Source organism: Semicossyphus pulcher, unplaced genomic scaffold (assembly GCF_022749685.1).
Source record: "Semicossyphus pulcher isolate SPU_LCO1_2020_fin unplaced genomic scaffold, fSemPul1.0.p SCAF_14, whole genome shotgun sequence".
In the NCBI taxonomy this organism is placed as follows: domain Eukaryota; kingdom Metazoa; phylum Chordata; class Actinopteri; order Labriformes; family Labridae; genus Semicossyphus; species Semicossyphus pulcher.
The window spans coordinates 30,820,801-31,109,158 of NW_027211648.1; the positions used below are offsets into that span (position 1 = coordinate 30,820,801).

Consider the following 288,358-nt stretch of genomic DNA (forward strand, 5'->3'; position numbering starts at 1 on the left):
CGATTTACGATTAAGTTTTCAAACTTTGTGCTGCATGTGAGAGTGGAGCTGCTGTGGATGTATCGCTCTGTTCACACGTGGTGGGAGGCGTGAGAGGCTCTGATTGCATCTGTGTGAAGGTGTGCAACCAGAAAGTGGACTTTTCACAGCTTCACTGTTTCTGTTCACGCTGGGGTTTTTCTTATCTAAAGCCCCCGGACACCAGAGGCCACAACAGCCTTCTGAATATGTATCTCAGGGTCTCACATACTTTATAGTTACCATCTAGAAAGAATCAAAGCTACACGGCTGGTAAACACATCTTTAGTGACGTCTGAGGGAAGAGTACTGGCAACCAGGGGTGCTTACTGAAAACAGAGGCTGTGTTTATTCTTCTGCAGGAGTTTAGTTCGGGCTGCTGATAATCAGTTTCTGATGCGTTTAGCATCCTCAGAGGGAGTTAAGCTCCGTATTAACAAAGCACTTGCTAACTCTACAGAGCCAGCAGAGTCTGGGTTTATTACAGCATCTCCTGTCCTCTCTCTCAGCTGGTTAACCTCCCTCCTCCTCCTGAGCTGTGTCTGATGAACTCTCCAGCTGCCTCCAGCTCCTTGAGGCTGACCAGTGCCCAGTGTGATGAGCTGTTAGCTCGGATCAGTACCAGGATTTCTCTCATGGACACCAACTACCGGCGTTCTGTTTCAGCTGTGGAGCGCCTGTCCATCTGTCTCCGCTGAGTGGCAGTTTCACTGTATCTAGCAAGTCACAGGTGGGCTGAGATCTGTCTCACTACAGCGCTATGAAGCCACAACAAACAGATGTTACTGAGATTTAATGACAATAAACAGGCTGAGAGGATGCTGAGAGAACTACATCAGGAGGCAGGTTAGTAAAGAGGCTGAGGTCATGCTGTGTCAGGTCTGTCTGTGAGACGACAAGAACACTACTTTAAAATGACTGTTTTTTGAATGGGGTTTGGTTTGACCACATTTCTTCTGCAACGTCAGGATGCTGCACTGTGCTCATGTTCACTTGATTTGCATCCATTCGTGTCTTTGCGTTGACTTTTAACATAATCTCTTCCTATTTAAAGTATGTCTGACGTTTTGTTCACCGCTTGTTCTGCTGCCTCCAACCGGCCCAAACGGCCCTAATGCTCACTCAAAGTTCACTGTGATGTTTAAGCTTCCCTCTGCAGGACGATGTCGATGGAGAGCTGGTGTTCACGTAGCTGAAAGTGCTCAACATAAATTCAACACCTGCAGGTTTTTGTGACACCAGTTCCTCCAGGTCACACTGAGAGCTGCCGAGCCGTGAATGAGGAAACATCTCGTGTCCAAATGAGAAATATCTTTTATTCACACTGTTGAATTTATTTAATTGAACTTTTTATTGAATTAAACAGAATGTTTCAGTCTGGAGGGGAGCTGCAAGTATTTCTGCAGCCAATGAGTCGTGACCCATTATTTCATGAACACTTACAGCACACTCATAATTACTTTATGCAGAGTGTTAAAGTGACCATTATGACAGTGTTTGCTGCACTTATATGATCACGTTGCTATAAAGTGAGCTGTGGATGTTTCATTGTGTCCTGCTGTGTTTTACTGCTCATATAAGCGTGCAGTGAGGAGGTGTTTCCCCTCGCAGGCCTGTATCTCTGCTGTAATAAGGGACCCGTCCCCTCACTGTGGTGTAATTTACAGCCTGACTGCTCTCGGGGGATCACAGCACCGTTAACGTTTTATTACCAGACCTTTGAGGCCACAATGATGAATTCTGTTTCATCAGCTTTAACACGTTTGCTCCCTGATATCTTTTAAAAGGCTCTGCTCGATGGAGAGTATATGAGGTGCGTCCGCAAATAAAATGTCACTATTAAAAACCCCCGTAAAGTGAGCACAGTCTCCCATGATCCCTTGCAGCTGACATCTCTTCCTCTCTCAGACCTCTATTCTTTTTTTCCTTCATCATGCCAGAGTGAGGCAAAAATGAGAGGCAATAGAGTCCTGCTCGGGATGAGAGAGGGGGAAGTGGAGCAGAGCGATGGAGCTCTCTATGTGCCGGCTGATTGGCTGATGAGGTGTGCAAAGGCTCCTGGGAAGAGATGAGGAGAGTTAAAGGTAACCCTTGGCTGCCCACCACCGACCACACGGCCTGCTGTTTAGATAAGCCTGATTGCATTAATTTAGATTCCACAGGAGGAGCAGAGGGAGAGCAGAGCACACAGCAGGTTACACACACACACATCCCCACAGGGAGGAATCACCTTCATACTCTTACGCATCATAAACTGTATTATCCAAGTCTTCTGCTTTGTTCTGCTTTAGCACCAGGCAGCCACACATCAGGCGGAGGTCCTGCCCGACAAGACTTAAAAAAGGACCCAAGAGCACGACTCAAAATTCAGAAAATCCAAAAGGTTTATTCTAACAAGGAAGTCCACAAAAATTCAAAAGAAACACAAAGTACAACATAAAATCAAGAGCACAGACCACACTAAGACGAATGAAGCTTACTTTGACGAGAGGGATCAGGACGAGACTACAGACAAGACGATCTGACACAGGACACAGGTAGACACTGACTAAAAATACATGAGGAAATGGGAAACAGGTGGACACAATCAGGGGTGGAGCAGACAATCACACTGACGAGGAAACACCAGGGCAGGAAGTAAAGTTCCTGAAACGAGAGAGGACAGTTACTACAAAATAAAAGCGGACATGACAAACATGGAAGACAGGACTAAAAACATAAAACATAACATAACCGACGAGACATGACACTGCCTCCTCTGCATTACTTCTACACGTTACCATGCCGACTGAAGTCTGACAGAAAGTTTTATTTAAAATGTTGAGAACGCTCATGAACGTTTCAGCAAAATACAATGTGTGAGCTGAGCGAGGATTTTGTGACATTTTGGTGAAAACAGGTGAGATTGTCCTGATGTTGCATGAGACATGGGCAGACCAAACTCCATTCAAAAAACAGTCATTTTAAAGCCGTGTTCTTGTCGTCTTGCAGACAGACCTGACACAGCATGACCTCAGCCTCTTTACAAACTCCCGGTACTGATCCGAGCTCACAGCTCATCACACTGGGCACTGGTCAGCCTCAAGGAGCTGGAAGCAGCAGGAGGAGGAGGGGATACTAACCCAGCTGTGTGAGACTACAGGAGATGTCATGAACACAGACAGGATGGAGGATAGTTTTTTTTGTATAGTCAGGTTGTATTTAGTCAACAAGAATAAACTTTAATTATACTGCAATCAAACACACTCATTATTCGCCTGGCTTCTGGCTTCAGGCAGACTGCAGCTAGTCAAACATTTCTGAGAATGTGTAAAAGCAGGTGAAGTTGTTGTTCTGAGACGATGCTTTCTCACACCTCTCTAACTGTGAGTCCAGAGGAGGATTTAGCTCATCAGTCATCACACTGTTGTCCCATGTTCCATCGATCCGGGCTGTCCGGGACGAAGTCACATCACAAGGTGAGAACATCGGACACCCCGCTCCAGAACTGATGAGCAGACAGAAGTGAGCCCCCTCGCTATCTGTTGGGTCTTGTGTTGATTCCAGCCTCCATTTGTGTGAGTGTCCCTCAGCTCAGCTCAGCATCTGTCTCAATCAATGAGGCCAATAACCACAGGCTCCAGACAGCTTGTCTGTCTGCCACCGTGTCGCTCTGACATTCACTCTGCCTCGCCGTCTGAAGTTACCGAGCACTGAAAGCTCGCACTCAGCAGCAGGTCAGCCAGCAGGAGTCATTACTGAAGGCCCGATAGCATCTCTGCTCGGTGCAGCTGCATGTTGTAAACACTTTCTCACATCCCACAGGGGGAGGAGATCAAAACAAGTGTGTGTGTGTGTGTGTGTGTGTGTGTGTGTGTCTCACTTAAAGCTGACTGATGTCCTGACCATTGACTGTATAAATAATGGACGTAGCTGCAGTGACATCACCCACTGTATTGACGACTGCCTTTGAAGCCTCCGTTCAGCATTTTGACCTTCGCAGTGTTGGTGTGTTGGTCAAGTCGTGACCATATTTGGACGAGAGGGTGGAGCTAGAGAGGGGCGAGGGTTAGCAAATGCTAAGGTCTCAAAGCTAAACAGTATATGCCTGTGGCTAATTTAGCCGCTAATGAGCTAGTTTTCCATCGTGTTTCAGAATGAGATTCTCTTTGTGTTCGTAGCTGACTGAGTCTTCATTTACACATCAGCCTAAGGGCCCGATCAGACAGAGCGTGTTTTAGCAGCTGGGGGCGTTTTTTCCAACTGTTGTTAGGGCCACCACCGAAGCTGTCATCAACCCAACCGTTATATTGTAAACTGACAGAAGGCTCGCCTCTCCTTTCATCCGATTGGACAATTAAAAAAAAAAAACGCCCATGACGTCGGGCACTTTTCTGCTTCGAGTTCGGAGCGTTTCCACAAAAACTCGAGGCTCACAGAGCGGAAAAAACGTGAGGCGTTGATGACAAAGCCGCCCCTAGCTGTTAAAACGCGTCCTGTCTGATCGGGCCCTAACGAAGCTAAGACAGCTTGTGGAACGGAGCTGACTCACTGCCAGCTCGCACCAGTCTCTGGTGAGAGAGAGCTGTGAACCTTAAAAGAAGCGTTCTTCTCATCACTCCGGCTCCCCGTCTTTTCTGTGGGGAAAAGCCAGCAGTCCTGACTCCCACGCACAGGCCGCCACTAATACATCACTTCAGGACAAACACTGAACAAGCTGACAAGCAGGTATAGCAGTGACTTACTTTTGGAGACAGCCTCATGTGGACACTCGAGGAACTGCAGGCTTTGGTACTTCCACATTGTTTTGTCGAGCTGGGGATGCTGCTTGGTCTTCACACAGGCTTGTGCACAGTAACAAGAACGATAATGAAAATGTCTCCATCGTGTGTCAAATTTAAGTCCAGTAGTAAAATATGCATTAATAAAAATAAAGGCAGAAATTCACCTGTAGGACGATGGAATTAATCCTTAAAGAGAGGCAGGACTGACGGGAGCCACCGTGTAGGACCTGAGAGAAGATCTGTGATTAAACATAACCCCGAGCGAGAGAGGTTGTCAGCTCGCAGGGCGGGCGAGGGACACTCAGCTTTGAAGCAGATGCCAGCTCTCGGAGTCGGTGAGATCCATCAGGCAGACAGGATGGAGGACTGTAAGCTGCTGAGAGGAAGTGAGCACAGCAAAGATAAATGCCTCCATGCTGCTTTCTGGCTCACTGAGGCCCTCCCACTGCTCCTGCAGCGGCGGCGCCACAGCCGGGGAGGGAGCGGGTCGGAGGTGTGGAGGAGTCGATGTGAGAACATGTTCTCTCTCCATCGAGGTGGAGTAAATGATTTCTGGTAATCCCTGGAAAAGCTGTGAACACTGGGAAATGTCAAGGCTGGAGTGAGGCCACTGTAGTGAGACTGAGAAGTAGTTCAGTACATTAAAATGATCAGAAAGAGGACTCATCGTGCTGAGCTGAAAATCTACGTGTTCATGAACGTATTTAAACAACAGCAGAACAAGACACTCCAACAGCAGAGGCACCAGAACCAGAACCAGAAACAGTCTGTAGACCACAGTGACCTCGATGATTATATTTGATCTTTTTGGGCCATAATTAAGGACGATGATTACACATTCAGATATCTCAGGTGCAGGTCAGTCGGAAAATTTAGCTCCAGTCCGTAAAATGAACAAAATCCAGCACACTGTTTAAAATCAGTTTATTCATTATAATAATGTTTCTGTATAATGATTGTTCATAATGGCGATAATAAGGCAATGACATTATTTGACATTGAAAAAATTTGACACTTCAACTGAGCAAGGAAGCGTTCACGTTCATTCAGCTCAGTTAATCACTAAACTGAGGCTGCTTTCACTCCTGTTTGTCTGATCCGAGTCAAACACCAAACTGTTTCAAAGTTTCAGTCTGGTTTGTGTTCACACGGCAGCTTTTACCAGCAAACCAAAGGTTTTGACGCACGAGGAAGCTGCTCTCTGATTGGTCAGAATTTCCACGTGATAAACCTCCTGAAACGGCAACAGGACTACGCTTCTCCTCATTCGCCTCCGAGGCCACTCGGCCATTTGTGACAAAGAGTTACACACATCAGTCAACACTTATAGCTGCTTACAACTACATTACAGAGTTACGATCCATTTATTAATGTTCACTGAACTGCTTTTAAATGTCTATGATCGGATGGTGCTGTGGATTTTAAAGCGAGGTCGACATGTTTAATGTTTTGTTGTTTTTCTACTTACTTTGCTCCTCTGCTGAATAACAGCACAACATGTCTATTTCTTGGTACGAGTTCTAAAAGAAAGCTTTCTGTGTGTCTCCTCTGTCCAAACACTGCGAGCAAACGTCAATAAGGCGTGGACTGTAGTCTCACTCAGGCAATTAGCTAAGTGCAAAACAAGGCCGGCCGGCACTCTGAGCCGCTGCCCGCTGCATGAAAGGAAACACTCTCACCTAACATCCTGATCAATATGTGTGTTCTCTGGTTGGTCGTGTCCCACTGCAATTATCACACACACACACACACACACACACACCCACACACACACACACACACACACAGCGACATCACTGTGCGGGTCGGAGAACATTTGACTCATTGTCCAAAGTCAAATAGAAGAATCGCTCCAGCTTGTGTGCTTTCACTGCAGAGTGCTGACACACAAACAGACGTGTTGGACGGTCTGTTCGTCCAATAAAGCGCACACACAGATTATCTGTCTGATATTTACATGAACAAATCTCCAAAAGGCTCCAACAGCACAAACACGGCCCAGAGGTTACGTTCAGTGACTGAGTTAGCTGAGGGGACACCTAGCAGACAGCTAGCAGCTCCCAGCTGTCACTCAAAGAGGCCACGCCCCTAATGCTGCATCACTTTAAGCCTTAATATAATGTAAACAGGTGAGCTGTATAAAGATTCTCCCCGTACAGTTGTCATGAAGAGAGAAATGAGCTATAGAGACCCAAACTGTTTTTTGTACCAGGCTGTAAACATGTTTATTTCTGCTGTAAAGTTTAACATGGGGCTCTATGGGGACTGACTCACTGCTGGAGGCAGCCTCTAGTGGACACCAGAGGAACTGCAGCTTTTGCAATTTTTGTGTTGGCTTTGTTTCTAAACCCTGGAGGATCCCGCTTCTGCACAGTTACAAGGAAACCTATTGAGGACGTCTTATGAGTTTAAATTTCTTTGTCAACAAGAAACAATATAATAATTTGACGAATCTGTCACAGTATGAATGTTCTTGCCTTAAATTATGAACAGGTTTATATCAATTTCATACAGTACAGAGCTGGAGTCAGGACCACATCCTGAGTAGCCTGAGTCTGTCCCGTGGAAGAATCCATCTTCAAACATCTGTTAACCTCACCAGTTGTACCAGTTGTTTTCTTGTCGGTCCCATTCTTACTCATATCTCAAGAACGCTTGGAGGGAATATCTTTACATGTGACACACACATCCACCTGGAAATGGAAGATGATTAAAATGTGTTGGTCAAAGGCCAAAGGTCAATATCAATGTGTCCTCATGTCCATCCCATCTGAGATTGAATCCCTCCAGCGACATAAACAAATGTAAAATTAACAGCTTTTGTAGTTTGGGGTCGGTATGTGTCGGAACTTTATCTTGGCGATGTCTCAGTGACATGAAACAGGTGTAAGGCACCTGTATCTCATTACTCCAGTCTTTATGCTAACCTGCATCACATCCTGATCCAGCTCACTTTTTAAACACAGACAGCACAATGACACATTTTAGTCCACGCCACGTTTAAAGCTCCGGCCTGGTTTTCTTTCTTTACCTTCTGTCCTCTAACTGTCGAGCTGCCAAACCCCACAGAGAGTGAGGAGCTGATAAAAACGTTCATGTTAGTCACCTTCAGCTTGCTGACGGCAATTAAGCTTAACAAGCAGCAGTGAGTGGTGCTTCAAGTGCTTTGCTGAGATTTCTGCGGTGGGTTTCACCTCCCAGGCTACATAAAAGCTCCTCTTCCTCATTAATGGAAAGTGTTGGAGCAGTATGTCTGAGAGAAAGACTTCAGCTGCTCCTCGTGGCCCTATGCTTTACTCGTTAATGTTACAAAATGCTTGAAGACAAGGTGGTAAACAACATCAGGTCTAACTTTATAACAGAGATAAATATACAGGTATTGTGTGATTCTCCCGTTCAGAGTAACAAAGTCGAGATGTTCTGATGGTTCTAAAGATGATCTCTCACATGTTCCTGTGGTGTGACCGATGTCAGAGTGATTTTACTTCCCCCGATCTGCTCGGGAGAACGTCGTGGCCGTGCTACTTTCAAAAGGTAAATACGAAACATGTTTCATATTTACGCTCTGATATCGTGTTTCGTGGGGGGAACCCCGAGGAAAGCCGAGCACGCTGTCTGTGGATCGTCACGCGGAACCAAACGATCGGGAAGCAAGCTGACTGAAGGAAACACACCGCCATGGCAACAAAAGCAACCGTGCAGCATAAAGTAACATGTCAGCCCGTGTTCACGCCGTCTCCACCACTTCATCCAGTTTGTTCTTTCTACTGAGTGAATTCGTCCGCCATGTTTGTTTACTCTAAAGTCTCGTTTGACCGCGTGAGATTTAGTGAGATTTAGTGAGATTTCCAGCTGTGAGAGTCGGACTCTGGTTGTTGGTGAATGAATGTGTTAGTGTGTGGTGTGTTGTTTGGGTCATATCGCTGCTTTCCACACTACGGGAACAAAACCGCTCAATCTGTCATTATCTGTGATCACGCCAGGCCAGCCTGAATCCCAGCCAGCTTTTCCGTCGAGAAGCGAGCTACTAATCTGGCCAATGATGAGCCAGAGCAAGAAATACGACGCAAGCCGAGTATTCGTTGGACCAAGGCGGTAACTCTTGCGCCTAACCTAGCATCCTACTGGATCATTTACTGTCCTGGCTTCCCAGGCTGCTAACTAGCAAGCCGCGGCTATCTTGCTTGTTCGATTCAGAAGGTTAATGATTGAGACGTCTTTACAACAAGTTTAACCACATTCTGGACGAGCTTTACAAACCTTAACATAAAAGATCAAACCTTTATGTTACTGATGGCAAAGAGAGCATTAGCCTTCACAGCACTTAGCATTAAGTGTCCCCAGACAGAAAAAACACAGCATCTTAGCTGTATTTAAGAGGAGTGAGTGAAGATCCGCTGTTACTTTAATTTAAACTACTTACCTGCTCATGCTGAGTTACTGCTATTATGATAACAAGCACAAAGCTCCATTAAGCAATCTCTGTTAAAATGAGGGCATGTAATCTGTGTGTGTGTGTGTGTGTGTGTGTGTGTGTGTGTGTGTGTGTGTCTGTGTGTGTGTGTGTGGGTGTGTGTGTGTGTGTGTGTCTGTGTGTGTGTGCGTGTGTGTCTGTGTGTCTGTGTGTGTGTGCGTGTGTGTCTGTGTGTGTGTGTGTGTGTGTGGCTCAGCATGTCTGTTTCCAAGGTGAGGACAGTGTGTGCTGTGTTCATCAATCATGCTTTTAGAAACCATTACTGTGTGTCTGTGTAACCTCGGGGGAGCATGTAGGATGGACGAGTCAGACACTCAAGGCTGAACATCAACCACACACTGCTCAGGCTATCTGTTATACCTGTGTGTGTGTGTGTGTGTGTGTGTGTGTGTGTGTAGCAGCAGTGTTTGTACTTCCTGAACAGGAATGTCTTAGTTTCCTGGGTGACAGGTGCATCCATCGTTTGGCTGGAAGGTAAATATCTATTTTTGACGGAGTGAAAAGAGGAAGATGTGAAGGATTAAGGCTTAAAAATAAACTCGACACACTGTATCATACACACACTTTAAAATGCACACAGCTCTTTGAGTCCTACTACAGTTTGTGGCGACGCCGCTGGTTGCAATAACAAGTCTGATTCTATAGAAGTCTATGTGAAAATGGTAAACATGTTCCTAATGAGTTTATGGTCTCAGTCTCTAGTTTCATTTCATTTAGTCTCTGATGCTCCCATTTAGAGTCACACAGAAGGAGGGGAGGGTTTAGGGCGGGGCTACCTGTGAGTGACACCTTTCTACCACTGCGACATGTGAAATGTCTTGTTCAGCTTGTACTATAATGCACCTTGAGGAGTTGGATGTTCATTTTCAGTACATTTGGTTTAACTGTTTTTCGCTAGTCAAAATTAGCCAATGCCATGTGGCTGTTACCTTACTAAGAAAGCTAGTGCTAGCCTTAGCTGATTGATTAAAGATTTTGAACCCCTCGCCCCACTCAAGCTCCACCCTCTCACCCTCTGAAAAATAACATGACAGACAAAATGCTGCTGTTCTCACGTGTGCTGGTGTTGTAATGAGTTATTTCAACAGAGTCTGAGCACAGTGTCCGTGTGTAGTTGCCATACTGTACATAATAAACGTGTTTAAACAGGATCACACTCAGCTTAACAGCCTGAAAGTTACATTCAAACACCAGCAGAGTTTTTACTAATAAACATGCATCTCCCTCTGGATCCAAGTTAAGACTTGCGGGTGCAACAGTTGCTTTAACGAAACATTTTTATATTTCTGTTTTCTCTCCAGCTCTTCATGTCGGACTCACATGCTCACATCCTGCAGCTGGAGAGAAGCTGTGAGGAAGCCTGTGGGCTGTGACCTAGAATATAAACCAACAGAATATCATATCTGCAACAATCAATATTGTTTCTTTCTCGTGCTCTTCTTGTCTCTGACAGCACACTGGCAGCCTCAGCCGGCCGGCTTTACTTGAATGTGGGTTCTATGGTGTGAGAACAAAGATCCTGCTGCCTGGGATAAAAAGCACACGGCTATGTGGGAGTGACCCCTCCGGCAAAACGCAACTATTGTGCTATACGCTGCTGCCGTTTACAGATTTATGGCCAAAAGCAGCTGAGAGGCTGACCTACATGCAGCTGAAAACCACCGAAAATCTGCATGAAACAGGAAAAGAAAAGTACATGTGAGAAGAACTCAGCAACTCAAACGTGAAAAAAGGAAAATCAATATAATCGACAATGTGAAGCATTCCGTTACACTCCAGAAAATTGGAAATAAAACTAATTTGACAACAAATAAGACAAAAAAAGTACAATTTATAACTAATACGTTCAGAATATGAAGATGTGTGTTAATAAAGTCAGTGCAGAAACATCCATGAGGCGCAGAACAACAGTTCATCCACGATTAACAGCTGAGGACAGCAGCTGTGTGATGCTCCAAACAGACTCAACATTATCATTCATTTGCACAGATGTGGTCGGCGTAGTCACCCACTGTAATGATGGGAACATTCTCTGCTTCACAAAGATGTAGTTATAAGGTAAAGGGAAATACAGGAACACATCACAGTATGTTTTTTAAGTAGCTAATGATGCTGTTGCTGGCAGCAGATGTTTTTAGGTTTGGTGCTGGTTTTTGTACTGTTCCTTCAAGCTCTCCAGTTCTCCTCAAGTCTTCTTCGCTTCTATTTCAAATGATCAGCCAGCAGTCCAAATGGGAGCTTCGAAACTTTAAACAGTACCACACAAACTAAGAGTCTCTGTGAGGCTGTGCATCAGGGGGCTGTACTCAACTCAAACTTCAAGATGTAACAACTAAATAAACGGATACAGAAAGAAGAAAAACACATATAGACATTTTAAAGTAACATTCTTTCTTAAAAACACTGACATACTGAGCAGAGTGACAGAATGATGGTGATGCTGTCAGTTACAGTCTGAACTGACGGCTCGTGGAGGTGACAGCAGGACCTGATAAGCACTCGTTCTGCCGGGTCAGTCCTTGTAACAAACAACTTCACAGGCAGGACAACCAGGATCAAGCAGGATCTCCTTCCAAGAAGTACATTTATTCACTCGGAACCAGGAGCCAAAAACAGATCTGTTCACTTCACAGCATGAGCCACATTTAGGATGTTCGTCAAAGATAATGAGACAGCTCAGGTCGCCTGTTTCTAGAAGTGATTTGTCATCTGATGGTTGAAATATAAAAGGTAGAGAAACTACGGAGCAGATGTTGTTTTGCTGTTTTCTTTGAACCAAACTATTTTTCCAGATGTGGTCATGGTGGGTGTGTGGATTTATGTTGTTATCAGTGTTAGCATATATAACAGCTCTCTTGTAAGATGAATTGCTCCTTCACTTCTACAAAAGCACAACGTAACCCTCAGTTTGATCATCTGCATCATCGGATGTATTGGTTAATCTGACATTACAATAAAACTCATTGGAAAGGCTGTGCTTTAACCCCATTAATCTGGATTCCTTTTACCACAGAAAGTACACTAACATGGTCAATTATTTGCTACTTGCCTCAACTCTGGTTCAGCATGTGACACAAATAATGAGCACATCAGTCTCACTTACGCTGCTCTCTCCTGGTTTAGATCATATTTAACAGTTTGGCTCATCAGACCACATTAAGTTCAGTTATGGTGTGCCACAGGGATACGTGCTTGGTCCTTTTCCCTTCTCTATTTACATGTTGCCCCTTGGCACGTTACATCCTATGCAGATGATACTCAGCATTATATTTCTAACATCTGCCGGGGAAAAGATGAGTCTAACAACTGACGTTATTTAACTTTTATATTTTTTAAATACTGAGAACCTGAAAGGCTCGTCTCATTGTTTCCGTGGCTGACCTTCAAACCATTTTTCAGTTTTCAGTCTTGACTATTGTAATACCCTGTTCTCAGGCTCAACTATAAGCAATACTTGTACAAAATACTTCTGTAGGATTTTAATGGAGAGTAGAATATTTTTTCATATTTCTCCTTGTTATTGTACCTGCAATATCTGACTACAGCATTCTACTTTTACCGTAAAGGAAAATCACACTTGGCACTTTAAATGTACCCGCTGTGTACATATTTCTCTTTTATTCTTTTATATTGCTAATGTTGCCATTGACAGTTTTATTTAAAGCACAGTCCTTTGAGACATACCTCGTGATATTGAGCTTTAATAAACTTTGCCTATTAACTGGCGCGTTATTTGCCTCTGGTGACACATGTTAGTCAGATTATGGTATTGATCTATCCTTGGCGGGTTTCTTATGCTGCAGCTCTCCTCTGTTGTTGTTAATAAAAGCGTTTACGGCACCATATGGCCGCTGAGACCCAGGAGACCACAAATAAAAAGCCTCCACTCTCAGGGAATGCTGCAGCGGTCGTCAGGGGAGCCTTTTCTGCGTCTCAATGAACATCCGTCTGCCAAAGCTTCAAGCACCTCCCCTGAATAAATGACTCCGAGGTTTATCTGAGCACGCAGGTAAAATTAAACCCAGTGTTCTATTAGAAATATGATTTGCAGCAGTAATTGTGAGTGGGGAAGGAGACGCTGGCTCAATTACCTGTGTGAAATCATCAATCTGTGGATGCAGGTCCAGCCAAGATGCTGATCACAGGGCTGCAGTTGATGTCCGCTGACGGCCCTTTACAGCCAAATAATTCCAGGAACTAAACCCAGTAACAAGTCTTGGCGCTGTATTTGATATTCACAGACTATAAGTGTTTGAAGTTTTCTGTTGTTTCAAGTCTGAAGTGCTGACAGACGACAACAACTTCTTTGAATGGAGCTCAGATAACATCATATGTGATGCAACATCAGCACATCAGGAAAATCATGAGTGACAAAGCTTCATGTAAACATCTCACTAAAGATGATCGCTAGTCACGCAAACACACAAATGCAAATGTCGTATTTGACTAACTGCTAAATATCTGCCCATGCAGCGAGACGAAGCTGGAGTTTTCAAAGTCATCTGTGTTCTCTCTCGTCTTCCTTTGCCTTCCTTTTTTTTACAGGTTGCTTCTTCATTTGTTTGTTGTCTCCATAGTTGGACGCTTCTTCAGCAGTAAAAGTTTGGATGAACTGTTGATACTCTTCGGTTATGGTGAAGATCTTTTCTTTGCTCTTGGTGCAACGATTTCATTTATTGAATTGTTTAGAAGGTTTAAATCGAGCAGACAGACCAACAGTCAGATTAGTGAATGTACAAATATTATCCAGAAACAAGTTAGACGTTTCTGTCTGAGTGCAGAAAAAGGGGGTTTCAAACTTCAAACGTTCACTCTCAACCTCACAAGGGGCTCAGGTCAGGTGCTACTGGCCTCACACAATACTTCAGGTAGCTCAAGTCCCCAAGCAAAATATTCTCACATCCATGCCTTTGGAAAAAAGATGACATGAAAGTTTTTACACGTTAAGCTGCAAGTTTGATCTGCTGAAAAAAGCAGCTCATCAAAACACAAGACAAGGACAAGCTGTGTCACACGGCATGTTGGAACGAGCAAACAGGATCATCAAGGACCAGATGGCAAATATCTCTTCATCAGAGGAAGTGACGGAGGAGTGAACACCTGCCACAGGTTGAATTTGCACCCAACACGAGTGCTCACTCCTCCACCAAACACACCTCTTCCTTCTTCTGCTGATCTCCTCTTTGGAGCCTCTCCAGGAATTTCAAATGCCACTCCAAGTTCTCCAACTGAATATGCCAATCCTGTATGAAAGAGAGCGTGCACTGCTCCTTACACTGTGTTCAACACCGAGGCAGCGGGTGCTCAACAAAACACTGCAGTGATCGTCGGAGGAAACACACTCCGGGTCATGTGATCGCTTCCTGCCTTTACTAGACAAAAAGTGTCAGCTGGATAAACTTGCTCTTTTCGTGAGACTTTGGCACAAGTTACATCAGCGTACACTATAAAGGAACAGTCTTCTTTTTAATTACAACAGCCTCAAAGCGTTTCACTCTCCATGCTGGTATCAGTTGCTCTCGCAGGTCGACACTGTGGAGCTGGTGGTTGACGAGGTTGAGAGAAGAAAGCGATAGAAAAAGAAAGGCAGAGTGTCGACGCAAAGGAAGAGAGTGTTGATGGTGTGATGGCCTGACCGGTCTGTGTTTGTACTTCACTTCACCGTGCAAACACGTCAGACTGATTTATTCGCCGCACAAACCCACGTCTCTTACAAAGCAGCAGCTGAGCGTCCTGTCTCTGTGTTAAACAAGCAGATTAATCCAACTTTGTACACTTTCACTTCAGCGCCCGGCTGTAAATCTGCTCACAGAGCAGAGTTGAATAAAGCTGTTCAGAGTGGAGGCATGAGATAAGACGGGGGGAGGGGGAGGGGAGGCTTAGCATGAGGAGGGGGGGGTTTATACTGGAGGATCAGACTGAAGGGTTCTGTGGAAACACTCAGACCTCCAGGTGAAACATGATGAAACGTTCTCCTGATTGAGAGTATATTTAATTGTCTTTGACGGGTAACATGCTGAGATATGTAAGTTTAGTGAGTGCCTGAATGAATCGGATTGTTGCATCATGTCTTCTACAGATCCTCACACTGCTGAGATTTCTAATGATCTCACTGGACCCACAGTGAACAGCTGAGTGGACTGAATCGTGTTGAGTTAATAGCTGCTGTTGGTAGCCAGACGAATGACCTTGAAACGACGGCTCCATTTGAACCCAAATAAATATTTATTCGTCATTCAATTATTTTTGTCAGAGTTATTTTTTATATTTGTCTGCTTTCCTGCAGACTAATTACACATTTGTGTTTGTCCAGCTGTGCTGTCAACACGCTGGTTATTAAATGGACCTAATTAATTAGAAGTGCACAGATTGTCTCCGTGTTTCTAAAGCTCGTCCCAAATCTCACAGTGAGTCCTTTCCAGGAAATAAATGACAATTTGCATTTTCAAATCAGTTCCTGTCTCGGAAATTGTTATTATATAATAATCAAACTGTGGGACTCATTTAAAAAACACAATTTGTCCAATCGACACAAACTGTATGAAAAGAAGACACGACTTCTGGATGTCGGTGTGAAAGAACAGACAGACTCTTCCGCTCTGTCGCTTTTTATCTGATATTTTCCATTTAACAACCCAGAAACCTTTAAAAAGTTGTGCTGACGTAGAACTCCGTCACGAGGAAACTAATCTGCAGAAGTTTGGAGAACAGGACGGAAATACAAAACAGATTTTAAAGCTGAAATTCACCTGACCCAGAGCCAGCCATGCTAACAACGCCATGCATTCGCATGTGATTACATTTTAAGGTGTATCTGTGTGTTAGTTTGATGCTGTTTTGTGTATATAAAGTGGTGTATTCACCTGTAACCTGTTCCATCCGGCTCTGTATTGTACTCAGCCTCTTTGATGTGTTTGTGTCGATACTTTGTGCAGAATTTTTGGCTCCTGTGGGAACAAAACTCTGCTGGACTCATGCCTCTTAGCTGAACCTATACATCAGTGATAAGTAAACACGACCTTGTAGCAGGTTACTCGATAACTGTGCTTCCTCTCTGCTCAAATATGAATGTAACAACATCATCTGGTTGAATGTTACTGCAGAGCAGAGGCTGGGAGATCAAGCAGAGTATTGCAGTGTTTGATCTTCATGTCAACACAAGTTTATTAACCGAGTCGATGGAGAAAGTATCTGCTGTAAAGAAAAAGACCTTTTTTCTGACACCGGAAATTCCCTGAAGTGTCTGGTACGTACGAGGCCGAGGGCAGTAATGAGAGGTTCAGAGACCTTTGCAGAGATAACCCTCTGAGACACGAGTTCTATATCTTTATGTGTATGTTACAGAGAAACTGTGGCTCATATTAGAGCACTCTTTGAACCATCCATTCATACATAAGTTCTGTGACTGAAGTCAGATAATCCACATGTTAATTAAGACTGCTGAGCCTCAACAAGAGAGACAGACAGAAGTCCTTATCTTTGGACCCAATGGATGCAATTCCCCAAACGTGGACCCGTCTGATTTCCTTTGACTTGAAAATGATTTTGGGTTGCATGAAGTGTGGCAAGATGAGGTCATCCCTGGTCTAGAATGATGGAGCAGAACCCTATTGGACAGGAGAACATTGTTCAGAGATGAGATAAAAAGACTTACCGTCACACTTGGTTATTACATTTTTCTTCATCTAAAAGGTGGCCTGCGTCCTATAAACAGGTGCGACCAATACACCAGTATTAAAAGCAGAGAGAGGTATGTTATTGTGTTACCGTGTTTCACCCAGACGATGGCTAGCTAAAGCTTCGTCACAGACGTGTGCAGCCATGATCGCTCCCACAGCGGGAGCTGGCAGGATGGAAAACTCGACATGGTGAAAACAGATGATGGGCTGTAATTTGTGTGTGTTTTTAATGTGTTTCAAAGGAAAATAATTTGTAGTGTTGAAATAACTTGTATACACATGTTTATTAATAAATAGCTCTAGAAAACCTGAGACTTTTATTCCAGATTTTACGGTGTATATACCCAACCCGTTTTTGCTCCTGTCAGACACAACCTGCAGCATGAGAGATCAGACACTGGAACACGTTGGCCCCAAAGTTACACCTGACAAATCTGGTTATTAAAATCGCTGCTAAAAACATTTGTCATAAAACATGTTGTTGTGTTGTTGTTGTTGTTGTTGTGTTGTGAGCTGCTGTGTTGCGCCCATCTTTATGTGTGTATGCTTCTTTCACGTGTCTCTACTTTTCACCTCTTTATATTCATTTCTTTTTGCTTCATAATATCCATCTTTCCTCCCACTCAATGGTGCTATAGCTTTTATTCTAACCTTCCTCTGGGTTGTAATTTGCAAGTGTGATTGGCTATGATTATTATTATTACAACACCCACCTACGATGTATGTTAATGCATTCCTTCTGACCTCTTCCTGTGTCACAGTGTGCTTCTCTCCTTGGACTCACAGAATACAACAAACAGGTCTTAGCTTACAAATGCAACAGTGAAAGAAATCTATATCCAGTTACAGGGAAGAATTCACCCCCCTGCATGCATACATGTGTGGGTCACATACTTCATCACTCTCTGCAGGAACTATTTTTCCTCTGTTGAACTGTTGAACAAATTAATTGTTCATCTCTATCTATTCAGGAGTTCTGTGAACATGCAGAATAACTGTATGCTGTATGTTCCTTTACAGTCGTATGAAGGTCAAACCAAAGCAATTAAAACTTGTAATTCTTCTGCACCATCACCTTCGAGAAACAGAAGCACACACGCAGCGACCGCCTGAGCGATGACTCTGTCCTCCGTATCTCCTTAATTTCTCCGACCCCGCCGGGCTCTGCTCTGTCCTCGTCTTATATCTAATTCCTCTTCAGTCGCGGTGCAGCGGAAAAGGTCAAAGCCGCCTCGCTAACGGCCGGCTAGCCAAGGATAGCGTCTCTCCAGAGGCCTTTGTGCTGATGCCCCGTGTGCGTCGTCAGCTTCCTGCGAGTCACCGCTCTCCGCTTTGTTCTCCGTCCACCTGGGGGAAGGGCCTCTGTCCGGTTAATTGCACAGAGGAAAGCTCTGCTGCAGGAAACACTGTGTTAGGGATCGTCAGGACATCACCAACACACCAGTTTCATTAGAACAGCGCGTCCCTGCACAGATCAGCTCTGCCTGCTGGAAGAGAAACAAGAAATTAGCTCCTAATCTGCTGCGTCATAAATTTATTTCCCTGCGCCTTAAATTGATGGATGAAGGCCGACATTAGGTTTTAAAAACTACCTAACATAACTTCTGGCATCCTCATACCTCATATTCATATACCAATCAATCAAAATCAGGCCATAATCAATAATCCTGCCTCATCCAATCTCAGAGTTAATGTTGATCCTGGGCAGGAGGAGGAGACATTAGCTCCTCTATGAGTGCATTAAAAGCACCTGGGTCAGATTTATGAGTGTAATTTACCGCCTGCGTTATCAATGCAAAGCTGATGTACAGAACCAACAAGCATTTGCATAATGTTCTCAGCTTTCTGCTGACTGTGTGGACGAGGCAGCAGCTCCACATGCATGAAGGCTGATGCACTGACGCAGCAGAAATGTGCATGAACAAGCATGACGGGTAAAACTCCTGCATCCGTGCTGATCACTGACGCAGCTACGACTTATTCACGTCACATCAATCACAAAATAAACTGTCTCTGTCCTTCAGTCAAATCTGATATCTGTTCACAAAGTATTAACATAGAAAATACATTTTAAACACACAACAGCAAATGTCCGGTTAGTCTATGTCTATGTGGATCAGAGCCGGATCTTTCTTCTGAATGTCTCCGAGCCCCAACATCAAAAACATTTAACCATATGGAAGCGACCTCGTTCAGTGGAAAGCTACGGCTTCCTCCTTCCTGATATTCACCGATGCTGTCTTTACATTTTGTTTCGTGTGGTGTAAAACATACTGACAACACCAAACGGTTGCTGTATTTCTTAGCTAAGGCTGGGTTAGGAACAGAGGGCGTCTGTGTGAGAGTGAGTGGGCATGTGCGAGAATCGCAAATGGAGGGTTATCAACTTAACAGAACTCTGCTAACACAAAATCTCACTGGAGTACTAACATGGTTAATCCGCTGCTGAAAATAGTCCCAGACAAATGCCCTGTCGATAGCTTCAGTTTGTTTGTGTGTGTTGTTTCAGTTCTGTTTCCTCCTCTTTGACTCGGTTAGGGAATTACTCATCATTATTTAAAAAAGAAACGATTTATTTGAGGTAAAGATTTTCATCTTCTTTAGTTCGAGCTCAGAAAGAGTAGGGAGGAAGAAATGAATCATTGACAGGCCAACATGTTGAATAGCATTTAGATACAATAAGAAAATAGCAATCGACCAGCAATAGACTTAAAAACATTATAGTGTCGTGTCTCCAAAACATCAAGATAAGCTGAAGTGTGACTCAAGATTTTCCTGCATTCAGGACACCAGACTATAAATGTGTCTGTCCTCATTTGATCTGTGCCTCTTACTGCATCCAGTCAGCTGTGGAGGGAAGTTGTGTTCTTGCAGACGTTTGGCAGGTTCAGTGTCTGTTCCACCAAAACTAACTTTGACTCAAATGTTTTTATTAATGCAAAAACCCCATTTTTATTCCCACTTTTCCTGTTGAAGATATCAGGAGGCTGGAGGACAGGGGACAGTTCCCTCCTGACCGGACCAACTCACATCCACCTGCATGCTCGCAGTCTGGATGAAGGTATCTGGTTAATGATGTGTTATCAAAGACAAGCTCGTCTCAGAGCAGCTCTGCTTCTTACATTCTATTAACTCCTGATGCACTGAGGCATGCTGGGACATATTTAACAGCTGTTAAAATGACATCATAACAGCAATATAATCTTTCACACTTTAAGCAATAAAAACCTGTCCGGATTGTGCTTTTCACTGGTTGAGATGCAGAGCTAATGTCCTTCACACTGTTCTGTCCTGAGGCTGAACATTGGATCAGACTGATCTCAGGTCTGTGAAGCTTCATCTCGTGTCTGCTCGACTCCTACAGAGCTTAACTGCAACGCTGCATCACGAATGCATCACATAATAATGACATGATGCTGCTCTGCTGTCTCTGACCCACATCATGCTGTTACACAAAAGGACTTTTCACTGATTTCACTGTCGCACACACATTTCTGCTGACGCTGAGTCGCTCCTGTCGTCTCGATGGTTTGGTGTGATCGGGTCATTAAACTGTCTGAGTCTTCTTGTCTTGATGTTGTGATAAAATCAATCATGTTTAATGTTACTGAGGTTTTAGGTCTCGGCTCAGGCAAATAATGAAGTTCAGTGACGTGAATATTGTCAACAGGAGCGCTCTCTGCAGCAGCAAACTGGGTAGATAGTAAAGATGGAGGGCTTCTGTCACAGTGTCCTCACTAATGATGTGACATCAGAGTTGGATGTTTGCTTGCTGCAAGCACACAGTGGGGCTCTATGGAGACAGCCTCAAGTGGACAAGAGAGGAAGTGCAGCTTTTGACACTACCTTATTTGCTTCATTTTTCAGCCCTGCAGAGAGGGAGGCCTCGCTAGCTTCTAAAGCTAACACAGCTAACGGTACAGCCTCAATCACTGCAGATAACACAAACCACTGCACACACAAGCTGCTTCTGCTCCTGCTCCAGTGTTTGTTTTCTTTTTGTAATTTTCCCCAGGAGCATGATGGGAAATAATCTCAGCAGTAGTCTCGTTGTAGTCTTTTAAATAGTGACCCTGCAAGATCCCCAGTCTTTCACTAAAGTACCTTTAGATGTGAGAGTGGTGTGAGGGGAGTGCATTAAATAAAACAGGACACAGATGTGTGATATCCTCTTCACCTGCTCTGTGCCTCCCTCCTCCTGCCTGACATCATTAAAACATCAAACAGGTGCAGGACATGCCTCAGCGTGAGCGCTGCGTGGTCACAGAGTCACAGCTCCTGAAAGGCACGTTCACTAATCACACAGGAAGCTGAAAGGCTGAAACAGCAGCTGCTCTGGTTTTAATGAGTAAAGGCTGCTGAGTGGACGTTCTTCAGCTGCAAACTGACCTGATTGGAAGAGATTCAGAAATCTGCACAGACGGCGGCCAATTAGGAGCAAGTCCAGCTGGGATACATTTACACAAATCATCAGAAAGGACAAAAATAAAGGATGAAAGTTTGGAGTAGTTTATCTCGTGACCATGATGTGCTGACTTTAAGATTTAAAGGTTCAGTTCACCCAAACGACTAGACACTGCTCGCTTTATTGCACAGACTGTCTGACACAGTTTATTATCATTTCATTTGCCTCTGTGTGACAAAAAGCATCTGCTAAACTGTAACATTGTAAAACATCATTTTAGTTTCGAACCTCTGCATCACTTCAGCCCTAAACAATGTTTCTGTTGGCTCTGTGCACTCATCATTACTCATCTGGCCCTTTAACTCACTTAAGTACTCTCCTCTCTCTGCCCGAGTTCCCACCTCGTCCTCTGCTGACCTGCGGGTAGCGTCATCTCTCTGGTCTGTGTCTGCAGGCGGCCTCAGTGACGGAGGTGAAGAACACAGAGGTCGGCGGGAACACACAGAGCTGGTGTGGGGTGACCGCCGCTTCATCGCGGAGCAGCTACAACCTGTCAGCTGTGATAAAGCGAGAAGGAGCTGCTGCTGCTCCTTCAATAAAAGACTCATTTTTCTGCTCGCCTGCCCCAGCGTCCCTGCGTGCTCCAAAATATCCCAGCAGCCATCACACCACGCAGACGAGCTTCATCTGTTACAGCTAACAGACGAGCGATGGCTTAACCTGAACACACAGAAGCGTTTACAACATGTCAGGGTATTTATTGTCATGGAAAATGTTGGGCTAAACATCCATTTGTCAGGGAGCAATCTGCTGCTGTGATTTGATGGGACTCTCTTCTCTAATTGTATCATCTGTCCAGGAAGCAGCCAGAAAATCCATATTGATAAATGTCTTTATTGTGGCCCTTAAAGTGAGCCGGCCTGAGGTCAATACTGCAGCCAGGATGGATTCACCACAGACACAGTGTGCATATCCAATCAGGACGTTTATTTCAGCGCTGTCTCTCAGAGAAATGAGCGATCACGTAATAAACGGAACGAGGAAACACAAATGAAACTGGATTGATTTTGTTGTCATGTGACAGCTACTAACATCTGTCACGACATGTTGCTAAAGTTGAGCCTCAGACAGCCCCACACAATTGATCTGCGGATTACAATATTAATGACAACATTTTATTTACTGGACTTTTAGTTTTTTGGATCACACGAAGGTGGAATCGTCATCCTGATCAGCAGAAACAGCCCTTATAATACTGCGCTCTAGTCACCACCAGCTCTCTGCAGACAGTGATACTGTCTAACTGCACGGTGCTGTCAGCGCCGCTGTTTGTGGCGCTTTTTGCCTCGAGGCTCATTTACATAGAAAGGGGCCAAATCTACCCTGAATGTCTGCATGATGACTCATGTAAAACGCACCGGAGCACAGAGACGCTGTTTGCTCTGCAGCAGTTTGGGGTGCAGGTGGAGCGAACACAAAAGCTGTGCAATCCTTTATTGACTTAGGCCCCCAGGTTGCTCACGTTTATGCTCCGAAACGTCTTGGTTAGGTTTGTTTAATAAAGATTAGTGTAGTACATACACCGATCAGCCGTAACATTATGACCACTGTCCTCCAAGTTGACGTGTTGGAAGCAGGAACAATGAGCACGTGTAAGGATGAAGTGACTTTGACGAGGGACAAGCTGTGATGGCTAGACGGCTGCTCAGAGCATCTCCAAACCTGCAGCTCTTGTGGGGTGTTCCCGGTCTGCTGGGGTCGGGACCGACCAGAAGGTCCAAGGAAGGAAAACTGGTGAACCAGTGACAGGCCCGTGTGGTCCGATCCAACAGAAGAGCTACTGAAGCTCAAACTGCTGAAAGAGTTGATGCTGGTTCTGATAGAAACTCTGTGTCAGAACACACAGAGCATCACAGCTTGTTGTGTATGAGGCTGCGCATGCTGACGCCTGTCCACCACTGAAAGCGCCTACAATGAAGACCAAAACTTTTTCCTTGTGCTCAACACTTCTTCAGGATATCTCAAGAAGAGCTGGATTTGTATTAAATACACAAACAGTCAGAATTCCCAAAGGGATGAATTTTGGGATGTTCTTGGTGACTTTGTGAGCTTGGAAAAATATATATTTGTTCACAAGAGAGAGAGAGAGACTTTGAAAGACTTGTTGAATGTGTCTGAGCGTCAAACAAAGTCCTTTTTGAAACACAATCAAATAATCACACCTTCTACATGTAGGACTTTAGGGGGGCGATTGGCTGCAGGATCGCACGGCTTTAGCACCCGCTAAACCTGTGCAAAAGACACAAAAAGACTGGAAGCACACGCAGAGGGTTGAACGCACGCATAAGTGCGCTGCAGAGCAAACAGCGTCTCTGTGCTCCGGTGCCGTTCGGTGTATTTAAATGAGTCATTATGTGTAATGTGGCCCCTTTCTGTGTGAATGAGCCTCGGGGCAAAAAGCTCCTAATTCAAAAACAGAAGCACTAACAGAAGCGCTTACAGAAGCGCTAACAGCAGTGCTAACAGCAGCGCGCAGTGAGAGTGAAAATATCACCGCCTGCAGAGAGCTGGAGGTAACTGTGGCGCAGCTGTCACGCTCTGAGTTTATACTGATCATGACGACAATTCACCTTTTGTGAGATCAAAAAATGTGTTTGTCTGCAAAAACAATCTGATAATAACATTCTGTCATTATTATTATGATCGGAAGATCAGTCAGGCCTGAGCTGTGCGAGGCTCAACTCCGGCACACGGCACGCTTTGTCCACACGTGTGGAGCCGTCAGTGTGCGCTCAACTACTGCCTGAGAGCTAACCCACAGGTGGAGGAGTGTGAGGGAAAGGGGGGTTCCAGAAATGCGCACAACTTCTTACACTCACACTGAAAGACAAAAGCACACGTGGGTTAAGAGACACAGCAAAATCAAATCATGCAAATAACAATAAAGAAACACACACAAAAAGAAGCAGACCCAACAAAGAACCTCCACCCAGTGACCACCACCTGTAAGATACGACAACCCAACCGTCCTGCTAGCTGGTTCACAACAGAATAAAATACCATGAAGCCGTCCCTCACGTCAGCCGAATGCTTTCACTCTACTTAAAGGGAAAAAATGTACACGAGCGGCTTCATTTAAGGAGCTAATAACTGGGGACGGCTGACACTTGTTTCCTTCCTCCTCGCCGTGATTACGGGTGGGACAAAACGTAAGGGGGAAGGCTTACCCATCACATTTTCAGGGCAGACAGTCGAGCTGTAAGCGATAAGCTCCTCCTCTCAAACAGAGCAAGAACAAGAAGGAGGCTCCTCTCTCCCTGCTCCGACTCGTGTCCCATCCAGATGATGTAGAAGCTGGCGTCTTCAGATGAAATAGTTGCATGATGTTGCCTTAGTGTTTGAATTGCATTAGACGTAGCTGGGAGCGTTGGTGGCTTCACGGCGTTCTGTCAGAGGGTTGTTGATAAATCTGCAGTCCAGATTTCTCTGAGTGGGCGGATTGTGATCGGAAATCCTCACATGTCTGACACAGAACACAAGTAGGAGGCAGCGTGGATGTGTTCCTCACTCAGACACGCTTTGAATGAAAGGATGTGAGCGTGGCATCAACAGCGATTACTGTGAATGTGGGTTAATGAGCTCGGTTATTCTTGTTGCTGAATACGAACTTTAACCCTGTAGAAGTTAATGTGACTGCAGTTCACTGAGAAGCTTTTTGACTCAAACTCTGAACAACAAATCAAATTAAAATAAACTATTTCAGTTAGAGACTAAATGTGTGGAATTCTGAGCTCCTGAACATTTATGAAAAAATAGCACAGAAAATGTCCAAACATGTAAAATGAGCTGTAACGATGCCAAACAAAGTTTTCAGTCTTTATAACAAATACATGATCCAACACGCTCTCCGGCGAGTCGACACTCAAGACTCTAAAAACAAACCTGGATAACGTTTTCAGAAGAAAGGAAAAATGTCCCAAACCCCACTTTAACAAGCACAGCCATGTTTAAAGAACAACAGAAACATGATAGAACAGAGTCTTCGGTGACTTAAATGAAGAAGTCTTTCTATGTTGAAAAGTGGCAGCGATCTGTCAGCATAATGACTCTTTAACACTGACCGATGCTGAAGCTGTGATTTAGAGCAAATACACTTGAATTCACGGTTTAGCTGAACAAAGACGTGAACGTTTATCTGGCTGAGACGTTTTTAGATTTTCTGGTGGAAACAAACCAAGAAGAAAAACAGATCTCGATATCACGATGTGTATTTCTACTTCTAGACGACATCTTAAAGGGTGCTTGGCCGTGTGCCGTGTAAAAAGGTCCCAAAGTATCAAACATGTCAAACTTGGACGTTGTTTTCTGTCTTTGGTTTCTCTGGGAAGAATAAGTGTTCCCCGGCTCATCAGTGAAATATAGAACCTGCGGTCCTAAGCACGGTGGGCTCAACGACCTTTTAACACAGCTGAGGCCCAGGAGGTATGGCGGGTTGTCCACTCCTCAGATGATGTACAGTTTGGTCCTGAGCCTCAGAGAGAGTTTCAGTGTCCTCGGGCAGATCCTGAACCCCACACTGCTCCTGAAGGGGCGGCCATCTTTCATCAGTTTGTAGTGTACAGCACTTTGAGTGCTCATAGAGCGTACAGTGCTCTGTATGTGTGATGTCATTACCATCTAAACTTTAAACAAGATTTCCTTCTCAACACATCAAGGCTTGTCTTATTATCTGAGAGCAAATATCAGGCACAAATCTGAAGGTGTTTTTAACGATGCCTCCCAGAGGGGGTCGCTTCAATGCTTCTATTTCCTGTCTTTCACAGCATTTATCTGTTTTATCGTCAAAGGAGGAAGTGATGGTCCAAAGGGACGAATCGCCTCAGGATTATTTAATGTAGACACACACACACACACACACACACACACACACACACACACACACACACACGCAGAGCTAATTAGCCTGACTGATTTTCTCTCAAACACACCAGAGCTTTTTTGAGTCCTTTTCTTCGTTTGATGGAAAACTTCAGATACTCTTCATGATGCCATGTTGATGAAATCTCAGTTCAAAGTGTTTTTAGTCTCTTTTTTTATTGAAATCAAATGAAGCCTCTCGAGTCTGTGAGATATAAAGTGTGAGTCGTCTCTTTAACTTTATGTTCTCTGTCTTTAAACCGAACCAGGAGCCGCATGGATCTGTACGATGTGTCGTAATGATCTACCAAAGAACAAGAGAAGAAGACTTTTCCACCTACAAACATCAGACATGAGAGATAACTAGCAAACACTCTTCTTAATACTTGCCATACAGGTGATAGACAGGTGATATCTGAGAGGCACAAAAGAAAGCTTCAAATGTTTCCACGAGTATTAACTGTGTCCTTGTTGTGTACTCTGTTAGGACAGCTGCAGTAAGAGCTGCTGTGTGTGAGTGAATGAAAGGTACACCAGGAAGCATGTTGGTTTGGAGTATCTGTCTGCCTGTTACTGCACGCTAATGAAAAGTGGACGTTCTGGCACAGCGAAGAGAACATGTCTTCATTGTACTGAAAGTTAACTTTTAATAACAGAGCTCTGAGTTCAGGTAGAACGCGTCTGTTTGGGATCAGAGTCACACCGTCAGCCTCGGCAGTGATCGAAGTGTTTTAACCTTTCAAACATAGTTTTTCTTTTTTACAAATGAGTACTAAATATTTTCACTTTTTTATTTTATTGAATTCTCTTAAAAAATGTCTGTTAAAAAAAATATAATTTATTTTTAAGTTTGTAAACCTCATGCAGATTTGAGTTCCTTCCTTTGACTGTACAACAAGGACGTTACGACCAGTGATTACGGACCCAGAAGCAGAACACAAGCTGACGTTTTTGGATCATAATGAGGTTTCATTGCAGGGAAAGGGAGATGGAGATGTTGTTCAGAAGATTGCAGAGGGAAAGGTGGCAGGTGAGGCGAGGCGAGGTTGTGAGCGTGGCTGCTGGAGTGGGGCAATGTGAGGAGTTGAGGATCCGGCAAGCAGGTTAAGGCGGACAGCCAGGCAGGAAGGCAGATGGGGAGTAATGGTCCAATAGCAAAAGAGAACAGGATGAGAGTCGAACAATACACAACAACAACAACTTCTTAGATATAAAAAAAATCAGTGAAAGGCTTGAGACGTGTTCTACCACAGCGGCTGAAACAACAATCTGCCTATGAGTGGCTGGAGAACCGGGGTAGCTATAAGCTGTGTCCTGCAGCCTTCGAAGGAGGCGGTCCACGGTGCTCCGTTCACAGCCTGCGGAGACGTTAAAGCCGAGCTGAAATGAGGCAGTCTGGTCTACCCTTGCGTCGCCAAACAGCGCTCCTGTTGCCTAGCAACAGGTAGCTAGCGGGCTAACTAGCTAGCATAAGTTATCCTATTATTTCAAAGATAATTTGTTTCAAGGACCCTTTCGTTTTCTTAAACATGTGTAACACTAGCTATTTGATTGAGCTGAAACCAAAAACTTTTACATTTTAAAGTTTATTCCTCGGCCATTTAAAAGTCCGCGCGATGCATCTCGGGATACGGTGGGCCGTAAAGGATGCACCCGCGGAAACGGAGGACGCATTTGTCAGCCGCATCTGAAGTAGCCTTCGAATCGGGACAGCCTTCTACTTGCTTCTGTGCCGCAGTCAGCCTTCAAACACGGCCTTCGAAGGCTGCAGCCCCTGGACTGGGACACAGCTATACTGTTGGGTTGATGAACAGATGGAGGGCAGGTGTGCAGGTTTCACCAGGCGTGTTGCATGAGCAGCAATCAGCAGGGAGCTGGAGAGTGTCGCTGGAGGAAGCAAACAGACAAACACTTTGTGCAATGAGATCCAGCTTTACACTCAAACATTCACACCTTTGCACAGCCCGGAGCATCACACGTTCATAGAGGAGTGACAAATGTGTCATGACTTTCTGTTCTTCATAAAACACACTTAACATAAACAAACAAAGATGACACTGTAGTATTGTTGATTCATATTTTTGCCTCTTTGTCATAAATAATTATTATTATGAGGAATGAGGCTGGAAATGACCGTCTTACAGGGAATCCTTCTCAGTTTACACGACACCACAGGACCCCTTTTAAAAGCTTTTATGGTGTGTAATTATGAAGGGATGAGATCCAAACTAAATGGAATGGTCCCGGGGGGAGAGGGCACGGCTCGGTTAATGGGATTCTCCCTCCAACAAGATTAGAGTTATCAGTTTGCTCCGTGTCACATTAATGAATCCTCAGCAGCACAGCCCCTGATAAACTGGAGCGGGGGTCCGCTGCTCGGCTCAGATGATCATAACGATGAGGGGAATCAAACTGATGCAGACACAAAGAAACCCAGAGAGAAGCACTGAATACGACACGGGATCAGATGGTAGAGGACGACACCTGCCAAGATGTCTCTCTGTCAGTCTCCCAGTTAGACTGTGTTACACACACTGTGGTCACAATCACATCTCATTGGACCCTGCAGAAGTTTGGTTTTATTTTTATGTGGTTACAGTCTGGTAAAGTTTTCTTTTTGCTGACATACTTCTTTATATCTTCACTCAGGTATCAGGTCATCCTGTATATTTTCATAAAGATAAATCACTTTATATAAAGATGGCCAATGTGTCTCCACCTCCTCTTATTGTATAAAAATGAAGCTAATATCGTCCCAGATGAACGCTGCAGGAGCCCCATTTGTCCACAGAGCTGTCAATCATGAGGTCACACCCCCTTTTTATAGCATCAAATAACAAAAAAAAGACTGAGACATAAATCAGCATGATAAGAACTAACTATAATGACAGAAACCATGTTTGAGAAAAATGTATTTGACGTGTATTTAGATTTTATAGTTTGACTCATGTCCCATCTGTTAACATGGAGGAGGCGGGCTTTATGAGCTATACTGCAGCCAGTCAGCAGGGGGCGATAGAGAGGGTTTGGCTTCACTTTCAGGGAGCTGTCGTGTCGGCCATCTTTTTATACAGTCTGTGATTTAAACAAACAAACTCTTCGTGACTCCTCTTGATCCATTTCTGCTCAGCTTGACGTGTTAAAGTTGAGTACAGAACAATAACCCTGAGCGCTCCCGTTATTATCATCACAAATACTTTGAATGTTTTATTAACACGATGTGCTGCTCAGTGATTCACAGCTGCTGTCAGCGTGTTTGATGTGAGAACAAACGGCTGCTCTGTCGGCTCTGATCCCGCTGCACACATGTGATGATACTGCTTTAACCTCTATCACTTACAAACACGCCTGCAGTCTTCTTCATTGACAGATTCTAATGATTCATAAGCAGCACATTCGTCTGCAAAGGGCTCGTAGGGTTCATTAAGTACTAAGAGGAATATTTAGTTCTATCCACAGTGGGTGGGAAAAGCTGCACATAACCTGGACTAACAGCAAACACACCGACCGGCTGATTTCTGCCCCCAACATGTTTAATGAGGACAGGAATGAGACCACTGTGTGCTCAGTTAAATAATGTGGTTTATAAGGGACGTGTCGCTACCCTGACCTGACCTTCAGGTTTTACAGTTTTGAAGCCTCAAGTTTGGCATTGTGGCCGTCATCTTGTTTTTAGTAGAGATAGAAGTGACCATACTTGGATGAGAAGGTGTGCACTGCTGAGCATCTGACCTCACTGACAGGTCGCCATGGTATTTCAATCCCAGGTAGCCCTGCCCTAAACCCTCCCCTCTTCCTGGTCTGTACAGTAAATACTGAACTAATGTTGGGATTAATCATCTTCACACTATATGATCATTTTTAGTTAAATGTCTTCTACATGGATCTTCTGATGAGGATGTTGATGCCTTGGACCCGTTAGCTTTAGCATCAGTCTGTTAGCATGATGTCATGTATGCAGCCAAGAAGCATACAATGAGCTACTACAGAAACTACTACAAACAGAAACCAGAACACGTCCCGTACTAAAATCTGGTCACGCTTCAGAAGAGTATGAAACATTGTGCATGTAGCTGCCCTCCTGGATGATGTGGTGGTGCCTCTGCATGTGGAATAAAGGCCTTTCTGTCTGGCAGCGATGAGTAATATGGAGACATCGTTTTGAAAGAAAAAGGTCACTACCTTGTTGAACTGAGCCCTGAGTGTTTGGCAGACCTCGCATTAATACTTGATCTCACTGATCTCACTGAAGCTTGTAAGGACAAGATGGATCCTTTTTGCGGTTGAGATGGTCAGCGCTCAGGACTGCTGTCTGGCCTCTGGCATGAAAGTGTGGACTCACCTTGTCTAAGTCGTACTATTGCTGAGAAAGTGGGAGGAAGAAAAGACATCCTGACAAAAAGAACCACCTTAGGCTGCAGGTCAGCAGCCAGCACACCCTGGGGGTTTAGGGAACAAGCTCCCGCTTAGAAGGCAAAAGAGGGAGAGAGACTATGCTAACAGAGTAAGGGCATAAAGGTGTGCTGCTGCTGAAACAGGACACATGTGACACCTGAACCCTGAGAGACGACGCACCAGAGTCTAAAAAAACAAGATGGCAGGTTGATCCTCTGTGCGTGTTCAGAAAGTAGAGACAAACTGGGCTCCTGCTGTGTCTGTTCGTGTGAGATTGTGTATCATCAGTGACAGTTTGTCGCGTCTTCAGCTGCTGAAGAAGTTTAAGAACTTTTTTGGTGTCAGCTGGTGGGCGGGACGTCCTGATTGGCATGCGAGCCTGTAAACACTGTAAATCCTTGGTGTGACTGAATTTATGTTCTGTGGGAGTCTGATATGAAGAACTGAGACCTCGATGTGATTTATGCAAACGTGCCGTCAAACCTTCAGCAGGACTTTCTGATGCAGAGCCGGAGCGACACGGAGAGGACGCGTCACTGTCTTCAGTGTGATCAGAGGAGCAGCGTCTACATCTCATATCAGAGACGAGGTTGACCTTCTGCACGATGTAGCTTTTATTAGCATAGCTCCAATGAAGGTTGACTGTCATTCTCTTTAACTCAGCAGCTTCTCTCTCTTTTCTTTCCTTCATTTCAAACTCCCTTTAATCTTCACTCCTTTTGGGTCACGTTTCCCTGCTTTCATGTTCGCTTTCTATTGATCACATTCTCACACTAACCACCTTGGCGTCACTTTGTATTAGAACTGAAACTAGTAATAATATTTATGCAACTTCAGTTTAGAATTTCAAAATAAAGCTGTCAAGAAGCGATAATAAATAACCAAAGTCCAGGTAAACTTTCAAAATAAAGTTGCTGACAAAACATTCTGGATGTTCAACAATAAATACACACATGGTTGTGAAGGTACCGAAACGACGTGGTTTAGTTCAGAAACAAAGATTGTATTTTGGCTTGATTGATGTTATTGACGTTTATGATGAAGTTTGTTCCATAAAATACGTACATAATCCATCCATCCATTATCTTTGCTTACCTGAGGTCAGATCACGGTGGTAAGGTGACCGAGGCGTCCCTCTCCCCAGCAACGTTTCCCAGCTCCTCCTGGTGGATCTCGAGGCGTTCCCAGGCCAGGCAGGACATATAATCCCTCCAACGAGCTCTGGGTCTGCCCCGGGGTCTCCTCCCAGTTGGACATGCCTCCACAGGGAGGCGCTCAGGAGGCATCCTAACCAGATGCCCAAACCACCTTAACTGTCTCCTTGCGATGCGAAGGAGTAGCCGCTCTACTCCGAGCTCCCCCCGGATGTCCGAGCTCCTTACCCTCTCTCTAAGGCTGAGCCCACACACCCTGCAGAGGAAACTCATTTGAGCCGCTTGTATCTCATCCTTCGGTCATGAGCCAAAGCTCATGACCACAGGTGAGGGTTGGGAAGTAGATCGATTGGCTCCCTCTTCATCAGGAAGACACCTGCATTACTGCTGATGCTGCACTGATCCGCCTGCCAATCTCAAGATCAAGTTTACACAAGACCCCGAGATACTTAATCTCCTTCGCTTGAGACAGAGACTCACTCCCCATCCGGAGGGGGCAATCCACCATTTTCCTAATATGTACATGAGCTAACTTTAAATTAAGTCAGCATTGGTTTCCTGCATACGTCAACTAATGAATGAACCTTTATTGTCCATAAAGGGTCAATTAATTTTTTCCCAAAGCAGAAAAACATCATAAAAGCATCACGTGAGAGTCCTTGAGTTAATATCAAGTAGCAAATCTCTTTATACATCACCTGACTTGAATGTCACATACAAACAATAGTCCAGAAATGACACTAGGAGAACCTACGGAGTCGTATTTTGAAGCTTTGGGCCGCTGACTGAGCTGCTGTATGTGACGAGTTTGAAGTGAGAACAGACGGCTACATCCTCGCTCCTCCATCGCTGCAGGAATCAAAAGGTTTCACCAGGAGGAACCGTCCTATAATTGGAATCTGTTTAGTGATCTGTCAGCTCTCTGATGTGACAGGATACATCTAAATGCAAAGAGTCCCATCAGCTTCTTTCCCCTGAGATCAATGCTTATAATCAGTTTGTTACAACTGCTGCTACATTAGCAACAGTCAATCTGTTTCCCACCAGTGTAATTTAAACAGACGTCACAATGCTCCAGTAATTATACATTTCAAATAAGCAAGTTATATTTTGTACTTCACTAAAATTTGACTTTGAAACAAGCAGAGTTTCCTTCAGCATTAATAAAGTTATATTTTATCTTATGTATGAACAGATTTATGAGCAGGCTCCTCTGGGTCTCAGGGTCGGGCGTGTGGGAGGTTAATTTATGAAACACCAGACAAAAAGTCTAAATGGGAACATTTTAAACTCAATTTAAAAAATGTAATGGGAAGTAAAATTCAAAGGTCTGTTTTCCTCCCTTTAATTTCTTGATTTTAAGCACTTTAATTAGAAGCTCAATTCAGAAAAAAAGATTATTTTTATATTTACCAATGTTCTTTGTTTATGTCCTGTCAGGTAAACAAAAGCACACATTGAGTTTGCACTTAATTGAGAACCGCTGCTTTATATGTCTGCATCCTCACTTAGAACATGAGGTGTATCTCTGCAGCATTACTGCAGCTGTGCTGCATTTGTGTATGGAAAGTAAAATTGCAATTCTATCTCCCACCAACCTGATATGGAAATGTCAGCCTGTGTTGGTGTTTCACCTTGTCTAACCTGCAGGTTTCCTGTTACCTTCACTTTGCGTCTGCAACACTATTTTCCCTCCACCTGTGCCTCACCTCTTTACAGTGAGCTGAGGCACAGAGCTGAAAATTGAGTTGCATGTAAAATATATGCCTAATCCCAAAACTGATTTACTTCTTCCAAAGTTCTGGATGCAGGATTCACGTTTTGTCCCATCTTCTCCCACATGGGTTTTTATCACTGAAACAGGACTCGAGTTTATCCTCGACTTCAATCAGCTGCTCCGACCTTTAAAAACATTATTAATACTGAAGCTGACGGTAACAGATGTTCCATGGTGGTGGACAGTAACCACTATAATGTTAGACGTTTGCTTTTTTGCACTTAAAGGTCTGCAGATCTTAATCCAGCTTTATATTTCCTACAGCACATCTTTGCAAAGTATTTTTCTGTGAACATCAGGAAACATTGTTGTAAGTATTAATGAAGAATTAAAAATGTGCATCAAACTCTTAGAAATACATATTGTGCCTTTGTAGTAATAAAGCTTCAGTTCAGTGTGAGCCAGGAGGTGTCCAATATGTGGTATTTCTTGTTTTCACTCCTTTATTCACAGGAAGAAGCGGATACAGGATCCACATCACCTTCTCCGGCCTGATACGTTTACGGTTTGGTCAGGTGATGCTAATTAACTTCTAGTTGGGATAAATGATTGTTTTGGTTATAAAGAACGAGTCTGTGAAAGTGGTGCACCTTTGTTGTAACGGATGAAAGAAGATGTTTGTGGTCTATGAGTTCATCTCATCAGACGCATTCTGCTGTTTGTTTGTAGTCCGGGGTAATACTGACCAATCATTTCAAAGCAGGCCATTTGGAGAGCTAACGAGGCTAAATGCACCAACTGAAATGCTATCCTGGAACCAAATGGCTCCTCGGCTGACATTAAACATTTTTATTAATCTCTATTAAAAGATAACAAGGAGTGTTAGAGTCCATTCCTGAGCCTCACGTCGTAGTCGTTCTGTAAACACTGACCAGCTCACAGAGGAGGAAGTCTTTGACAACTAAGCTCGAGCCCAACAGCTGCGTCGTCTTTCTGCTCTTTTTTATAGCTGCATTAATATTCTTCCTACACGTCATAGTCAAAGTGCTGAGGCAGAAACAGGACGAGCTGTTTTCCCAGGTTACTGGCAGCACCGTCTGCACACACTCCCTGTTCAGACGTGATGGTCCCAACGTGAAGCTGAAACACACAGTCATGGCAGAGATCCCCGAGCAGCAGTCAGCACAGATAACCTCCTGACTTAGCAGCAGGAGAGGGCCTCGGATAAAGATCCTATCTTTTAATTAAACTTTCACTTAGTCTAAAACGAGAGAGAGAGAGAGAGAGAGAGAGAGAGAGAGGGGGAAGGAAACACCTGAGGTCTTCATTCTGCAGCCGTCCTGGTATTTTATATCTGGAGGAATTTAACGGTCGGCTAAACCTGCAGAATTTACATTGTTCTGGCAGATTCAGAGCTGCTCGAGTGTTTCACAGCGTCTCATAACGTTACGGAGAGAAACCGCAGAAGAAATGAAGCTTCTTTTACAAGACAGAGCTCCTTTTCTCCTCTTTTACAAGCTGTCAGATCAGACGAGCGAAAGTCCAGCTCCACGTTTCACATCTCAATCTTATAAAATACCTGCAGCACACTCGAGTCTGAACTACCTGCATTTATACTTCCTGTTCAGGTTTGTTAGGGTGATTCAGAACTTAAAGCCTGCAGTGTTCATGATGCCTAAACTTTAAAGTGCAGTTAATCTCTGCAGACCCCCACCCGTCATGTGAAGCTCTTCAGTGTAATTCTGTGTGACAGGCAGGAGGACGCGCGCTGACAATAATGAAGTGTAAGTACATCAGAGTGTTTCCTCTGGACGCTCCGCTCCTCATCCTCCTCTAACAGCAGCTCCATTAATCATACCAAATTAGACAAGTGCTTTCTTGCCTTATTACTCATTTAATCACAGAGTGCAGCAGTGTTCACCTTCATAGGAGAGGACTGATTATGTAATGCAGGATTTTTCAGTAAACAAACTTTAAAAGGGGGACACTTATGCACAGTGGGATCCATTTATGCTGCCTGGAGTTAAGTAGGAAAAATGTTTGTAGTATTTAATGTATAAAGGGGCCATCTCTGGTTTAACACAACAGGATGACATAGTAAGATTTGTCTCCTGGACCTCCCGAGTGAGCACCAACCGGGAACGTCCAAGACCTCATTTCAACCGTTTTTCAACTGGCTAAAATGCATTTGCGATATTTTAGCGTTGAAAGGGAGAAGAAAGTAATGATTGTAGCAGCAGCGGTGGGTTTAATCCGGTCTACACAAAGATGGAATTTCAACATTTTTTTTTTTTTTCTCATACCAAAATCATAAACACGCCGCTTTATGGGCTGTGTGATGTTAACACGAAGGTTCAGAGACGTCGTAAAGGGAGCAGTTTGAAACATTCCCCACAGAAGAAGAAAAAGGAAGACTGAGCATGTGCAGGGACTTTGGCTGTGCAGCTCTGAAGGCGGAACGACCCCTGGATGCTGATGAAGGTTATTAACAGTGTTGCCAGAAGTACGATAACTATTACATTGGTAAGATCATTTTGCCTTCTGTACGATGTACGATCAATAATGCCAAAAAAAGCCAAATGTAAGATAATCTTGCCCTTTCAAAGAAACAGTTCAGCGATGCATCTGTCACTCATTGCATCTCTGTGCGAGCGCGGCTTGCAAGCAACTTCCCTGAATGTGCGAGGACTTATGCATAGATGTGTATTTTAAGAACAGCACTAAGCGTGCGGCACAGCTGCAAGAGTTTCAGGAGTTCTGTCATGTTGAGCCTCATAAACTTCTTAAACCTTCACAGACCCGCTGGCTCGCTCTGCACTAAGCTGTCAAGCGAATGTGCACACAGTGGGGCGCTCTGAGGCTTCACAAACCAGTGTAGATGTGGTGCTTTTATTTTGAAGGGCAATAACGGAAGGAATGATTGTGTAACGGGCGGCAGTTGACTCTGTTGTGTGAAGCACACAGTTGCCGTCTTGTACAAAGGAAGGAACCTCTGTGTTGTTACATCAACATGGTCTGCAGGGCATAGTTCTGCAATTCAGTGTGGTATTTTGACCCTTTATCCTTTTTTTCAAATGTACAATCATTTTAAAGCTGCAGTACGATATTACTGTATTTTCAGTCTGGCAACAATGGTGATCAATACCTGACTGGAAGGTGAGTCTTAGGAGACCTTGGTTGCCGATGGTGATGAGAGCTGGACTTGAATGCAGCTCTCATGAGATTGAATCCAACTCCTCTCCAATTGCAATAATGTTTTCGTTGGTGACTGATTATTTTATGAGATGTGACTTCAAAGTTAATATCTGTGTGAATGTGTGATGAATCTTGTGACAGAAGCAGGTTTCCTGCCGAAGTCTGGTCCAAACAAATGGAGGGTAGGTTGGTCCTGACCGTTCATGTTGTTTGGTGTCCGACGTAGGACTTACAGAGAACAGACTGATCAGCTGCTCCTGGTGAGGTTGAGCTTTCTGTGTTGATGCAGGAAGTACATCTTCTACTGGACACTTACTTTGTTTCATCCGTATAAAGACTCTCTTTGTCGTCGTTGTCTGCAAACATCAGGAGTTTATCAGATGAGTCAGCAGTCGTGACATGAACAGCAGTGGGAAGAGCACACATCCCTGGGGGACACCGGTGCTGGATGTGATGTTTCCCTGTCCAGAAGTAGAAATACTGCTTTTCTGTTCTTAACTAGTTTTTGGTATTTTCAGCTTCTTATTTTTACCTCCTACATTTAAACACCGATAGAGAGCTTTTGTTTTTCTAGATTTGATTTTCTACTGTGCACCCGAAAAACTATTTGGAAACATAGTTTGGAGCTGTGCGCGACACTACTGCTGTATTCATTTAAACACAGATATCTGTCCTTCCTACGCTGTTAGCTTTCATCTACGTGAGGAGATTGTTTATTTCTATTTTGCATCATTGTGCACCACTTTCCCAACTTTAAGACTGATTTTAACATAAATGGTTGGACAATAACACACGATGTCTTGGTGTATCATTCAGTGCATATCACACAGGATGTTTGTGATCAATTGATAGATGGGGGATGTCCTGATGTCAATAATTGGGTTTTTAAAACACTGTAATATGTGAGGTTTTCATATATTGTGGTCATTCAAAAATCCCATACGTTGACAGAAAATGTCGTGAAACATGCTCCTTGCTGTAGCTCAGAGCAACATCACGCCTGTCTCTCTCTCTCACACAGAATGGACGCCTGTGTTTGTTTTACAGCTGCTGCTCTCGCTGCTGATCGCCGGCAGAAATCTTTACCTGCTCCCGGCTGAGGATAAACTCTGCTGACAGGCGTGACCACCATTAAGAGGCGGAGGTGTCCCTGCAGAATGAGCCAAACGAGCAGATTCTGAGAACAGTTGGAGACGCTGCTTCACTTTCAGTCAAACTGTACTCTCTCATCAGTATTCCTGCTCCTCTCGCTGCTCCAGTCTTGTGGGAGGCCTGAAATAAGATTTGCCGTCTTACAGAGTGGGCTTACTGCAAAGTTTCCACCACGGCGTACTGTAAGCCGCCGGAAATCAGCAGAGTCTCACTTTTAGTTTTGGACTGGCAGGTCTGAAAATGGCAGTGGAAATGTCTTTTGTTATCCTGCAGAGATGTGGGAGGGCTCTCAGCGAGGACTATTAATGTTAACTTTTTCCTCCCCTGTTATTACCAAGATGAGTCAACAGCTGAACGTGGCACAGGGGCTTTTAGAAACCTGGTTCAAGTTTGACTTTAATGAAGCAAAAAACCCAATAAATCTAGTAAAAAGTCCAAAACCAAAGCAGGAAGTGGTGAACGAGCGGTCTGTCCTTGTTAAAATGCCACTTAGTGCTTTAAACATGTGGCTGGAGTTTAAGTTTGAAACTGAGGAGGAGAATGAAGACAGACGTGAGAGCGAACGACGAGAGGGAGAACTGTTTATAATTTATCTGCTCCCCATTAGTCCTTCCCCGGGCTGCAGCTGAAGTACGCATCCTGGAGAGCAAATCAGGTCAGATATCATTTAGACCACCTCAGGGTTTGGACTAGCCTGTCGTCGCTAATGCTAATGAGTCTGGAAGTTCATCTTAGATTTCCAGGGAGCGTTATGAACCGTCACAGAACAAAACGACAGCAAACACTTCAACCAGTCAGAGCTACAGAACATGTGACATAGCGGTATGCTGCTAGGCTAGGTAGCTAGTTCTAACAACACATTGACAGTCCTTCATACGGTCACAAGACACAGACGTTTGGCATGACATGATTTTAGTAGGGAACCCTTAAAGCTCCCGTGAGGACTTGAAACCGATTAAAATTAGTCCTGATGTCTCGATACGAGCCATAAAAGCAAACCAGACCATGAGGAAGTACACTGATTATTTCTATATATTCTTAATGTGCGTAAGCGCTGCACCAGGTCGGTGTCAGATGAGGAGATTAATAACGCTGCAGAAACAGCCAACACATTTTCCACCCAACAGCTGTGTCTCAATTCAGGGGCTGCATCCGTCCAAGCTATTGGAAGCCTGTGTAGACGCTCAAGCCGAACTGAAATAAGGCAGTCTGGTCTACGAAGGATTTCCTGTTTGCGTCACCTGCTGTTGTCACCCTTAACAATGCGTTGCTCCTCCTGGATATGTTGGGCCGCGAAGGATGCACCCGATGGATCCTTCCTGCCCACCTCATATTAGATAAATGGCTGTGATTGGCTCGACCTGAATCAGGTCAGATGGAAATCTGGCTGGACAGGAGGGGGAGCAGAAGCGTCTGCAAAGACAAAAGAACAAGAGCTCAGTCTGAGTCAGAAACATCAAAAAGAGTGACACGATGAAAAATAAAGGATCATACAGGTGTGTTCTTTACAAACAATGCATCCTGATGTTTATTAAGTTAATATCAAGCTCAGCTTGCAGAAGGTGTGTGAACTGTAGATGGTGTTTATTTTACAGTTTGGGGAAAACTGAAGTGTTCATTAATTTCCCTTCTGATCGTCTGATGTGATGCAATGTCCGATCTCTGCAAAGAACTGGAAGTAAGTTTAATTTATTTAATGAAAGATAGAAACGATGGACTGAAGCACAAAAAGGAAAAATTGATTGAAACAGAAATAAAGAATTATTATTAAACAGAACATAACCTGGTCATAATTCAACAGAGAAGACAAACGGTGATGGCAGAAAAACTATGAGTGAGTGCTCTGTGGATTGTTTGTCTCTAAGAGTCTTCAGCAGCAGACAGAGCTCGCTCCCTCACCCCCTCACCCCCTCCCTCGCCCCCTCACCCCCTCACTTCCCTCGCTCACGGCCAGGATTGATCTTTGTCAGCGCAGAAGAAACTCTCATTGTTTTTTTCGAGAGAGGAAGTCCATTTATTTGAAGCCCTGCACATACTCCAGACCGCAGAGGGCAGATTTAAAAGGCAGCCTATAAACCCACACAAGATTGAAGAGTGTGTGTGTGTGTGTGTGTGTGTGTGTGTGTGCACTACATGGTCAAATAGAGAGGAAATCACTCATTGTTTCTTTCCACTGAAAGCTTTGACCAGACTGAGGGAGCTGGGAAATAAGTATGAACCTTTATTTTTGAGTTCGGCCACATAACATTTAGCTCAGGTTGTACAGATTGTAGGAAATCAAGTGATTATTTGTAAAAATAATCACAGAAATGAAATCATAATAAGCAGAAAATACCAGTTTAGCTGCTGTTGGACTGTTTCAAACGCAGAGCTCTAACACAGTGGTTCCCGACCTGGGGTCCAGGCCCCCCTTAGGGTGACGCCAAAGATTGCTGGTGGTGCGCGAGGCTTTGTCTGCACTGAGATTGTTAAGATTAGATTTTCACATGTTAAACAACATCATTAAAAAAAGCACTTCCTTGAGCTAAAGTCTGTTAAACCATTAAAAAATATAGATTTTGGGTCCTAATTCAAATGTAGTAGCTACTTTGTTGGCCACACCTGTGCGAACTATCGACTGATTGTTTTGATGCACGTTTGTGCGGGCTGGGGAGCCCCCCCTGCTAGTGTCAAAGACAGGCGAAAGGAAAAAAAGGTTGGGAACCAGTGGTCTAACACACATGCAGTACAGCGAGTGTAAAAACAGCCATCACTGTCATGTGTTGTACAAACCTTTACACCGACCGTGAAGCATCGATTCAGCATCCTGCGGTCTCATTGTCCAGCCTCAGTGGAGCAGAACGCTGCCGTTGTTTCCTCTCAGCTCTCGCCTGTCGATATCTTCGATTCTTCTCCTCACAGGTTACAGCTCGTCTCCTTCTGTTTGTCTCCGTCTCTGTGGACACGAGGAAACCTTGAGGGAGAAAGACACCCGGATCCTTTCAGCCCACTGTCCCTGTGTGACGAATAAAACCTTTCCTTCACAGCTGAACACACAGAACAGAGGAATAAAGACTCGAGGCGTCCATTTTTCACTTTGTATGGGAGAATGTGATGAACCTGACAGTCTGAGCTGAGGATGGTTCATGCTTTAAGGTCCGATTTCTATAAAGCTGAACTTTCATTCAAACCGTTATTTAAGCCTTGAAAGTCATCGAGGCTACACTCATTAAAAATGATGTGGAGATACAGAAAAATATAAATGTAACACAAACCTTAAAGGACAAAATTAGGGCTGAGTATAAACTGAGTCTTGGTATCAGAGAGTGACATGCAGCATGTCTGTGTGTTATATCATCATAGTGAAAAGACTGCTTCAATTATAATTGTTCAATTCAATAAGAAGCTGTATTTCCTGTACAAGAAACAGGTTGTTGAAGTGCTGATGGGTTTTTCAAATATCGGATATATTTAAATGTTAGTGATTCTCAAAGCAAAATAAGATATTTAAATTCTGTGACTCTTCAAATACTGTGTGTGTTTAGGTGGCGTTTGGTGCTATAGTTTAAAGCTGATAGGTGCATTCAGAAGAGCATTAAAGACAGTGGTTGGTTCTCAACAGCGAGGTGAACGGAGTCAGAGCACAAACAAACAGAATGGTATCATCAGCGTAGAGATGGACTTCAGAGTCAGATACAGAAGAGACAATGTTATTAGTACCAATTGTAACACCGGGCTCTGATCCTTGTGGAACACCTGTAAAAATGCTGCTCACCCAAATGCATGTTTAATTTTGTTTGAATCATGTTCCCCAAATCTCCAGCGCAGAGTCGGTAACCTGTCCTCCCAATTTTAAGTCTTATCAAGACTAGTAAACAAAAACTCCAATCAACAGCTCTTAAAAAGGGTGTGGCTTTATGAATAGTTGTTTCTGTCAAACAGAAAATACAGTACACACACTGCACACACACTGCTTTAATGAATGCATCAGTTAGATACTTACAGTGTAAATCGTTCCATGCAAAAATGCTCATTAACTTAATAAAAAAGAAATAAAATCAATGCCCATGAATTTTGACCTGTTTTGCACATTTGTAACAGTGCAGGTGAGTATTTAAATCTTACGTAAATATCCATCATGATTGGAACAGAAAGTATTTGCATATGAATTGCAGAGTATTAGCCTAGCATAAACCTCTAAAGTAAAACCCACTTAAGTTAGCTAAGCTGAAAAGTGAACAACAGACGTGTAGCCGACATTTATCTTGAAAATAAAATGTATTTACAAAAACAAATGCTAGATAAAACACTCATTCTAACACTCAACATGTCAGCAGCTGTTCCTCAGTTTTTAAGTCGCTGCTGCATCGCTCAGAACAAGCTCGAGGCAATGCTGACCTTTGACCTTTCAGTCCCTGCTGGATGTTTTCGACCTTAGTTTCTTTTGTTTGTCAGTCACAGGTGCCCTTCTACACGAACGTGAACCTTTCTGCTGCTATGAGCACAAATTCCTGCATTAGCTGCTTTACATCACAAAAATACAGGTTATTTATTCCACAAAAAATGTATTATATATTTACACACTTTGAACTGATGTCGTTTATTCTGACAAAGATTTCATTACGAGCTTGCACATCGTGATATGCAATCAATTTACTCAGTTGTAAGAGGAACAGAACAAAGAAGATGGAGAAAATTTAAAATGGTGGTGCAAGTGAGCATCATGGTTGATATGGAAATCTGCTTTGGGATCCAGAATAAAGAAAATAATTTAGTTTTGGTTTGGTTTTGTCTGAGTATTGGGAAAGGTTTCCTTTCTGCAGGATGTAGCTGTTACAGTACCTGAGGCCAAGAAGAAGACGATTCCAGCTGCTGGTTGGTTGTCCTAACAATGGCCTGCTGTACATGAACCTTTATGAGCTCATCTGAGATAATGACAACAATCCTCTAAAGAAGCAGTGATGTTAAAGATCTGAGCTTGAAGGCAACATTTTTAATCAAACTATGAACCATCTTCAGGCGTCTCCTCTGCAGGGATCATCTGTTAAACATCCTGAGCTGCTCCTCCGGCTGTGCTCTGATAACGTGCTGTCACTACGTGTTCTTCTCTGGTTAAAAGTCAAAGTGCACCTCGAGGAAGAAATGCATCAGAAAGAGAAAAAGTGATGAGTTCTGGTGGAGGTCTGACCTCACGACGAGGAAAAACGTATCTGAATCTAAGCGAGTGTTTTGCTCTGACATTTCAGCAACAATGAGCCCAAAGACGGAGAGAAAACTGGACGTCAGACGTCCCTCCATCACTCTCAGCAGAGCAGAAAACAGGCCGGGATGTTTTAAAGAGACGTGACGGAGACGGTCCTCGCAGGCTGCCTCTCAGATACTCAAACAAGAGCCTGAATCTGCTCCGACGTGACTAATCATGTTTAATTAGAAAACATCACAAACATGTAATCTGAATGTTTCTAATGGGAACGTCTCTGTGACGTTCAGAGGAAGGAAACAGCTAGCAGCTCCAGTCTTTATCATGAGTTAGATGGCTGTCAAGGAGTTATATTGTGATGTGTTTTTAAATGTTTTGTCCTGCATCACTTTGAAGGGGTTCCAAATGCTTTTTCTGATTCATTAAGGGGACTGTATGTATCGTAAGCGTAATATAATTGGAAGTAGCGTTGTTTGTAGAGCTTGGAAAGGTGGAGGGAAGGTATTTTATACACTGTTTTGTATTTCTAAGATCATTGCATCGTAATTTAAAAGCTGTTTACAGGTAAAATTTTGATCTGTAATCCTTCTAGCAGCCATGACTTTCAGATAAATAAAAAATGCAACATTCACCTTAAAAATGTTTTTATTTTACAGTAACAATACATGAAAATATTTAAATAAAGCTCATCAGAATTGTAGAGATACCGGAACTACTACCCGATGTTGGCAAGCCGCCATTACTGCGGTGGCATCTGCCTACAACATCTGTGCGTTTGAATGCAAGCTGTCCTCAGAAGTGAACAACTTTCTACATTTACCGCTACTTTTTTTGTAATTTTACTTTTCACAGCCGTGTGAAGGACATCGGGAAGAACCTGTGGAGTCATCAGCTGTTTTAACAGTCGTGACAAACTTTAATTTTCGTCATGAAGAGCCCCCATGTACGAGACCAGACACGGTACATAGATTGACTGGCTGTGCAGAGGACTAAGATATTCTTCAGAAGGGAATTGAGAATATTATAATTATTATATTATTATTACAGTCATTTCAGCTCTCTCTGAGTGACCTGTAGGAGCATTTGGTTGTTCATTGCCAGGCGATTATAAAAATGATCGTGCATATACCGTTCCTCCACTAGCTAGTTAGCATAATCAAGTAAGAGCTGCATGTAATCACTACAGAGCAGCTGCATTAGCAGAAAAAAAGAAACTAAGTGCTGAATGAATATCTATTAAAAACTTATTTGCCAATGCAAGTACTTTGTAAAGATTAAGTGCAGCTGTTAGTTAATTAAGTTAACTAGCCAGTAGAATAACGTTATATTACACAGCACTTCATCACAGATATGTGGCGAATGATTTCTCCATCATGTAATCAGGCTGTTGTTGTAACCGATGTCTAATATATAAAAACTAAATAATGTTAAGATCGCCTGATTAAAGTACCTTCATTAGTAACGAGAGGCAGCTTTCTAACATCTGTAATCCAACTAACTATGCTGCCGTCACAGTCAGCAGGCAGCAGCAGGCGCCAAGTGACCACCGCAGTAATGGCTGCTCCACAAGATGGCAGCACGCACAAACCGATCGCCGGATTATGAGCTAAAAATGCCCATGTTTTTTTTTTGCCCCTACCCCTCAAACAGCCTGAACACACCACTGAGGTTTAATATAACCAGAACAAAACATTTCCCATGAAAATAGAAAAAAAACCCCAAAAACTTAAGTTCCAAAGAATTTCATACTAAAGACAAAACAAGACACAAACAAGAGAGAACTTTTCATAAACAGTGACAGTCATACCTTTGTGTTTTACTTATTTATCATCATATTTTTAAACTTTTAATGCACATTTGATACGACGTGTTTTAATATGATACAATCTTATTTTTACGTTCAATAGCACCGAAAGGTATCGAAGCCCAAAACAACAACAGATCTACAGTCAGATTTTCAACCCAAAGCTGCCGCGAGCAAAAGAGAGAGCAGCTGTGGAGCAACGTAGACAGGAAGTGATGGGAGCGAGCGCCGTTAATGAAAACAAACCAGTGAAACAGAGAATTAAGACATTATTTTCTGATTGTTTCACAGCGGTTAAACAACAAACTAACACGCCTGCACCTCCTGTTGTAGACAGACAGACAGAGAGCAGAGAGACAGACAGAGAGACGGCCATGTGCCGACTGTTGGCTGAGCTCCAGAACACTGCTCAGCGTGGACGTCCAGAAACGTCTCAAACACTGCAGAATAATAAGAACAATAGAAACACAGACGAAGAGCAGATCCTCTGCAGACACAGACACCAGCTCACACTTCTCCTGGATGATGAGTGATTAAGAGGGAATATTTTAATATGGAAAATCCTGCTCATTAAGCCTTTCATTACTATTAAGTCAGTCAAATTAGCTGGTCCGTGCTTCTGTACCAACACTGTGTGAATGTGGAAAATTACCACATTTTTTTATTCCTAGGATTTTTATTTTTGTTGCAGTGGTAATGAAACAGGAGCATTGAAATTGTAATTTGAATTCATCCGTACAGAATAATGTTATGTTCCTGACATGTTTTCACTCTGTATTCACATGAAAGTCAAACAAAGTCATGTTTTTAACGCTCCTAATAACCAGAATCGTCCTTTAATTTGTCCTTTTTTTGTTCCTGAACTAATCTGAACTTTAAAACTTAAACTTTATAAAAACCCTCTGATCAAAGTCACTTCTGAGAGTCTCTGACAGCGAAGTGGGGGGACTTCTTGGCCGTCTGCTTCTCTGTGTATTGTCGAGGGATCAGGACCGGCGGCCATGTTGGCACAGGTCTGATAATGCTAATGAATTTGGCCTGCTTCCTCTGGTCAGCGTCCAGGAGAGAACAAGAGTACCTGCTGAGGCCTCAGGCAAAAGTCTACACTGAGACAGAGTATCCCCATCTGTCAGACCTTCTGCACCAAACCTCATTTATCTTTCATATAATTTTATCTCTCAGTATTTAACACTAGAATGTAAGGAGATAGCAGCACTGACCCAGTTTATAATGAAGCTAAATACTTAATTCATTCACTAAAGACCATATTTAGAGGTGTCTTTACAACTATAATAATAATGTAATGTAATGTGTAAATGTGACACACTTAATAGATGTTAAAGTCATAACATCTTTACAAACATAAACTCAAAGTTTCTGTCATGGCCTCCACTCCTACCTAGCCTGCAGTCTCCCCTTTCTCTGTGTGTGTGTGTGTGTGTGTGTGTGTGTGTGTGTGTAATTGCAGGAGTGGAGACAGGTGTGCGGGAGCCAGCCTGTCAGCTGCCAAGTATCACAATCAGCCCTGCTATACAGATCCGGTCCTGACTCCTCCAAGTCACCAGATCGTAGACTCTGTTCATGCAGTTCGTCACCTTCACGCCTTTTGAGATTAACTGTTCTGCCAGTTTATTCCCTCCTTCACCCTAACTCCTGTTTCCTGTCCGTGCAGTTCCTCCAGCCTGACTCCTGCATCTGTCTCCAGACCCCCTGCTTCCCTCGTGTCCTGCTCCTTCCCCTGGTTCTCTCTGCACTGGACCTCTGCAGCTCAGACTCAACTTTGCCTAAAATAAAATAACATCCTTGTTAAAGTTGTTAAAGTTTCCTGTTTGGTTGTACCACGGACACTCGAAAAAGTCTGATGTTAATATAACCATTAAATACGTTTTGTTTAAAGCCTTTTTTCATCAGCCAAAGTCAGCATCCCAATTACCAGTGATGAGTAACGTTACTTTTCAAAGTAACTTGTTACATTACTGCATTACCTCCTGAGAAAAGTACTTGTTAGATTACTTGTTACACATGTGGGTTATATTGTCGGGACGATGTGTAGCCTAATTGTAACCTAGTGTTACTTGGCAGTGATTAGAAAATAACATTGAAATAACATTAATTTGTAACTAACCAGTAACAAATAAATAGGGTTATTTTAAACAGTGATAAAGCAGTAAAGAGAATTACAATAAGAACGAAATATTGTATTGTAACTAATGCAATGATTCTTTATTATAACCTATGTGATTGGTGAAATCATCAGTCAATCAAAAGATCGAACTTTGAACTCGTCTGTGAGTTGGCAGAGTTGGCCAATCAGAGAGTAGACCCGCCCTTTTCTTTTCTGCCACAGACGGAGCTCGCGTTGACGCGTTCTTTTCCGGACGAGCCAGTGCGACGGTGGGCGTGTGGATACTTCTCTGTAGAAAATAAGATTTTGAAGTTAATGACCAGTGAATTAAGAGTATAGCTAAAGATACTTGATAGAGGGCTAAAAGTGATTCAGCAGATCCTGACCTGTGGAGCAAAATTTTTCTTCTTTTTTTCTGGATTAACTACTTCAGAGACACGTTTTCCCTCCACGACCGATAAAGCTCCTTAAAGCACTTCCCCGGTGAGTCTCCATTCTACATGGAAAGCTTGAATTTTAAAGTTAAAATGTGGATTTGTCGTGATATTCGCGGACTAGCCGCAGCTAAAAGCACTCGCTAGCTATGTTAGCATGGTGTGTGACGGCGTTGACTTTGGCTGTTTTGACTGATGTGTGTTGGGGGAGTGCAGGTTTAATGGTCGGGGCTGCTGTCCGCGGACGGCCGGTGATCTTGGCGGTAGACTTTTCATTCTTCGTTGTCTGATGTTACAGCACGTCAGAGCGGCACCGAACACTGCTAGCTGAGTGTGTGTTTTTAACACGAGGGTTTACATGAAAGCACGTAACTGTTAGCAGTAGCTATGTTCATGAGCTCAGGCTGAACCCGCACTCTGCTGGAATTACCCGCGCCACCTCAGCCAAAGTTTAGAAGTCAGGTAACATTTATCCCAGGGAAGAGGTCAGAAGTTAGCGAGATTCACTCAATGGATCAAAGCACTCGCTTTACAAGGAGTAAATCCCGCAGCATGCGCTCCTGCTCCAGTGGTGCAGCGTCACCGCTCTGTGGCCCGCAGTGATCACAGACGCACTCCAAAGACGGCAGTCTAACACACTATACAAATAAATATATTCACACTCTCAACTAATGGGACAGCATTGAATGTGAAGCCGAGTGAATGTCTTAAAATTACTAGATCGCACTCAGTTTTCTAATTTATCAAACCAAATTACGATTTCATATTTTTCCATCGTTGTTAAAAATTAAAATTCGTCATTGAAGGAAGCACGACTAGATGAGATCACTCACTGCAGGCATTTAACACACGTGAGCTTGTTGTTAAAGTTGTTAAAGGTCCTTGTTTGCACTTGAAGCTTGACCATGATGTGACACAGGACTGATTGAATATTGCTGTTTGTTAAACTGTCTACAGAGAATGGCTTAATCTGTTCTTAAAACTAGTCGATTTTTAACTGGATAAACACAGAATACTTCTCAGCTCTCATGTTTTTATGCGTTTAGGTTGTATTATCAATTTCTATTATTTTGCAATAGTTATCCTTCACATTGTTTGGCTAAGTGTATCAGAGCTGTCTCTTGTGGACACAGCTGATACAGAGAGCCCCATTTACTAGTTGTTTAACATGATTGCAGAGCATACAGGTTTCAGCCTATATATTTGTTTATTTGCATTAATGGTCTACGTATGTGCAGCGCACTTAATTGTTCAGAACAGTGCAGTTATCAAGTGCAATGGCTGATAAACACGAAGGTATGTGTGTATTAATTTCTTTCTCAGTGTTATGATTTTATAATCTCAGAAAGGTTAGAAAAATGCATTTAAATCGGTGATCAGCAGATCTAAAAATCGGTTATTGGTATCGGCCCTAAAAATCCTGATCCGTGCATCCTTAATAAGAATATAGAATGTAATAGGCAACATAAATATAGGCTCAGATAATTGGTATACAAACATATATATACTGTATGTGTGTGTGTGTGTGTATATAGTGTATATCTATTTATTAGGGGTGAAAGTATTAGTATTAAAAGTATTAAAATTGGTGGGAAAAAATGATCACTGAAATTCTGTTGAAGATTTATTTGAATCGCCAGCAGGCTCCTGAATCGATATTTACGCTGTAAGCCATATCACTCAAACATTTTTCATTGGGGGGAAAGTCCCGCTTTTATCCAGCAGATGGCACAATGGTGATGTCATATGAGAAGAAACAGTTCTCCAAGAAGGACAGCACTTGATAAGTTTGTCATTTCTAACTGCAATTACGGTGATGTGGTGGTGGCGCTGTATCATAACCAGTTCAGTGCTGCAGAAAAGGCGGCACCAAAACTGCCAAAGAAGGAGAAAAGTGAAAGAAGAAGAAGTGGAAAGGTATCTGTGGAGGATGCCTTTTTTTTTAAGCTACAGGTAAGGCAATGCTTTGGTATTTTGTGTTTCTTTAAACATGTGAATGTTGTTTCTTTTGTATCTAAGCATGTCCAGTTTCTTGTTAAGTTTTCCTTAACATCCGAAGCTTTGCCGATACAGCTTGAAATGTCAAAATAAGGAATTATTTTTCAAAGCAAGTTCTTGAGTAGGAGAATTAAGATGTGAGAGCACAAGCACAAGAATCGGAGGGACCAGTAATGGCGATGATCAGAGTGCAAGACGAGGGTATCTAGTTCCCAAGTAATTAAAGTGTATGCAGAAAAGATGTTTACACGATTTTAATCACACTTTTTTATGAATCCTCCCAGATCTTCTCACTGAAAATTGTAATATAGAGAACACTATCACAATGTATATCTGTATCAGAACAATACAAAGTTCCTCATGCATGATTTGCTGTTGTTTTTTTAGGCAAGGCACTTGGATATGTGTTGCAAGGTGGCCAGCGATGGACCAGACGAGGAGGCCTTGGACTACAAGCATCCATGGCTTTTATAAAACGAAAAACAGGATGCTGAAACGCTCTGCCTCTGGTTTTGACCAGAGTACTGTTCATTTTTATTTTAAACTACTTTGATTTTAACTATGTAAATGAACACATTAGCTCTTATGCTGTATTAAATGAACTTTTTAACAGTACACATCTATTTGTTTTTAATATAACAGGCTTTAAAGAGAGAATTGTCCTTTCTTTAATTGTACAACTTTTTCGTGTAGGCTTGAAATAAAACTGAAGAGATTGACTTGTGATGGGCGTTGTTTTTGGATATGCATTGTCTTTTAAAGTATGATTAAAGTGTCTTTGATGGTCTAGTGTTAAAAAAAAAGCAAAATAATATTGAATCGCAACACATCGAATCAGCAATCAAGTATCAGGATATGGGGATTAAAGTTCTCCCTCGCTATGACGGATTTCCATCAATTTCAGAACTATAATGATATTTACCAGTGTCAATCAGACTGGAGAATATAAAGGACGCTTGGTGATATAACTTTGCCAGCAAATCGTTGTTTTTGCTGCCAACCACGTCAATAATATGAATCGTGTGTAGTATTCCATTTCTGTGGCATTTCAATTTGCCAATTATTGCATTTATCTCTGACTATTTTCATCTACCAAAGGGGGGCCCTGCAGAAAATGTTTGGGTACCACTGCATTAATGCATCAATAATACTAAAATCATTTAATAAATGTTATCCTGAAATGTGTCTTTTTACATAACTGTTTTTTTTATTTTTTTTATATATAGTTTGTTACTTTTGTACTTTTACTCAAGTTATTTTTAATGCAAGACTTAGAACTGTAGGAGAGTATTTCTCCTCTGTGGATTTACTACTTTAGGCTGTTCAAGTAAAATCACTTATTTGTCAAAACAAGGTCTTTTTTATAATCAAGTCTCAGAACACTCCAAAAGGCTTGATTTGCATACTATAATGACCATTTCTTTCTTCTGGGGGAGAATACTCCCAGACCCCCCTACCTATATTTTATTGTGTATCTTTACAGTTTTTAGGACACATGCAAGCAGCCATGAGTCATATCATATCTGTTGCCCTAGCTTTTTTCATAGATTGAAAACACCATTTAAAATGATTACAGCTTATCTGGGGAGGTCTTCTGTGACTTGTTTTATCTTTTAAGAATTTCCAATCAAAACTTTTTCCTTCGATTTAATCCCTGAGGATAGTATCAGATCAGGAGGTCCCTGCCAATTCACAGCCCTTAAATAAATAAAAAATATATGCACAGTATGTCCTGAGGTTCTTTTGGATTTCCACTGTCTATTGTCTTTTCAGTTGCTGATAAATGAAGCAGTGAATTGAACGTCAAATGTGTTCAAACTGATGACAGAAGACATCACATGATTTCCTTCAGGCTCAAAAGTAAAGATTTTATTCAAATAAACGAGATCATTCAAAATATAACAGAAACACAAATGAATAAAAATCAAGTAAATATCTTTGATTTAAATCATTTTATCGGGTTAAAGACTCAGAGTGATGAAATCCGACTCATTAAAGAGTTTGAGTCAGTGAACAGAGTCAGTGATGTTCAGTCTGCAGAGTTTCACTGACCTACAGAGAACACAAAGACAACGAGGAATCAGGCCAGACCCCAAACCCAGGATAAAGAGGTTCAGTGAAGGAGGTGCTGAAGGTGTGGAGGTGGATCAGTGTGTCAGAGGAGACTCTGTAGAAGGACAGAGTGCCAGCAGGACAGTCCACATACACTGCTACTCTACCAGAGGAGGAGGAGGAGGAGGAGGAGATGTTTGTTGTTATGTTATTGTGCCTGACACAGTAACCTCCATCAGAGCAGATCAGACTCCAGGACTGAACATTCCCTCCGAACACACATTCTTTACCGTCTCCTCTCCTGCTGATTCCTCTGTAACTCACTGATACATAAACAATTCCTCTCCACTCGACCTCCCAGTAACAGCGACCAGTCAGACCAGTCCTACACAGCAGCTGAGGCCAGATGTCAAATCTGTCTGGATGATGAGGATATGACTGATCCTCCCTCACATCTGTCACCGTCCTGTTGTTGTCAGACAGTTTGAGGTCTCTGCTCACTGTGTTTGTGTCCACTTCCAGCTCACAGGCGTCTGATGGAGAGAAGGAGACACAACACAGCTGCAGGTTATCATCTGTTCATTCAAAAACAACTTTACTGACAGTTTCTGAAAGTCAGTCAAACTTAGATTTCATGTTTAACTGTGAATATTTGGCAGCACTGAAACTCAACACTGCAGCTGTAATGAAATGAACAGTTAGTGAACATGGCAGTCAGGATGTGTGGAGCCCAGGATAAGAGCACAATCAAGTGTCAGTAATAAAAGTGCAGCACAAAGAAGCTGTGAACCATCTGCTGTCTCAAACTGTTATAAGGTCAGAGGTCACATGAAGCAGAAAGATCAGAGCTGGAAGAAACACAGTGAATGTTCTCTGCACTGATAATCAAATGTATTGATTCTTTTGATTGGATCCTGCTGCTCACTTTGTTCACTTCGTACATCTTTACAGCCACACTGACAAACACAGAAAGTTAATCCTGATTGAAATTCATCTTCAGTCAGACAATTACAAACACTGGAGCCCAACATGAGCAGCTGTGTTCTCATGAATCAAAGTTCAAACACACTCACACTTCCTCAGACCAGGTTTCAGTCTGTGCCGTCCACCATGGTCCAACCTGGAGGAAGAAACCAGATCAGAATCTACTTCATACAGCTTTACTCACATCCTCCATCAGACAACGAGTTCACCAGATAGGGCCCAAAAAAAGGCTGATGAAAGCAGAAACCAGAAGTGGACTCCTAACAGAAATAATATTAAAGAAATAAACCATCCTGACGTTTCTTCCAGGATCTACAATCAAACATGGCTGACTTATAAATATTAAAGTTAATTAAACGTTCCATCCTGTCATCGTCAGAGCACAGAAACATTTGAGCACAAGTATAACATCTGAAGTGTTACTGTCTTTGAATCCCCACTTCCCTGAGGCATCATTCAGTGTAGGGGGAACACATGCATCACATAGCTGAGAGGAAGTGGAATAACCAACATCTTTACAGAAGATCAACTAGTACATAACATCACTGTACAGTTTTTAAGTAAAACCACAAAGAAAAAGACCAAAAACAGACAAAGCATACACCTAAACATTTTCTGCTAGCTTTTTTTTATATCATCAAATTAAAACTAATGACCCACCCACAAACCTCTTTAGGCACTAGATCTTAAAAAACACGAGCCCACAATGGCCTTCGAGTCTTATTCTAAGACACAGTGCCAAATAAAGAATTTCTTGAGAAATATTAATTACAGTGACCTGCTAAGGCATCAACATAAGGAGAAATAAAGTACAGAAAAAGGTTTTGTAAAAAAAAAAAAAATATATATATATATATAATTTAAGTAAAATACAAAAACAAAATAAACACACAAAATAAATGTATTATATAAAAAAAAAACAAAAAACTATTATATGAAGTAGTTTGCAGGACGGGAGGGAGGTCTCCGGCTCATTAATGGGTATACAACATTAACACCTTTTAAGAGTCGTCTGGGAGTCTTTTCAGTTTGTCAAAGTAAGCATGTAGAGGGCCCCAAGTGGATACAAATCTGCCAGGAGACCCTTTCAGGGTATATTTTACTTTCTCGAGGCTGACAAAAAGCATAACGTCTTTAAGCCAAAGGTCTGGCTTGGAGGGTAATGATGACTTCCAATCTAGTAGGATTCACCTCCGTGCCAGCAATGATGCAAAAAAAAATCCATTATAATTTCTTTCATTAAGAATCTGAGCAGCACAAGGTTGTAAGTTTATATTAAATGCTTCTGATAATCATCTGAAAATAATGGTCCATTAATTCACTAAACAACGACAAGACCAAAACGTGTTAAATTTGCGGGTGAAGCATGACATCTATCACAAGTATCGTCAATGCTGGCATATATCCTGGACAATCTTTACAATAATAGGTACGATGAACGACTTTAAACTGTATTAAACTTAGCCTGGCACAGGAAGTGCTACAATTTACTCTGGCCATCACCTGATTCCATAGTTGTTCTGATATACACTGCTCCAAAAAATTAAGGGAACAATTAATCGTCACATTGTAACACGAAGTCAGTTAAACTTCAGGGATATCAATCTGTCCATTTAGGAAGCACAAGTGATTGTGAATCAAAGTCACCTGCTATGGTGCAAATTAAAGAGACAAGAGGTGCAATGGAGAGGCAAAAGCAAGACAACCCCCCAAAAGGGAATGGTTTTGCATGTGGTGGCCACAGACAGTTGCTCTCTCCTGATACTTTCTGACTGATTCTTCTTTAGTTTTGTGTTCTGCTAGTGTCCTTGTCACTACTGGTAGCAGGAGGCGGTACCTGCAGCCCAATCAGGTTGCACAGATAGTCCAGCTCCTCCAGGATGGCACATCCATACATGCGGTCGCAAGAAGGTTTGTTGTGTCTCCCAGCACAGTCTCAAGAGCATGGAGGAGGTACCAGAAGACTGGTTGTTACACGAGGACAGCTGGACAGGGCCGTAGAAGGGCATCAACCCATCAGCAGGACCGATATTTGCTACTTTGTGCGAGGAGGAACAGCAGGAGCACTGCAGAGCCCTACAAAATGACCTCCAGCAGGCTACTGGCTTCCATGTTTCTGACCAAACTGTCAGAAACAGACTCCATGAGGGTGGCATGAGGGCCCGACGTCCTCTAATGGGACCTGTGTTCACAGCCCAGCACCGTGCAGCTCCATTAGCATTTGCCAGAGAACACCAGAATTGGCAGGTCCGCCATTGGCGCCCCGTTCTCTTCACAGATGAGAGCAGGTTCACACTGAGCACTTGTGACAGACGTGATAGAGTCTGGAGAACGTTATGCTGCCTGTAACATCATCCAGCATGACCGGTTTGGCGGTGGGTCAGTGATGGTCTTGGGAGGCATTTCCTTTGAGGGCCGCACAGACCTCCATGTCATAGCCAATGGTACCCTGACTGCTGTTAGGTACTGGGATGACATCCTCCAAGCAATTGTTAGACTTTATGGTAGTGCAGTGGGCCATAGGTTCCTCCTGGTGCAGGACAATGCCCGGTCTAATGTGGCCAGAGTGTGTAGGCAGTTCCTGGATGACGAAGACGTTGATGCCATTGACTGGCCCTCTCATTCACCTGACCTAAATCCAACTGAGCACCTATGGGACATTATGTATCTGTGCATCCGACGCCGCCAAGTACCTCCACAGACTGCCCAGGAGCTCACTGATGCCCTCTGACTGCTCTGGTTGGGAGAGATTAGGAAGTGCCACAGGGGGTGATGAGGTTTGTGGAGCTGGAGCTGGATTTCCCACTGGATCAGGAGGGGGGTGGCTCTGCATCTTTTGAATCTGCTTAACCAAAAAATTAACTTGACCTCCAAAGGCAGACACAAGATTAGCTTGTTATCTCATCTCAGGAGAAGGAGGTTGAGCTGCTCCTGTTTACTCCTGAGTAATTCTTCTGCCTTAAACTTGTACCTGGTGAACCTGGTCAGAGTCAGCTTTGTCCATTTTGGCCAGTTTGTACTGTCAGGCTTGGCACAAACGGTGGACAAAAATGCAAAAGTCAATACTTAGAGTTCAAGAAAAGTTTACTGGTCAAAGATCATGCAAAGGTACAAAAAACACTGGGCAAAATGGAATCCAAAAACAGACTAAAGGTCATACACAAAGTCTTTTTCACTAGGAATAATATGCTGGAATGCTACTCACACAAGGTGCTAAAACAAACTGGCACTGAAGGGAAGGGAGTCTAAATGCACATGGGGTAATCAAGACAAGAGAAGACAGCTGTGGTGATTGAGGATTAGACACACCTGGGACCAAGACTATTGCCGTGTTTGAAATGCCATACTATACTACCAGTACGTAATGAATTGGCCAAAATGTGGTATGTACTATGCAGTATGCAAACAAAAGCAAAAGTTGCAGTATGCAGTATATAGCATGTAGTATATAGTACGGTATTTCGAACACAGCCTATGATAGAAAAGGGTTGGGGGGATGTTGATACAATTGAAAGCCACAAGAGGGCAGCAGAGGGAATCTGAAACCTGAGGATATGTTAGTAACTGAAACAACATGAAACATGAAATTGAAAACAAAGAAACAAAACTTAAACTGAAGAGTGTGACATGACAATTAGTCACTACCGAAGATCCAAGATCCAGATCCAAGAGACAAATTTAGGGCCAAAACCAAAATTCTTAAAAACCTCAAATAAATAACCCCATTCTACCCTATCAAATGCCTTTTTTGCATCCAAGGAGACCACCACTTCTGGGGTCTCCAAGGATGCAGGAGAATGGATAACATTGAGCAGGTGACGAGAGATGAGATGTTGAGAAGGAGTGCAGGTTCCTGATAAAGCCTATTTGGTCATCCGAGATGATATAAGGTATAACGACTTCCAGGCGCAAGGCTAGGGTCTTGGTAATAATTTTATGATCCGCATTCAGAAGTGAGATGAGACGATATGAGCTACAATTTAAAGGATCCTTGCCTGTTAAAGAGAAGAGAAATTGATGTCTTGTTAAGTGTTTGTGGCAAGGTCCCCCGGTCCAGGGAGTCATTGAACATTTCTAAGAGAAGGGGAGACAATTTATTAGTAAACTTCTTATAGAATTCCACCAGACAACCGGGGGACCAGGGGTCTTGCCACTTTGTATTGCTGTTATTGATGCCCCAATCTCACTACATAGTAGAGGAGAATATAAATCAGAGTAAATATTTAAATGTTTCCTTCATCTCTGATGAGATGACTGTACATTCCACAGACGGTGTCTTTTTTTGAGGGATGTATCGTGTTGCAGTTTGGTTTTTGAGCTGGTGTGCGGCAATCGGTTATCGGTGCGTGGTAATTGTCCAGTTCTATCCCCGTGTTCATGTACAAAACCACCTGAGCAAACAATTTTTCATTTTTGTCTGTTGAGAGAAGATTATATTGCGTTTAAAGGTTGGACCTCTCTTTAAAAAGTTCGGGAGAAGGGGTTATTGAGTACTCATGTTCTAATTTTGCTGTGTGATCAATTAATTGTTCCTATTGTTGTTTCTGTAATTTGTTCAATTTTCAAATTTTATTCCGGTTCATTTTCAATAGACAAAACAAAATACAAAGATAGAAAATAAAACACCATCAAAATTCTTAGTAATAGACTGAAAGGGTGTAGGCAGAAGCTAAAGCTATTATGCATAGAACAAAAAGATATCTCGCCTCTTAAAACAACCTTTAAAGTTTCCCAAAGCAAATATGGGGATATAGTGTCAGATTTGTTTGTTAAACTCCTGATCTCGAGGACAATTGAGCATTTTCTTTTAACTTCCAAAGACGGTGAAGTTTATGGAAGAGTAAAAAGGAGAGATCAAGCATTCAATGGGCGTGATCTGATACTACAATTGCTGAGTATTCAACATGTCTGACTGAGGATAGGAGGAGCTTATCAATGAAAAAGTAGTAAATTCTAGTAAAAGTCTTGTGTACATTTGAAAGTAAACAAAATATTTTTTTATGGGGGTACAGAGACGGCCGGGGTCTATACACCCAACTTGATTCATGAATGTGGATATGGTTTTGGCCATCTTAGTTGGGGGTCCTCTATTTGAACTAGATCTATCTAGAGTTTGTCCTTCACAACCAGCTGGGTTTCTTGCAGGAATGCTGTCTCAGTTTTAAGATGCCTCAGAGGGGAAAATACACGTCCTCTTTTGACTGGCCCATTCGTTCTCCTAGTATTCCATCAAGTAAACCTTAGGCTCTCCCCACCCACCTGCACACCTTCATTTGTTGTAATAACCATAGTCTGAACCAGGGTGTAAATGAATAAGTGTTAAATGCAATGAAAACAAAGCGATACAAAAACAAGGCAAAGAAAATTAAGAGCAAACAAAAACATGTATACCATAGTACGTGGGCTAGAACACATGAGACCACAAAGTTATAGGGTAAAATCCAAGACCTGTGTTCCCCAAAGAAAACATTAGAATAGAGAACACAGAACCAAACAAAAGAAAACTTATTCCAAAGCTTGTCTTTTCAACTAAGACTAGCTGCAGGACCCCATGTTGTCATTCCGGTCTTGCGCTATCTTATATTCTCACTCGTGTGGGTTTTTGAAAATCACTTAATACAACCACAAACTTTTCCTAACAAATAGTAATTACATTAATTGAGAATTAAGGTACAATGATACATATCTGAAACTATTCCAAAAAAGATGTGGCCATTGGAGAAAAGAACAACATTGAATCCCCCTCTCTTGACCCCATCAGGCTGTCAGCCCTACACACATCCCCAATGTGCACATTCCCATGGTCCCACACCATCTAATACACTAACAATAATACACGGTACAGGGGTTGACAATGAGCACAATTTTCCACTGGCACTCTGGGCCAGTAACTTTCCAAATTCACTGGCCCTGCCTTTTAAACCACTGGCCCTGAAATAATTTTTTCCGGTATTATTTTAATGTTAAATTCAGTTTCTCCTTATGTGAGGGTTCTTATTACTGAATGTGTTCAGTCAATTGTGGAACTATTATAAACTCATAAAAATAGACCAAAATAATCATATGGGTATAAAGCGGCTTCTTTTACCACTCTTGGTTCAGCAACTCTGACACCCGCATGAATAAGTAGTAATAGCTGCAGTTGCGTTACTTATAAGCTGTACCTACCATTTCTGACGCTGTTCAAATGTATGTTTAATTAGCTTGATCAGCCCGAGAGAGTTACTTTTTGAAAATATATCTTACCGTCTCCTACTTCCTGTAGCCGTTAAAAGTTAACAGTCCGCGGCATGTCCGTTCCGTGTATGGTCAGTTTATGTGTTACATGTTGTTGACAGCAGTAGCCATTCTGCGTAGAAAGTCATTAGTCCCTTCCATCTGTACTGTGAATCTCAGGACGGCTACTTTATTATTTACATTGTGGGCTTGTGGATCCCTCTGGCACACCGGGCCAGTTAAATGCTTAATCTACTGGCCCAAGGGGTGAAAAACATACCGTCGGGCCACCGGGCCAGTGCTTATGTTGAGCCCTGCGGTTTGATCAAGAAATAGAGTCACAGTTAGCACACCTATAATGTAAATTATAATATTTGGGCTTTTGTAAGGGTGGTCAGGCTTACCATTTTTTTCCCTAACTGCACAGCAAAAGTAACGAGTCAGAGAAAAAAAGAGGGGAGTGAACCGCAAGAGAGCGCAAATCAGTCCATTTTAAAAACAAAGTGGGGATAAAAACAGCTCTTGAGGTATTGGAGGATTTTCAGAATAGTTCAATAAAGTGTAGAAGGGTTTACGTTGTTAGTTTGAGTCCGTTCCAGGAGCAAGGTGCACATGAAGGTGATGCCTGTCGTGCAGACCGATTAAGGCAGCTCAGGACTGTCACTGATCACCGGGTTACTGTGTAGTATTAATCTGTCGGTCATAAAAGGATTTGGCTTGTTCAGGAGACCCAAAATGAAGAGTTTCCTCTTGGAATGTAACCTGAAAGCGGGCCGGGTGTAGCAGATGATATTTAATTCCTTTTTGGTACAGCGAGTGTTTGACTATGTTGAATGCGGCTCATCTCTTGGCCATCTCAAGGCTTTCTCCTTCTCCTGGAAGTGATGGAAACAGATTACAAAAGCTCTTGGCCTTGCAGAACTCTCCTGCCATGGTTTAGGGGCCAGAAAGCGATGAGCGCAGTCTAGCTCCGGGGTATTGGTGAAAACACTCAAACTCATAACTTCTACCAACAGTTCTGAAACAAATTTCACTGGATGTTGCCCGTTTTTCGCTTCCCTCTGGTATGTTTATGATACGCAGATTGGATCGCCTGGATCTATTTTTAAGATCCTCAATCCGCTCCAGGAGTACTTTTTTATGGGATTGTAAGGACTTCACAGTGGACTTGGCGGCGGTGAGTCATTCAACGTTTTCCCCCAAAATGGACTCTGTCCAGGTGGGCTTGCCAGGCGGCTATTGAAGGACGCCACTTGTTTTCCCAACAATTCGACAAACGACTTTAGAGATTGGGTCGACTGCTGTATAGACGTGTCCTTTTTGAAGGTGTTGTGTTTGTCCAGAAGAAATTCCAGCTGGCTCTGATTTATAAATTTCCTCGTTAGCTTCTTCAAGCAGGACTGCCGCAGTAACGGCCATTGTAGATATTTTGCTACCCAAAATATCTCTTGTTCCCATCAAGGCTGGTTTCTGCTTCTTGCTGCTCATTTTGCTGTTATATTAATCACTTAAAGTTTAAATGTACCCACAATTCAATTATTCAAATGTAAGCCTACATTAGATTTCTTCATTTAAGATCCAAATAAATTATACAGATGGGAAACAAGCTGAAGGACAAAACATGTCTGTCTGTCTGCCTGTATCTCTCCGTCTCTCTCTTTGACTGTCTGTGTGTCTCTTTAAGTCTTTAATTTTCTGTCTTCTTTTCCTGTCTCTCAGTCTGCCTTCCTCTGCCTCTCTGCCTGTCTGTCTGTCTGTCTTTCTGTAGCAGTTTTTCGGTATGCCTTTCTCCCTCTTTCCCTCTCTTTTTGTTTGCCTCTTTCTCCCTCTCTGTCTAACTGTCTGTTTGTACCTCAGTGTCTCCAGTCTCTACATTAGATTTCTTCATTTCAGATCCAAATCATTTGTACAGATGTAAAACAAGCTGAGGGACAAAACATGTCTGTCTACCTTCCTGCCTGTCTCTGTTTGTGTGTCTCTCTCTCTCTCTCTCTCTGTCTGTAGGTGTCTCTCTATGTCTTTTTTTTTCTGTCTTCCTCTTAGTCTGTCTGTCTCTCTACGTTTCTGTGAGTTTGTCTTTCTCTAGCTGTTTTTTTTGTATGTCTCTCTCTCTCTCTCTCTCTCTCTCTGTCTGTCTGTCTGTCTGTCTGTCTGTCCGTCTGTCTGTCTCTCTCTATCTGTCTGTCCGTACCTCAGTGTCTCCAGTCTGCAGTGTGGATCCTCCAGTCCAGCAGACAGCAGCTTCTCTCCTGGTTCTTCTGGATGATTGTAGCTCAGGTCCAGCTCTCTCAGGTGGGAGGAGCTTAGAGCCGAGGCCAGAGAAGCACAGCCTTTCTGTGTGATCAGACAGCCTGACAGACTACACATACAAACACACACATACACTCTAATCACTAACCAGCATTCACGCCCTTATCATTGTCAGGATCACCCTGGTGGGCGAGTGATCCTTTAGCCTGCATTCCCCCCCGCAGGCCCCATTTCTCTATTAAAATGTGTCTGATTAATGCAGATCTGTGGGTAACAAGGCTCACATATTGAATTAATTATTTTAAGGGACAGTCTGTCTCTTCTCTTCTACACTGAAACCTGACATAAACAATGTGTTCCTTTAAATGAACTGTGCCCCATGGACTGTTCAGTTATTGGGACTCCACGTCTCTCAGGCCGCGGTGGAGGTCTCACTGTGGTGTTTTCATTGATCGACCTCCTGGTCCAGCTGCTCAGTTTGTACCTGACTTCATTTTCTGACTTCTCTCATGAAGCTGGACAGAGCACTTTTAGTTGCTGGTTTTAACCTGCACATTGATGATGTCACAAACTGTGGAGCCACTGAATTTCTTAATATCACTGAATCTTTGAACTTCAAGCAACATGTTTAAAGCCCCGCTCACAGAAGGGCTCACACTTTCTTCTCTGGGATAGATATTGATGATATCCGCTGTGAAGACCTACCGATCAGTGATCATTAATGTACTTTCTTTGATCTCTATGTAATTAATGACCTTTCCTGTCCTAATAGAACATTGCATGCTGACATCATTACAGCAAACACAGCGACTAGTTGTCAGTACACCTCTGCTGTGATTTTAATATAAATCCTCACAATGTTGACTTTTTAACCCATTAATGACAATCAACTAATTTAGTATGTTAAGGAAAAGTCTCACTGATTTTTTTCTGTTGGTATTGGGGGGATCAGAAAACCAGTTAATATCTGGTGTGACCACCATTTGCCTCAGGCAGTGCAACACATCTCCTTCACGTAGAGTTGATCATGTTGTTGATTGTGGCCTGTGGAATGTTGGTCCACTCCTCTTCAATGGCTTTGCGAAGTTGCTGGATATTGGCAGGAACTGGAACGCGCTGGGGTATACGCCGATCCAGAGCATCCCAAACATGCTCAATGGGTGACATGTCTGGTGAGTATGCTGGCCATGCAAGAACTGGGATGTTTTCAGCTTCCAGGTATTGTGTACAGATCCTTGCAACATGGGGCTGTGCATTATCGTGCTGCAACATGAGGTGATGGTCGTGGATGAATGGCACAACAATGGGCAGCAGGATCTCGTCACGGTATCTCTGTGCACCACGGGCCACTCGATTCACACCGTTGACATCCGCAAACCGCTCACCCACACGACACCATACACGCTGTCTGCCATCTGCCCTGTACAGTGAAAACCGGGATTCATCTGTGAAGAAAACACCTCTCTAAAGTGCCAGACGCCATCGAATGTGAGCATTTGCCCACTCAAGTCAGTTACGATGACGAAATGCAGTCAGGTTGAGACCCCGATGAGGACGACGAGCATGCAGATGAGCTTCCCTGAGACGGTTTCTGACAGTTTGTGCAGAAATTCTTTGGTTATGCAAACCGATTGTTGCAGCAGCTGTCTGGGTGGCTGGTCTCTGGTCACGTGGTCTGCGGTTGTGAGGCCGGTTTGATATACTGCCAAATTCTTTGAAACACCTTTGGAGACGGCTTATGGTAGAGAAATGAACATTCAATTCATGGGCAGCAGCTCTGGTGGACATTCCTGCAGTCAGCATGCCAATTGCACACTCCCTCAAAACTTGCGACATCTGTGGCATTGTGCTGTGTGATAAAACTGCACATTTTAGAGTGGCCTTTTATTGTGGCCAGCCTAAGGCACACCTGTGCAATAATCATGCTGTCTAATCAGCATCTTGATATGCCACACCTGTGAGGTGGATGGATTATCTCGGCAAAGGAGAAGTGCTCACTAACACAGATTTAGACAAATTTGTAAACAATATTTGAGAGAAAAAGGCCTTTTGTATACATAGAAAAAGTCTTAGATCTTTGAGTTCAGCTCATGAAAAATGGGAGCAAAAACAAAAGTGTTGCGTTTATATTTTTAAGTGTAAGTCTTTGTTTCACCACCGCCCTCCACATCACCATGTTTTACTGCTGATGACTACAAGACCTTCCTTTCCTTTGTTGATAAAGTAATGACCATTAGGTCCAATATGTAGCATAACTGTCACCCTCTGTTGCAATCTGCGGTGTGTGGCCTAAATAAAATATGATCAAATATAAATAATAAATATGGATACAGCAAAAAATAGCTCTGTATATATATATATATATATATATATATATATATATATATACATCCAAATAAAACTAAACATGGCATGTAGATGAAAACAACTTGTAAATGAATGGTAACGTAGTGGGCCTCATCAGCTGTTAAACGAGGTGCAGTCGAAACAAACTGGAAGGAAACGACCTGCCCTGATCGAGCGCACCTGGAGCAATTAAAAGACACGCACAGCATCACAGGAGCAGCACAGCAGGATTCAACAAAGACCACGTTAACAAAGGCACGGTCAGGGAAAGTTGATCCACAGTGCAGGACCGATAATCTACGAAGAGGCAGCCAGTAAGACCCTGAACTTTTACAACTTCAGAGACTGTCTGCTGGAGTGCGTGCTGCTGCTGCGGTGCCGGCTTGAGCTTGCACTAGCTGTGTGTCACTCAGAGTCTCTGTGTCAGATGATGTCTCCTAATTGTGTACTGTGAAGTGTTTGTTTGTTTAAAAAAACTGAATGTGGAATTAAATATATTCGATGTTTGTAATCGTTATCACGCAGAAGCACAGGTGATGATGGACTGTCAATTGATTGATTGTTGACTTTGGGCTCACCTTTAGTCACAAATGGGGCAGATGAAGAGGATAAAAATATAGTTGCGAATGGTTTTGCACATTACAGGTGTGTGATAGTTTAATACGGTATGTACTATAAATAATGCTAAGAGATTTAAAAAGATGCAGTGGGCATGAACTTTAGTTGCTTCTAATTTGAAATATGTACTGTATTAATTGAATATGGCACTGATGCTTAATGTGTATTTTGCAGTGGTTGAAGCGGAGTGTTTCTGTCTGTATTCATAAGCGCATGTGTACATATATTTTCTATTTCAGAGGTTTTTCACCTGGTTACTGAAAGCTAAATGCTGATCGCTGAATGCTAACTGTTTAACTGACAACAAATGGGAAAGTAAAACATCTTAACTGAAACTAAAAGTCTGAACCTTTCAAAAAAAGGGAGGAAAAAATAAGAAGTTGTTGAGTGGAATAAAGTTCTCTCTCAGGTAGATCTATCAATCCTTTTCAAGTCAGGAAGCTGCAAAATAGTTAAATAACATGATACCCAGCTAGTGCTAGCTCCTCTCTTACCCCGATCTTCTTACCCCATCAGTTTACAGGATCACAACATCAGGCCATTTTTTTCTCTGCTGTTCGTCCACGTCATTTAGGAATAATAGTTGATAACTCATCTATTGACAGCCGTAACCAGGTAACTAGATCATAATATTTCCACCTAAATGGTCTTCAGACCACTCAAAGCTGCTTTTATACTACATGTCACATTCACCCTTTCACATTTACACACTGATGGCAAAGGCCAGTCTCCAATCAGGATCGATGCACACTCAATTTGGGGCTCAGTGTCTTGCCAAAGGACACTTAGACATGTGTCTGCAGACGTTAGGGATTGAAATACCAGTGAACTGAGAACTTTAGTTTCAACTGTTTCACCTCTACTCTTCTTGTCACTCAGCAAGTTGCTTAATCCCCTGCAGTCAACAGAATATTTTTATGACTCTCATGAACAAGACATGAAGAGAAAGCATGGGTGGAGAGGGTCCGTCATGAAGGCCTCTGCTGTGGATAATGTTCTGATGACTCAGTTTCTCTGTGACCTCCAGAGAACATTGGGTCAGTTTTCAGAGTATGAAGCTGTGAGAAAGAGGGTCAGCACCTTCAGGTGTGAGGGCAAAGTGCTCAACCACAAAATGGTGTATTGGTCCTTTATGGTTGGGAGCGACTCGCTGCCTCACCTGAAGCTGATTTAAGTTATTTGTGGTTTTGGTAACGAGTGAAGGTAAGATGGAGCGAGAGATCAGTACACAGTTTGTTTGTCATCAGCAGTGATGCAGCTGCTGTACTGGACTGTTGAGTTTGAAGGAAAGGCTCTTAATTTATTAGTTTATAAATGTTCCAACCATCATCTATTCTTCATTATAGTAGACGTGGGGATTCTTCTCTTTGGACCACTCATGATGGAGTCCAGATGAATATAACTCAGACTGTCTTAGACCAGCGTTTATATATCCAAGTCATGTTACTGAGCCATGAACATAAACACAATACTGGTGACAAGCTCCTTTGTCAGCTGACCCCTTCAGTATGCTGTTACAACCATTTTAATTACAGGGTCATTAAAAAGGACTAAAAAACCCTCAAAGTTTAACTTGTGTTATTCAGTTTCAGCTCCCTCAGTCTAGAGGACTGAGAGCTGAGAACAGAGCTTTACTGCTTTAATATGGCAATGAGCAACAATTTAAACTGAAGTGATTCATAAAAAAGTTAATTTAATTATTGATTTATAAAGAAGATATGACCTCAGACCATCATTTTCACACAGCTGCACACTAACCTGAGAGTTTCCAGTTGGCAGTGTGGACTCTTTAGTCCGGCAGACAGCAGCTTCACTCCTGAATCCTGCAGGCTGTTGTTGCTCAGGTCCAGCTCTCTAAGACTAGAGGACTGGGAGCTGAGAACTGAGGACAGAGCTTCACAGCTTCTCTCTGACAGATTACAGCCACTCAGTCTAAAGAGGAATCAACAGCACATAAAAGGAAACAATCACAAACAATATTTGTTTTTTCTGAATAAAGTAAAACTACATTTAACATGGAGAATGATGTGTGCACGTACAGAGCTTTGTTGGAGGCTTTGACCACTGGCAGCAGCCTCAGAAGAGCCTCCTCTGAAGCAGAGTACTTCTTCAGGTCAAACACGTCCAGATCTTTTTCTGATGACAGTAAGATGAAGCCCAGAGCTGACCACTGAGCAGGAGACAGTTCATCTGTGGAGAGACGTCCTGATCTCAGGGACTGTTGGATCTGCTCCACTAGAGAGCGATCATTCAGTTCATTCAGACAGTGGAACAGATTGATGCTTTTCTCTGCAGACAGATTCTCACTGATCTTTGTCTTGATGTACTCGACTGTTTTAATTTGGGTTTGTGAGCTTCTTCCTGTCTGTGTCAGCAGACCTCTTAGGAGAATCTGATTGGTCTCTAGTGAAAGACCGAGGAGGAAGCGGAGGAACAAGTCCAGGTGTCCATTCGGACTCTGTAAAGCCTGGTCCACAGCACTCTGATGGAGAAGTTTCAGTTTACGTTTGTCTCTAAAGATTTTAGAAATCGGGGAAGTTGTTTGTTCTTCTGACATCAGATTGACACTAGTGTTGATGAACATCAGATGGACATGTAGAGTAGCCAGAAATTCTTGAACGCTCAGGTGGACGAAGCAGAACACCCTGTCCTGGTACAATCTTCTCTCCTCTTTAAAGATCTGTGTGAACACTCCTGAGTACACTGAGGCTGCTCTGATATCGATGCCACACTCTGTCAGGTCTGATTCATAGAAGATCAGGTTTCCTTTCTGCAGCTGCTCAAAAGCCAGTTTTCCCAGAGACTCAGTCATCTTCCTGCTCTTTTTATTCCAGTGTTGATCAGTCTCAGTTCCTCCATCATACTTCACATTCTTCAGTTTGGACTGAACCACCAGGAAGTGGATGTACATCTCAGTCAGGGTCTTGGGCAGCTCCCCTCCTTCTCTAATCTTCAACACATCCTCCAGAACTGTAGCAGTGATCCAGCAGAAGACTGGGATGTGGCACATGATGTGGAGGCTTCGGGATGTCTTTATGTGGGAGATGATTCTGTTGGCCTCCTCCTCATCTCTGAATCTCTTCCTGAAGTACTCCTCCTTCTGAGGGTCAGTGAACCCTCTGACCTCTGTCACCATGTCAACACACTCAGGAGGGATCTGATTGGCTGCTGCAGGTCGTGTGGTTATCCAGAGGCGAGCAGATGGAAGCAGTTTCCCCCTGATGAGTTTTGTCAGCAGCACATCCACTGAGGTGGACTCTGTGACATCAGTCAGGATCTCATTGTTGTGGAAGTCCAGAGGAAGTCGACACTCATCCAGACCGTCAAAGATGAACATAACCTGGAACTCTTCAAACTTGCAGATTCCTGCTTCTTTGGTTTCAGTGAAGAAGTGATGAACAAGTTCCACCAAGCTGAACTTCTTCTCTTTCAGCACATTCAGCTCTCTGAAGGTGAAGGGAAATGTAAACTGGATGTCCTGGTTGGCTTTGTCTTCAGCCCAGTCCAGAGTGAACTTCTGTGTTAAGACAGTTTTCCCAATGCCAGCCACTCCCTTTGTCATCACTGTTCTGATTGGTCCATCTCTTCCAGGTGAGGCTTTAAAGATGTCTTCTTGCCTGATGGTTGTTTCTGGCCTGTCTGGTTTCCTGGATGTTGTTTGAATCTGTCTGACCTCATGTTCGTCATTGACCTCTCCAGTCCCTCCCTCTGTGATGTAGAGCTCTGTGTAGATCTGATTCAGAAGGGTTGGGTTTCCTGCTTTAGCGATCCCCTCAAACGCACACTGGAACTTCAGCTTCAGGTTAGACTTGAGTTTATGTCGGCACACTGCAGCAACAGTTCCTGAAGAAAAAAAGAAACAAGTGATATCAAAGAGTGGGTCCTGCAGAAAATCTCAACATTGAAGTGGCTTTAGAGCTTTTCCTCCCTCATTTGTTTTATTTAGCTCATTATTGGATGACAAACAGGATCTGATCCGATATAGATGTGTGCACCATATTTACTTCAAAGTTTAGAAATGTAAACTTTCACTTCCTCTTTCCATCATGTTAAATCTGATCAAATCCTCTTACTGCTCTGCAGACGGTCAGCCAGCTCCTCCTGATTTATTCTCCTCAGGAAGTGCAGAGTGATCTTCAGAAAAGCATCTCTGCTGCTCCTCTGCTCCTCATCCTCACCATCCAATGCTTCCTCATCCTCCCTCTGACTCTCTAAGCATGCTGGGTAATCTGAACTCAGAACCCTCTGGACTCTCTTCAGCTCGTTCTTCACAAATGTGACAATGTTCTCCTCCAGCAGCTGGAACAGAATCAGACACTGAACATGAATATAAACTGGTAGAACACAACATGTGATCCATCAGTCGATGGTTTAGCATTTCACCTGTAGTTAATGTAGTTCATAGTAAACAGTGTGTTGTACACACCATGAATGTGGAGTCCAGGTCTGTTGGATGCTGCTGGGCTGACTGATCACTGGGAACCTCTGAGCTCTGCTGAACTCTGTGGAGAAAACATCAAGTTTAAGGACCATTAATGACACAGCTGACTGAAGGTGTTCTTACATGACAACATAATGACAGGGCATATATGTAGGTTGTCTAAAAGCACCATTACACCAACATTACCAAGGCCTGAATCCTTGAAGATCATGTCTGAGCTGATTGTACCCTAAGCAGAACAGACTGAGGACTTCCGCAACAGAAGGGGCTCTAATGACAGAAGATGTTAGAGCTGTGTCGGAGGCAAAGATGGACATCACTTTGGAGGCTGATAAAAAATGAAGATGGTGACGGATCAGAGGGAGCAAGCTATGAGGCCTGATCCAGAGTGCTTGATCAATGGAAGTGGGAAATTTTGAAAGATGGAAAGATGGGTCAGGGTTGGGAGTACAGAAACCCACCCCTCAAGGGACCAATCCAGACATCCCAGCAGGCTAGTCAGAGACCAGTAAGGTAAGTTGGAGAGGGTCTGATGGAGGGATTCAGGGCCAAGTGGTCTTGGAGCTGAGAAATGAAGCTGAGGATCCTAGTAATGAACAGCCAGGGGGATGGACAAGGATAGAGCCGGAGTCCTCGGTCAGACTTGCTGGATGCAGGGCAAAGGCCTTCAGGAGCCGGGTGCACCAGCTGGGCGTATGCATATGCACCAGTTAGACTGAAGCCCTGTTTTTGTTGCACCTAGGTTTATCTTTTATGCCTAGGATGGAGCAGACGTATGTTTAGAAAGCCAGACTTAAATCCTCGGTAAAAATAACGGTCACAAAACTTGAAAAAAAAAAAAACACCGTGGCAGCACATCTTGTTTACAGGATGACTAATGATAGTGTAGGACCAAAATCATGATTTTAGTTAATCATTGGTTACATTTATGCACTAATAAGTTTAATAAAAAGTTTAATGATATGGTGTGTTCAATGTGTGTATAATCTAAAACCTTGTGAGTCTTGCACCCTCTGCAGGTTGGAGGTTACTTAAGAGAGAGGGGCCGAGTCACCAAGGCTGACTGTAATGGAAGCACACTCCTTTTGACCACACCAAGTGTTATAGTGCCCCTGTTTGTTGTTTTTTAACTAATATAATTTTGAAATGGAATAAATCATCAGTTTTCTTTACAAATACAGCTCTGGAAGGTGGATTTATTTTTGTTTTTTATTGGAAATCAAGGTGCATCAGGACAAATCCCACATTCAGCCTCCACAGTGGCTATTATTGAGCAATGGAAACTAGACCATAAAGGAACTCTTGAAAATAGCCACCACATTAAGTCAAAAGGCTTGCTTTGGATTTGTTTGGATCGCATTGGATGTCATTCGATTGAACTCGACTTCCATTGAAACAACTGGAAAGTATTGGACAGCATGGGAACAAAAGAATAAGGCCATGCCATGCTCACTGGAGAGAGCAACTAAAAATGGAAAGTGCATCAGAGGTGGTATGTAAAATTGCTTCAGTAAATTGCTAATTTAACAGATTTCTTCAAAAGACTGAAAGATGTACTGATCTGTCATAGGAAAGGGAAACGTTATTTAATCAACTGTGGAGGAACAAATGCTGGATGAGAAAAAAGATTAACATGTGCACAAGGTATTAAAAGCAATGCAAGTAAGTATAAAATTGCACCGTTAACAAGGAGAATGAATGTTGTAAATTAACTCAAAACTGATTCTTCTCTCAAGAAGGAAGTTAACCCTCCTGTTATCCTTGGGGTCAATTTCAATTCAATGTTTTTCATTCAAAAAATTAAAGTTGACTTTTTTTTTTTTTGCTTCATATTTCAACCCTTTTGGTGGACCAAAGTGCTTTACAATAGATAGTAAATAAAAAGGAATAGATAAAAACAATAAAACACACAATAAAAACAATAAAAGCAATAAAATACAATAAAATACAATACAATAAAATAAAATAAAAATAACAGTAAAAGTGTCACCACACTACTGGGTATTAAAAGCCATCCTAAATAAATAGGTTTTCAGTCTAGATTTGAAGAGGCCCAAGTCAGAAATAAGAAGCATTTCAGCGGGGAGCTTATTCCAGAGCCTGAGAGCAGCAACAGAAAAGGCTTGGTCACCCCAGTGTTTGTATTTTGACCTGGGCACTTCCAACAGAAGTTGGTTAGACGACCTCAAAGCTCTACCAGGCTCACGAACGGTTAAAAGCGCAGATAAATAAGATGGAGCAAGGCCATTAAGAGCTTTAAAGACAAACATTAAAAGTTTAAAATCAATTATATAATGGACAGGAAGCCAATGAAGGGAGTTAAGAACAGGAGTGATGTGCTCTCGTCTGTTAGTGTTGGTTAAGAGACAAGCAGCGTTTTGCACAAGTTGAAGGCGACTAAGAGAAGACTGGGAGATGCCAACATAAAGTGCATTGCAGTAGTCTAATCTTGAACTGATTAGAGCATGGATGGCTTTCTCAAGGTCGTGAAGGCTTAAAAACAGTTTTACTTTGGCTAGGAGACGTAGCTGGAAAAAAACTAGTCCTGACAACATTGTTGATTTGTTTGTTAAGCTTCAGTTGTCTGTCGAAAACCACTCCCAGATTTCTGACGGTTGGACTGAGCTTGGAAAACAAGGTGCCAAAGCCAGCTGTCACAGTATCCCCAAACATAATACATTCCATCTTTTCATCATTTAAATGAAGAAAATTTTGGGCCAACCACTGCTTAATATCAGCAATACAGGCAAACAAAGAACTTTGTGCACGGTCACTGTTAGGCTTCACTGGCAGATAGATTTGTAGATCATCTGCATAACAATGAAAAGAAACGTTGTGCCTAGCTATAATTGACCCAAGTGGCAACATATATAATGAAAAGAGAATAGGGCCAATAATAGACCCCACAGGAGAGAGGAGGACTGGAAGAGGACAAGTCACCAACCATAACAGAGAAGGTTCTACTGGACAAGTAAGATGAAAACCACTTCAGAGCAGTGCCGTGGATGCCAACATAATTGTTCAAGCGTGCCAGGAGGACTGAATGGTACACCGTGTCAAAGGCTGCCGTGAGGTCAAGCAGCACTAGGACAACAGGGCACTTGGCATCCACAGACAGCGCAATATCGTTGTGCACCTTTAACAGTGCAGACTCAGTGCTGTGACGAGACCTAAACCCAGACTGAAACTTCTCTAGAACAGAGTTGTTTTCCAGATAGGACTGTAATTGTATAAAAACAACTTTTTCTAAAACCTTAGAAAGAAAGGGCAGATGAGAAACAGGGCCAAAATTTGAAAACACTGAGGGGTCAAGATTAGGCTTCTTAAGAAGGGGCCTGACCACGGCATGTTTAAAGGCAGCTGGGACAGCTCCTAATCGAAGGCAAGTGTTAATAAGAACCAGAAGACTAGGCCCCACAGTATTAAAAACCAATTTCAGCACTTTGGCAGGGACAATATCCAATGTTCAATTTGTACGTTTTAGAGATTTCACTACGTCGCCGTACATATTGCACGCATTGGTGTTCCTCTGGGGTCAATTTGACCCCAAGCTGTTTTAGCTGTGTAAAACTTGTCTCTCTGTGTGTGACCTAACATCCCCACACCTGCAGGTGCAGAATTGATACTTTTGAGTTGATACATAACAGGGGGGTGGGGAAAACAACTATTCCCATACTTCTTGTGGTGTGGGCATGTGGGAAACAACTTGACTTGTGAGCTCCTGCCAAAATGAGGAAGCCAATGTAGGCTTGCGAGTTGATCAAATTCAAGTCTTTCCAACTACACATGCCTCCCCTCTAAAATTATCATCTCAAGTACAATATTTTCAATTGATGGTTATATGAAGAGCTCGAATAATAACTTTGTCTTCAACATGGCTGACTGTGTGTCTGGTGGGGCACACTCTTAGCAGCACGTCTACCTTGTTGTTGAAGTGAGTAGAGGGACCAAAATGGAAAGATAGTATGGTCCCTTTCAGCAGGGTAGACTTAGCGCTACTAATATTATCAAAATGGTTCCAGGCCCCACCAGATATGCAATCACCCATGCTGAAGACATCAAGTCATCATTAGAGCTCTTCATAACACCATCGATTAAATATATTGTACTTGGGATGACAAATTTGCCGGTCCCAAGCCCGGATAACAAAAGAGGGGTGAGTGAGACTTTATAGTGACTAACCACAAAAATGTTACAAAAAAAGGAGATAAAAATAATTAAATAAAAAAAATAAAATGGATGAAAGATTTTCAAGACACACTAACTCTAAAACTGAAAGTTTGACCTGATGGTGGCGCTACAGGAAAGGTCATATCATCACCAAAACAAATGGGGTTCATACTCTTGTGTTCATTGATGATGTCAGTAAATTTGAGAAGTATGAAAACTTTTCAAGGTACATTAATTCTAATTTAAAAGTTTGGCTTGATGGTGGCGCTAGAGAACAGGTCAACTCACCGATAGGTTTCATCATCAAGGGGTTATTTATGTATTCAACAAATAAACAAAGTGCCTGACACAAAAACTTGGTCAACAATCTTATGTAAATCATTTTCTGGAGGCAAATATCCCTGGGGTCAGATTGACCCCAAGGGTAAAATGTGTTTGTAAGTTATATCTGCAACTGTTATCTGAAGATGAAGTAAATGCAAGACAGTGCAACATGGTTTGAGGCTAAAATGGCCCCTATTTGTCCTCTGTGATGACCTGGTTGTCTGATACAGTTCAAGAAGAAGATGAAAATATAAATGTTGATGTCTCTCCTAATGATAGTGTATCCACAGCTTCAGTTTCATCTACTTCTTCTGCTCGTATACGTGCAGAAGCTGAAAGAGTTTAAAGGTGCTATATGTAACTTTAAGAAGATCCTACCGACACGGTCAGCCATTGACAGAACTGCAGTCAATCATCTTGTACGCGCTCGCACAGACACTCGCAAGCATGAACGAGCATCCAATGGTTTTGCCGAAGACACAAAACTAAGCATGCTTAATCTCGGAACTCAGCGGCTCTGTTTACTTTTCACTGACGACCGACTGACTTGACCGGTATCATGTTTACCGGCATCATGTTGTCCAAAATCAACACTGTTTGTCATCATACCTAAGTTAGTATCATGTTAGCTGACAAAGTTATTTGTCAAGCTAGATAACTGATATACACACTCAGATAGTATTTTAGTAGTCCAGTTAGCGAGCATGCTAAGGTTAGTCAACTAGCTCTAACATAAATAAACTGCAATACTCTGGCATTGTGCTTCGTAACCAAAAGGCAAATTACGCTGGCGAACCAGCAAATCATCACAAGCATTAGCGAACATTAGCAAGGCAGGGCAGGGCAGCTGGATCGGACAGTGAGCTGATTGATAGGTTTCGTTTTGACAAGCCTCGCTGCTGTCCCCTCAGCTGAACTAAGATTCTTTATGTCACCAAGGGAGACATGATAAATGTTAATCAAACTGCATGCTTGATTATTACTGTTTATTGTAACGGTGATCAATTTCCTTCTCAATATCTTTTGTTTTCTGTGTGTGTGTTGCAGCAAGCCAGGGAAGCAGAATTACTCAAGTGCGTGTGTGCGTGCGTGCATGTTTATATTTGTAGGTGTAACATTTATCATGTCAGAAACTAAAATACTGTTCTTCCCCATCTTAATGTTTCGATTGTTTAACCGTGTTTCAGATGTCTGTTTTCTTTTCTCCTGTTGTCACTGATTCTGTTGTGACGTTGTTTTGATCAGCGCTGATCAAGGAAACAGTGGTGATGTAATGAGACCGTCACAGACCCATCCTCATTAAGTTCCATGTTTAAAGTCAGCTGCTGCTCTGATTACAGGATGTGAGCTTTCAAACACACTGACATGGTTTCATCATGTTGAGCCTCATCACTGGATTTGTTGACAGCTGACTGTTATACAGGTGAACCCTGTGATGTCACCTCTGAAACAATACACTGATGAGTCATACAACACACTATGAAGCTCTGGACCAGGACACGAGTCTTTTCTCAGCAGAGTCAGGAAAAGATAAATGTATTTTTTATTCTTCTTCCATCAGCAGGATGTCCAACTTTAAAGTCAATAAGACGACCCTTAGAACAATCACTCTTCATGGACACACAGCTGGGTCCAGGAGAGTCTGGTGTCTTCTTCTGCATCCTGATACAAACAAACACTAGTTATAGTGAGCTGTTGTTCACCTGTTCGGCAGCAGGTGTGACCGTCAGCTGAAGTTGGATAAACTCAAACTCCTCCTTTAACTCGTCTGAATAACTCAAAGTTCTGCTGTTTGGACAAACGATCACACTTTCAAACTAAAGAGAAGATCTTTCTCAACGTGCAAAAGAGTTAAAAACAAACTGGTTACCATATCTGAGACTTTAGGGAAAGTTTAAAACTAAAGAAACTCTGGAGCAAGAATTCAGAGGAGTGTCTAAAATAATATTTTGGATTAATATTTATTTTATAATTCTTACCTTCCATCAACAGGATGTCCAACTTTAAAGGTAATAAATAGACCTTTAGACCGGTCACTCTTCATGGACACACAGCTGGGTCCAGGAGCGTCTGGTATGTGCTGCTGCATTCTGACACAAACAAACAACATCAATAGTTATGGTGAGCTGTTGTTCACCTGTTCAGCAGCAGGTGTGACAGTGAGTGTGAGTGATGATGGTGCAGTGATGTGAGTGTCATGGACAGTTAGAGATCCTCATCTCACCTCAGAGCTTCATGTTCCCCACACAGAGAGCTTTTAGAGGGAGGGGCTCCCTCCTCTGTGTCCTCACACTGATCCATAGCAGAGCACCCCCTGCTGGCAGAGCTGTGTCACTACAACAACACTGACAGAGTTCAGCTGCTGCAGTCACATCCAGTCACAGAGACTTTGAGCTTCAGCTGTGGAGGAAACAGAGAAGATAGAGATGATTCACCTTCATCAGTCCACCTGATGTGAGGCTGCCGTCACCTCATCATCACCTCACTGTCAGTCTGCAAACATCAGATGTACCTTCAGACACCTGGAGGAGGACCCGCCCCCATCAGGGGCCCCGTTACAACCAACCAGGAGACGTCAGAGCGGCTGCAGCTCAGCGTCAGCAGAACTAACCAGCTGATCGTGACTCTTCTCTGTCCCTTTGTGTGAATCTCACTTTATTTAATCCAAAATAACAGATGCCAATAACAGCCATGTTGTTTTTTATGTCACCTCTAACCACTTCATTTAAACTGGTTTCTGTGTGAACTTGTTTCTGTCTTTGTTCTGTCTTTCTTCAAAGGAGCTTTACCTCAGGACTTTGAGCTCACTGGGCCTCATAGAGTAAAAAATAAAACCTTCAAACACACTTGACAGTTAATCGATCAACCACAATTATCAGCAGGATGATCAATAAAGAATGGTGGCTAACTGTTAGCTTACAGCTCCTTTAACACTTAAACTGAGAGTCTTTTAAACATTGAAAAGTGTCACTTACCAAAGCTTCGACACGAAGAACAGATCTGTGTCTCAACAGGAGGAAGTGAAAGTAAAAAAACTTGTGACACCATGAAGTAACACATCATCTCCATGGCAACAGGGATCAAATGCCACTGCCTTCATTTGACTGAAGGAAGTTTGAAGTTTTATCACATGATTTATGAGGAGAAATAAAAGTGTTTGTGTCGTCAGAAGCAGCAAAGATCGTCATCATGTCGACACCTCAGCTGTCAATCAACAGACGACATTCAGACAATAAACATGAAAATAAAATGACAGAATAATGACCCACAATTCCTTGCGGCAGCAACATTTGAAAGCAACGCACCTCTTGGCGGTCGTGAAACACATTTATTTTCCTTTTTTATTTAATCCCCACCTCCAATCAATCAAACTGTCTTTGTGTCTCTACTGTAAGATAATACAGATTAAACCCATGTGCCTCTATGAAGTGTTGTTCTAAGCTTAATCCAAAAGGCAACTGGACTTGGTTGAAGTTCTTGAAGACGTTTCACCTCTCACTTCAACCAAGTCCAGTTGCCTTTTGGAGTAAGATTAGAATGACTGACCTGGATGACCGAGAACGTCACAGACTCTGAAGTGTTCTGTTGTGACGACGTTGATGAGGTTTAGGACTATAACTACAACACCATCGTTGTTTTGCTCGTCATAAATATGATCAATAAATAAATAATCATCTGTGACGGTGGAGTGTGTTAGTCTGTAGCTTTGTTTGCTTCACACATTATGAGCTCAGTGAGACAGAACAAGCGCAGATTACAGTAATATTAATACAAACAAGGAAAAAGATGAAGAGTAGAAGAATCAGAACAGAATACGATTCTGCAACATCAATACAGTAAAATAAGTCATTTACAATAATGATTTAAAATTCATGAAATCCTTGATTGAATCATTCTTCATCTTAAACAGGCTGCAGAAGTTTGAAGTCACGTTTAGAGATATGAACACTTCAGGTGTTCTCAGGTCCTCAGACTGTTGCTGCTAAAAGCAGCCTCGTCCTGACGGCCATACTGCTTCACTGTAAACATCTTAATGAGGTCAGATCTTTCACCGAGTTCTCCACGTTTTTATGACTGCATGAAACAACAACGGAAAGAAAGCACCGCTCTTTGTAGTCCATCATGGGTAGATTGTAGTTTTTTACATGGCAGAACCACGTGACATCATCAACATCCGCCCAGTGTAAGAGCAGTCGGATTCTCTGAGCACCGCGGTCGTCTTTTCCTTCCTCCTCCTGAATTCTCCTCACACCTTTCCTGGACCTCATGACGTTTTCCATCGAGGTCAATGAGAAGCGGTTAGGAAAAGACAGAGGGGTCATTCTTTGGACTTTTTGACCGCAGCCTCTGGGTTTCACAAACAAACCTGTCTGTCAGGGAGCGCTGGTTTAGCTCAGTTGGTAGAGCAGGCGCCCCATGTACAGAGGCTGTAGTCCTCGTCGCACTGATCGCAGGTTCAACTCTCGGTCTGCTGATGCATCATCATTCCTCACTCTCTTCTCCCCACATTTCCTGTCTCTCTTCAGCTGTCCTATTCAATAAAGGTAAAAAGCCTAAAAAATAATCTTGAAAAAGACAAAAAAAAAAGAGGAAATGAGAGCAGTCACATGACGCTACAGCAGCCAATAGACTGGAAGGAAACACCAACACGTCCTCATGGAACCAACCAATGAACACAAAGACCCGCCTCTATGCAGCTCGTTCTGTTCCTGTTAATGTGCTCACTTCAATCTGTCCATGTAGATGATGTTAACAGAGGTCCTGATCATCATTGAACATGTTGGAACTTGTTTACATTTGTAAAAACTGTCAACAGTTCCAGAGTGAATCATTGTTATCAATCTATGTGACATTCTTCAATATTAAAGATGAGATTCAACAATAACAGATGTAGAATAAAACACGTGGTGTAATCTTGATCTACTGAGTGACTTTCACCACTGGTACATTGAAGTGAAAGTGCTTCATTCTTTCTATGAACAGTTCAGACCAAAGCAGGGATGGTGATGATGTAGACCCAACTCTTTGTTCTATGAACATCATGTTACTCACATGAATGAAAGCAGAGACATCTTTACTCAGCTTCAGACTGCTTCACTTTACTGTCTCCACTTGTTTCATGTCTTTTCTTGTTGCTATTTGTTCTCACTGTTTAACCTGAGCACTGAAGAAACACCTGTGTCCCCCTGTGTACTGGGTGTTGTTTATGAGAGAGAGACGATGAACTCTACCTCTTACCTGGTTTGAAGTGGATCAGGTGATCAGTCAGTGCGGCTGCAAAATAAATCTGATCTTCATCGTCATCGGGATGTGAACATGCGGAATAAACACAGCGCAGAAGACTTCCTGAATGCAGAGGATCCAAATCTTTCTATGTACACGTGACATTCATTCACACTGAGCATGTGCAGATTGGACCAATCAGAGGAAGCCTCAGCTAGCCGTTAGCTTCCCTCAGATTGACTGTTGCACATTTAGTGATGACTGAGAGGTTAGCGAGCACGAGGCTGAGGAAGGAGAGAAGAGCGAGGAAGATGTGAAGACTTTGTGCTGACAAAGAGCAGTGTACAAAAGAGTGCTCATACCTGCTACCACCAGAGGGCGCTACAGCCATGGTGAGGATCCTTCCATGGGCGAAACCACCCCTTCTTTGGGGGGTTGTGTTCCCCCCAATACTGAGAAAATACCAATCTGTGTGTTGGCCAAAGAAGCGCTCCAGTCTGTGCAGGGTTGCCAGGTTTGTGGATTTCCCTCAGAATAGAGCTACTTTTGAATCATTGCTGCAGGTTGATGGGTAGACCTATATTCAGGGCCGGCTCAGGGCACAGGTGATATAGGCGGTGGCCACGTTCTGGGGGGCGCTGGCTTGAGCCTCAAACGTTTTGAATGCAGCCCCGATGTTTAATATAAGGCTACAGCTGATTGACACCTTCACTCCCAACCTTTCTCTCTGCTCCGCTCGCATGTACCGTCACTCTGCCGCTCTCTCTCTCTTACTTTCTCGACCACCCACTCAGTGTGCCCTTCCACATATGGAAGGCCAACCAGTTCAAAAATACCTGAATTTTAACACTTCAACAACACGTATTTCACGTATATACAAGTTACTCTGAGAGGAGCGGAGGGATGCATTCAAGTCCAGGTGGAAAAAGTCAAACTTGATCTTTGCATGGAGGGGAGGGTAACGAGTGTTTTGACGTACATATAATGTATGTTTTGTTTAATCAGCTCGAGAGGTGAAGCAACATGATAAGGTAAGATCAGGAAAAGAGAGACAAGGGCGTAATAACAATAATAATGATAATAAAGGGTTAACTATCAGTTTTACCTTGATATATGTCCTGATGCTTCTTTGGATTTTCACTGTCTGTTGTCTTTTCAGTTGCTGATCAATGAAGCAGTGAAATGACAAAGACTGTCACCTTCACTACCTTTATACAAATGAGCACCTGAACGCAGCAGCACAACATGCTAACAGTATCTGAGCTTCTCACCCTGAACTTAACGTCAGGAGAAAATGGCCGCTGTGTTCATGTGGTGAATGTGAGCTTCATGAAAGTGTTCCAACATTTGTGTCCATGTGGTCTCACACAAAGGGTCACCTGTTACAAGACAAACGTCACACGTGTTCAAAGTGACGACAGACGAGATGAAATTATTTCCTTCAGGATCAAAGGTCAAGATTTTATTCAAATAAACGACGACATCGTTCAAGATATAACAGAAACACAAATGAATCAAAATCATGAGTTCTTGTTTACAAGTAAATATCTTTGAGTTTTTAATCAAATCAAAGTGATGAAATCAGACTCATTAAAGAGTTTGAGTCAGTGAACAGAGTCAGTGATGTTCAGTCAGCAGAGTTTCTCTCACCTACAGAGACAACGAGGAACCGACTGACCAGAACCCAAACCCAGGATACAGAGGTTCAGTGAAGGAGGTGCTGAAGGTGTGGAGGTGGATCAGTGTGTCAGAGGAGACTCTGTAGAAGGACAGAGTGCCAGCAGGACAGTCCACATACACTGCTACTCTACCAGAGGAGGAGGGGGAGGAGGAGGAGGAGGAGGAGGAGGAGGAGAACAAGGAGAACAAGGAGGAGGAGGAGATGTTTGTTTTTATGTCATTGTGCCTGACAGAATAACCTTCATCAGAGCAGATCAGACTCCAGGACTGATCATTCTCTCCAAACACACATTCATTAATGTATCCTCTCCTGCTAATTCCTCTGTAACTCACTGATACATCAACACATCCTCTCCACTCGACCTCCCAGTAACAGCGACCAGTCAGACCAGTCCTACACAGCAGCTGAGACCAGATGTCAAATCTGTCTGGATGATGAGGATATGACTGATCCTCCCTCACATGTGTCACTGTCCTGTTGTTGTCAGACAGTTTGATGAATCTGTTCACTGTGTTTGTGTCCACTTCCAGCTCACAGGCGTCTGATGGAGAGAAGGAGACACAACACAGCTGCAGGTTATCATCTGTTCATTCAAAAACAACTTTACTGACAGTTTCTGAAAGTCAGTCAAACTTAGATTTCATGTTTAACTGTGAATATTTGGCAGCACTGAAACTCAACACTGCAGCTGTAATGAAATGAACAGTTAGTGAACATGGCAGTCAGGATGTGTGGAGCCCAGGATAAGAGCACAATCAAGTGTCAGTAATAAAAGTGCAGCACAAAGAAGCTGTGAACCATCTGCTGTCTCAAACTGTTATTAGGTCAGAGGTCACATGAAGCAGAAAGATCAGAGCTGGAAGAAACACAGTGAATGTTCTCTGCACTGATAATCAAATGTATTGATTCTTTTGATTGGATCCTGCTGCTCACTTTGTTCACTTCGTACATCTTTACAGCCACACTGACAAACACAGAAAGTTAATCCTGATTGAAATTCATCTTCAGTCAGACAATTACAAACACTGGAGCCCAACATGAGCAGCTGTGTTCTCATGAAGCAAAGTTCAAACACACTCACACTTCCTCAGACCAGGTTTCAGTCTGTGCCGTCCACCATGGTCCAACCTGGAGGAAGAAACCAGATCAGAATCTACTTCATACAGCTTCACTCACATCCTCCATCAGACAGCAAGGTCACCAGTTAGAGACAGAGAGACCGCTTCTGATTCAGCCAGTAGAGCAACATCATTTGCAGGCAACAAAACACCCACAATTCAATTATTCAAATGTACGCCTACATTAGATTTCTTCATTTCAGATCCAAATCATTTGTACAGATGTAAAACAAGCTGAGGGACAAAACATGTCTGTCTACCGTCCTGCCTGTCTCTATTTGTGTGTCTGTCTCTCTCTCTCTCTGTCCGTAGGTGTCTCTCTATGTTTTTCTTTTTTTTGTCTCTCTGTCTTCCTCTTAGTCTGTCTGTCTCTCTACGTTTCTGTCAGTTTGTCTTTCTCCAGCTGTTTTTTCTGTATTTCTGTCTGTCTCTCTCTCTATCTGTCTGTCTGTCTGTACCTCAGTGTCTCCAGTCTGCAGTGTGGATCCTCCAGTCCAGCAGACAGCAGCTTCTCTCCTGGTTCTCCTGGATGATTGTAGCTCAGGTCCAGCTCCCTCAGATGGGAGGAGCTTAGAGCCGAGGCCAGAGAAGCACAGCCTTCCTGTGTGATCAGACAGCCTGAGAGACTACACACACACACACACACACACACACACACACACGCAAACACAGACTCACACTAATCACTAACTAGCACTCACGCCCTCGTCATCGTCAGGATCACCCTGGTGGCTGAGTGATCCTTTAGCCTGCATGCCCCCCCGCAGGCCCCGTTCCTCTATTAAAATGTGTCTGATTAATGCAGATCTGTGGGTAACAAGGCTCACATATTGAATGACTTATTTTAAGGGACAGTCTGTCTCTTCTCTTCTACACTGAAACCTGACATAAACAATGTGTTGCTTTAAATGAACTGTGCCCCATGGACTGTTCAGTTATTGGGACTCCACGTCTCTCAGGCCGCGGTGGAGGTCTCACTGTGGTGTTTTCATTGATCGACCTCCTGGTCCAGCTGCTCAGTTTGTACCTGACTTCATTTTCTGACTTCTCTCATGAAGCTGGACAAAGCACTTTTAGCTGCTGGTTTAACCTGCACATTGATGATGTCACAAACTGTGGAGCCACTGAATTTCTTAATATCACTGAATCTTTGAACTTCAAGCAACATGTTTAAAGCCCCGCTCACAGGAGGGGTCACACTTTGTTCTCTGGAATAGATATTGATGATATCCGTTGTGAAGACCTACTGATCAGTGATCATTAATGTGTTGTCTTTGATTTCTGTGTGATGACCTTGTAATAATTCAACTAAACTATTTGGTTAAGGAGAACTGCACAACGCACAAAAAACAGGTTACGGGTGGAATTTCTACTTGCCGAATCTTAGAATTACTCAATATGGTCAAAACACAACACAGAACAGGAAAAAAATAATTATTAACGAAAGAGGCACATAAGTGTTGATCAACAAGAGTGTTATTGTTATATGTCAACTTAAAACAACCGACCGAGTCGGCGCCAAACAGAACGAAGAAACGGAAACAGATGCGTAAACCCCAAACAAAATTCACTCAACAATCATCAAACGTAATGCTTCAGTCCAAAAGTTTCACACAAGTACCCAAAGTTCATTAAATAAATGCTTAAAAATAATAATGTCCAAAACGAAATAATAATGTCAATGGAAAAGATTTCTTCGCCAGGGCTCTCCAAACGGTGTCTGCCAACCTGCAGCGCATACTCTATTGAAAAAAAAACATGTTCACCCTCACCACATCATACACCTAATAGACCTTAGGTTACCATTAAACCCCCCCCCCCAGGACCTAGCTTTTTCTCTACCCTGACTGGCCCTGACCATCTGGGTGCAAACTTGGCAGAGAATTTAACTAGGGCTTTGGACAATGGATGTGACCTGATCCAGACCAGATCGCCAACTACAAAGTGTACATCTTTGCGTTGTGCATTATAATATCTGGCTTGTCTGGCCTTGGCCACTCCAACATGTCTGTCAAGCTCTTTCAAAAGTTGTGTGTGTGCATGTAGTGTGCTTGGTATATGTAGATGTGCTTGGCGAAGGAGACTGATGTATGAGCCGCTCCAGAGGGCCTTAGAGGTCACGAGCCAGGGCGAGCACAGCCGGAGTCACCCCCGTGGTCTCATGCACTGCCGTGTTGATAGCCAACCGGAACTCGGGCAACCAACAGTCCCAATCTTGATGGTGATCCCCAACAAAAGAGGCAATCATGGTTTTCAAGGTCCTATGGACCCTCTCTGTTAGATTGTTCTGGGGATGATATGCTGTAGTGAGCTTTTGGGTCACGCCCCGGGATTCACACAAGCTGGACGTCAGTTGACTCGTGAACTGGGGGCCTCGATCAGATACCAGGTAGTTGGGAACCCCCCAGTGTGTGAAGATGTCATTTTTAAGGATCTGACAGACCTTTGGTGTTTTGGCATCCTTCAGGGCAAAAAGCTCCACCCATTTACTGTAGTAGTCCACAACCACCATCAGGACCGAATTCCGGGCTTTGCTTAGAGGGAAAGGTCCCATGAAGTCCACACCCAACATCTCACCAGGTGCTTTGACCTCCGTTGCCTGTAGGAGACCAGCTGGCCTGTTGTTTGACCCTTTGTACATTTGACATGTTTTACAAGCACGGACGTGACTCCAGACATCTTTGCGGACTGTTTGCCACCATGCCAACCCCAAGATTTTCAGGAGCGTCTTCATTCTTCCCAGATGCCTCCCAAATGGGCTGTTGTGAAAATAAACCAGAAAGTCTGGCACAAGAACAGCAGGAATGGCCAGCTGGTAGTTGAAACCCCCATATTTGGAAGGCACAACCTGGTACCCCACTCCTTGCTGCTGTTGATAATGAATGCGGCCTGGTATGGCCGGGGAAATGGTCTGTTCAAGGTCCTGATATAAGGAATCACTCTGCTGAGCTTTTTGAATGTCCTGCAAGGAACTGGGTAGATCAGACCAATTTGACCTAGCGACCGCAGTACATACAGTGCCTTCTTGTGGAGGAGGTGCACGGGACAGAGCATCAGGAACAATATTACAGCATCCTCACTTGTAATGGACCCGAAAGGTGAACGCCTGTAAACGTAGTGTCCATCTGGTGAGTTGGGATGATGTTTTTGGACAATTGAATGCCCAGGCCAATGCACTATGGTCAGTGAACACATCAAATGTCTCACCTTCCAGATAGTGTCGCCATTTTTCCACTGCCCACACAACCGCCAGGTATTTCTTTTCTGAGGTGGAATACCTAAGTTCAGCACCATGAAGTGCTCTGGATGCAAAGGCAACTGCTCTTTCTTCTCCTTCAATGGTCTGCATCAAGACTCCCCCCAAACCCGCATCACTAGAGTCACAGTGCACCTGAAAGCTAAGGTGCGGCCTCAGCTGTGCCAACACCAGTGGAGTCTGCAGCAGCCCCTTAAGGTGTTCAAAGGCAACTTGACACTAGGCAGACCACTCCCATGGCACCCCTTTTTTTTTAGGTTATTGAGAGGGGCCACTATGTCCGCCAACCTGGGGATGAACTTATGGTACCACCCCACCAAACCCAGGAACCTCTGGAGACTCTTCAAATCTGTGGGAGGTAGATAAGCTGCGATAGCTTCAATCTTTGCTCGGTCTACCTCCACCCCTCTACCTGAGACCACATGCCCAAGGAAAGTGAGTTGAGACTGCAGAAGGTGACCTTTTTTTACATTGAGTTAGATGGGTCTGGTGTAGCTTTTGGAACACTGCCTCAAGGTCATGCAAATGTTCCTCCGACCTGGAAAAGATGATGATATCAACAATGTACACAAAGCAGATTTTGCCCTTTAACTCCCCTAAGACGTTTTCCATCAACCATTGGAATGTAGCTCCAGCATTCCGCAAGCCGAGCGGCATGACTTTAAATTGGAACAATCCCTGATGAGTGATCATGGCGGTCTTGTGCTTGCTTCCCTCATCCATTGCCACCTGCCAGTACCCACTTTGAAGATCTAGCGAACTGAAGTATTGGGCACCTTGCAAAGACTCTAAGATTTCATGCACCAGTGGCATCGGATAGGCGTCATGATGGGTTTTGGCGTTAACTCCCCTGTAGTCTACACAGAAATGGGGTGTCCCGTCCTTCCTCGGGACCAGAACCACAGGAGAAGCCCATGAAGAAGTCGATGGCTCTATCACACCATTGTCAAGCATTTTCTTAAGTTGTTCCTATATGATAGCTTGCTTCTGAGGTGACACTCTGTAAGCTCTTCTACGCACTGGGAGCTCAGCCGTAGTCATAATCTTGTGCTTTATTACATCAGTGGAACCAGTAGACTCCGAACAAAATGCAGGCCACTTCTGCAGTAGTGGCCTGATCACTTCAGGCTGAGCTTCTATTAATGGGACTGTAGACTGTTTGAGACTGGTTTCTTCAGCCACAGCCATGTAAAAGTTAACTGCTGACTCTGCTCAACCCCACAGCAGTGCTTCCCGTGTCTTTGAGAGGAATTTAAACTCCTTTCCACCCGGCATAACAAATTTCCTCAGATGTGTTTTAAGGGTTATTTGACTCACACACATGAAGTCAAGGCCAAGTAATAAGGGCATGCACAACTGATCATCATCCAGCATGTTGATTTGTGCATTGTGGAGAGCAAGTGCATGGTTGTCCTCCCCAATGCTCTCCTGTCCTGGCCATTGGCTAGAATAAACTTAGGGATTTCACAGGGACCCAGTGTTTCCTCTGCCTTCTTCAAGATGTTCAACAGTGTTCTGCTCATCAAGTAGTATGTGTATGTCCCCTACAGGGACCACCAATAGAGCTGGGAGCCCAATTACAGAGCCCATTAAGCAACATGTGCAAGACTCTGGCCATGCTCTGTTTTTTTACCAAACCGTTTGTAGAGCGGTCAGAAGGGTTGGACTGTTGAACACGACTCCAATAGTCTCTAGACTTGCTCAAGTCCCTTTCAATAAGAGACCCCACCTTGACCATCTGGTCTACAGTAGAAACAATACCACGTAGACCACTGGCCAACCTTGGGTTGAATGCATTGAGAATGCGTCGCACAATTTCTTCTTCCGACATGTCAAGCCTCCACTTAAGGCAAAGTGCACGGTGATCATAAGCAAAGTCTCTGAGACACTGAGTGGGTGTCTGTATGTTTGAGCGAAGCTGCTCCTCAATCTCAGCTTGGTAGTCTGTAGGGAGGAAAGCTTCAAGGAACGCACTTTTAAATTTCGCCCAATTTGTTATTCTGCTGCGGGCTGCCTACCACCAGCTTCGCGCTGGCCCTTTAAGAACTGCATTCAGTGTGCCCATGAGTTCAATGTCACTCAGAGGTCTGTGAGTGTGAAAGTTCTCGCACTGCTCAATAAAGTCAGTGACATCTTTAGAACTCCTAGTCTCAACAAACTGAGGAAACTCCATTCTAATGGGGGGCCTAGCTGTGGCTGCCGGAGGAACTGGGAAAGTAACATCCCCTTCTAAAGTATGGTGGCTGGACGGGACCAACACAGCAGGAATAGAAAAACTGGTTGGCCTCCAAGAAGAATGATTTTTGTGATGGATTATTTTCAGTTCCTCTCTCCACTGTCTATCCCTCCGCTCCAGACAAGCCACCACCGTCTGATCTGCAGTCGAGCATCAATATATTCCTTAGCCTCCTTGGCCAGTGCACCAATGGCAACTCTGAGACCTTCTTCTTGATTGAGTGTGCTGCCTTCTGCTTCCTTAAGCCGATTCCCCATAACCTCAACCTTCAACTTTAGGTCTTGAAGCTGTTCTGCAAATACACCTGCCCCTGTATCCTCATAATCCTCGGACCGCTGATGTTCGTCGGGAGGCTCAAGGAACATGGATTCTAACAGGCTGGTTATGTCAGAGATGCCACTGCGATTAGGTCTAGTTGTAACATGTTGGCGAGGGTCAGCTTCAGCAGTTGGTATGAAATCCATGAGAGAAGGGGCATTTTCTCCCTCAGCAACGGTATCCCCCGCTGCTTCCTGCTGGCTTGAGGTGGTTGACATTTTTATTGAAGGAATACGTATATAAACAGAAACTGTTAATATATGTTATGTATGTGGCTAATGTATCATGACAAGAGTTAAATGTAATAAGGAAATGAGTAAAACGTGTTTGTATGTAGTAGTTGTGTATTTCTAACTCCTGGAAGTCACAATATGTCATACACCAAACCGATAAACAAAAAATGTTGTCACAGCAATTTTTTTTATTTTTATATCCCCTATGAATAACACCTATCTAAAAAACAAACTGTATCTCATTAAAGGACGCCTTGATCAGTACACACAATATTATGTTTATAGAAACAAAAAACCCAATTAAATGTCTACAGCAAGTCAAAAAATCACTGTGTGTCAAAAAACAAAAGTATAATCAACAATTAGATAATTAATCCCAAGTTCCCTGTACGGGCCACCAATCTGTAACAATTCACCCAAACTATTTGGTTAAGGAGAACTGCACAACGCATAAAAAACAGGTTACGGGCGGAATTACTACTTGCCGAATCTTAGAATGACTCAATATGGTCAAAACACAACAACAAAATTCACTCAACAATCATCAAACGTAATGCTTCAGTCCAAAAGTTTCACACAAGTCCCCAAAGTTCATTAAATAAATGCTTAAAAATAATAATGTCCAAAACGAAATAATAATGTCAATGGAGGTCCAGATGGCAGTGCAGCGAGGCGCCGCGGCTTAATGAATAAAGTTCCAAGCAACCTCACCCAGTCCGTTTAGACTCCGAGACGAGATCCCCGAATAATCCAATAGGAAAGGAAATAATCAGATTCTCCTGATCGATGACATAATCCACATTAATATTCCTCAGGAAAAGATTTCTTCGCTCGGTCTCTCCAAACGGTGTCTGCCAACCTGCAGCGCATACTCTCGCCATTCTCCCCCCGAGACGTCACTTCCCCTCTATTTATAAATTCCTGAACGTATATGAAATAAATGATTCTTGGTCCTATATGAATGTCATGTCCACAAACAGTTAAGCAATAACATTTTACAGATGTGATTTATATATGAAGGTAAAATTGATCATTGAAAAAAAAACATGTTCACCCTCACCACATCATACACATAATGGACCTTAGGTTACCATTACAACCTTTCCTGTCTTAAAAGAACACTGAATGCCAGTGACCAGTTGTCAGCACACCTCTGCTGTGATTTTCATATAAATCCCCAAATGTTGACTTTTTAATGCCGTCTTTTAATGATCATTGCTCCACGTTACTGGACAAAGAGACACCTTTAAAGGTGAGGACACGGGCTACCTGCTGTCAGTGGATAACAGAGGCTGTCTGCTGCCTGAGACCTCACTGTCACAGGTCTGAACGTCTGTGGAAGTGCATCACCTACATCTTAAAGATCTCTGGCGTTCTTTTAAAGGAGCAGGACAGGAAGCCTGGACGGATTATTTTGCTAACCTGATTTCTTCATCAAAAATAAATCCTAAGATTTCATGACACTATTTAAATCTTTGTTTCACCACCGCCCTCCACATCACCATGTTTTACTGCTGATGACTGCAATACCTTCCTTTCCTTCTGTGTTGATAAAGTGATGACTATTAGGTCCAATATGCAGCAGAACTGTCAAACTGCAGTTTGTGGCCTAAATAAAATATAAACAAATAAATACATAAAGATAAAAATAGCTCTGTATAAATATATATATTTATATGTAAATAAAACTAAACATGGCATGTAGATGAAAATAACTAATTAGTAAATGAATGGTAACGTAGTGGGCCTAATCAGCTGTTAAACGAGGTACAGCCGAAACAAACTGGAAGGAATCGACCGGCCCTGATCGAGCGCACCTGGAGCAATTAAAAGACACACACAGCATCACAGGAGCAGCACAGCAGGAATCAACAAAGAGCACGTTAACAAAGGCAGCGTTCAGGGAAAGTTGATCCACAGTGCAGGCCTCAGCCAGGCTAGCACTCTGCATGGGGGAGACACGGTGTGTGGGGGGTGTTCCAGGATTTAGTCGTAGCCATGGTAAGTCAATAAAGTTAAGTTGGTTAAGTTTCTTTAGTCAGTCCTTATAAAGCTCAAGTTATAGCACAAGACGTATCAGCGGACCCGTGTGTTGCGTTTATGCCGAAGTATTAAACCTGTTCATCATGTTTGATGCATCTTTCTATCGACGTTTTATAACGGCTCGTTGCGAGCTCGGCTGAACAGCTGAAATTAACTCCCTGCCGCGGTTCGGAGCTGCATCTCGGGGAACTTCACAAAAGGCCGAGTAAATCCTGTCTAAACCTTTTTGTCACAGAGACGCAACACTCTCCATGTGCAGTATGCACATATTGGCTAAAGGAAAGTATTGGAGGATATGATGCCATGAAAGATGTGATGCAAACGTTTGCTCTTATCAAGCAAACTGGCCTCACTAATTTATTGTAGGCTGAAGTGCACTGTATTTCTCTGAGGAAATAATTACAAAGAAGCAAGATACATTTGTTGTGTCTATAGCAAGTTATTTTCCTCTGTCTGTAACATCACATTTGCACATTAGTGGAGTATTTGGTCTTCATGGGTCACTTAGTTTTCAGATAGCCAGCTCTGTTCACTTTGAAAGAGGAACATGTCCTAAATATATTAGCTGTGTTTGTATGCCCCAGACTGTGCACACACAAGAACTGTTAAATAATGACAAATCAAATGCAATAGTGTTGACCAAAAACGAGGATATGGGTAATTTGAGATGTAGTTATTCTCTCTTCATTGGTCGTGCAGATGTAGTGATCAAATGGTTAGTAATTCATTGTACATTCATCCTGTATTATGTATTCTTGTGATGCTCTAATAGGATGAGTGAAAAGTGCATTGTTTATGTTTTTCAGATTGATAAGTTCATGTGCATATCAACTGCACCTCTGCTGTCTGCATTCTTTGCTGAGCTGGTCCGGTACTCATCACGCATGATGGAGTTTTTTCGACGCAAAGGTGGGGTGGCTGGAAGAAGAATCAGACATCTCATGGTGGCCATCTCCAAGGTTTGTTCCAAAATGGGCAAACGGACTCAACAGGCTCACTAACTCCACTGCACTTAAACAGGCTCCTCTGAGCTGCAGTCACATCTACACCTGCGAGCTGTGGTCTGTCAGCTTAAACACTTTGATTGTAGCAACGATCATAGACTATAAAAAAGGAATTCTGGTGCATTCAGGTGCACCTTTTAAACTCTGAAATCTCAATCACTACATCAAAGCGTGTGAGATTTCATGGTGCATTTAAATGCAACTTGTAAACTCAAATCTAAACTTAAATGGCCATGAAGGTTTTTAAATTTAATTTAAATTTAATTTTATTAAGATTCATCTGTCTTCACCTTCCTGTTCTTTTACTACAGCTTTTTTTAGTGACCACATTGCAATGCAAAACTGTAGACTCAAATATATTCTAGCCCTCACAATTCCATAAAATCTAAAATGATCAAATTATTAGCAGCAATTGTTATCAGCAAAGTCCAGAATATTCTTGTACAGTGACTCTGGCTTTTCTGCCTCTGCATTGGTGACAGCAGCGGCCAGAGGCATTATGTTTTCAGGTTGTGTCCCATTCTTGTGAGTGCAATATCTCAGCACTCTGGTATTATATTTTCGGACTGTCCCTACATACTACATCCCTACAGACTTCATCAGGCGATCATACTGTTCACTCTTGCTTCGGTCAGAGATGGGGAATTAATTGGTAAAATTACAGTGAACTTTTTGGTCCTAATGAAAAACCACCTTGTGTGTGTGTGGTTGCCTCAGTTTGTGTCTGATTTGGTTGAGATTGTGTATCGATGTTGAGAGACCAAAGTATTGTCCTACCACACAATAACCATACTCAACACTTAGAACTTGCAGTTTGTTATGAAGACTGTCTTTTGTCAGGATGACACAATACATACAAGACGAGCATGCATCCTTGTGCATCTACCTGAACGAAGACCATGAGAAACTTGTGAGGGATCACATGCTGAGTTACGTAAATACAATAGGTGTGACAAGGTCACATATACATATTTATTCACTTGATATGTTAAACTCACAGCTGAAAATAAGGGTGATGAAAATGATATTAGAAGGCAAAACATACATTTTAAAATCCTGAACAGTTAAAGCGTCATTTTTGTCCTTCACCTAATTTGGCATCTGCTAAACACATCAGCGTTTCGATGTCTTAAAACACTGTCATTATGAACCGTTTTGTACAGAGGTTTTTGAAAGTGTTGTGAAGAAAATTATTAAGAAATTTGCATCAAAGCAGCTGCTATTTTTTTGATTGGCTGTCACCTACTACATTTCCATGGACTGCAATAATGACTATTGACCTTATTAATGTGATCTTTTCCAGATCCCCACATTGCAGTCAGCACATTTAATATGGTCTTTCCTCCAGTCTCTTGCCACTCTTTATCTAGACTCAGAAAATGTATTTGTCTTATTTTACTCCACAGGATACAGACACAGAGGCCAAAACTTCATGGAGCAAACTGTGATGGGAGTGTATGTCATACAGAAGGAGGGTGCGGAGCCTGGAGATGTACCAGAGGGAGTTGGTGTCCTGATTGAAGGTGTGGAGGTCTTCAGTGGTTTGGAGAGCATTGTGGTTGCTTGTGCTCTGTTATTTGGACTGATGTACTGTTTGAACCTAAGCTGGTGGGTACCAGAGCTCAAATGCACTTTCAAAGTTGTGCATTCTTCTAAATCTGGATGGGTACAGGTTGTCGTCAAAGGCACAGTTCTTGAAAAACAAGCTTCAGGAGTGAACAAGTCCTTGTCCAATCCCTGCAATGCAACTTTCAAACACACTTGAACATTCAAAGTTAGAAGTCATGAACATGTCCAAAAGGACTGCTTCATTTTTTCCTGTTAAATGGACCAACTTAGATTGTTGTCTCTATGGTTAAGTCTTCCACCTCTGTGTTCAGGTGGAGCAGACACACAGCATTGTTTGATATTACTACTTGTGATTTATTCTTTGCAAAGCACATTTGTAGATTTCCTTAAAACGGTTTTGAACAGCATTGTTGAAAAATAGTGATTTGCCAAAAATATTTTGTAGGTTCCAAAGTCTATCGCTGTGTTCCTCTAATTGTTTTTTAAGAAGTTTGCCAAAAGGCACAAAGATATTTTAAGGCTGTTTATTGATAAGTCACAATTATTATTTGGGGAAATGTATTCTACTTGCATTTCTGATTTTAAAGTACAATCTTGTTGCACATACAGTGTCAAACCTTAAATCACAGAATTGCTCACATTTTGGAGCACTACTTGAAAACTGTGTTAACGCCACTACGGTTAGGGTTACACTGCATACATTGCACTGAGCTGAATGGTTCTAAATGTGCCTGTTACACTCTGCTCTCCTTTTTCCCTCTCAGTTGGTCAGCATTGGCATTTGGGTCAGTCATCCTTCAGAACAGCGTGGTTACAATCAGGACTGTTGGTTTGCACGTGGCATATAAGTAGACAGGCCTGTGGGTCGGTGCTAATGTAACTGAAGGGATGAATGGTATTAGATGGTTAAATTAGAGGAAGCTGAGACGAACATGTCAAATGCTAAATGTTAAATAGAATATTGAAATTGTTAAGTTTGTTGTTCTCATGTATGTTGCTAAATGGACCTTTGGTCATTTGATTTAAACGAACGCTTGCTTGCACTATCAACTAAAACAACACTAATTGAAACAATAAGATTGACATTAGTAAAACAGACAAAACCTGAACTTGTTCATACAACAAGGGTAGATTCTGTTGTACTAAACTGCCAAACTTAATGAACTTTTATAAGAGTAACTAAAGACAAACGTTTCAATTCAATTAAAGGGAACTAAATTGAGATAACATATTCATGTGGCGTTAAACCCACAAATCTATGTAATAGTCAAATAGCACAATGAAGATAGGCTGATTTTACTTGTTTAGTTTAGATGGAATATAGGTGGCATAATGAAATGATGTTGTAGCGTGAATCGCCTTGAAGTTAATTCTGCATCTTTTTACAAGGTATTCTGAGCACTGGAACAGACACATGCAGAGTCCGTAAGAAGAAGGCCACATGGCCTGTCCCAGGTTCTGCTGTCAGCTCACGCAGCCTGAACCTCTCCTGAAGTCCTGAGCCGTCAAGAACGGCCTTATTGTGTACTGGGCCGCAGAACGCCACCAGTATCACCCTGCTGATCCCGTGCTGCACTGAGCGTGTTGAAGAAGCTGAATCCAGCAACCTTTAAAGGAGACTTTGCACAAAAGACACTCCCGAACGACGTCTGGCAAAAAGAGAGGAAGGGGGTGAAGATGAAGATGATTCAGCTTCCTGCTGAGCCGGAGAGAGAGAGAGATGGAGAAACCCGATTCAAGCCGAATCGGCCACGAGGGACAAACGCCGTCCTGAAAAGGCCCGAGCGCCAAAAGAGAGCCTGCTGCCACACCCATCAGAGGATCATCAGGTGATACAATTACATCTCCCATGTGTTGATGCTTGATGCTAAATTAACTAGGATTCATTAACATTAAACCTAAAATCTTTTAAAATTAGAATTACTTTTGAATTGCTTCACAATCTTCCTTGGTGCCTTTTAAACTCTCAACTGCTGAACGATGCATTAGTAATTAAATCCCATTTAATTCTAAAACATCAAAGAAACCAGTCACAGATGCTTTCTACAGTGTGGTCCGTTGTCATTCACTTATTGTTCGTCGTTGTATTCATTGTCCCTGTTTATTTGTTCATTAATATTCTGTTTAGAAGTAGTTAAATAAACCATTCATTCATAAAGACCTTGATCCATGTGATGTGTGTGTATGAAATGGTAAAGTCACTGTACACCATGACCAAGAACCTCGTAGCAACCCTGAGATCAGGAGCCTAAAGTCATTAATTAACTAATTATAAGTTTGCAGGTGATGATGGACTGTTAATTGATTGATTGTTGACTTTGGGCTCACCTTTAGTCACAAAGGGGCGGATGAAGAGGATAATACAGGATTAATACAGATAGTTACATGTACTATAAATAACGCTAAAGGCTTCTAGATTTAAAAAGCTGCAGTGGGCATGAACTTTAGTTGCTTCTAATTTGAGAAATGTTCTGTATTAATTGAATAGCACTGATGCTTAATGTGTATTTTGCAGTGGTTGAAGCGGAGTGTTTCTGTCTGTATTTATAAGCGCATGTGTACATATATTTTTTCTCTCTTTCTATTTCAAAGGTTTTTCACCTGGTTACTGAAAGCTAAATGCTGATCGCTAAATGCTAACTGTTTGACTGACAACAAATGGGAAAGTTAAACATCTTAACTGAAACTAAAAGTCTGAACCTTTCAAAATAAAAGCAGAAAAAAAGACCACTCAAAGCTGCTTTTACACTACATGTCACATTCACCCTTTCACATTCACACACTGATGGCAAAGGCCAGTCTCCAATGAGGATCGATGCACATTCAATTTGAGGTTCAGTGTCTTGCCCAAGGACACTTAGACATGTGTCTGCAGCAGTCAGGGATCGAACCCCTGACTTTCAGCTTAAGAGGCGACCCACTCTACCACTGAGCCACAGCCGCCACAGTAATACCAGTGAATTGAGAACTTAAGTTTCAATTGTTTCACCTCTACTCTTCTTGTCACTCAGCAAGTCGCTTAATCCCCTGCAGTCAACAGAATATTTTTATGACTCTCATGAACAGGATGTGAAGAGAAAGCATGGGTGGAGAGGGTCCGTCATGAAGGCCTCTGCTGTGGATAATGTTCTGATGGCTCAGTTTCTCTGTGACCTCCAGAGAACATTGGGTCAGTTTTCAGAGTATGAAGCTGTGAGAAAGAGGGTCAGCACCTTCAGGTCTGAGGGCAAAGTGCTCAACCACAAAATGGTGTGTTGGTCCTTTAAGGTTGGGAGCGACTCGCTGCCTCACCTGAAGCTGTTTTAAGGTATTTGTTGTTTTGGTAACGAGTGAAGGTAAGATGGAGCGAGAGATCAGCACACAGTTTGTTTGTCATCAGCAGTGATGCAGCTGCTGTACTGGACTGTTGAGTTTGAAGGAAAGGCTCTTAATTTATTAGTTTATAAATGTTCCAACCATCATCTATTCTTCATTATAGTAGACGTGGGGATTCTTCTCTTTGGACCACTCATGATGGAGTCCAGATGAATATAACTCAGACTGTCTTAGACCAGCGTTTATATATCCAAGTCATGTTACTGAGCTATGAACATAAACACAATACTGGTGACAAGCTCCTTTGTCAGCTGACCCCTTCAGTATGCTGTTACAACCATTTTAATTACAGGGTCATTAAAAAGGACTAAAAAACCCTCAAAGTTTAACTTGTGTTATTCAGTTTCAGCTCCCTCAGTCTAGAGGACTGAGAGCTGAGAACAGAGCTTTACTGCTTTAATATGGCAATGAGCAACAATTTAAACTCAAGTGATTCATAAAAAAGTTAATTTAATTATTGATATATAAAGAAGATATGACCTCAGACCATCATTTTCACACAGCTGCACACTAACCTGAGAGTTTCCAGTTGGCAGTGTGGACTCTGTAGTCCAGCAGACAGCAGCTTCACTCCTGAATCCTGCAGGCCGTTGTTGCTCAGGTCCATCTCTCTAAGACTAGAGGACTGGGAGCTGAGAACTGAGGACAGAGCTTCACAGCTTCTCTCTGACAGATTACAGCCACTCAACCTGCCAAGAATCTCAAGTCAGCCAAATACAGATGAAATATAAAAAGACAATGAAAGCTTCGTGAGAAATCTTGTAAACTATTTAAATCCTTACCTGAGAGTTTCCAGTTGGCAGTGCAGACTCTGTAGTTCAGCAGACAGCAGCTTCAGTCCTGAATCCTGCAGGTTATTGTTGCCCAGGTCCATCTCTCTGAGACTAGAGGACTGGGAGCTGAGAACTGAGGACAGAGCTTTACAGCTTCTCTCTGACAGATAACAGCCACTCAACCTGCCAATAATCTCAAGTCAGCCAAATACAGATGAAATATAAAAAGTCAATGAAAGCATAGTGAGAAATCTTGTAAACTAGTTAAATCCTTACCTGAGAGTTTCTAGTTGGCAGTGCGGACTATGTAGTCCAGCAGACAGCAGCTTCACTCCTGAATCCTGCAGGCTGTTGTTGCTCAGGTCCATCTCTCTAAGACTAGAGGACTGGGAGCTGAGAACTGAGGACAGAGCTTCACAGCTTCTCTCTGACAGATTACAGCCACTCAGTCTGAAGAGGAATCAACAGCACATAAAAGGAAACAATCACAAACAATATTTGTTTTTTCTTAATAAAGTAAAACTACATTTAACATGGATCGTGATGTTTGCACATACAGAGCTTTGTTGGAGGCTTTGACCACTGGCAGCAGCCTCAGAAGAGCCTCCTCTGAAGCAGAGTACTTCTTCAGGTCAAACACGTCCAGATCTTTTTCTGATGACAGTAAGATGAAGACCAGAGCTGACCACTGAGCAGGAGACAGTTTATCTGTGGAGAGACGTCCTGATCTCAGGGACTGTTGGATCTGCTCCACTAGAGAGCGATCATTCAGTTCATTCAGACAGTGGAACAGATTGATGCTTTTCTCTGCAGAGAGATTCTCACTGATCTTTGTGTTGATGTACTCGACTGTTTTAATTTGGGTTTGTGAGCTACTTCCTGTTTGTGTCAGCAGACCTCTTAGGAGAATCTGATTGGTCTCTAGTGAAAGACCCAGGAGGAAGCGGAGGAACAAGTCCAGGTGTCCATTTGGACTCTTTAAGGCCTGGTCCACAGCACTCTGATGGAGAAGTTTCAGTTTACGTTTGTCTCTAAAAATTTTAGAGATCGGGGAAGTTGTTTGTTCTTCTGACATCAGATTGACACCAGAGTTGATGAACGTCAGATGGACATGAAGAGCAGCCAGAAACTCCTGAACACTCAGATGGATGAAGCAGAACACCGTGTCCTGGTACAGTCCTCTCTCCTCTTTAAAGATCTGTGTGAACACTCCTGAGTACACTGAGGCTGCTCTGATATCGATGCCACACTCTGTCAGGTCTGACTCATAGAAGATCAGGTTTCCTTTCTGCAGCTGCTCAAAAGCCAGTTTTCCCAGAGACTCAATCATCTTCCTGCTCTTTTTATTCCAGTGTTGATCCGTCTCAGCTCCTCCATCATACTTCACATTCTTCAGTTTGGACTGAACCACCAGGAAGTGGATGTACATCTCAGTCAGAGTCTTGGGCAGCTCTCCTCCCTCTCTGGTCTTCAACACGTCCTCCAGAACTGTAGCAGTGATCCAGCAGAAGACTGGGATGTGGCACATGATGTGGAGGCATCGGGATGTCTTGATGTGGGACATGATTCTGCTGGCCTGCTCCTCATCTCTGAATCTCTTCCTGAAGTACTCCTCCTTCTGAGGGTCAGTGAACCCTCTGACCTCTGTCACCATGTCAACACACTCAGGAGGGATCTGATTGGCTGCTGCAGGTCGTGTGGTTATCCAGAGGCGAGCAGAGGGAAGCAGTTTCCCCCTGATGAGGTTTGTCAGCAGCACATCCACTGAGCTGGACTCTGTGACATCAGTCAGGATCTCATTGTTGTGGAAGTCCAGAGGAAGTCGACACTCATCCAGACCGTCAAAGATGAACACAACCTGGAACTCTTCAAAGCTGCAGATTCCTGCTTCTTTGGTTTCAGTGAAGAAGTGATGAACAAGTTCCACCAAGCTGAACTTCTTCTCTTTCAGCACATTCAGCTCTCTGAAGGTGAAGGGAAACATGAACTGTATGTCCTGGTTGGCTTTGTCTTCAGCCCAGTCCAGAGTGAACTTCTGTGTTAGGACTGTTTTCCCAATGCCAGCCACTCCCTTTGTCATCACTGTTCTGATTGGTCCATCTCTTCCAGGTGAGGCTTTAAAGATGTCTTCTTGTCTGATGGTTGTTTCTGGCCTGTCTGGTTTCCTGGATGCTGATTCGATCTGTCTGACCTCATGTTCATCATTGACCTCTCCAGTCCCTCCCTCTGTGATGTAGAGCTCTGTGTAGATCTGATTCAGAAGGGTTGGGTTTCCTGCTTTAGCGATCCCCTCAAACACACACTGGAACTTCAGCTTCAGGTTAGACTTGAGTTTCCGTTGGCACACTGAAGCAACAGTTCCTGAAGAAACAAAAAACAAATGATATCAAAGAGTGGGTCCTGCAGAAAATCTCAACATTTAAGTGCCTTTAGAGCTTTTCCTCCCCCATTAGTTTTATTAAGCTCATTAGTGGATGACAAACAGGATCTGATCTGACATAGATGTGTGCATCATATTTACTTCAAAGTTTAGAAATGTAAACTTTCACTTCCTCTTTCCATCATGTTAAATCTGATCAAATCCTCTTACTGCTCTGCAGACGGTCAGCCAGCTCCTCCTGATTTATTCTCCTCAGGAAGTGCAGAGTGATCTTCAGAAAAGCATCTCTGCTGCTCCTCTGCTCCTCATCCTCACCATCCAATGCCTCCTCATCCTCCCTCTGACTCTCTAAGCATGCTGGGTAATCTGAACTCAGAACCCTCTGGACTCTCTTCAGCTCGTTCTTCACAAATGTGACGATGTTCTCCTCCAGCAGCTGGAACAGAATCAGACACTGAACATGAATATAAACTGGTTGAACACAACATGTGATCCATCAGTCGATGGTTTAGCATTTCACCTGTAGTTAATGTAGTTCATAGTAAACAGTGTGTTGTACACACCATGAATGTGGAGTCCAGGTCTGTTTGATGCTGCTGGGCTGACTGATCACTGGGAACCTCTGAGCTCTGCTGAACTCTGTGGAGAAAACATCAAGTTTAAGGACCATTAATGACACAACTGACTGAAGGTGTTCTTACATGACAACATAATGACAGGGCATATATGTAGGTTGTCTAAAAGCACCATTACACCAACATTACCAAGGCCTGAATCCTTGAAGATCATGTCTGAGCTGATTGTACCCTAAGCAGAACAGACTGAGGACTTCCACAACAGAAGGGGGGTCTAATGACAGAAGATGTTAGAGCTGTGTCGGAGGCAGAGATGGACATCATTTTGGAGGCTGATAAAAGATGAAGATGGTGACGGATCAGATGGAGGAGCTATGGGGTCTGATCCAGAGTGCTGGGCAATAGAAGTGGGTGTCCAATTTTTAAAGACGGAAAGATGGCGCGAGAACAAAACTGCCACGACAGGATTTGCCAGTGATGCAGAGGGACAGAATGGTGGCAACCAAGAACTGTGAGGGTTGGGAGTACAGAAACTGACCGCTCAAGGGATGGATCCAGACATTCCAGCAGGCTCGTCAGAGACCAGTAAGGTAAGTTGGAGAGGGTCTGATGGAGGGATTCAGGGCCAAGTGGTCTTGGAGCTGAGAAATAAAGCTGAGAATATTGTAATGAACAGCCAGGCGGATGGACAAGGATAGAGCGGGAGTCCTCAGTCGCACTGCCTGGGGGCAGGGCAGAGGCCTTCAGGAGCCGAGTGCACCAACTAGGCGTACGCCTGGGTGTAAGGTTACATCTGACTTGGAGCTGAAAGTTACGACAGACTTTAAATTACACCCTGTGCACCAGTTAGACTCGAGTCCTGTTTGTGTAACATGTGTATCTTTAATGTCTGCTATGGAGCAGGCATAAGTTTAGAAAGTCACATTTAAATCCACTTTCTGCAAGTATATTAGGGCCCATGCACCAACGGGTTGCCATGTTTTGAAATTAATGTAATAAGGGTCAAATTTGGTCAGTACATGGACAAGACATGGATGGGGTCAAACTTGCATGAGTCGCTACCAATCAGGAAGTGAACAGGAAGTGGTCTGTAACTCGGCATGTACATGTTCCAATCTGACCCAGACTTTCCATGTTTGATAAGGCTCCCAGCCTGAACATGTTGATATGCCATTATTCAGTGTCACTCCTAGTGCCACCTACTGGTGACAGGAAATACCCGGAAACGTCATCTTTTATGCTACAAGCTATTACTCTAAGACTAAACAACATATCTCTCTCAAATTTGGGTCAGTAGGGACCTTAGACCTGGATTTAGGTCTGGGGTAAAAAAACTGTGACTCTATCTCAGGAGGTGTGGTTTTGGCAGCACGGCAAAACTGCTATTACTCGGTTGTACATCATCATATCTGCACAAAATTTCATGTGCTTAATAATAGTTCCAACCTGAACACATCTATATTGAACAGTTGCATAACAGGCACAGCGCCACCCACTGGCAACAGGTAGTCACTCTTTCTACTTTTAAATGTCCAGTTCCCATCAGGATGTTTGTAAACCCTTCAGATTTGGTCAGCAACATCGAAAGACCTTTGCCATTCTCCATTTTGAAACTCATAAGTCAATGTCCTAAGCTGTTGCCATGGCGACGGGTTGTTCACCACTAACAGGAAATACATTTTTCAGGGGCTTAAAATACTGATACAGCCATGACACTGGGTAAACATGTCCCCAGTGGGGTAATGGGAAGATCTGTATAAGTTTTGTTAGTAGGCGTGGCTAAACGGCTCAGTGGCGCCCCGTGCAATTTTAAAAAAAATTCCGCCCCCACAGCTGGGTATACCTAGACTTATGAAATCAGGTTCACATATGAATGATGCCTTGACCTACAAAAATTCATTTCAGGGGTCATTCTTTAACAACCTCCTCCTAGGGCTTTCATCTGAGCCACCTAAAATTTGTCCAGTGTACAGAGGAGACATTTATGATCAATAATTGTCAAAATTCCATGTCTCACCATGAAACAGGAAGTTGCTATAAGTCAATCATACAGGGTCGTCAGTGCCTTGAACCTAACATGTCCCTGCCTGGACACTTTTCTCTCTTGGTCAGAGCGCCACCTACTGGTACGCGGTAGTAATCATCATATGACATGCATTCTTCACTTGACTGGCAATCTCACAGTTTTGTCTACACTTGGTGTTGTGTCATTTTCAGCGTTTTGTCTCTGTAACATGGAAGGCACACATTTTGCTCTGCTTTACATAGAATTTACATTGTATTGCCAACACTTGGTCTCCGAACACCCGAGAATTTAGAGCTGTTTTCACTGTTCTGTGTTTGAAAAATCAGACCGTGGCTGCAGGTTGCTCTGCGACTGCAACCCAAACCCACACGCGACACACCCCTAGGTGCATTTGGGGTGCAAGGGCCCGTTAACGCTGCTTGCAGCACTTGATTTACTTTTTTTTTGTTGTGTGTTATCCATATCTTCTGTCGATATCTTGATGGCAGAAGTTAGCAAGTGGAGACGAGTGTTGCTTAGCAACATTTACTGCTTTTCGAGTGTTCATGTGGATGTGCATCATAAGACCGGGTGCAGCTACAATGGGTGTCAGTTAGGCTTTGTGCAATCGGTGTAAATTTGAACCAAGAAGTTGGTTGTAGCTCAGTAGGACTAAAGAAAAAAGACCAATTCTTTTACGCCCAGCTGCTGCACTCGACTCCAGGTGGACATACAGGAGGTTAATCAACAGGCTTAGCCTCTCTAGATGTTGGGAAGGACGATAACAAGGTAGGCAGAGCAGGTTTTGTCAACCTAGAGGCCAGAGACAATGGGGGATACAGTTCTGCAGGCCAGCCATGAGGCTGCTCTGGAGGCCAGCCAGGGAAGCAGAACTGCTCAAGAGGTCTGTGACTGAACCACTGTGGGCTGCTCAAGTAAGTGTGTGTGTGTGTGTGTGTATGAGTGTGTGTATGTGTGTGTGTGTTTGTTAATATTTGTAGGTGTAACATTTATCATGTCAAAAACTAAAATACTGTTCTTCCCCATCTTAATGTTTCGATTGTTTAACCGTGTTTCAGATGTCTGTTTTCTTTTCTCCTGTTGTCACTGATTCTGTTGTGACGTTGTTTTGATCAGCGCTGATCAAGGAAACAGTGGTGATGTAATGAGACCGTCACAGACCCATCCTCATTAAGTTCCATGTTTAAAGTCAGCTGCTGCTCTGATTACAGGATGTGAGCTTTCAAACACACTGACATGGTTTCATCATGTTGAGCCTCATCACTGGATTTGTTGACAGGTGACTGTTATACAGGTGAACCCTGTGATGTCACCTCTGAAACAATACACTGATGAGTCATACAACACACTATGAAGCTCTGGACCCGGACACGAGTCTTTTCTCAGCAGAGACAGAAAATAATGAATGTATTTTTTATTCTTACCTTCCATCAGCAGGATGTCCAACTTTAAAGTTAATAAAGCCACCCTTAGAACAATCACTCTTCATGGACACACAGCTGGGTCCAGGAGAGTCTGGTCTCTGCTTCTGCATCCTGATACAAACAAACATTATTAGTTATAGTGAGCTGTTGTTCACCTGTTCAGCAGCAGGTGTGACCGTCAGAGAGCTGAAACTGGATAAACTCAAACTCCTCCTTTAACTCGTCTGAATAACTCAAAGTTCTGCTGTTTGGACAAACGATCACACTTTCAAACTAAAGAGAAGATCTTTCTTAACGTGCAAAAGACAGTTAAAAACAAACTGGTTACCATATCTGAGACTTTAGGGAAAGTTTAAAACTAAAGAAACTCTGGAGCAAGAATTCAGAGGAGTGTGAGCAGGGCGGTGGTTTAGCTCAGGTGCTGGAGTGTGTGCTCCATGTGCAGAGGCTACAGTCCTCACTGCAGCGGCCCAGAGTTCAACTGCACCTCAGCCCTTTGCTGCATGTCATCCCCACTCTCTCTTATTTCCTGTCTCTCTAAAGCTGTTCTACAAATAAAGACAACATGGTCATAAAATAACCTAAAATAATATTTTACATTAATATTTATTTTATAATTCTTACCTTCCATCAGCAGGATGTCCAACTTTAAATTCAATAAGAAAACCCTTAGAACAATCACTCTTCATGGACACACAGCTGGGTCCAGAAGAGTCTGGTCTCTTCTTTCGCTTCCTGTTACAAACAAACAACATCATTAGTTACAGTGAGCTGTTGTTCACCTGTTCAGCAGCAGGTGTGACAGTGAGTGTGAGTGATGATGGTGCAGTGATGTGAGTGCTGAGCTGTGACATGGAGGAGAGTCATGGACAGTTAGAGATCCTCATCTCACCTCAGAGCTTCATGTTCCCCACACAGAGAGCTTTTAGAGGGAGGGGCTCCCTCCTCTGTGTCCTCACACTGATCCATAGCAGAGCGCCCCCTGCTGGCAGAGCTGTGTCACTACAACAACACTGACAGAGTTCAGCTGCTGCAGTCACATCCAGTCACAGAGACTTTGAGCTTCAGCTGTGGATGAAACAGAGAAGATAGAGATGATTCACCTCCATCAGTCCACCTGATGTGAGGCTGCCGTCACCTCATCATGACCTCACTGTCAGTCTGCAAACATCAGATGTACCTGCAGACACCTGGAGGAGGACCCCGCCCCCATCAGGGGCCCCGTTACAACCAACCAGGAGACGTCAGAGCGGCTGCAGCTCAGCGTCAGCAGAACTAAGCAGCTGATCGTGACTCTTCTCTGTCCCTTTGTGTGAATCTCACTTTATTTAATCCAAAATAAAAGATGTGTTACTTCAGATGACAGGCGGCCATGTTGTTTTTTATGTCACCTCTAACCACTTCATTTAAACTGGTTTCTGTGTGAACTTGTTTCTGTCTTTGTTCTGCTGAAACGTCTCAATTTGTTCTCTGCAGATCAATAAAGTTTGATCTGATCAAAGGAGCTTTACTGCAGGACTTTGAGCTCATTGGACCTCATAAAGTGATAAAACCTTCAAACACACCCGACAGTTCATTGATTAACCACAATAATCAGCACATTGAAGACTTCCTGAACATCACACTGATTCTGTCATGATTTGTACGTTTGACACGTTAATAATAATCGATGACGTTCCCTCAGTTTCACTCGTGTTTCAGCTCCTCTCATGTGTCAGAGCTGCAGGTCAACATCTCACTGTTTGATTTCTTCATCAGCTCAGACTGAGCTCAGAGACAGGCCCTCACTGCTGCCTCTCACTGTCCTGTTAGCATGGTTAGCATAGCCTGCACGCTAACTGAGAGTCATTGTGCTGTCTGCACTTCTACTGTAGTCAGAGCAGCTAACGCACCTGGTGGCTAACTGTTAGCTTACAGCTCTGTTTACACTTAAACTGACTGAGAGTCTTTAAAACAGTGAAAAGTGTCACTTACCAAAGCTTCAACACGGAGAACAGATCTGCGTCTCAACAGGACGACGTCCAAGTAAAAACTCAGAACAGGAAATCCGTCTGTTCATCTCCATAGCAACAGAGATCAAAGGTCACAGCCTCTATTGCACTGAAGGAATGTTTTATCACATCATTTATGAGGAGATGTAAAAGTGTTTGTGTCATGGAGAGGCGGGCCTTCTGGAATGAATGGAGAAGTGTTTGGCACGTTAATTAACCCTGCAGGCCCACACACAGACATTTAATGAGAGAGCTTTAAAACAACAGAAGCTGAAGTCAGAGGTGTTACAGGTCTCTGTAAGATCAATACTTTTAAACTTTACAGCAGAAATAAACATGTTTACAGCCTGGTACAAAAAACAGTTTGGGTCTCTATAGCTCATTTCTCTCTTCATGACAACTGTATGTGGAGAATCTTTATACAACTCACCTGTTTACATCATATTAAGGCTTAAAGTGATGCAGCATTAGGGCCGTGGCCTCTTTGAGTGACAGGTGGGAGCTGCTAGCTGTCTCGGCTGTGGTCGAATAGTGCTTTTTGGTCAGGAAGGTTCCTAACAGAGTGAAACGACCCGGAAGTGTTTCAGTGTCAGCCATGATGACAGTCGTTTGAATTCTTTAAATGATAAGGAAAGGAGCTTCACTGCTTCCTTTATTATCTCCTTTAGGAAACACCGGACCCTCCTTTACCAGAGGAGAGGACAAAATAATGACCCACAATTCCTTGCGGCAGCAACATTTAAATGTAACACACCTCTTGGCGGTCATGAAGCACACTTATTTTCCTTTTTGATTTAATCCCCACCTCCAATCAATCAAACTGTCTTTGTGTCTCTACTGTAAGATAATACAGATTAAACCCATGTGCCTCTATGAAGTGTTGTTCTAAGCTTAATCCAAAAGGCAACTGGACTTGGTTGAAGTTCTTGAAGACGTTTCACCTCTCACTTCAACCAAGTGCAGTTGCCTTTTGGAGTAAGATTAGAATGACCGTGACCTGGATGACTGAGAACGTCACAGACTCTGAAGTGTTCTGTTGTGACGACGTTGATGAGGTTTAGGACTATAACTACAACACCATCGTTGTTTTGCTCGTCATAAATATGATCAATAAATAAATAATCATCTGTGACGGTGGAGTGTGTTAGTCTGTAGCTTTGTTTGCTTCACACATTATGAGCTCAGTGAGACAGAACAAGCGCAGATTACAGTAATATTAATACAAACAAGGAAAAAGATGAAGAGTAGAAGAATCACAGAACAGAATACGATTCTGCAACATCAATACAGTAAAATAAGTCATTTACAATAATGATTTAAAATTCATGAAATCCTTGATTGAATCATTCTTCATCTTAAACAGGCTGCAGAAGTTTGAAGTCACGTTTAGAGATATGAACACTTCAGGTGTTCTCAGGTCCTCAGACTGTTGCTGCTAAAAGCAGCCTCGTCCTGACGGCCATACTGCTTCACTGTAAACATCTTAATGAGGTCAGATCTTTCACCGAGTTCTCCACGTTTTTATGACTGCATGAAACAACAACGGAAAGAAAGCACCGCTCTTTGTAGTCCATCATGGGTAGATTGTAGTTTTTTACACGGCAGAACCACGTGACATCATCAACATCCGCCCAGTGTAAGAGCAGTCGGATTCTCTGAGCACCGCGGTCGTCTTTTCCTTCCTCCTCCTGAATTCTCCTCACACCTTTCCTGGACCTCATGACGTTTTCCATCGAGGTCAATGAGAAGCGGTTAGGAAAAGACAGAGGGGTCATTCTTTGGACTTTTTGACCGCAGCCTCTGGGTTTCACACACAAACCTGTCTGTCAGGGAGCGCTGGTTTAGCTCAGTTGGTAGAGCAGGCGCCCCATGTACAGAGGCTGTAGTCCTCCTCGCACTGATCGCAGGTTCAACTCTCGGTCTGCTGATGCATCATCATTCCTCACTCTCTTCTCCCCACATTTCCTGTCTCTCTTCAGCTGTAAAAAGGTAAAAAGCCTAAAAAATATTCTTGAAAAAGACAAAAAAAAAAAGAGGAAATGAGAGCAGTCACATGACGCTACAGCAGCCAATAGACTGGAAGGAAACACCAACACGTCCTCATGGAACCAACCAATGAACACGAAGACCCGCCTCTATGCAGCTCGTTCTGTTCCTGTTAATGTGCTCACTTCAATCTGTCCATGTAGATGATGTTAACAGAGGTCCTGATCATCATTGAACATGTTGGAACTTGTTTACATTTGTAAAAACTGTCAACAGTTCCAGAGTGAATCATTGTTATCAATCTATGTGACATTTTTCAATATTAAAGATGAGATTCAACAATAACAGATGTAGAATAAAACACGTGGTGTAATCTTCAACAGGAAACAAAGAGAGGGCAGAAACAGATCATTTCTCTCTCATAATAATAATCACATATTGAATAATGCTCTCAGACACGTTTGCTCTCCTCTGAGTGAAACTGCATGAAAGTGAAAAATAGAGAAGTTCCCTCTGAGATGTTCTGGAGTCGAAGTTTAAAGCAGCAGAAAACGGATCTAGTGAAGTCAAGAATATTTACCTCTGAGCTGCACTGAAGTCCTGAAACTGAGGAAATGTACTGATTTATTTTCACCACTGGTACATTGAACTGAAAGTGAACTGAAACTGAAACTTTTGTTAAGATTCGCCAGTTCCTTGTGTTTTCCCTGTGTTTTTTCCCTCCCTTGTGTGTGTTGTCTGTCTTGTCCGTGTTTTCAGGCTGGGCGTGGTTGACCTACTTTCACTCCACTCTCACACCTGCAGTTCATTCTCATCAAGCCATTCTCCACCTGCTGCAGTACTTAAGCCTGGTCAAGCTCTCTACTCTTCGCCAGTTCGTTCCGTCTTCTTCAAGTGATACCTGTCACACCAGCCTCCGTCCTTCCGCGCCCAGCCTCACCTGTTCTCTGTCCTGAGCCCTAGGAGTTTTGGTTTTGTGCCACAGTTATTCTGCTGCTTGTTACTTAAGTTCTTATTAAACCAGATTACCTGTATTCTACCTCCTGTGAGTGTGTCTGCTTTGGGATCCAGTTCTACGATTAAGCTTAACAGAACGAACTGGCCACATGGATCCCGCAGACACACAGCCTGAGGCTGTGGATTTTCAGCGTGCGCTGTCTAATCAAGGAATTTTGCTCGGACAACATGAACAATTACTCCACTCGTTACTGGATAGCAACCGAGCCTTATTGAATCAGGTCTCCGAGCTAACACAACAAGTAGCTGCTCTTTCTACCTCTGCCTCTGCCTCTGCTCCGATCTCCCCCGGGGCATTTGCCTCTACCTCTGTTTCTGCTTCCTCCACCTACAGAAGTGAAACCGCCGGTCCGGCCGGACCTCCGGTCTCATCTATGCCAGCTCGGGATTCGTACACTTCCGATCCGGAGCCTTACTACGGGGATTTGGACAAGAGCAGAGGTTTCCTTCTTCAATGCAACCTGGTTTTTTTACAACGACCGCAGACGTTTTCATCGGACCACTCTAAGGTACACTACGTCCCTGGCTTGTTACGTGGGAGAGCTTTAGTGTGGGCTGAGGCGGTGTTTTCTGGTTCCGAATTCAGTTCTGTCACTTTCTCTGATTTTTTGACCAAATTCAAGTCTGTTTTTGACCACCCTAACTATTCTGGCAACGCTGCTGACAGGCTGTTAAAGTTAAGACAAGGCACTAGATCAGTAGTGGATTACTCCGTTGATTTTTGGACTCCGGCTGCCGATGCACGCTGGAATGATGAGGCTCTGCAGGGGGTTTTTCGCAAAGGACTAAATGAAACTATTAAAGATGAACTGGCTGTGCGGGATGCTCCCCCTAATTTGGACTCCCTTGTTTCTTTGTCAATTAAAATAGACCACCGCATGCGGGAGCGTAATGCGGAAAAAAGGGGTGACACGGGTCGCACTACAGTCAAATCAGCTCAAGTCTGTTGGACCCCGTCTGTTTCTGTGCCTCGTCTCTCTGTTTCCTGTTCCAGTGTTTCTCCCTCCTCTGTGGAAGAGGAACCAATGCAGTTGGGCCAGGCTAAATTAAGCGCCGAAGAACGGCTCCGCAGGATTCGGGCAGGTGAGTGCATGTATTGTGGAAAGACTGGACACTTTATCGCTGCCTGCCCTGTTCGGCAGAAAGATCAGGCCCGTCAGTCGAAGTGGGGGTACTGACGTGTCAAACTGCTGATAGTGAGAATCCCTCACCCAATCGACTACAAATTCACTCCATATTAAGTGTCAACTCTGTCAGTATCCCCCTTGGGGCTTTAATTGATTTTGGCGCTGAGGACAATTTTTTAGATAAAGAGTTGCCTAAACAAGTTGGATGCAATCTGGAACCCTGGAGACCCCGCTGATAGCTAAAGCCCTGGATGGACGACTTCTGGCTAAGGTGACTCACCACACTACCACTGTCTCTCTGCTCCTCTCTGGCAATCACAGTGAACAAATCAGTTTTAACATAATTTCTGCACCCTCTACACCCCTCATCCTTGGATATCCCTGGTTAGCTAAGCATAATCCCCACATAGATTGGGCTAAGGGCAAAATTATTAATTGGTGTGATACTTGCCACCTTACCTGTTTGAAGTCTGCCTTGTATCCAGGTACAACCCCTGAGAAACAACCTGTTTTCCCTAAGCCGGTGGACCTCACTAAAGTGCCTCCTGAGTACCACGATTTGTGTGAAGTCTTTAATAAAGACAAAGCACTGTCCTTGCCTCCTCACCGTCCTTCTGACTGTGCCATTGATCTGCTCCCTGGCGCCCCCTTGCCCTCCAGTCGCCTGTACAACCTGTCCCGTCCTGAGAGGGAAACTATGGAGAGCTACATCAACGACTCCCTGGCAGCAGGTATTATTCGTCCTTCCTCTTCTCCCCTTGGTGCTGGATTTTTTTTTGTTGAAAAGAAAGACCTGACACTTCGCCCATGCATTGATTTTAGAGGCCTGAATAACATCACAGTCAAGAATAAATATCCTCTCCCTCTTATAAATTCGGCTTTTGAACCTCTCCAGGGCGCCACTGTGTTCTCTAAGTTGGATCTGAGAAATGCGTATCATCTGGTCCGCATTAGAGAGGGAGATGAGTGGAAGACTGCTTTCAACACACCCATGGGGCATTTTGAATACCTAGTCATGCCATTCGGCCTCACCAACGCACCCGCAGTCTTCCAGGCATTGGTTAATGACGTTTTGAGGGATTTCATTAATCGGTGTGTTTTTGTCTACCTAGACGATATCCTGATTTTTTCTAGGGACGTCTCTGAACATATTCAACATGTCAGGTCTGTGTTACAATGTTTGCTGGAAAACAAACTGTTTGTAAAGATGGAAAAATGTGAATTTCACGTCCCTGCTGTCAGCTTCTTAGGCTACATCATCAACGCTGGTCAAGTCCAAGCTGATCCTGGGAAGATCCGTGCAGTGTCGGAATGGCCTCAGCCCAACAGCAGGAAGGAATTGCAACGATTCCTAGGCTTTGCCAACTTCTATCGTCGATTCATTAAGAATTACAGTAAGGTAGCCGCCCCTTTAACCAAACTCACCTCTATTAAGACCCAGTTTGCCTGGTCCCCGGATGCTGAAAAGGCCTTTTGTAACCTTAAGTCTCTTTTCACTTCAGGTCCTATTCTCACCCAACCGGACGCCGCCAAGCAGTTTGTGGTTGAAGTGGATGCCTCTGATTGTGGGGTTGGGGCGGTACTTTCTCAGTGTTCAGGTTCTGATGACAAGCTTCACCCCTGTGCCTTTTTCTCTCGTCGACTTTCTCCTGCAGAACGTAATTATGATGTGGGCAACAGAGAACTACTGGCTGTCAAATTGGCATTAGAGGAGTGGAGGCATTGGTTGGAGGGAGCCAAACAACATTTTGTGGTTTGGACTGACCATAAGAATCTGGCTTACATTCAGATGGCAAAGAGACTTAATTCCCGCCAGGCTCGGTGGGCTTTATTTTTTGGTCGTTTTAATTTTTCTTTGACATATCGTCCCAGCTCCAGGAACATCAAGCCTGATGCTCTCTCTCGCCAGTTCTCTTCAGTGGATGCTCAAACGGAAGTGGAGACCATACTTCCGCCCTCCAGAGTGGTAGCAGCCCTTACCTGGGAGGTGGAGAACCAAATCAAAGAAGCTCAACGTGATCAGCCAGATCCAGGTACCGGCCCTCCTAACCGTTTGTTTGTCCCTGATTCTGTCAGATCCCAGGTGCTCCAATGGATCCCGTTTCTCCTGTCACCCAGGAATCAACCGCACCCTCAGTCTTTTAAAGAGACACTGTTGGTGGCCTTCAATGGATGCAGACACTAAGGAGTTTGTGGCTGCCTGTACCACTTGTGCCCACAGCAAAGCCTCACATCAGCCACCCTCCGGGTTGTTACAACCGCTCCCAGTTCCCAGTCGTCCATGGTCCCATATAGCCTTGGATTTTGTTACGGGTTTGCCACCATCTCAAGGTAACACCACCATATTAACAATTGTGGATCGCTTCTCTAAGGCGGTTCACTTTGTGGGCCTGGTTAAACTTCCCTCTGCTTTTGAAACTGCGGAGCTTCTCATAAATCATGTTGTCCGTCTCCATGGCATTCCTTGTGATATTGTTTCCGATAGAGGTCCTCAATTCATCTCCCATGTGTGGAAGGCATTCTGTAAGGCACTTGGTGCCTCTGTTAGTCTCACCTCTGGTTTTCATCCTCAGACAAATGGACAATCAGAACGGGCAAACCAGGATCTGGAGACAGCACTTCGCTGTGTGGTAGAAACCAATCCTTCTTCTTGGAGTACTCATCTGGCATGAATTGAATATTCGCACTATACACTCACCTGCTCAGCCACTGGATTGACACCCTTCGAGGTCTCCCTCGGGTATCAACCTCCCCTGTTCCCCTCTCTGGAGTCTGAGTTAGCTGTCCCTTCAGTTGAACATCACCTCCGCCGCTGCAGGAAGGTCTGGATGGATACCCGCTCTGCCTTGCTCCGTTCTGTGGATAAGTCCAAAAGCTCTGCTGACCAGCATAGACGTTCCGCTCCTCTCTATCAACCGGGTCAGCTTGTTTGGCTTTCTTCTAAAAATATCCCTCTTAAGACTGATTCGAAGAAACTATATCCTAGGTTCATTGGCCCATTTCCCATTGTGAAAATAATTAACCCCTCTGCAGTTCGGCTCAGACTTCCCCGCTCTATGAGAGTCAATCCCACATTCCATGTCTCTCAGATCAAGCCAGTACAGTCCAGTTGGGCCGGCAGAACGTTCCTGGATTCCCCGGTCCTTTATACTGCACGACCGCCTTTTGATGGACTTTTATTATGCCCATCCTGACAAGCCTGGAAGGTCGCCGAGAGGCTCCCCTTGAGGAGGGGGTACTGTTAAGATTCGCCAGTTCCTTGTGTTTTCCCTGTGTTTTTTCCCTCCCTTTTGTGTGTTGTCTGTCTTGTCCGTGTTTTCAGGCGGGCGTGGTTGACCTACTTTCACTCCACTCTCACACCTGCAGTTCATTCTCATCAAGCCATTCTCCACCTGCTACAGTACTTAAGCCTGGTCAAGCTCTCTACTCTTCGCCAGTTCGTTCCGTCTTCTTCAAGTGATACCTGTCACACCAGCCTCCGTCCTTCCACGCCCAGCCTCACCTGTTCTCCGTCCTGAGCCCTAGGAGTTTTTGTTTTGTGCCACAGTTATTCTGCTGCTTGTTACTTAAGTTCTTATTAAACCAGATTACCTGTATTCTACCTCCTGTGAGTGTGTTTGCTTTGGGATCCAGTTCTACGATTAAGCTTAACAACTTTAACTAAAGTTCGACATTAACGGCAACCTACTCAACTTAACATTAAGCAAAGCAAATAGGGACTAACTCAAACTACTTCATTTTTTATTTTTTTAAACAGTTAAACATTTCAACAAACATTCAATATTTACAGTTTAATAGTTATACGAAACGACCTAATGCTTGAACTGTGCTTCTGCGTCCACTTGTTGTCGTCTCCCTCCCACCTCAGCAACCTGGTACCAAGGGAAGCGCTTTAAGAGGGAAAAGGGAAAAAAAGAAAAACATGCATAGGCTAAGGTTAACTGGCTACAGTTAGTGGACCGGAGCTCTGGACAATGCGTCAGAACCCTTAATATGTTGGATTTCCAGCCAGTATGACTGCAACATTAAACTCCACCTGACTAGTCTCTGGTTCGGACACTGCAGAGAATTGAAAAAGGTTAAAGGGTTGTGGTCGGTGTAGACCACCACAGGTTCAACACCAGAACCCACCAACATATCAAAATGTTTTAAGGCCCAATTGAATTTCTTTGAAAAGAAGCTGACTGGTCTGTCACAACCAAAATCATCACTTTGCAGAAGCACACCCCCCGCCCCCACGTGATAAGCATCCACCTGGAGGGAAAAAGGACGGTCAAACCTCGGGGCTGCTAACACTGGAGCATTACACAGCGACACCTTTACCTTGTTGACAAACAGGTGACCAAACAAATGTAATACTTGACTTCAATAAATCGGTAAGTGGGGCGACTACCTCTGAAAAGTTTCTACAAAAACTTTGGTAATAACCTACCAAACTGAGGAAGCGCATGAGTTCTTTCTTAGTTGTAGGTTCAGGGTAACACTCAATAGCTCTTACTTTCTCTTGCACAGGACACACCATACCCTGCCCAACCACCCGACCAAGGCACGTCACAGTCGCCCTCGCTCACTCTTGGCGAGGTTGACAGTGAGGTGCACCTCAGACAAGCGGCCAAACAGAGCATGGATGCTCTCCAAGTGAGAGGACCATGTATCAGATAAAAAAACACGTCATCCAAATAAACTGTACACCATCTAAATCCCCCAACACTTTGTTCATAAGCCTCTGAAAGGTTGCACGGGCATTACGCAATCTGAATGGCATGACCTTGTAGCAATACAAGACATTAGGTGTTATGACTGCAGCTATTTCCCGCGCACCGCTCTGACACAGGGACCTGCCAATAACCCTTTAATAGGTCAAACTTGCTCACAGATTTGGCATGGCCTATTTGGTGAATGCAATCTTCCATACGGGGAAGCGGAAAGGAGTCAGGTTTGGTAACTGCATTTACTTTACGAAAATCACTGCAAAACTTCGGGGTCTGACTTGGGGACCATAAGACAGGGTGAAGCCCAACTGGATAAAGATGGCTCAGCGATGCCGTTGTCTAACATGTAATTCACCTCTGCGTCAAGATACTTACGTTTTTCAGGGTTCACACGATAAAACCTCCCTGAGTGGGAGTGTCCTCAAACAAACTGTTGTGACTCCCATAAGTGACCCAACAACACATGCAACTTGGTTATGAGTTTTTCAGACGCCCTTGCAAAACAGCTGGATCCACACAGGGTAAGCTATCCTCCACCTCAGCTGACACTGTCTGCGGAACATAAACTACAGACGCTCTACCTACTGTACACACAGGACGCGTGCTTTCTGAGGACATGTCGGCTCTCAGACACACGATCAAAATACGGCTTTAACAAGTTCACATGGTAAAACTGAGTCGCCTTTCTGCGCTCAGGTGTGGATATAATATAATTGTGTTCAGGTGTTTGCCTTAACACTTTATATAGACCAGTATACTTAGCTTGGAATGGCGAGGTTGTAATGGGCAACAATGCTAACACCTGGTCCCCCACACTAAAATCGCGGCTCTCAGACCTTTGTTCTCACTGTTTAAACTGAGCACTGAAGAAACACCTGTGTTCCCCTGTATACTGGGTGTTGTTTATGAGAGAGAGACGATGAACTCTACCTCTTACCTGGTTTGAAGTGGATCAGGTGATCAGTCAGTGCGGCTGCAAAAAAAATCTGATCTTCATCGTCATCGGGATGTGAACATGCGGAATAAACACAGCGCAGAAGACTTCCTGAATGCAGAGGATACAAATCTTTCTATGTACACGTGACATTCATTGACACTGAGCATGTGCAGATTGGACCAATCAGAGGAAGACTCAGCTAGCCGTTAGCTTCCCTCAGATTGACTGTTGCACATTTAGTGATGACTGACAGGTTAGCGAGCACGAGGCTGAGGAAGGAGAGAAGAGCGAGGAAGATGTGAAGACTTTGTGCCGACAAAGAGCAGTGTACAAAAGAGTGCTCATACCTGCTACCACCAGAGGGCGCTACAGCCATGGTGAGGATCCTTCCATGGGCGAAACCACCCCTTCTTTGGGGGGTTGTGTTCCCCCCAATACTGAGAAAATACCAATCTGTGTTTTGGCCAAAGAAGCGCTCCAGTCTGTGCAGGTTTGCCAGGTTTGTGGATTTCCCTCAGAATAGAGCTACTTTTGAATCATTGCTGCAGGTTGATGGGTAGACCTATATTCAGGGCCGGCTCAGGGCACAGGTGATATAGGCGGTGGCCACGTTCTGGGGGGCGCTGGCTTGAGCCTCAAACGTTTTGAATGCAGCCCCGATGTTTAATATAAGGCTACAGCTGATTGACACCTTCAGTCCCAACCTTTCTCTATGCTCCGCTCGCATGTACCGTCACTCTGCCGCTCTCTCTCTTACTTTCTCGACCACTCACTCAGTGTGCCCTTCCACATATGGAAGGCCAACCAGTTCAAAAATACCTGAATTTTAACACTTCAACAACACGTATTTCACGTGTATACAAGTTACTCTGAGAGGAGCGGAGGGATGCATTCAAGTCCAGGTGGAAAAAGTCAAACTTGATCTTTGCATGGAGGGGAGGGTAACAAGTGTTTTGACGTACATATAATGTATGTTTTGTTTAATCAGCTCGAGAGGTGAAGCAACATGATAAGGTAAGATCAGGAAAAGAGAGACAAGGGCGTAATAACAATAATAATGATAATAAAGGGTTAACTATCAGTTTTACCTTGATATATGTCCTGATGCTTCTTTGGATTTTCACTGTCTGTTGTCTTTTCAGTTGCTGATCAATGAAGCAGTGAAATGACAAAGACTGTCACCTTCACTACCTTTATACAAATGAGCACCTGAACGCAGCAGCACAACATGCTAACAGTATCTGAGCTTCTCACCCTGAACTTAACGTCAGGAGAAAATGGCCGCTGTGTTCATGTGGTGAATGTGAGCTTCATGAAAGTGTTCCAACATTTGTGTCCATGGGGTCTCACACAAAGGGTCACCTGTTACAAGACAAACGTCACACGTGTTCAAAGTGACGAGAGACGAGATGAAATGATTTCCTTCAGGATCAAAGGTCAAGATTTTATTCAAATAAACAACGTCATCGTTCAAAATATAACAGAAACACAAATGAATCAAAATCATGAGTTCTTTTTTACAAGTAAATATCTTTGAGTTTTTAATCAAATCAAAGTGATGAAATCAGACTCATTAAAGAGTTTGAGTCAGTGAACAGAGTCAGTGATGTTCAGTCGGCAGAGTTTCTTTCACCTACAGAGACAACGAGGCACCAGGCCAGAACCCAAACCCAGGATACAGAGGTTCAGTGAAGGAGGTGCTGAAGGTGTGGAGGTGGATCAGTGTGTCAGAGGAGACTCTGTAGAAGGACAGAGTGCCAGCAGGACAGTCCACATACACTGCTGCTCTACGAGAGGAGGAGGAGGAGGAGGAGATGTTTGTTTTTATGTTATTGTGCCGGACATAGTAATCTTCATCAGAGCACCTCAGACTCCAGGACTGATCATTCCCTCCAAACACACATTCACTTAAGTCTCCTCTCCTCCTGATTCCTCTGTAACTCACTGATACTTCAACCCATCCTCTCCACTCGACCTCCCAGTAACAGCGACCAGTCAGACCAGTCCTACACAGCAGCTGAGGCCAGTTGTCAAATCTGTCTGGATGATCAGGATGTGACTGATCCTCCGTCACACATGTCACCTTCCTGTTGTTGTCAGACAGTTTGAGGTGTCTGTTCACTGTGTTTGTGTCCACTTCCAGCTCACAGGCGTCTGATGGAGAGAAGGAGACACAACACAGCTGCAGGTTATCATCTGTTCATTCAAAAACAACTTTACTGACAGTTTCTGAAAGTCAGTCAAACTTAGATTTCATGTTTAACTGTGAATATTTGGCAGCACTGAAACTCAACACTGCAGCTGTAATGAAATGAACAGTTAGTGAACATGGCAGTCAGGATGTGTGGAGCCCAGGATAAGAGCACAATCAAGTGTCAGTAATAAAAGTGCAGCACAAAGAAGCTGTGAACCATCTGCTGTCTCAAACTGTTATAAGGTCAGAGGTCACATGAAGCAGAAAGATCAGACCTGGAAGAAACACAGTGAATGTTCTCTGCAGTGATAATCAAATGTATTGATTCTTTTGATTGGAGCCTGCTGTTCACTTTGTTCACTTCGTACATCTTTACAGCCACACTGACAAACACAGAAAGTTAATCCTGATTGAAATTCATCTTCAGTCAGACAATTACAAACACTGGAGCCCAACATGAGCAGCTGTGTTCTCATGAAGCAAAGTTCAAACACACTCACACTTCCTCAGACCAGGTTTCAGTCTGTGCCGTCCACCATGGTCCAACCTGGAGGAAGAAACCAGATCAGAATCTACTTCATACAGCTTCACTCACATCCTCCATCAGACAGCAAGGTCACCAGTTAGAGACAGAGAGACAGGATCTGTCTGTCTGTCTGTCTGTCTGTACCTCAGTGTCTCCAGTCTGCAGTGTGGATCCTCCAGTCCAGCAGACAGCAGCTTCTCTCCTGGTTCTCCTGGATGATTGTAGCTCAGGTCCAGCTCTCTCAGGTGGGAGGAGCTCAGAGCCGAGGCCAGAGAAGCACAGCCTTCCTGTGTGATCAGACAGCCTGAGAGACTATACACACACACAGACACACACACACACACACACACACACACACACACACACACACACGCCCTCGTCATCGTCAGGATCACCCTGGTGGCTGAGTGATCCTTTAGCCTGCATGCCCCCCCGCAGGCCCCGTTCCTCTATTAAAATGTGTCTGATTAATGCAGATCTGTGGGTAACAAGGCTCACATATTAAATGACTTATTTTAAGGGACAGTCTGTCTCTTCTCTTCTACACTGAAACCTGACATAAACAATGTGTTCCTTTAAATGAACTGTGCCTCATGGACTGTTCAGTTATTGGGACTCCACGTCTCTCAGGCCGCGGTGGAGGTCTCACTGTGGTGTTTTCATTGATCGACCTCCTGGTCCAGCTGCTCAGTTTGTTCCTGAGTTCACTTTCTGACTTCTCTCATGAAGCTGGACAAAGCACTTTTAGCTGCTGGTTTAACCTGCACATTGATGATGTCACAAACTGTGGAGCCACTGAATTTCTTAATATCACTGAATCTTTGAACTTCAAGCCACATGTTTAAAGCCCCGCTCACAGGAGGGCTCACACCTCGGACCTTCTTCTCTGGGATAGATATTGATGATATCCGCTGTGAAGACCAACTAATCAGTGATCATTGATGTATTTCCTTTGATCTCTGTGTAATTGATGACCTTTCCTGTCCTAATAGAACACTGCATGCCGGCATCATTACAGCAAATACAGCGAGCAGTTGTCAGCACGCCTCTGCTGTGATTTTAATATACATCCTCACATGTTGACTTTTTAATGCCGTCTTTTAATGATCATTGCTCCACGTTACTGGACAAAGAGACACCTGTAAAGGTGAGGACACGGGCTACCTGCTGTCAGTGGATAACAGAGGCTGTCTGCTGCCTGAGACCTCACTGTCACAGGTCTGAACGTCTGTGGAAGTGCATCACCTACATCTTAAAGATCTCTGGCGTTCTTTTAAAGGAGCAGGACAGGAAGCCTGGACGGATTATTTTGCTAACCTGATTTCTTCATCAAAAATAAATCCTAAGATTTCATGACACTATTTAAATCTTTGTTTCACCACCGCCCTCCACATCACCATGTTTTACTGCTGATGACTGCAATACCTTCCTTTCCTTCTGTGTTGATAAAGTGATGACTATTAGGTCCAATATGCAGCAGAACTGTCAAACTGCAGTTTGTGGCCTAAATAAAATATAAATAATAAATGTGGATACAGATATAAAAATAGCTCTGTATAAATATATATATTTATATGTAAATAAAACTAAACATGGCATGTAGATGAAAATAACTCATTAGTAAATGAATGGTAACGTAGTGGGCCTGATCAGCTGTTAAACGAGGTGCAGCCGAAACAAACTGGAAGGAATCGAGCGCACCTGGAGCAATTAAAAGACACACACAGCATCACAGGAGCAGCACAGCAGGAATCTGTACTGTAAACTGTCTGTTTGTTTAAAATCTACTGAATGTGTTATTAAATATAAACGATGTTGTTAATCGTTATCACGCAGAAGCACAGGTGATGATGGACTGTTAATTGATTGATTGTTGACTTTGGGCTCACCTTTAGTCACAAAGGGGCGGATGAAGAGGATAATACAGGATTAATACAGATAGTTACATGTACTATAAATAACGCTAAAGGCTTCTAGATTTAAAAAGCTGCAGTGGGCATGAACTTTAGTTGCTTCTAATTTGAGAAATGTTCTGTATTAATTGAATAGCACTGATGCTTAATGTGTATTTTGCAGTGGTTGAAGCGGAGTGTTTCTGTCTGTATTTATAAGCGCATGTGTACATATATTTTTTCCCTGTTTCTATTTCAAAGGTTTTTCACCTGGTTACTGAAAGCTAAATGCTGATCGCTAAATGCTAACTGTTTGACTGACAACAAATGGGAAAGTTAAACATCTTAACTGAAACTAAAAGTCTGAACCTTTCAAAATAAAAGCAGAAAAAAAGACCACTCAAAGCTGCTTTTACACTACATGTCACATTCACCCTTTCACATTCACACACTGATGGCAAAGGCCAGTCTCCAATCAGGATCGATGCACATTCAATTTGGGGTTCAGTGTCTTGCCCAAGGACACTTAGACATGTGGACTGCAGCAGTCAGGGATCGGACCCCTGACTTTCAGCTTAAGAGGCGACCCACTCTACCACCGAGCCACAGACGCCACAGAAATACCAGTGAACTGAGAACTTTAGTTTCAACTGTTTCACCTCTACTCTTCTTGTCACTCAGCAAGTCGCTTAATCCCCTGCAGTCAACAGAATATTTTTTATGACTCTCATGAACAGGATTTGAAGAGAAAGCATGGGTGGAGAGGGTCCGTCATGAAGGCCTCTGCTGTGGATAATGTTCTGATGACTCAGTTTCTCTGTGACCTCCAGAGAACATTGGGTCAGTTTTCAGAGTATGAAGCTGTGAGAAAGAGGGTCAGCACCTTCAGGTCTGAGGGCAAAGTGCTCAACCACAAAATGGTGTATTGGTCCTTTAAGGTTGGGAGCGACTCACTGCCTCACCTGAAGCTGTTTTAAGGTATTTGTTGTTTTGGTAACGAGTGAAGGTAAGATGGAGCAAGAGATCAGCACACAGTTTGTTTGTCATCAGCAGTGATGCAGCTGCTGTACTGGACTGTTGAGTTTGAAGGAAAGGCTCTTAATTTATTAGTTTATAAATGTTCCAACCATCATCTATTCTTCATTATAGTAGATGTGGGGATTCTTCTCTTTGGACCACTCATGATGGAGTCCAGATGAATATAACTCAGACTGTCTTAGACCAGCGTTTATATATCCAAGTCATGTTACTGAGCCATGAACATAAACACAATACTGGTGACAAGCTCCTTTAGCAGCTGACCCCTTCAGTATGCTATTACAGCCATTTTAATTACAGGGTCATTAAAAAGGACTAAAAAACCCTCAAAGTTTAACTTGTGTTATTCAGTTTCAGCTCCCTCAGTCTAGAGGACTGAGAGCTGAGAACAGAGCTTTACTGCTTTAATATGGCAATGAGCAACAATTTAAACTGAAGTGATTCAAAAAAGGTCAATTTAATTATTGATATATAAAGAAGATATGACCTCAGACCATCATTTTCACACAGCTGCACACTAACCTGAGAGTTTCCAGTTGGCAGTGTGGACTCTGTAGTCCAGCAGACAGCAGCTTCACTCCTGAATCCTGCAGGTTGTTGTTACTCAGGTCCATCTCTCTAAGACTAGAGGACTGGGAGCTGAGAACTGAGGACAGAGCTTCACAGCTTCTCTTTGACAGATTACAGCCACTCAACCTGCCAAGAATCTCAAGTCAGCCAAATACAGATGAAATATAAAAAGTCAATGAAAGCATAGTGAGAAATCTTGTAAACTAGTTAAATCCTTACCTGAGAGTTTCCAGTTGGCAGTGCGGACTCTGTAGTCCAGCAGACAGCAGCTTCACTCCTGAATCCTGCAGGCTGTTGTTGCTCAGGTCCAGCTCTCTAAGACTAGAGGACTGGGAGCTGAGAACTGAGGACAGAGCTTCACAGCTTCTCTCTGACAGATTACAGCCACTCAGTCTAAAGAGGAATCAACAGCACATAAAAGGAAACAATCACAAACAATATTTGTTTTTTCTGAATAAGGTAAAACTACATTTAAAATGAACAGTGATGTGTGCACGTACAGAACTTTGTTGGAGGCTTTGACCACTGGCAGCAGCCTCAGAAGAGCCTCCTCTGAAGCAGAGTACTTCTTCAGGTCAAACACGTCCAGATCTTTTTCTGATGACAGTAAGATGAAGACCAGAGCTGACCACTGAGCAGGAGACAGTTCATCTGTGGAGAGACGTCCTGATCTCAGGGACTGTTGGATCTGCTCCACTAGAGAGCGATCATTCAGTTCATTCAGACAGTGGAACAGATTGATGCTTTTCTCTGCAGACAGATTCTCACTGATCTTTGTCTTGATGTACTTGATTGTTTTCATTTTGGTCTGTGAGCTACTTCCTGTCTGTGTCAGCAGACCTCTTAGGAGAATCTGATTGGTGTCTTGTGAAAGACCGAGGAGGAAACGGAGGAACAAGTCCAGGTGTCCATTCGGACTCTTTAAGGCCTGGTCCACAGCACTCTGATAGAAACGTGTTGTTTCTAATACTTTGGACCTCAAGGATGTTGTTTGTTCTTCTGACATCAGATTGACACGAGAGTTGATGAACATCAGATGGACATGTAGAGCAGCCAGAAACTCCTGAACACTCAGATGGACGAAGCAGAACACCTTGTCCTGGTACAGTCCTCTCTCCTCTTTAAAGACCTGTGTGAACACTCCTGAGTACACTGAGGCTGCTCTGATATCGATGCCACACTCTGTCAGGTCTGATTCATAGAAGATCAGGTTTCCTTTCTGCAGCTGCTCAAAAGCCAGTTTTCCCAGAGACTCGATCATCTTCCTGCTCTCTGGACTCCAGTGTAGATCCGTCTCAGCTCCTCCATCATACTTCACATTCTTCAGTTTGGACTGAACCACCAGGAAGTGGATGTACATCTCAGTCAGGGTCTTGGGCAGCTCTCCTCCCTCTCTGGTCTTCAGCACATCCTCCAGAACTGTAGCAGTGATCCAGCAGAAGACTGGGAAGTGGCACATGATGTGGAGGCTTCGGGATGTCTTGATGTGGGAGATGATTCTGTTGGCCTGCTCCTCATCTCTGAATCTCTTCCTGAAGTACTCCTCCTTCTGAGGGTCAGTGAACCCTCTGACCTCTGTCACCATGTCAACACACTCAGGAGGGATCTGATTGGCTGCTGCAGGTCGTGTGGTTATCCAGAGGCGAGCAGAGGGAAGCAGTTTCCCCCTGATGAGGTTTGTCAGCAGCATATCCACTGAGGTGGACTCTGTGACATCAGTCAGGATCTCATTGTTGTGGAAGTCCAGAGGAAGTCGACACTCATCCAGACCGTCAAAGATGAACACAACCGGGAACTCTTCAAACCTGCAGATTCCTGCTTCTTTGGTTTCAGTGAAGAAGTGATGAACAAGTTCCACCAAGCTGAACTTCTTCTCTTTCAGCACATTCAGCTCTCTGAAGGTGAAGGGAAACATGAACTGTATGTCCTGGTTGGCTTTGTCTTCAGCCCAGTCCAGAGTGAACTTCTGTGTTAAGACTGTTTTCCCAATGCCAGCCACTCCCTTTGTCATCACTGTTCTGATTGGTCCATCTCTTCCAGGTGAGGCTTTAAAGATGTCTTCTTGTCTGATGGTTGTTTCTGGTCTGTCTGGTTTCCTGGATGCTGATTCGATCTGTCTGACCTCATGTTCATCATTGACCTCTCCAGTCCCTCCCTCTGTGATGTAGAGCTCTGTGTAGATCTGATTCAGAAGGGTTGGGTTTCCTGCTTTAGCGATCCCCTCAAACACACACTGGAACTTCAGCTTCAGGTTAGACTTGAGTTTATGTCGGCACACTGCAGCAACAGTTCCTGAAGAAACAAGAAACAAATGATATCAAAGAGTGGGTCCTGCAGAAAATCTCAACATTTAAGTGGCTTTAGAGTTTTTCCTCCCCCCATCAGTTTTATTAAGCTCATTAGTGGATGACAAACAGGATCTGATCTGATATAGATGTGTGCATCATATTTACTTCAAAGTTTAGAAATGTAAACTTTCACTTCTTCTTTCCATCATGTTAAATCTGATCAAATCCTCTTACTGCTCTGCAGACGGTCAGCCAGCTCCTCCTGATTTATTCTCCTCAGGAAGTGCAGAGTGATCTTCAGAAAAGCATCTCTGCTCCTCCTCTGCTCCTCATCCTCACCATCCAGCACCTCCTCATCCTCCCTCTGACTCTCTAAGCATGCTGGGTAATCTGAACTCAGAACCCTCTGGACTCTCTTCAGCTCGTTCTTCACAAATGTGACGATGTTCTCCTCCAGCAGCTGGAACAGAATCAGACACTGAACATGAATATAAACTGGTAGAACACAACATGTGATCCATCAGTCGATGGTTTAGCATTTCACCTGTAGTTAATGTAGTTCATAGTAAACAGTGTGTTGTACACACCATGAATGTGGAGTCCAGGTCTGTTTGATGCTGCTGGGCTGACTGATCACTGGGAACCTCTGAGCTCTGCTGAACTCTGTGGAGAAAACATCAAGTTTAAGGACCATTAATGACACAGCTGACTGAAGGTGTTCTTACATGACAACATAATGACAGGGCATATATGTAGGTTGTCTAAAAGCACCATTACACCAACATTACTGTGAAGGAAATTTTTATGTTAACCTGTTTGATCATGTGTTTAATTTCTTTATTACTCTAGAATCAATAATCATGGTATAATCAGCTAAGGTTAATTTTAAGGATATATTTGTCTACTCCTCTCCAGGGTCTTGTGCATGAATTACTGTTGCTCCTTCTGTCCTCGAGAGATAGTTGGTAGTCTTGTCTGGGGCTGAGACCTCCAAGGCCAAGGGTAAACTCTAGATAGTCAGGCGCCTCAGCTGAAGTCATAACAATGACATGTAGCTTTGTCTCAGTGAGAAGGAATTCTATCTGTAATGTATAAAATACACCGTGAACCTTAAGTCTGTGTCAGTCAGTCAGACAGCTGCGTTCTGTGTAGTACTGATCTGGCCCAGCTCGAGTTGTTATTTGCTTTTACTCATCTTTTAATATTCTTCAATTAAATGACATCAAAAGACAACTTTGTTTCCCTAAGAACTTTATGGGTCTCGTCATCAGAAAATTGCCACCACCTGAATCCTTGAAGATCATGTCTGAGCTGATTGTACCCTAAGCAGAACAGACTGAGGACTTCCACAACAGAAGGGGGGTCTAATGACAGAAGATGTTAGAGCTGTGTCGGAGGCAGAGATGGACATCACATTGGAGGCTGATTAAAGATGAAGATGGTGACGGATCAGATGTAGGAGCTATGAGGTCTGATCCAGAGTGCTTGGTCAATAGAAGTGGGTGTCCAGGTTTGAAAGACGGAAAGATGGCGCGAGAACAAACCACTGATTTCATTCACCATTGGTTGTATTACAAAACTGCCACGACATGATTTGCCAGTGATGCAGAGGGACAGAATGGAGGCAACCAAGAACTGTCCGGGTTGGGAGTACAGAAACCCACCGCTCAAGGGATGGATCCAGATATCCCAGCAGGCTTGTCAGAGACCAGTAAGGTAAGTTGGAAAGGATCTGATGGAGGGACTCAGGGCCAAGTGGTCTTAGAGCTGAGAAATAAAGCTGAGGATCCTAGTAATGAACAGCCAGGCGGATGGACAAGGATAGAGCGGGAGTCCTCAGTCGGACTGCCTGGGGGCAGGGCAGAGGCCTTCAGGAGCCGAGTGCACCAGCTGGGTGTATGCCTGGGTGTAAGGTTACGTCCAACTTTGAGCAGAAGGTTACGATGGACTTTAAATTACGCCCTGTGCACCAGTTAGACTAGAAGCCCTGTTTGTGCTTCACCTGTGATTTTCTTTCTTTCTTTTCTTTCACTCCTCGGATGCAGCAGACGTAAATTTAGGAAGTCCAGGTAAAACAAACGGTAAAGGTAACGTCACATAAGTTGAAAGAAAAACACCGTGGTTGCACGTCTTGTTTATAGGATGATTAATGAAAGAGCATTAAAACGACAGAGTCAGCCTTGATCGGACAGTGAGCTCATCAATAGGTTTTGATTTGAAAGGCAAGTCCTGTTGATGTCCCTTCAGCTGCAGCATGTGTGGGACAGAAAGAGCTCAGATTTTATGTCAGTAGGGCGTAGTGTTCTTTTCTTTTCTTTAGTTTTGTGTTTTCCATATTTTCTGTCAATAGTTTGATGGTAGAAGTTACCGAGTGGAGACATGTGTTGCTTAGAAACATTCACTGCTTTTCGAGTTCACGTGGACATGCATCATATGACTGGGCGCAGCTATGACTGGTGTCAGTTAGACTCGGTGCACTTGGTGTGAATTTGATCCAAGAAGTTGGTCGTAGGAAAAAAGACCAATTTCTTTACACCCAGCTGATGCACTCGACTCCAGGTGGACATACAGTATAGGAGGTTAACCAACAGACTTAGCCTCTCTAGATGTCGGGAAGGATGATAACAAGGTAAGCAGAGCAGGTTCTGTCAACCTGGAGGCCAGAGAAAATGGGGGATACAAGTAGTCTGTCAGCAGTCAGCAACTGTCAGCAATCCTTAATATTTCGTTTTAAATAGAAAATTGAATTTAGTTAATTTCTGTGTGAATACATGTACTTTATATGAGAGGGACGCCGGCCATATGAGAGCGTATGTAAGTCCTTCAACTTTTGGCAAGCAGCTGACCTGAGGCTACTCTCTAATTGGTTGCTTCAGATTTCACACGGGACGCAGCTCTCTGCGCCCCGGACACTCCTACTTTTATTTTCAGCGAATTGATATTGTTTTTGTGTTTTGTGATATAATGTGATTGGATGTCGACACTGTCTGTCAAGTTCGGCTACGTCAACGTCTAAAGTCACCGTCACTTCCCCGCTACCCCGCTCTTTTGCTAGCTTGGTAGCGTACTTAGAAATGGCATCTTCGAGTGGAACCGTAAACGAAAGCAAAGAAAATTCGGTTATTTCTCTACAAAAACACCCTTTCTCAAGACGTTCGTTGGAAGAGAAAAAGAGGATAAAGGCGCTTGGACCGGACCGACCGGATTTACAAATTCAGGAGCAGGCAAGTGATCGAGGACGAGCTTACACCCGGGGCTTCTCCCGTTCTTGTTATGAAAAGCGGAGTTGGCTAGCTGGATGTTGTGAAAGCAATGCCTTTTATTGCTTTCCCTGTTTGCTTTTTCAAAGTGTTGGCACCGAAGTGTTGTGGACAACGACAGGGGTACGAGACCTTAAACACTTGTCTGAAAACTGCAAACGGCACGAAAGTAGCCACAGCCATATAGACAACAGCATGAGGCTCAGCTTTTTGGGCAGGCTTAGCATCGCTGAACAACCCGACGAAGGCTACAGGATCGGCATTAAAAGGCACAACGAAGAGGTGACAAAAAATCGACACATCCTGTCCAGAATAATAGACTGTGTGAAATTTTGTGGAGCCTTTGAGTTGGCGTTGCGTGGCCATGATGAGAGTGAGAGCTCCGTTAACCCCGGGATATTCCGTGGTTTGGTGGATTTTGTTGCTTCCCTTGATATACTGTTGAAAGAGCACCTTGAGAACACCACTGTATTTAAGGGAACTTCAAAAACGGTGCAGAATGAGCTACTGGACTGCATGCTGTCCGTTGTGAGGGAAGAAATCATCAAAGAAGCCCAGAGCAGTGATTTTTTATCAATCCAGGCAGATGAGACGATGGATATTGCCACACAGTCCCAACTTGTGCTTGTGCTGCGCTACATCGATGGCAAAAACAACGTGCAGGAAAGATTTTTTGAGTTCATTCCTCTGCAGTCAGCTACAGCTGTGTCCATCTCTACAGCACTAAAAGAACGCCTTGCTGCCATCCTTCCTGAGGCTCAGAAGGGTAAGCTCATTTGCCAGGCATATGATGGAGCCAGCGTGATGAGGGGTGCCACTGCAGGTGTTCAGAGGAACATTCAAGATGTCTACCCAAATGCTCACTACATTCATTGCTATGCACATCAGCTCAACCTGATAATGCAACAGGCCACCTCCCACATATCCAAAGTGACACATTTTTTTTCTGACCTTGGTGGATTTGCCACCTTTTTTGCCAGATCACCCAAGCGGATAGCTGTTCTTGACAAAGTAGTGGCCCATAGACTGCCAACATCCAGCAGCATCAGATGGAACTTCCACAGCCGCGCCATCAATACAGTGTCTGAGCACAGAGAGGACCTCATACGCTGTTTTGAAAGCATACGAGACTCAAGTGGCTTTGACCCCAACACCATCAGAGAAGCAGGAGCCTTCATTATGCAACTGGAAAATCCAGAGTTCAGGTTCTTCCTGCAGCTTTTTCATCACATCATGCCACATGTAGACCTTCTCTATGCCAAGCTCCAGAAGAGGGACATTGATTCAGTCCATATCAAGGGGTGCATCCAGCAGTTCCAACAGGACATACAAAAGATCAGGTACCTGTACTTCTGTTATTATTATTATTATTATCATTATTATTATTGTTATTATTTGCTTTCTCTCTTGTGTTATCATCACTCTCTCTTTTATTATAATAAATTGTCTTTGTCTTTGGCAGAAATTCTCTCCATTCCATGGTTGAGCAAAGCAGTGACCCTCATCCACCAAAGAGGCGTCGGGCACTCAGTCCAGAGGACCACCAGAGGATCGCAGCAGAGGTGAGGTGATGCTGTAGAAATCAGTCACAGTCCATGTTACACCGAAGCGTAGTGTTTTTATTTGAATCTCTGTGGTCCACTTTTTACCTGCTTTGTGTAGATGAAATATGTGCATTGTGAAAAAACCTTGAGATGTAACTGTAAGTAGTTAAACTAGTATACACTTAGAGCTGGAAGCCTAACAATTAGAAATGGATATAGTCTTGATGAAACTAACCTGTTATTTATGAGTAAATGTGATTGTATGTTTTAAGTAAAGGCAATGTGAACAAAGGGTTTAACACTTAGCTGCTCACAGTCACCAATAGGATGATTCTAGTAGTCCCTGCTACATATATTTGCATTAGGGCTGGGCGATATGGACATAATCAACTATCACAGTATTTTTGACCAAATACCTCGATATTCATATTGTGACAATATTGTAGGGATGACTATTGGTGCTTTCACAAAATATGTACACAATAATCTTTTTGATAAAAAAATATTATTAATGTGTTTTTGTTTTTTTATCTCTACATAATTTTTTTTCTTTTTCTTTCTGTAGGTCTGTGATACCATCCTGGGACACAGCAGGGAGCGCTTCTCTTTCACAAACCACCTCGTCAGTGCCACCTTGCTGCAGGGGGACAGGTTTGAACAGTACAAGATGGCATTTCCTGAAGATGCACTGAGAGACACCTTGAAGGCTTACCCAATGCTCAATGGAAGCAAGCTGAAGACCGAGCTGAGTCTTATCTACAGCACAGAAGAGTTCAAGGCCTGTTGTGGTGCTGTGGACTTGTTCCAGCTGTTCAAGGAGAATAATCTTGAAGAAGTCTTCTCAGAAACTGTCGCTCTCCTGAAGATCCTCATCACCACACCCATGACCACGGCGGAAGCTGAGAGGTGCTTTTCAACATTGAAAAGAATTAAAACTTTTCTCAGAAACACCATGACCCAGGAGAGGCTGAATGCTCTGGCCATGCTGTCAATGGAGAAGAGTCTGGTGACTGAGATGACTGACTTTAACCAGAAAGTCATTGACAGATTTGCAGGCCAGCAGGAAAGGAGGGCAAAATTTATGTTCAAATAGAGGCCAGTGTTTCGGCAACATTACAGTGTGTTGTTTATAGAGTCATTTTAATGTTTTGTTTTTTTGCTTAGCTATGACAGAGGACTAGACCGATGTATCTGGCTGATTTTTGGGTTTTATACCATCGGACTGTGAGGAATGCTATGGCAATGTTGGTTATATATTAGTTAGTTTGTATATTATGTCTTGTTTACTAACACTAATGTAAGGTTTCTGTTAAGCAGAGATGGCACTAGATAGTAGTTTTGTTCAAGTTCAAGTTTTGGCTTGATAAAAATGCCATTTATAGCCTATATGTTGTTATTATTATTATTACTCAATGACTGTATAAATAGATGACGCGTCTCCCGTTTCTCTCATTGTGTGAAATTGAGGCCAAAATAGAACGGTTTTGGCCTCACGGTCACACATGTTAGCATATTTAACAGCAGAACAGCTTCTTTGTGTTGGTCTGAAGCAGACATTCACAGATATGGAAACTTCAATGGCTGTAGTCATTGTTTTAGTTACATTTCCTCTCATCGTTCCTCCTCTATTCTGCTAATCCTGAACAGATCATAGCAGCATAAGAACTAACTATAATGACAGAAACCATGTTTGAGAAAAATGTATTTGACTTGTATTTTGATTGTCTGACCCATGTCCCACCTGTTAACATGGATCTGTGCTTTATGACCTATACTGCAGCCAGTCAGCAGGGGGCGATAGAGAGGGTTTGGCTTCACTTTTAGGGAGCTGTCATGTCCATCTTTTTATACAGCCTGTTATTAATACTACAAATATAGGTTAGATGATGTACAGTCTACCTATATAATCTTGCTGGGTTTTTCATGCAAACTTAAAAGAATAAATCTGGACCTACACTAGACCCTTTTCTGTGTGCAATTAATCAGGTACAGGAAAAAATATTTAATCTTTTCCTTGATATGTTGGACTGTAGCTTATGGTGGCCTTTGCCTGGCTATAGCCTTTTTTGAAGGTCCCTAATGAAGACAGGTACATTTAAATTTTAACAAAGTGATCAAATAGGCTGAAGTAGTATTTATAGGCCTAGGGTCTTGGTCTTTTTTCAGCAGTCTTGGTCTTTTTTCAGCAGGTTCAGGGGGTTGGCCAGGGGTGTGTTAGCCTTCAGTAGGCCTTCATTTTTTAAAATATGCTCATGTCTCACTCACAATTTCAGATTGGCGTTTATACCAAAATTGGTTCTCCACAGTGGCTCATTTAATGAGTTTAGTTTCCTTATGCATACAATGATAACCACGCATGAAATTCATTAGGCTATCGGCATGGGAGAGGAAAAATGCATGGACTATAGACCCATAGCATCCATTGCTGATGAAACATAAGTAAAGACATTTCACCAAAGGTTTGTGTTATTCTATAATTTTACACTACGATTACACAGAAGTGCTGCTTCATATACATTTGTGAATTCAGCAGCAGGTAAATTGCGCCCCCCCCAAATTTTTTTATCACCAGCCGCCACTGGTGTGTGTGTGTGTGTGTGTGAGTGTGTGTGTGTGTGTGTGTGTGTGTGTGTGTGTGTGTGTGTGTGTGTGTTTATATTTGTAGGCGTAACATTTATCATGTCAGAAACTAAAATACTGTTCTTCCCCATCTTAATGTTTCGATTGTTTAACCGTGTTTCAGATGTCTGTTTTCTTTTCTCCTGTTGTCACTGATTCTGTTGTGACGTTGTTTTGATCAGCGCTGATCAAGGAAACAGTGGTGATGTAATGAGACCGTCACAGACCCATCCTCATTAAGTTCCATGTTTAAAGTCAGCTGCTGCTCTGATTACAGGATGTGAGCTTTCAAACACACTGACATGGTTTCATCATGTTGAGCCTCATCACTGGATTTGTTGACAGGTGACTGTTATACAGGTGAACCCTGTGATGTCACCTCTGAAACAATACACTGATGAGTCATACAACACACTATGAAGCTCTGGACCAGGACACGAGTCTTTTCTCAGCAGAGACAGAAAATAATGAATGTATTTTTTATTCTTACCTTCCATCAGCAGGATGTCCAACTTTAAAGTTAATAAGACCACCCTTAGAACAATCACTCTTCATGGACACACAGCTGGGTCCAGGAGAGTCTGGTCTCTTCTTTCGCTTCCTGTTACAAACAAAAAACATTATGAGTTATAGTGAGCTGTTGTTCACCTGTTCAGCAGCTGGTGTGACCGTCAGAGAGCTGAAGCTGGATAAACTCAAACTCCTCCTTTAACTCGTCTGAATAACTCAAAGTTCTGCTGTTTGGACAAACGATCACACTTTCAAACTAAAGAGAAGATCTTTCTTAACGTGCAAAAGACAGTTAAAAACAAACTGGTTACCATATCTGAGACTTTAGGGAAAGTTTAAAACTAAAGAAACTCTGGAGCAAGAATTCAGAGGAGTGTGAGCAGGGCGGTGGTTTAGCTCAGGTGCTGGAGTGTGTGCTCCATGTGCAGAGGCTACAGTCCTCACTGCAGCGGCCCAGGGTTCAACTGCACCTCAGCCCTTTGCTGCATGTCATCCTCACTCTCTCTTATTTCCTGTCTCTCTAAAGCTGTTCTACAAATAAAGACAACATGGTCATAAAATAACCTAAAATAATATTTTACATTAATATTTATTTTATAATTCTTACCTTCCATCAGCAGGATGTCCAACTTTAAATTCAATAAGATGACCCTTAGACCGGTCACTCTTCATGGACACACAGCTGGGTCCAGGAGCGTCTGGTATCTTCTTTCGCTTCCTGTTACAAACAAACAACATCATTAGTTACAGTGAGCTGTTGTTCACCTGTTCAGCAGCAGGTGTGACAGTGAGTGTGAGTGATGATGGTGCAGTGATGTGAGTGCTGAGCTGTGACATGGAGGAGAGTCATGGACAGTTAGAGATCCTCATCTCACCTCAGAGCTTCATGTTCCCCACACAGAGAGCTTTTAGAGGGAGGGGCTCCCTCCTCTGTGTCCTCACACTGATCCATAGCAGAGCGCCCCCTGCTGGCAGAGCTGTGTCACTACAACAACACTGACAGAGTTCAGCTGCTGCAGTCACATCCAGTCACAGAGACTTTGAGCTTCAGCTGTGGAGGAAACAGAGAAGATAGAGATGATTCACCTTCATCAGGCCACCTGATGTGAGGCTGCCGTCACCTCATCATCACCTCACTGTCAGTCTGCAAACATCAGATGTACCTTCAGACACCTGGAGGAGGACCCCGCCCCCATCAGGGGCCCCGTTACAACCAACCAGGAGACGTCAGAGCGGCTGCAGCTCAGCGTCAGCAGTACTAAGCAGCTGATCGTGACTCTTCTCTGTCCCTTTGTGTGAATCTCACTTTATTTAATCCAAAATAAAAGATGTGTTACTTCAGATGACAGGCGGCCATGTTGTTTTTTATGTCACCTCTAACCACTTCATTTAAACTGGTTTCTGTGTGAACTTGTTTCTGTCTTTGTTCTGCTGAAACATCTCAAGTTGTTCTCTGCAGATCAATAAAGTTTGATCTGATCAAAGGAGCTTTACTGCAGGACTTTGAGCTCATTGGACCTCATAAAGTGATAAAACCTTCAAACACACCCGACAGTTCATTGATTAACCACAATAATCAGCACATTGAAGACTTCCTGAACATCACACTGATTCTGTCGTGATTTGTACACTGAACAAAAATATAAACGCAACACTTTTGTTTTTGCTCCCATTTTTCATGAGCTGAACTCAAAGATCGAAGACTTTTTCTATGAACACAAAAGGCCTATTTCTCTCTAAATCTGTGTTAGTGAGCACTTCTGCTTTATCGAGATAATCAATCCACCTCACAGGTGTGGCATATCAAGATGCTGATTAGACAGCATGATTATTGCACAGGTGTGCCTTAGGCTGGCCACAATAAAAGGCCACTCTAACATGTGCAGTTTTATCACACAGCACGATGCCACAGATGTCACAAGTTTTGAGGGAGCATACAATTGGCATGCTGACTGCAGGAATGTCCACCAGAGCTGTTGCCCATGAACTGAATGTTTCTCCACCATAAGCCGTCTCCAAAGGCGTTTCAGAGAATTTGGCAGTACATCCAACCAGCCTCACAACCGCAGACCACGTGTAACCACACCAGCCCAGGACCTCCACATCCAGCATCTTCACCTCTAAGATCGTCTGAGACCAGCCACCCAGACAGCTGCTGCAACAATCAGTTTGCATAACCAAAGAATTTCTGCACAAACTGTCAGAAACCGTCTCAGGGAAGCTCATCTGCATGCTCGTCGTCCTCATCGGGGTCTCGACCTGACTGCAGTTCGTCCTCGTAACCGACTTGAGTGGGCAAATGCTCACATTCGATGGCGTCTGGCACTTTGGAGAGGTGTTCTCTTCACGGATGAATCCCGGGTTTCACTGTACAGGGAAGATGGCAGACAGCGTGTATGGTGTTGTGTGGGTGAGCGGTTTGCTGATGTCAGCGTGGTGAATCGAGTGGCCCATGGTGGCGGTGGGGTTATGGTATGGGCAGGCGTATGTTACGGACAACGAACACAGGTGCATTTTATTGATGGCATTTTGAATGCACAGAGATACCGTGATGAGATCCTGCTGCCCATTGTTGTGCCATTCATCCACGACCATCACCTCATGTTGCAGCATGATAATGCACGGCCCCATGTTGCAAGGATCTGTACACAATACCTGGAAGCTGAAAACACACCAGTTCTTGCATGGCCAGCATACTCACCGGACATGTCACCCATTGAGCATGTTTGGGATGCTCTGGATCGGCGTGTACGACAGCATGTTCCAGTTCCTGCCAACATCCAGCCATTGAAGAGGAGTGGACCAACATCCCACAGGCCACAATCAACAACCTGATCAACTCTATGTGAAGGAGATGTGTTGCACTGCGTGAGGCAAATGGTGGTCACACCAGATACTGACTGGTTTTCTGACCCCCCCAATACAGTAAAACTGCACATATTAGAGTGGCCTTTTATTGTGGCCAGCCTAAGGCACACCTGTGCAATAATCATGCTGTCTAATCAGCATCTTGATATGCCACACCTGTGAGGTGGATGGATTATCTCGATAAAGGAGAAGTGCTCACTAACACAGATTTAGAGAGAAATAGGCCTTTTGTGTTCATAGAAAAAGTCTTCGATCTTCGAGTTCAGCTCATGAAAAATGGGAGCAAAAACAAAAGTGTTGCGTTTATATTTTTGTTCAGTGTATGTTTGACACGTTAATAATAATCGATGACGTTCCCTCAGTTTCACTCGTGTTTCAGCTCCTCTCATGTGTCAGAGCTGCAGGTCAACATCTCACTGTTTGATTTCTTCATCAGCTCAGACTGAGCTCAGAGACAGGCCCTCACTGCTGTCTCTAACTGTCCTGTTAGCATGGTTAGCATAGCCTGCACGCTAACAGAGAGTCATTGTGCTGTCTGCACTTCTACTGTAGTCAGAGCAGCTAACGCACCGGGTGGCTAACTGTTAGCTTACAGCTCTGTTTACACTTAAACTGACTGAGAGTCTTTAAAACAGTGAAAAGTGTCACTTACCAAAGCTTCAACACGGAGAACAGATCTGCGTCTCAACAGGACGACATCCAAGTAAAAACTCAGAACAGGAAATCCGTCTGTTCATCTCCATAGCAACAGAGATCAAAGGTCACAGCCTCTATTTCACTGAACAAAGTTTTATCACATCATTTATGAGGAGATATAAAAGTGTTTGTGTCATGGAGAGGCGGGCCTTCTGGAATGAATGGAGAAGGCCCGCCTCTCCATGGATTTCTGGTCTGCTGTGTAACTTCTCTTTTGCTGGTCACATCAGAGAAGACAAATACAAGACGTTTTTAATCATCTAAAGGAACTATTGATACGGTGATTTACTGTGGGAAACAAATACCTCTGGAGCCAGCAGCTTTATAGTGAAGGACATGTTCAGAGGTTCACAGGAGCATCAGGTTTATGTCATTTAGAAGTTAATAGTCTAACTGATGTGACTCAGACACAGCAGCTGCGTCTGTGTTAGCTTTAGCTCTTTGTGTTAGCAGGACGGTGTTTGGCACATTAATTAACCCTGCAGGCCCACACACAGACATTTAATGAGAGAGCTTTAAAACAACAGAAGCTGAAGTCAGAGGTGTTACAGGTCTCTGTAAGATCAATACTTTTTTATATTTCAAATATTTTTTATTGAGTTTTCACATATATACAAATACAAAATACAAAACACAATAATAGTTATAATAAAACATAGAAAATACCAGGGTTAGGCAGTAATATTCCTCATGTACATAGCGAGTAAGACAAACAAGTCTTTGGTATTAACAATAACACCTGGTGTAGTGCAAGAGCCCTTCCCACCCTCCCATCCCCAGCTGTCCTGAAAAATAAGGCGTGATATCTAAGAGTGAGTTCGCAGCGCACCACACAGAGTCAGACTCTACTTTTTTATGTCAAGGGCCAGATTAAAGCTCATCTCATGATTTAGTTTGAGTGTTATGAAAGTAGGTTAAAAAAGGTTCCCATGTCTCGTAAAATTTTCTCTTCGAGCTACTGATAGAGAAACGTAGCATCTTGACTTTGAGACAGGACATTACATCATGATGCCACTGGCCAAGCGTGGGCAGGGCAGTACCCTTCCATTTCAGCAGGATTGCACGTCTGGCCAAGAGAAAGGCAAAAGCAACCATGCGGTGTTCTGTAGAAGTCAGGTGGGGGTTATCTCCACCAGCAACACCAAACAGGGCAAGGGTAGGGCTAAGGCTTAGATTTTTCTTTAATACTATAGAAGTATGAAAAATATCCTGCCAGAATTTCTGCAATTTAGGGCATAGCCAGTACATATGAATCAGGGTAGCATCACTTTGATTGCATTTATCACAGGTTGGAGTTATATCGGGGTAGATTCTGGACAATTTAGCCTTGGACATGTGAGCCCTGTGGACCACCTTAAATTGAAGTAAACAATGTCTAGCACAGATTGAGGATTTGTGTATTTTTGAGAGAATGGAGTCCCATTGGTCATCAGAGATATGTCCCAAATCCTGTTCCCAGGCCACCTTAATCCTGTCCAGTGGTGAACATATCAGCATCGAAATAATGTTGTGTAACTTGGACAGCGCACCTCTAGACAGTGGGTCAAAGGAAAGAAAGGTATCCATTGGGTTAGCTATGGGTACTGAGGGGAAACAAGACACGTTCGAGCGAACATACTGTCTGACCTGTAAATATCGAAAGAAGTGCGTTTTGGGTAGATTGTGTTTCTCAGTCAGTTGATTAAAGGAAATAAAGCAGCCGTCTTCAAACATGCCTGCGAACGATTTGATGCCCCTTTCATGCCAAGTCTGAAAAGTTGAATCAGAACGCGAAGGAGTGAAAAGGTGGTTGGAGGGAATCGGACTTAAAAGAGAAAAAAGTTTGTATCCGAAGGATCTCCTAAATTGGGTCCATATCCAGAGGGTATGACGTACTACTGGATTATCCAGTGATTTTGGTAAGGGGCAGTCGAGCGGCGCACCAAGGAGTGCAGGGAGGGAGATGTCTTGGCATGAATTTAGCTCCAGAGATGTCCAGTCTGGACCGTCAGAATGGAGATAATAGCGAGTCCAAAAGGCAATACAACGAATATTGGCAGCCCAGTAGTAGTGACGGAAATCAGGAAGCCCCATACCTCCATCCCTTTTGTGTCTCTGGAGCAGGGCTTTGCTAATTCGAGGCCTCTTGCCCTGCCATATATATGAGGAGATAACGGAATCCAGTGAAACAAAAAACGATTTTGGAACAAGTACTGGGACACACTGAAACAGATATGTAAATTTGGGGAGTATATTCATTTTTATGGAGTCTACTCGCCCAGCGAGCGATAAAGCGAGGGGGGACCACTGTGATAATGATGTTCTGACCTGGTTTAACAGGGTGACAATGTTTTCTTTCAGAAGGTTCTTAAATTGCCGGGTAGCAACCACTCCCAAATATGTAAATTGTCTCTTTTCAACTTTAAATGGAATGTTGCTGTAGTCTAAGTCAGACGCCTCTCTGTTAACTGGAAACAGTTCACTCTTGTGTGTATTGATCTTGTATCCAGATATAGATCCAAATTGCTCAAGCAGGGAGAGAGCTGCTGGAAGAGGGGCATTTGGGTCTGAAATATAAAGTAGGAGATCGTCTGCATACAAAGATACCCTATGCTCCGTACCCCCTCTCCAAATACCAGAGACACCCCGGCTGTTCCGAAGAGCAATTGCGAGTGGTTCAATCGCTAAATCAAAAAGAATCGGGCTTAGTGGGCAACCCTGACAGGTTCCGCGACCTAGTGCAAAGGGCTGAGAGATTGTGCTGTTTGTTTGAACTTTAGCAGTGGGAGAAGTATACAATAATTTAATTGAAGCTATAAAAAGGGGACCTAAACCAAAATTTTCTAGAACTTTAAATAAATATTTCCACTCAACGCGATCAAACGCCTTCTCGGCATCTACTGACACAACACATTCGGGGACATTACTAGGGCTTGAGTATAGAATGTTAAATAAGCGTCGGACATTAAAGAAGGAGTGTCAGTTCTTTATGAAGCCAGTTTATTAGAAGCCTATTATTAAGGGGGCAACCTCCTCCAACCTGTGTGCTAACACCTTAGCGAGGACCTTCGCATCTGTGTTCAACAGGGAGATTGGCCTGTATGAGGCACAGTGTGTGGGGTCCTCACCCTTTTTAGCTATAAGAGTTATACGAGCCTCATTCATCGACTGAGGGAGTGAGCCTCGCCTGAGAGACTCGGAAAATACAGTAGCAAGGCGTGGAGAGAGGAGCGCTGAAAATTTCTTAAAAAATTCAGCTGGGAAGCCGTCAGGGGAGAATCTTTATACAACTCACCTGTTTACATTATATTAAGGCTTAAAGTGATGCATCATTAGGGGCGTGGCCTCTCTGAGTGACAGGTGGGAGCTTCTAGCTGTCTGCTAGGTGTCCCCTCAGGTAACTCAGTCACTGAACGTAACCTCTGAGCCGTGTTTGTGCTGTTGGTGCACAAACACTGTTGTTACACTTCTTATTTTATTTATATGTTAGCGCTGATTAGCAGCTATCTGCGTCTGTGCTCACCATACCTGCTCATTAGCTCATTCAGTGTTTGTCATACGCTGACTGATTTGTGGCGGCGCCGTGCAGCGAGACAGGGTTGTGCTTTTCCCCCGAGAAGACGATGAGCTCTTTTATCTTCTTCAGTCTGACAAATAAAGAACTGACCGGACCCTGTGACACTCCAGCCCAGCCACCGATACATGAATATAATGTTTCAGAATAGGCATCCAGGAAACGATGACTTTATAAGGAAAGCTGTTCAGTAATATTTAAACATCATTTGGTGAGGAAAGTTTGGGGTCAGCAGTGAAAAGAATTACTGTTAGTTGCTGGGAACAGGAAGCACACAGCTGTCTCCTGTGTTCAAGTCTGTTTTGTTGACTCGTCCGTGCACCTCCACCTCCTCCGTCTGTGGATGAGTTTCACTGAAAGAAGTGATGCTGTTTATTTCCTTTATTGGTTTTTGCAGGCCGACCCCCTGAAAATAAAACCTCTGTTTATTCTAAGTATTTTGCAGTTTTAACTTTCAGAATAAATTGCTGTTCTGTCAGACGTCTCACAGATTTGTGTCTCCCTGTACGATCTGTCTTGTTGACAACTGAAACTGCTCTCAGCATTTGTTTTTCTGAACTCTCAGAAGTTTTCAGAGCACAAATTTCCCACAAACACGGGGGGCTGAATGTTGTTTAGGAGTCAAAATCTGCGGCGACACGTTCTCTGTGCTGTCTGCCTCTGGGGTTGGACATTAGGCCTCAGTGACGGACGGTCCATATCTCATCTTTTCTCTCTTCCTGTGTTTTCAGACTACTGAGCTGTGGCCATCGTGTCCACGGGGGCCAACGGGTCCACGGCTGCAGTAATGAGCAGCACATCCTCTCGTCTCTCCGCTCCAAATTACCCCGCTGAGGACGGAGAGGGGCAGGAGGAGGAGGAAGACACCCCCAGGCAGAGTTGTGCTTGTTGAACCTCTCAATCATCTCACATTAACATCTGAAATCTCAGCGTCGTCCTCAGGAGAGCTCATCACAAACGCTGCCGCTCAGCAATTAAAGGCAGGCGGGTGGAGGGCCGACAAACTGCTGCTGCTGTCTCCTCTGAATTCTACTTCCTGTCTGCTCTCTAATTCACCCGTCACTCTGTAATCATCCTACAGTGAAGTTTTATTGTCTTTCAGCTGTGTTTTGTCTACAGATTTAGAGCTGGGATAAATTACCTGATAGATTCAGTTTTCTTCTGATAGTGGTTCCTGGAGCCAACTCTCCAGCTGCCTCCAGCTCCTTGAGGCTGACCAGTGCCCAGTGTGATGAGCTGTTAGCTCGGATCAGTACCAGGATTTCTCTAATGGACACCAACTACCGGCGATCTGTCTCAGCTGTGGAGCGCCTGTCCATCTGTCTCCGCTGAGCGGCAGTTTCACTGTATGTAGCAAGTCACAGGTGGGCTGAGATCTGTCTCACTACAGCGCTATGAAGCCACAACAAACAGATGTTACTGAGATTTAATGACAATAAACAGGCTGAGAGGATGCTGAGAGAACTACATCAGGAGGCAGGTTTGGAAAGAGGCTGAGTTCATGCTGTGTCAGGTCTGTCTGCAAGACGACAAGAACACGACTTAAAATGACTGTTTTTTGAATGGGGTTTGGTTTGAACATTTTTCTAAATACTGATAACCAAGTTCTAGCAAATTTCACGCTGGAGTTGAAAAAATGTAGATTGTTTGAACACATTAAAGATGCAAAGTCAGGCTGACGTTTGCACCTGCTTTGGTCTGAACACCTTTGCAGTGTTAAGTGTAGTGAAGTGTTCTTTTCAGGTATTTTTACACAAATAAAAACATTGTTATAAATGTTATATTTGTGCTGATAGATCCAATAGAGGCTTAACACAGGTCCAATGTAACGTACGATCAATAATGCTTCCACTCATATCCCACGTGCAGAGACACAGCAAAGATTATCACGTGTGAACCACATTGTTGTTCTAGATCTATTTCTATATCTTCTTCCTTAATAACTATAACTAAAAACAACCTGTACGTTCAGTCTCACACAGGACTCCATGTCATGTCTTCTTTTGTTCTCCTCCTTTTCCCCTCCCCTTTGTGTTTCAGCGTGTTTGCTGCAGGAGGCGTGGCTGACCTACTTTCTGCTCTCTCGGGCTGCAGTTGAGGCACACCTGTTTGTCAACCTGTCCGTATAAGCCTGGTCATCACTCCACCAACAATCCGCTGGGTAGCGCTTCACCAGTGTTACTTGATTTACTCGTGCATTGGTTCCCAGTGTGATTCTCACTGAAGTTTGTTCTAACATTTTTCCTGTCTTGTTTTTTCTCGTGTGTGCCTCGCTGCATCATTTTTTGTCCAGCACGTCTCCTGCCACCTCCACCTGATGTTCTTTTGATCTGTGTACGCCTGTTTTTTGCCTTGCCGGTTTTAAACCAACTTAAACTGAACCCTTGTGTCTGTCTCTGCTACTGTCTGGTCCGAGCCAACTCTGGTGTCACGTGTGAAAGTGTTTGATACATCCATCATCCCGACCTCCAACCAAATCAGCCTTTATTGGGTCTCATTCATGAAACGTGAGCAGAACGAATTTGTGTGTAAACTGTTCGCAGACGGAAATTTACGTGCATCTCCGCATTCATCAATATTTTAGTAGCTCCGATCTTTTCGTAGCTACTAACAAAATCTACACATGCTGCTGACCACGCGTAGTGCTTGTGTGAATTTAAGAATGCACATAAATAATGCTGGTCACTATTGGAAATTACAATTTTAATTTATATTGGGCTCTGTTATGTACACAATACGCAGATGCCTTTGAAACACGTGATATAGCCTAAACATGACAAACGATTAAAATATAACACATTTAGAAAATTATTTGAGACAACACGGTTTTTTTTTTTGTGTGGCTCTTTGATCATCTGAAAGAAACCTTTAATAAATCTGATTTGAAAAATGTTTAATTTACGTTGGCTGCAGACGGACTTATTTGGAGCTGTATGAAACAGAGCTTTAGGCGATGCATACAAAACTGCTGTGGGCTATTTGTTATCCGTATCCTTTGTTAAAATAGATGTTAAATAGCTCTACACTCGACAGCCATCACTGATTCAGATTTGATCCATTACGCACAATATAACATTTCTGGTTTCCCGTTTCCACTTCATTCAATCCGGAGAGAAAACCCCACAAATGAATCTTCTGTTTGTTTGGTGAGACTGTACGACCTAGGTTAAACTACACTGACCACTAAGCTATCAGTGATGGTTTAATGTATTATGATACAACACTTACCACCTTACCATCTGGGTTTGATGTTGACTCCAGTGGAGGCATGTCGCTGTCTCCGTCAGGTATCATTCCTGACAGAGAGGTCTCCCCAATTATGCCAGCGATGTGACTGTGAGCCTCCTCCTCCTGTGGCTGATGTATTTTTTTTGTGGGTGCTTATGCGTTTCCTCCAGTTTCATGTGAAACCATTTACGCTTCACCTCGGACACGGTTCTGTGGACTACAGAGACAACATTAACGGCATCTGTCACCTCCCTCCATGCCTTCGCTCTGCCTGTCCCTGTCACACCACTGCTAACAGATGAAAATCAAATGTGTGTTCTTAACTCCACTTCACCCAAAATTATTTCTAGCGTAGGCTTTTATGTGCAAATCTACGCACACATTTACTAACGTTTCATGAATGAGACCCAATGTCTTTTTAACTGCGTCTTCAAACTTCCATCTTTTCTCTTGTATTTCTATGACTATAAATGTAAAGATGGACACACATATATATACGGTGATATCTTTGGATCAACCTCCAAATAAATACGTTCAAAACACTTTGCATCCCTTTTTTAATCGAATCTCTCCGTATTGAAATATTGTCAGCAGAAACTTTGGCCTGGTGGTGTTGGATATTTCAGTCTAAATGAGGAGACACAGAAAGAAAGACATGGTGATCTGTAAAGGTTGAAGGCTGTAAACTTACCACCAAACAGACCTGGATGTGCAGCCGATGGATGGAGATACTGCAGCCTCTTTTTGTTCTGCTCAGCTGTGACATCAAAGAGAGCCACTCTACAACAGAACTTGAGATGTCGGCTTAAATGAATCCACTCCTCCCAGTCATCTTAATACTCATATTCCTCGAGACACTGGTCGAGGTGGTGGAGAGGCAGCTATCTTCAGTTCTAGTCTTCTAATCAACCCTCGACCCAAACTTAGTTTCAGCTCTTTTGAAAGCCTTGTTCTGAGTTTTTCACACCCAGCCTGTAAAACTTTACAGCCTGTTTTATTTGTGATAGTATACCGCCCTCCTGGCGCATACTCTGATTTTCTAACTGAATTCTCAGAGTTTTTATCAGATTTAGTCCTGAGTTCAGATCAAATAATTATTGTAGGGGACTTCAATATTCATGTAGATGTTGATAATGATAGTCTTAGCATGGCATTTATGTCCCTTTTGGACTCTATTGGTTTCACTCAAAGTGTAAACCAGCCTACTCACCGCTTTAACCACACCCTCCACCTTGTTCTAGCTTATGGCCTTGAAACCGAAAACTTAATTGTCTTCCCACAAAATCCTCTTTTATCAGATCACTATTTAGTAACATTCGATGTCCTATTAACCGACTACTCTCCAGTTAACAAACATGTACTCACAAGATGTTTGTCTGATAGGACTGTAGCTAAATTTAAGGAAACAATTCTTTACCACATCTGTTTACTACAGAAAGCTCTTATGCTAATGTTAGTCCCTCTCAGCTTGATCAGTTTGTTGATAGTCCTGCAGGTTTGCTGAGAAGTACTCTAGACTCGATTGCCCCCTTAAAGAAGAAGATTATCAAACGACAGAGGCTAGCTCCATGGTATGACTCAGAAACCCGTAACTTGAAGCAAATGTCGCGTAAATTTGAAAGAATGTGGCGATCCACCAAAACAGAAGAGTCTCGTTTACTCTGGCAAAATAGTCTTAATAAATACAGGAAGGCCCTACGGCATGCTCGAGGTGTCTACTACTCCTCCCTCATAGAAGAACATAAAAACAATCCCAGGTACCTTTTCAGCACTGTAGCCAGGCTGACAGAGAGTCACAGCTCCACTGAGCCAAGTATTCCTATAGGCCTCAGCAGTGATGATTTCATGAGCTTCTTTAAGGACAAAAACAAGGTTCTGTGCTCGGACCGATTCTTTTTACCTTATATATGCTTCCTCTGGGTAATATCATGAGGAAACACTCCATTAATGTTCACTGTTATGCAGATGATACTCAATTATACTTATCTAGGAAGCCAGACGAAACCAATCAGCTATCTAAACTAGAAGCATGCCTTAAGGACATAAAGATCTGGATGACTAGAAACTTTCTGCTACTTAATTCAGACAAACTGAAGTTATTGTGCTCGGCCCAAAACACCTTAGAGATTCTTTCTCTAATGATATAGCTGCCCTAGATGGCATCAGCCTGGCATCCAGCACTACTGTTAGGAATCTGGGAGTTCTATTTGATCAGGATATGTCCTTCATCTCCCACATAAAACAAACATCAAGGACAGCCTTCTTTCACCTTCGCAACAAACATCAGACACATCTTGTCTCAACACGATGCAGAAAAACTCGTCCATGCATTCGTTACTTCCAGGTTGGATTATTGTAACTCGTTACTATCAGGCTGCCCTAATAAGTCACTAAAAACTCTGCAGCTGGTACAAAATGCTGCAGCACGTGTGCTGACAAGAACTAGGAAGAGAGATCACATCTCTCCTGTATTAGCCTCTCTGCACTGGCTTCCTGTAAAATCTAGAATAGAATTTAAAATCCTTCTTCTTACTTACAAAGCTCTTAATGGTCAGGCACCATCATATCTTAAAGAGCTCATAGTGCCATATTACCCCTCTAGAACATTGCGCTCCCAGGATGCAGGCCTGCTTGTGGTACCTAAAGTCTCTAAGAGTAGTGTTGGAGGTAGAGCCTTCAATTACCAGGCCCCCATCCTCTGGAACAATCGACCAGTCAAGGTCCGGGAGGCAGACACCCTCTCTTCTTTTAAGAGTTAAAACTTTCCTCTGTGATAAAGCTTATAGTTAGGCCTGGCTCAGGCTGGGACCAGTCCAGAGTTATGGTGCTATAGGTTTAGACTGCCGGGGGGATCTGACACACCAAGCTTCTCTCTCTCTCTCTCTCTCTCTCTCTCTCTCTCTCTATCTATCTCTCTCTCTCACCTGCTGCTGTGGACCTGCTCGACTGCAACAACTACTAACATCAGCCTTCCCCATAGTATCATTATTGTTGCTGCTAATGCTAATGGTAGACCTGTTGACTTCAACTGTTACAATTACGACTACCTCAGCCTTTATCATTACTCTGCTTCTCTCGCTAATTTATTTATTTATTTATTTAGCCAATCTTCACCCTATTCTACCACTATTATTGGCATTGTAACCATCAGTATGTGTCTGTTGTTGTTCATGTAACAAGGACATATGTTGTTGTTGCTCTCTCTGCCTGTCTCCTGCATCTCCTTCTATCCCATTTTAGGCCCATCCAGTCGAGGCAGGTGGCTGTTCAACATGAGTCTGGTTCTGCTCGAGGTTTCTGCCAATGTGCTGAATATTGCTAAGTGCTACTCATGGTGATTCATGTTGGGCCTCTCTTTAAAAAACATAACAAAGAGTCGGTCTACACCTGCTCTTTTTGTAAAGTGTCTCGAGATAACTCTGGTAAAATTTAATTTGATTTGATTTGATGTGGCCCCCACCGAAAAAAGCTTGGGGACCCCTGATATATGTCCTGATGCTTCTTTGGATTTTCACTGTCTGTTGTCTTTTCAGTTGCTGATCAATGAAGCAGTGAAATGACAAAGACTGTCACCTTCACTACCTTTATACAAATGAGCACCTGAACGCAGCAGCACAACATGCTAACAGTATCTGAGCTTCTCACCCTGAACTTAACGTCAGGAGAAAATGGCCGCTGTGTTCATGTGGTGAATGTGAGCTTCATGAAAGTGTTCCAACATTTGTGTCCATGTGGTCTCACACAAAGGGTCACCTGTTACAAGACAAACGTCACACGTGTTCAAAGTGACGACAGACGAGATGAAATGATTTCCTTCAGGATCAAAGGTCAAGATTTTATTCAAATAAACGACGACATCGTTCAAGATATAACAGAAACACAAACGAATCAAAATCATGAGTTCTTTTTTACAAGTAAATATCTTTGAGTTTTTAATCAAATCAAAGTGATGAAATCAGACTCATGAAAGAGTTTGAGTCAGTGAACAGAGTCAGTGATGTTCAGTCAGCAGAGTTTCTCTCACCTACAGAGACAACGAGGAACCGACTGATCTGAACCAGAACCCAGGATACAGAGGTTCAGTGAAGGAGGTGCTGAAGGTATGGAGGTGGATCAGTGTGTCAGAGGAGACTCTGTAGAAGGACAGAGTGCCAGCAGGACAGTCCACATACACTGCTGCTCTACCAGAGGAGGAGGAGGAGGAGGAGGAGGAGGAGGAGGAGGTGTTTGTGTGTATGTTATTGTGCCAGACATAGTAACCTTCATCAGAGCACCTCAGACTCCAGGACTGATCATTCTCTCCAAACACACATTCATTAATGTATCCTCTCCTGCTGATTCCTCTGTAACTCACTGATACATCAACACATCCTCTCCACTCGACCTCCCAGTAACAGCGACCAGTCAGACCAGTCCTACACAGCAGCTGAGACCAGTTGTCAAATCTGTCTGGATGATGAGGATATGACTGATCCTCCCTCACATGTGTCACCTTCCTGTTGTTGTCAGACAGTTTGAGTTCTCTGCTCACTGTGTTTGTGTCCACTTCCAGCTCACAGGCGTCTGATGGAGAGAAGGAGACACAACACAGCTGCAGGTTATCATCTGTTCATTCAAAAACAACTTTACTGACAGTTTCTGAAAGTCAGTCAAACTTAGATTTCATGTTTAACTGTGAATATTTGGCAGCACTGAAACTCAACACTGCAGCTGTAATGAAATGAACAGTTAGTGAACATGGCAGTCAGGATGTGTGGAGCCCAGGATAAGAGCACAATCAAGTGTCAGTAATAAAAGTGCAGCACAAAGAAGCTGTGAACCATCTGCTGTCTCAAACTGTTATAAGGTCAGAGGTCACATGAAGCAGAAAGATCAGAGCTGGAAGAAACACAGTGAATGTTCTCTGCACTGATCATCAAATGTATTGATTCTTTTGATTGGATCCTGCTGTTCACTTTGTTCACTTCGTACATCTTTACAGCCACACTGACAAACACAGAAAGTTAATCCTGATTGAAATTCATCTTCAGTCAGACAATTACAAACACTGGAGCCCAACATGAGCAGCTGTGTTCTCATGAATCAAAGTTCAAACACACTCACACTTCCTCTCATCAGGTTTCAGTCTGTGCCGTCCACCATGGTCCAACCTGGAGGAAGAAACCAGATCAGAATCTACTTCATACAGCTTCACTCACATCCTCCATCAGACAGCAAGGTCACCAGTTAGAGACAGAGAGACCGCTTCTGATTCAGCCAGTAGAGCAACATCGTTTGTAGACAACGAAACACCCACAATTCAATTATTCAAATGTACGCCTACATTAGATTTCTTCATTTCAGATCCAAATCATTTGTACAGATGTAAAACAAGCTGAGGGACAAAACATGTCTGTCTACCTTCCTGCCTGTCTCTGTTTATGTGTCTGTCTCTCTCTCTCTCTCTCTCTCTGTCTGTAGGTGTCTCTCTATGTCTTTCTTCTTTCTGTCTTCCTCTTCGTCTGTCTCTCTACGTTTCTGTCAGTTTGTCTTTCTCCAGCTGTTTTTTCTGTCTCTCTCTCTCTGTCTGTCTGTCTGTACCTCAGTGTCTCCAGTCTGCAGTGTGGATCCTCCAGTCCAGCAGACAGCAGCTTCTCTCCTGGTTCTCCTGGATGATTGTAGCTCAGGTCCAGCTCTCTCAGGTGGGAGGAGCTCAGAGCCAAGGCCAGAGAAGCACAGCCTTCCTGTGTGATCAGACAGCCTGACAGACTACACACACACACACACACACACACACAGACACACACACAGACACACACACACACACACACTTTGAAACCAAAGTCCATGTTGGAAACTGGACTGGTCATTTCTGGTCACGCCACCAGCTCCCCCTCTTGGCTAGGAGGGGTTACTACTAACTCTGTAACTTGCATCTCTGCCTTCACTCCTGTAATCATGCTCATCCCAGTCAGGATCACTAACCAGCACTCACGCCCTCGTCATACTCCGGCTCACCCTGGTGGGTCAGTGATCCTTTAGTCTTCATGCCCCCCTGAAGGCCCCGCCCCTTTATTAAAATGTGTCTGATTGATGCAGATCTGTGGGTAACAAGGTTCACATATTAAATGACTAATTTTAAGGGGCAGTTTGTTTTTGTCTTCGACACTGAGACCTGACAAAAGGATGTGTTCCTTTAAATGAACTGTGCCTCATGGACTGTTCAGTTATTGGGACTCCACGTGGCTCAGGCCGCGGTGGAGGTCTCACTGTGGTGTTTTCATTGACCGACCTCCTGGTCCAGCTGCTCAGGTTTCACCTGAGTTCACTTTCTGACTTCTCTTATGAAGCTGCACCTTTAGCTGCTGCTTTTAACCTGCACATTGATGATGTCACAAACTGTGTAGCTGCTGAATTTCTTAATATCACTGAATCTTTGAACTTCAAGCTACATGTTTAAAGCCCCGCTCACAGGAGGGCTCACACCTCAGACCTTCTTCTCTGGGACTAGACACCGCCTTCAGCTGGTCCAAAATGCTGCGGCTGGCCTTCTCACAGGTTCAACACAATACGATCATATAACTCCGATCTTGGCCTCACTGCATTGGCTTCCTGTCCACTACCATATTGATTTTAAAATTGTACTTCGAACTTTCAAAGCTCTACACGACCAGGCCCCTCGGTACATTACTGACTTACTAACCCCATATGAGCCTGGACCCCCCTCAGATCAGCTGATAGGGGTTTGTGGGTTGTACCCAGAGCCCGATTAAAGACGAAGGGAAATCTGGCTCCCAAACTCTGGAGCGACCGACCTGCTGAAATCTGTGAAAACATCACTGGGGGCAGCCAGCCAATGCCGCGGCTTGTGTAGCTCACATGATGAATTACAGGAAGTTACGCCGTCTCTGGTCTTCTTTGTGATAAACATGAATTATTTTTCAGTGAGGAGTATCGGTTTGTTGTGCAGTGCTGATGATGTGTCGGCCTCCGGTAGATTCGTGTCTGTTTACACGGACAAACACACGATTACGGTTTCTAACTTTCATTTAAAAACAAGCGTAACGGACTGAAACTCCGTCTGTTTCCTCTCCTCTCCGTGTTGTGATGGGCCCATAGCCGGGCCGCTAATGAAGCAGCGGAGGACAGAAGACAGTGGTAATGTTAATAAGCTAACGCCACTGGTAAAGCTAATTTAACGCTAACTCTTAATGATTAATATCTGATAAAATATATATTGATTAGTTACATTTCCCTGTTATACTCAGCTCATGGCTGCATCCCCAACGTCCTTAGTTTTTATTGTCGTGTCCACGTCTGAACTTTCCTTTTTCATGTGAAACCAAAGTTAATCAACAAGATATTAATTGAGTTACTTTATTGATATATTAACACTGCACTGAACAAGAAAACAAGATATAATATTTTTGTGTTTTGAACATAATGCTAATACTAAAATTGAGCTTTTATCTTTTTATCGACTAATAATTCATTAATCATCAAATAATTGACAGATTAATTGATTATCAAAATATTTGTTAATTGCAGCCGTATTATTATTATTATTATCAGCAGTGATGCAGCTGCTGGACTGGCCTGTTGAGTCTGAAGGAAAGGCTCTTTATCAATACTTTAACAAACGTACCAACCATCATCTATTCTTCATTATAGTAGACGTGGGGATTCTTCTCTTTGGACCACTCATGATGGAGTCCAGATGAATATAACTCAGACTGTCTCAGACCTGCGTTTATATATCCAAGTCCAGTTACTGAGCCGTGAACCAAAACACAATAATGGTGACAAGCTCCTTTGTCAGCTGACCCCTTCAGTATTATATTACAGCCATTTTAAATACAGGGTCGTTAAAAGTTGGTGTCCAGCTGCCTCAGACTCACAGGACTGAGAGCTGAGAACTGAGAACTGAGTACAGAAAAGGGTAATAATTCTCACACAGCTGCACACTAACCTGATGCTTTCCAGTCTGCAGTGAGGAGTTTTTAGTCCATCAGACAGCAGCTTCACTCCTGAGTCCTGCAGGTTGTTGTTGCTCAGGTCCATCTCTCTAACACTAGAGGACTGGGAGCTGAGAACTGAGGACAGAGCTTCACAGCTTCTCTCTGACAGATTACAGCCACTCAGTCTAAAGAGGAATCAACAGCACATAAAAGGAAACAATCACAAACAATATTTGTTTTTTCTGAATAAAGTAAAACTACATTTAACATGAACAGTGATGTGTGCACGTACAGAGCTTTGTTGGAGGCTTTGACCACTGGCAGCAGCCTCAGAAGAGCCTCCTCTGAAGCAGAGTACTTCTTCAGGTCAAACACGTCCAGATCTTTTTCTGATGACAGTAAGATGAAGCCCAGAGCTGACCACTGAGCAGGAGACAGTTCATCTGTGGAGAGACGTCCTGATCTCAGGGACTGTTGGATCTGCTCCACTAGAGAGCAGTCATTCAGTTCATTCAGACAGTGGAACAGATTGATGCTTTTCTCTGCAGACAGATTCTCACTGATCTTTGTCTTGATGTGCTCGACTGTTTTAAGTTTAGTCTGTGAGCTACTTCCTGTGTGTGTCAGCAGACCTCTGAGGAGAATCTGATTGGTCTCTAGTGAAAGACTGAGGAGGAAGCGGAGGAACAAGTCCAGGTGTCCATTTGGACTGTGTTAGGCCTTATCCACAGCACTCTGATAGAAACCTGTTGTGTCTTTAAATACTTTAGACAACCAGGATGTTGTTTGTTCTTCTGACAGCAGATTGACACCAGAGTTGATGAATGTCAGATGGACATGAAGAGCAGCCAGAAACTCCTGAACACTCAGATGGACGAAGCAGAACACTGTGTCCTGGTACAGTCCTCTCTCCTCTTTAAAGATCTGTGTGAACACTCCTGAGTACACTGAGGCTGCTCTGATATCGATGCCACACTCTGTCAGGTCTGATTCATAGAAGATCAGGTTTCCTTTCTGTAGCTGCTCAAAAGCCAGTTTTCCCAGAGACTCGATCATCTTCCTGCTCTTTTTATTCCAGTGTTGATCCGTCTCAGCTCCTCCATCATACTTCACATTCTTCAGTTTGGTCTGAACCACCAGCAAGTGGATGTACATCTCAGTCAGGGTCTTGGGCAGCTCTCCTCCCTCTCTGGTCTTCAACACATCCTCCAGAACTGTAACAGTGATCCAGCAGAAGACTGGGATGTGGCACATGATGTGGAGGCTTCGGGATGTCTTGATGTGGGAGATGATTCTGTTGGCCTGCTCCTCATCTCTGAATCTCTTCCTGAAGTACTCCTCCTTCTGAGGGTCAGTGAGCCCTCTGACCTCTGTCACCATGTCAACACACTCAGGAGGGATCTGATTGGCTGCTGCAGGTCGTGTAGTTATCCAGAGGCGAGCAGAGGGAAGCAGTTTCCCTCTGATGAGGTTTGTCAGCAGCACATCCACTGAGGTGGACTCTGTGACATCAGTCAGGATCTCATTCTTGTGGAAGTCCAGAGGAAGTCGACACTCATCCAGACCGTCAAAGATGAACACAACCTGGAACTCTTCAAACCTGCAGATTCCTGCTTCTTTGGTTTCAGTGAAGAAGTGATGAACAAGTTCCACCAAGCTGAACTTCTTCTCTTTCAGCACATTCAGCTCTCTGAAGGTGAAGGGAAACATGAACTGGATGTCCTGGTTGGCTTTGTCTTCAGCCCAGTCCAGAGTGAACTTCTGTGTTAAGACTGTTTTCCCAATGCCAGCCACTCCCTTTGTCATCACTGTTCTGATTGGTCCATCTCTTCCAGGTGAGGCTTTAAAGATGTCTTCTTGTCTTATGGTTGTTTCTGGTCTGTGTGGTTTCCTGGATGCTGATTCGATCTGTCTGACCTCATGTTCGTCATTGACCTCTCCAGTCCCTCCCTCTGTGATGTAGAGCTCTGTGTAGATCTGATTCAGAAGGGTTGGGTTTCCTGCTTTAGCGATCCCCTCAAACACACACTGGAACTTCAGCTTCAGGTTAGACTTGAGTTTCCGTTGGCACACTGCAGCAACAGATCCTGAAGAAACAAAAACAAATGATATCAAAGAGTGGGTCCTGCAGAGAATCTCAGCATTGAAGTGGCTTTAGAGTTTTTCCTCCCCCATCAGTTTTATTAAGCTCATTAGTGGATGACAAACAGGATCTGATCTGATATAGATGTGTGCATCATATTTACTTCAAAGTTTAGAAATGTAAACTTTCACTTCTTCTTTCCATCATGTTAAATCTGATCAAATCCTCTTACTGCTCTGCAGACGGTCAGCCAGCTCCTCCTGATTTATTCTCCTCAGGAAGTGCAGAGTGATCTTCAGAAAAGCATCTCTGCTGCTCCTCTGCTCCTCATCCTCACCATCCAGCACCTCCTCATCCTCCCTCTGACTCTCTAAGCATGCTGGGTAATCTGAACTCAGAACCCTCTGGACTCTCTTCAGCTCGTTCTTCACAAATGTGACAATGTTCTCCTCCAGCAGCTGGAACAGAATCAGACACTGAACATGAATATCAACTGGTAGAACACAACATGTGATCCATCAGTCGATGGTTTAGCATTTCACCTGTAGTTAATGTAGTTCATAGTAAACAGTGTGTTGTACACACCATGAATGTGGAGTCCAGGTCTGTTTGATGCTGCTGGGCTGACTGATCACTGGGAACCTCTGAGCTCTGCTGAACTCTGTGGAGAAAACATCAAGTTTAAGGACCATTAATGACACAGCTGACTGAAGGTGTTCTTACATGACAACATAATGACAGGGCATATATGTAGGTTGTCTAAAAGCACCATTACACCAACATTACCAAGGCCTGAATCCTTGAAGATCATGTCTGAGCTGATTGTACCCTAAGCAGAACAGACTGAGGACTTCCACAACAGAAGGGGGGTCTAATGACAGAAGATGTTAGAGCTGTGTCGGAGGCAGAGATGGACATCACATTGGAGGCTGATAAAAGATGAAGATGGTGACGGATCAGAGGGAGGAGCTATGAGGTCTGATCCAGAGCGCTGGGTCGATGGAAGTGGGTGTCCAATTTTTAAAGACGGAAAGATGGCGCGAGAACAAACCACTGATTTCGTTCACCATTGGTTGTTTTACAAAACTGCCACGACATGATTTGCCAGTGATGCAGAGGGACAGAATGGAGGCAACCAAGAACTGTCCGGGTTGGGAGTACAGAAACCCACCGCTCAAGGGATGGATCCAGACATCCCAGCAGGCTCGTCAGAGACCAGTAAGGTAAGTTGGAGAGGGTCTGATGGAGGGATTCAGGGCCAAGTGGTCTTAGAGCTGAGAAATAAAGCTGAGAATATTGTAATGAACAGCCAGGCGGATGGACAAGGATAGAGCGGGAGTCCTCAGTCGAACTGCCTGGGGGCAGGGCAGAGGCCTTCAGGAGCTGAGTGCACCAGCTGGGCGTACGCCTGGGTGTAAGGTTACATCTGACTTGGAGCTGAAAGTTACGACAGACTTTAAATTACACCCTGTGCACCAGTTAGACTCGAGTCCTGTTTGTGTAACATGTGTATCTTTAATGTCTGCTATGGAGCAGGCATAAGTTTAGAAATTCAAATTTAAATCCACTTTCTGCAAGTTTATTAGGGCCCATGCACCAACGGGTTGCCATGTTTTGAAATTAATGTAATAAGGGTCAAATTGGGTCAGTACATGGACAAGACATGGATGGGGTCAAACTTGCATGAGTCGCTAGGAATCAGGAAGTGAACAGGAAGTGGTCTGTAACTCGGCCGTACATGTTCCAATCTGACCCAGACTTTCCATGTTTGATAAGGCTCCCAGCCTGAACATGTTGATATGCCATTATTCAGTGACAATCCTAGCGCCACCTACTGGCGACAGGAAATAACCGAAAATTTCATCTTTTACGCTAAAAGCTATTACTCCAAGACTAAACAACATATCTCTCTCAAATTTGGGTCAGTAGGGACCTTAGACCTGGATTTAGGTCTGGGGTAAAAAAACTGTGACTCTATCTCAGGAGGTGTGGTTTTGGCAGCGTGGCAAAAAATTCTGTGCCGCATAAATTCAAACTGCTATAACTCAGTTGTACATCATCATTTCTGCACAAAATTTCATGTGATTAATAAGAGTTCCAACCTGAACACATCTGTATTGAACATTTAGATAACAGGCACAGCGCCACCCACTGGCAACAGGAAGTCACCCTTTCTACTTTTAAATGTCCAGTTCCCATCAGGATGTTTGTAAACCCTTCAGATTTGGTCAGCAACATCGAAAGACCTTTGCCATGCTCCATTTTCATAAGTCTATGTCCTACGCTGTTGCCATGGCGACGGTTGTTTTTGAAGGAACTCGGCTAGCAGGTTGTTCCAAACATCTTGGAGAACTAACCACAGATCTTCTGTGGATGTAGGCTTCCTCAGATCCTTCTGTCTCTTCATGTAATCCCAGACAGACTCCATGATGTTGAGATCAGGGCTCTGTGGGGGCCATACCATCACTTCCAGGACTTCTTGTTCTTCTTCACGCTGAAGATAGTTCTTAATGACATTGGCTGCATGTTTGTGGCTGTTGTCCTGCTGCAGAATACATTTGGGGCCAATCATACGCCTCCCTGATGGTATTGCATGATGGATAAGTATCTGCCTGTATTTCTCAGCATTGAGGACACCATTAATCCTGACCAAATCTCAGACTCCATTTGCAGAAATGCAGCCCCAAACTTGAAGGAACCTCCAGCATGCTTCACTGTTGCCTTCAGACACTCATTATTGTCGCGCTCTCTGGCCCTTTGGCGAACAACCTGCCTTCTGCTGCAGCCAAATATTTCACATTCTGACTCATCAGTCCAGAGCACCTGCTGCCATTTCTCTGCAGCCCAGTTCCTATGTTTTCGTGCATAGTTGAGTCGCTTGGCCTTGTTCCCATGTTGGAGTCTTTTTGGCTGCAACTCTTCCATGAAAACCACTTCTGGTCGGACTTCTCCGGACAGTAGATGGGTGTACCTGGGTCCCACTGGTTTCGGCCAGTTCTGAGCTGGTTCGTAGTGTAGGCCCCTGTTCAGCAGCTGGTGTGACCGTCAGAGAGCTGAAGCTGGATAAACTCAAACTCCTCCTTTAACTCGTCTGAATAACTCAAAGTTCTGCTGTTTGGACAAACGATCACACTTTCAAACTAAAGAGAAGATCTTTCTTAACGTGCAAAAGACAGTTAAAAACAAACTGGTTACCATATCTGAGACTTTAGGGAAAGTTTAAAACTAAAGAAACTCTGGAGCAAGAATTCAGAGGAGTGTGAGCAGGGCGGTGGTTTAGCTCAGGTGCTGGAGTGTGTGCTCCATGTGCAGAGGCTACAGTCCTCACTGCAGCGGCCCAGGGTTCAACTGCACCTCAGCCCTTTGCTGCATGTCATCCCCACTCTCTCTTATTTCCTGTCTCTCTAAAGCTGTTCTACAAATAAAGACAACATGGTCATAAAATAATCTAAAATAATATTTTACATTAATATTTATTTTATAATTCTTACGTTCCATCAGCAGGATGTCCAACTTTAAAGTCAATGAGAAAACCCATAGACCGGTCACTCTTCATGGACACACAGCTGGGTCCAGGAGAGTCTGGTCTCTTCTTTCGCTTCCTGTTACAAACAAACAAACATCATTAGTTACAGTGAGCTGTTGTTCACCTGTTCAGCAGCAGGTGTGACAGTGAGTGTGAGTGATGATGGTGCAGTGATGTGAGTGCTGAGCTGTGACATGGAGGAGAGTCATGGACAGTTAGAGATCCTCATCTCACCTCAGAGCTTCATGTTCCCCACACAGAGAGCTTTTAGAGGGAGGGGCTCCCTCCTCTGTGTCCTCACTGATCCATAGCAGAGCGCCCCCTGCTGGCAGAGCTGTGTCACTACAACAACACTGACAGAGTTCAGCTGCTGCAGTCACATCCAGTCACAGAGACTTTGAGCTTCAGCTGTGGAGGAAACAGAGAAGATAGAGATGATTCACCTTCATCAGTCCACCTGATGTGAGGCTGCCATCACCTCATCATCACCTCACTGTCAGTCTGCAAACATCAGATGTACCTGCAGACACCTGGAGGAGGACCCCGCCCCCATCAGGGGCCCCGTTACAACCAACCAGGAGACGTCAGAGCGGCTGCAGCTCAGCGTCAGCAGAACTAAGCAGCTGATCGTGACTCTTCTCTGTCCCTTTATGTGAATCTCACTTTATTTAATCCAAAATAACAGATGTGTTACTTCAGATGACAGGCGGCCATGTTGTTCTTTATGTCACCTCTAACCACTTCATTTAAACTGGTTTCTGTGTGAACTTGTTTCTGTCTTTGTTCTGCTGAAACATCTCAAGACAACAACAACAACAACTCAACATCTCTCCACAAAAAAGAAATCTGCTCCAGCAGGAGAGGAGGAGGGATGAATTATACCTGCAGCCAGGGAACTCTGGATGTACTTGTTCATTGCCTCCCTCTCCGGGGCAGACAGGGAGTAGAGACGACCCTTCGGAGGAGAGGCCCCAGGGAGGAGGTCAATGGCGCAGTCGTAAGGCCGATGCGGAGGTAAGGAGGTAGCCCGGGACTTGTTAAAGACCTCCTTTAAATCCAGATAGATGGGAGGGACACAGGAGAGATCTGGAAAGTCTGAGGGGTCAGAGCTCTTACTAGAGATACTGGGTGAAGCAGAAACAAGGCAGGATGAGTGGCAAAACTTGCTCCACCCCAAAATTAGTCCAGTTTTCCAGTCAATGTGTGGATTGTGTCTTTTTAACCAAGGATGACCCAGAACCAGTGGACATTCAGGTGAGTCAATTATTAAAAATGAGAGCATCTCTGAGTGATTACCTGACATGGTTAGACTCAAAGCGGGAGTGCGGTGGGTAATACAGCAGAGTCGTCGGCCATTCAGGGCGTTGGCCTCCCGAGGACAAGGCAGGGGTTCCAGGGTCAACTGAAGCTGTTTAGCTAGTCCCCTGTCCATAAAGCTTTCGTCAGCTCCTGAATCAACAAAAACTGCTAGCTCCAGAGAACACCCAGAAATGGTAAAACAAGCATGAGATGAAGGTCTGGAGGGATTTAAAGAAGTTGAGGTTTGACTCACCAATAACCCCCGCTCTATTGATGAGCCCTGTCTTTTACTGGACACAGACCCAAGAAGTGACCCAACTGGCCACAGTAGATGCACCTTCCCTCCTTAAGACGGCGCTGACGTTCCTCTGGGGAGAGACGAGTGTGTCCCAGCTGCATGGGCTCCTCCCGTCCACCGGGAGGCACTGTAGCATTGTCCTGTGGGATAGCAGGAACAGAGAGAGGAGCAGGAACGGATGAGAGTGTAGATCGCTCCCAGCGGTCTGGTGGTCTCCGGACAGCTCAAGCCTTCTCCAGTCTCCTCTCATGAAGTCGGTTGTCGATCTTTATTGCTAGGGCCACCAAAGAGTCAAAGTCAGGGGGCAGATCTAGTGGAGCCAGGTGATCCTTAATGTCCTCAGATAAATTATGTAGGAATGTATCTGATAGAGAATTCTCATCCCATTCGCTCTCTGCTGCCAAGGTGCGGAAGCGAATAGAATGATCAGCAACTCGACTGTTTCCTTGACGCAGGGCCAGCAGCCCCCGAGCTGCCTCTCTGCCAGGAGTGCGGTGGTCAAAAACTTTGCGAAGGGCATCAGAAAAATTCCTAACAGTACTGCATGACAGGGATTGCTTTTCCCACTCCGCTGTAGCCCACTCTCTAGCTCTTCCTGTGAGGTGAGTTATAATGAAGGCTACACGTGAACTCTCCGAGGGATAAGAGTTAGGTTGCAGTTCAAAAGTCATTGAGCACAGAGACAGGAAGGAGCGACAGGTAGAGGGATTACCATCATACCTCTCAATGTTGGGAAGACGGGGCTCCGGTCGAAAAGATGGCTGAGCTGCCTGAGGCAAAGGAGAAGGCTGAGCAGGGGGAGTAGGCGTAGAGGGTCTCAGGAGGGTGAGCATCTGTTGCATCTGAACGGAAAGCTCCTGAAACTGGTTGGACATGGCAACTTGAAAAGTGTCTTGTCGCACATGTAGTTTATGCACGCTACCCACGAGAGAGGACAGCTGCTGCTCATGATCATGAAGTCTTTTCCCTTGAGCACGGAGAGCCAAGCGAATAGTGTCTTCCTCTGCTGAGTCTGTCATGGCCAGATTGTACTGTAACAATCCTAAACCAAGGATACTCAAATGCAGAGAAAAAGTCCAGAACACAAAAATCCAGTAGCAGGAAAACTACTTTACTGAAAATGTTCATAGGTTATACACAGAAAATCCGTCAGAGAGGGCAGAACAATCCAAAACGGGCAATCCACAAAAACCAAAATCCAAAATCAAAACAGGGTTCAAAAACCGGGCAAGCAAACACAATGGTATCAAGGCTGGAAAACATGAACACACGAGGGTGACAATGACAATCTGGCAGAGGGTGAGTGGAAACACAGGGGTATATATACAGGCTGGACTAATTACCAATGGGATACAGGTGTAGGGAAAAAACTGGCGGGAAACTGAACAAAGGCAGGAAGTAACACTAGACATGATACACAAGCACCAGGATACAAAATAAAACAGGAAGTGAACACAGATCAAATTAAAACAAACAAACAGGTTACACAGAACATTACAAAGGCCCAATTGAATTTCTTTGAAAAGAAGCTGACTGGTCTGTCACAACCGAAATCATCACTTTGCAGAAGCACCCCCCCCCGCCCCCACGTGATAAGCATCCACCTGGAGGGAAAAAGGACGGTCAAACCTCGGGGCTGCTAACACTGGAGCATTACACAGCAACACCTTTACCTTGTCAAAAGCCTGTTGACAAACAGGTGACCAAACAAATGTAATACTACTACTGCTACTACTGTCATAACCCGGCCCGTAAGGCCATGACAAACAACTTGGAGAGACACGAGTTGCCAAAAGTAAATGAATTCATTTATTACAAAAAGTTAAGTTAATTAAAGAGTTTACAAATTCTATGAGGTGTGTGAAATCTGTATTATCAGTAGTGTACATGTGGGTGTGTGAGTATGGTGTGGTGAGATGTTTAAAGAGTGTGCTGACAGAAAGAACCAAACTAAGAAAGGTGCTGGCGTTGAGTCCAGAGAGCGAGAGAGAGAGAGAGCGCCGGAAGCTGCTGTATTTATACTCTGAGCCATGGGCCCAGGGGCTCCGTATAGCGGCATTGACCAGCTCCCCTGCAAAACAAACATGCATTAATACAATTGATTTATACTATGCAGGGGCCGTCACCCCCCCCCCCCCCCCCATAAAGTCGGTGGTCAAAAAAGGAACCACCGGCACCCTAACACCAGTGATACACAAACTTAAGACTCAAGACCTTATTTTAAAAGGCAACAAAGAGACACTATAATACAAATATATACATGACCTTATTTTTTTCCTTTTCATGCCTTCTTGGCCTGCTGTAAACCCCACCCAATCTCAGCAACTCTGGTACCTGAGAAGCACATTAAGAGCACCAGGCAGAGTAACAACAATTTCACAAAAAGACTAGTAGAACACTGGGAATTTTTAAAGTTGAACATCACAGCAAGGAGCACGGGACAAAGCATCCGCTATGACGTTCTCTTTTCCCTTGATATGCTTTATTTCAAGGTCATAGGCCTATAAAAATAGAGACCATCTAATCAGCCTCTGATTTGGGGACCTTAGTGACCACAAAAAGGTCAGGGGGTTATGGTCAGTGTAAACCACTAGGGGCGCTCCACCCACATACACCTCAAAGTGCTTTAATGCCAAGATCAAAGCAAGCGCTTCTTTTTCAATTACCGAGTAGTTAAGCTTGTATCGGTTAAATTTTTTGAAGAAGAAGCTGACTGGTCTTACCAACCCCTGGTCATCCCCCTGAAGCAGGACGGCACCTGCTCCTACCTGACTGGCGTCCACCTGGAGCATAAAAGGCAGGTCAAAACGCGGAGCTGCCAGGACAGGAGAGGTACAAAGTAGACACTTAATATTTTCAAAGGCTTGACAACATTCTGGAGACCAGACAAATTTGGCCTTGGCCTTCAGAAGTTCTGTTAATGGGAATACGACTGTGGAAAAGTTTTTGCAGAAACTTCTGTAGTATCCCACCAACCCCAAAAACCGCTGCAACTCTTTTTGTTGTCGGCTGTGGATAATTTGAAACTGCAAGAACCTTTGCCTCGACAGGAGCAACACGGCCTTGCCCCACCACACGGCCTAAATAGGCGATGGTCGCCATAGCGAACTCGCATTTAGCCAAATTGACTGTTAACTGCGCCTCAGCCAGCCGGTCAAAGAGCGCACGGATGCGTTGGAGATGAGAGTGCCACGTGTCACTGTAAATAACAAGATCATCCAAATAAACTGAACAACCTTTCAAGCCTGACACAACACGGTTCATCAGACGTTGGAAAGTTGCCGGAGCGTTTCTCAAACCGAAAGGCATCACTGTGTAGGAGCACAGACCAGATGGAGTGATAAACGAGGAGACCTCCTGTGCGCTCTTGGAGAGCGGCACCTGCCAATAACCCTTCAGCAAATCAAATTTGCTAACGAATTTGGCGGACCCGACCTGATCTATGCAGTCATCCATTCTAGGTAAAGGAAAAGAATCAGCTTTAGTGACTGCATTTACCCTCCTAAAATCAGTACAAAACCTGGGCATTTTGTCTGGCTTTGGCACCAGGATGCACGGAGATGCCCAACTAGAAGACGACGGCACAGCAATGTCATTTTGGAGCATATAATCAATTTCTGAGTCAAGATGTTTCAACTTTTGGGGTGACATCTGATAGAACCTCTGCCTAATTGGTGAAGCGTCGCCTACATCAATGTTATGTTCAACCCAAATAGTGCGGGACGGCACGTCGCCAAACAGGCAGGGATACTTGCGCACCAGCTCAGCGAGCTCACGACGTTTGGACTCTGACAAATGAGCCAACAGTTTGTCCAAGCTACGCAGCGATTCAGAATTTTTCAACCGACCATAAAGCAAATTGTCATCGGGCTCAGGGACCCCATCACCCTCTGGAGTCACAGCCACCGAGCTGACTGCAAGCACAGGACGCACAGCATCATTACTTACAGTACCTGCCTCAACCTCTGGTTCACGTTGAAAGTAGGATTTTAACAAGTTCACATAACAAAGTTGTTTGGATTTTTTTCGTCTTGGTGTAGCAATAAAATAATTTAGGTCTGAGACTTTTTCCGTGACGGTGTACGGCCCTCTAAATTTCGCCTCGAATGGAGAACCCACAATAGGCATGAGAGCCAACACCTGGTCTCCTGGACTGAACTCCTGACGTACAGTTCGACGATCATATATTTTTTTCATTTTACGCTGTGCCATCTGCAATTTTTCTCTAGCCATGACACCAGCAACAAACAAACGATGTCTAAATCCATTTACAAAGTCAATTACATTTTTTGGTGGCTTCGTCTCCACCTAGTTGTCTTTTACAACGGACAAAGGACCACGCACAGTATGCCCGAAAACAAGCTCATTAGGGCTAAACCCTGTGCTCTCCTGAACTGCCTCCCTCGCAGCCAACATCAGCCAGGGAAGACCCGCTTCCCAGTCCCTGTCTAACTCTGTGCAATGTGCACGGAGGAGAGACTTTAAAGTCTGATGGAACCTCTCTAGGGCGCCCTGGCTTTGCGCATGATAAGCTGTGGACTGGTTATGATTTATCCGCAACACTTTTAATACCTGCACAAACATATGTGACGTAAAGTTTGACCCCCGATCACTTTGAATCACTTTTGGGATGCCAAACACAGAAATGAACTGAGTTAAAGCCCTTACCACTGCTTTTGTTGTTATAGACCTCAGTGGGTACGCGGCAGGATAGCGCGTACTTTGGCACATAACAGTGAGGAGGTACTTACAGCCAGATTTCGAACACGGTAAAGGACCCACACAATCAACAATAAGGTGTTCAAACGGTTCACTCACGGCAGGGATAGGCTGAAGTGGAGCAGGTTTAATGGACTGATTCGGTTTCCCGGTTAATTGACACACATGTCATGTTTTGATAAACGCGGAGACGTCCCGTCTTTCTAACGCCAAAGTGTCCACATTCATCATGGGCCACTTTTAACACCATTGACCGAAACTTATATGGAACCACTAACTGGTAAACAGCCTCTCCAACAAAATCATCACCGAGAGGAACCCACTTTCGGAACAGCAGCCCGTTTTTCAAAAAATAGCCACCGGACGAACTGTTTACTTCATTACCAGGCAAAACACGATCAAACATTTCCTTTAAGGAGAAATCACTCTGCTGCTCCTGCATCAGCTCACTAGCTGACACCGCCAGCGGAAAATCAGACAGCGGGGGAACCTCCGCCGCCACAACGTCATCACAGCTGTCAGACACTGTGTCTGGCTCAGCCTTAGCCATAGCGCGCGTGACCACACAGGTCACACAGACACTTTCAGGGAAAACACTTACAGGACAAAGTTTTACACCGGTTGATGGAGAATCAGCCCAAACACGGCTACCAGCAAGGCCATTGCCTAAAATAAAGTGAATCCCCTCCACGGGCAACGCTGGGCGGACCCCTACAGCAACCTCACCCTGCACCAGTTCACAGTCAAGGAACATTTTATGCAACGGAATTGGCAGGATGGTCAAACCCATCCCCCGACTGAGAATACAGTCACCAGTGTCACTTTCATCAGAGAGCGGCAACACAGAATCAACAATGTACGAGTCATAGGCCCCTGTATCCCTCAGGATTGTTATTGGGACCTTATCCTCGCTTCCCATGAGTGAGACAAAACCATCCCGAATAAAGGGCGCATACGCAGCCAAAACATCGGGCTCACAAGAATCAGAAACAAGCACCTCAGAGACACTAACAGCATTAACAGGCGCCGCAGCAGCAACCGGTTTCACATTAATTTCTACACTTTTATTTCTGGCGTGTAATACGTGACAGTCAGCTTTCCAATGCCCTGCTTCGTGACAGTAATTACAGATTTTACCTTTATCAAATGTGCCTCGTGATTTAAGATCCGACTTAAACGCACCTGCTTTCCCTGCACGTCTCTGGTCAGGAAAAACAGCAGCGGAACTTTTCCCTCTCCAGTCAAAATCCTCACGCGCAGCCGCGCACTCTCTGAAGTTACTCTTGTGGAGCAACTCATACTCATCTGCTGAAACAGCAGCCTCAGCAGCAGTATTCACCTTTTTCTCGTTAATAAAGGTCGCAATCCGCCCAGAAAGAACATTTTTAAACTGTTCTAAAATAATCACGTCACACAAACCCTCAAAAGTTGTCACATCAAGTGCAAGTCCATTAACCAGCGTTTAAAGTGGGTGGTTAAATCTCTGGCAAACTCCACATAGGTTTGACCATGACGCCTCTCCCAAGACCTAAAACGTTGACGGTATGCCTCCGGAACGAGCTCATAAGCCTTCAGCACAGCAACTTTAATCTTCTCATAATTAGTGCTATCTTCTAGGCTTAATGAAGAATAAACCTCCTGCGCTTTCCCTGTGAGGACGCACTGCAGCATGAGCGCACAGTCTGCATCAGGCCAGTCCCTGGCCTTGGCCACAGGCTCAAATAACACAAAAAACGTATCTGGATCCCTCTCATTAAAATGCGGCAATAAACGCAAATTATTTATATCAAAGGGACGCGCACCAGATAAAGGACCCTGACCACATTCGTCCCCAGACCCCTTACCTTCCTTACTCAAAGACAGGCGATATCCCTCCAGCTTTGCCTTTTCGGTTTGCTGTCGGATACGCTCCACTTCAATTTGTTTTTTTATGTCTAATTCCTGCTTAATTTTTTCGTGTTCCATTTGAATTAAGAGAAGCTCTTTTTGTTGTTTAAATGTTAGACCCTGTGTCTGAAACGATAAAGAGGCAGGAACAGCAGGAATCTCCTTTAACTCTGCAGTCATAACTCCCATTTCAACTAATTTTGCTTTTAGTGTTAATTTCATCGTTTCTTTAAGACGCTTGTCTCCCAAGGCCCAAGAATAATACTCAGCTATTTTAATCAATTGCTCTTTTGTGCATTTTTCTAACGCCTCCTCGGATGGAGCAGCAATAAATGCCTCACACTCAGACATTATTAATACAAATGTTTACAAAATACCACCAGTTAAACAAACTTTATGCACAACCAGGAACAGTCAGACACCGCAAAGCCTCCCCGTGCGCACACAGAGGATCACCCTCAACCGGTATGGAGTTTGCCCGCTACCTACACACAAAGACCCCCCTAGCTAAACTCCTCCCTAGTCTTCATGCAGCTAGTTGCGGTGGGTTTTTGTGCACCAGAGCCCGCTGGATCATGCAGGCGACTAGCAAGCTAGCAACCTATCCGAAGCCACAGAGTGCTCCCAAGCTTTGCTTCAGCCACTTTCACCGCAACACTATTCCCATCAACCTGACGAACTCAAAGGGGAACGCGGCTACAGCCTACAAGGGAAAACTCCTCACCACTACAACAAGTACGCACAAGAAAACACCGGATACCTGACTCACCTGTTGCAAGCATAAACAACAACTGCTCCGAGGACTAAAGCTCTCCCTCCCCTAGTCCGAGGTAAGCAAACAATATGGCCATGACAAACAACTTGGAGAGACACGAGTTGCCAAAAGTAAATGAATTCATTTATTACAAAAAGTTACGTTAATTAAAGAGTTTACAAATTCTATGAGGTGTGTGAAATCTGTATTATCAGTAGTGTACATGTGGGTGTGTGAGTATGGTGTGGTAAGATGTTAATACAATTGATTTATACTATGCAGGGGCCGTCACACTACCTCTGAAAAGTTTCTACAAAAACTTTGGTAATAACCTACCAAACTGAGGAAGCGCATGAGTTCTTTCTTAGTTGTACGTTCAGGGTAACACTCAATAGCTCTTACTTTGTCTTGCACAGGACACACCATACCCTGCCCAACCACCCGACCAAGGTATGTCACGGTCGCCCTCGCGAACTCACTCTTGGCGAGGTTGACAGTGAGGTGCACCATCATCGTCATCGTCATCCAAATAAACTGTACACCATCTAAATCCCCCAACACTTTGTTCATAAGCCTCTGAAAGGTTGCACGGGCATTACACAATCCGAATGGCATGACCTTGTAGCAATACAAACCATCAGGTGTTATGAATGCAGCTATTTCCCGTGCACCGCTCTGACACAGCGACCTGCCAATAACCCTTTAATAGGTAAAATTGCTCACAGATTTGGCATGGCCTATTTGGTGAATGCAATCTTCCATACGGGGAAGCGGAAAGGAGTCAGGTTTGGTAACTGCATTTACTTCACGAAAATCACTGCAAAACTTCGGGGTCTGACTTGGGGACCATAAGACAGGGTGAAGCCCAACTGGATAAAGATGGCTCAGCGATGCCGTTGTCTAACATGTAATTCACCTCTGCGTCAAGATACTTACATTTTTCAGGGTTCACACGATAAAACCGCTGCCTAATTGGCTGTGCATCTCCGACGTCAATGTCGTGCTCAGTCATGTGAGTCTGAGTGGGAGTGTCCTCAAACAAACTGTTGTGACTCCCATAAGTGACCCAACAACACATGCAACTTGGTTATGAGTTTTTCAGACGCCCTTGCAAAACAGCTGGATCCACACAGGGTAAGCTATCCTCCACCTCAGCTGACACTGTCTGTGGAACATAAACTACAGACGCTCTACCTACTGTACACACAGGACGCGTGCTTTCTGAGGACACGTCGGCTGTTGTTTTAACTTTCTCAGACACACGATCAAAATACGGCTTTAACAAGTTCACATGGCAAAACTGAGTCGCCTTTCTGCGCTCAGGTGTGGATATAATATAATTGTGTTCAGGTGTTTGCCTTAACACTTTATATGGACCAGTATACTTAGCTTGGAATGGCGAGGTTGTAATGGGCAACGATGCTAACACCTGGTCCCCCACACTAAAATCGCGGCTCTCAGCACGTCGGTCACAGTTTTTTCATTTTTGCCTGTGAAGATGTCAAATTTTTCTTTGCCAATTCCCCAGCTGCATACAGTCTATGACGAAACCCATTCACATAGTCAATACGATTTTTGGGCGGTTCGGCTTCGTTCCACTGGTCATATAAAACAGTTAAAGGGCCGCGCACTGTATGCCCAAAAACTAAATCATTTGCGCTAAACCCTGTGCTCTCCTGTGTCACTTTCTCTGGCTGCCAACATCAACCAGGGCAAACCCTCCTCCCAGTCCCTCTCCATCTGAGTACAATATGCACACAACAATGATTTAAACGTTTGTTGGAAACGCTCTGAAGCCCCTTGACTTTGGGCATGATAGGCAGATGCCTTGTTGTGTTTAACCTTGAGGGGTTTCAAAACTTAAGTGAAGAGATGAGATGAAAAGTTTGTATCACCTTTGGGATACCAAAAATCGATTTGAATTGCGTCAGAGCACGTACCACAGATCGCGTCGTTATCGTGCGCGACTGATCTGCTGCAGGGTAACGAGTGCTCTGACACATGACAGTCAGGAGATACACAGCACCAGCTTTCGATCGAGGAAGCGGACCTACACAATCCATGATTGAATGCTCAAATGGCTGACAAACAGCCGGAATGGGCAACAGAGGAGCAGGTTTAATACATTGATTAGGTTTCCCTGTAATCTGACAAGTGTGACACGTTTTAATGTATGCTGCAACATCCTTCTTTAACGGGGGCCAAAGGAAATGCTGCAACACCCGATCATCTGTTTTTGGAACTCCCCAGTGTCCACATTCATCGTGTGCAACCTTTAACACACCCTCACAGAATTTAGACGGCACAACAACCTGAATAATGGGGTCGCCTATAAAATCGTGCCCATGAGGCACAAACTTTCTCAGTAACAGGTCATTGTGCAAAAAATAACCATGACAATTATTTTTTACCTCCTCTGCAGGCAAAACCTGGTCAAACAAATGACTCAACAACGGATCTGCATGCTGCTCAGCCCGCACCTCTTCCTGCGAAACCGAGAGAGGAACATCAGATAAAGAAAACAAACACGAATCTGATGCCTCACCTGTACATGTTTCAGCCTCAGAGACCGAATCCAGACTCGCACGCGTCATGGCCCGACTTACCGCACATGCAGTGAACACGTCAGGGAACCTCACTTCATCTTCATCAGGTTGACTTCTCACCAACGGGACAGAGGAAACCTCCAGTGAATAAAGGAGTCAAAAGCAGCAGTGACGCGCAAAAGTTTAACTGGCACTTTAAGCTAACTACCAACAAGAGAAACACACCCATCTGATACAAAAGGCAAAAAGGACTCAAATTCACTCGGTGAAGCTTTTTCCTGCACGTTGCCATTTTCAACCTGCACTGTGGATAACAGCGAGGCACGCACCCTTTGGCTGTCCCGCAGGTCTGTGTGGTTTAGATTTAGCTTTAAGAGTGTAACAATCGGCTTTCCAATGCCCCTTTTTGTGACAAAAGTTACAGACTTTCTCAGAACTTCTCTTGTTATAACCTCTGCCATCTGAATTAGCTTTAGGAGGAGAAAAATACACATTATCCGTCTCGGCCCGCTCCCCAAAACCAGCGTTGCGGGCACGTGACTCACCGAAACTACGCCTGTGGGTTAACACATAATCATCTGCTAAAGCAGCGGCTTCCGTGGCAGTTTGTACTTTCTGATCGCTGATATGACTCTGACTCTCTGATGCTGACAGATATGAGTACGCCTCCTGAGCCCTACCTGTTAACGCGCACTGCAGCATTAACGTGTGAGACGACTCCGGCCACTTTCTTGCGTCCGCCACGCGCTCAAATAAAGAGAAAAATGTCTCTGGGTCCTTCTCATGAAATTTTGGTAACAGCCGAAGATTACCTAAAACATCAAAACACTCCTCAGCAGACCCGGGACATAGCGAGGAAGTGTTAAAGTTCACCGAACCCTCAGATACAGATTTTCCACTCTTTATTAAATCCAGTTTGTATTGTTGCAGTGACAGCTTTGCCTGCTCAGTCTGATGACGCAGCTTTTCAATAGCCAATTGTTTTTCAATGTCCGTTTGTTTCATCTTATCCCGCTCCAGTTAAAACAACAACAATTGTTTTTGTTGCTCAGATGTCAAATTAACCGCACTAGACGACAGTGACAAACCAGCAGCATTAGTAGGACACCCAGGCTGCTCGCTTACAGCCAACACATCTATTTCACTCAACTTAGCTTTTAAAATGTTTTTAATTGTGTCCTTTAACCTTTTATCAGATACTTTGATTTGGTAATAATCGGCAATCCTTAACAGCTGTTCTTTCGTGCACCTGTCCAAAAACTCCTCCGACTGAGCTTTAACAAAATCTGAGACCTCAGCCATTTTGTTTTTACTGTGGCTCAAACCGAAGACGAACATTTACCTCTCCCCAACTCTCCTGAAAAACACAAAAGAGTCAACAGGTGAACTTAAGGTTCAAACAAGACCACCAAGAGAACCACAATCCCCTCTATCTAACTGCCTGACCGGGTCTAACTGCTCTGACTCAACCCTAGTCTTCATGCGGATACAATGGCAGGTTCTTGTGCACCACATACCATGAGCACGGTAAAGGCGACCAGTTATCTGGCAACCCCTCGAAGCTCTGGCGTGCTCCCGAGCTTTGCTCTAACCACGCTCACCACAGCACTACCAGAAAAAAAACAAACCTGACGAACCTAAAGATGGACCGCCGCTTTGCCTATAGAGGATTGTGCTCCTCAAACACACATTTGTACACCCGCTGACACTTACCTCGACTACTCGACACCGCACACATCTCCCAAAAACACGGTACACCTCCAAACAATACTTAGTTTTAACCAATAAACCGCATATTTCCCCAATCAAACGCTTACACACACAACAAACTACTCACAGCTTTTATTTTCCCACGCTAGTCTGCACACGGTTCTGTAGTAAATACAATGACGTCATCTCATTCACAATTTCTCCAACTGAGTCAAAACTACTTACCGGTGCGTAATCGGCTGGACGAGCCTCCCATTTGTCATGACCCGGCTCACAAGACATGAGGAAAGAGGGAAATACTCGGCTTAAACGACTCAAAAGTAAATATTTTGTTGGGATTCACTGCATCTCCAATATTGGAATGTGTTCGTTTATGGACTTAAAACTGACTCTTCAAAATGGCAGCTGAACTTAACACTCAAACTCCCAGCAGCCTCTAGGTTTTCACACCTTCACGTGAAAACCCCTCCCCCTGGCCAGGTCTGTAAAGCCGGAAGACCACCATTGTTTTTGTTTTCTTTTGTTCTGAAGCTCAGAAGCTCTCCACCGCCCTCCAAGAAGGTCGGAGCTGCTGCCGCAGTTCCCTCCAATTCAACAGCTCTCATGGCTTGCTAACCGGTAAAAGGCCTCAGCAGTGATGCGAGATCCTGCTGAAAGATTACCGGTTTACTCAGCACGAACTAGTAACCGTAGTTTAGCAGCAGCTGAAAGAGTCTGCCAGCTAACGTTTCAAGTAAGGACAACGGAGCGACGAAGGACCAGTTTCCCTCCAACTGGACACCAACACAACGACTGCAACTTCACCAGAACCACTGCTCCCCCAGACGGGTTGAGCAACAGGATCGTCGGCCTGACAACCTGCAACACAGCACAGCAACGCCTTTCCGTCCACGGTCTGGTAACGTAACATCTGGGCAGAGCTAGAATAACTCACAGTACCGGCTAAGCAGGAATGTTTACTGTATTGTAATGTTATTGATTTGGTTAGTTACAGAGTTGTATTGTTGTAACGTCTGTTTAGTCAGGTGTTGATTGTAGGTGAGGTTACTTATGCTTACACAAAGACATCGTCTGCATGCTAAATTAACCTCGCTCTTTCCTAACCCGGCACTCTCAAGACTTACACACAGACAATATTTTGGGCCGACCTTTTGACCCTTTGACCAGACTAAACAGCCAGGAATTAAACCTCCCGGTTCTTTTTCTGGGTTTCGACCCGTCCCATGTGCTCAGTGCAAGTTGGTTGAGACAGAGGACAGCATTCAGTGGCCATCTTTGAATCGGCCATTTTATGAGTTCTTTGTCTCCCCTAGACGTGGTCTCTTCATGGACACAACCTCCTTTTGGGTCTCTGCCTGTCCTGAGACAGACATGCCCCTTTCTCTCTCTCTCTCTCTCTCTCTCTCTATCTCTCTCACACACACACGTAAATATTAGCATTAGTTAGATTACATGTTTTGTGTTTTACTTCTGCTTTTATCGTCTTTTTAAATAAATCACTGTGTGAAATAAAATGCTGTCTGTTTAATGTTGCACAACAATGAATACTGCCAACCTCTTCTGTGTTTGAAGTCTGAATCCTTCAACCTACTAGCTATCAATAATTGGGTTATAGTTATTAAGTTAGTTATTAATCAGAGTCTATATTGATAGTCTAGTATACTTCATGAGACTGAGGTAATTAGATGGTTATTTTCTTAACTTCGTTAAGTGGTGCCCCATACAGAGGTGATTTAACGTAGATTAAATCATATCATTTATATAATTAATAATTATTTTTAATAATTGTTAATTTATTTTAATAGCTATTTTCAATACCTCCCTTTACTTATGGAATCTGACTTAGAGGCACAGTCCGGTCCCGACAATGTTTTACAAAATAACAGAATGTAAAGGTACAAAGGGCACGAGACAGGGCTGGACTGAGACCAAAAAATGGCCCTGGCTTTTTTGGCCATGGCGGCCCACCACGATTATTTATATGATATGCGAAGGCACACGTCATACCAGAGGATGTATGTGCAACTAAACAAAGTCATTACACCATGCGGATCTCACTGGCGTGTCGCAGGACCGAGACGAGCAGAGCAGCAAGAGGAGAGCGTGTGCAGGTCGACGGGCAGCTCTTAAATGCACCTTGGAGACTGGCCAGGCGCTCCCAGGGGCAGCGAAACCCCGCCCATTAGTAACCTGCAACCAAACCAGGAGAAGGAAAACCAGCAGGCTCTAACAGGACGCCGTCACACTGTAGAGTGATTTTCATTTTGCACTTTGTTATTAAAAGATTGTTTATTTGAACTTTGTTTCTGAGTCGTGCATTTGGGTTCAAGTCCGAGTTCAGTTGTGACATTTACTCACATGAATGAAAGCAGAGACGTCTTTACTCAGCTTCAGACTGCTTCACTTTCCTGTCTCAACTTGTTTCATGTCTTTTCTTGTTGCTATTTGTTCTCACTGTTTAACCTGAGCACTGAAGGAACACCTGTGTTCCCCTGTATACTGGGTGTTATACAGTAGAAAAAATGTCCTCATATCTGCACCCTGTCAGCTGATCTGTCTCCTGTTATTTCCTATTTATTTTCTATTTATTTCCATTTGTTAATGAAAACATAAGTGTGTGACACCCCTCACAAGTGTACACTTGCTTTCAGCCAAATTAAGTCAGCACACACCGGTGCGCGCTGGCTTGAGCCTCAAACGTTTTGAATGCAGCCCTGATGTTTAATGTAAGGCTACAGCTGATTGACACCTTCACTCCCAACCTTTCTCTCTGCTCCGCTTGCATGTACCGTCATTCTGCCGTTCTCTCTCTCTCTCTTACTTTCTCGACCACTCACTCAGTGCGCCCTTCCACATATGGAAGGCCAACCAGTTCAAAAATACCTGAATTTTAACACTTCAACAACACGTATTTCACACACATACAAGATACTCTGAGAGGAGCGGAGGGATGCATTCAAGTCCAGGTGGAAAAAGTCAAACTTGATCTTTACATGGAGGGGAGGGTAAGAAGTGTTGTTTTGATGTACAGATAATTTACGTTCTGTTTAATTAGCTCGCCCTGCTCGTCTAATCAGACAGACAGAACAAAAGACAGCATGTCGATACCATGGTTACGCCCTCGGTTACGCCCTTGGATTTCACACTCAGTCACATCATCCTGTTATTTTATTGATATGTTAGCAGTGATTAGCAGCTATCTGTGTCTGTGCTCACCGTCACTCTCTTGTTAGAGGAACATCTGAACATATTTCAGACACTCACATTAGGATTCAACAACTTCCTAGCTAACAGCGCTAATAGCTAGAAAGTAACTGAATGCATCAAATAAAGCTAGCAGTAGGAGTGTGTGTTTAATGCTAACATTAGCTGCTGTCTGATAGCAGCAGGTGTGTTATCAGATATGTAGTTTTACCTTGATATATGTCCTGATGCTTCTTTGGATTTTCACTGTCTGTTGTCTTTTCAGTTGCTGATCAATGAAGCAGTGAAATGACAAAGACTGTCACCTTCACTACCTTTATACAAATGAGCACCTGAACGCAGCAGCACAACATGCTAACAGTATCTGAGCTTCTCACCCTGAACTTAACGTCAGGAGAAAATGGCCGCTGTGTTCATGTGGTGAATGTGAGCTTCATGAAAGTGTTCCAACATTTGTGTCCATGTGGTCTCACACAAAGGGTCACCTGTTACAAGACAAACGTCACACGTGTTCAAAGTGACGACAGACGAGATGAAATGATTTCCTTCAGGATCAAAGGTCAAGATTTTATTCAAATAAACGACGACATTGTTCAAAATATAACAGAAACACAAATGAATCAAAATCATGAGTTCTTTTTTACAAGTAAATATCTTTGAGTTTTTAATCAAATCAAAGTGATGAAATCAGACTCATCAAAGAGTTTGAGTCAGTGAACAGAGTCAGTGATGTTCAGTCAGCAGAGTTTCTCTCACCTACAGAGACAACGAGGAACCAGACCAGAACCCAAACCCAGGATACAGAGGTTCAGTGAAGGAGGTGCTGAAGGTGTGGAGGTGGATCAGTGTGTCAGAGGAGACTCTGTAGAAGGACAGAGTGCCAGCAGGACAGTCCACATACACTGCTACTCTACGAGAGGAGGAGGAGGAGGAGGAGGAGGAGATGTTTGTTGTTATGTTATTGTGCCAGACATAGTAACCTTTATCAGAGCACCTCAGACTCCAGGACTGATCATTCCATCCAAATACACATTCGTTAAAGTCTCCTCTCCTGCTGATTCCTCTGTAACTCACTGATACTTCAACCCATCCTCTCCACTCGACCTCCCAGTAACAGCGACCAGTCAGACCAGTCCTACACAGCAGCTGAGGCCAGATGTTAAATCTGTCTGGATGATCAGGATATGACTGATCCTCCCACACCCATGTCACCTTCCTGTTGTTGTCAGACAGTTTGAGGTGTCTGTTCACTGTGTTTGTGTCCACTTCCAGCTCACAGGCGTCTGATGGAGAGAAGGAGACACAACACAGCTGCAGGTTATCATCTGTTCATTCAAAAACAACTTTACTGACAGTTTCTGAAAGTCAGTCAAACTTAGATTTCATGTTTAACTGTGAATATTTGGCAGCACTGAAACTCAACACTGCAGCTGTAATGAAATGAACAGTTAGTGAACATGGCAGTCAGGATGTGTGGAGCCCAGGATAAGAGCACAATCAAGTGTCAGTAATAAAAGTGCAGCACAAAGAAGCTGTGAACCATCTGCTGTCTCAAACTGTTATTAGGTCAGAGGTCACATGAAGCAGAAAGATCAGAGCTGGAAGAAACACAGTGAATGTTCTCTGCACTGATAATCAAATGTATTGATTCTTTTATTGGATCCTGCTGTTCACTTTGTTCACTTCGTACATCTTTACAGCCACACTGACAAACACAGAAAGTTAATCCTGATTGAAATTCATCTTCAGTCAGACAATTACAAACACTGGAGCCCAACATGAGCAGCTGTGTTCTCATGAAGCAAAGTTCAAACACACTCACACTTCCTCTCATCAGGTTTCAGTCTGTGCCGTCCACCATGGTCCAACCTGGAGGAAGAAACCAGATCAGAATCTACTTCATACAGCTTCACTCACATCCTCCATCAGACAGCAAGGTCACCAGTTAGAGACAGAGAGACAGCTTCTGTCTGTCTCTCTGTCTGTCTGTCTGTCTGTCTGTACCTCAGTGTCTCCAGTCTGCAGTGTGGATCCTCCAGTCCAGCAGACAGCAGCTTCTCTCCTGGTTCTCCTGGATGATTGTAGCTCAGGTCCAGCTCTCTCAGGTGGGAGGAGCTTAGAGCCGAGGCCAGAGAAGCACAGCCTTCCTGTGTGATCAGACAGCCTGACAGACTACACACAAACACACACACACGCACACACACACACAGACACACACAAACACACACACACACACACACACAGACACACACAGACACACACACACGCCCTCGTCATCGTCAGGATCACCCTGGTGGGCGAGTGATCCTTTAGCCTGCATGCCCCCCCGCAGGCCCCGTTCCTCTATTAAAATGTGTCTGATTAATGCAGATCTGTGGGTAACAAGGCTCACATATTGAATGACTTATTTTAAGGGACAGTCTGTCTCTTCTCTTCTACACTGAAACCTGACATAAACAATGTGTTGCTTTAAATGAACTGTGCCTCATGGACTGTTCAGTTATTGGGACTCCACGTCTCTCAGGCCGCGGTGGAGGTCTCACTGTGGTGTTTTCATTGATCGACCTCCTGGTCCAGCTGCTCAGTTTGTACCTGAGTTCACTTTCTGACTTCTCTCATGAAGCTGGACAGAGCACTTTTAGCTGCTGGTTTAACCTGCACATTGATGATGTCACAATCTGTGGAGCCACTGAATTTCTTAATATCACTGAATCTTTGAACTTCAAGCCACATGTTTAAAGCCCCGCTCACAGGAGGGCTCACACCTCGGACCTTCTTCTCTGGGATAGATATTGATGATATCGGCTGTGAAGACCTACTGATCAGTGATCATTGATGTATTTCCTTTGATCTCTGTGTAACTGATGACCTTTCCTGTCCTAATAGAACACTGCATGCCGGCATCATTACAGCAAATACAGCGACCAGTTGTCAGCACACCTCTGCTGTGATTTTAATATAAATCCTCACATGTTGACTTTTTAATGCCGTCTTTTAATGATCATTGCTCCACGTTACTGGACAAAGAGACACCTGTAAAGGTGAGGACACGGGCTACCTGCTGTCAGTGGATAACAGAGGCTGTCTGCTGCCTGAGACCTCACTGTCACAGGTCTGAACGTCTGTGGAAGTGCATCACCTACATCTTAAAGATCTCTGGCGTTCTTTTAAAGGAGCAGGACAGGAAGCCTGGACGGATTATTTTGCTTACCTGATTTCTTCATCAAAAATAAATCCTAAGATTTCATGACACTATTTAAATCTTTGTTTCACCACCGCCCTCCACATCACCATGTTTTACTGCTGATGACTGCAATACCTTCCTTTCCTTCTGTGTTGATAAAGTGATGACTATTAGGTCCAATATGCAGCAGAACTGTCAAACTGCAGTTTGTGGCCTAAATAAAATATAAATAATAAATGTGGATACAGATATAAAAATAGCTCTGTATAAATATATATATTTATATGTAAATAAAACTAAACATGGCATGTAGAGGAAAATAACTAATCAGTAAATGAATGGTAACGTAGTGGGCCTGATCAGCTGTTAAACGAGGTGCAGCCAAAACAAACTGGAAGGAATCGACCGGCCCTGATCGAGCGCACCTGGAGCAATTAAAAGACACACACAGCATCACAGGAGCAGCACAGCAGGAATCAACAAAGAGCACGTTAACAAAGGCAGCGTTCAGGGAAAGTTGATCCACAGTGCAGGACCGATAATCTACGAAGAGGCAGCCGGTAAGACGCTGAACTTTTACAACTTCAGAGACGGTCTGCTGGAGTGCGTGCTGCTGCTGCGGTGCCGGCTTGAGCTCGCACTAGCTGCGTGTCACTCACAGAGTCTCTGTGTCAGATGAGGTCTCCTTATTGTGTCTGTTTGTTTAAAATCTACTGAATGTGGAATTAAATATGTCCGATGTTGTTAATCGTTATCACGCAGAAGCACACACTCAAAAAAACAACGAGGGCATTTGTTTGATTAGTAAACTAGATATATGTTCATATAAAATGAGTTTGTTGTATTTGTGTACATTAAATGATCGGTTCGTATTCGTTGGGAATGACAAATAAGAAATGTGGATTAATTAATTTCTTTAATGTCAATCCAATGAGAATGAGGTCAATCAAATCAATAACTCTGACCAGGGTTAGCTTTTGCGCATGCTCCACGCCCACCGGAAGCTGAAAAAGTTTGTTGAAGCGGGATTCGGATGTGTCATGGATGTGGACTGACCGAGCACCTGCCCCTGCTCTTTCACATTATCGTTGGGCATCCTCGATAATAAGGGTAAGTCATTTAAATATATTCATACAAATCTGTTCATTGCTACAGGGTGATTGATAAATAAAGACATTTGTCAGTTGGGTGTTCTCGCTCAAACACGTATTTCCTCATTCGTGTTTTTCACAGGTAAGGCTAGCTAAACGTTGCTATATCTAAGTTAGGTTTTCTTTATGTACAACCCAGGTACATTATCTCTCAAAATGTAAAAATGCCTGCCACTGAACCGCGCTGCAGAAAAGTTCATCTGTAACTAGCATGGTCAATGAATTTAGCATTAGCATTCATTTCAGTGAAGGCATTAGCCCTTTGGTTAATGTGTTGCGGTGTACCCATGTCGTAGCCTCAGCCAGGCTAGCACTCTGCATGGGGGAGACATGGTGTGGGGGGTGTTCCAGGATTTAGTCGTAGCCATGGTAAGTCAATAAAGTTAAGGTGGTTAAGTTTCTTTAGTCAGTCCTTATAAAGCTCAAGTTATAGCACAAGACGTATCAGCGGACCCGTGTGTTGCGTTTATGCCGAAGTATTAAACCTGTTCATCATGTTTGATGCATCTTTCTATCGACGTTTTATAACGGCTCGTTGCGAGCTCGGCTGAACAGCTGAAATTAACTCCCTGCCGCGGTTCGGAGCTGCATCTCGGGGAACTTCACAAAAGGCCGAGTAAATCCTGTCTAAACCTTTTTGTCACAGAGACGCAACACTCTCCATGTGCAGTATGCACATATTGGCTAAAGGAAAGTATTGGAGGATATGATGCCATGAAAGATGTGATGCAAACGTTTGCTCTTATCAAGCAAACTGGCCTCACTAATTTATTGTAGGCTGAAGTGCACTGTATTTCTCTGGGGAAATAATTACAAAGAAGCAAGATACATTTGTTGTGTCTATAGCAAGTTATTTTCCTCTGTCTGTAACATCACATTTGCACATTAGTGGAGTATTTGGTCTTCATGGGTCACTTAGTTTTCAGATAGCCAGCTCTGTTCACTTTGAAAGAGGAACATGTCCTAAATATATTAGGTGTGTTTGTATGCCCCAGACTGTGCACACACAAGAACTGTTAAATAATGACAAATCAAATGCAATAGTGTTGACCAAAAACGAGGATATGGGTAATTTGATACGTAGTTATTCTCTCTTCATTGGTCGTGCAGATGTAGTGATCAAATGGTTAGTAATTCATTGTACATCCATCCTGTATTATGTATTCTTGTGATGTTCTAATAGGATGAGTGAAAAGTGCATTGTTTATGTTTTTCAGATTGATAAGTTCATGTGCATATCAACTGCACCTCTGCTGTCTGCATTCTTTGCTGAGCTGGTCCGGTACTCATCACGCATGATGGAGTTTTTTCGACGCAAAGGTGGGGTGGCTGGAAGAAGAATCAGACATCTCATGGTGGCCATCTCCAAGGTTTGTTCCAAAATGGGCAAACGGACTCAACAGGCTCACTAACTCCACTGCACTTAAACAGGCTCCTCTGAGCTGCAGTCACATCTACACCTGCGAGCTGTGGTCTGTCAGCTTAAACACTTTGATTGTAGCAACGATCATAGACTATAAAAAAGGAATTCTGGTGCATTCAGGTGCACCTTTTAAACTCTGAAATCTCCATCACAACATCAAAGCGTGCGAGATTTCATGGTGCATTTAAATGCAACTGGTAAACTCAAATCTATACTTAAATGGCCATGAAGGTTTTTAAAAGTAGTTTTTATTTTATTTTCTTTTATTAAGATTCATCTGTCGTCACCTTCCTGTTCTTTTACTACAGCTTTTTTTAGTGACCACATTGCAATGCAAAACTGTAGACTCAAATATATTCTAGCCCTCACAGTTCCATAAAATCTAAAATGATCAAATTATTAGCAGCAATTGTTATCAGCAAAGTCCAGAATATTCTGACTGAGTGACTCTGGCTTTTCTGCCTCTGCATTGGTGACAGCAGCGGCCAGAGGCATTATGTTTTCAGGTTGTGTCCCATTCTTGTGAGTGCAATATCTCAGCACTCTGGTATTATATTTTCGGACTGTCCCTACATACTACATCCCTACAGACTTCATCAGGCGATCATACTGTTCACTCTTGCTTCGGTCAGAGATGGGGAATTAATTGGTAAAATTACAGTGAACTTTTTGGTCCTAATGAAAAACCACCTTGTGTGTGTGTGGTTGCCTCAGTTTGTGTCTGATTTGGTTGAGATTGTGTATCGATGTTGAGAGACCAAAGTATTGTCCTACCACACAATAACCATACTCAACACTTAGAACTTGCAGTTTGTTATGAAGACTGTCTTTTGTCAGGATGACACAATACATACAAGACGAGCATGCATCCTTGTGCATCTACCTGAACGGAGACCATGAGAAACTTGTGAAGGATCACATGCTGAGTTACGTAAATACAATAGGTGTGACAAGGTCACATATACATATTTATTCACTTGATATGTTAAACTCGCAGCTGAAAATAAGGGTGATGAAAATGATATTAGAAGGCAAAACATACATTTTAAAATCCTGAACAGTTAAAGCGTCATTTTTGTCCTTCACCTAATTTGGCATCTGTTAAACAAATCAGCGTTTCGATGTCTTAAAACACTGTCATTATGAACCGTTTTGTACAGAGGTTTTTGAAAGTGTTGTGAAGAAAATTATTAAGAAATTTGCATCAAAGCAGCTGCTATATTTTTGATTGTCTGTCACGTACTACATTTCCATGGACTGCAACAATGACTATTGACCTTATTAATGTGATCTTTTCCAGATCCCCACATTGCAGTCAGCACATTTAATATGGTCTTTCCTCCAGTCTCTTGCCACTCTTTATCTAGACTCAGAAAATGTATTTGTCTTATTTTACTCCACAGGATACAGACACAGAGGCCAAAACTTCATGGAGCAAACTGTGATGGGAGTGTATGTCATACAGAAGGAGGGTGCGGAGCCTGGAGATGTACCAGAGGGAGTTGGTGTCCTGATTGAAGGTGTGGAGGTCTTCAGTGGTTTGGAGAGCATTGTGGTTGCTTGTGCTCTGTTATTTGGACTGATGTACTGTTTGAACCTAAGCTGGTGGGTACCAGAGCTCAAATGCACTTTCAAAGTTGTGCATTCTTCTAAATCTGGATGGGTACAGGTTGTCATCAAAGGCACAGTTCTTGAAAAACAAGCTTCAGGAGTGAACAAGTCCTTGTCCAATCCCTGCAATGCAACTTTCAAACACACTTGTCCAAAAGGACTGCTTCATTTTTTCCTGTTAAATGGACCAACTTAGATTGTTGTCTCTATGGTTAAGTCTTCCACCTCTGTGTTCAGGTGGAGCAGACACACAGCATTGTTTGATATTACTACTTGTGATTTATTTTTTGCAAAGCACATTTGTAAATTGTCTTAAAACGGTTTTGAATAGCATTGTTGAAAAATAGTGATTTGCCAAAAATATTTTGTAGGTTCCAAAGTCTATCGCTGTGTTCCTCTAATTGTTTTTAAGAAGTTTGCCAAAAGGCACAAAGATATTTTAAGGCTGTTTATTGATCAGTCACAATTATTATTTGGGGAAATGTATTCTACTTACATTTCTGATTTTAAAGTAAAATCTTGTTGCACATACAGTGTCAAACCTTAAATCACAGAATTGCTCACATTTTGGAGCACTACTTGAAAACTGTGTTAACGCCACTACGGTTAGGGTTACACTGCATACATTGCACTGAGCTGAATGGTTCTAAATGTGCCTGTTACATACTATAGCGTGTGACCAGGAGATGCCGAGGTCTATATGTATATATATATCTATATAGATCCAGGTGTCACATTCACACAGAAATGCATAAAAAGTGTGGAAGGTTGCTATGTGTTGAGCTGGACATTCATCAGTAACTTGTACTCTTATCCTCAGGAATCTGTCATGTAACCTCATTCTGTGTATTTTCATCCAGTGGTGTTTGGAGTTGTATGTGCAGCTGAGAATCCAGAGGTCTTACAAGTGGGGAGGTTAGATGGATAAGGATAACTACTTTGGGGTAAAAATAAGTAGTTTAATAAGTAGAGAAAGTCTCGGATATGAGGAGTGGTCAAACTCGCGCCGGTGCCCGGACGCCCCCCCCCCCGGGGAGGGGAGACCCTTTAAATGAGAGGTGACAACTTCTCTCCTCCTCTTGCTTCTTCCCCTCTTGTGCTACACCCTGCGTCCCGGCCGCTGACGAGCGCCTCCGCCTCCCCCTTCCCCCGTAACTTCTTCCCTTTCCCCTTTTTAAGTTTTGCCCGCGAGTAGGCCCAGAACCTGCGTGCACTCTGCCGTGCTGAAGACCTCGCATGTCAACATTGCTCCAGCATTAGATCTGACTGCTCAAAATACAGACTCTAGTTCTCCCGGTGCTCAAGCCCCGGTGCTCGGACAGAATCTCAGTCCCGAACCCAGAAGACGCATTCAGCCTCCATCCGGCTCAGGCTGCAACGCAGGACTGACCGGCAGGTCATCATCTAGAGAGACCGAACCGGCCTTGCGGCGCCGCTCCGAGGGAACCCGGGTACAAGCCCGGCATCAGATGCTTCGAACCACTCCGACCTCATGCTCTCCACACGCCTCATCTGCAACGCAGTTGACCCTCCTCACCCTCCGAGTAGGTCTAACTTTGGTTTTACTGTATATTGGGGTTGATGCTTTAGTCACAGATTTGTTAGGAAGGTTAGTATAAGGTTTTGGCCGATATACCTCCTAATATCTCAGCTGCTACACTTCACTCCTTTGAACAGGTTTTAATCCATCTTTCATCTTATTCATCCTGTTATTCACAGGCCACACCCAGTTCATTCAGCTCAAGTCCTTCACATCCGTCCCCTCCCCAGTCACTACAGGTGTGCCCCAGGGCTCTGTCCTGGGGCCCCTCCTCTTCATCACTTACCTCCTCCCCCTTGGCCATATCCTCCGCAAATTTAACATCCGTTTCCACTGCTTTGCGGATGACACCCAGCTCTACCTCTCCTGCAAACCGAATTCCACACTCCCACCCCCCTCCCTCTCCTCCTGCCTTTCTGAAATAAAATCCTGGTTCACCTCAAACTTTCTAAAATTAAACAGCAATAAAACCGAAATCCTTCTTATCGGCACCAAATCCACCTTATCTAAAGTTGACAGTTTCTCACTCTCCATTGACGACACCCCTGTTTCCCCCTCCCCTCAGGTTAAGAGTCTGGGTGTCATCCTCGACAGTACTCTATCTTTCCAATCACACATCAATAACGTCACCCGGTCCGCTTACTTTCACTTACGTAATATCAACCGTCTCCGCCCCTCCCTCACTCCCCACACCTCTGCTATTCTTGTCCACAGCCTCGTCACCTCCCGCCTTGACTACTGCAACTCCCTTCTCTTTGGCCTCCCCCAGAAAGCCCTCCATAAACTTCAGCTTGTCCAGAACTCTGCCGCCCGGATCATCACCAGAACACCTTCTTCCCACCACATCACCCCCATCCTACAGCAACTCCACTGGCTCCCAATCACCCAACGGATCACCTACAAAATCCTTCTGTATACTTTCAAATCTATTCACAACCTCGCCCCTCCTTACCTCTCAGACCTCCTGCACATTGCCACTCCATCCCACACCCTCCGGTCTTCCTCCTCCATCCACCTCACCGTACCCCCTGCCCGCCTCAGCACCATGGGGGCTAGAGCTTTCAGCCGCTCTGCTCCCCAGCTCTGGAATTCCCTCCCACCCGACCTCCGAAACTGCACCACCCTCCCGATCTTTAAATCAAATCTCAAAACCCATCTGTTCCGCCTCACCTACTCTCCCCAACTCTAAGCACTGTCCCTCACCCACTCCTAATGTATTTTATCTGGTCTGTTTTACCCTTGTTGGTGTTTTTACTCTTGTTTGTGTTTTTTGTACAGCGACCTTGAGTGTCCTGAAAGGCACTTATAAATAAAATGTATTATTATATTATTATTATTAATCATTTCACGTTCATCACCATATTTAGTTATCTCATGTATGTTTAGTAGTATTAGTCAATAAATTCTTCATTTATAAAGTACTGATTCAAGTGTCTTTGTGTGTGTGAAGTACTAAGCCTCTGTACACCGCGAAACGAACTCAATTCTAAACTGTAGCCACCTTCAGATTATGAGACTGAATTAAAATAATTAGGTAATTCATTATATATTTTCCCTGTTTTGTCAAAATTGGGTGGTGCCCCGTTAAATACCTATGATAGGTTAAGTCTTTTAATTAACTTTAAAGTTAACTTCTCGTCAATATAGAGTGCAGGCATTCTATGACGAGTTTAATTAATTATTAAACAATTAATCGACCGATTTACGCTACAGTATTTTGGTGCCCCGTGTGAGGCCGCATTCACAAGCTTTTATACTTCATACACACAAAAGATCACTTTTATTTAACAATCAGAGCGACTTCAGGAGCTGTGTTGCGCATCACATGGTGAGACTGAGTGCTGAGCTGTTACCATAGTAACGAAACAAACAGAGTCAGCTGGAGCTACGTCACGATCAGCTGCGAGCAATAACAAAAGTCCGCTGTTAAGAGCCAGCGACTCATAATATTTAGTTAGTCACGCCAAAATTAAGTTGAACTAATTGATTGTCCTGCCTGACAAGATTACAAGTCACCAAGCTGTTGATTGTTTATTCACTTTGGATAACTTATCGAAGTGATCACTGTGTGATTTTGCATGCATTGTCAGTGTTAGGAGTCCCCTGCACTGTAACCTGTTAACAGGCCTAAGAGTTGTTTTACCCTCGTACCACGAAGTGTCTGGACGTGCGGACAAACGCTCAACCGCTTACCGCAATGCTAAAGCACTAGCATAGCTAACTAGTTTCTTTGCAAGTCGTCCCAACACGGCTGGGGGATTTATTCTCTGCGCACGTTTAAACTGCGACAGAAAGGAAGTGAGACTTAGTCACTGTACATTTGAGTTGGGTGTGGTGTTGCATACTGTCTCGTTCACGCTAACACCAGCAAGGTGTTGAGCGCCTGTGTAGGCAAAGGTAAAGCTATGCTGTTAGCGGCCGTGGTAAAGCCTCATACACACACAAGCTGTTCAAGGCTTGGGCGGTCCTGAACTTTGACAGGATCGCCATTTTTGAATTGTGGGTGTCACCCCCGGAAACTGATCGATCTCCCGCCGAGGAGGCAGTTCCGGAGTTTACCCACAGCGAGCTCCCCCTGCTGCTACGAAAGCAACATTTGTTTGTGCTAATTAGCATTAGCTGTTAGCCGCTAACCGGAGGCCCTTCCGGAACTTATTGATCGCGAGCTCCCCCTGCTGCTACAAAAGCAGCATTTGTTTGTGCTAATTAGTTTTAGCTGTTAGCCGCTAACCGGAGGCCCTTCCGGAACTTATTGATCACGAGCTCCCCCTGCTGCTACGAAAGCAGCATTTGTTTGTGCTAATTAGCTTTAACTGTTAGCCCCTAACCGGAGGCCCTTCCGGAACTTATTGATCGCGAGCTCCCCCTGCTGCTACAAAAGCAGCATTTGTTTGTGCTAATTAGCTTTAGCTGTTAGCCACTAACCGGAGGCCCTTCCGGAGTGTATTGATCGCGAGCCCCCCTTTTGCTGCCACGGAGGTAGCATATGTTTTGCTAATTAGCTTTAGCCGTTAGCCGCTAACTGTAGCCGCTAAGATAAACCCAGTTTAAGCTTTCCCTTATGTGTTAAATGCTACATTAGCGCCGTTAATCGTACCATTCTTGCTCGGTTCCTATTTTACGCTGTTTGAGTTTTTCTGATGCCCAAAATCCCCTTTGTTGTGCATTCTGGTTCACTGCAAAATAGAGGTCTACTGTGTTTACTGTTCGTGCCATCCCATTCTGCCTGCGGTCACGTGACTGTGTTACCTGTCAGTCTAGTGTAAAGAGAATAAGCGCCCCCTCATGAGTAGTGAGCACTAATGCATGAAATAAATACCATTGGTTACCACAGTTACCATTGACAAGGCCCTAGCTAGAACCTTAGGGTGTATGGTTTTTAATTTACTGGCCCAGTTAAAATGAAGCGACCATGATTTTGATCAGATGACAGGTAAGTGGCAAACTGAGCAGCAGAAAAACGCACAGGTTAACCAAAAGTTAACCGATTCAGAAATACAGCACGGTCAGGCGGAAGCACGTGTAACCGACTTAGAAGAACAGTTAATCGACGTAGGAACACAGCGGGATCACGCCGAATTGCGGCTAAGCGACTGTTCCGCAAGCAACAGTGCCGTATCCTTACGCTGCTCCGCAAGCAGAAGCGTCATCTTTGAGCCCTGCTCCGCAAGCAGCAGCGCCGCATCCTTATGCTGCTCCACAGGCAGCAGCGTCAGCTTTGAGCCCTGCTCCGCAGGCAGCAGCGCTGCATCCTTACGCTGCTCCACAGGCAGCAGCGCCATCTTTGAGCCCTGCTCCGCAAGTAGCAGCACCAGATCTTGGCGCTGCTCCACAAGGTATACCTACAAGGGAGTTTGACAAAATTTCCCGTAACCTTCCAAGGTTCGAGCCAAAACCTGATGGTACCCATGAGACCGCCGCGTACCTCAAAGACATTGACTATTACTTGGGAAGGTCCCCACAGGCAACAGTGGAGGATAAGAGATACCTCATCAAGGTGACCTCGAGCCGTGAGGTCAGTGAGTTAATCGAGCGGCAGCCAGCCCATGTTTGAAGCGACTATCCCGCGCTATGCCAAGCCATGATCCGCGAGTTTGCTTATCTTGAGGTAACCACCGGCCTGACAGCGGCCTTGGCTGTAAAACAAGGGAGACAAGAGCATCCACAGTTGTACTACTACCGGCTTCGCAAAGCCTATTATGGGGCCAAGAACGAACCTAACATGGAGGAAGACCCAAACTTTAAAGCACTGTTTGTGGAAAACCTCTATCCAACCACTAGCCATCATTTCGGCGTCGCAGCCTGCCCCAACACATTGAGCAGTTCACAGTTGCGCGAACTGGCTGCCAAAGGTTTTGCTAAGCAAAAAACACCCCCTCACAAGGGCTCGGACCCCACGGTTTTCCAGGTGTCCTATGGCCCAACGATGGAGCTTGAGGGAGACCATAAGGGTGGCCCAAGTAGTGACCAAAGCCACAGGAGACACCCCGCTCCTACACCAAACCGGGCGCGCTCTTTTCAAAATGGCCAACCTCGACATCACAAGCAGGGCTATAGCGAAAGACCGTGCCCATGGTCGGACCAAAACAAAAATTCTCACCGCGACCACACGGAACACTTCGGACAAACCGACTCCCGCTCAAGGCCAACCAGACACGATAGTCACAACACAAAACCTTGGCAAAAACCATTGGCCGAACCGATCGGAGCTAATGGCCCCGTAGATGCGAAAAACACCTTAGCCGAGGATATCTTAGCAGTGATCCAAAACTGGTCTAACCACAGTAAACCCGAATCGTCCTTATGACTAGGCGTGGACCCGGGAGACAACGCAGCCACCAAACCCCCGACAAGGGTTAAACTAACAGCGCCCCTCTTAACCCCGCAGTCCAATCAACCAGAACACCCTCCAATTCCGACACCAATTCCCAAGGACTCAATGTCTAGCCAAAGCAGCAAAGATCAGAACCCGACGTCGCTCGGTAATGAACCACCTGTACCCGACAACGCCGTACTGGTCGTCCGTTTAGATCCTAACGTGCCCCCGACAACCGCCGACGCCGCCGCCAGTCATAACATACGACCATTTCAGCAGCTCCTGGGCGAACTCACCGCAAAGGGTGTGGCTCGCAAGTTCTATTTGGCTACCACTCTCGAACGGGTGCTGGGCTATGAGGCGCTTGTCGATACAGCTGCCGATATTACAGTCATGTCTCAACAGTTGTTCAACCAACTTAAGGACATGATCCAAAAAACGGGACGGACCCTTCATTTGCAACACTGTACCGTGAACGTACAAGCTTTCTCACTAGTAAGCACCTCCTTGAACTCAGTAGCTCTCCTGCACTGGACGATTGGGTCAATGCAGTTGGTCCACCCCGTTTACGTGTCTCCGGTCGAGTCTGTCCCTCTTCTCATAGGCCAAGACTTACTCAGGCGTTTTGAGCCACTAATCGACTATAAGCGACTCAAAATATGGGCACAGGTACGTCAGCCCCTACCTGCCGTAATGCCGAACCAAGCAATAGCGCAATGCTATGCGTTTAACCTGGCCGATCTCGAGCCCCAACTCATCCAGGACGAACAAGGTCCGCAACCAATGCACGAACTAGAGCAAGGGGGGACAAAATGTGACGAATCAGAGAAATCCCCAGCTCACCTCCTCCAGGAAAGCGACACTTTCCTCTGCTTCTTTCAGCCATGGGCAAATGAGGAGCGATACCATCCCCTCATTAAGGGGGGAGTAGTGCTTCAAAACACATTGATGAACGACGCAGTTCTTGCTCTGTGGGCCAACAAGTCGGCAATTGGACTGACTATTTTCCTAACCCTTCAGCGTAGCCAACCTGACCTTGAGTTGGTTACCAAGTCTTGGCGATTTCCTTTGAACACCGATCCGCCAACGGTTGTCACAGCCATGGGCATGTGTGCCCTACGTCTTCAGTGGAACCACCGATCCTTGGTCCACTTTTTTTTGGTTGTCCCAGATTTGCGTCACGCTGTGTTCCTGGGCACCGATGTACTTGTCCAACTGGCGGTTCAAGTCGACATGGTGAACCGCGTCCTGTGGTCTCTCACAGGGCCCAAGCCTAGTGAGGGTACACCCAATTCCGAAAATATGAAGTCCAGCCAGACAATTCCAGACACTTGTGGAGTTATAAATGAGGACGAAATCGTAGCCCCTCCTCTGATGAAAAACATTCCAATCAGGCTTAACATTCAGCCAGGGCAGAGGTTAACACACCCTCATGCCTTCTTTCAACCCTTGTGGGAGTTCTTGAGGCTCGGGCTGTCCTTGGAGGCCACTCCACTCATGCCATCAACTTTAATAACAAACAATACACATTTACCAGGTGTCCGTTTGGCTACGCAAATTCACCTGCTGAATTCAACATATTTTTGAATAAAGCATGTCCTGACGCAAGGTCGCAGGTAGCCTTATCTATGTGGATGACATCCTGATGAGAAATTCCTCACTGGAAGCTCACCTGGCAGAAGTCAACCACGTCCTGCAACAGCTTACAGCGGCAAGAGCCAAGATCTCCCTTCTTAAGGGCCAATGGTGTCGCAAAAAGGTCAACTATGTAGGGTTGTTGATCGGACCGAATGGCATAGAACCCCAGTCCAGTCGTGTCCAGGGAATACAGAGTATTCCAGCCACCACGACCTTTCCAAGCATCGCAGCTTCCTTGGATGCAATTACTCCCGGCAGTTCATTGAACACTACGCCGACGTGGCACGACCTTTAACTGAGCTCCTGAAAAAGGACACAGCCTTTGTCTGGGGTGAGAGCCAAGAGGAAGCCATGCAAAGACTCAAACAGCTGTTGTGTTCGGCCCCTTGTCTCGCCCACCCGTACAAAGACAAGGAGTTCTTCCTCGAAGCAGGCTTCTCAGACCACTGTTTAAGTGCGGGTTTGTACCAAATGTACGACCAAGATAAGCGTGTGGTGGCATACGCAAGCAAAACTCTCCTTGGCCCCGAACTTAAATATTCAGACTGTGAGAAAGCTTTGTTGTCCACAATTTGGGCAATCAAACACTTTTCCAACTACATTGGTGGACAGAAGGTTACCATTGATACTTGCCACCAACTGGTCACATTCCTCAACAGTCAACTCATCAGAGATGGCGTTGTGACCAACGCCCGCATCGCGGCCTGGCTCATGGCCTTACAGAGCTATGACGTTCAGGTTCGATACGCGCAAAATCAGAAGCTGCCCTTAGGCACAGACTTGGCAGCCTGCCAGAACTGTTCAGCGGCTGAATCTCCTCCAGACCCAATCAGGCAAGTTTCAACACCACCTGAAACCACTCGGCATCGTTACTTTGACGAAAACGCCTGCCGAGACATGGTCACTATGTAGATGGTTGTTCTTACCACCATCAAGCACAGCTACAAGCTGGTGTCGGAGTTGTGTGGGTTGTAGATAAACCATGCGAGCCCCGACCGTTTCGGCTGGGGGCCCGAACTTCCCAATACGCCGAACTCGCCGGCGTCCTGATCACCGTAAACATAGCACTGGAACACAAAGTCACTGACCTTGTCATCTGTACCGACTCCAACTACGCTCGCCTTGGTTTTACCTGCCACTTAGCAAATTGGAGACGCAATGGGTTCCTCACGTCCAGTAAGAAACCAGTCAAACATAGAGATCTGATCGTGACATGCGACCACTTGGTCACAGCAAACAATATGAACATCTATTGGAAGAAAGTCCGAGGTCATTCTCGTGTCCCCGGCCAGGACAAAATGTACAACGACCTCACCGACATGCTGGCGAAACAGGGCGCTCTTCAGGGTACACCTTGGGAATTCCAGAAAGAATGGCTTCCCGAACCCACTGATCCATCAATCCTTGTGCTCACACGCCAACAAACTGCCTTACTGGCGTCTGCAGATGCAGTGTCCAATACAGGCAGACCGTCACAGCTACAACCCTCCCGCAGCTTAGCCTGCATACGTGCTTTCCGTGGATCCGATCTGATGGAACAACAGGCCGGTGATCCGACTCTGTCTAAGGTCATTCTTTGGCTTAAAGATGCCAACGCACACTCAATCTTACCGGCTGATTTGAGTGCCGATCGGGATCTGAAAGACCTGATGGCAATCAAGCACAGGCTCAGTCTCGTCAAGGGCCTTCTTGTTTCTGACTCCGCGGATCGCACTTCACCGCAATTCGTGGTTCCACGTAGCCAAAGGGGGATTATGCTTACATATGCCCATGACGCACCGTGTGCTGGTCACCATGGGGTCAAAGCAACATCCACTGCATTACAACAAGTGGCATACTGGCCACGCATGCGGGAAGACGTAACGGCATATGTCAAAGGCTGTCTAGTGTGTTGCCAATTCCAGCCATCAAATCCCAGTCACAGGGCACCCCTCCAACAAAAAGGAGTCACATTCCCCTGGTCTGATCTCCAAATTGATTGGGTGGGGCCAATGGTCAGATCCACTTGGGGAAATAAATATTTTCTCACTGTCACATGCGCCTTTACCAAGTGGATAGAGTGCTTACCCGCACCTACCGACACAGCAGAAACCACAGCATGCCTGCTGGTGAATCATGTATTTTCAAGATACGGGTTACCTGCTCGGGTTAACTCAGACCGAGGGACCCATTTCACTGCCGAAGTCTTACAAAAACTTTGGCAACTCTTGGGAATCAAATCCCAACTACACATCAGCTACCACCCCATCTCTTCAGGGCAGGTAGAACGGGCAAACCGAACGGTGGGTAACATGCTAAAAAAAATTGTGAAGGCCAATCACAAAGACTGGGATGTGAAACTTCCGTTGGTACTCATGGCCATCAGAGCCACTCAGCACGAGTCCACCGGAATATCTCCATTCGAGATGATGACTGTATGACCCTTCCACTGCATCTGCTGTACCAACCTGGTGAAGCTAACATAGCCACCGACTACACCACCCACCAGTACATGGCCGACCTTCATGCTCACTTGAGAGCCACATTTGCATTTGCCCAGCAACAGCTGGAAAAGAGTGCAGAAGGCAGGAAGGCATACTATGACCAGAAAGCTTCTCAACATGAGTTCCAAGTCGGGGATAAAGTATGGTACTATTTGTTCGCACAGCCGATAGGTGCCGTAAAGAGAGCCACAAGGGTCATCTCTCGCAAGTTTCTCCCTCGGTGGGCCGGCCCATATGAAATCGTGGACAAACTCTCGCCGGTGGCTTACCAAATCAGGATGAGCAAAGGCAACAAAGACGCCACCTTAAAATGGGTCCATCGAAACCAGATTAAAAAACACCATAGTCCTGTGGGACTCAGTGGAGACCAAGAGGTCTCCCACTAGGTTCGGACTAGGAGAAGGGCCTGATAAAAGGATAGGGATTCCAGAATGATCAAAAGGAATACACTTGGTGTAAATCTTCACTCCGCATCGAAAAAACCCCCCAAAAAAACAAACAAAAACAAAAAAAACAATTTTTTTTTTAGATTCCGAGGCCCAGGCCTTCGCGTTGTTCATGCACCGATGAGCAACTGATAGGTACCCGGTCAGCCAGGTGTGCTAATTACGTTTCCCTGTCTTGTTGCCAGAAAAATGATGCGGCTGCTGACCCTAGCCATGTACCTGACTACGGCAACAACACAACCAGAGATGATATTACCAGGACCAGCCGCCGGAATTGCACTGAGAGAGCAGGCAGGGTTGTTAATCACAAACTTTCGGACTCAATCCCAAAGAGTGTTTGTCCGTCTCAACACTATGGAGGTATACAGGAAACACATCATCACCGCAGCAGAAACTAGTTGGACAGGAGCCACCTGGTCCTGAGACGCAATTATGCATGCCACCACCGACACCACTCATATGTTACAGCAGCTAGAGAAATTTACCGTGACGCAGGAAGACCTGAGTGGTCTCCCCAGGCGCTCAAAGCGGTTTGTGGGAGGTCTGCTCTCGGCAGCCGCCCTTGTTGGATCTCTGTTCAGTATTGGAACCTCAACCGTGAATGCAGTTAGTTTGAATACGGTTAAAAGGCAGATAGGAGAACTCCAGGCAGAGATCCCTACCATCAGGCAGAGCATGCAGAAGCAAACAGTCAATTTGCAGACTTTAGGTGAAACACTTAAAGGGACCATTCTAGTTCTCAATACCCATAGCGTTGCCCTCAACCAAACTAGGCAAACCATGAACAAACTGCTATTGGTAGTCCAAACAGACTATGCTCACACTCAGATCGTCACCATGCTAATGAACGACATGCTACGGGAAGTTGCCTCATCAGTAGATAGCCTAGCGATGGGGAGAATTCCTCCCTACCTTGTGTCTCTTGGTCTTGTGGACAGTATTCTTACCAACGCCCTGTCAGGACCCATAAGCCCAGTCCAAGCACACCTTGCTTTCTCCTTGGGAAGCGCCACAGTCCTACATGTCAGCCCTGAGTTTCGGGAAGTTGCCTTCCTAGTCACCCTTCCTGTCATAGACTCCCGTAATATCTATCGTCTGAAGGACGTAGTTAATGTTGGGACCTGGCAGGAGGACACTTATGTTAAAATCGCAACTTTTTAGATCTTTAGGTCTTTTTACAAGGTATTCTGAGCACTGGAACAGACACATGCAGAGTCTGTAAGAGGAAGGCCACATGGCCTGTCCCAGGTTCTGCTGTCAGCTCATGCAGCCTGAACCTCTCCTGAAGTCCTGAGCCATCAAGAACGGCCTTATTGTGTACTGGGCCGCAGAACGCCACCAGTATCACCCTGCTGATCCCGTGCTGCACTGAGCGTGTTGAAGAAGCTGAATCCAGCAACCTTTAAGGAGACTTTGCACAAAAGACACTCCCGAACGACGTCTGGCAAAAAGAGAGAGGAAGGGGGTGAAGATGAAGATGATTCAGCTTCCTGCTGAGCCGGAGAGAGAGAGAGATGGAGAAACCCGATTCAAGCCGAATCGGCCACGAGGGACAAAAGCCGTCCTGAAAAGGCCCGAGCGCCAAAAGAGAGCCTGCTGCCACACCCATCAGAGGATCATCAGGTGATACAATTACATCTCCCATGTGTTGGTGATTGATGCTAAATTAACTAGGATTCATTAACATTAAACCTAAAATCTTTTAAAATTAGAATTACTTTTGAATTGCTTCACAATCTTCCTTGGTGCCCTTGTAAACTCTCAACTGCTGAACGATGCATTAGTAATTAAATCCCATTTAATTCTAAAACATCAAAGAAACCAGTCACAGATGCTTTCTACAGTGTGGTCCGTTGTCATTCACTTATTGTTCATCGTTGTATTCATTGTCCCTGTTTATTTGTTCATTAATATTCTGTTTAGAAGTAGTTAAATAAACCATTCATTTATAAAGACCTTGATCCATGTGATGTGTGTGTATGAAATGGTAAAGTCACTGTACACCATGACCAAGAACCTCGTAGCAACCCTGAGATCAGGAGCCTAAAGCCATTAATTAACTAATTATAAGTTTGCAGGTGATGATGGACTGTTAATTGATTGATTGTTGAGTTTGGGCTCACCTTGAGTCACAAAGGACGGATGAAGAGGATAATACAAGATTAATATGGATAGTTACATGTACTATAAATAACGCTAAAGGCTTCCAGATTTAAAAAGCTGCAGTGGGCATGAACTTTAATTGCTTCTAATTTGAGAAATGTTCTGTATAAATTGAATCTGGCACTGATGCTTAATGTGTGTTTTGCAGTGGTTGAAGCGGAGTGTTTCTGTCTGTATTTATAAGCGCATGTGTACATATATTTTTTCTCTCTTTCTATTTCAAAGGTTTTTCACCTGGTTACTGAAAGCTAAATGCTGATCGCTAAATGCTAACTGTTTGACTGACAACAAATGGGAAAGTTAAACATCTTAACTGAAACTAAAAGTCTGAACCTTTCAAAATAAAAGCAGAAAAAAAGACCACTCAAAGCTGCTTTTACACTACATGTCACATTCACCCTTTCACATTCACACACTGATGGCAAAGGCCAGTCTCCAATGAGGATCGATGCACATTCAATTTGGGGTTCAGTGTCTTGCCCAAGGACACTTCGACATGTGACTGCAGCAGTCAGGAATTGAACCCCTGACCTTCAGCTTAAGAGGCGACCCACTCTACCACTGAGCCACAGCCGCCACAGTAATACCAGTAAACTGAGAACTTTAGTTTAAACTGTTTCACCTCTACTCTTCTTGTCACTCAGCAAGTCGCTTAATCCCCTGCAGTCAACAGAATATTTTTATGACTTTCATGAACAGGATGTGAAGAGAAAGCATGGGTGGAGAGGGTCCGTCATGAAGGCCTCTGCTGTGGATAATGTTCTGATGGCTCAGTTTCTCTGTGACCTCCAGAGAACATTGGGTCAGTTTTCAGAGTATGAAGCTGTGAGAAAGAGGGTCAGCACCTTCAGGTGTGAGGGCAAAGTGCTCAACCACAAAATGGTGTGTTGGTCCATTATGGTTGGGTGCGACTCGCTGCCTCACCTGAAACTATTTTAAGTTATTAGTGGTTTTGGTAACGAGTGAAGGTAAGATGGAGCGAGAGATCAGCACACAGTTTGTTTGTCATCAGCAGTGATGCAGCTGCTGTACTGGACTGTTGAGTTTGAAGGAAAGGCTCTTAATTTATTAGTTTATAAATGTTCCAACCATCATCTATTCTTCATTATAGTAGACGTGGGGATTCTTCTCTTTGGACCACTCATGATGGAGTCCAGACGAATATAAGTCAGACTGTCTTAGACCAGCATTTATATATCCAAGTCATGTTACTGAGCCATGAACATAAACACAATACTGGTGACAAGCTCCTTTGTCAGCTGACCCCTTCAGTATGCTATTACAACCATTTTAATTACAATGTCATTAAAAAGGACTGAAAAACCCTCAAAGTTTAAATTGTGTTATTCAGTTTTAGCTCCCTCAGTCTAGAGGACTGAGAGCTGAGAACAGAGCTTTACTGCTTTAATATGGCAATGAGAAAACAATTTAAACTGAAGTGATTCAAAAAAGGTAAATTTAATTATTGATATATATAGAAGATATGACCTCAGACCATCATTTTCACAAAGTTGCACACTAACCTGAGAGTTTCCAGGAGGCAGTGCGGACTCTGTAGTCCAGCAGACAGCAGCTTCACTCCTGAATCCTGCAGGTTGTTGTTGCTCAGGTCCATCTCTCTAAGACTAGAGGACTGGGAGCTGAGAACTGAGGACAGAGATTCACAGCTTCTCTCTGAAAGATTACAGCCACTTAACCTGCCAAGAATCTCAAGTCAGCCAAATACAGGTGCAATATAAAAAGTCAATTAAAGCTTCGTAAGAAATCTTGTAAAACTAGTTAAATCCTTACCTGAGAGTTTCCAGTTGGCAGTGCGGAGTCTGTTGTCCAGCAGACAGCAGCTTCACTCCTGAATCCTGCAGGCTGTTGTTGCTCAGGTCCAGCTCTCTAAGACTAGAGGACTGGGAGCTGAGAACTGAGGACAGAGCTTCACAGCTTCTCTCTGACAGATTACAGCCACTCAGTCTGAAGAGGAATCAACAGTACATAGAAGGAAACAATCACAAACAATAGTTGTTATTTTTTCTGAATTAAGTAAAACTACATTTAACATGAAAAGTGATGTGTGCACATACAGAGCTTTGTTGGAGGCTTTGACCACTGGCAGCAGCCTCAGAAGAGCCTCCTCTGAAGCAGAGTACTTCTTCAGGTCAAACACGTCCAGATCTTTTTCTGATGACAGTAAGATGAAGACCAGAGCTGACCACTGAGCAGGAGACAGTTTATCTGTGGAGAGACGTCCTGATCTCAGGGACTGTTGGATCTGCTCCACTAGAGAGCGATCATTCAGTTCATTCAGACAGTGGAACAGGTTGATGCTTTTCTCTGCAGACAGATTCTCACTGATCTTTGTGTTGATGTACTTGACTGTTTTCATTGTCGTATGTGAACCACTTCCTGTCTGTGTCAGCAGACCTCTGAGGAGAATCTGATTGGTCTCTAATGAAAGACCGAGGAGGAAGCGGAGGAACAAGTCCAGGTGTCCATTTGGACTCTGTAAGGCCTGGTCCACAGCACTCTGATGGAGAAGTTTCAGTTTACGTTTGTCTCTAAAGATTTTAGAGATCGGGGAAGTTGTTTGTTCTTCTGACAGCAGATTGACACCAGAGTTGATGAATGTCAGATGGACATGAAGAGCAGCCAGAAACTCTTGAACGCTCAGATGGACGAAGCAGAACACCTTGTCCTGGTACAGTCCTCTCTCCTCTTTAAAGACCTGTGTGAACACTCCTGAGTACACTGAGGCTGCTCTGATATCGATGCCACACTCTGTCAGGTCTGATTCATAGAAGATCAGGTTTCCTTTCTGCAGCTGCTCAAAAGCCAGTTTTCCCAGAGACTCAATCATCTTCCTGCTCTTTCTATTCCAGTGTAGATCAGTCTCAGCTCTTCCATCATACTTCACATTCTTCAGTTTGGACTGAACCACCAGGAAGTGGATGTACATCTCAGTCAGGGTCTTGGGCAGCTCCCCTCCCTCTCTGGTCTTCAACACATCCTCCAGAACTGTAGCAGTGATCCAGCAGAAGACTGGGATGTGGCACATGATGTGGAGGCTTCGGGATGTCTTGATGTGGGACATGATTCTGCTGGCCTGCTCCTCAACTCTGAATCTCTTCCTGAAGTACTCCTCCTTCTGAGGGTCAGTGAACCCTCTGACCTCTGTCACCATGTCAACAAACTCAGGAGGGATCTGATTGCCTGCTGCAGGTCGTGTGGTTATCCAGAGGCGAGCAGAGGGAAGCAGTTTCCCCCTGATGAGGTTTGTCAGCAGCACATCCACTGAGGTGGACTCTGTGACATCAGTCAGGATCTCATTGTTGTGGAAGTCCAGAGGAAGTCTACACTCATCCAGACCGTCAAAGATGAACACAACCTGGAACTCTTCAAACCTGCAGATTCCTGCTTCTTTGGTTTCAGTGAAGAAGTGATGAACAAGTTCCACCAAGCTGAACTTCTTCTCTTTCAGCACATTCAGCTCTCTGAAGGTGAAGGGAAACATGAACTGTATGTCCTGGTTGGCTTTGTCTTCAGCCCAGTCCAGAGTGAACTTCTGTGTTAAGACTGTTTTCCCAATGCCAGCCACTCCCTTTGTCATCACTGTTCTGATTGGTCCATCTCTTCCAGGTGAGGCTTTAAAGATGTCTTCTTGTCTGATGGTTGTTTCTGGTCTGTCTGGTTTCCTGGATGCTGATTCGATCTGTCTGACCTCATGTTCATCATTGACCTCTCCAGTCCCTCCCTCTGTGATGTAGAGCTCTGTGTAGATCTGATTCAGAAGGGTTGGGTTTCCTGCTTTAGCGATCCCCTCAAACACACACTGGAACTTCAGCTTCAGGTTAGACTTGAGTTTATGTCGGCACACTGGAGCAACAGTTCCTGAAGAAACAAAAACAAGTGATATCAAAGAGTGGGTCCTGCAGAAAATCTCAACATTTAAGTGGCTTTAGAGCTTTTTCTCCCCCATCCGTTTTATGAAGCTCATTAGTGGATGACAAACAGGATCTGATCTGATATAGATGTGTGCATCATATTTACTTCAAAGTTTAGAAATGTAAACTTTCACTTCTTCTTTCCATCATGTTAAATCTGATCAAATCCTCTTACTGCTCTGCAGACGGTCAGCCAGCTCCTCCTGATTTATTCTCCTCAGGAAGTGCAGAGTGATCTTCAGTAAAGCATCTCTGCTGCTCCTCTGCTCCTCATCCTCACCATCCAACGCCTCCTCATCCTCCCTCTGACTCTCTAAGCATGCTGGGTAATCTGAACTCAGAACCCTCTGGACTCTCTTCAGCTCGTTCTTCACAAATGTGACAATGTTCTCCTCCAGCAGCTGGAACAGAATCAGACACTGAACATGAATATAAACTGGTAGAACACAACATGTGATCCATCAGTTGATGGTTTAGCATTTCACCTGTAGTTAATGTAGTTCATAGTAAACAGTGTGTTGTACACACCATGAATGTGGAGTCCAGGTCTGTTTGATGCTGCTGGGCTGACTGATCACTGGGAACCTCTGAGCTCTGCTGAACTCTGTGGAGAAAACATCAAGTTTAAGGACCATTAATGACACAGCTGACTGAAGGTGTTCTTACATGACAACATAATGACAGGGCATATATGTAGGTTGTCTAAAAGCACCATTACACCAACATTACCAAGGCCTGAATCCTTGAAGATCATGTCTGAGCTGATTGTACCCTAAGCAGAACAGACTGAGGACTTCCACAACAGAAGGGGGGTCTAATGACAGAAGATGTTAGAGCTGTGTCGGAGGCAGAGATGGACATCACATTGGAGGCTGATAAAAGATGAAGATGGTGACGGATCAGAGGGAGGAGCTATGAGGTCTGATCCAGAGTGCTGGGTCAATGGAAGTGGGAGTCCAATTTTTAAACATGGAAAGATGGCGCGAGAACAAACCACTGATTTTGTTCACCATTGGTTGTATTACAAAACTGCCACGACATGATTTGCCATTGATGCAGAGGGACAGAATGGAGGCAACCAAGAACTGTCAGGGTTGGGAGTACAGAAACCCACTGCTCAAGGGATGGATCCAGACATCCCAGCAGGCTCGTCAGAGACCAGTAAGGTAAGTTGAAGAGGATCTGAAGGAGGGATTCAGGGCCAAGTGGTCTTGGAGCTGAGAAATAAAGCTGAGGATCCTAGTAATGAACAGCCAGGCGGATGGACAAGGATAGAGCGGGAATCCTCAGTCGGACTGCCTGGGTGCAGGGCAGAGGCCTTCAGGAGCTGAGTGCACCAACTGGGCGTACGCCTGGGTGTAAGGTTACGTCCAACTTAGAGCTGAAAGTTACGACAGACTTTAAATTACTCCCTGTGCACCAGTTAGACTGAAGCCCTGTTTGTGTTACACCCGGGTGAATCTTTTTACGCCTGGGATGGAGCAGGTGTAAGTTTAGAAAGTCAGACTTAAATTCAAGGTTAAACAAACGGTAAAAGTAAACCACCGTGGCAGCACGTCTTGTTTACAGGATGATCAATGAAAGAGCATTAAAACTAGACAGTCAGCTGATCGATAGGTTTCGATTTGACAGACAAGTCATGTTGTTGTCCCCTCAGCTTCAGCGTGTGTGGGACAGAAACGTGGAGCTGTCCCCGCCCTACAGATTTTATGCCAGTAGGGCATAGTGTGTGTGTGTGTGTGTGTTGTTCAGTTTTGCTGTGAGAACATTTTTATGTTCTTCATACAACTCAGTTTCCTCATATCACTATCTGTAAACTTTATTTTCTTGTCTTTAGTTCTTTGTTATCCATATCTTCTGTTCGTAATTTGATGGTAGAAGTCAGCGAGTGGAGACGTGTGTTGCTTGGCAAAATTCACCGCTTTTTGAGTGTTCACGTGGATGCGCATCAGCTTCGACTGGTGTCAGTCAGGCTCGGTGCACTTGGTCTAAATTTGATCCAAGAAGTTGGACATGAGAGAAAAGACCTATTTTCTTTACACCCAGCTGGTGCACTCTACTTCAGGTGGACGTATAGGAAGTTAACCAACAGGCTTAGCCTCTCTAGATGTCAGGTGTGTGGGAATTTTCCAGGGATCATCAAGGGGGTAACTTGTCTAAAGTTAAATTTATATGGGGGGGGGCAATGTAGTTTATGACGTTGACTTGGTGAACCCCGGTTTCCCCTGATTTCCCCCTAGAGAGCAGAGAAGGATCATCTTATCTTGCTGATGAAGGCCAGGTGGCTGAGTGAAGTACCATGTGGGGATGGGGTAGGGGGTTGTTGATGTTGTATATAAGCTTGAACACTGCAACAGCAAGGGACAGAACTTTCGCACTTCTCTCCATGCTGCATGTAAAATGTAAGTAAAGAGACTTGATTCATAACATTGAGTTTGCTTGTTCTTCACAAATTATCTTCAGGAGGAGAATTGCCCTCACATTTGGTGTCAGAAGTGGGATGGACGTTTCGCTGATCGACTCCTGAGTCTGGACTGAGGGTAAACTGCCGGCAGGGGTCTTTTTTGAGACTCAGGGTGACCTCCCCACAAAAAAGGGTGATAGGAACCCGCCTGAAGTCAGACAAAGGTTTCGAACAGTGGATTCTCCATCTATTTTTATCGGGGTGAGTACGGTGTTATGAATCATTTTCTCAATGGTAACTGTGTAATTGTTGTGTGATAGGACAACTGTTTCCTTGTAAATCCTTTGTGGTATTGGAAACTAGTTTCAGCGTAATTCCAGACAAGCGGTTGTGAAACTAACGTATGGTTGTATTTCTCTGATGGATTTCCTTGGGGGAGCAGAGCCCGTTGGCATGTAAATCCTTTGTGGTATTGTAGACCAGTTCTATGTAATTCCGGAAAAAAGGTTGTTAGAACTGACAAGGGGAATCAAGAAAAGAAAAAAAAAAGGGTAAAAGGGTGGAGGACTTTTAGATAATCCTCACAGAAGTTAAATATGTTTGTTGGAACATAATGATATTACAGTAATTTAACACATTATAAGGGTATAGCACATTGTGATAAAATGGGCGTATGATTGAAAAATCTATGAAATGTATAAAGAATAAACTTTGTGGTTGCTCATTCAGTGTCTAGTACATATTCATGTGGCTAACCCTGTGGCAACATTATACCCTGACCTATCCAACCTGCTTGTAACCCCCAAAGTGACAAAGACTAACCTTGTTCCTCCCGTCAAGTCTCCATTAGCAGCGTAGTTCGACTATTGGTTGCGGAGCCAAGGGGACAAAGGGGCTATACAACAAATGCCCATGATGATGTTCCCAAATCCCCAGCCAAGGCCAACAGGTGAAGACACACACAGTCATTGGGATCTGGAGGTGTTGGTGTACAGGCCATGGCAACTGGATGAACTTAAGGAGGTCGCAGAGGAGCTGCCTGACCCACAAAGGATTGGAGGTGAGAAATGGGTCACAGCCATGCAACAGTTGTTAGCCATGTATAACCCAACCTTGCAGGAAGTAGAGGCCGTCTGTCGCAGGTGTTTCAAACTCAGATGGGCCAACATCCGACCTGCCGACTGGTCCAGCAGCCCAGTAGTTGGAACAAGGGACTTTGCCACGATGGTGGACAGGCTGTATGAGGCAGTGTGTACAGCTTTCCCCTTGAGGGTCTGCTGGTCTGACATCCACAACACCAAGCAGAAGGAGGGTGAGTCAGTCGCTGATTATCGCACTCGTATGGAAACTGTTTTCGCAGCTCACTCTGGCATTGACTCAGACAATGAGGCATACAGCGCCCTGTTAAAGACTGCCCTGGTGAATGGACTCCATCCGGACCTCAGGAACCGAGTCATGGCTACCTGTATTGGCTGGGAAACCGCAACCATTGCAAATGTGTGGACACATGTCTTGCACGCTGAAAGGAACAAGGTAGAGTTGGACTTAAAACAGACTAAAGAACTCCAAATTGCTCAGTTAATGTTTTACCAGCAGGGGGGCCCACAGAATCCTGAATAACACTGGGGGAATGGCAAGGACAGAAGAAGATGGGGTCCACATCCGAGATCTCAAGTAATGTATGACAGCATTGACCGCCACAAGCTGAGGTGCTACAGATGTGACGGTTTTGGTCATAAGTCACATGATTGTGCTACACCGGAAAATGACGAATGTGGAGCAGAGGGACTCCTGGCCGAATGATCCACCTCAGGACTTGCTGTTCAACCCCCAGGATTGCCGTTGACACAGCCATAAGAGACAGCGGAGGCAGGTCAAAGCATTGAGCAGAACACACACACACACAGGCATCAGTGACACTTATAAACAGGTTTATAAGTAGCTTATCAATGTGCCATTGTGGAATGCCCTAATTCACATCCTTGTCTTTCACAGGTGTAAGCAAAACACATGTTGGTTTTCTGTGATTGATTTGGCAAATGCTTATTTAGCATTCCTGTTTGTCCTGACTCACAGTTCTGGTTTGCTTCCACATTCAATGCTAGGTGATATATATTGAAAGCCAATGTGTGGCAGCACACTTGTTCAGTATGTTGATGACCTCTTGGTGTGTTTTCCCTACACAAGAGTATCATCAAGCTGACACAGTGTTGTTGCTGCAGTTTGTTGCGCGATCAGTGTGTTATCTTTTCTTTTTAGGCATAGCAGGCTAGTGCTGACCATGGATTTTTGATTTTGTGCAGATCTCCCGACCCATGTATGACATGACTCATGGGAAAAAAAACTGACTTGACTTGACAGAAACAGCATTGACTGACTTAAGAAAGTTGTATTACTCTCAGACTAATAAGGATTGGACTTCAAACGTCCTCATATATTCTTACACCCACCACACTGCAAACTGATCCACTTGCATTCAAAAGCCAAACTGATTTCATTTATACTGATGTGCATACACCCGACCCATCAAAGGAGGGCGGTAATGGACTAATGTTACTAAGGGTGCAAGAGGGCACAGAGGGAAGTGGCATTGGCATGTCACCACCGCAGGGTCCGGAGACCCCAGAAGAAGAAGTGTATAAATTGTGTCAAAAGAACTGTTTTAGTTGAATGGTGTTATTGTTGGTGTACTCTTTTCTTTGGTGTTATTTGTAGTGTAATTCTAGTAATTGTAGTTTATTGTGGTGTATTGTGTTTTTTCTTTTTTGAAAAGTCTTACAGTTTAACTCAAATTGAATGTGTGATGTAAAATGTTTAATACAATTCCCAATATGATATGTTTACACTTTGTGTCAAAAGGAGGGAATGTGGGAATTTTCCAGGGATCATCAAGGGGGTAACTTGTCTAAAGTTAAATTTATATGGGGGGGGGGCAATTTAGTTTATGACGTTGACTTGGTGAACCCCGGTTTCCCCTGATTTCCCCCTAGAGAGCAGAGAAGGATCATCTTATCTTGCTGATGAAGGCCAGGTGGCTGAGTGAAGTACCATGTGGGGATGGGGTAGGGGGTTGTTGATGTTGTATATAAGCTTGAACACTGCAACAGCAAGGGAGAGAACTTTCGCACTTCTCTCCATGCTGCATGTAAAATGTAAGTAAAGAGACTTGATTTGACTTGAAGCCAGAGACAATGGGGGATACAGTTCTGCAGGCCAGCCATGAGGCTGCTCTGGAGGCCAGCCAGGGAAGCAGAACTGCTCAAGAGGTCTGTGACCGAACCTCAAGTAAGTGTGTGTGTGTGTGTGTGTGTGTGTGTGTGTGTGTGTGTGTGTGTGTGTGTGTGTGTGATTGTTTATATTTGTAGGTGTAACATTTATCATGTCAGAAACTAAAATACTGTTCTTCCCCATCTTAATGTTTCGATTGTTTAACCGTGTTTCAGATGTCTGTTTTCTTTTCTCCTGTTGTCACTGATTCTGTTGTGACGTTGTTTTGATCAGCGCTGATCAAGGAAACAGTGGTGATGTAATGAGACCGTCACAGACCCATCCTCATTAAGTTCCATGTTTAAAGTCAGCTGCTGCTCTGATTACAGGATGTGAGCTTTCAAACACACTGACATGGTTTCATCATGTTGAGCCTCATCACTGGATTTGTTGACAGGTGACAGTTATACAGGTGAACCCTGTGATGTCACCTCTGAAACAATACACTGATGAGTCATACAACACACTATGAAGCTCTGGACCAGGACACGAGTCTTTTCTCAGCAGAGACAGAAAATAATGAATGTATTTTTTATTCTTACCTTCCATCAGCAGGATGTCCAACTTTAACTAAACTAAAAAGATCTTTCTTCACGTGCAAAAGACAGTATAAAACAATCTGATTACCACATCTCGGATCCCATCGGCTATAGTCTGAGACGATACAGCCTCTGGGATCACCGGTGAACGTGCCGGGCGGTAAGCGATAAACGACTTCCCATCAAGACTTCCTTTTCCGCGTGCTGCATTGCTACAGGAAGAGAAACCGTTCTCTTGTGATTCACTTGTTATTAACAGGTCTCACCTTTGCCCAAATTTCAACATCATGATGCAGATTTGTAAGAAGTAAAAGTTCAAGCTTTGTCAGGTCTGTCCTCAAGAGGAGAAAACTTTTAAAATGCTCGTTTGTTGAATGGAGGTCGGATCAATCTGATGCATTCGAGGAAGTCGGGAATTTTCTAGTACAATTTTAGCTCTAGAACAGATTGTTAGCTGTTAGCTGTTAGCATGCAGATGTCTGTTTATAGAGATTAATAAGAAGCTAAATCGTCGTCAGATCACGCTGATGGGAGCCGGGATGTCATAACGGTGGATTACGTTCCGCCTGCTGTTGCTCTCCTCACGGACTGTTTTTCCGGCATACGCCGCAGCCTGCTGATACGAGATTGGTCAATATTACTCGGACTACAAGCGTTCTACAAACGGAATACTTCCCAGCTAGAATTTTTATGTTCTAAGAATGTTCTGAGAATGTTACATGTGATGTTCTGGTAATGTTTTGAACGTGAAGTTTTAATTTGTTTCCTAGAATGTTCCTTTTAATAGTAGGAGAACGTTCTCTGAAAACATCTTCAGAAAGTTGTAGTGAGAATGTTCTAATCACATTTCAGGAATGTTTTATGAATCACATTCTGACAACCCAGGCCTCAATAACATCCTGAAAATATCTTCAGAATGTTGCAGTTAAAACTAGAGGTCGACCAATACTAGATTTTTAAAGGCCGATATAATAACGATAGTTTGTACGAGGAAAAAGCCGATAGCCGATTAATCGGCCGATATCTCCCTACCCCATGAAAAAAAAATCTTTATTACACATCCTTACACATGTCGACTGTTGAACTGAAAGTCTATGTCAAATAAAAAACAAAATAAAACCATAAATCTGGAACACAACATGAATCTCAAAGAGTAATGAATACCTAAATAATTAAAATAAGTAGTAAAGAAAATATAATCTGCAAATGAACATCTAACTCAAATTGTTGTGCCCACATTGTTCCTTTCCTCAGCAAAATAGTCCCATAGAGGGACTGTGTTTCCTCCAGCTGCCATCTAATGTAAGAAACTAGAAACATTTCAATCTATTCAATATAGCCATTAACTAAATAGGCTATCAAATAGATTGTATATATATATATAACTTTATTATTTACTTTTATATATTTAATATTTATTTCAATCTACATGAATGATTTAAGTTGCACTTTATTATCCTTTTTAAATTGAAATGATGCTGCAGTTGTTTCTTAAAGTTGCTGGTTTAATAAAACCTTTCTGATAAAGTAAAGTTTCACTAAAGTTACAAATGAATGGTTATTATCATCACGGAAGCTTTCTGGCATATATTTGTGTGACAAAAATAGTAACACTATAATATAATTATATATATAATATAATTCAGCAGACACAACTCAAGTAGCATCAAAGAAGTTACCATAAGAATCTTATATAAAAAGCGAATGTGTCGCCCCTGCGTCAGTCTCTCGCTCTTTCCCTTTAACTTTACCTACACATTGTTGTCCACAACAGTTTGTGTCGACGCCGTGACGTGCTTTACTCCTACAGCAGCCTTATGCAAACGTCGGTTTTTAATAAACCCGTTTTTGCCACTTCGATCTTGATAATAAGTACGGAGTATCCACAAGTGTGATCTCTTTCTCTCTCCTCCGTGGCGTATATCAGGCCAGATGCTACGCGTCCAGTTACATTTTTAAATACCACTCTTACAAACTATTAGAGTTTGTGCACATTACTGGAGTGAAGAAGATCATAAAAATTCTGATTTCATGTCATGAATGGACAGTTAAACGAGTCAGATATAATATGAATCACGGACCACTTGTCAGCTGTTCCCCGGTACAGCAAAGGTTTTGCCCCCACCCACCCCTCTCACGGTCTCCACGTACGAGTGGCATTTCATGGTTTTCTAACAGTTGTTACGAGTATCCTCGGGAGTTGCACACGCAAACTTATATTTTCAGCAAAAGTGCCCCTCAAATGATCAGATATGATCCCATTAGTTGTGCTAGGCTTGCACTCACTGCTAGCCAAATTATAGCGAGCTTGCTAGCTAAACAGAGACAGCAGCATTAGCTGGGCAGAAAAGCAGTGAAAGTTAACGATAGTCTAATTAATTAATAATGCAATACTATGAACAACAACCTTATCAGGATCATTCTTTGTGAATAAAGCTGTGTTATGAAGTTAACTTTAATTATCCCAGGTACCTGCATTACCTGTATGTCACGTATGGAGACTCCATTAAAAAGGCAAATGCACGCGATGTACGTCCCCGCCTGAGGCTGCACAGCCATCGGCCACTATCGGAGCCCAGATCCGCCGATGATTATAGTTTTCAAAAATCCTATCGGGGCCGATTAATCGGCCAAAACGATCAATCGGTCGACCTCTAGTTAAAACGTTTTGTCTTAGTTTAAGTTTTAACGTAGCGAGAAATGTATTTGAAATGATAAACATCCTTAAAACGTTCTTTGAATATTAGATTAAACGTTAAATTCAAGATAGATTAAACGTTTTCTTCCAAACGTAATTAGAACTTGTAGCTAATGTTAGCCAATGTTATGGGAACGTTCCCTGCTAGCTGGGTTGCCTTCCCAGAAATCCACGTCCCTGCCTACAGATTCTACATTTCTATGTAGAATCTGTAAATAGAGATTATCATATCTGAGACTTCAGGGAAAGTTTAAAACTAAAGAAACTCTGGAGCAAGAATTCAGAGGAGTGTGAGCAGGGCGGTGGTTTAACTCAGGTGCTGGAGTGTGTGCTCCATGTGCAGAGGCTACAGTCCTCACTGCAGCGGCCCAGGGTTCAACTGCACCTCAGCCCTTTGCTGCATGTCATCCCCACTCTCTCTTATTTCCTGTCTCTCTAAAGCTGTTCTACAAATAAAGACAACATGGTCATAAAATAATCCAAAATAATATTTTACATTAATATTTATTTTATAATTCTTACCTTCCATCAGCAGGATGTCCAACTTTAAAGTCAAGAGGGAGATACATAGACCGGTCACTCTTCATGGACACACAGCTGGGTCCAGGAGAGTCTGGTCTCTTCTTTCGCTTCCTGATACAAACAAACATTATTAGTTACAGTGAGCTGTTGTTCACCTGTTCAGCAGCAGGTGTGACCGTCAGAGAGCTGAAGCTGGAAAAACTCAAACTCCTCCTTTAACTCGTCTGAATAACTCAAAGTTCTGCTGTTTGGACAAACGATCACACTTTCAAACTAAAGAGAAGATCTTTCTTAACGTGCAAAAGAGTTAAAAACAAACTGGTTACCATATCTGAGACTTTAAGGAAAGTTTAAAACTAAAGAAACTCTGGAGCAAGAATTCAGAGGAGTGTGAGCAGGGCGGTGGTTTAGCTCAGGTGCTGGAGTGTGTGCTCCATGTGCAGAGGCTACAGTCCTCACTGCAGCGGCCCAGGGTTCAACTGCACCTCAGCCCTTTGCTGCATGTCATCCCCACTCTCTCTTATTTCCTGTCTCTCTAAAGCTGTTCTACAAATAAAGACAACATGGTCATAAAATAACCTAAAATAATATTTTACATTAATATTTATTTTCAGGGATGCACCGATACCACTTTTTTTCAGAACAAGTACAAGTACAAGTACTTACATTTGGGTACTTGCCGATAGCGAGTACCAATATGAGTACTTGATGAGTTCTCATAATGACTTTAAAAGCATGTTTCATTTTCACCAGACGTTCCTCACTTTCTGACTGTAACAAAGTAAATCGACAGAATGATGCAGCTGTTGCTGACATTTTAACAAACTTTGTTTTACTTAACAAACATGACACTGCCACACATTTTACTTTCGTGTCACCTGTAACACATTCAGTGGATTTCAGTATAACACAACATACCACATATAGTGTAAAATGTCACGTGATGAACACTCCCATTTCTGAGCTCACCTGAACGCAGCACTACACAGCGCATCCCCCCGAAACACGTCAGTGAGGGAGACGTGCCCGGACTTGTTCACTGCGACGACTACGGAGACATCAGTGATCGCCGACAGACTCTTCTTATTGTGTGTGCCTCCATGAATATGTGAGTTAGTTTGCATTAACGTTTATGTTACACTCTGTGAGCTTCAGTTTGGCCGTGAGTGGACATGTTAGTGTTGTCTGTGAGGGCTAAGCCTTTATCTGAAAAGTGCTCTTTCTCCACCTACCTGCTTAACTAACGGGAGGCTAACGTAAGCCGTAAAGTGGTATTCAGCTGCGGTACCCGTCGTAGTTTTACGAGTACTGAGTACGAGTGCTTAAGCTACGATACCACCCAATACCCGTATCGGTGCATCCCTATTTATTTTATCAATTCTTACCTTCTGTCAGCAGGATGTCCAACTTTAAAGTCAATAAGACGACCCTTAGACCGGTCACTCTTCATGGACACACAGCTGGGTCCAGGAGAGTCTGGTCTCTTCTTTCGCTTCCTGATACAAACAAACATTATTAGTTATAGTGAGCTGTTGTTCACCTGTTCAGCAGCAGGTGTGACCGTCAGAGAGCTGAAGCTGGATAAACTCAAACTCCTCCTTTAACTCGTCTGAATAACTCAAAGTTCTGCTGTTTGGACAAACGATCACACTTTCAAACTAAAGAGAAGATCTTTCTTAACGTGCAAAAGAGTTAAAAACAAACTGGTTACCATATCTGAGACTTTAGGGAAAGTTTAAAACTAAAGAAACTCTGGAGCAGGAATTCAGAGAATTCAGGTCTGTCCTCAAGAGACTGTTGTGGCAAAAAAGGTCCCAGAACCCTCTTGTCATAATAGGTTATGAAACTTGGTTGAAAAACTCTTAAAACTAGGTTATAAAACTTGAAAAACTCTTAAAAATATAATCAAAGTCTTCAAAAAACTCAGACAAGCAAACACTAGAGACTCTGAAGAATCTGATGCAAAAAGAGTTTATTCCCATATAAATACAAACAAATAAACCCGTGTGCATCCGGATGAGACTGCCCACAGGTCAGCCGCTCGGTCTTATAAACCCCTCCCTCGCTGGGCTTCGGCACGTTTCTTTCCCGTTGTCAGGTCTCTGCCTAATTAGTTAAAGCGTATCACAAGTGGCAGACTTGTGCCATCACCTGCTGGAGCTCCCCTCCCCCAACTGTGGCTGTCTGCCCTCAGCTTGTTTCCTTTCAGTTTCGTCCGACACATTTCCAACTTTTCAACAGGACTCTTCCTTACTCCGGCCAATTAGGCACGCTCATGAACATTACAACAGATAAGGGAGGGGCTCGTTGGCAGGGGACACAAGTTTTTTTTGTTTTTTAAATCAGATAAGGGGTCCAGCTTCCCACCCTTTGATCTGCACCTGGCTTTTATAATGAGCCCTGCGAATTTCTCAGCTTAGGATTCTACTTTAGAGCTGTAAAGCATTGTATTATAAGAATTTACTTTAAGACATTTGACTATAAAAACTTTAATTTAAAACATTTGACGACAAAGTTTCAACTAAAACATTTAATAATAAAACTTTTGATTAAATAACTTCCACTCTAAAACATTTGATTATAAAGTTTCAAAAATGTTTCCAACAAGACAACATGGTCATAAAATAATCTAAAATAATATTTTACATTAATATTTATTTTATAATTCTTACCTTCCATCAGCAGGATGTCCAACTTTAAAGTCAATAAGACGACCCTTAGAACAATCACTCTTCATGGACACACAGCTGGGTCCAGGAGAGTCTGGTCTCTTCTTTCGCTTCCTGTTACAAACAAACAACATCATTAGTTACAGTGAGCTGTTGTTCACCTGTTCAGCAGCAGGTGTGACAGTGAGTGTGAGTGATGATGGTGCAGTGATGTGAGTGCTGAGCTGTGACATGGAGGAGAGTCATGGACAGTTAGAGATCCTCATCTCACCTCAGAGCTTCATGTTCCCCACACAGAGAGCTTTTAGAGGGAGGGGCTCCCTCCTCTGTGTCCTCACACTGATCCATAGCAGAGCGCCCCCTGCTGGCAGAGCTGTGTCACTACAACAACACTGACAGAGTTCAGCTGCTGCAGTCACATCCAGTCACAGAGACTTTGAACTTCAGCTGTGGAGGAAACAGAGAAGATAGATATGATTCACCTCCATCAGTCCACCTGATATGAGGCTGCCGTCACCTCATCATCACCTCACTGTCAGTCTGCAAACATCAGATGTACCTGCAGACACCTGGAGGAGGACCCCGCCCCCATCAGGGGCCCCGTTACAACCAACCAGGAGACGTCAGAGCGGCTGCAGCTCAGCGTCAGCAGAACTAAGCAGCTGATCGTGACTCTTCTCTGTCCCTTTGTGTGAATCTCACTTTATTTAATCCAAAATAAAAGATGTGTTACTTCAGATGACAGGCGGCCATGTTGTTTTTTATGTCACCTCTAACCACTTCATTTAAACTGGTTTCTGTGTGAACTTGTTTCTGTCTTTGTTCTGCTGAAACGTCTCAAGTTGTTCTCTGCAGATCAATAAAGTTTGATCTGATCAAAGGAGCTTTACTGCAGGACTTTGAGCTCATTGGACCTCATAAAGTGATAAAACCTTCAAACACACCCGACAGTTCATTGATTAACCAAAATAATCAGCACATTGAAGACTTCCTGAACATCACACTGATTCTGTGCATAGCCTGCACGCTAACAGAGAGTCATTGTGCTGTCTGCACTTCTACTGTAGTCAGAGCAGCTAACACACCTGGTGGCTAACTGTTAGCTTACAGCTCTGTTTACACTTAAACTGACTGAGAGTCTTTAAAATAGTGAAAAGTGTCACTTACCAAAGCTTCAACACGGAGAACAGATCTGCGTCTCAATAGGACGAAGTGAAAGTAAAAACTTAAAACAGGAAATACCGGTCTGTTCATCACCATGGCAACGGGGATCTTATGTCACATCCTCCATTTGACTGAAGGAAGTTTGATGTTTTCTCACATGATTTATGAGGAGAAATAAAAATGTTTGTGTCGTCAGAAGCAGCAGAGATCGTCGTCATGTCGACACCTCAGCTGTCAATCAACAGAAGACATTCAGACATTAAACATGAAGACAAACGCAGAAAGACTTTTATTGTGGAACATCCAGCTTTTTGAATCTCACTTCCTGTGTGAGGAAAACAGTCAGAGATGATGAGAATAAAGACTTTGACAGGTGAGAGCAGGCTGTCTGTATGTGTCAGAGTGCTGAGCAGCTCAGGTTTCACACACAAACCTGTCTGTCAGAGGAAATGAGAGCAGTCACATGACGCTACAGCAGCCAATAGACTGGAAGGAAACACAGACACGTCCTCATGGAACCAACCAATGAACACAAAGACCCGCCTCCATGCAGCTCGTTCTGTTCCTGTTAATGTGCTCACTTCAATCTGTCCATGTAGATGATGTTAACAGAGGTCCTGATCATCATTGAACATGTTGGAACTTGTTTACATTTGTAAAAACTGTCAACAGTTCCAGAGTGAATCATTGTTATCAATCTATGTGACATTCTTCAATATTAAAGATGAGATTCAACAATAACAGATGTAGAATAAAACACGTGGTGTAATCTTCAACAGGAAACAAGAGGGCAGAAACAGATCATTTCTCTCTCATAATAATAATCACATATTGAATAATGCTCTCAGACACGTTTGCTCTCCTCTGAGTGAAACTGCATGAAAGTGAAAAATAGAGAAGTTCCCTCTGAGATGTTCTGGAGTCGAAGTTTAAAGCAGCAGAAAACGGATCTAGTGAAGTCAAGAATATTTACCTCTGAGCTGCACTGAAGTCCTGAAACTGAGGAAATGTACTGATTTATTTTCACCACTGGTACATTGAACTGAAAGTGAACTGAAAGTGAAACTTTAACTTCAGTTCAACATTAACGGCAACCTACTCAACTCAACATTAAGCAAAGCAAATAGGGACTAACTTAAACTACTTCATTCTTTTTAAACAGTTAAACATTTCAACAAACATTCAATATTTACAGTTTAATAGTTATACGAACCGACCTAATGCTTGAACTGTGCTTCTGCGTCCACTTGTTGTCGTCTCCCTCCCACCTCAGCAACCTGGTACCAAGGGAAGCGCTTTAAGAGGGAAAAGGGAAAAAAAAAAAACATGCATAGGCTAAGGTTAACTGGCTACAGTTAGTGGACCGGAGCTCTGGACAATGCGTCTGCCACAACATTGTCAGAACCCTTAATATGTTGGATTTCCAGCCAGTATGACTGTAACATTAAACTCCACCTGACTAGTCTCTGGTTCGGACACTGCAGAGAATTGAGAAAGGTTAAAGGGTTGTGGTCGGTGTAGACCACCACAGGTTCAACACCAGAACCCACCAACATATCAAAATGTTTTAAGGCCCAATTGAATTTCTTTGAAAAGAAGCTGACTGGTCTGTCACAACCAAAATCATCACTTTGCAGAAGCACACCCCCCGCCCCCACGTGATAAGCATCCACCTGGAGGGAAAAAGGACGGTCAAACCTCGGGGCTGCTAACACTGGAGCATTACACAACAACACCTTTACCTTGTTGACAAACAGGTGACCAAACAAATGTAATACTTGACTTCAATAAATCGGTAAGTGGGGCTACTACCTCTGAAAAGTTTCTACAAAAACTTTGGTAATAACCTACCAAACCCAGGAAGCGCATGAGTTCTTTCTTAGTTGTAGGTTCAGGGTAACACTCAATAGCTCTTACTTTCTCTAGCACAGGACACACCATACCCTGCCCAACCACCCGACCAAGGCACGTCACAGTCGCCCTCGCTAACTCACTCTTGGCGAGGTTGACAGTGAGGTGCACCTCAGACAAGCGGCCAAACAGAGCATGGATGCTCTCCAAGTGAGAGGACCATGTATCAGATAAAAAAACAGGTCATCCAAATAAACTGTACACCATCTAAATCCCCCAACACTTTGTTCATAAGCCTCTGAAAGGTTGCACGGGCATTACGCAATCTGAATGGCATGACCTTGTAGCAATACAAGACATCAGGTGTTATGACTGCAGCTATTTCCCGCGCACCGCTCTGACACAGGGACCTGCCAATAACCCTTTAATAGGTCAAACTTGCTCACAGATTTGGCATGGCCTATTTGGTGAATGCAATCTTCCATACGGGGAAGCGGAAAGGAGTCAGGTTTGGTAACTGCATTTACTTTACGAAAATCACTGCAAAACTTCGGGGTCTGACTTGGGGACCATAAGACAGGGTGAAGCCCAACTGGATAAAGATGGCTCAGCGATGCCGTTGTCTAACATGTAATTCACCTCTGCGTCAAGATACTTACGTTTTTCAGGGTTCACACGATAAAACCGCTGCCTAATTAGCTGTGCGTCTCCGACGTCAATGACGTGCTCAGTCATGTGAGTCTGAGTGAGAGTGTCCTCAAACAAACTGTTGTGACTCTCATAAGTGACCCAACAACACATGCAACTTGGTTATGAGTTTTTCAGACGCCCTTGCAAAACAGCTGGATCCACACAGGGTAAGCTATCCTCCACCTCAGCTGACACTGTCTGCGGAACATAAACTACAGACGCTCTACCTACTGTACACACAGGACGCGTGCTTTCTGAGGACACGTCGGCTGTTGTTTTAACTTTCTCAGACACACGATCAAAATACGGCTTTAACAAGTTCACATGGCAAAACTGAGTCGCCTTTCTGCGCTCAGGTGTGGATATAATATAATTGTGTTCAGGTGTTTGCCTTAACACTTTATATGGACCAGTATACTTAGCTTGGAATGGCGAGGTTGTAATGGGCAACAATGCTAACACCTGGTCCCCCACACTAAAATCGCGGCTCTCAGCACGTCGGTCACAGTTTTTTCATTTTTGCCTGTGAAGATGTCAAATTTTTCTTTGCTAATTCCCCAGCTGCATAAAGTCTATGACGAAACCCATCCACATAATCAATACGATTTTTGGGCGGTTCGGCTTCGTTCCACTGGTCATATAAAACAGTTAAAGGGCCGCGCACTGTATGCCCAAAAACTAAAGCATTTGCGCTAAACCCTGTGCTCTCCTGTGTCACTTTCTCTGGCTGCCAACATCAACCAGGGCAAACCCTCCTCCCAGTCCCTCTCCATCTGAGTACAATATGCACACAACAATGATTTAAACGTTTGATGGAAACGCTCTGAAGCCCCTTGACTTTGGGCATGATAGGCAGATGCCTTGTTATGTTTAACCTTGAGGTGCTTCAAAACGTGAAGAGATGAGATGAAAAGTTTGTATCACTTTTGGGATACCAAAAATCGATATGAATTGTGTCAGAGCACGTACCACAGATCGCGTCGTTATCATGAGCGACTGATCTGCTGCAGGGTAACGAGTGCTCTGACACATGACAGTCAGGAGATACACAGCACCAGCTTTCGATCGAGGAAGCGGACCTACACAATCCATGATTGAATGCTCAAATGGCTGACAAACAGCCGGAATGGGCAACAGAGGAGCAGGTTTAATACACTGATTAGGTTTCCCTGTAATCTGACAAGTGTGAAGCGTTTTAATGTATGCTGCAACATCCTTCTTTAACGGGGGCCAAAGGAAATGCTGCAACATCCTTCTTTGCCTTCTCTGCAGGCAAAACCTGGTCAAACAAATTACTCAACAACGGATCCGCATGCTGCTCAGCCCGCACCTCTTCCTGCGAAACCACTGCCCTCCAAGAAGGTCGGAGCTGCTGCCGCAGTTCCCTCCAATTCAACAGCTCTCATGGCTTGCTAACCGAGCAAGGCCTCAGCAGTGATGCGAGATCCTGCTGAAAAGATTACCGGTTTACTCAGCACGAACTAGTAACCGTAGTTTAGCAGCAGCTGAAAGAGTCTGCCAGCTAACGTTTCAAGTAAGGACAACGGAGCAACGAAGGACCAGTTTCCCTCCAACTGGACACCAACACAACGACTGCAACTTCACCAGAACCACTGCTCCCCCAGACGGGTTGAGCAACAGGATCGTCGGCCTAAGAAGCTGCAACACAGCACAGCAACGCCTTTCCGTCCACGGTCTGGTAACGTAACATCTGGGCAGAGCTAGAATAACTCACAGTACCGGCTAAGCAGGAATGTTTACTGTATTGTAATGTTATTGACTTGATTAGTTACCGAGTTGCATTGTTGTAACGTCTGTTTAGTCAGGTGTTGATTGTAGGTGAGGTTACTTATGCTTACACAAAGACATCGTCTGCACGCTAAATTAACCTCGCTCTTTCCTAACCCGGCACTCTCAAGACTTACACACATACAATATGTTGGACTGACCTTTTGACCCTTTGACCAGATGTAAATATTAGCGTTAGTTAGATTACATGTTTCGTGTTTTACTTCTGCTTTTATCGTCTTTTTAAATAAATCACTGTGTGAAATAAAATGCTGTCTGTTTGATGTTGCACGAGAATGAATACTGCCAACCTCTTCTGTGTTTGAACTCTGAATCCTTCAACCTACTAGCTATCAATGATTGGGTTATAGTTATTAAGTTAATTATTAATCAGAGTCTATATTGATAGTCTAGTATACTTCATGAGACTGAGGTAATTAGATGGTTATTTTCTTAACTTCGTTAAGTGGTGCCCCATACAGAGGTGATTTAACCTAGATTAAATCATATCATTTATATAATTAAAAATTATTTTTAATAATTGTGAATTTATTTTAATAGCTATTTTCAATACCTCCCTTTACTTATGGAATCTGACTTAGAGGCACAGTCCGGTCCCGACAATGTTTTACAAAATAACAGAATGAAAAGGTACAAAGGGCACGAGACAGGGCTGGACTGGGACCAAAAAATGGCCCTGGCTTTTTTGGCCATGGCGGCCCACCACGATTATTTATATGATATGCGAAGGCACACGTCATACCAGAGGATGTATGTGCACATTGTGTTGTTTCGAAAATTAAAATAAAGCGCAGCAGCCTACATGGAAGAGAGAAACCATGTTAAACAATGGATACGCTCTTTCACTACTCACAGAGACTTTCATCTTGGGAGAGATGGCCACAGTGTCACAATTCCCATCTTGAAGTGAAAGTGGATGTCAAAGAAACAAGATGTCTTTTCAGTGTTTCATGAAATATACTGTTTATACAAATACACAATTATGCCCACAGTAAGACACTGTCAAGGTGCCATGCCTCTCTCATGCTCCTCTATTCTTTGGTGCACATGCCTCCAGTCTGTCATGCCTCTAATGAAAGTACTTGGATCATCGGGCTTGCTAAAAGCAAGGCAAACAAAACAAAATAAAGCATGGCGTTGACCACAATAAGTCAGCCATTTCCATGCCATGTTGTCCGTTCTAGTGAAGAGCCTCTGGACGACAGGGTTTGTGGCATCCTGTTGTGGGTGAAACTTAAAGAATTGCTGCCTCTTTGTGGAATGAGGGCGGCTTAAATAGTCGACTACTGCCTGATCTCCCTGTGACTCCTCCGCTCCTATTTCAACAGTCTGGCTTCACTAAACACAGAGAAAGAGAGAGAGGCAGGGATGTTAATTTCACTAGTGTTATTGCTCTGGTTACCTACCCATGATAAATCATCCATTTCGCCAAAGCAATGTTTCACTAATATGACATGATAATGTGGCAACACGAGGGTTATTACTAAGTCATGTATCAGAAGATCTTTGTTGGTACCGACAACCCCACCTTGGGTTAGGGCCCAAGGACCCGTACTAAAGGTCAATTATCACCTTTTACAAAAGGACACTCAGGTTCGTTCACTCAGGGAGGGCAGGAAACAGAGTTCAATGATCACATACAAAGTTTTATTGTTAAGCACACACACACACACACATACGCGCACACACACACACACACACACACACAAACACACGCACACACACACACACACACACACACACACACACACACACGCGCGCACACACACACACACACACAACCCTCCGTGAAGCCTACAGGAAACGTCCCTCTTCATTCTGCTAACATTTCTGCTACCTCTTACCGGGCTGACAGTAGCTATTCTGACCTCCTCCTCAATCTGTCCCTGCTGGGTCACATCTCTCTCCTCCTCCTCCGAATCCCCCTGAATAGCTAATTCTCCTTCCTTCTCCGGCCCTGCACCCGCTGCCGCAGTCGAACTTGTGGTGGCAATGGCAAACATATCAGTAAGTTTGGCACGTTTTGCTGCGTCCACTTGAAGGCTTTTTAGCCTTTTTTCTCGTAGCTTTTCTGCGCCCCCCTTGCGCTTTTGTGGTTTATCCATTTCCACTCACTTCTCTCCAACTCCGATCAGCTCTGGCATGAGGTGTGTAAGTCTGTTAGTCAGTGTGTCAGCTGTTGGATGAATGGAAGTGTATAGTGCCTGTTGTAGGGTGTGAAACCTAAACAAAATACGGCTGAAGCCAACTAAACAAAGTCATTACACCATGTGGATCGCACTGACGTGTCGCAGGACCGGGTCGAGCAGAGCAGCAAGAGGAGAGCGTGTGCAGGTCGACGCGCAGCTCTTAAATGCACCTGGGAGACTGGCCAGGCGCTCCCAGGGGCAGCGAAACCCCGCCCATTAGTAACCTGCAACCAAAACCAGGAGAAGGAAAACCAGCAGGCTCTAACAGGACGCCGTCACACTGTAGAGTGATTTTCATTTTGCACTTTGTTATTAAAAGATTGTTTATTTGAACTTTGTTTCTGAGTCGTGCATTTGGGTTCAAGTCCGAGTTCAGTTGTGACATTTACTCACATGAATGAAAGCAGAGACGTCTTTACTCAGCTTCAGACTGCTTCACTCTCCTGTCTCAACTTGTTTCATGTCTTTTCTTGTTGCTATTTGTTCTCACTGTTTAACCTGAGCACTGAAGGAACACCTGTGTTCCCCTGTATACTGGGTGTTGTTTATGAGAGAGAGACGATGAACTCTACCTCTTACCTGGTTTGAAGTGGATCAGGTGATCAGTCAGTGCGGCTGCAAAATAAATCGGATCTTCATCGTCATCGGGATGTGAACATGTGAAATAAACACAGCGCAGAAGACTTCCTGAATGCAGAGGATACAAATCTTTCTATGTACACGTGACATTCATTCACACTGAGCATGTGCAGATTGGACCAATCAGAGGAAGCCTCAGCTAGCCGTTAGCTTCCCTCAGATTGACTGTTGCACATTTAGTGATGACTGACAGGTTAGCGAGCACGAGGCTGAGGAAGGAGAGAAGAGCGAGGAAGATGTGAAGACTTTGTGCTGACAAAGAGCAGTGTACAAAAGAGTGCTCATACCTGCTACCACCAGAGGGCGCTACAGCCATGGTGAGGATCCTTCCATGGGTGAAACCACCCCTTCTTTGGGGGGTTGTGTTCCCCCCAATACTGAGAAAATACCAATCTGTGTGTTGGCAAATGAAGCGCTCCAGTCTGTGCAGGGTTGCCAGGTTTGTGGATTTCCCTCAGAATAGAGGTACTTTTGAATCATTGCTGCAGGTTGATGGGTAGACCTATATTCAGGGCCGGCTCAGGGCACAGGTGATATAGGCGGTGGCCACGTTCTGGGGGGCGCTGGCTTGAGCCTCAAACGTTTTGAATGCAGCCCCGATGTTTAATATAAGGCTACAGCTGATTGACACCTTCACTCCCAACCTTTCTCTCTGCTCCGCTCGCATGTACCGTCACTCTGCCGCTCTCTCTCTCTGTCTTACTTTCTCGACCACTCACTCAGTGTGCCCTTCCACATATGGAAGGCCAACCAGTTCAAAAATACCTGAATTTTAACACTTAAACAACACGTATTTCACGTGTATACAAGTTACTCTGAGAGGAGCGGAGGGATGCATTCAAGTCCAGGTGGAAAAAGTCAAACTTGATCTTTGCATGGAGGGGAGGGTAACAAGTGTTTTGACGTACATATAATGTATGTTTTGTTTAATCAGCTCGAGAGGTGAAGCAACATGATAAGGTAAGATCAGGAAAAGAGAGACAAGGGCGTAATAACAATAATAATGATAATAAAGGGTTAACTATCAGTTTTACCTTGATATATGTCCTGATGCTTCTTTGGATTTTCACTGTCTGTTGTCTTTTCAGTTGCTGATCAATGAAGCAGTGAAATGACAAAGACTGTCACCTTCACTACCTTTATACAAATGAGCACCTGAACGCAGCAGCACAACATGCTAACAGTATCTGAGCTTCTCACCCTGAACTTAACGTCAGGAGAAAATGGCCGCTGTGTTCATGTGGTGAATGTGAGCTTCATGAAAGTGTTCCAACATTTGTGTCCATGTGGTCTCACACAAAGGGTCACCTGTTACAAGACAAACGTCACACGTGTTCAAAGTGACGACAGACGACATGAAATGATTTCCTTCAGGATCAAAGGTCAAGATTTTATTCAAATAAACGACGACATCGTTCAAAATATAACAGAAACACAAACGAATCAAAATCATGAGTTCTTTTTTACAAGTAAATATCTTTGAGTTTTTAATCAAATCAAAGTGACGAAATCAGACTCATTAAAGAGTTTGAGTCAGTGAACAGAGTCAGTGATGTTCAGTCAGCAGAGTTTCTCTCACCTACAGAGACAACGAGGAACCAGACCAGACCCCAAACCCAGGATACAGAGGTTCAGTGAAGGAGGTGCTGAAGGTGTGGAGGTGGATCAGTGTGTCAGAGGAGACTCTGTAGAAGGACAGAGTGCCAGCAGGACAGTCCACATACACTGCTGCTCTACCAGAGGAGGAGGAGGAGGAGGAGATGTTTGTGTGTATGTTATTGTGCCTGACAGAGTAACCTTTATCAGAGCAGATCAGACTCCAGGACTGATCATTCCGTCCAAACACACATTTATCTCTGTCTCCTCTCCTGCTGATTCCTCTGTAACTCACTGATACATAAACACATCCTCTCCACTCGACCTCCCAGTAACAGCGACCAGTCAGACCAGTCCTACACAGCAGCTGAGGCCAGATGTTAAATCTGTCTGGATGATCAGGATATGACTGATCCTCCCTCACATGTGTCACCTTCCTGTTGTTGTCAGACAGTTTGAGGTGTCTGTTCACTGTGTTTGTGTCCACTTCCAGCTCACAGGCGTCTGATGGAGAGAAGGAGACACAACACAGCTGCAGGTTATCATCTGTTCATTCAAAAACAACTTTACTGACAGTTTCTGAAAGTCAGTCAAACTTAGATTTCATGTTTAACTGTGAATATTTGGCAGCACTGAAACTCAACACTGCAGCTGTAATGAAATGAACAGTTAGTGAACATGGCAGTCAGGATGTGTGGAGCCCAGGATAAGAGCACAATCAAGTGTCAGTAATAAAAGTGCAGCACAAAGAAGCTGTGAACCATCTGCTGTCTCAAACTGTTATTAGGTCAGAGGTCACATGAAGCAGAAAGATCAGAGCTGGAAGAAACACAGTGAATGTTCTCTGCACTGATAATCAAATGTATTGATTCTTTTATTGGATCCTGCTGTTCACTTTGTTCACTTCGTACATCTTTACAGCCACACTGACAAACACAGAAAGTTAATCCTGATTGAAATTCATCTTCAGTCAGACAATTACAAACACTGGAGCCCAACATGAGCAGCTGTGTTCTCATGAAGCAAAGTTCAAACACACTCACACTTCCTCTCATCAGGTTTCAGTCTGTGCCGTCCACCATGGTCCAACCTGGAGGAAGAAACCAGATCAGAATCTACTTCATACAGCTTCACTCACATCCTCCATCAGACAGCAAGGTCACCAGTTAGAGACAGAGAGACAGCTTCTGTCTGTCTCTCTGTCTGTCTGTCTGTCTGTCTGTACCTCAGTGTCTCCAGTCTGCAGTGTGGATCCTCCAGTCCAGCAGACAGCAGCTTCTCTCCTGGTTCTCCTGGATGATTGTAGCTCAGGTCCAGCTCTCTCAGGTGGGAGGAGCTTAGAGCCGAGGCCAGAGAAGCACAGCCTTCCTGTGTGATCAGACAGCCTGACAGACTACACACAAACACACACACACGCACACACACACACAGACACACACAAACACACACACACACACACACACAGACACACACAGACACACACACACGCCCTCGTCATCGTCAGGATCACCCTGGTGGGCGAGTGATCCTTTAGCCTGCATGCCCCCCCGCAGGCCCCGTTCCTCTATTAAAATGTGTCTGATTAATGCAGATCTGTGGGTAACAAGGCTCACATATTGAATGACTTATTTTAAGGGACAGTCTGTCTCTTCTCTTCTACACTGAAACCTGACATAAACAATGTGTTGCTTTAAATGAACTGTGCCTCATGGACTGTTCAGTTATTGGGACTCCACGTCTCTCAGGCCGCGGTGGAGGTCTCACTGTGGTGTTTTCATTGATCGACCTCCTGGTCCAGCTGCTCAGTTTGTACCTGAGTTCACTTTCTGACTTCTCTCATGAAGCTGGACAGAGCACTTTTAGCTGCTGGTTTAACCTGCACATTGATGATGTCACAATCTGTGGAGCCACTGAATTTCTTAATATCACTGAATCTTTGAACTTCAAGCCACATGTTTAAAGCCCCGCTCACAGGAGGGCTCACACCTCGGACCTTCTTCTCTGGGATAGATATTGATGATATCGGCTGTGAAGACCTACTGATCAGTGATCATTGATGTATTTCCTTTGATCTCTGTGTAACTGATGACCTTTCCTGTCCTAATAGAACACTGCATGCCGGCATCATTACAGCAAATACAGCGACCAGTTGTCAGCACACCTCTGCTGTGATTTTAATATAAATCCTCACATGTTGACTTTTTAATGCCGTCTTTTAATGATCATTGCTCCACGTTACTGGACAAAGAGACACCTGTAAAGGTGAGGACACGGGCTACCTGCTGTCAGTGGATAACAGAGGCTGTCTGCTGCCTGAGACCTCACTGTCACAGGTCTGAACGTCTGTGGAAGTGCATCACCTACATCTTAAAGATCTCTGGCGTTCTTTTAAAGGAGCAGGACAGGAAGCCTGGACGGATTATTTTGCTTACCTGATTTCTTCATCAAAAATAAATCCTAAGATTTCATGACACTATTTAAATCTTTGTTTCACCACCGCCCTCCACATCACCATGTTTTACTGCTGATGACTGCAATACCTTCCTTTCCTTCTGTGTTGATAAAGTGATGACTATTAGGTCCAATATGCAGCAGAACTGTCAAACTGCAGTTTGTGGCCTAAATAAAATATAAATAATAAATGTGGATACAGATATAAAAATAGCTCTGTATAAATATATATATTTATATGTAAATAAAACTAAACATGGCATGTAGATGAAAATAACTAATCAGTAAATGAATGGTAACGTAGTGGGCCTGATCAGCTGTTAAACGAGGTGCAGCCAAAACAAACTGGAAGGAATCGACCGGCCCTGATCGAGCGCACCTGGAGCAATTAAAAGACACACACAGCATCACAGGAGCAGCACAGCAGGAATCAACAAAGAGCACGTTAACAAAGGCAGCGTTCAGGGAAAGTTGATCCACAGTGCAGGACCGATAATCTACGAAGAGGCAGCCGGTAAGACGCTGAACTTTTACAACTTCAGAGACGGTCTGCTGGAGTGCGTGCTGCTGCTGCGGTGCCGGCTTGAGCTCGCACTAGCTGCGTGTCACTCACAGAGTCTCTGTGTCAGATGAGGTCTCCTTATTGTGTCTGTTTGTTTAAAATCTACTGAATGTGGAATTAAATATGTCCGATGTTGTTAATCGTTATCACGCAGAAGCACACACTCAAAAAAACAACGAGGGCATTTGTTTGATTAGTAAACTAGATATATGTTCATATAAAATGAGTTTGTTGTATTTATGTACATTAAATGATCGGTTCGTATTCGTTGGGAATGACAAATAAGAAATGTGGATTAATTAATTTCTTTAATGTCAATCCAATGAGAATGAGGTCAATCAAATCAATAACTCTGACCAGGGTTAGCTTTTGCGCATGCTCCACGCCCACCGGAAGCTGAAAAAGTTTGTTGAAGCGGGATTCGGATGTGTCATGGATGTGGACTGACCGAGCACCTGCCCCTGCTCTTTCACATTATCGTTGGGCATCCTCGATAATAAGGGTAAGTCATTTAAATATATTCATACAAATCTGTTCATTGCTACAGGGTGATTGATAAATAAAGACATTTGTCAGTTGGGTGTTCTCGCTCAAACACGTATTTCCTCATTCGTGTTTTTCACAGGTAAGGCTAGCTAAACGTTGCTATATCTAAGTTAGGTTTTCTTTATGTACAACCCAGGTACATTATCTCTCAAAATGTAAAAATGCCTGCCACTGAACCGCGCTGCAGAAAAGTTCATCTGTAACTAGCATGGTCAATGAATTTAGCATTAGCATTCATTTCAGTGAAGGCATTAGCCCTTTGGTTAATGTGTTGCGGTGTACCCATGTCGTAGCCTCAGCCAGGCTAGCACTCTGCATGGGGGAGACATGGTGTGGGGGGTGTTCCAGGATTTAGTCGTAGCCATGGTAAGTCAATAAAGTTAAGGTGGTTAAGTTTCTTTAGTCAGTCCTTATAAAGCTCAAGTTATAGCACAAGACGTATCAGCGGACCCGTGTGTTGCGTTTATGCCGAAGTATTAAACCTGTTCATCATGTTTGATGCATCTTTCTATCGACGTTTTATAACGGCTCGTTGCGAGCTCGGCTGAACAGCTGAAATTAACTCCCTGCCGCGGTTCGGAGCTGCATCTCGGGGAACTTCACAAAAGGCCGAGTAAATCCTGTCTAAACCTTTTTGTCACAGAGACGCAACACTCTCCATGTGCAGTATGCACATATTGGCTAAAGGAAAGTATTGGAGGATATGATGCCATGAAAGATGTGATGCAAACGTTTGCTCTTATCAAGCAAACTGGCCTCACTAATTTATTGTAGGCTGAAGTGCACTGTATTTCTCTGGGGAAATAATTACAAAGAAGCAAGATACATTTGTTGTGTCTATAGCAAGTTATTTTCCTCTGTCTGTAACATCACATTTGCACATTAGTGGAGTATTTGGTCTTCATGGGTCACTTAGTTTTCAGATAGCCAGCTCTGTTCACTTTGAAAGAGGAACATGTCCTAAATATATTAGGTGTGTTTGTATGCCCCAGACTGTGCACACACAAGAACTGTTAAATAATGACAAATCAAATGCAATAGTGTTGACCAAAAACGAGGATATGGGTAATTTGATACGTAGTTATTCTCTCTTCATTGGTCGTGCAGATGTAGTGATCAAATGGTTAGTAATTCATTGTACATCCATCCTGTATTATGTATTCTTGTGATGTTCTAATAGGATGAGTGAAAAGTGCATTGTTTATGTTTTTCAGATTGATAAGTTCATGTGCATATCAACTGCACCTCTGCTGTCTGCATTCTTTGCTGAGCTGGTCCGGTACTCATCACGCATGATGGAGTTTTTTCGACGCAAAGGTGGGGTGGCTGGAAGAAGAATCAGACATCTCATGGTGGCCATCTCCAAGGTTTGTTCCAAAATGGGCAAACGGACTCAACAGGCTCACTAACTCCACTGCACTTAAACAGGCTCCTCTGAGCTGCAGTCACATCTACACCTGCGAGCTGTGGTCTGTCAGCTCAAACACTTTGATTGTAGCAACGATCATAGACTATAAAAAAGGAATTCTGGTGCATTCAGGTGCACCTTTTAAACTCTGAAATCTCCATCACAACATCAAAGCGTGCGAGATTTCATGGTGCATTTAAATGCAACTGGTAAACTCAAATCTATACTTAAATGGCCATGAAGGTTTTTAAAAGTAGTTTTTATTTTATTTTCTTTTATTAAGATTCATCTGTCGTCACCTTCCTGTTCTTTTACTACAGCTTTTTTTAGTGACCACATTGCAATGCAAAACTGTAGACTCAAATATATTCTAGCCCTCACAGTTCCATAAAATCTAAAATGATCAAATTATTAGCAGCAATTGTTATCAGCAAAGTCCAGAATATTCTGACTGAGTGACTCTGGCTTTTCTGCCTCTGCATTGGTGACAGCAGCGGCCAGAGGCATTATGTTTTCAGGTTGTGTCCCATTCTTGTGAGTGCAATATCTCAGCACTCTGGTATTATATTTTCGGACTGTCCCTACATACTACATCCCTACAGACTTCATCAGGCGATCATACTGTTCACTCTTGCTTCGGTCAGAGATGGGGAATTAATTGGTAAAATTACAGTGAACTTTTTGGTCCTAATGAAAAACCACCTTGTGTGTGTGTGGTTGCCTCAGTTTGTGTCTGATGTGGTTGAGATTGTGTATCGATGTTGAGAGACCAAAGTATTGTCCTACCACACAATAACCATACTCAACACTTAGAACTTGCAGTTTGTTATGAAGACTGTCTTTTGTCAGGATGACACAATACATACAAGACGAGCATGCATCCTTGTGCATCTACCTGAACGGAGACCATGAGAAACTTGTGAAGGATCACATGCTGAGTTACGTAAATACAATAGGTGTGACAAGGTCACATATACATATTTATTCACTTGATATGTTAAACTCGCAGCTGAAAATAAGGGTGATGAAAATGATATTAGAAGGCAAAACATACATTTTAAAATCCTGAACAGATAAAGCGTCATTTTTGTCCTTCACCTAATTTGGCATCTGTTAAACAAATCAGCGTTTCGATGTCTTAAAACACTGTCATTATGAACCGTTTTGTACAGAGGTTTTTGAAAGTGTTGTGAAGAAAATTATTAAGAAATTTGCATCAAAGCAGCTGCTATATTTTTGATTGTCTGTCACGTACTACATTTCCATGGACTGCAACAATGACTATTGACCTTATTAATGTGATCTTTTCCAGATCCCCACATTGCAGTCAGCACATTTAATATGGTCTTTCCTCCAGTCTCTTGCCACTCTTTATCTAGACTCAGAAAATGTATTTGTCTTATTTTACTCCACAGGATACAGACACAGAGGCCAAAACTTCATGGAGCAAACTGTGATGGGAGTGTATGTCATACAGAAGGAGGGTGCGGAGCCTGGAGATGTACCAGAGGGAGTTGGTGTCCTGATTGAAGGTGTGGAGGTCTTCAGTGGTTTGGAGAGCATTGTGGTTGCTTGTGCTCTGTTATTTGGACTGATGTACTGTTTGAACCTAAGCTGGTGGGTACCAGAGCTCAAATGCACTTTCAAAGTTGTGCATTCTTCTAAATCTGGATGGGTACAGGTTGTCATCAAAGGCACAGTTCTTGAAAAACAAGCTTCAGGAGTGAACAAGTCCTTGTCCAATCCCTGCAATGCAACTTTCAAACACACTTGTCCAAAAGGACTGCTTCATTTTTTCCTGTTAAATGGACCAACTTAGATTGTTGTCTCTATGGTTAAGTCTTCCACCTCTGTGTTCAGGTGGAGCAGACACACAGCATTGTTTGATATTACTACTTGTGATTTATTTTTTGCAAAGCACATTTGTAAATTGTCTTAAAACGGTTTTGAATAGCATTGTTGAAAAATAGTGATTTGCCAAAAATATTTTGTAGGTTCCAAAGTCTATCGCTGTGTTCCTCTAATTGTTTTTAAGAAGTTTGCCAAAAGGCACAAAGATATTTTAAGGCTGTTTATTGATCAGTCACAATTATTATTTGGGGAAATGTATTCTACTTACATTTCTGATTTTAAAGTAAAATCTTGTTGCACATACAGTGTCAAACCTTAAATCACAGAATTGCTCACATTTTGGAGCACTACTTGAAAACTGTGTTAACGCCACTACGGTTAGGGTTACACTGCATACATTGCACTGAGCTGAATGGTTCTAAATGTGCCTGTTACATACTATAGCGTGTGACCAGGAGATGCCGAGGTCTATATGTATATATATATCTATATAGATCCAGGTGTCACATTCACACAGAAATGCATAAAAAGTGTGGAAGGTTGCTATGTGTTGAGCTGGACATTCATCAGTAACTTGTACTCTTATCCTCAGGAATCTGTCATGTAACCTCATTCTGTGTATTTTCATCCAGTGGTGTTTGGAGTTGTATGTGCAGCTGAGAATCCAGAGGTCTTACAAGTGGGGAGGTTAGATGGATAAGGATAACTACTTTGGGGTAAAAATAAGTAGTTTAATAAGTAGAGAAAGTCTCGGATATGAGGAGTGGTCAAACTCGCGCCGGTGCCCGGACGCCCCCCCCCCCTGGGGAGGGGAGACCCTTTAAATGAGAGGTGACAACTTCTCTCCTCCTCTTGCTTCTTCCCCTCTTGTGCTACACCCTGCGTCCCGGCCGCTGACGAGCGCCTCCGCCTCCCCCTTCCCCCGTAACTTCTTCCCTTTCCCCTTTTTAAGTTTTGCCCGCGAGTAGGCCCAGAACCTGCGTGCACTCTGCCGTGCTGAAGACCTCGCATGTCAACATTGCTCCAGCATTAGATCTGACTGCTCAAAATACAGACTCTAGTTCTCCCGGTGCTCAAGCCCCGGTGCTCGGACAGAATCTCAGTCCCGAACCCAGAAGACGCATTCAGCCTCCATCCGGCTCAGGCTGCAACGCAGGACTGACCGGCAGGTCATCATCTAGAGAGACCGAACCGGCCTTGCGGCGCCGCTCCGAGGGAACCCGGGTACAAGCCCGGCATCAGATGCTTCGAACCACTCCGACCTCATGCTCTCCACACGCCTCATCTGCAACGCAGTTGACCCTCCTCACCCTCCGAGTAGGTCTAACTTTGGTTTTACTGTATATTGGGGTTGATGCTTTAGTCACAGATTTGTTAGGAAGGTTAGTATAAGGTTTTGGCCGATATACCTCCTAATATCTCAGCTGCTACACTTCACTCCTTTGAACAGGTTTTAATCCATCTTTCATCTTATTCATCCTGTTATTCACAGGCCACACCCAGTTCATTCAGCTCAAGTCCTTCACATCCGTCCCCTCCCCAGTCACTACAGGTGTGCCCCAGGGCTCTGTCCTGGGGCCCCTCCTCTTCATCACTTACCTCCTCCCCCTTGGCCATATCCTCCGCAAATTTAACATCCGTTTCCACTGCTTTGCGGATGACACCCAGCTCTACCTCTCCTGCAAACCGAATTCCACACTCCCACCCCCCTCCCTCTCCTCCTGCCTTTCTGAAATAAAATCCTGGTTCACCTCAAACTTTCTAAAATTAAACAGCAATAAAACCGAAATCCTTCTTATCGGCACCAAATCCACCTTATCTAAAGTTGACAGTTTCTCACTCTCCATTGACGACACCCCTGTTTCCCCCTCCCCTCAGGTTAAGAGTCTGGGTGTCATCCTCGACAGTACTCTATCTTTCCAATCACACATCAATAACGTCACCCGGTCCGCTTACTTTCACTTACGTAATATCAACCGTCTCCGCCCCTCCCTCACTCCCCACACCTCTGCTATTCTTGTCCACAGCCTCGTCACCTCCCGCCTTGACTACTGCAACTCCCTTCTCTTTGGCCTCCCCCAGAAAGCCCTCCATAAACTTCAGCTTGTCCAGAACTCTGCCGCCCGGATCATCACCAGAACACCTTCTTCCCACCACATCACCCCCATCCTACAGCAACTCCACTGGCTCCCAATCACCCAACGGATCACCTACAAAATCCTTCTGTATACTTTCAAATCTATTCACAACCTCGCCCCTCCTTACCTCTCCGACCTCCTGCACATTGCCACTCCATCCCACACCCTCCGGTCTTCCTCCTCCATCCACCTCACCGTACCCCCTGCCCGCCTCAGCACCATGGGGGCTAGAGCTTTCAGCCGCTCTGCTCCCCAGCTCTGGAATTCCCTCCCACCCGACCTCCGAAACTGCACCACCCTCCCGATCTTTAAATCAAATCTCAAAACCCATCTGTTCCGCCTCACCTACTCTCCCCAACTCTAAGCACTGTCCCTCACCCACTCCTAATGTATTTTATCTGGTCTGTTTTACCCTTGTTGGTGTTTTTACTCTTGTTTGTGTTTTTTGTACAGCGACCTTGAGTGTCCTGAAAGGCACTTATAAATAAAATGTATTATTATATTATTATTATTAATCATTTCACGTTCATCACCATATTTAGTTATCTCATGTATGTTTAGTAGTATTAGTCAATAAATTCTTCATTTATAAAGTACTGATTCAAGTGTCTTTGTGTGTGTGAAGTACTAAGCCTCTGTACACCGCGAAACGAACTCAATTCTAAACTGTAGCCACCTTCAGATTATGAGACTGAATTAAAATAATTAGGTAATTCATTATATATTTTCCCTGTTTTGTCAAAATTGGGTGGTGCCCCGTTAAATACCTATGATAGGTTAAGTCTTTTAATTAACTTTAAAGTTAACTTCTCGTCAATATAGAGTGCAGGCATTCTATGACGAGTTTAATTAATTATTAAACAATTAATCGACCGATTTACGCTACAGTATTTTGGTGCCCCGTGTGAGGCCGCATTCACAAGCTTTTATACTTCATACACACAAAAGATCACTTTTATTTAACAATCAGAGCGACTTCAGGAGCTGTGTTGCGCATCACATGGTGAGACTGAGTGCTGAGCTGTTACCATAGTAACGAAACAAACAGAGTCAGCTGGAGCTACGTCACGATCAGCTGCGAGCAATAACAAAAGTCCGCTGTTAAGAGCCAGCGACTCATAATATTTAGTTAGTCACGCCAAAATTAAGTTGAACTAATTGATTGTCCTGCCTGACAAGATTACAAGTCACCAAGCTGTTGATTGTTTATTCACTTTGGATAACTTATCGAAGTGATCACTGTGTGATTTTGCATGCATTGTCAGTGTTAGGAGTCCCCTGCACTGTAACCTGTTAACAGGCCTAAGAGTTGTTTTACCCTCGTACCACGAAGTGTCTGGACGTGCGGACAAACGCTCAACCGCTTACCGCAATGCTAAAGCACTAGCATAGCTAACTAGTTTCTTTGCAAGTCGTCCCAACACGGCTGGGGGATTTATTCTCTGCGCACGTTTAAACTGCGACAGAAAGGAAGTGAGACTTAGTCACTGTACATTTGAGTTGGGTGTGGTGTTGCATACTGTCTCGTTCACGCTAACACCAGCAAGGTGTTGAGCGCCTGTGTAGGCAAAGGTAAAGCTATGCTGTTAGCGGCCGTGGTAAAGCCTCATACACACACAAGCTGTTCAAGGCTTGGGCGGTCCTGAACTTTGACAGGATCGCCATTTTTGAATTGTGGGTGTCACCCCCGGAAACTGATCGATCTCCCGCCGAGGAGGCAGTTCCGGAGTTTACCCACAGCGAGCTCCCCCTGCTGCTACGAAAGCAACATTTGTTTGTGCTAATTAGCATTAGCTGTTAGCCGCTAACCGGAGGCCCTTCCGGAACTTATTGATCGCGAGCTCCCCCTGCTGCTACAAAAGCAGCATTTGTTTGTGCTAATTAGTTTTAGCTGTTAGCCGCTAACCGGAGGCCCTTCCGGAACTTATTGATCACGAGCTCCCCCTGCTGCTACGAAAGCAGCATTTGTTTGTGCTAATTAGCTTTAACTGTTAGCCCCTAACCGGAGGCCCTTCCGGAACTTATTGATCGCGAGCTCCCCCTGCTGCTACAAAAGCAGCATTTGTTTGTGCTAATTAGCTTTAGCTGTTAGCCACTAACCGGAGGCCCTTCCGGAGTGTATTGATCGCGAGCCCCCCTTTTGCTGCCACGGAGGTAGCATATGTTTTGCTAATTAGCTTTAGCCGTTAGCCGCTAACTGTAGCCGCTAAGATAAACCCAGTTTAAGCTTTCCCTTATGTGTTAAATGCTACATTAGCGCCGTTAATCGTACCATTCTTGCTCGGTTCCTATTTTACGCTGTTTGAGTTTTTCTGATGCCCAAAATCCCCTTTGTTGTGCATTCTGGTTCACTGCAAAATAGAGGTCTACTGTGTTTACTGTTCGTGCCATCCCATTCTGCCTGCGGTCACGTGACTGTGTTACCTGTCAGTCTAGTGTAAAGAGAATAAGCGCCCCCTCATGAGTAGTGAGCACTAATGCATGAAATAAATACCATTGGTTACCACAGTTACCATTGACAAGGCCCTAGCTAGAACCTTAGGGTGTATGGTTTTTAATTTACTGGCCCAGTTAAAATGAAGCGACCATGATTTTGATCAGATGACAGGTAAGTGGCAAACTGAGCAGCAGAAAAACGCACAGGTTAACCAAAAGTTAACCGATTCAGAAATACAGCACGGTCAGGCGGAAGCACGTGTAACCGACTTAGAAGAACAGTTAATCGACGTAGGAACACAGCGGGATCACGCCGAATTGCGGCTAAGCGACTGTTCCGCAAGCAACAGTGCCGTATCCTTACGCTGCTCCGCAAGCAGAAGCGTCATCTTTGAGCCCTGCTCCGCAAGCAGCAGCGCCGCATCCTTATGCTGCTCCACAGGCAGCAGCGTCAGCTTTGAGCCCTGCTCCGCAGGCAGCAGCGCTGCATCCTTACGCTGCTCCACAGGCAGCAGCGCCATCTTTGAGCCCTGCTCCGCAAGTAGCAGCACCAGATCTTGGCGCTGCTCCACAAGGTATACCTACAAGGGAGTTTGACAAAATTTCCCGTAACCTTCCAAGGTTCGAGCCAAAACCTGATGGTACCCATGAGACCGCCGCGTACCTCAAAGACATTGACTATTACTTGGGAAGGTCCCCACAGGCAACAGTGGAGGATAAGAGATACCTCATCAAGGTGACCTCGAGCCGTGAGGTCAGTGAGTTAATCGAGCGGCAGCCAGCCCATGTTTGAAGCGACTATCCCGCGCTATGCCAAGCCATGATCCGCGAGTTTGCTTATCTTGAGGTAACCACCGGCCTGACAGCGGCCTTGGCTGTAAAACAAGGGAGACAAGAGCATCCACAGTTGTACTACTACCGGCTTCGCAAAGCCTATTATGGGGCCAAGAACGAACCTAACATGGAGGAAGACCCAAACTTTAAAGCACTGTTTGTGGAAAACCTCTATCCAACCACTAGCCATCATTTCGGCGTCGCAGCCTGCCCCAACACATTGAGCAGTTCACAGTTGCGCGAACTGGCTGCCAAAGGTTTTGCTAAGCAAAAAACACCCCCTCACAAGGGCTCGGACCCCACGGTTTTCCAGGTGTCCTATGGCCCAACGATGGAGCTTGAGGGAGACCATAAGGGTGGCCCAAGTAGTGACCAAAGCCACAGGAGACACCCCGCTCCTACACCAAACCGGGCGCGCTCTTTTCAAAATGGCCAACCTCGACATCACAAGCAGGGCTATAGCGAAAGACCGTGCCCATGGTCGGACCAAAACAAAAATTCTCACCGCGACCACACGGAACACTTCGGACAAACCGACTCCCGCTCAAGGCCAACCAGACACGATAGTCACAACACAAAACCTTGGCAAAAACCATTGGCCGAACCGATCGGAGCTAATGGCCCCGTAGATGCGAAAAACACCTTAGCCGAGGATATCTTAGCAGTGATCCAAAACTGGTCTAACCACAGTAAACCCGAATCGTCCTTATGACTAGGCGTGGACCCGGGAGACAACGCAGCCACCAAACCCCCGACAAGGGTTAAACTAACAGCGCCCCTCTTAACCCCGCAGTCCAATCAACCAGAACACCCTCCAATTCCGACACCAATTCCCAAGGACTCAATGTCTAGCCAAAGCAGCAAAGATCAGAACCCGACGTCGCTCGGTAATGAACCACCTGTACCCGACAACGCCGTACTGGTCGTCCGTTTAGATCCTAACGTGCCCCCGACAACCGCCGACGCCGCCGCCAGTCATAACATACGACCATTTCAGCAGCTCCTGGGCGAACTCACCGCAAAGGGTGTGGCTCGCAAGTTCTATTTGGCTACCACTCTCGAACGGGTGCTGGGCTATGAGGCGCTTGTCGATACAGCTGCCGATATTACAGTCATGTCTCAACAGTTGTTCAACCAACTTAAGGACATGATCCAAAAAACGGGACGGACCCTTCATTTGCAACACTGTACCGTGAACGTACAAGCTTTCTCACTAGTAAGCACCTCCTTGAACTCAGTAGCTCTCCTGCACTGGACGATTGGGTCAATGCAGTTGGTCCACCCCGTTTACGTGTCTCCGGTCGAGTCTGTCCCTCTTCTCATAGGCCAAGACTTACTCAGGCGTTTTGAGCCACTAATCGACTATAAGCGACTCAAAATATGGGCACAGGTACGTCAGCCCCTACCTGCCGTAATGCCGAACCAAGCAATAGCGCAATGCTATGCGTTTAACCTGGCCGATCTCGAGCCCCAACTCATCCAGGACGAACAAGGTCCGCAACCAATGCACGAACTAGAGCAAGGGGGGACAAAATGTGACGAATCAGAGAAATCCCCAGCTCACCTCCTCCAGGAAAGCGACACTTTCCTCTGCTTCTTTCAGCCATGGGCAAATGAGGAGCGATACCATCCCCTCATTAAGGGGGGAGTAGTGCTTCAAAACACATTGATGAACGACGCAGTTCTTGCTCTGTGGGCCAACAAGTCGGCAATTGGACTGACTATTTTCCTAACCCTTCAGCGTAGCCAACCTGACCTTGAGTTGGTTACCAAGTCTTGGCGATTTCCTTTGAACACCGATCCGCCAACGGTTGTCACAGCCATGGGCATGTGTGCCCTACGTCTTCAGTGGAACCACCGATCCTTGGTCCACTTTTTTTTGGTTGTCCCAGATTTGCGTCACGCTGTGTTCCTGGGCACCGATGTACTTGTCCAACTGGCGGTTCAAGTCGACATGGTGAACCGCGTCCTGTGGTCTCTCACAGGGCCCAAGCCTAGTGAGGGTACACCCGATTCCGAAAATATGAAGTCCAGCCAGACAATTCCAGACACTTGTGGAGTTATAAATGAGGACGAAATCGTAGCCCCTCCTCTGATGAAAAACATTCCAATCAGGCTTAACATTCAGCCAGGGCAGAGGTTAACACACCCTCATGCCTTCTTTCAACCCTTGTGGGAGTTCTTGAGGCTCGGGCTGTCCTTGGAGGCCACTCCACTCATGCCATCAACTTTAATAACAAACAATACACATTTACCAGGTGTCCGTTTGGCTACGCAAATTCACCTGCTGAATTCAACATATTTTTGAATAAAGCATGTCCTGACGCAAGGTCGCAGGTAGCCTTATCTATGTGGATGACATCCTGATGAGAAATTCCTCACTGGAAGCTCACCTGGCAGAAGTCAACCACGTCCTGCAACAGCTTACAGCGGCAAGAGCCAAGATCTCCCTTCTTAAGGGCCAATGGTGTCGCAAAAAGGTCAACTATGTAGGGTTGTTGATCGGACCGAATGGCATAGAACCCCAGTCCAGTCGTGTCCAGGGAATACAGAGTATTCCAGCCACCACGACCTTTCCAAGCATCGCAGCTTCCTTGGATGCAATTACTCCCGGCAGTTCATTGAACACTACGCCGACGTGGCACGACCTTTAACTGAGCTCCTGAAAAAGGACACAGCCTTTGTCTGGGGTGAGAGCCAAGAGGAAGCCATGCAAAGACTCAAACAGCTGTTGTGTTCGGCCCCTTGTCTCGCCCACCCGTACAAAGACAAGGAGTTCTTCCTCGAAGCAGGCTTCTCAGACCACTGTTTAAGTGCGGGTTTGTACCAAATGTACGACCAAGATAAGCGTGTGGTGGCATACGCAAGCAAAACTCTCCTTGGCCCCGAACTTAAATATTCAGACTGTGAGAAAGCTTTGTTGTCCACAATTTGGGCAATCAAACACTTTTCCAACTACATTGGTGGACAGAAGGTTACCATTGATACTTGCCACCAACTGGTCACATTCCTCAACAGTCAACTCATCAGAGATGGCGTTGTGACCAACGCCCGCATCGCGGCCTGGCTCATGGCCTTACAGAGCTATGACGTTCAGGTTCGATACGCGCAAAATCAGAAGCTGCCCTTAGGCACAGACTTGGCAGCCTGCCAGAACTGTTCAGCGGCTGAATCTCCTCCAGACCCAATCAGGCAAGTTTCAACACCACCTGAAACCACTCGGCATCGTTACTTTGACGAAAACGCCTGCCGAGACATGGTCACTATGTAGATGGTTGTTCTTACCACCATCAAGCACAGCTACAAGCTGGTGTCGGAGTTGTGTGGGTTGTAGATAAACCATGCGAGCCCCGACCGTTTCGGCTGGGGGCCCGAACTTCCCAATACGCCGAACTCGCCGGCGTCCTGATCACCGTAAACATAGCACTGGAACACAAAGTCACTGACCTTGTCATCTGTACCGACTCCAACTACGCTCGCCTTGGTTTTACCTGCCACTTAGCAAATTGGAGACGCAATGGGTTCCTCACGTCCAGTAAGAAACCAGTCAAACATAGAGATCTGATCGTGACATGCGACCACTTGGTCACAGCAAACAATATGAACATCTATTGGAAGAAAGTCCGAGGTCATTCTCGTGTCCCCGGCCAGGACAAAATGTACAACGACCTCACCGACATGCTGGCGAAACAGGGCGCTCTTCAGGGTACACCTTGGGAATTCCAGAAAGAATGGCTTCCCGAACCCACTGATCCATCAATCCTTGTGCTCACACGCCAACAAACTGCCTTACTGGCGTCTGCAGATGCAGTGTCCAATACAGGCAGACCGTCACAGCTACAACCCTCCCGCAGCTTAGCCTGCATACGTGCTTTCCGTGGATCCGATCTGATGGAACAACAGGCCGGTGATCCGACTCTGTCTAAGGTCATTCTTTGGCTTAAAGATGCCAACGCACACTCAATCTTACCGGCTGATTTGAGTGCCGATCGGGATCTGAAAGACCTGATGGCAATCAAGCACAGGCTCAGTCTCGTCAAGGGCCTTCTTGTTTCTGACTCCGCGGATCGCACTTCACCGCAATTCGTGGTTCCACGTAGCCAAAGGGGGATTATGCTTACATATGCCCATGACGCACCGTGTGCTGGTCACCATGGGGTCAAAGCAACATCCACTGCATTACAACAAGTGGCATACTGGCCACGCATGCGGGAAGACGTAACGGCATATGTCAAAGGCTGTCTAGTGTGTTGCCAATTCCAGCCATCAAATCCCAGTCACAGGGCACCCCTCCAACAAAAAGGAGTCACATTCCCCTGGTCTGATCTCCAAATTGATTGGGTGGGGCCAATGGTCAGATCCACTTGGGGAAATAAATATTTTCTCACTGTCACATGCGCCTTTACCAAGTGGATAGAGTGCTTACCCGCACCTACCGACACAGCAGAAACCACAGCATGCCTGCTGGTGAATCATGTATTTTCAAGATACGGGTTACCTGCTCGGGTTAACTCAGACCGAGGGACCCATTTCACTGCCGAAGTCTTACAAAAACTTTGGCAACTCTTGGGAATCAAATCCCAACTACACATCAGCTACCACCCCATCTCTTCAGGGCAGGTAGAACGGGCAAACCGAACGGTGGGTAACATGCTAAAAAAAATTGTGAAGGCCAATCACAAAGACTGGGATGTGAAACTTCCGTTGGTACTCATGGCCATCAGAGCCACTCAGCACGAGTCCACCGGAATATCTCCATTCGAGATGATGACTGTATGACCCTTCCACTGCATCTGCTGTACCAACCTGGTGAAGCTAACATAGCCACCGACTACACCACCCACCAGTACATGGCCGACCTTCATGCTCACTTGAGAGCCACATTTGCATTTGCCCAGCAACAGCTGGAAAAGAGTGCAGAAGGCAGGAAGGCATACTATGACCAGAAAGCTTCTCAACATGAGTTCCAAGTCGGGGATAAAGTATGGTACTATTTGTTCGCACAGCCGATAGGTGCCGTAAAGAGAGCCACAAGGGTCATCTCTCGCAAGTTTCTCCCTCGGTGGGCCGGCCCATATGAAATCGTGGACAAACTCTCGCCGGTGGCTTACCAAATCAGGATGAGCAAAGGCAACAAAGACGCCACCTTAAAATGGGTCCATCGAAACCAGATTAAAAAACACCATAGTCCTGTGGGACTCAGTGGAGACCAAGAGGTCTCCCACTAGGTTCGGACTAGGAGAAGGGCCTGATAAAAGGATAGGGATTCCAGAATGATCAAAAGGAATACACTTGGTGTAAATCTTCACTCCGCATCGAAAAAACCCCCCAAAAAAACAAACAAAAACAAAAAAAACAATTTTTTTTTTAGATTCCGAGGCCCAGGCCTTCGCGTTGTTCATGCACCGATGAGCAACTGATAGGTACCCGGTCAGCCAGGTGTGCTAATTACGTTTCCCTGTCTTGTTGCCAGAAAAATGATGCGGCTGCTGACCCTAGCCATGTACCTGACTACGGCAACAACACAACCAGAGATGATATTACCAGGACCAGCCGCCGGAATTGCACTGAGAGAGCAGGCAGGGTTGTTAATCACAAACTTTCGGACTCAATCCCAAAGAGTGTTTGTCCGTCTCAACCCTATGGAGGTATACAGGAAACACATCATCACCGCAGCAGCAGAAACTAGTTGGACAGGAGCCACCTGGTCCTGAGATGCAATTATGCATGCCACCACCGACACCACTCATATGTTACAGCAGCTAGAGAAATTTACCGTGACGCAGGAAGACCTGAGTGGTCTCCCCAGGCGCTCAAAGCGGTTTGTGGGAGGTCTGCTCACGGCAGCCGCCCTTGTTGGATCTCTGTTCAGTATTGGAACCTCAACCGTGAATGCAGTTAGTTTGAATACGGTTAAAAGGCAGATAGGAGAACTCCAGGCAGAGATCCCTACCATCAGGCAGAGCATGCAGAAGCAAACAGTCAATTTGCAGACTTTAGGTGAAACACTTAAAGGGACCATTCTAGTTCTCAATACCCATAGCGTTGCCCTCAACCAAACTAGGCAAACCATGAACAAACTGCTATTGGTAGTCCAAAAAGACTATGCTCACACTCAGATCGTCACCATGCTAATGAACGACATGCTACGGGAAGTTGCCTCATCAGTAGATAGCCTAGCGATGGGGAGAATTTCTCCCTACCTTGTGTCTCTTGGTCTTGTGGACAGTATTCTTACCAACGCCCTGTCAGGACCCATAAGCCCAGTCCAAGCACACCTTGCTTTCTCCCTGGGAAGCGCCACAGTCCTACATGTCAGCCCTGAGTTCCGGGAAGTTGCCTTCCTAGTCACCCTTCCTGTCATAGACTCCCGTAATATCTATCGTCTGAAGGACGTAGTTAATGTTGGGACCTGGCAGGAGGACACTTATGTTAAAATCGCAACTTTTTAGATCTTTAGGTCTTTTTACAAGGTATTCTGAGCACTGGAACAGACACATGCAGAGTCTGTAAGAGGAAGGCCACATGGCCTGTCCCAGGTTCTGCTGTCAGCTCATGCAGCCTGAACCTCTCCTGAAGTCCTGAGCCGTCAAGAACGGCCTTATTGTGTACTGGGCCGCAGAACGCCACCAGTATCACCCTGCTGATCCCGTGCTGCACTGAGCGTGTTGAAGAAGCTGAATCCAGCAACCTTTAAAGGAGACTTTGCACAAAAGACACTCCCGAACGACGTCTGGCAAAAAGAGAGGAAGGGGGTGAAGATGAAGATGATTCAGCTTCCTGCTGAGCCGGAGAGAGAGAGAGAGATGGAGAAACCCGATTCAAGCCGAATCGGCCACGAGGGACAAAAGCCGTCCTGAAAAGGCCCGAGCGCCAAAAGAGAGCCTGCTGCCACACCCATCAGAGGATCATCAGGTGATACAATTACATCTCCCATGTGTTGATGCTTGATGCTAAATTAACTAGGATTCATGAACATTAAACCTAAAATCTTTTAAAATTAGAATTACTTTTGAATTGCTTCACAATCTTCCTTGGTGCCTTTTAAACTCTCAACTGCTGAACGATGCATTAGTAATTAAATCCCATTTAATTCTAAAACATCAAAGAAACCAGTCACAGATGCTTTCTACAGTGTGGTCCGTTGTCATTCACTTATTGTTCGTCGTTGTATTCATTGTCCCTGTTTATTTGTTCATTAATATTCTGTTTAGAAGTAGTTAAATAAACCATTCATTTATAAAGACCTTGATCCATGTGATGTGTGTGTATGAAATGGTAAAGTCACTGTACACCATGACCAAGAACCTCGTAGCAACCCTGAGATCAGGAGCCTAAAGTCATTAATTAACTAATTATAAGTTTGCAGGTGATGATGGACTGTTAATTGATTGATTGTTGAGTTTGGGCTCACCTTTAGTCACAAAGGACGGATGAAGAGGATAATACAAGATTAATATGGATAGTTACATGTACTATAAATAACGCTAAAGGCTTCCAGATTTAAAAAGCTGCAGTGGGCATGAACTTTAATTGCTTCTAATTTGAGAAATGTTCTGTATAAATTGAATCTGGCACTGATGCTTAATGTGTGTTTTGCAGTGGTTGAAGCGGAGTGTTTCTGTCTGTATTTATAAGCGCATGTGTACATATATTTTTTCTCTCTTTCTATTTCAAAGGTTTTTCACCTGGTTACTGAAAGCTAAATGCTGATCGCTAAATGCTAACTGTTTGACTGACAACAAATGGGAAAGTTAAACATCTTAACTGAAATTAAAAGTCTGAACCTTTCAAAATAAAAGCAGAAAAAAAGACCACTCAAAGCTGCTTTTACACTACATGTCACATTCACCCTTTCACATTCACACACTGATGGCAAAGGCCAGTCTCCAATGAGGATCGATGCACATTCAATTTGGGGTTCAGTGTCTTGCCCAAGGACACTTCGACATGTGACTGCAGCAGTCAGGAATTTAACCCCTGACCTTCAGCTTAAGAGGCGACCCACTCTACCACTGAGCCACAGCCGCCACAGTAATACCAGTAAACTGAGAACTTTAGTTTCAACTGTTTCACCTCTACTCTTCTTGTCACTCAGCAAGTCGCTTAATCCCCTGCAGTCAACAGAATATTTTTATGACTTTCATGAACAGGATGTGAAGAGAAAGCATGGGTGGAGAGGGTCCGTCATGAAGGCCTCTGCTGTGGATAATGTTCTGATGGCTCAGTTTCTCTGTGACCTCCAGAGAACATTGGGTCAGTTTTCAGAGTATGAAGCTGTGAGAAAGAGGGTCAGCACCTTCAGGTGTGAGGGCAAAGTGCTCAACCACAAAATGGTGTGTTGGTCCATTATGGTTGGGTGCGACTCACTGCCTCACCTGAAACTGTTTTAAGTTATTTGTTGTTTTGGTAACGAGTGAAGGTAAGATGGAGCGAGAGATCAGCACACAGTTTGTTTGTCATCAGCAGTGATGCAGCTGCTGTACTGGACTGTTGAGTTTGAAGGAAAGGCTCTTAATTTATTAGTTTATAAATGTTCCAACCATCATCTATTCTTCATTATAGTAGACGTGGGGATTCTTCTCTTTGGACCACTCATGATGGAGTCCAGATGAATATAAGTCAGACTGTCTTAGACCAGCGTTTATATATCCAAGTCATGTTACTGAGCCATGAACATAAACACAATACTGGTGACAAGCTCCTTTGTCAGCTGACCCCTTCAGTATGCTATTACAACCATTTTAATTACAGGGTCATTAAAAAGGACTGAAAAACCCTCAAAGTTTAAATTGTGTTATTCAGTTTCAGCTCCCTCAGTCTAGAAGATCGAGAGCTGAGAACAGAGCTTTACTGCTTTAATATGGCAATGAGCAACAATTTAAACTGAAGTGATTCAAAAAAGGTCAATTTAATTATTGATATATATAGAAGATATGACCTCAGACCATCATTTTCACAAAGTTGCACACTAACCTGAGAGTTTCCAGGAGGCAGTGCGGACTCTGTAGTCCAGCAGACAGCAGCTTCACTCCTGAATCCTGCAGGTTGTTGTTGCTCAGGTCCATCTCTCTAAGACTAGAGGACTGGGAGCTGAGAACTGAGGACAGAGATTCACAGCTTCTCTCTGAAAGATTACAGCCACTTAACCTGCCAAGAATCTCAAGTCAGCCAAATACAGGTGCAATATAAAAAGTCAATTAAAGCTTCATAAGAAATCTTGTAAAACTAGTTAAATCCTTACCTGAGAGTTTCCAGTTGGCAGTGCGGAGTCTGTTGTCCAGCAGACAGCAGCTTCACTCCTGAATCCTGCAGGCTGTTGTTGCTCAGGTCCATCTCTCTAAGACTAGAGGACTGGGAGCTGAGAACTGAGGACAGAGCTTCACAGCTTCTCTCTGACAGATTACAGCCACTCAGTCTAAAGAGGAATCAACAGCACATAGAAGGAAACAATCACAAACAATAGTTGTTATTTTTTCTGAATTAAGTAAAACTACATTTAACATGAAAAGTGATGTGTGCACATACAGAGCTTTGTTGGAGGCTTTGACCACTGGCAGCAGCCTCAGAAGAGCCTCCTCTGAAGCAGAGTACTTCTTCAGGTCAAACACGTCCAGATCTTTTTCTGATGACAGTAAGATGAAGACCAGAGCTGACCACTGAGCAGGAGACAGTTCATCTGTGGAGAGACTTCCTGATCTCAGGGACTGTTGGATCTGCTCCACTAGAGAGCGATCATTCAGTTCATTCAGACAGTGGAACAGATTGATGCTTTTCTCTGCAGACAGATTCTCACTGATCTTTGTGTTGATGTACTCGACTGTTTTCATTGTCGTATGTGAACCACTTCCTGTTTGTGTCAGCAGACCTCTGAGGAGAATCTGATTGGTCTCTAATGAAAGACCGAGGAGGAAGCGGAGGAACAAGTCCAGGTGTCCATTTGGACTCTGTAAGGCCTGGTCCACAGCACTCTGATGGAGAAGTTTCAGTTTACGTTTGTCTCTAAAGATTTTAGAGATCGGGGAAGTTGTTTGTTCTTCTGACAGCAGATTGACACCAGAGTTGATGAATGTCAGATGGACATGAAGAGCAGCCAGAAACTCTTGAACGCTCAGATGGACGAAGCAGAACACCTTGTCCTGGTACAGTCCTCTCTCCTCTTTAAAGACCTGTGTGAACACTCCTGAGTACACTGAGGCTGCTCTGATATCGATGCCACACTCTGTCAGGTCTGATTCATAGAAGATCAGGTTTCCTTTCTGCAGCTGCTCAAAAGCCAGTTTTCCCAGAGACTTAATCATCTTCCTGCTCTTTCTATTCCAGTGTAGATCAGTCTCAGCTCTTCCATCATACTTCACATTCTTCAGTTTGGACTGAACCACCAGGAAGTGGATGTACATCTCAGTCAGGGTCTTGGGCAGCTCCCCTCCCTCTCTGGTCTTCAACACATCCTCCAGAACTGTAACAGTGATCCAGCAGAAGACTGGGATGTGGCACATGATGTGAAGGCTTCGGGATGTCTTGATGTGGGAGATGATTCTGTTGGCCTGCTCCTCATCTCTGAATCTCTTCCTGAAGTACTCCTCCTTCTGAGGGTCAGTGAACCCTCTGACCTCTGTCACCATGTCAACAAACTCAGGAGGGATATGATTGGCTGCTGCAGGTCGTGTGGTTATCCAGAGGCGAGCAGAGGGAAGCAGTTTCCCCCTGATGAGGTTTGTCAGCAGCACATCCACTGAGGTGGACTCTGTGACATCAGTCAGGATCTCATTGTTGTGGAAGTCCAGAGGAAGTCTACACTCATCCAGACCGTCAAAGATGAACACAACCTGGAACTCTTCAAACCTGCAGATTCCTGCTTCTTTGGTTTCAGTGAAGAAGTGATGAACAAGTTCCACCAAGCTGAACTTCTTCTCTTTCAGCACATTCAGCTCTCTGAAGGTGAAGGGAAACATGAACTGTATGTCCTGGTTGGCTTTGCCTTCAGCCCAGTCCAGAGTGAACTTCTGTGTTAAGACTGTTTTCCCAATGCCAGCCACTCCCTTTGTCATCACTGTTCTGATTGGTCCATCTCTTCCAGGTGAGGCTTTAAAGATGTCTTCTTGTCTGATGGTTGTTTCTGGTCTGTCTGGTTTCCTGGATGCTGATTCGATCTGTCTGACCTCATGTTCATCATTGACCTCTCCAGTCCCTCCCTCTGTGATGTAGAGCTCTGTGTAGATCTGATTCAGAAGGGTTGGGTTTCCTGCTTTAGCGATCCCCTCAAACACACACTGGAACTTCAGCTTCAGGTTAGACTTGAGTTTATGTCGGCACACTGCAGCAACAGTTCCTGAAGAAACAAAAACAAGTGATATCAAAGAGTGGGTCCTGCAGAAAATCTCAACATTTAAGTGGCTTTAGAGCTTTTTCTCCCCCATCCGTTTTATGAAGCTCATTAGTGGATGACAAACAGGATCTGATCTGATATAGATGTGTGCATCATATTTACTTCAAAGTTTGGAAATGTAAACTTTCACTTCTTCTTTCCATCATGTTAAATCTGATCAAATCCTCTTACTGCTCTGCAGACGGTCAGCCAGCTCCTCCTGATTTATTCTCCTCAGGAAGTGCAGAGTGATCTTCAGTAAAGCATCTCTGCTGCTCCTCTGCTCCTCATCCTCACCATCCAACGCCTCCTCATCCTCCCTCTGACTCTCTAAGCATGCTGGGTAATCTGAACTCAGAACCCTCTGGACTCTCTTCAGCTCGTTCTTCACAAATGTGACAATGTTCTCCTCCAGCAGCTGGAACAGAATCAGACACTGAACATGAATATAAACTGGTAGAACACAACATGTGATCCATCAGTCGATGGTTTAGCATTTCACCTGTAGTTAATGTAGTTCATAGTAAACAGTGTGTTGTACACACCATGAATATGGAGTCCAGGTCTGTTTGATGCTGCTGGGCTGACTGATCACTGGGAACCTCTGAGCTCTGCTGAACTCTGTGGAGAAAACATCAAGTTTAAGGACCATTAATGACACAGCTGACTGAAGGTGTTCTTACATGACAACATAATGACAGGGCATATATGTAGGTTGTCTAAAAGCACCATTACACCAACATTACCAAGGCCTGAATCCTTGAAGATCATGTCTGAGCTGATTGTACCCTAAGCAGAACAGACTGAGGACTTCCACAACAGAAGGGGGGTCTAATGACAGAAGATGTTAGAGCTGTGTCGGAGGCAGAGATGGACATCACATTGGAGGCTGATAAAAGATGAAGATGGTGACGGATCAGAGGGAGGAGCTATGAGGTCTGATCCAGAGCGCTGGGTCTATGGAAGTGGGTGTCCAATTTTTAAAGAGGGAAAGATGGGGCGAGAACAAACCACTGATTTTGTTCACCATTGGTTGTATTACAAAACTGCCACGACATGATTTGCCAGTGATGCAGAGGGACAGAATGGAGGCAACCAAGAACTGTCAGGGTTGGGAGTACAGAAACCCACTGCTCAAGGGATGGATCCAGACATCCCAGCAGGCTCGTCAGAGACCAGTAAGGTAAGTTGAACAGGATCTGAAGGAGGGATTCAGGGCCAAGTGGTCTTGGAGCTGAGAAATAAAGCTGAGGATCCTAGTAATGATCAGCCAGGCGGATGGACAAGGATAGAGCGGGAATCCTCAGTCGGACTGCCTGGGTGCAGGGCAGAGGCCTTCAGGAGCCGGGTGCACCAACTGGGCGTACGCCTGGGTGTAAGGTTACGTCCAACTTAGAGCTGAAAGTTACGACAGACTTTAAATTACTCCCTGTGCACCAGTTAGACTGAAGCCCTGTTTGTGTTGCACCCGGGTGAATCTTTTTACGCCTGGGATGGAGCAGGTGTAAGTTTAGAAAGTCAGACTTAAATTCAAGGTTAAACAAACGGTAAAAGTAAACCACCGTGGCAGCACGTCTTGTTTACAGGATGATCAATGAAAGAGCATTAAAACTAGACAGTTAGCTGATCGATAGGTTTCGATTTGACAGACAAGTCATGTTGCTGTCCCCTCAGCTTCAGCATGTGTGGGACAGAAACGTGGAGCTGTCCCCGCCCTACAGATTTTATGCCAGTAGGGCATAGTGTGTGTGTGTGTGTGTGTTGTTCAGTTTTGCTGTGAGAACATTTTTATGTTCTTCATACAACTCAGTTTCCTCATATCACTATCTGTAAACTTTATTTTCTTGTCTTTAGTTCTTTGTTATCCATATCTTCTGTCCATAATTTGATGGTAGAAGTCAACGAGTGGAGACGTGTGTTGCTTGGCAAAATTCACCGCTTTTTGAGTGTTCACGTGGATGCGCATCAGCTTCGACTGGTGTCAGTCAGGCTCGGTGCACTTGGTCTAAATTTGATCCAAGAAGTTGGACATGAGAGAAAAGACCTATTTTCTTTACACCCAGCTGGTGCACTCTACTTCAGGTGGACGTATAGGAAGTTAACCAACAGGCTTAGCCTCTCTAGATGTCAGGTGTGTGGGAATTTTCCAGGGATCATCAAGGGGGTAACTTGTCTAAAGTTAAATTTATATGGGGGGGGGCAATGTAGTTTATGACGTTGACTTGGTGAACCCCGGTTTCCCCTGATTTCCCCCTAGAGAGCAGAGAAGGATCATCTTATCTTGCTGATGAAGGCCAGGTGGCTGAGTGAAGTACCATGTGGGGATGGGGTAGGGGGTTGTTGATGTTGTATATAATCTTGAACACTGCAACAGCAAGGGACAGAACTTTCGCACTTCTCTCCATGCTGCATGTAAAATGTAAGTAAAGAGACTTGATTCATAACATTGAGTTTGCTTGTTCTTCACAAATTATCTTCAGGAGGAGAATTGCCCTCACATTTGGTGTCAGAAGTGGGATGGATGTTTCGCTGATCGACTCCTGAGTCTGGACTGAGGGTAAACTGCCGGCAGGGGTCTTTTTTGAGACTCAGGGTGACCTCCCCACAAAAAAGGGTGATAGGAACCCGCCTGAAGTCAGACAAAGGTTTCGAACAGTGGATTCTCCATCTATTTTTATCGGGGTGAGTACGGTGTTATGAATCATTTTCTCAATGGTAACTGTGTAATTGTTGTGTGATAGGACAACTGTTTCCTTGTAAATCCTTTGTGGTATTGGAAACTAGTTTCAGCGTAATTCCAGACAAGCGGTTGTGAAACTAACGTATGGTTGTATTTCTCTGATGGATTTCCTTGGGGGAGCAGAGCCCGTTGGCATGTAAATCCTTTGTGGTATTGTAGACCAGTTCTATGTAATTCCGGAAAAAAGGTTGTTAGAACTGACAAGGGGAATCAAGAAAAGAAAAAAAAAAGGGTAAAAGGGTGGAGGAGTATTAGATAATCCTCACAGAAGTTAAATATGTTTGTTGGAACATAATGATATTACAGTAATTTAACACATTATAAGGGTATAGCACATTGTGATAAAATGGGCGTATGATTGAAAAATCTATGAAATATATAAAGAATAAACTTTGTGGTTGCTCATTCAGTGTCTAGTACATATTCATGTGTACTACAGGGGTGCGTTGCTCGGAACGAATGTGTCGTACAAACCACCTGGCTGAATAAGTTACCCAAAGGTAGTGTATGCTTGATAAGATCCAACCATACTTGTATGGGAAGATCAGTGTGACTGTGAATTTTGTGTGAAAGATAAGCCCATTGAACGTGCAAGCACAGCTGTCCTACTGAGTCAGTTACACCATGGGGAACAAAACAGGGAAACTAAAACCTTTACCTGACCCTCTTTCAGGTCCTACTAAATTGATGGTAGACAAATGGGGAAAAAATGTGGTTGAGGATGTTCCACTTTGGCACCATATCACACAGGGGGTGTTTCCATTAATAGGCACATTGAGCACGGATTGTTTAAAAAGGTGTAGAGTACTTATAGAAGAACGTGAACAGGGAAAGAAAGTAGGAAAGAAAAGAATGTATTGGCATGCTTACCAGAAGTGGGAAAGGGAAGCAGAAATAAGGGAATCTAAGTTAATAGCTGGTGTGATGGTGAAGCAGATGGATGATGAAAGTACATGTGAAAGGCAGAAAGAGAGAAGTAAACGTAGGGGAAGAGATAGGGCTTTCCCCCCGTCATATGCTGTCTCCATGCCTGCAACTCCTGCTGGTCACGAAACACATTCCCCAACCGCTGAGACTCCTGATGACCCTAAGAAGGAGGGGGAAGGGGCAACATTATACCCTGACCTATCCAACCTGCTTGTAACCCCCAAAGTGACAAAGACTAACCTTGTTCCTCCCGTCAAGTCTCCATTAGCAGCGTAGTTCGACTATTGGTTGCGGAGCCAAGGGGACAAAGGGGCTATACAACAAATGCCCATGATGATGTTCCCAAATCCCCAGCCAAGGCCAACAGGTGAAGACACACACAGTCATTGGGATCTGGAGGTGTTGGTGTACAGGCCATGGCAACTGGATGAACTTAAGGAGGTCGCAGAGGAGCTGCCTGACCCACAAAGGATTGGAGGTGAGAAATGGGTCACAGCCATGCAACAGTTGTTAGCCATGTATAACCCAACCTTGCAGGAAGTAGAGGCCGTCTGTCGCAGGTGTTTCAAACTCAGATGGGCCAACATCCGACCTGCCAACTGGTCCAGCAGCCCAGTAGTTGGAACAAGGGACTTTGCCACGATGGTGGACAGGCTGTATGAGGCAGTGCGTACAGCTTTCCCCTTGAGGGTCTGCTGGTCTGACATCCACAACACCAAGCAGAAGGAGGGTGAGTCAGTCGCTGATTATCGCACTCGTATGGAAACTGTTTTCGCAGCTCACTCTGGCATTGACTCAGACAATGAGGCATACAGCACCCTGTTAAAGACTGCCCTGGTGAATGGACTCCATCCGGACCTCAGGAACCGAGTCATGGCTACCTGTATTGGCTGGGAAACCGCAACCATTGCAAATGTGTGGACACATGTCTTGCACGCTGAAAGGAACAAGGTAGAGTTGGACTTAAAACAGACTAAAGAACTCCAAATTGCTCAGTTAATGTTTTACCGGCAGGGGGGCCCACAGAATCCTGAATAACACTGGGGGAATAGCAATGACAGAAGAAGATGGGGTCCACATCCGAGATCTCAAGTAATGTATGACAGCATTGACCGCCACAAGCTGAGGTGCTACAGATGTGACGGTTTTGGTCATAAGTCACATGATTGTGCTACACCGGAAAATGACGAATGTGGAGCAGAAGATCAGAGGGACTCCTGGCCGAATGATCTACCTCAGGACTTGCTGTTCAACCCCCAGGATTGCCGTTGACACAGCCATAAGAGACAGCGGAGGCAGGTCAAAGCATTGAGCAGAACACACACACACACACAGGCATCAGTGACACTTATAAACAGGTTTATAAGTAGCTTATCAATGTGCCATTGTGGAATGCCCTAATTCACATCCTTGTCTTTCACAGGTGTAAGCAAAACACATGTTGGTTTTCTGTGATTGATTTGGCAAATGCATATTTAGCATTCCTGTTTGTCCTGACTCACAGTTCTGGTTTGCTTCCACATTCAATGCTAGGTGATATATATTGAAAGCCAATGTGTGGCAGCACACTTGTTCAGTATGCTGATGACCTCTTGTTGTGTTTTCCCTACACAAGAGTATCATCAAGCTGACACAGTGTTGTTGCTGCAGTTTGTTGCGCGATCAGTGTGTTATCTTTTCTTTTTAGGCATAGCAGGCTAGTGCTGACCATGGATTTTTGATTTTGTGCAGATCTCCTGACCCATGTATGACATGACTCATGGGAAAAAAAACTGACTTGACTTGACAGAAACAGCATTGACTGACTTAAGAAAGTTGTATTACTCTCAGACTAATAAGGATTGGACTTCAAACGTCCTCATATATTCTTACACCCACCACACTGCAAACTGATCCACTTGCATTCAAAAGCCAAACTGATTTCATTTATACTGATGTGCATACACCCGACCCATCAAAGGAGGGCGGTAATGGACTAATGTTACTAAGGGTGCAAGAGGGCACAGAGGGAAGTGGCATTGGCATGTCACCACCGCAGGGTCCGGAGACCCCAGAAGAAGAAGTGTATAAATTGTGTCAAAAGAACTGTTTTAGTTGAATGGTGTTATTGTTGGTGTACTCTTTTCTTTGGTGTTATTTGTAGTGTAATTCTAGTAATTGTAGTTTATTGTGGTGTATTGTGTTTTTTCTTTTTTGAAAAGTCTTACAGTTTAACTCAAATTGAATGTGTGATGTAAAATGTTTAATACAATTCCCAATATGATATGTTTACACTTTGTGTCAAAAGGAGGGAATGTGGGAATTTTCCAGGGATCATCAAGGGGGTAACTTGTCTAAAGTTAAATTTATATGGGGGGGGGCAATTTAGTTTATGACGTTGACTTGGTGAACCCCGGTTTCCCCTGATTTCCCCCTAGAGAGCAGAGAAGGATCATCTTATCTTGCTGATGAAGGCCAGGTGGCTGAGTGAAGTACCATGTGGGGATGGGGTAGGGGGTTGTTGATGTTGTATATAAGCTTGAACACTGCAACAGCAAGGGAGAGAACTTTCGCACTTCTCTCCATGCTGCATGTAAAATGTAAGTAAAGAGACTTGATTCATAACATTGAGTTTGCTTGTTCTTCACAAATTATCTTCAGGAGGAGAATTGCCCTCACAGAAGGACAATAACAAGGTAAGCAGAGCAGTTTTTGTCAACCTGGAAGCCAGAGACAATGGGGGATACAGTTCTGCAGGCCAGCCATGAGGCTGCTCTGGAGGCCAGCCAGGGAAGCAGAACTGCTCCAGAGGTCTGTGACCGAACCTCAAGTAAGTGTGTGTGTGTGTGTGTGTGTGTGTGTGTGTTTATATTTGTAGGCGTAACATTTATCATGTCAGAAACTAAAATACTGTTCTTCCCCATCTTAATGTTTCGATTGTTTAACCGTGTTTCAGATGTCTGTTTTCTTTTCTCCTGTTGTCACTGATTCTGTCGTGACGTTGTTTTGATCAGCGCTGATCAAGGAAACAGTGGTGATGTAATGAGACCGTCACAGACCCATCCTCATTAAGTTCCATGTTTAAAGTCAGCTGCTGCTCTGATTACAGGATGTGAGCTTTCAAACACACTGACATGGTTTCATCATGTTGAGCCTCATCACTGGATTTGTTGACAGGTGACAGTTATACAGGTGAACCCTGTGATGTCACCTCTGAAACAATACACTGATGAGTCATACAACACACTATGAAGCTCTGGACCAGGACACGAGTCTTTTCTCAGCAGAGACAGAAAATAATGAATGTATTTTTTATTCTTACCTTCCATCAGCAGGATGTCCAACTTTAACTGAACTAAAAAAATCTTTCTTCACGTGCAAAAGACAGTATAAAACAATCTGATTACCACATCTCGGATCCCATCGGCTATAGTCTGAGACGATACAGCCTCTGGGATCACCGGTGAACGTGCCGGGCGGTAAGCGATAAACGACTTCCCATCAAGACTTCCTTTTCCGCGTGCTGCATTGCTACAGGAAGAGAAACCGTTCTCTTGTGATTCACTTGTTATTAACGGGTCTTACCTTTGCCCAAATTTCAACATCATGATGCAGATTTGTAAGAAGTAAAAGTTCAAGCTTTGTCAGGTCTGTCCTCAAGAGGAGAAAACTTTTAAAATGCTCGTTTGTTGAATGGAGGTTGGATCAATCTGATGCATTCGAGGAAGTCGGGAATTTTCTAGTAAAATTTTAGATCTAGAACAGATTGTTAGCTGTTAGCTGTTAGCATGCAGATGTCTGTTTATAGAGATTAATAAGAAGCTAAATCGTCGTCAGATCACGCTGACGGGAGCCGGGATGTCATAACGGTGGATTACGTTCCGCCTGCTGTTGCTCTCCTCACGGACTGTTTTTCCGGCATACGCCGCAGCCTGCTGATACGAGATTGGTCAATATTACTCGGACTACAAGCGTACTACAAACGGAATACTTCCCAGCTAGAATTTTTATGTTCTAAGAATGTTCTGAGAATGTTACATGTGATGTTCTGGTAATGTTTTGAACGTGAAGTTTTAATTTGTTTCCTAGAATGTTCCTTTTAATAGTAGGAGAACGTTCTCTGAAAACATCTTCAGAAAGTTGCAGTGAGAATGTTCTAATCACATTTCAGGAATGTTTTATGAATTCTGACAACCCAGGCCTCAATAACATCCTGAAAATATCTTCAGAATGTTGCAGTTAAAACTAGAGGTCGACCAATACTAGATTTTTAAAGGCCGATATAATAACGATAGTTTGTACGAGGAAAAAGCCGATAGCCGATTAATCGGCCGATATCTCCCTAGCTAATTTAAATGAACAATCTTTATCTTTATTACATATCCTTACACATGTCGACTATTGAACTGAAAGTCTATGTCAAATAAAAAACAAAATAAAACCATAAATCTGGAACAGAACATGAATCTCAAAGAGTAATGAATACCTAAATAATTAAAATAAGTAGTAAAGAAAATATAATCTGCAAATGAACATCTAACTCAAATTGTTGTGCCCACATTGTTCCTTTCCTCAGCAAAATAGTCCCATAGAGGGACTGTGTTTCCTCCAGCTGCCATCTAATGTAAGAAACTAGAAACATGTCAATCTATTCAATATAGCCATTAACTAAATAGGCTATCAAATAGATTGTATATATATATATATAACTTTATTATTTACTTTTATATATTTAATATTTATTTCAATCTACATGAATGATTTAAGTTGCACTTTATTAATCCTTTTTAAATTGAAATGATGCTGCAGTTGTTTTCTTAAAGTTGCTGGTTTAATAAAACCTTTCTGATAAAGTAAAGTTTTACTAAAGTTACAAATGAATGGTTATTATCATCACAGAAGCTTTCTGGCTTATATTTGTGTGACAAAAATAGTAACACTATAATATAATTATATATATAATATAATTCAGCAGACACAACTCAAGTAGCATCAAAGAAGTTACCATAAGAATCTTATATAAAAAGCGAATGTGTCGCCCCTGTGTCAGTCTCTCGCTCTTTCCCTTTAACTTTACCTACACATTGTTGTCCACAACAGTTTGTGTCGACGCCGTGACGTGCTTTACTCCTACAGCAGCCTTATGCAAACGCCGGTATTTAATAAACCCGTTTTTGCCACTTCGATCTTGATAATAAGTACGGAGTATCCACAAGTGTGATCTCTTTCTCTCTCCTCCGTGGCGTATATCAGGCCAGATGCTACGCGTCCCGTTACATTTTTAAATACCGATCTTACAAACTATTAGAGTTTCTGCACATTACTGGAGTGAAGAGGATCATAAAAAGTCTGATTTCATGTCATGAATGGACAGTTAAACGAGTCAGATATAATATGAATCACGGACCACTTGTCAGCTGTTCCCCGGTACAGCAAAAGTTTTGCCCCCACCCACCCCTCTCATGGTCTCCACGTACGAGTGGCATTTCATGGTTTTCTAACAGCAAACTTATATTTTCAGCAAAAGTGCCCCTCAAATGATCAGATATGATCCCATTAGTTGTGCTAGGCTTGCACTCACTGCTAGCCAAATTGTAGCGAGCTTGCTAGCTAAACAGAGACAGCAGCATGAGCTGGGCAGAAAAGCAGTGAAAGTTAACGATAGTCTAATTAATTAATAATGCAATCCTATGAACAACAACCTTATCAGGATCATTCTTTGTGAATAAAGCTGTGTTATGAAGTTAACTTTAATTATCCCAGGTACCTGCATTACCTGTATGTCACGTATGGAGACTCCATTAAAAAGGCGAATGCACGCGATGTACGTCCCCGCCTGAGGCTGCACAGCCATCGGCCACTATCGGAGCCCAGATCCGCCGATGATTATAGTTTTCAAAAATCCTATCGGGGCCGATTAATCGGCCAAAACGATCAATCGGTCGACCTCTAGTTAAAACGTTTTGTCTTAGTTCAAGTTTTAACGTTGCGAGAAATGTATTTGAAATGATAAACATCCTTAAAACGTTCTTTGAATATTAGATTAAACGTTAAATTCAAGATGGATTAAACGTTTTCTTCCAAACGTAATTAGAACTTGTAGCTAATGTTAGCCAATGTTATGGGAACGTTCCCTGCTAGCTGGGTTGCCTTCCCAGAAATCCACGTCCCTGCCTACAGATTCTAAATTTCTATGTAGAATCTGTAAATAGAGATTATCATATCTGAGGGAAAGTTTAAAACTAAAGAAACTCTGGAGCAAGAATTCAGAGGAGTGTGAGCAGGGCGGTGGTTTAGCTCAGGTGCTGGAGTGTGTGCTCCATGTGCAGAGGCTACAGTCCTCACTGCAGCGGCCCAGGGTTCAACTGCACCTCAGCCCTTTGCTGCATGTCATCCCCACTCTCTCTTATTTCCTGTCTCTCTAAAGCTGTTCTACAAATAAAGACAACATGGTCATAAAATAATCCAAAATAATATTTCAGATTAATATTTATTTTATAATTCTTACCTTTCATCAGCAGGATGTCCAACTTTAAAGTCAAGAGGGAGATACATAGACCAGTTACTCTTCATGGACACACAGCTGGGTCCAGGAGAGTCTGGTCTCTTCTTTCGCTTCCTGATACAAACAAACAACATCATTAGTTACAGTGAGCTGTTGTTCACCTGTTCAGCAGCAGGTGTGACAGTGAGTGTGAGTGATGGTGCAGTGATGTGAGTGCTGAGCTGTGACATGGAGGAGAGTCATGGACAGTTAGAGATCCTCATCTCACCTCAGAGCTCCATGTTCCCCACACAGAGAGCTTTTAGAGGGAGGGGCTCCCTCCTCTGTGCTGAAGCTGGATAAACTCAAACTCCTCCTTTAACTCGTCTGAATAACTCAAAGTTCTGCTGTTTGGACAAACGATCACACTTTCAAACTAAAGAGAAGATCTTTCTTAATGTGCAAAAGAGTTAAAAACAAACTCGTTACCATATCTGAGACTTTAGGGAAAGTTTAAAACTAAAGAAACTCTGGAGCAGGAATTCAGAGAATTCAGGTCTGTCCTCAAGAGACTGTTGTGGCAAAAAAGGTCCCAGAACCCTGTTGTCAGCAACTTAATTTCAATCTCCAATAGGTTATGAAACATGGTTGAAAAACTCTTAAAACTAGGTTATAAAAATTGAAAAACTCTTAAAAATATAATCAAAGTCTTCAAAAAACTCAGACAAGCAAACACTAGAGACTCTGAAGAATCTGATGCAAAAAGAGTTTATTCCCATATAAATACAAACAAATAAACCCGTGTGCATCCGGATGAGACTGCCCACAGGTCAGCCGCTCGGTCTTATAAACCCCTCCCTCGCTGGGCTTCGGCACGTTTCTTTCCCGTTGTCAGGTCTCTGCCTAATTAGTTAAAGCGTATCACAAGTGGCAGACTTGTGCCATCACCTGCTGGAGCTCCCCTCCCCCAACTCTGGCTGTCTGCCCTCAGCTTGTTTCCTTTCAGTTTTGTCCGACACATTTCCAACTTTTCAACAGGACTCTTCCTTACTCCGGCCAATTAGGCACGCTCATGAACATTACAACAGATAAGGGAGGGGCTCGTTGGCAGGGGACACAAGTTTTTTTTGTTTTTTTAATCAGATAAGGGGTCCAGCTTCCCACCCTTTGATCTGCACCTGGCTTTTATAATGAGCCCAGCGAATTTCTCAGCTTAGGATTCTACTTTAGAGCTTTAAAGCATTGTATTATAAGAATTTACTTTAAGACATTTCATTATAAAACCTTAACTTTAAGACATTTGACGACAAAGTTTCAACTAAAACATTTAATAATAAAACTTTTGATTAAATAACTTCCACTCTAAAACATTTGATTATAAAGTTTCAAAAATGTTTCCAACAAGACAACATGGTCATAAAATAATCTAAAATAATATTTTACATTAATATTTATTTTATAATTCTTACCTTCCATCAGCAGGATGTCCAACTTTAAAGTCAATAAGACGACCCTTAGAACAATCACTCTTCATGGACACACAGCTGGGTCCAGAAGAGTCTGGTCTCTTCTTTCGCTTCCTGTTACAAACAAACAAACATCATTAGTTACAGTGAGCTGTTGTTCACCTGTTCAGTAGCAGGTGTGACAGTGAGTGTGAGTGATGATGGTGCAGTGATGTGAGTGCTGAGCTGTGACATGGAGGAGAGTCATGGACAGTTAGAGATCCTCATCTCACCTCGGAGCTTCATGTTCCCCACACAGAGAGCTTTTAGAGGGAGGGGCTCCCTCCTCTGTGTCCTCACACTGATCCATAGCAGAGCGCCCCCTGCTGGCAGAGCTGTGTCACTACAACAACACTGACAGAGTTCAGCTGCTGCAGTCACATCCAGTCACAGAGACTTTGAGCTTCAGCTGTGGAGGAAACAGAGAAGATAGAGATGATTCACCTTCCTCAGTCCACCTGATGTGAGGCTGCCATCACCTCATCATCACCTCACTGTCAGTCTGCAAACATCAGATGTACCTGCAGACACCTGGAGGAGGACCCCGCCCCCATCAGGGGCCCCGTTACAACCAACCAGGAGACGTCAGAGCGGCTGCAGCTCAGCGTCAGCAGAACTAAGCAGCTGATCGTGACTCTTCTCTGTCCCTTTGTGTGAATCTCACTTTATTTAATCCAAAATAACAGATGTGTTACTTCAGATGACAGGCGGCCATGTTGTTTTTTATGTCACCTCTAACCACTTCATTTAAACTGGTTTCTGTGTGAACTTGTTTCTGTCTTTGTTCTGCTGAAACATCTCAAGTTGTTCTCTGCAGATCAATAAAGTTTGATCTGATCAAAGGAGCTTTACTGCAGGACTTTGAGCTCATTGGACCTCATAAAGTGATAAAACCTTCAAACACACCCGACAGTTCATTGATTAACCACAATAATCAGCACATTGAAGACTTCCTGAACATCACACTGATTCTGTGCATAGCCTGCACGCTAACAGAGAGTCATTGTGCTGTCTGCACTTCTACTGTAGTCAGAGCAGCTAACACACCTGGTGGCTAACTGTTAGCTAACAGCTCTGTTTACACTTAAACTGACTGAGAGTCTTTAAAATAGTGAAAAGTGTCACTTACCAAAGCTTCAACACGGAGAACAGATCTGCGTCTCAACAGGACGAAGTGAAAGTAAAAACTTAAAACAGGAAATACCGGTCTGTTCATCACCATGGCAACGGGGATCTTATGTCACATCCTCCATTTGACTGAAGGAAGTTTGAAGTTTTCTCACATGATTTATGAGGAGAAATAAAAATGTTTGTGTCGTCAGAAGCAGCAGAGATCGTCGTCATGTCGACACCTCAGCTGTCAATCAACAGAAGACATTCAGACATTAAACATGAAGACAAACGCAGAAAGACTTTTATTGTGGAACATCCAGCTTTTTGAATCTCACTTCCTGTGTGAGGAAAACAGTCAGAGATGATGAGAATAAAGACTTTGACAGGTGAGAGCAGGCTGTCTGTCTGTGTCAGAGTGCTGAGCAGCTCAGGTTTCACACACAAACCTGTCTGTCAGAGGAAATGAGAGCAGTCACATGACGCTACAGCAGCCAATAGACTGGAAGGAAACACCGACACGTCCTCATGGAACCAACCAATGAACACAAAGACCCGCCTCCATGCAGCTCGTTCTGTTCCTGTTAATGTGCTCACTTCAATCTGTCCATGTAGATGATGTTAACAGAGGTCCTGATCATCATTGAACATGTTGGAACTTGTTTACATTTGTAAAAACTGTCAACAGTTCCAGAGTGAATCATTGTTATCAATCTATGTGACATTCTTCAATATTAAAGATGAGATTCAACAATAACAGATGTAGAATAAAACACGTGGTGTAATCTTCAACAGGAAACAAAGAGAGGGCAGAAACAGATCATTTCTCTCTCATAATAATAATCACATATTGAATAATGCTCTCAGACACGTTTGCTCTCCTCTGAGTGAAACTGCATGAAAGTGAAAAATAGAGAAGTTCCCTCTGAGATGTTCTGGAGTCGAAGTTTAAAGCAGCAGAAAACGGATCTAGTGAAGTCAAGAATATTTACCTCTGAGCTGCACTGAAGTCCTGAAACTGAGGAAATGTACTGATTTATTTTCACCACTGGTACATTGAACTGAAAGTGAACTGAAACTGAAACTTTAACTTCAGTTCAACATTAACGGCAACCTACTCAACTTAACATTAAGCAAAGCAAATAGGGACTAACTTAAACTACTTCATTTTTTATTTTTTTAAACAGTTAAACATTTCAACAAACATTCAATATTTACAGTTTAATAGTTATACGAACCGACCTAATGCTTGAACTGTGCTTCTGCGTCCACTTGTTGTCGTCTCCCTCCCACCTCAGCAACCTGGTACCAAGGGAAGCGCTTTAAGAGGGAAAAGGGAGAAAAGAAAAACATGCATAGGCTAAGGTTAACTGGCTACAGTTAGTGGACCGGAGCTCTGGACAATGCGTCTGCCACAACATTGTCAGAACCCTTAATATGTTGGATTTCCAGCCAGTATGACTGTAACATTAAACTCCACCTGACTAGTCTCTGGTTCGGACACTGCAGAGAATTGAGAAAGGTTAAAGGGTTGTGGTCGGTGTAGACCACCACAGGTTCAACACCAGAACCCACCAACATATCAAAATGTTTTAAGGCCCAATTGAATTTCTTTGAAAAGAAGCTGACTGGTCTGTCACAACCAAAATCATCACTTTGCAGAAGCACACCCCCCGCCCCCACGTGATAAGCATCCACCTGGAGGGAAAAAGGACGGTCAAACCTCGGGGCTGCTAACACTGGAGCATTACACAGCAACACCTTTACCTTGTCAAAAGCCTGTTGACAAACAGGTGACCATCAATACATCGGTAAGTGGGGCTACTACCTCTGAAAAGTTTCTACAAAAACTTTGGTAATAACCTACCAAACCCAGGAAGCGCATGAGTTCTTTCTTAGTTGTAGGTTCAGGGTAACACTCAATAGCTCTTACTTTCTCTTGCACAGGACACACCATACCCTGCCCAACCACCCGACCAAGGTACGTCACAGTCGCCCTCGCTCACTCACTCTTGGCGAGGTTGACAGTGAGGTGCACCTCAGACAAGCGGCCAAACAGAGCATGGATGCTCTCCAAGTGAGAGGACCATGTATCAGATAAAAAAACACGTCATCCAAATAAACTGTACACCATCTAAATCCCCCAACACTTTGTTCATAAGCCTCTGAAAGGTTGCACGGGCATTACGCAATCTGAATGGCATGACCTTGTAGCAATACAAGACATTAGGTGTTATGACTGCAGCTATTTCCCGCGCACCGCTCTGACACAGGGACCTGCCAATAACCCTTTAATAGGTCAAACTTGCTCACAAATTTGGCATGGCCTATTTGGTGAATGCAATCTTCCATACGGGGAAGCGGAAAGGAGTCAGGTTTGGTAACTGCATTTACTTTACGAAAATCACTGCAAAACTTCGGGGTCTGACTTGGGGACCATAAGACAGGGTGAAGCCCAACTGGATAAAGATGGCTCAGCGATGCCGTTGTCTAACATGTAATTCACCTCTGCGTCAAGATACTTACGTTTTTCAGGGTTCACACGATAAAACCGCTGCCTAATTAGCTGTGCGTCTCCGACGTCAATGTCGTGCTCAGTCATGTGAGTCTGAGTGGGAGTGTCCTCAAACAAACTGTTATGACTCCCATAAGTGACCCAACAACACATGCAACTTGGTTATGAGTTTTTCAGACGCCCTTGCAAAACAGCTGGATCCACACAGGGTAAGCTATCCTCCACCTCAGCTGACACTGTCTGTGGAACATAAACTACAGACGCTCTACCTACTGTACACACAGGACGCGTGCTTTCTGAGGACACGTCGGCTGTTGTTTTAACTTTCTCAGACACACGATCAAAATACGGCTTTAACAAGTTCCCATGGTAAAACTGAGTCGCCTTTCTGCGCTCAGGTGTGGATATAATATAATTGTGTTCAGGTGTTTGCCTTAACACTTTATATGGACCAGTATACTTAGCTTGGAATGGCGAGGTTGTAATGGGCAACAATGCTAACACCTGGTCCCCCACACTAAAATCGCGGCTCTCAGCACGTCGGTCACAGTTTTTTCATTTTTGCCTATGAAGATGTCAAATTTTTCTTTGCCAATTCCCCAGCTGCATACAGTCTATGAGGAAACCCATCCACATAGTCAATACGATTTTTGGGCGGTTTGGCTTCGTTCCACTGGTCATATAAAACAGTTAAAGGGCCGCGCACTGTATGCCCAAAAACTAAATCATTTGCGCTAAACCCTGTGCTCTCCTGTGTCACTTTCTCTGGCTGCCAACATCAACCGGTGCAAACCCTCCTCCCAGTCCCTCTCCATCTGAGTACAATATGCACACAACAATGATTTAAACGTTTGATGGAAACGCTCTGAAGCCCCTTGACTTTGGGCATGATAGGCAGATGCCTTGTGTCATGGTCTCCTACATGGCCTGCAGGTTCTCTCTCCCTCCCCCTCCTGTGTGTGTGTGTGTGGTTAATTGCAGGAGTGGAAGCAGGTGTGCGGGAGCCAGTCTGGCAGCTGCAGTCCATCTCAATCAACCTACTATAAAGATCCAGTCCTGACTCCTCCAACCTGCCAGATCGTAGACTCTGTTTTTGCAGTCAGTCACCTTCAAGCCTTTTGTGATAGTAGACTTTTTGCCAGTATATGCCTTACCCTAACTCCTGTTTCCTGTCCCTGCAGTTTTCCAGCCGACCCCCTGCATCCGTCTCCAGAACTCCTGCTGCCCTCGTCCTCTGCTCCTTCCCCTGGCTTCCCCTGCACTGGACCCCTGCAGCTCCAACTCTGGCTTCCCCTTCACTGGACCCCTGCAGCTCCAACTCTGGCTTCCCCTGCACTGGACCCCTGCAGCTCTAACTCAGAATAAAACCAACATCCTTGCCCTACTCTCTGCCTCCTGCCTCTGTTTCTGCACCTGGGTTCTAGTCAGCCGTAACAGTACGATCTGGCCAGTGGAGATGGACCCAGCAGATGCAGAGAGGTTCCACCACGCTCTGACCAACCAAGGCTCATTGATCGGACAACATGAACAGGCACTTAAGGACATTATGAACTGTTTAAAAGACCTCACTGCCAGTCTCAACTCTGTTCGAGAGCAAATTACGCCTCATGCCACACCTGTAGCTCCTAGCCGGGCCTCAAGCCCCCCCCCCACCCCTCACCGTGAGCCTTTCGTCCCCGCGCCGGAGCGCTATGATGGAGACTTGGGTTCCTGCCGAGCCTTTTTAGTACAGTGTTCCCTGGTTTTTGAGCAGCAGCCCAATACATACACCTCTGACCGTTCCCGAATCGCTTACCTGATTGGCTCACTAAAAGGAGCAGCGCTCGCTTGGGGCTCAGCTGTGTGGGAGACACAATCAGCAATCTGTTTTTCATATGATGACTTCACCAGGGAGATGAGAAAGGTTTTTGATCATCCTGTTCGGGGAAAGGACGCGGCTAAGCGTCTTCTCTCTCTCCGCCAGGGCTCACGCAGCGTGGCTGAATTAGCCATCGAATTCCGGACGCTCGCTGCAGAGAGTGGCTGGAATGACGAGGCTCTTCAAGGTGCGTTCCAAAACTCTCTGAATGACAATCTGAAAGATGAGCTAGCTTCCCGTGAGGAGTCTTCAGACCTCGACCAGCTGATTTCCCTGGCAATCCGGGTGGATAATCGGCTCCGCGAGCGTCGTAGGGAGAGGATTTCCAAGTCACAGCTGTTGTCCCATGTTCCGTCAGTCCCTCCCCGTGTCTCTGCGCAGGCTGTTTTGGAACCTTGCCGTGAGACCCCGAGTCATCCCGATCCTGAACCCATGCAACTTGGGCGAGCCAGTTTGACCCCGGAGGAGAGGGCTCGCCGTATTAATTCCAAATCCTGCCTGTACTGTGGCCAAGCCGGTCACTTCATTTCTTCATGCCCGTCCCGCCCGTTAAAAGGGTCGGCTCTTCAGTAGCTGGAGGGATACTGATGAGCCAAGCAGCCAGTTCCCCTCTCTCTCGAAGCTTACTCGAGGCCTCCCTCTTGTGGCGCTCTGAGGTATTTTCCATTTCTGCCCTAATAGACTCTGGTGCAGATGAAAGCTTTATAGATCGTAAAGTGGTCATGCAATTAGGCATTGAGCTTGAGCAGCTCAAATCCCCCCTGGAAGCTACTGCACTAAATGGTTTATTGTTAACTCGGATTGAGCAAAAGACTGTTCCTGTAACCCTGTTGCTGTCTGGTAACCACAGAGAGACAATCAGTTTACATGTAATTGACAGTCCTCATACTCCACTAGTGCTTGGGTATCCATGGCTAAAGATCCACAATCCACACATCAACTGGAGCTCTGATAGAATAACATCCTGGAGTACATTCTGTCACACTAATTGTTTGCTTTCTGCCCTAGCCCCTCCTACCTCCAAATCACTCCTTCAGCCAGAGCCGCCAGACCTGTGCTCTGTCCCAGAGATTTATCATGACCTCGCCCCAGTCTTCAGCAAAGACCAAGCTATGTCTCTGCCACCTCATCGTCCATATGACTGCGCCATCAACCTCCTGCCTGGTGCTCCTTTTCCCAGCAGTCGGCTTTACAACCTCTCCCGACCTGAGCGAGAGGCGATGGAAAGGTATATACGGGATTCCCTGGCTGCTGGCATTATTCGACCATCATCTTCACCGGTGGGTGCAGGTTTTTTCTTTGTTGGCAAGAAGGATGGTACTTTGAGACCTTGCATTGATTACCGTGGACTTAATAACATAACAGTGAAAAACAAGTACCCTCTGCCTCTAATAAGTTCTGCTCTTGCCCCCCTCCATGGCGCCACCATCTTCTCTAAGCTGGACCTGCGCAACGCTTACCCCCTTGTCCGCATCCGTGAAGGGGACGAGTGGAAAACCGCCTTCAACACTCCTCTCGGACACTTCGAGTATCTGGTAATGCCCTTTGGATTAACTAACGCACCCGCTGTTTTTCAGGCCTTAGTTAACGACATCCTTAGAGACATGATCAACCGGTTTGTTTTTGTTTACTTGGATGATATCCTGATTTTCTCCCAGTCCCCTCAAAAACATGAACAGCATGTATGCCAGGTACTCCAGCGTCTCCTTGAGAACAAGTTATATGTGAAAGCTGAGAAGTGCGAGTTTCATGTTTCCAAAGTATCCTTCCTTGGTTACGTGATTGCACAGGGTCAGGTGCAGATGGACCAAACCAAGGTCACGGCTGTGTCAGAGTGGCCGGCACCTTCCAACCTGAAACAGCTACAACGCTTCCTTGGATTTGCTAATTTTTACCGAAGATTTATACGCAACTACAGCCGCATTGCTGCTCCCCTCACGGCCCTCACCTCTACCTCCACCCCATTCCACTGGACACATGGGGCAGAGACTGCCTTCAACGAGCTCAAGGGTCGTTTTGTCTCCGCCCCAATCCTCATTCAACCAGATCCAGCCTTGCAGTTCATCGTGGAGGTCGATGCCTCGGACACTGGGGTAGGTGCTGTACTCTCTCAACGCTCCTCTGCTGATAACAAACTGCATCCCTGTGCCTTTTTCTCTCAAAGACTTTCTCCAGCGGAGAGAAATTATGACATAGGCAACAGGGAACTCCTCGCCGTGAAGTTGGCCTTGGAGGAGTGGCGCCACTGGCTGGAGGGAGCAGTCCACCCATTTGTCGTTTGGACGGACCATAAGAACCTGTCCTTCATCCAGTCAGCCAAGCGATTAAATTCACGTCAAGCAAGGTGGGCTTTGTTTTTTGGCAGATTTAATTTTTCTCTGACTTATCGTCCAGGTTCCCGTAACATCAAGCCGGACGTCTTATCACGTCAGTTCACTGTGGAGGAGACTGTGTCCATTCCTGATCCCATCCTGCCACCTACCTGCTTTATCGCCTCACTCACATGGGAGATTGAATCACTGGTGAGACAGGCTCACAGTCAACAACTGGACCCAGGTAACGGACCCCCTAACTGCCTGTTTGTCCCAGACTCTGTGCGCTCCCAGGTTCTTGAGTGGGCTCACTCTACACGCCTGACCTGCCATCCTGGGATCCACCGGACTCTCGCCTTTCTCCGACAACGGTTTTGGTGGCCTACTATGAATTCTGACACCAGGTCCTTTGTGTCTGCATGTTCCGTCTGTGCTCAAAACAAGTCATCAACTAGACCCAGCTCTGGACTCCTTCGTCCCCTGCCAATCCCCAGTCGTCCTTGGTCCCATATCGCAGTGGACTTCGTCACAGGTCTCCCTCCATCTCAAGGTAAAACGGTCATTCTTACCATCATAGATCGTTTTTCCAAGGCTGCCCATTTTCTCGTCCTGTCTAAACTTCCCTCAGCTAGGGAGACCGCTGATCTTTTGGTTGAGCATGTCTTCCGGTTGCATGGCATCCCTTCGGACATTGTATCGGTCAGGGGCCCTCAGTTCACCTCTCAAGTTTGGAAGGCATTCTGTACTGCCTTAGGAGCCACTACCAGCCTCTCCTCGGGATACCACCCCCAAACCAATGGCCAAACGGAGCGGGCCAATCAGGAGATGGAGACTGCCCTCCGCTGTCTCTCTTCCTCCAACCCTTCCACCTGGAGCTCCCAGCTGCCCTGGGTGGAATATGCACATAACTCCCTGCCCAACGCCTCCTCAGGTATGTCCCCTTTTCTTTGTTCTCTCGGTTACCAGCCTCCCCTATTCCCTGCTCAGGAGGAGGAGTTAGCAGTGCCTTCTGTCCAAACTCACATGCATCGCTGCCGAGAGATCTGGAGGTGTGCCCGTGCTGCACTCTCACAGGCTGCCACTAGAGCTCGGAGTCAGGCCAACCGCCGTCGCACCCCGGCACCTAAGTACTCTCCGGGTCAAAAGGTATGGCTCCTGTCCAAAGATCTTCCTCTCAAAGTGGAATCTAAGAAACTGTCTCCTCGCTATGTTGGTCCTTTTGAGATAGATCGCATCATTAATCCCTGTGCTGTTCGACTTAAACTACCTGCTACTCTTCGCATACATCCCACCTTCCATGTGTCCCAAATCAAACCTGTCTCCACCAGTCCTCTGTCCACCCCAGCACCTGCTCCCCCCCCACCTAGGATGGTTGATGATCACCCTGCCTACACAGTCCGGCGGCTGCTGGACGTGCGCCGCCGGGGTCGTGGCTTACAATATTTGGTGGACTGGGAGGGTTATGGACCTGAGGAGTGCTGCTGGGTTCCCCGCAGGCAGATCTTGGACCCATCCCTCATCAGAGATTTCCATCCGGAGCGTCCAGGGTACCCCAGACGTGCGCCAGGAGGCGCCCGTAGAGGTGGGGGTACTGTCATGGTCTCCTACATGGCCTGCAGGTTCTCTCTCCCTCCCCCTCCTGTGTGTGTGTGTGTGGTTAATTGCAGGAGTGGAAGCAGGTGTGCGGGAGCCAGGCTGGCAGCTGCAGTCCATCTCAATCAACCTACTATAAAGATCCAGTCCTGACTCCTCCAACCTGCCAGATCGTAGACTCTGTTTTTGCAGTCAGTCACCTTCAAGCCTTTTGTGATAGTAGACTTTTTGCCAGTATATGCCTTACCCTAACTCCTGTTTCCTGTCCCTGCAGTTTTCCAGCCGACCCCCTGCATCCGTCTCCAGAACTCCTGCTGCCCTCGTCCTCTGCTCCTTCCCCTGGCTTCCCCTGCACTGGACCCCTGCAGCTCCAACTCTGGCTTCCCCTTCACTGGACCCCTGCAGCTCCAACTCTGGCTTCCCCTGCACTGGACCCCTGCAGCTCTAACTCAGAATAAAACCAACATCCTTGCCCTACTCTCTGCCTCCTGCCTCTGTTTCTGCACCTGGGTTCTAGTCAGCCGTAACACCTTGTTATGTTTAACCTTGAGGGGTTTCAAAACTTAAGTGAAGAGATGAGATGAAAAGTTTGTATCACTTTTGGGATACCAAAAATCGATATGAATTGTGTCAGAGCACGTACCACAGATCGTGTCGTTATTGTGAGCGACTGATCTGCTGCAGGGTAACGAGTGCTCTGACACATGACAGTCAGGAGATACACAGCACCAGCTTTCGATCGAGGAAGCGGACCTACACAATCCATGATTGAATGCTCAAATGGCTGACAAACAGCCATAATGGGCAACAGAGGAGCAGGTTTAATACACTGATTAGGTTTCCCCGTAATCTGACAAGTGTGACACGTTTTAATGTATGCTGCAACATCCTTCTTTAACGGGGGCCAAAAGAAATGCCGCAACACCCGATCATGTTTTTGGAACTCCCCAGTGTCCACATTCATCGTGGGCAACCTTTAACACACCCTCACAGAATTTAGACGGCACAACAACCTGAATAATGGGGTCGCCCATAAAATCGTCCCCATGAGGCACAAACTTTCTCAGTAAAAGGTCATTGTGCAAAAAATAACCATGACAATTATGTTTTACCTCCTCTGCAGGCAAAACCTGGTCAAACAAAACACTCAACAACGGATCCGCATGCTGCTCAGCCCGCACCTCTTCCTGCGAAACCGAGAGAGGAACATCAGATAAAGAAAGCAAACACGAATCTGATGCCTCACCTGTACATGTTTCAGCCTCAGAGACCGAATCCGGACTCGCACGCGTCATGGCCCGACTTACCGCACATGCAGTGAACACGTCAGGGAACCTCACTTCATCTTCATCAGGTTGACTTCTCACCAACGGGACAGAGGAAACCTCCAGTGAATAAAGGAGTCAAAAGCAGCAGTGTCCCGCAATATTTTCACTGGCACTTTAAGCTAACTACCAACAAGAGAAACACACCCATCTGATACAAAAGGCAAAAAGGACTCAAATTCACTCGGTGAAGCTTTTTCCTGCACGTTGCCATTTTCAACCTGCACTGTGGATAACAGCGAGGCACGCACCCTTTGGCTGTCCCGCAGGTCTGTGTGGTTTAGATTTAGCTTTAAGAGCGTAACAATCGGCTTTCCAATGCCCCTTTTTGTGACAAAAGTTACAGACTTCCTCAGAACTTCTCATGTTATAACCTCTGCCATCTGAATTAGCTTTAGGAGGAGAAAAATACACATTATCCGTCTCGGCCCGCTCCCCAAAACCAGCCTTGCGGGCACCTGACTCACCAAAACTACGCCTGTGGGTTAACACATAATCATCTGCTAAAGCAGCGGCTTCCGTGGCAGTTTGTACTTTCTGATCGCTGATATACTGGGCAATGACCTCAGGTAATGAGTTTTTGAACCGTGCTTACACGATCAAGTCACACAGCTCCTCAAAATTCTCTACCTTTAATGCAGAGCACCAGCGTGCAAAATGACCATTTAAATCACGAGCAAATTCCAAATGCGTCTGCTTATCTCCTTTCCTCCACGTCCGAAAACGTTGGCGATAAGTCTCGGGAACCAACTCGTACGCCTTTAAAACTGCTGACTTCACAGTGGCATAATTTTGACTCTGATGCTGACAGATATGAGTACGCCTCCTGAGCCCTACCTGTTAACGCGCACTGCAGCATTAACGTGCGAGACGACTCCGGCCACTTTCTTGCGTCCGCCACGCGCTCAAATAAAGAGAAAAATGTCTCTGGGTCCTTCTCATTACATTTTGGTAACAGCCGAAGATTACCTAAAACATCAAAACACTCCTCAGCAGACCCGGGACATAGCGAGGAAGTGTCAAAGTTCACCGAACCCTCAGATACAGATTTTCCACTCTTTATTAAATCCAGTTTGTATTGTTGCAGTGACAGCTTTGCCTGCTCAGTCTGATGACGCAACTTTTCAATAGCCAATTGTTTTTCAATGTCCGTTTGTTTCATCTTATCCCGCTCCAGTTAAAACAACAACAATTGTTTTTGTTGCTCAGATGTCAAATTAACCGCACTAGACGACAGTGACAAACCAGCAGCATTAGTAGGACACCCAGGCTGCTCGCTTACAGCCAACACTTCTATTTCACTCAACTTAGCTTTTAAAATGTTTTTAATTGTGTCCTTTAACCTTTTATCAGATACTTTGATTTGGTAATAATCGGCAATCCTTAACAGCTGTTCTTTCGTGCACCTGTCCAAAAACTCCTCCGACTGAGCTTTAACAAAATCCGAGACCTCAGTCATTTTTTTTTAACTGCGGCCCAAACCGAAGACGAACATTTACCTCTCCCCAACTCTCCAGAAAAACACAAAAGAGTCAACAGGTGAACTTAAGGTTCAAACAAGACCACCAAGAGAACCACAATCCCCTCTATCTAACTGCCTGACCGGGTCTAACTGCTCTGACTCAACCCTAGTCTTCATGCGGATACAATGGCAGGTTCTTGTGCACCACATACCATGAGCACGGTAAAGGCGACCAGTTATCTGGCAACCCCTCGAAGCTCTGGCGTGCTCCCGAGCTTTGCTCTAACCACGCTCACCACAGCACTACCAGAAAAAAAACAAACCTGACGAACCTAAAGATGGACCGCCGCTTTGCCTATAGATGATTGTGCTCCTCAAACACACATTTGTACACCCGCTGACACTTACCTCGACTACTCAACACTGCGCACATCTCCCAAAAACGCGGTACACCTCCAAACAATACTTAGTTTTAACCAATAAACCGCATATTTCCACAATCAAATGCTTAGACACACGACAAACTACTCACAGCTTTTATTTTCCCACGCTAGTCTGCACGCGGTTCTGTAGTAAATACAATGACGTCATCTCATTCACAATTTCTCCAACTGAGTCAAAACTACTTGCCGGTGTGTAATCGGCTGGACGAGCCCCCAATTTGTCATGACCCGGCTCACAAGACATGAGGAAAGAAGAAGATACTCGGCTTAAACGATTCAAAAGTAAATATTTTGTTGGGATTCACTGCATCTCCAATATTGGAATGTGTTCGTTTATGGACTTAAAACTGACTCTTCAAAATGGCAGCTGAACTTAACACTCAAACTCCCAGCAGCCTCTAGGTTTTCACACCTGTAGCGTAAATCGGTTGATTAATTGTTTAATAATTAATTAAACTCGTCATAGAATGCCTGCACCCTATATTGACGAGAAGTTAACTTTAAAGTTAATTAAAAGGCTTAACCTATCATAGGTATTTAACGGGGCACCACCCAATTTTGACAAAACAGGGAAAACATATAATTAGTTACCGAATTATTTTAATTCAGTCTCATAATCTGAAGGTGGCTACAGTTTAGAATTGAGTTCGTTTCGCGGTGTACAGAGGCTTAGTACTTCACACACACAAAGACACTTGAATCAGTACTTTATAAATGAAGAATTTATTGACTAATACTACTAAACATACATGAGATAACTAAATATGGTGATGAACGTGAAATGATTAATAACAGGATGAATATGATGAAAGATGGATTAAAACCTGTTCAAAGGAGTGAAGTGTAGCAGCTGAGATATTAGGAGGTATATCGCCCAAAACCTTATACTAACCTTCCTAACAAATCTCTGACTAAAGCATCAACCCCAATATACAGTAAAACCAAAGTTAGACCTACTCGGAGGGTGAGGAGGGTCAACCGCGTTGCAGATGAGGCGTGTGGAGAGCGTCAGGTCGGAGTGGTTCGGAGTTTCTGATGCCGGGGCTTGTACCCGGGTTCCCTCGGAGCGGCACCGCACGGCCGGTTCGGTCTCTCTAGATGATGACGTGCCGGTCAGTCCCGCGTTGCGGCCTGAGCCGGATGGAGGCTGAATGCGTCTTCTGGGTTCGGGACTGAGATTCTGTCCGAGCACCGGGGCTTGAGCACCGGGAGAACTAGAGTCTGTATTTTGAGCAGTCAGATCTAATGCTGGAGCAATGTTCACATGCGAGGTCTTCAGCACGGCAGAGTGCACGTAGGTTCTGGGCCTACTCGCGGGCAAAACTTAAAAAGGGGAAAGGGAAGAAGTTACGGAGGAAGGGGGAGGCGGAGGCGCTCGTCAGCGGCCGGGACGCAGGGTGTAGCACAAGAAGGGAAGAAGCAAGAGAACGAGAGAAGTTGTCACCTCTCATTTAAAGGGTCTCCCCTCCCCGGGGGGGCGTCAGGGCAATGGCGCGAGTTTGACCCATCCTCATATCCGAGACTTTCTCTACTTATTAAACTACTTATTTTTACCCCAAAGTAGTTATCCTTATCCATCTAACCTCCCCACATGTAAGACCTCTGGATTCTCAGCTGCACATAGACTCCAAACACCACAGGATGAAAATACACAGAATGAGGTTACATGACAGATTCCTGAGGATAAAAGTACAAGTTAATGATGAATGTCCAGATCAACACATAGCAACCTTCCACAGTCTTTATGCATTTCCGTGTAAATGTGACACCTGGATCTATATATATATATATATATATATATATATATATATATATACACATATATACTTGTAGGGCATATATGTATTCACAGACACACAACTTTGCTAAATTCATTAATAGATGTCCTGACTGAATCAACATCCCTTTGTCTCAGTCTCACCCCCCCCCTTCCCCTGCCTGTCTGCAGGTCCGGCAGAGAGAGGGGTGTTAGGGGGGGGGGACAAATGGATGCTCCAAAACTCTTTCTTCTCCCCAGGGCTCTGGGGTGTGAATTGTTTCTGTTGATCCACCGTCCCTGGATCAAAGCATGTGGTTCCTTATTTCCCCACAGCTAATCTTGTGAGACAAACATTAACTGACCGTAATCCCATGATTTATCAGATGCTGTCCTTCATCTGGTGTCTGTGGAATGTTGGTCCTGCAGACCAAGAGTTGTAAAGTTTCCCCTGTGGATACCATCTTTAATTTATTGGTCCCTAGAGCAGAGCTACTGGTCTAGCTCTCTTCCTGGTGGGGTCAAATGACAAGGTCAGGCCTGGATCAGGCCTATCCTGATACCACGCTACACACCTTCACGTGAAAACCCCTCCCCCTGGCCAGGTCTGTAAAACCGGAAGACCACCATTGTTTTTGTTTTCTTTTGTTCTGAAGCTCAGAAGCTCTCCACCACCCTCCAAGAAGGTTGGAGCTGCTGCCGCAGTTCCCTCCAATTCAACAGCTCTCATGGCTTGCTAACCGAGCAAGGCCTCAGCAGCGATGCGAGATCCTGCTGAAAGATTACCGGTTTACTCAGCATGAACTAGTAACCGTAGTTTAGCAACAGCTGAAAGAGTCTGCCAGCTAACGTTTCAAGTAAGGACAACGGAGCGACGAAGGACCAGTTTCCCTCCAACTGGACACAGACACAACGACTGCAACTTCACCAGAACCACTGCTCCCCCAGACGGGTTGAGCAACAGGATCGTCGGCCTGACAACCTGCAACACAGCACAGCAACGCCTTTCCGTCCACGGTCTGGTAACGTAACATCTGGGCAGAGCTAGAATAACTCACAGTACCGGCTAAGCAGGAATGTTTACTGTATTGTAATGTTATTGATTTGATTAGTTACCGAGTTGTATTGTTGTAACGTCTGTTTAGTCAGGTGTTGATTGTAGGTGAGGTTACTTATGCTTACACGAAGACATCGTCTGCACGCTAAATTAACCTCGCTCTTTCCTAACCCGGCACTCTCAAGACTTACACACATACAATATTTTGGACTGACCTTTTGACCCTTTGGCCAGACTAAACAGCCAGGAATTAAACCTCCCGGTTCTTTTTCTGGGTCTCGACCCGTCCCATGTGCTCAGTGCAAGTTGGTTGAGACGGAGGACAGCATTTAGTGGCCATCTTTGAATCGGCTATTTTATGAGTTCTTTGTCTCCCCTAGACGTGGTCTCACAACCTCCTTTTGGGTCTCTGCCTGTCCTGAGACAGACATGCCCTTTTCTCTCTCTCTCACACACACACACACACACACACACACACACACACACGTAGATATTATCGTTAGTTAGATTACATGTTTCGTGTTTTACTTCTGCTTTTATCGTCTTTTTAAATAAATCACTGTGAAATAAAATGCTGTCTGTTTAATGTTGCACAACAATGAATACTGCCAACCTCTTCTGTGTTTGAACTCTGAATCCTTCAACCTACTAGCTATCAATAATTGGGTTATAGTTATTAAGTTAGTTATTAATCAGAGTCTATATTGATAGTCTAGTATACTTCATGAGACTGAGGTAATTAGATGGTTATTTTCTTAACTTCGTTAAGTGGTGCCCCATACAGAGGTGATTTAACGTAGATTAAATCATATCATTTATATAATTAAAAATTATTTTTAATAATTGTGAATTTATTTTAATAGCTATTTTCAATACCTCCCTTTACTTATGGAATCTGACTTAGAGGCACAGTCCGGTCCCGACAATGTTTTACAAAATAACAGAATGAAAAGGTACAAAGGGCATGAGGTGTGTAAGTCTGTTAGTCAGTGTGTCAGCTGTTGGATGAATGGGAAGTGTATAGTGCCTGTTGTAGGGTGTGAAACCTAAACAAAATACGGCTGAAGCCAACTAAACAAAGTCATTCTGCCATGCGGATCTCACTGGCGTGTCACAGGACCGAGACGAGCAGCGCAGCGAGAGGAGAGCGTGTGCAGGTCGACGCGCAGCTCTTAAATGCACCTGGGAGACTGGCCAGGCGCTCCCAGGGGCAGCGAAACCCTGCCCATTAGTAACCTGCAACCAAAACCAGGAGAAGGAAAACCAGCAGGCTCTAACAGGACGCCGTCACACTGTAGAGTGATTTTCATTTTGCACTTTGTGATCAAAAGATTGCTTATTTGAACTTTGTTTCTGAGTCGTGCATTTGGGTTCAAGTCCGAGTTCAGTTGTGACATTTACTCACATGAATGAAAGCAGAGACGTCTTTACTCAGCTTCAGACTGCTTCACTTTCCTGTCTCAACTTGTTTCATGTCTTTTCTTGTTGCTATTTGTTCTCACTGTTTAACCTGAGCACTGAAGGAACACCTGTGTTCCCCTGTATACTGGGTGTTGTTTATGAGAGAGAGACGATGAACTCTACCTCTTACCTGGTTTGAAGTGGATCAGGTGATCAGTCAGTGCGGCTGCAAAATAAATCTGATCTTCATCGTCATCGGGATGTGAACATGCGGAATAAACACAGCGCAGAAGACTTCCTGAATGCAGAGGATACAAATCTTTCTATGTACACGTGACATTCATTCACACTGAGCATGTGCAGATTGGACCAATCAGAGGAAGCCTCAGCTAGCCGTTAGCTTCCCTCAGATTGACTGTTGCACATTTAGTGATGACTGAGAGGTTAGCGAGCACGAGGCTGAGGAAGGAGAGAAGAGCGAGGAAGATGTGAAGACTTTGTGCTGACAAAGAGCAGTGTACAAAAGAGTGCTCATACCTGCTACCACCAGAGGGCGCTACAGCCATGGTGAGGATCCTTCCATGGGCGAAACCACCCCTTCTTTGGGGGGTTGTGTTCCCCCCAATACTGAGAAAATACCAATCTGTGTGTTGGCCAAAGAAGCGCTCCAGTCTGTGCAGGGTTGCCAGGTTTGTGGATTTCCCTCAGAATAGAGCTACTTTTGAATCATTGCTGCAGGTTGATGGGTAGACCTATATTCAGGGCCGGCTCAGGGCACAGGTGATATAGGCGGTGGCCACGTTCTGGGGGGCGCTGGCTTGAGCCTCAAACGTTTTGAATGCAGCCCCGATGTTTAATATAAGGCTACAGCTGATTGACACCTTCACTCCCAACCTTTCTCTCTGCTCCGCTCGCATGTACCGTCACTCTGCCGCTCTCTCTCTCTCTCTCTTACTTTCTCGACCACTCACTCAACCAGTCAACCAGTTCAAAAATACCTGAATTTTAACACTTCAACAACACGTATTTCACGTATATACAAGTTACTCTGAGAGGAGCGGAGGGATGCATTCAAGTCCAGGTGGAAAAAGTCAAACTTGATCTTTGCATGGAGGGGAGGGTAACAAGTGTTTTGACGTACATATAATGTATGTTTTGTTTAATCAGCTCGAGAGGTGAAGCAACATGATAAGGTAAGATCAGGAAAAGAGAGACAAGGGCGTAATAACAATAATAATGATAATAAAGGGTTAACTATCAGTTTTACCTTGATATATGTCCTGATGCTTCTTTGGATTTTCACTGTCTGTTGTCTTTTCAGTTGCTGATCAATGAAGCAGTGAAATGACAAAGACTGTCACCTTCACTACCTTTATACAAATGAGCACCTGAACGCAGCAGCACAACATGCTAACAGTATCTGAGCTTCTCACCCTGAACTTAACGTCAGGAGAAAATGGCCGCTGTGTTCATGTGGTGAATGTGAGCTTCATGAAAGTGTTCCAACATTTGTGTCCATGTGGTCTCACACAAAGGGTCACCTGTTACAAGACAAACATCACACGTGTTCAAAGTGACGACAGACGAGATGAAATGATTTCCTTCAGGATCAAAGGTCAAGATTTTATTCAAATAAACGACGACATCGTTCAAAATATAACAGAAACACAAATGAATCAAAATCATGAGTTCTTTTTTACAAGTAAATATCTTTGAGTTTTTAATCAAATCAAAGTGATGAAATCAGACTCATTAAAGAGTTTGAGTCAGTGAACAGAGTCAGTGATGTTCAGTCAGCAGAGTTTCTCTCACCTACAGAGACAACGAGGAACCGACTGATCTGAACCAGAACCCAGGATACAGAGGTTCAGTGAAGGAGGTGCTGAAGGTATGGAGGTGGATCAGTGTGTCAGAGGAGACTCTGTAGAAGGACAGAGTGCCAGCAGGACAGTCCACATACACTGCTGCTCTACCAGAGGAGGAGGAGGAGGAGGAGGAGGAGGAGGAGGAGGTGTTTGTGTTTATGTTATTGTGACAGACATAGTAACCTTCATCAGAGCACCTCAGACTCCAGGACTGATCATTCCATCCAAACACACATTTATCTCTGTCTCCTCTCCTCCTGATTCCTCTGTAACTCACTGATACATAAACAATTCCTCTCCACTCGACCTCCCAGTAACAGCGACCAGTCAGACCAGTCCTACACAGCAGCTGAGACCAGTTGTCAAATCTGTCTGGATGCTCAGGATATGACTGATCCTCCCTCACATCTGTCACCGTCCTGTTGTTGTCAGACAGTTTGAGGTCTCTGCTCACTGTGTTTGTGTCCACTTCCAGCTCACAGGCGTCTGATGGAGAGAAGGAGACACAACACAGCTGCAGGTTATCATCTGTTCATTCAAAAACAACTTTACTGACAGTTTCTGAAAGTCAGTCAAACTTAGATTTCATGTTTAACTGTGAATATTTGGCAGCACTGAAACTCAACACTGCAGCTGTAATGAAATGAACAGTTAGTGAACATGGCAGTCAGGATGTGTGGAGCCCAGGATAAGAGCACAATCAAGTGTCAGTAATAAAAGTGCAGCACAAAGAAGCTGTGAACCATCTGCTGTCTCAAACTGTTATAAGGTCAGAGGTCACATGAAGCAGAAAGATCAGAGCTGGAAGAAACACAGTGAATGTTCTCTGCACTGATAATCAAATGTATTGATTCTTTTGATCGGATCCTGCTGTTCACTTTGTTCACTTCGTACATCTTTACAGCCACACCGACAAAAACAGAAAGTTAATCCTGATTGAAATTCATCTTCAGTCAGACAATTACAAACACTGGAGCCCAACATGAGCAGCTGTGTTCTCATGAAGCAAAGTTCAAACACACTCACACTTCCTCAGACCAGGTTTCAGTCTGTGCCGTCCACCATGGTCCAACCTGGAGGAAGAAACCAGATCAGAATCTACTTCATACAGCTTTACTCACATCCTCCATCAGACAGCAAGGTCACCAGTTAGAGACAGAGAGACCGCTTCTGATTCAGCCAGTAGAGCAACATCGTTTGCAGACAACAAAACACCCACAATTAAATTATTCAAATGTACACCTACATTAGATTTCTTCATTTCAGATCCAAATCATTTGTACAGATGTAAAACAAGCTGAGGGACAAAACATGTCTGTCTACCTTCCTGCCTGTCTCTATTTGTGTGTCTGTTTCTCTCTGTCTGTAGGTGTCTCTCTATGTTTTTCTTTTTTCTGTCTTCCTCTAGCTGTTTTTTTTCTGTGTTCCTGTCTGTCTGTCTGTCTGTCTGTCTGTCTGTCTCTCTCTCTCTCTCTGTCTGTCTGTCTGTCTGTCTGTCTGTCTGTACCTCAGTGTCTCCAGTCTGCAGTGTGGATCCTCCAGTCCAGCAGACAGCAGCTTCTCTCCTGGTTCTCCTGGATGATTGTAGCTCAGGTCCAGCTCTCTCAGGTGGGAGGAGCTTAGAGCCGAGGCCAGAGAAGCACAGCCTTCCTGTGTGATCAGACAGCCTGAGAGACTACACACAAACACACACACAGACACACACACACACACACACACACACACGCCCTCGTCATCGTCAGCATCACCCTGGTGGCTGAGTGATCCTTTAGCCTGCATGCCCCCCCGCAGGCCCCGTTCCTCTATTAAAATGTGTCTGATTAATGCAGATCTGTGGGTAACAAGGCTCACATATTAAATGACTTATTTTAAGGGACAGTCTGTCTCTTCTCTTCTACACTGAAACCTGACATAAACAATGTGTTCCTTTAAATGAACTGTGCCTCATGGACTGTTCAGTTATTGGGACTCCACGTCTCTCAGGCCGCGGTGGAGGTCTCACTGTGGTGTTTTCATTGATCGACCTCCTGGTCCAGCTGCTCAGTTTGTTCCTGAGTTCACTTTCTGACTTCTCTCATGAAGCTGGACAGAGCACTTTTAGTTGCTGGTTTAACCTGCACATTGATGATGTCACAAACTGTGGAGCCACTGAATTTCTTAATATCACTGAATCTTTGAACTTCAAGCCACATGTTTAAAGTCCCGCTCACAGGAGGGGTCACACTTTGTTCTCTGGAATAGATATTGATGATATCCGTTGTGAAGACCTACTGATCAGTGATCATTGATGTATTTCCTTTGATCTCTGTGTAATTGATGACCTTTCCTGTCCTAATAGAACACTGCATGCCGGCATCATTACAGCAAATACAGCGACCAGTTGTCAGCACACCTCTGCTGTGATTTTAATATACATCCTCACATGTTGACTTTTTAATGCCGTCTTTTAATGATCATTGCTCCACGTTACTGGACAAAGAGACACCTTTAAAGGTGAGGACACGGGCTACCTGCTGTCAGTGGATAACAGAGGCTATCTGCTGCCTGAGACCTCACTGTCACAGGTCTGAACGTCTGTGGAAGTGCATCACCTACATCTTAAAGATCTCTGGCGTTCTTTTAAAGGAGCAGGACAGGAAGCCTGGACGGATTATTTTGCTAACCTGATTTCTTCATCAAAAATAAATCCTAAGATTTCATGACACTATTTAAATCTTTGTTTCACCACCGCCCTCCACATCACCATGTTTTACTGCTGATGACTGCAATACCTTCCTTTCCTTCTGTGTTGATAAAGTGATGACTATTAGGTCCAATATGCAGCAGAACTGTCAAACTGCAGTTTGTGGCCTCAATAAAATATAAATAATAAATGTGGATACAGATATAAAAATAGCTCTGTATAAATATATATATTTATATGTAAATAAAACTAAACATGGCATGTAGAGGAAAATAACTAATCAGTAAATGAATGGTAACGTAGTGGGCCTGATCAGCTGTTAAACGAGCTACAGCCGAAACAAACTGGAAGGAATCGACCGGCCCTGATCGAGCGCACCTGGAGCAATTAAAAGACACACACAGCATCACAGGAGCAGCACAGCAGGAATCAACAAAGAGCACGTTAACAAAGGCAGCGTTCAGGGAAAGTTGATCCACAGTGCAGGACCGATAATCTACGAAGAGGCAGCCGGTAAGACGCTGAACTTTTACAACTTCAGAGACGGTCTGCTGGAGTGCGTGCTGCTGCTGCGGTGCCGGCTTGAGCTCGCACTAGCTGCGTGTCACTCACAGAGTCTCTGTGTCAGATGAGGTCTCCTTATTGTGTCTGTTTGTTTAAAATCTACTGAATGTGGAATTAAATATATTCAATGTTGTTAATCGTTATCATGCAGAAGCACACACTCAAAAAAACAACGAGGGCATTTGTTTGATTAGTAAACTAGATATATGTTCATATAAAATGAGTTTGTTGTGTTTATGTACATTAAATGATCGGTTCGTATTCGTTGGGAATGACAAATAAGAAATGTGGATTAATTAATTTCTTTAATGTCAATCCAATGAGAATGAGGTCAATCAAATCAATAACTCTGACCAGGGTTAGCTTTTGCGCATGCTCCACGCCCACCGGAAGCTGAAAAAGTTTGTTGAAGCGGGATTCGGATGTGTCATGGATGTGGACTGACCGATCACCTGCCCCTGCTCTTTCACATTATCGTTGGGCATCCTCGATAATAAGGGTAAGTCATTTAAATATATTTATACAAATCTGTCATTGCTACAGGGTGATTGATAAATAAAGACATTTCTCAGTTGGGTGTTCTCGCTCAAACACGTATTTCCTCATTCGTGTTTTTCACAGGTAAGGCTAGCTAAACGTTGCTATATCTAAGTTAGGTTTTCTTTATGTACAACCCAGGTACATTATCTCTCAAAATGTAAAAATGCCTGCCACTGAACCGCGCTGCAGAAAAGTTCATCTGTAACTAGCACGGTCAATGAATTTAGCATTAGCATTCATTTCAGTGAAGGCATTAGCCCTTTGGTTAATGTGTTGCGGTGTACCCATGTCGTAGCCTCAGCCAGGCTAGCACTCTGCATGGGGGAGACACGGTGTGTGGGGGGTGTTCCAGGATTTAGTCGTAGCCATGGTAAGTCAATAAAGTTAAGGTGGTTAAGTTTCTTTAGTCAGTCCTTATAAAGCTCAAGTTATAGCACAAGACGTATCAGCGGACCCGTGTGTTGCGTTTATGCCGAAGTATTAAACCTGTTCATCATGTTTGATGCATCTTTCTATCGACGTTTTATAACGGCTCGTTGCGAGCTCGGCTGAACAGCTGAAATTAACTCCCTGCCGCGGTTCGGAGCTGCATCTCGGGGATCTTCACAAAAGGCCGAGTAAATCCTGTCTAAACCTTTTTGTCACAGAGACGCAACACTCTCCATGTGCAGTATGCACATATTGGCTAAAGGAAAGTATTGGAGGATATGATGCCATGAAAGATGTGATGCAAACGTTTGCTCTTATCAAGCAAACTGGCCTCACTAATTTATTGTAGGTTGAAGTGCACTGTATTTTTCTGGGGAAATAATTACAAAGAAGCAAGATACATTTGTTGTGTCTATAGCAAGTTATTTTCCTCTGTCTGTAACATCACATTTGCACATTAGTGGAGTATTTGGTCTTCATGGGTCACTTAGTTTTCAGATAGCCAGCTCTGTTCACTTTGAAAGAGGAACATGTCCTAAATATATTAGGTGTGTTTGTATGCCCCAGACTGTGCACACACAAGAACTGTTAAATAATGACAAATCAAATGCAATAGTGTTGACCAAAAACGAGGATATGGGTAATTTGATATGTAGTTATTCTCTCTTCATTGGTCGTGCAGATGTAGTGATCAAATGGTTAGTAATTCATTGTACATCCGTCCTGTATTATGTATTCTTGTGATGCTCTAATAGGATGAGTGAAAAGTGCATTGTTTATGTTTTTCAGATTGATAAGTTCATGTGCATATCAACTGCACCTCTGCTGTCTGCATTCTTTGCTGAGCTGGTCCGGTACTCATCACGCATGATGGAGTTTTTTCGACGCAAAGGTGGGGTGGCTGGAAGAAGAATCAGACATCTCATGGTGGCCATCTCCAAGGTTTGTTCCAAAATGGGCAAACGGACTCAACAGGCTCACTAACTCCACTGCACTTAAACAGGCTCCTCTGAGCTGCAGTCACATCTACACCTGCGAGCTGTGGTCTGTCAGCTTAAACACTTTGATTGTAGCAACGATCATAGACTATAAAAAAGGAATTCTGGTGCATTCAGGTGCACCTTTTAAACTCTGAAATCTCCATCACAACATCAAAGCGTGCGAGATTTCATGGTGCATTTAAATGCAACTGGTAAACTCAAATCTAAACTTAAATGGCCATGAAGGTTTTTAAAAGTAGTTTTTATTTTATTTTCTTTTATTAAGATTCATCTGTCGTCACCTTCCTGTTCTTTTACTACAGCTTTTTTTAGTGACCACATTTCAATGCAAAACTGTAGACTCAAATATATTCTAGCCCTCACAATTCCATAAAATCTAAAATGATCAAATTATTAGCAACAATTGTTATCAGCAAAGTCCAGAACACTCTTGTACAGTGACTCTGGCTTTTCTGCCTCTGCATTGGTGACAGCAGCGGCCAGAGGCATTATGTTTTCAGGTTGTGTCCCATTCTTGTGAGTGCAATATCTCAGCACTCTGGTATTATATTTTCGGACTGTCCCTACATACTACATCCCTACAGACTTCATCAGGCGATCATACTGTTCACTCTTGCTTCGGTCAGAGATGGGGAATTAATTGGTAAAATTACAGTGAACTTTTTGGTCCTAATGAAAAACCACCTTGTGTGTGTGTGGTTGCCTCAGTTTGTGTCTGATTTGGTTGAGATTGTGTATCGATGTTGAGAGACCAAAGTATTGTCCTACCACACAATAACCATACTCAACACTTAGAACTTGCAGTTTGTTATGAAGACTGTCTTTTGTCAGGATGACACAATACATACAAGACGAGCATGCATCCTTGTGCATCTACCTGAACGAAGACCATGAGAAACTTGTGAGGGATCACATGCTGAGTTACTTAAATACAATAGGTGTGACGAGGTCACATATACATATTTATTCACTTGATATGTTAAACTCGCAGCTGAAAATAAGGGTGATGAAAATGATATTAGAAGGCAAAACATACATTTTAAAATCCTGAACAGTTAAAGTGTCATTTTTGTCCTTCACCTAATTTGGCATCTGCTAAACACATCAGCGTTTCGATGTCTTAAAACACTGTCATTATGAACCGTTTTGTACAGAGGTTTTTCAAAGTGTTGTGAAGAAAATTATTAAGAAATTTGCATCAAAGCAGCTGCTATATTTTTGATTGTCTGTCACGTACTACATTTCCATGGACTGCAATAATGACTATTGACCTTATTAATGTGATCTTTTCCAGATCCCCACATTGCAGTCAGCACATTTAATATGGTCTTTCCTCCAGTCTCTTGCCACTCTTTATCTAGACTCAGAAAATGCATTTGTCTTATTTTACTCCACAGGATACAGACACAGAGGCCAAAACTTCATGGAGCAAACTGTGATGGGAGTGTATGTCATACAGAAGGAGGGTGCGGAGCCTGGAGATGTACCAGAGGGAGTTGGTGTCCTGATTGAAGGTGTGGAGGTCTTCAGTGGTTTGGAGAGCATTGTGGTTGCTTGTGCTCTGTTATTTGGACTGATGTACTGTTTGAACCTAAGCTGGTGGGTACCAGAGCTCAAATGCACTTTCAAAGTTGTGCATTCTTCTAAATCTGGATGGGTACAGGTTGTCGTCAAAGGCACAGTTCTTGAAAAACAAGCTTCAGGAGTGAACAAGTCCTTGTCCAATCCCTGCAATGCAACTTTCAAACACACTTGAACATTCAAAGTTAGAAGTCATGAACATGTCCAAAAGGACTGCTTCATTTTTTCCTGTTAAATGGATCAACTTAGATTGTTGTCTCTATGGTTAAGTCTTCCACCTCTGTGTTCAGGTGGAGCAGACACACAGCATTGTTTGATATTACTACTTGTGATTTATTTTTTGCAAAGCACATTTGTAGATTTCCTTAAAACGGTTTTGAACAGCATTGTTGAAAAATAGTGATTTGCCAAAAATATTTTGTAGGTTCCAAAGTCTATCGCTGTGTTCCTCTAATTGTTTTTTAAGAAGTTTGCCAAAAGGCACAAAGATATTTTAAGGCTGTTTATTGATCAGTCACAATTATTATTTGGGGAAATGTATTCTACTTGCATTTCTGATTTAAAGTAAAATCTTGCTGCACATACAGTGTCAAACCTTAAATCACAGAATTGCTCACATTTTGGAGCACTACTTGAAAACTGTGTTAACGCCACTACGGTTAGGGTTACACTGCATACATTGCACTGAGCTGAATGGTTCTAAATGTGCCTGTTACACTCTGCTCTCCTTTTTCCCTCTCAGTTGGTCAGCATTGGCATTTGGGTCAGTCATCCTTCAGAACAGCGTGGTTACAATCAGGACTGTTGGTTTGCACGTGGCATATAAGTAGACAGGCCTGTGGGTCGGTGCTAATGTAACTGAAGGGATGAATGGTATTAGATGGTTAAATTAGAGGAAGCTGAGACGAACATGTCAAATGCTAAATGTTAAATAGAATATTGAAATTGTTAAGTTTGTTGTTCTCATGTATGTTGCTAAATGGACCTTTGGTCATTTGATTTAAACGAACGCTTGCTTGCACTATCAACTAAAACAACACTAATTGAAACAATAAGATTGACATTAGTAAAACAGACAAAACCTGAACTTGTTCATACAACAAGGGTAGATTCTGTTGTACTAAACTGCCAAACTTAATGAACTTTTATAAGAGTAACTAAAGACAAACGTTTCAATTCAATTAAAGGGAACTCAATTGAAATAACATATTCATGTGGCGTTAAACCCACAAATCTATGTAATATTCAAATAGCACAATCAAGATAGGCTGATTTTACTTGTTTAGTTTAGATGGAATATAGGTGGCATAATGAAATGATGTTGTAGCGTGAATCGCCTTGAAGTTAATTCTGCATCTTTTTACAAGGTATTCTGAGCACTGGAACAGACACATGCAGAGTCTGTAAGAAGAAGGCCACATGGCCTGAACCTCTCCTGAAGTCCTGAGCCGTCAAGAACGGCCTTATTGTGTACTGGGCCGCAGAACGCCACCAGTATCACCCTGCTGATCCCGTGCTGCACTGAGCGTGTTGAAGAAGCCGAATCCAGCAACCTTTAAGGAGACTTTGCACAAAAGACACTCCCGAACGACGTCTGGCAAAAAGAGAGAGGAAGGGGGTGAAGATGAAGATGATTCAGCTTCCTGCTGAGCCGGAGAGAGAGAGAGATGGAGAAACCCGATTCAAGCCGAATCGGCCACGAGGGACAAAAGCCGTCCTGAAAAGGCCCGAGCGCCAAAAGAGAGCCTGCTGCCACACCCATCAGAGGATCATCAGGTGATACAATTACATCTCCCATGTGTTGATGCTTGATGCTAAATTAACTAGGATTCATTAACATTAAACCTAAAATCTTTTAAAATTAGAATTACTTTTGAATTGCTTCAAAATCTTCCTTGGTGCCTTTTAAACTCTCAACTGCTGAACGATGCATTAGTAATTAAATCCCATTTAATTCTAAAACATCAAAGAAACCAGTCACAGATGCTTTCTACAGTGTGGTCCGTTGTCATTCACTTATTGTTCGTCGTTGTATTCATTGTCCCTGTTTATTTGTTCATTAATATTCTGTTTAGAAGTAGTTAAATAAACCATTCATTCATAAAGACCTTGATCCATGTGATGTGTGTGTATGAAATGGTAAAGTCACTGTACACCATGACCAAGAACCTCGTAGCAACCCTGAGATCAGGAGCCTAAAGTCATTAATTAACTAATTATAAGTTTGCAGGTGATGATGGACTGTTAATTGATTGATTGTTGACTTTGGGCTCACCTTTAGTCACAAAGGGGCGGATGAAGAGGATAATACAGGATTAATACAGATAGTTACATGTACTATAAATAACGCTAAAGGCTTCCAGATTTAAAAAGCTGCAGTGGGCATGAACTTTAGTTGCTTCTAAATTGAGAAATGTTCTGTATTAATTGAATAGCACTGATGCTTAATGTGTATTTTGCAGTGGTTGAAGCGGAGTGTTTCTGTCTGTATTTATAAGCGCATGTGTACATATATTTTTTCCCTGTTTCTATTTCAAAGGTTTTTCACCTGGTTACTGAAAGCTAAATGCTGATCGCTAAATGCTAACTGTTTGACTGACAACAAATGGGAAAGTTAAACATCTTAACTGAAACTAAAAGTCTGAACCTTTCAAAATAAAAGCAGAAAAAAAGACCACTCAAAGCTGCTTTTACACTACATGTCACATTCACCCTTTCACATTCACACACTGATGGCAAAGGCCAGTCTCCAATGAGGATCGATGCACATTCAATTTGGGGTTCAGTGTCTTGCCCAAGGACACTTAGACATGTGTCTGCAGCAGTCAGGGATCGAACCCCTGACCTTCAGCTGAAGAGGCGACCCACTCTACCACTGAGCCACAGCCGCCACAGAAATACCAGTGAACTGAGAACTTTAGTTTCAACTGTTTCACCTCTACTCTTCTTGTCACTCAGCAAGTCGCTTAATCCCCTGCAGTCAACAGAATATTTTTATGACTCTCATGAACAGGACATGAAGAGAAAGCATGGGTGGAGAGGGTCCGTCATGAAGGCCTCTGCTGTGGATAATGTTCTGATGGCTCAGTTTCTCTGTGACCTCCAGAGAACATTGGGTCAGTTTTCAGAGTATGAAGCTGTGAGAAAGAGGGTCAGCACCTACAGGTCTGAGGGCAAAGTGCTCAACCACAAAATGGTGTATTGGTCCTTTAAGGTTGGGAGCGACTCACTGCCTCACCTGAAACTGTTTTAAGGTATTTGTTGTTTTGGTAACGAGTGAAGGTAAGATGGAGCAAGAGATCAGCACACAGTTTGTTTGTCATCAGCAGTGATGCAGCTGCTGTACTGGACTGTTGAGTTTGAAGGAAAGGCTCTTAATTTATTAGTTTATAAATGTTCCAACCATCATCTATTCTTCATTATAGTAGACGTGGGGATTCTTCTCTTTGGACCACTCATGATGGAGTCCAGATGAATATAACTCAGACTGTCTTAGACCAGCGTTTATATATCCAAGTCATGTTACTGAGCCATGAACATAAACACAATACTGGTGACAAGCTCCTTTGTCAGCTGACCCCTTCAGTATGCTATTACAGCCATTTTAATTACAGGGTCATTAAAAAGGACTAAAAAACCCTCAAAGTTTAACTTGTGTTATTCAGTTTCAGCTCCCTCAGTCTAGAGGACTGAGAGCTGAGAACAGAGCTTTACTGCTTTAATATGGCAATGAGCAACAATTTAAACTGAAGTGATTCATAAAAAGTCAATTTAATTATTGATTTATAAAGAAGATATGACCTCAGACCATCATTTTCACACAGCTGCACACTAACCTGAGCGTTTCCAGTTGGCAGTGTGGACTCTGTAGTCCAGCAGACAGCAGCTTCACTCCTGAATCCTGCAGGCTGTTGTTGCTCAGGTCCATCTCTCTAAGACTAGAGGACTGGGAGCTGAGGACTGAGGACAGAGCTTCACAGCTTCTCTCTGACAGATTACAGCCACTCAGTCTAAAGAGGAATCAACAGCACATAAAAGGAAACAATCACAAACAATATTTGTTTTTTCTGAATAAAGTTAAACTACATTTAACATGGAGAATGATGTGTGCACGTACAGAGCTTTTTTGGAGGCTTTGACCACTGGCAGCAGCCTCAGAAGAGCCTCCTCTGAAGCAGAGTACTTCTTCAGGTCAAACACGTCCAGATCTTTCTCTGATGACAGTAAGATGAAGACCAGAGCTGACCACTGAGCAGGAGACAGTTCATCTGTGGAGAGACGTCCTGATCTCAGGGACTGTTGGATCTGCTCCACTAGAGAACTATCATTCAGTTCATTCAGACAGTGGAACAGATTGATGCTTTTCTCTGCAGACAGATTCTCACTGATCTTTGTCTTGATGTACTCGACTGTTTTAATTTGGGTTTGTGAACTACTTCCTGTCTGTGTCAGCAGACCTCTGAGGAGACTCTGATTGGTCTCTAGTGAAAGACCGAGGAGGAAGCGGAGGAACAAGTCCAGGTGTCCATTTGGACTCTGTAAGGCCTGGTCCACAGCACTCTGATGGAGAAGTTTCAGTTTACGTTTGTCTCTAAATATTTTAGAGATCGGGGAAGTTGTTTGTTCTTCTGACATCAGATTGACACCAGACTTGATGAACGTCAGATGGACATGAAGAGCAGCCAGAAACTCCTGAACACTCAGATGGATGAAGCAGAAAACCGTGTCCTGGTACAGTCCTCTCTCCTCTTTAAAGATCTGTGTGAACACTCCTGAGTACACTGAGGCTGCTCTGATATCGATGCCACACTCTGTCAGGTCTGATTCATAGAAGATCAGGTTTCCTTTCTGCAGCTGCTCAAAAGCCAGTTTTCCCAGAGACTCGATCATCTTCCTGCTCTTTTTATTCCAGTGTTGATCAGTCTCAGCTCCTCCACCATACTTCACATTCTTCAGTTTGGACTGAACCACCAGGAAGTGGATGTACATCTCAGTCAGAGTCTTGGGCAGCTCTCCTCCCTCTCTGGTCTTCAGCACATCCTCCAGAACTGTAGCAGTGATCCAGCAGAAGACTGGGATGTGGCACATGATGTGGAGGCTTCGGGATGTCTTGATGTGGGAGATGATTCTGTTGGCCTGCTCCTCATCTCTGAATCTCTTCCTGAAGTACTCCTCCTTCTGAGGGTCAGTGAACCCTCTGACCTCTGTCACCATGTCAACACAATAAGGAGGGATCTGATTGGCTGCTGCAGGTCGTGTGGTTATCCAGAGGCGAGCAGAGGGAAGCAGTTTCCCCCTGATGAGGTTTGTCAGCAGCACATCCACTGAGCTGGACTCTGTGACATCAGTCAGGATCTCATTGTTGTGGAAGTCAAGAGGAAGTCGACACTCATCTAGACCGTCAAAGATGAACACAACCGGGAACTCTTCAAACCTGCAGATTCCTGCTTCTTTGGTTTCAGTGAAGAAGTGATGAACAAGTTCCACCAAGCTGAACTTCTTCTCTTTCAGCACATTCAGCTCTCTGAAGGTGAAGGGAAACATGAACTGTATGTCCTGGTTGGCTTTGCCTTCAGCCCAGTCCAGAGTGAACTTCTGTGTTAAGACTGTTTTCCCAATGCCAGCCACTCCCTTTGTCATCACTGTTCTGATTGGTCCATCTCTTCCAGGTGAGGCTTTAAAGATGTCTTCTTGTCTTATGGTTGTTTCTGGTCTGTGTGGTTTCCTGGATGCTGATTCGATCTGTCTGACCTCATGTTCGTCATTGACCTCTCCAGTCCCTCCCTCTGTGATGTAGAGCTCTGTGTAGATCTGATTCAGAAGGGTTGGGTTTCCTGCTTTAGCGATCCCCTCAAACACACACTGGAACTTCAGCTTCAGGTTAGACTTGAGTTTATGTCGGCACACTGGAGCAACAGATCCTGAAAAAACAAGAAACAAATGATATCAAAGAGTGGGTCCTGCAGAAAGTCTCAACATTGAAGTGGCTTTAGAGCTTTTCCTCCCCCATCAGTTTTATTAAGCTCATTAGTGGATGACAAACAGGATCTGATCCGATATAGATGTGTGCACCATATTTACTTCAAAGTTTAGAAATGTAAACTTTCACTTCTTCTTTCCATCATGTTAAATCTGATCAAATCCTCTTACTGCTCCGGAGACAGTCAGCCAGCTCCTCCTGATTTATTCTCCTCAGGAAGTGCAGAGTGATCTTCAGAAAAGCATCTCTGCTGCTCCTCTGCTCCTCATCCTCAGCATCCAACGCCTCCTCATCCTCCCTCTGACTCTCTAAGCATGCTGGGTAATCTGAACTCAGAACCCTCTGGACTCTCTTCAGCTCGTTCTTCACAAATGTGACGATGTTCTCCTCCAGCAGCTGGAACAGAATCAGACACTGAACATGAATATAAACTGGTAGAACACAACATGTGATCCATCAGTCGATGGTTTAGCATTTCACCTGTAGTTAATGTAGTTCATAGTAAACAGTGTGTTGTACACACCATGAATGTGGAGTCCAGGTCTGTTTGATGCTGCTGGGCTGACTGATCACTGGGAACCTCTGAGCTCTGCTGAACTCTGTGGAGAAAACATCAAGTTTAAGGACCATTAATGACACAGCTGACTGAAGGTGTTCTTACATGACAACATAATGACAGGGCATATATGTAGGTTGTCTAAAAGCACCATTACACCAACATTACCAAGGCCTGAATCCTTGAAGATCATGTCTGAGCTGATTGTACCCTAAGCAGAACAGACTGAGGACTTCCACAACAGAAGGGGGGTCTAATGACAGAAGATGTTAGAGCTGTGTCGGAGGCAGAGATGGACATCACATTGGAGGCTGATAAAAGATGAAGATGGTGACGGATCAGAGGGAGGAGCTATGAGGTCTGATCCAGAGCGCTGGGTCGATGGAAGTGGGTGTCCAATTTTGAGAGACGAAAAGATGGCGCGAGAACAAACCACTGATTTTGTTCACCATTGGTTGTATTACAAAACTGCCACGACATGATTTGCCAGTGATGCAGAGGGACAGAATGGAGGCAACCAAGAATTGTCAGAGTTGGGAGTACAGAAACTGACCGCTCAAGGGATGGATCCAGACATCCCAGCAGGCTCGTCAGAGACCAGTAAGGTAAGTTGGAGGGGGTCTGATGGAGGGATTCAGGGCCAAGTGGTCTTAGAACTGAGAAATAAAGCTGAGGATCCTAGTAATGAACAGACAGGCGGATGGACAAGGATAGAGCGGGAGTCCTCAGTCGGACTGCCTGGGGGCAGGGCAGAGGCCTTCAGGAGCCGAGTGCACCAGCTGGGCGTACGCCTGGGTGTAAGGTTACGTCCAACTTTGAGCAGAAAGTTACGATGGACTTTAAATTACGCCCTGTGCAGCAGTTAGACTAGATGCCCTGTTTGTGCTTCACCCGTGTTTTTCTTTCTTTCTTTTCTTTCACTCCTCGGATGCAGCAGACGTAAATTTAGTCCAGTCCAGGTAAAACAAACGGTAAAGGTAACGTCACATAACTGGAAAGAAAAACACTGTGGCAGCACGTCTTGTTTACAGGATGATCAATGAAAGAGCATTAAAACAAGAGAGAGTCATCCGTGATCAGACAGTGAGCTCATCAATAGGTTTTGATTTGAAAGGCAAGTCCTGTTGCTCTCCCCTCAGCTGCAGCATGTGTGGGACAGAAAGGGGGCGCTGTCCCCGCCCTGCAGGTGCTGACTGAGCTCAGATTTTATGTCAGTAGGGCGTAGTGTTCTTTTCTTTTCTTTAGTTTTGTGTTTTCCATATTTTCTGTCAATTATTTGATGGCAGAAGTTACCGAGTGGAGACATGTGTTGCTTAGCAACATTCACTGCTTTTCGAGTTCACGTGGACATGCATCATATGACTGGGCGCAGCTATGACTGGTGTCAGTTAGACTCGGTGCACTTGGTGTGAATTTGATCCAAGAAGTTGGTCGTAGGAAAAAAGACCAATTTCTTTACACCCAGCTGATGCACTCGACTCCAGGTGGACATACAGTATAGGAGGTTAACCAACAGACTTAGCCTCTCTAGATGTCGGGAAGGATGATAACAAGGTAAGCAGAGCAGGTTCTGTCAACCTGGAGGCCAGAGACGAAGGGGGATACAGTTCTGCAGGCCAGCCATGAGGCTGCTCTGGAGGCCAGCCAGGGAAGCAGAACTGCTCAAGAGGTCTGTGACTGAACCACTGTGGGCTGCTCAAGTAAGTGTGTGTGTGTGTGTGTGTGTGTGTGTGTGTGTGTGTGTGTGTGTTTGTTTATATTTGTAGGTGTAACATTTATCATGTCAGAAACTAAAATACTGTTCTTCCCCATCTTAATGTTTCGATTGTTTAACCGTGTTTCAGATGTCTGTTTTCTTTTCTCCTGTTGTCACTGATTCTGTTGTGACGTTGTTTTGATCAGCGCTGATCAAGGAAACAGTGGTGATGTAATGAGACCGTCACAGACCCATCCTCATTAAGTTCCATGTTTAAAGTCAGCTGCTGCTCTGATTACAGGATGTGAGCTTTCAAACACACTGACATGGTTTCATCATGTTGAGCCTCATCACTGGATTTGTTGACAGGTGACTGTTATACAGGTGAACCCTGTGATGTCACCTCTGAAACAATACACTGATGAGTCATACAACACACTATGAAGCTCTGGACCAGGACACGAGTCTTTTCTCAGCAGAGACAGAAAATAATGAATGTATTTTTTATTCTTACCTTCCATCAGCAGGATGTCCAACTTTAAAGTTAATAAGACCACCCTTAGAACAATCACACTTCATGGACACACAGCTGGGTCCAGGAGAGTCTGGTCTCTTCTTCTGCATCCTGATACAAACAAACATTATTAGTTACAGTGAGCTGTTGTTCACCTGTTCAGCAGCAGGTGTGACCGTCAGAGAGCTGAAGCTGGATAAACTCAAACTCCTCCCTTAACTCGTCTGAATAACTCAAAGTTCTGCTGTTTGGACAAACGATCACACTTTCAAACTAAACAGAAGATCTTTCTTAACGTGCAAAAGACAGTTAAAAACAAACTGGTTACCATATCTGAGACTTTAGGGAAAGTTTAAAACTAAAGAAACTCTGGAGCAAGAATTCAGAGGAGTGTGAGCAGGGCGGTGGTTTAGCTCAGGTGCTGGAGTGTGTGCTCCATGTGCAGAGGCTACAGTCCTCACTGCAGCGGCCCAGGGTTCAACTGCACCTCAGCCCTTTGCTGCATGTCATCCCCACTCTCTCTTATTTCCTGTCTCTCTAAAGCTGTTCTACAAATAAAGACAACATGGCCATAAAATAATCTAAAATAATATTTTACATTAATATTTATTTTATAATTCTTACCTTCCATCAGCAGGATGTCCAACTTTAAAGTCAAGAGGGTGACCCTTAGAACAATCACTCTTCATGGACACACAGCTGGGTCCAGGAGAGTCTGGTCTCTTCTTTCGCTTCCTGTTACAAACAAACAAACATCATTAGTTACAGTGAGCTGTTGTTCACCTGTTCAGCAGCAGGTGTGACAGTGAGTGTGAGTGATGATGGTGCAGTGATGTGAGTGCTGAGCTGTGACATGGAGGAGAGTCATGGACAGTTAGAGATCCTCATCTCACCTCAGAGCTTCATGTTCCCCACACAGAGAGCTTTTAGAGGGAGGGGCTCCCTCCTCTGTGTCCTCACACTGATCCATAGCAGAGCGCCCCCTGCTGGCAGAGCTGTGTCACTACAACAACACTGACAGAGTTCAGCTGCTGCAGTCACATCCAGTCACAGAGACTTTGAGCTTCAGCTGTGGAGGAAACAGAGAAGATAGAGATGATTCACCTTCATCAGGCCACCTGATGTGAGGCTGCCGTCACCTCATCATCACCTCGCTGTCAGTCTGCAAACATCAGATGTACCTTCAGACACCTGGAGGAGGACCCCGCCCCCATCAGGGGCCCCGTTACAACCAACCAGGAGACGTCAGAGCGGCTGCAGCTCAGCGTCAGCAGAACTAAGCAGCTGATCGTGACTCTTCTCTGTCCCTTTGTGTGAATCTCACTTTATTTAATCCAAAATAACAGATGTGTTACTTCAGATGACAGGCGGCCATGTTGTTTTTTATGTCACCTCTAACCACTTCATTTAAACTGGTTTCTGTGTGAACTTGTTTCTGTCTTTGTTCTGCTGAAACATCTCAAGTTGTTCTCTGCAGATCAATAAAGTTTGATCTGATCAAAGGAGCTTTACTGCAGGACTTTGAGCTCATTGGACCTCATAAAGTGATAAAACCTTCAAACACACCCGACAGTTCATTGATTAACCACAATAATCAGCACATTGATCAATAAAGAATGATTACAGCTTCACATAAAACTGTTCAGAAGGAGTAAAGATAAATATAAGCACACAAACGGTAGAGATAAATATATTGCACACTGAACATAATACAATAGTTTCAGTATCCTGCACAAGGATTTATTCAGGACACTTTGTTCAGTAACCGTTTTGCACTTGGGTAAAATGTGTTCAAGAATCTGGATGTGCGGGCCTGGATGGATCTGTACCTCTTTCCTGAGGGCAACAGTGAGAACAGGCTGGGTGTGAACCGTCGGAGGTGATACTTCTGGCCCTGCGCA

The 288,358-nt window shown here is 44.2% G+C and overlaps 6 protein-coding genes across 7 annotated transcripts in view; all 6 read right to left on the reverse strand.

The window, feature by feature from the left end:
- Positions 1-51,461: 51,461 nt before the first annotated feature.
- LOC138590773 (NLR family CARD domain-containing protein 3-like) lies at positions 51,462-77,090 on the reverse strand. Its single transcript, XM_069661130.1, has 8 exons — positions 76,915-77,090; positions 68,302-68,377; positions 67,949-68,174; positions 65,915-67,718; positions 65,634-65,807; positions 60,853-61,020; positions 52,535-52,581; positions 51,462-51,994 (listed from the first exon to the last, which is right to left on the reverse strand). The coding sequence occupies exons 1-8, from the start codon at positions 77,088-77,090 to the stop codon at positions 51,462-51,464; spliced, it is 3,204 nt and encodes a 1,067-aa protein (XP_069517231.1).
- Positions 77,091-79,644: 2,554 nt separating this feature from the next.
- On the reverse strand, positions 79,645-104,048 carry LOC138590819 (NLR family CARD domain-containing protein 3-like). Of its 2 annotated transcripts, XM_069661204.1 has the most exons (12): positions 104,019-104,048; positions 102,937-103,112; positions 102,669-102,779; positions 102,045-102,155; positions 98,583-98,658; positions 98,230-98,455; positions 96,197-98,000; positions 95,916-96,089; positions 95,382-95,555; positions 81,291-81,458; positions 80,796-80,842; positions 79,645-80,255 (listed from the first exon to the last, which is right to left on the reverse strand). In XM_069661204.1, exons 2-12 carry the CDS (start codon positions 103,011-103,013, stop codon positions 79,684-79,686), a joined length of 3,540 nt encoding a protein of 1,179 aa, XP_069517305.1. In that variant the 5' UTR covers positions 103,014-103,112; positions 104,019-104,048; the 3' UTR covers positions 79,645-79,683. The 2 variants fall into 2 exon arrangements, with proteins under 2 accessions (XP_069517305.1, XP_069517306.1); XM_069661205.1 differs by lacking the exons at positions 95,916-96,089; positions 102,045-102,155; positions 102,937-103,112; positions 104,019-104,048 and having other exon boundaries at positions 102,669-102,733.
- An 11,399-nt stretch (positions 104,049-115,447) lies between these two features.
- On the reverse strand, positions 115,448-161,012 carry LOC138590774 (uncharacterized). Its single transcript, XM_069661131.1, has 23 exons — positions 160,847-161,012; positions 159,434-159,657; positions 158,467-158,526; positions 156,464-156,606; positions 155,974-156,223; positions 155,783-155,883; positions 155,055-155,270; positions 154,112-154,222; positions 151,206-151,281; positions 151,022-151,078; positions 150,591-150,624; positions 149,646-149,751; positions 148,549-148,722; positions 130,863-130,973; positions 130,236-130,346; positions 122,910-122,985; positions 122,557-122,782; positions 120,535-122,326; positions 120,254-120,427; positions 119,987-120,160; positions 116,679-116,846; positions 116,509-116,555; positions 115,448-115,968 (listed from the first exon to the last, which is right to left on the reverse strand). The coding sequence occupies exons 1-23, from the start codon at positions 161,010-161,012 to the stop codon at positions 115,448-115,450; spliced, it is 5,118 nt and encodes a 1,705-aa protein (XP_069517232.1).
- A 10,268-nt stretch (positions 161,013-171,280) lies between these two features.
- LOC138590775 (stonustoxin subunit alpha-like) lies at positions 171,281-175,266 on the reverse strand. Its single transcript, XM_069661132.1, has 2 exons — positions 175,184-175,266; positions 171,281-171,875 (listed from the first exon to the last, which is right to left on the reverse strand). The coding sequence occupies exons 1-2, from the start codon at positions 175,264-175,266 to the stop codon at positions 171,320-171,322; spliced, it is 639 nt and encodes a 212-aa protein (XP_069517233.1). The 3' UTR covers positions 171,281-171,319.
- A 41,665-nt stretch (positions 175,267-216,931) lies between these two features.
- Positions 216,932-241,129, reverse strand: LOC138590776 (NLR family CARD domain-containing protein 3-like). Its single transcript, XM_069661133.1, has 8 exons — positions 241,123-241,129; positions 240,774-241,034; positions 238,742-240,545; positions 238,458-238,631; positions 238,190-238,363; positions 218,226-218,380; positions 218,031-218,120; positions 216,932-217,491 (listed from the first exon to the last, which is right to left on the reverse strand). The coding sequence occupies exons 1-8, from the start codon at positions 241,127-241,129 to the stop codon at positions 216,971-216,973; spliced, it is 3,186 nt and encodes a 1,061-aa protein (XP_069517234.1). The 3' UTR covers positions 216,932-216,970.
- Positions 241,130-270,821: 29,692 nt separating this feature from the next.
- Positions 270,822-288,358, reverse strand: part of LOC138590777 (NLR family CARD domain-containing protein 3-like) — a 17,689-nt gene continuing 152 nt past the window's right edge. The window contains exons 1-10 of the mRNA XM_069661134.1: positions 288,287-288,358; positions 287,082-287,192; positions 286,458-286,568; positions 284,215-284,290; positions 283,862-284,087; positions 281,829-283,632; positions 281,548-281,721; positions 272,421-272,588; positions 271,940-271,986; positions 270,822-271,399 (exon numbers count right to left, since the gene is read on the reverse strand). The exon at positions 288,287-288,358 is cut by the window's right edge and continues 152 nt beyond it. Of these exons, the coding sequence (XP_069517235.1) occupies positions 270,861-271,399; positions 271,940-271,986; positions 272,421-272,588; positions 281,548-281,721; positions 281,829-283,632; positions 283,862-284,087; positions 284,215-284,290; positions 286,458-286,568; positions 287,082-287,192; positions 288,287-288,358 (3,328 nt within the window). The 3' untranslated portion in view covers positions 270,822-270,860. The remainder of the gene's footprint in view (positions 271,400-271,939; positions 271,987-272,420; positions 272,589-281,547; positions 281,722-281,828; positions 283,633-283,861; positions 284,088-284,214; positions 284,291-286,457; positions 286,569-287,081; positions 287,193-288,286) is intronic.

What these genes read in the sequence shown, in the direction of transcription:
- LOC138590775 (XM_069661132.1), bottom strand. Translation starts at nt 175,266, where the DNA reads ATGGCTACGACTAAATCCTGGAACACCCCCCACACCATGTCTCCCCCA. An exon ending in TGGCTGAGGCTACGACATGG is followed by an intron (nt 171,876 to 175,183) that starts GTACACCGCAAC and finishes TGATAACCTGCA; the next exon opens with GCTGTGTTGTGTCTCCTTCT.
- LOC138590774 (XM_069661131.1), bottom strand. Translation starts at nt 161,012, where the DNA reads ATGGCTAAGGCTGAGCCAGACACAGTGTCTGACAGCTGTGATGACGTT. An exon ending in AGGGGGATGACCAGGGGTTG is followed by an intron (nt 156,607 to 158,466) that starts GTAAGACCAGTC and finishes ATGTCCAACCAG; the next exon opens with TTTCAGGAGCTTTCCGTTCA. An exon ending in TGCCAACTGGAAACTCTCAG is followed by an intron (nt 116,847 to 119,986) that starts GTTAGTGTGCAG and finishes GTGTGTGTATAG; the next exon opens with TCTCTCAGGCTGTCTGATCA.
- LOC138590776 (XM_069661133.1), bottom strand. An exon ending in GGCTGACCGTCTGCAGAGCA is followed by an intron (nt 240,546 to 240,773) that starts GTAAGAGGATTT and finishes TTGTTTCTTCAG; the next exon opens with GAACTGTTGCTGCAGTGTGC. An exon ending in GAAACCTGATGAGAGGAAGT is followed by an intron (nt 217,492 to 218,030) that starts GTGAGTGTGTTT and finishes TCTCTCCATCAG; the next exon opens with ACGCCTGTGAGCTGGAAGTG.
- LOC138590773 (XM_069661130.1), bottom strand. Translation starts at nt 77,090, where the DNA reads ATGGAAAACGTCATGAGGTCCAGGAAAGGTGTGAGGAGAATTCAGGAG. An exon ending in ACCTGGACTCCACATTCATG is followed by an intron (nt 68,175 to 68,301) that starts GTGTGTACAACA and finishes ATTCTGTTCCAG; the next exon opens with CTGCTGGAGGAGAACATTGT. An exon ending in GGCTGACCGTCTGCAGAGCA is followed by an intron (nt 67,719 to 67,948) that starts GTAAGAGGATTT and finishes TTTTTTCTTCAG; the next exon opens with GAACTGTTGCTGCAGTGTGC.
- LOC138590819 (XM_069661204.1), bottom strand. Translation starts at nt 103,013, where the DNA reads ATGGATCAGTGTGAGGACACAGAGGAGGGAGCCCCTCCCTCTAAAAGC. An exon ending in TGCCAACTGGAAACTCTCAG is followed by an intron (nt 81,459 to 95,381) that starts GTTAGTGTGCAG and finishes GTGTGTGTGTAG; the next exon opens with TCTCTCAGGCTGTCTGATCA. An exon ending in GAAACCTGGTCTGAGGAAGT is followed by an intron (nt 80,256 to 80,795) that starts GTGAGTGTGTTT and finishes TCTCTCCATCAG; the next exon opens with ACGCCTGTGAGCTGGAAGTG.